Here is a 288,358-nt window from a genome sequence, read left to right as displayed (position 1 = left end):
ACTAGACCAATTCGACCAAGTTAAAATACCCCGGGGGAAGGGCCCGAGAGGCTCCCCGGATGGGTGGTACTTAGACTGGGCATAAAGTTCATTGAGCTGTACACTTCAGATTGCTGCAGTGCACACACTTTATGCGTATTATACCGCAATAAAAAAGAAGAAAAATAAGTTCAATCAGACTCAGGTTCAGACCTCAAGTCTGACCATATCCTAACCATCTTACAGAGACAGATGTGGTCACTCCTCAATTTGATGGACAAAACTGTACATCACCCAGAGATCCAGGCCTTTGACCTAGATGTGGGACCCAAATGGGACTCTGTCCCTGGTAGGGGAGGGGCGAGTGTGTTCTAGATAAGGAAAAGGCACACACAGCTATTTGGCTAGCCACAGGAGTGAGCTACAGCACAGGCTGCCGAGGACCCTAATGTGATAGGTATATTTATCTCAATTTTTTAAACCTGCCTTATGTTTAACAGGAAAACACAAGAAACACTCCCATTAAAATCAGGAACAAAATAGAGTATCTACCACCACCTTTATTATTTAACATCGTCCTGGAAATATTAACCAATGCAATCAACAATAAACCAAAATATAAAGTACAAAAAATTCAAAAGTATGGGTTTATCAGTACTTGTAGTTGGTATAATTATCAACCAAGAAAAGTCCAACAGAATTAAATGAACATCTATTGCAACAATAAAAAATTTTGTAGGTTGGATGGATACAAAATTAATATAAAGAATTTAATAGCAAGTTAGAAGAAATCCTGGAAGAAAATGTCTTATTTGTAACAACCAAAAAAGGTTAAATATACAGAAATAAACTAAGACATGCAAAAATCTATGTGAAGAAAATTTAAATTGCCCCTGATGCATGCAAAAAAAGACTTAAAGCCCTGACCGCTGTGGCTCAGTTGGTTGGGCGTCGTCCAGCAAACTGAAAGGTCACCAGTTCGATTCCCAGTCAGGGCGCATACAAGAGGCAACTGATCCATGTCTCTCTCTCACATCAATGTTTCTCTCCCTCTTTCTCCCTCCCTTCCCCTCTCTCTAAAAATCAATAAATAAAATCTTAAAAAAAAAAAAGACTTACATTAATGGGAAGGTGTATAATATTAAGTAGGAAATCCCTCATATGGAAAAAGTAACAAGTAAAAACTTTTAAGAAAAGTCTTTTTTTTAAAGCAATGTGAGAGGACTGCCAGATACTAAGATGTTACAATATTATAGTTATGAAAATAAAAAGGTGCTGACACATGAAAGGACAGACAGATCAAAGGAACAGAATTTAAAGCCCCCCAAAAAGATCCATGAGTAAATGTGAGTGTATATAAATAGATACACATTTAACATATGACAAAGATGATATTTTGAATCAGTAAGGAAAAGATTTTTTTAACAAAATAATGTTGGAAAAACTAAATAACCAGATAGGGCTGCCAATTCCAAATATTTTTTTCTAACGTGTTATTTTCTTACTTTACATATGGTGGTTTTTGTTTTCTTTTTACAATGCAGGTGTTTTTTATTTCTGTTTTTGTTTTATGTAGTCAAATATATTGATCTCTTTTACTATGATTTCTGGGTTTGTATCAGTCTTAGAAGTCTTGCCCATTTTGAGATTAAAACAATTCTCACACTCTCTACTAATAGTTTATGACTTTACTTTTTAAAATGTAAACCTCTGATCCATCTGGACCTTATTTTGATGAACAATGTGAGGAAAGGCCAAGTGTATTTTTTCCTACTGTGATTTTTCATAGAACCATGGTGTGTTCAGGGAAGAAAAGTGATTCTTCCTCTGGTTGAAGGACAAGATCCTGCTCCCACCTGCAGGGAACCAAGCAGCCTGTGCTAGTCAAGGCCATGCTATTTGGGGCCAATAAAATGTGCAGGCCCGGCATTGCCTCCACAAGGAAGGTCAAAGGCAGGCGAAAGGCACTTAGGACCCTGCTGTGCTTTCCACCCCAGTCTCCCTCTGGCTTGTCCCTTCCCTCATTAGCTGGGATGAACTGCCTGTGCTTACTGGAATTCACCCTTCACCACATTCGTGGCCCGGCTCACTCATTTTCCAAATCTAAACCCGGCCATTACTGCTGGGTTGCCTTGCCTTCCACAACACACACACACGCACATTCTCCAGCCACATCCCTCCCTCTGAGCCGCCCGTGCGGGTCCTCAGACCCCTCCACAGAACCACTACCAAAGCAGAAACCACATTCCACATTGTGCTGTTCACCGGTGTGTATCTTCCCTGCTGCACTCCATACAGTTGTGTCTGCTGCTTCTGTTCCCCCTACCTCGAGCAAAGGATGCTGGAGAAATGACTCCCCAATGACTGAAGACCTTCTGACCTTGCTCCATTAGCATTCTTCCAATGCCAAGAATAGGAAAATCCTCAAGAAGTGTTCATAGCAGTGGTATATGTCCAAAGAAAATGCAAATTATTAATGTTTAATTACTATCAGCTGATATTTAGCCAGCTATTATGATATACAACAATAGGGTAGTTTGTTTGTAAAAATGGTCCAAATTATTCTCAGCCCTGTATCTGGACTCTTTTTAAGATATTTTTGCAGTGCCTCCCATCCAGAGGTAAAGTCTACCTCATTGTCCGTGAGTATGGCCTTGAGACTTGTTCCAAGTTCAGGCCTCAGGAACCCTTGCATGTTTTTGCTTGTTTTCTTAGAACTGCATCCAGCCACGTGAAAAGCCTGGGCTAGCCTTCCAGAGGATGAAATACACATGGCCAAGTCACCCCCATCACCCCAGGCGACCCTGCAGCCCCAGAAGCCGACTAACTGACAGCAGACTGCAGACACGTGACTGACCAGAAGAATCCCCACCTGGCCCCAGCACAAACTGCCAACCCACAGAACCATGAGCTAAATGCATTGTCTTTTTCTTTAAGTCACTAAGTTTGGAATGATTTGTTACACAGCAAAAGCTAATTGATAAAGCTGATTATTAAGTTGTTTTCATTCTTCCATATCAGTTAGTAACTATCCATGCATTACCCAATCGTCCTCCACCAACAAATGGACTCCCAGACATGACTGGTGTGGCTCAGTGGGCTGGGCATCATCCCACAGACCGAAAGGTCACAGGTTTGATTCTCTGTCAGGGTGCATGCCTGGGTGATGGGCCAGGTCCCTGGTTGGGGGCGTGCAAGAGGCAACTAATCGATATTTCTCTCTCACATCGATGTTTCTCTCCCTCTCTTTCTTCTTCCCTTCCCCTCTCTCTAAAACAAACAAACAAACAAACAAACAAATGGACCACTGGACCACTCTACAACCCAGCAACAGAAGAGTTAATGCCCAGCTCAACAAGGGCACCCAGGACATGCTCTATGACTGTAGCTTAGTCTATTCTGATTGACCAATGTTAATGACATACCAGTTGTTAAATATTTTTAAAATACCTCCACTCAAAGCAGAATGGCAAAGTCAACTCTAGCATATCAGAATATTATATTGTCACTAAAAAAACTATGTACACTGTCAGTCCATAAAATCATATCTATAAATAATGTTAAATGTAATGAACAGATCACTACCAATTGGAATATGCCCATTGTAATAACCTAAAGATGTCTACATGCACATTGACAACGATGAGAATTGAAATTATAACACCAAGAGGCTGGTGTTTTTGTTCTCTGTAATTATTTGTGCATAATAAGAGAAAAACAATTATAATCCTTCTGAGTAGCATGTATCTCGAAACTTGTCTTCTTGGAATTGAGATATCTCAGAGAAGAGACTTATGGTCAAGATGATGGTGTAGGTAAACACAGCTTGCCTCCTCGCATGACCACAGCAAGAATTACAACTAAATTACAAAACAACCACCACCTGGAATCACCAGAAAACCGAGCTGTATAAAAGTATGACAACCAAGGAATTAAAGAAGTCACATTCATCCAGACGGGTAGGAGGGGCAGATGGCTGGAGACATGGTAACATGGAATGGGCAGTCCCACACCATGTGTGGTGGATAAAAATCAGGAGGGATACCTCAGGAGGAGGCATCCCAGCGCCACACCGAACCACCCAGCCCAGAGTTCCAGTTCCAGGAAGATAAGTTCCCATAACTTCTGGCTGTAAAATCCAGTGGGGGTTGGGAGAGCAGAAGAAACTTCATGATTCTCAGTTATCTTCTGTTAAAGAGCCCACAACAGACTTAGGACTTACGTAGACTCACTCCCTCTAGGCTCCAGCACTGCAGCAGCCGCTGCAAGGGCACCGGTGGCATACGGGGAGAAACGGAAGTGTTTGACATCAGGGCAAGTGCTGGGGGCCAGCTTCCTCCCAGAAAAAACTCCAAGGGTAAGGCAGTGGCCATTGTTCCTTTTCCAAGCCCTTCCTGACACAGAACCACAAAGCAGCCACACCATATCTGAGACTACATCAACCTGGTTCACATGGGTCACTCTGCCCCATCCAACTTATGGGTGCACTTTTCTACAATAGGCCATGCTACTAAGACAGGGAGTCAAAGCAGCTGTCCTTGACACACAGAAACAAACACAGGGAGGCTGCCAAAATGAGGGGACAAAGAAATATGGCCCAAATGAAAGAACAGAACAAAACTCCAGAAACAGAACTAAACAAAATGGAGATAAGCAACCTGTCAGGTGCAGAGTTCAAAACACTGGTTTTTAGGATACTCAAGGAACTCACCAGGTACTTCAACAGCATAAAAAAGATACAGGCAGAAATAAAGCTTACACTAAGTGAAATAAAGTAAAGTTTACAGGGGATCAACAGGGGAGTGGATGAAGCTGAGCATCAAATCAATGATTTGGAACATAAGGAAGTAAAAAACTTTCAAGCAGAGCAGCAAGAAGAAAAAAGAATCAAAAAAAATTAGAATAGGGTGAGGAGCCTCTGGGACAACTTCAAATGTACCAACATTTGAATCATAGTGGTGCTGGAAGAAAAGAGAAAGAGCAAGAAATTGAAAACATCTAAAAATATAATGAAGGAAAACTTCCCTAATTTGGTAAAGGAAATAGACATACAAGTCCAGGAAGCACAGAGAGTCCCAAATAAGATGGACCCAAAGAGGACCACACCAAGACACATCATAATTAAAATGCCAAAGGTTAAAGATAAAGAGACAATCTTAAAAGCAGCAAGAAAAAAGCAGATAGTTGCCTACAAAAGAGTACCCATAAGACTGTCAGCTGATTTTTCTAAATAAATTTTGCAGGCTAGAAGGACTGGTAAGAAGTTCAAAGTGATGAAAAGCAAGGACCTACAACCTAGATTACTCTATCCAGCAAAGCTATCATTTAGAATCAAAGGGCAGATAAAGTGCTTCCCAGACAAGGTAAAACTAAAGGAGTTCACCCTTTATTATATGAAATGTGAAAGGGACTTATTTAAGAAAAGGAAGATCAAAATTATGAACATTAAAATGGCAATAAATTCACAACTATCAAAAATTGAATCTAAAAAACAAACTAAGCAAACAAGCAGAACAGAAACAGAATCATGGATGTGGAGATCATTTGGAGGGTTATCAGTGGGGAGGGGGAAGGAGGAGAATGGGGGGAAAGATGCAGAGATTAAGAAGTACAACTTGGTAGGTACAGAATAGACAGGGGAGGGTAAGAACAGTATAGGAAATGGAGCAGCCAAAGAACTTACAAGCATGACCCACGGACATGAACTAGGGGGTGGGAATGCCAGAGGGAAGTGGGGGTTCAGGTGGTGGGGAGAAAAGGGGGAAATTTTGGACAACTGTAATAGCATAATCAATAGAATATATTTTTGAAAAAACAGAAAAAAAGCTATCTCAGAGCAAGCCCCAATGTTGGATATAATGCACTAAAAAATATATTGTTTCCTAAAGACAGTATGTCCCTAAATTTCTATTTATATTTCTAATCAATTTTTAATGTCCAAAAATTTACAAAATGAAAATAAAATCAGTGTGTTCTAGAATGGGTCATACTTATTTAAGTGAATATTTATCCACATGTGAATAACATTTCTTAATCACCTCTCTCCCCCATCCCAACATGGAAAAGAGCCCTGTTTTGGCCAAATAAGTCTCCAAATTTCTTCTGATGCAAAATCCAGAGGATAAGTATGCCGGTTATTGCCAGCTTCTTGCCCAATGTGTATATATTCTTCCCTTCTTTATTAACAGAACTCTGATTTTTTTTTCAGGGTTGCAAGGTAACCGGGTTATACTCATACACACCTACTAATGACCATGTGACATGAAAGGAGAAATCTACAGAATGGGTTTTCAAGGAAAGCAGTTGCTTTCCTGATATAAAGAAGCCATTCAGCCAGCACATGCCTTTTGCCTTTGGCCATTCCCCATCTTCTGGCCTGGAATGTAAACACGAGGTCTAAAAGTTCAGCAGTCATCTGTGGGAATGAAGGAGAAAGCTACACAACATGCATGGCGGAGCAGAAAAGCAGAAAAACAGAAGGAGCTGCTGGAACAGCCACAGAGCACATCCTTATGGACTTCTTGTTTGGGGAAGAAAAAGAAACCTCTTGCTTTTTTTAGCCACTGTAATGAGGCTTCTCTAACATGCAACCAGACACAATCCGGACTGATATAAGAGGGGGAATAGGTCTAAGAGATGGGAAGAAGGTAGGGAGGGTAAGGGTGGAGAGGCCAGGCCAATCTGTTTCATAAGAGCTAGACAAGAGGCAAAGGGAGCAAGAGAAGACTCAGCTGCAGAGTGTGATTAGAGAAGCAGTTTGGGTGTTGGCACAAGAGAACATCTGGACAAGCTGAGAGAGGAGTGGTGGAAAGGGCCTTTGAGAAGTGTTACTATAGCTCATGAATCATATCCCCTTAAAGTTCCTCAATACAGTCCCATAACACGTGGAATTCCTTCTCAATTACTCTGGGCTGCTGAATTGTGCTTTTGTGTATGTGGGGTGGTTCTCTGCAGTGACTGAGCCACATGGAGCCCCACGATTGACTAGGGTTATATACGTGTTAACTTAGGAAAGTTCTGAATGACTAGTATAAGGGTTGCTGAAATGAAAAGAGTAGAGAAAAGGCAGCAGGGAATGTGAATTCAAGTCTTCATCCTTTTACAATTGGCTGTGGAAACTTATGCAAGCACTTGCCACGTCTAGCTTCAGGTCCCCCTTTGAGAAAGGAGGGTGGCAAACCCAAAGTGTCACAAGAACCCCTCCAGCTCTGGGACTATATTATTCTAAGAGTTACTGCAAGAGACGTATATCTGGACACACAGAGGGGTACCCTCCCTCAGGTAGCCTTCCTCTTTGGCTTTGATGGCAATGTATGGTGTGGAAGACAAAACAGTGTACAAGAAAAATATCCCAATTCAATAACCATCTGTGGATCAGATCCTTTTTTAAAATTTTTTTCTTTTCATTGATTTTAGAGAGAGGGGGAGGAAGAGAGAAAGAGAGGGAAAGAAACATCAATGTGAGGGAGAAACATCAATCGACGGCCTCCTGCATGTACCCCGACCTGCAGGGAATGAACCTGCAACCCAGGCATGTGCCCTGACTGGGAATCAAACCAGCGACCCTTCGGTCTGCATGATGACATTCAACCAACTAAGCCACACCAGCCAGGGCTGTATCAGATGCTTTGAGCTGAGCACTCAGCTACAGATAGCCAAGGGATACAGTCTAACCTCCTCAGCCAGACCCACTAGCCCTCCTTATCCAGCCCTGTCTGACTCCTAGGCCTTTCTTCCCTGTTCCCCACTCACACTCTCATTTCTGGCATCTTGAGCTACTCAGTGTCCTCAGCCTCTAGTCATACTCAATGCCTCCCTCTCTCCACTCCAGGTGTCCCTTCTCCTTGCCAGGGATGCCTTCCCTTTTTCATCTGGAAAACTTCTATTCATCTTTCCATGCCCAAACCAAGCACTAAGAGAAACACGAAAGTATCCCTGAGAACTTTCAGGTAATAGTTGGCCTAGTTGCCACTGGCGAGGCTCTCACTTTCCCCTGATGAAATAAACAATTTCATAGAATATCAGTATCATTCAAGAACTCCAACAAGATTACAATGCCACTCCAAAATCATACCTAAACAGACATCAAAACAAAGACCCTGTGCAACCACAGGAACGACCAAACATCCTGTCCCTAGGCTCAAATGAGTCACTATTGCTTCTTTTCTAATGATATCTCTAACCTCGCTCCATCCCGCCCACCTCCTAGATTAAAAGTATTAGGAAACCTAAGTTCCGGCCAAGATGGAGGCGTAGGTAGATACGCTCCACTTCCTCGCACAGCCAAAAGAAGGATAACAACCAATTTAAAAATGGAAAATCGACCAGAACTGCCAGAAAATCAAACTGCATGGAAGTACAACAACCAAGAAGTTAAGGAAGATGCGTTCACCCATACTGGTGCACTGAGATAAAGAAATACACTGCAAATGAAAGAACAGGTCGAAGCTCCAGAAAAACAACTAAGCAACAAGGAGATAGACAACCTATCACGTGCAGAGTTCAAAACACTGGTAATCAGGATGCTCACAGAAATGACTGAGTATGATCGCAAAATAAAGGAAGAAATGACAGCTATGCTAAGTGAAATAAAGAAAAATATACAGGCACCAACAGTGAAGGGAAGGAAACTGGGACTCAAATCAACAATTTGGAACAAAAGGAAGAAATAAACATCCAACCAGAACAGAATGAAGAAACAAGAATTCAAAACAAATGAGGAGAGGCTTAGGAAACTCTGAGACAACTTTAAATGTTCCAACAACCAAATCATAGGGGTACCAGAAGGAGAAGAGGAAAAGCAAGAAATTGAAAGTTATTTGAACAAATAATGAGAGAAAACGTCCCCAATCTGGTGAAAGAACTAGACATGCAAGTCCAGGATGCTCAGAGAGTCCCAAACAAGTTGGACCCAAGAAGGAACACACCAAGGCACATCATGATTACATTAGCCAGGATTAAAGATAAGGAGGGAATCCTAAAAGCAGCAAGAGAAAAGGAGAAGGTTATCTACAAAGGAGTTCCCATAAGACTGTCAGCTGATTTCTCAAAAGAAACCTTGCAGGCAAGAAGGGGCTGGAAAGAAGTATTTGAAGTCATGAAAGGCAAGGACCTACATCCAGGATTACTCTATCCGGCAAAGCTCTCATTTAGAATGGAAGGGCAGATAAAGTGCTTCCCAGATAAGGTCAAGTTAAAGGAATTCATCATCACCAAGCCCTTATTATATGAAACATTAAAGTAACTTATCTAAGAAAAAGAAGGTAAAAAACTATGAACAGTAAAATAACAACAAACTCACAACTATCAACAACTGAATCTAAAAAACAAAACCAAAAACTAAGCAAACAACTAGAATAGGAACAAAATTACAGAAATGGAGATCACATGGAGGGTTACCATTGGGGAGGGGAGGGAGGATGGGGGAAAAGGTACAGGGAGTGAGAAGCATATCTGGTAGGCACAAAATAGGGGGAGGTTAAGAACAGTATAGGAAATAGAGATTCTAAAGACCTTCTATGTACGACCCACGGACACAAACTAAGGGGCGATGGAGGGGACCCTGGAGGGAGGGGCAGTGCAGGGTGAAGGGAGATAAAGGGGAGGAAAAAAATGGGACAATTGTAAGAACTGTACTGATTATAATCAATAAAATATTTTTTTAAGTATTAGGAGACCTAGTCACCAAATTGCCCTGCTTTCTAACAACCTCAACCCAGAACAGGCCCCCACTTCCTTGTACTCAAATCATAAAACACAGCCCAAATCCTCAGTTAACCCCTCAGATTCCCCCTTTCCCAGACCCTCCATGGTTCTCTGTGGTGTGAGTTCTGCTGTCACTCACACACAGCAACTTCCAAACCTAATTTGAACTACCAGTATATCCTTGGTGGACTTGGCAAGTGGTTGCTGACAGTCACTTCCTCTCCAACATTCTCCAATCTGGCAGAGCAAAGCTTCTCTCACATATTTCTAAGGGACCTGTGCAAACTTCCAGCTTCCTTGAACCCTACTTGGAACAACCCGGGTACAACATTGCTTCCTCTCTATTGCACTTCTTGGTAAAATTGTCTCTCCATCTCTCTCCCATAAGACTGTTTATTCCCTGATGACAGGGGCCATGTCTTCCTTAGCACTGGGCCGGTCCCTAGGATGGGCCTCTGTTGAACAAAGCAGCATGGGTAGGCCTCTGAGCATCTCGGTACCAAGCATGAAGCCAGTCATAAGTCATCCTCCTTCCTCGCAGCCCACGTCTCATGGGGAGCCACAGAACCGGAATATGAGAAAGTTGCTTTTCATCAGCACTTCGGATAGTGCTTCTCATTTGTGCCTCATGTGCTGTTCTTAGATTTGCCAAGTTGCCCTCGCTGTTGACCATGCTCGGAGGCCACCTCTGCGACTCTCCCATCCCCTGACAGTGCTGTGCCACTTTACTGAACGCAGATGACTGCAACTGCAGGCAAATAACGGGAACACAAGTTAATGAGTTGAGAACATCAAAATCCTTCACCAGAGGGAAGAAAGGAAGAGTCGTAAGGTTTAAATCACCTCCATAAAACATCTGCAAATAGGAGTCGCAGAGGCTGCTGGGAGCCCACGTTCCAGTTTAACCTGCACAATTAGCAGCTTTAAGGAAGCAGCCTTTGGAGACAAGTATGGCCTGAGATGTACCCCTTTGTCTCTTTTTCAGTTTAAACCATCAGCTTTTAGGCAAGCTGCATTTGTCTGGGCGCGGGTGCCACAGGGCACCCCCTCCACAGGACCCAGGACCGGCCACGGCAGCCCATCTTCAAAGGCATTTTGGAAGAAACGGCCCCTCCTTTTGCCAAAGAAAAGAGAATGTTTCTCAGCTCCACTGAATGCAGAGCAAATTTTTTTTAAGTGGTTGAAACGACAGGCTGTTTTTTTCCTTCTCTAAAATGGTTCCCTGGCTCTGGCTGGTGTGGCTCAGTGGATTGAGTGCCAGCCTATGAACGGAATGAGTGGTCACCGGTTCGATTCCTGGTCAGGGCACTTGTCTGGGTTGCAGGCCAGGTTCCCAGTGGGAAGCATGTGAGAGGCAACCCATCTGTGTTTCTCTTCCTCTCTTTTCCTTTCCTTTCCCCTCTGTCCTAAATTAATAAATAAATAAATACATATCTCTTTTTAAACAAATAAATGAATAAAATGGTTCCCTGGACAGCAAGGGCAGGGCAAATAGCACTCACTCATCCAAGTTTAAAATGCCAGCCTCACTTCTACTCCCGGTCCCTCTTCCTCGCTCCTTCCTGCAGAATCAGCCCCATGCCCCAGACCCTCGTTCTCAGTCAGAAAGGAATTAGGATCACAGACACATACGCAGGAGAGAAGGAGCCCAGCATGGCTCTCTGGGAAAAAGAAAGAGCTTTTCTCGTCGTCTCTTTTTCTGTAGTTGAAGGGAGGTTGAAATACCACACAATGGTCCTTTTTTCCCAGCAAAAATTAACCCTGCCAGCCACAGTAATGGCTGTAAACCAGGCGCCGCCTCGCAATAGCTTAAGAAACATGTGACCTGGAGAAGCACCTCAATTTTGTCACCCATAAAACGGGGTTTTTTATCTGACCCCAACATCAAAGGGACGTTATAAGAAACATTTGTACCATATCTTTAAAGAACTTGTGGTTTCTCAGAGGGGAAAAAAAAAAATGGAATGTGAGGTGAGACTATGAAAAAAAAGTGTAGACATGTCCAAAAATGAATGAAACAAGTTTCTAGACCACATGCCGCCACTGACCTCGCAGCTTAAATTCTAGGACTGACCCTGGCTGAGGGAGCATCGTCAGGGGTCCTTCAGAGCTCTGCGCCTGACCCACGCTGCCTCAGGGACACACCCACCCGGTTCCTGAAGTTAGTCACAGCCAGGATGGCCTCCAAGGAGTCAGAGAGAGGGGTCGGTCTTTCTACCCCACCACGGCTGCTGCCCCCAGGGGTACGTCGTCATCACCAATGACTCCATCACCACTCCCCCACCTAGACTACCAGCAACTACCTACCATCAGCCCACCAACACAGTCCATCATCACCCCGCTCATCAGCACCCCATCACAATTCCACCACCCCCACTGAGACATGTTGGTTCCAAAACTGGCCCCCACAGAGAAGGGAGGGAGGGACCAAAGAAAGAATCCAGCTACTCCAGATTGGTAGGCAGCACGTTTAACAAGCAAGGGACTTACTTAAGAGGTTTATCTTGGGCAGTCCTAGATGAGTAGGTATCCACACCATCTCCCAGAATCTTAACAGAGGCCTTACCTGGGCTCAGTCCTGTATTCCCTACAGAGGTCTCAACACCACAGTGCTCTCTCCAGGTTGTGTCCTTGCAACTGGCTCCCACTGTGGGAACGAGGAGGGGAGGAGGGGAGCAGTGCAGAATGTACATTCCAAGCACAGGGGAGGGGGTGAGGAGCCTCCAGTTGCCAGGGTCCAGCTCCTGAAGGACTAACCAGCAGTCACATCCTCTCACTGGCTTTCCCTAACCCCACACCCATGCCATTCCCACACTAGCATGTTGAGGAAACACAGTCCAGGGACATGAGACCAGTGGTCTGGACTGTCTAGTAGATTTAACTCTGTCATCCGAGAACATTTAGCAAGTTGCCTAGGGTAATAACAACAACAATAAAAGCTCATAATTTGAGTGCTTGCTGCGTGCCAGGGACCACTCCTAATGCTTTTCAAGTATTAACTCATAATAACCTCATGCCGAAAGTACCATCCCTGCACCTGTTTTAACTATGGGGCAGCTGAAGCACAGAGAGGCTAAGTAATTAGCATCAAGTCTTGTGGCCATTAATGGTCAGACCTGGGACTTAGCCCGGGCCGTTCCGAGTCCATGATGCTTGACCACTTTCTACGGCACTTTAATGAAGAGCATGTGTTGTATTCACTAGGGTATTGGGACCCCCGGGCCATGACACCAATAAAAGGCCTGGCTACTAATAACTGCCTGCCTCGTGGACGCCACGTGCTCCAGGAACAAAGCCGTGATCCTCGGTAATAACAGCCAGGAGTGGTGCTGTGGGTGCACTTTGCTTTCTGAATTCTCACAATAATCTCATTGGAGGTAGGGAATATGATTCCTATTTTACAGATGAGGAAACTGAGGCTCAACGAAGATCAGCGACTGGCGGATGGTCAGGCGGTGGACATACCTGAAAAGGCCCGCTACAGAGGAGTCACATTTACCCAACGAGCACCCCCTGCATCTCCTGCTGCCTGACCTACTTCAGGGCCAGGGAGGGTTGCAGAGCTGTGCCTTGGTTTGATGCTGACTCGTAAAAATGGCTGCTGCCGTTTGCAATTAGACACTCTAAGACCTCTATCCTGAGCCCTTAAATATATACAGTGACCTATGTGCTGATGTGGCCAAAGGACAAGGAACATGTGAAATTGTTCCCATTAAAATCAGCCCTGGAGGCAACCACCGCATAACCGAGTGGAAGGCCTGGCCAGGCCCTCAGGTTTTTATTATTGGATCACTGCCTTTCTCTGCCTATAAAGTTCTGCTCTCCCTCCCGCCTCCGCCATCAGCCTCTGCCCCTTCCCCCTCCCACTCACAGACACAACACCTTCTCCTAACAGCCTTTAATTAATGGAAAACCTTCAGCTGTTTCTACCCTAATAGGGGGTCTGTTCCTATCAGAATAATAAATCAAGTATACTCTCTGCTCTACAAGGTGTATTTTTGTTTGGCGGGGGTAGGGGAGGCGGTAAACAGCAAACATGCTGTGGGCACTGAGAGTTCTCGTCTAGTGCCTGGGAGACTCACTGTTTGGTTTCACGGCATCCTGGATTCACAACGCAAGGCTGCTTCAGCTCTTGGCAGGGAGTCAGCTACAGAGCTTCCTCACAGGACCCCAATTACATTGCTAACAGTAAAGAAGAAAAGTTGAACCAATTTTAGAACAAGAGTTAACAGGGAATGAGAAAAATCCCTGCTGTGATCTTTTAAAACATTCATTGGGAAATAGTTCCCTCTTGTGGCCAGACTGGAAATTGCCGCTCTTACCCAGAAAGTTTTCTGACTTCTGAAGGTTAATAAAACTTTTTGTGCCGTGAACCATATGGGCAATCAGGTTAAACCTGTGTATTTTATAAAGAAAGCCAATTACGTTAGACTTATTAATCCAATTATTAAACAAATGGAGGCCTTCCTAACATAGGTGCTTCTTTAACACAGTGAAAACAAGACCTAGTGGCAGGTCTAATTAACCATTGATGCAAAGTGGGGAACAGTGGAAGTGACATTTTGAGAAATTAGTAGCAACTGTAATGAGATATGCAAATAACCAGGATTTATAGAAGTGGCCAAGTCATAGGTTCTGGTAACACTGCAAAGGTCAGTATTTGACCTTTTGTTGCCATTTGTAATGGAAGGAAATCATACACTTCAGTTAGAGGCTGGCAAACGCAAGGCTCCAGTCTTTCCCCATTGTGGGGCCTGCGTCTCCTGAATTCTGTCCACACGCCCTGGTGTTGATGGAACCCAGGAATTCCAATCTAGCTTTATCTATTCGTTGACCGGTTTCTCCACATAAGGCAAAGAGGTCGCCGGTTTTGTAGTATTTCGTTGTGGGGGGAGGGGGCAGGGGCAGAAATGTTACTGTTTTCTCCAGGGTATGTGAGAACTGGGGAATCTGGGTTAAATTAAATTCAACACATTGAATGTAACTGAAATGATACCAGTCTAAAAGTCAGAGGCACTCTCTTCTGTCTCATCCCGACCGAACACGCCAGAAACAGGCGAACTTTCGGCCACAGACGGACCAGATGAGCCTGAAGACACAGAAGGGCCAACACTCCCATCACTTCCCCACAGCGTAGGGCAAACTTGCCTGTGCTACTCGCTGCTGAAACAGCCAGCCGTGTTGAGCCGTGTTGGCCCCTACCAGGGGCCAGTCCTTCGGGCATTCCTCCGCCCTGAGGAAGGATAACAACTACCTGCTTCAACAGCGTGGAAGTGGAGGCCGACAGGAGGGACGTCTTGCTCATAATCACACAGCTGCCCAGGGGGAGGCCAGGACTGGGCCCAAGTCAGGCTACTGCTAACAGCCGAATGAAGAGGCCACTTCAGGTGGGTAGGTGGCGGTTTCACAAACCAGGGAATTTAGTAACCAGGCTTCTCTTCTGGGCCCACAGCAGCAGTGGGTCTCTGCACCGCCCGCCTTCAAAGTTTCTAGAGGCTTTAACATGGTTCAGTCAGGTGTTGGGTCTAGACATTCTCAACAGCTCCTACTCCCTCCAGGCTCCGTCCGCGAACCCGGTTTTTACTGTTATAATGGTGGGCTGAACTATATTCCAAGGACGGGGAGGGGTAGGAGGAGCCTCCAACACCCATCCGGGGGTAAAAGGCCAGGTCCTCTCGCTGACCTGCTCCAACACTCCACACCTTGGGAGTAGTTTATACAACCCCGCAACCCTGCCTCTCCCACAGCGTGCCCCGAGCACCAGCACGGGTTTCCTCTGCGTGAGGGCAGAGCCGCAGCAACAACGCAGGCACAGGAAAGAGAAAACGCAGATTGGGGGAGCGTGAATGCAGTGCTGCCATCAGACCACAGCTGCAAGTGTGCACGCACGAAATCTTCTTTGCTATTGCAGAGAGGGCGCACACGCAGGTGGCTTGAATTGAAGCTGACCGACACACACACACAAGAAATATCCATTCCTTTCTTAATTGAAGTCACTCACTTCTGACTCTAAAGCCCATCCCACACGGGGTGATAAAAAATTCAGACTCAACATTTCATGCTGCCCAGCCTCGTGGTCCCTTCAGCTAGGGAAGCCCCACCTTGTTGGGACTGTGACCCCCCCCTCCCTGGGAATGCTGTGATCCCTCTATACCAAAAAGCTATCCCTTCTGAGATTGGAACTTCCTCCAAACCCTGGCCCCAGAGACTCCAGCTTCTGCTCCCCTACCCCCGCAACCACCCCCTGGGGCAGGAACGTGCAAAGGGTCTTAGCTAACCTGGCTGGAGCTGAAAACAGGAAGGTCACAGAGAACTCCCTCCCACAAATTCACATCCTAATATAATATCCACCTTCAAACTGTTGCCGGGGAGAGACCAAGTCAGGAGAGACCCCCAACCCGAGCTTGTTCCTTAGGTTTTCCCTCACTCACAAGACAAATTCAAGCGAGAGACCACACATAAGTGAAAACGCAAATTTATTTACGAAACACACATGAGCGCAAAGCTGCAGGTAGGCTCCCAGTGAGTCTGAATGCCCCACGTACAGAGGAAATAAAGTTGTCCGTGAGTTTGTTTTATACACTTGAGATGAGGCTACAAGTGGGCACCCAGTAATCTGAACGCACCACCCGTTGGGTTAAATACTTCAGTCAGCTTCTAGGAACCCCTCCTTCTCCCCTTCTAAACCTTGGGAATAAATGTGCAGCTACAAAGGCTGTCTTTTTCAGCTAGGAAAGGCTCTTTGTCTTAGTGAAATTAAGAGGCTGCCTTTCCCAGGACACAGAGTTTCAAGGACCCTCCTCCTCCAGCACTGTCTTTGCTTGGGAAGTTCAGAATGCCCGGCAATCTTATCAGACTGGGCTCAGGACTGCTGAGTCAGCGGGTGAGACAGATCTCTGTCTGCCGCCCCGCCTTAGCTTGCTGCCTATCCTACCTAACAAACCCAATGGCCGCTCCCGGCTCAACTGCACTCCTCCTGGAAAAGAAATCCCTCGAGGGCAGCTGCATCTAGAATAGTTAAGTAGTCCCTCCACATTTAACGTTGTTGAGGGGGAAAAAATGGCTGAATGGATAATGGATGGGTGGAATGAGAGCAATCACCCTATAAAACAAATACTCTGAAACCAGGGAAACTTTTTATTTAAAGTCTTTTACTCCCCCACTCCACGAGGGCCCAGCTCCACCTCAGGCCAGCCCCAGGCTCACACCGACTCTGTGGCCTGTCTCCTCCTGTCCTGTGAAACGGGATGAAGTCAGTGGCCCCTCCCTGGTGGCTGCTCTGCTAAAATGAGTTTGTGGGTTTTAAATGCTTACAAGCAGACCCAGCACGTGCCAAGAACCCAATAATGTTCGATGGCTTTAGCAGCAGCCACACACAGGCGAAAGGCATGTTTGTCCTTACAGATGTTCAAATCATAGGTGGCAGGTGCAAGAGACCTGAGCCCCAGCTCAGCCACTCAGCAGCCATGTGACCTTGCACACGTTGCTCAACTTCTCTGCAAGCTGATTCTTGGGTTTGGAGTGTGAATAAAAACGTGTGAGGCCTCGGCTCAAAGTGCAGGGCAATGTACAAAGGCAATGGTGAGGGCCCAATACACCTGTATCACTGGATGGCCATTAGTTCAAAGGGACTGAAGCAACTTTTAAGCAAAAGGAAGGCCATCAAGGACCCGTGGAATGAGGGCAGGGTCCCTTGCAGGCAGGGGGGCTAAGGCAGACTACTTGGGCGTGCCCCGGGTTACCCACAAAGGCAAGCCTGGTCAGTGGGCAGAAACCCTGGTGCACAGGCTCGAGGCAAGTTCACGTCTGCTCCCAGATAGTTCCTAAGCCAGTCCTGCCCTGCGGTAGTAAATGCTAAAGCAGTTCAAGCATGCTGAGCTTCTCAGTCACCTTCCTGTAGGCCAGAGCACAACCTGAGTTCCAGGGAAGGTCCCTTAGATCCCCCCCCTCCTCCTCCCACCTGACACACTGAGGTTCCCAAGCCCTCGGTGTGAACTCTGTACTCTCCAACCCAGATGCCAGGGAGGTGACGACAAAAAAGATTGAACTATGACCAGTTTTTATAGACTTAAAACATACATAATAGGGATTCAGACAGGTTCATTCCTGGAGCGAGCTTTTTCACCTTGAACAAACCTGAAAAGCATACAAAAATCCACACGTTTTCGGATAAATTGTGTATTCTCAGCTTCATAATAAAACAGTTGCGTCTGACCTTAACACATGGGAGAACTGGTTAGAAAATAGAAATGTTTTCAAAGATGAACACATTTCACTACCCTCCTCCGCTGAACAACTGAGTAACATAATCTTGCCAAACACTTCCAAAATTAACCCCAAAATGACACTTGAAGACAGCAGCCATCTGAGAGAACTGGGGCAAGTCATAAGCAATGAAAATATGGTCCATCCACGATAAATCATAGAATTGACAGCTACTAATAAAACATTTAAACATTACCTTCCTTTTACAGTCTCATGCATTTAGTCAAAGTGGGTATTTTTTATGTCCCAACCCACCATTTGTTGAAGAAATTACAGAAACTATAAAGCTGAAGGATAAGCACTTTAAATAAGAATTCATACTCCAAGGAAGTAAGAATCTTTCAACTTTTATTTCCAGGATACATTCATCTGGAACCTTTTAGTTTCTTTACAATTCTCCCCCTAAGAGAAATGAATACAATAAAAATATAATCCAACTACCAGCAATGTTTTTAACCAGAAAAAAATCTAAAATCTCTGGTGTGATAGATAATATAGGATCTTTTTAAAAATATAAACTTCATACCAGAAATAAAGCCTGAATATTCTCTTTTTCTTTAAAAATAGAATTTTTCCTTCTTTTCTCTCCATGTAAATCTTATAATTATCATTTAGTTCTGAAGTCTACTTTTAAACTAGTAATTGCAACACTGTAGTGCTGTTGTTTTCTGGCCTTACTTTGTATCCTGTTCTGTGAATCAACTAAGAATTTAACGTGTTCAACAACCAAAAAAAAGAGATGCAACTAGGTTTAATAGCAAGAGTCAAGATATACTGATCATTTAAAAAAAACCATTAGCAAACTAAAACCTACTTCGCAAGTTGCATTGTACAAAGCACTTTTGCAAACAGTAAAGCTCTAATGGAAGACTTTTTTAAAAAATCTGTGTTGGACTAAAAAGGCTGCTGACTGGGATAGAATGTCGAGGACAGAAGGCTGTGAAATCATGTTCTTTGTTCTGTAACTGTTTAGATTTGGGGAGAGAGAGAGATTATAAATTGCAAAGCGGGGTATGGGTACATGGATATCTCACAAAGACTGAATGCTTTGCAGTGATACATGAGTATTGTTCTTAACTGAGAATAAAGGCCAAGGGGCAGAGGAGTAGCCCAATACTTTACACCAGACTGAGAAGTCAGACCATCTGTCTCCAACTAGGAAAAAGAAACAAGAGAAGTTAGTGTTTACCCCACTTCTGAGTAGCTCTTTACGCAGAGCTTCATTACTTAAAGTCCAAACTCTAACATAAGTGGTCTGGGAATGGTTTCCTGTCCTTAGGATAGGGAGATAATCAAAAACCTAACTATAAACATAGTACAACACACCTGAACCGAGTGACACTCTCCTACCCCTAAAACCACCGCGTTATCCAGAACAACTTTTTTAGGTATTTTGTAGAACACTGAATGCTAAGCAAAGGATAAAAAAAAAGTCTGATAAGAATAATCCCAGTGAGGGCTTCATTCTTGTTTGCTGGAATACAAAACAGACGTAAGCAAAACTTCTCCCCAGGAGCCATCACAGTGAAACTGGGCCCACAAACTCAGACCCAGCAATGAAGGCCTACAGGAACTCGCCCATCTGCACCTAGACACAGATGACCGCAGGAAAGCACCCTCAGTCACCTAACGGAGGAACAAACAGGTAAGAGGGAACGGGCCCTGGTCGCCGCAGAAAAAGGCTTTGCGGGCAGACTTGCCCGAGTGAGGCATGCGGGAGGAGGCTGCCCCGAGGGACTGGAGAGCCTCCTTTGCTACAACTTCTGTGTCTCTCAGGCAGCAGGCCTCGCTCGGCACTGGAAAGGGGCTAAATGCCTTACAACTTCTCCGTTGGCCCTCAATGCGCTTACTCTCTTCTTTAGCGGATCTTTCCCCAAGAGAATATTCAGGCCAATTTTGTCTTTGTTTTTTCTGCATTAGTAAGAGTTATAAACTAGCGATTTGGAACACCCCTCTCACTGAGTATCTCAGGTTAGTATATGATAGCTTGAGTAGTCAGAGTGTAGAACTGAAATGTCATTTACACAAGAGTCAAACAAGCCCATGTCATACTTTGATGATTCCACATTCATAAAACTTAGCTTTGAGATGTAAAAAACTATTTTTTGCCAAGGTTTTAACTATTGGACATTTAACCAATTGCAATATTCCATGTAAAGGTCATTCATATTGCAGTAACATGCCTTCATGTTTTCTACATACAACAAAGTAAGGTTTTTAAAAAACATACACGTATTTCGAAACCAATCCACTCCTTTTTACAATCACACCTTCAGTCCAACATTTAAAATATAAACCCAAACTGTCAATGAAAACAATAGTGGACCAAGTGACAGTATCATTTAAATGAAACAATGCAAGAAAGTCAGCATTAAAACTTAAAAAATAAACACAAACCGATTCACTGGAGAACTGCTCATATGCCCAGTGTGTTCAGAAATGCACCCCACACAGAAAGACCCCGCTGTGATACCGAACAACTCACTCCTTCCTCATTTTCTCAGTCCATGAAGCACGGCTATTTTCACCGAGGTCTGCACAGTGATTAGCTGTCCTGACAGCAGAGACTAATAATTAAATACACAGCCTATTCCAGAGCGGGCATGTGCTCCCAACCACTGTTTTCTGTTCTCCCTGAAATATAAAACAGTCCAATCTTCAGGAGCATAAAAATGAAAGGGCTTGAATCTATTCACGTACATTGCGCATTAAATGTTACTAAGTTAAGACAGTAAGGTGGAAAAAAAAGAGTAGCAGGGTACAGTAAATTTCCTTTAAACAATCCCATTATATTAGGCAGTACTGTCAATGATGTATTTTAACCAGGTTATAAAAAAAATTACCAGAAACTGTACCAATTTCTTGGAGAAACTAATAAAACATTAAATATACATGTTTATTTGTATATTTCTTTGAAGCATCTTTGGTACCAATTGTGTTCCTTCCACATTATAGGACTTTTCAAAATAAATTTCATAATTTAATTTACTAATCATACGAAAGATAAATTATGATACTATTCTTTTGGTTTTCCTGTAAGACGTACTTGAACCTGACTATTAACTTGCACTAATCATGCACTTAAACACAGTACCTGTTTAACTCATGTACATATAACATGAAACTAATACCAGAAAGAAATTAGACAGTAATGAGAATCAATGACAAAACATAACAATAACAACTGTTCTGAAGTAATTTATTTTTAAATTATAAGATTACAATGCTTTGATTATGCAAAATAGCATAATGGAAATTAAACCAAATCAATAAACCAAAAGAGAAAGAAAACTTGGTTTACTTGAATATCAGTACTTAAACCATCCTAAGTATCTGATGTCCCAATCACATCTCATGTAGACGTAAGTATAATCATTTCAAAGGTTCACCTGTGGGTTTAATTTCTCGTTTCCAACTTTTGGGAACTGGAACATAACTTGTCTCAAACCCCATTATGCCTAATAGTGTTCGCACTGCACCAGCAGCGAGTCTCCCGTGTGCAGTCAGGTGTGGGATGGGACACGGAACAGCTTCCAGTGTCTGGCCGCAGACAAATACTATACACTGCATTCAGTACAGCAGAGAGCGTTATATTAACCGGAGCGCGGAGTTTAGTACACTTATTGCAGGACTGGCATTTCTTTCCCTTCTGACTGAACCAGCGGAGCGTCTGAGCTGGCATATTACTGCTGTGGATAGTAAGACTGCTGTGGGGGCTGAGGGAAGGGGTATGAAGGCTGCGGGGGTCCTGGGTACGGAGCCTGTCCAGGGCTCTGCTGATACAGGGGCGGGTATGGCATGTTGTACTGGCCATACGCGTAAGGGTTGTAGCCCATGGGCATGGGCATCTGGCAATACCTGCCGGGAGGAAGAAGACAAAAGAGCGGGGTTGGTAAATCACATACTGAAAAAAAGAAACATGTAACAATTATTCTAAAACCCAGTTCTTTCAAGAAAGCATTTGTCTCCATTTCTCAGTCTACTAGAGAACAGTGGGGAGAAAAAACAGCTTGTTAGGGAAAAGTGTTCCTAATTCTGTTATTAACTGACATAAAAGAACATCAAGTTCATTGTAATGCACATAAATTTACTAATTAAAAAGTCCTAATAATGGGAAGACAGAATGCACGTACTAAGTAAATTTGAAACACACTTAAAAAAGTCAAATGCCTTGATTTTTAAGATTAACAAATTATCACAAAGAAAGCTGATCTTTAAGAAAGTACATTCCATAATTACATAAATTTCTGCTCAACAGTTTATCAAAATGCCAAGATTCCAAAGTACAGGTTGGTGAATAAGACCATATCAGTCTTGCTTATGCTAAGCTCAAAAAAGACACCTTGTTTATCATCTAAATAAACAAGATCAAAAAAATACATCTGAAATCCAGATTTATTTAATATAAACCCAATATGAAAAAACTAAAAACATACAAATGCTTAGGAAGTGGCTATCAACTACTCAAGTGACTATAACATCGTTTTTATTTGTGTACAAGCTGACAGGGCAGCTTATCCATCCATGACACACCCATGCACAGAAGCAACGACCCTGTTTTTAAAAGGTTAGGCAGAGGTAGAGACTGAGCCAACCTCGGGATATCAAAGTTTCAGCCTTACCCGGGATATCCTGGATAGGTGGGGTAGGGGGGTCCCTGGGCCTGTGGAAGGGGGGCTGAACCAGGAGTCTGTGGTGCAGCTGGTGCAGTAGTTCCAGTCCCCGCTGGAGCTGTCGCAGAAGCAGCTCGACTGGCTGGAAGCACAGGAGGTGGAGGCCGGGCTGGGGGCTGGGGCTTAGTGGTCTATAAGAAAAAATTGGCATCGACTACAAAATGTTTCATGTTTTTCTCAAATTGCTATCAATTAAAATAAATAAGGACACATAAGAAACTCTAGAATCCAACCAGATATACTTCAAATTCCTATTCTTAAATGTTGGCTTATTACTCTAGAAATGTATCATATCTGAAGAATAATTCTCCAGTCTGTGGATCCTCCGTACCCACTGCCCTTTTCCTCACGCCGCACATTTAATCATTTACTGCTCATTACAGCTCCCACCAAACCTGAGACATTTGAGGTGGAAGGAAGGAGCAGGCCAGATACAGTTTATCCCTGTAATCTTGTCCTGGCCCCAACATGTTATGAAAATTATCAAATACCAGGAAACTTAAAAGAATAGTATAATAAACATGTAAGTTTTAACATTCTCCTACATAATCGTAACACCATTTCACCCTATGAAAACTAACACATATTCCCAAATATCCTCAAGTATCTACTCCACACATTCCAGTTTCCCTATTTACCGAGAACAAAACAAAACTGTTACAGGGGTTTTGATGAACCAAAATCCAATCAAGGTTCATGTTTTGCTCCTGATGATTACGACTCTTTCCTCTTTTGTAATCTAAAACATTCCCTCTGCCTCCTTTTTTTCTTTCTATGACATTCACTTCTAGAAAAAAAACCAAGCCAGGTGTCCCACAAAATGTCCCAGTTCTAGACTTGTCCAACTGTTTCCTAACAGCACAATTTAACTTCTTGTTTTATTATCACATCTCCTACAAATGAAAGACTGATTCTAAAGACCTGGTTAGATTCAAGATTTTTTTTGGCAAGAATTCTTCATATTGCAAAACATCAGGCTGGTCACCTGACAAAAATGGAGACACCAGACTTCTCCAGTGTAAAGTCTCTTTTATCCTTTACAGCAAGCGAGCTGTCACTAAGGTAAAACTCCCATTTTAAAATCATGCGCTTACTGACCGCCATGGTCCTTGGTGCTGGAGTCGGCGGAGTGGGGGCATGTCCCCCCGCTGGAGAGGCCTGATACGCAGGTGTAGGAATTGAAGGAGCACTAGGTTCTCTGGCAATGCTTTGCTGCAAGTCCCTGATTAAAGACAAAAGTGTTCAAAATTAACACCATATAAGAAAACCCAACACATAAAATACCAGGTGTTTTTCTTCCCTTCGCACATGAAACACTGAAAACAATGATGGTATTTTAAAATATCCTACATTCCTGATCTAACCTAGAACTAGCTTAAATCTTTTTCTCTCTTCTATTTAATGAAGTGGAGTTAGTTCTCATTCTACTTCTGAAGCCTAGGAAAAAGGTAAACTTTCTCAGATCAGTTACGGCTAGAGTACAGAACATGGCAAACAGGGCAAGTGGCCCTAAAAGACTACCCACTGTTAGTGAGAGGCCAGCCCCTGGAGGAGAAAACCTAACACAAGGACCTGTCTCAAAATAATCAGAAAATTACAACTGCTCATAGTCACGTAGCTAGTATTTTAATCACTACATTTTATCAGTGTTTGTAGAAACCAAAACAACAGATGCAAAAGCTAACCTACTCAAACTATTTTGTAAATTTCTAAATACTTTCTAAAGATATTTTTTTAATGTGGCACTGCAATATTTCATGTTAAAAACTACTTCAGTATCTACTACTAAGGTAAATTCTTAAAAGATAGCTGGAAAGACCATTAAAATATAGTACTAGAAACCAGGAAAATATTTTAAAATCCCCTCTAACGATAAATTGAAACCCATCCCAAAATCTCACTCAACAAAACAGAAGTGCCGTAAGTGAAAATTGCACACTAGATATCTAAGATTTAGTATGGGGGAGGGAAGGAGTAAAATAGCTCCTTCATAATTTTTGCATTGACTATATTTTGAAATGATACTACTTTGGATATACTGGGTTAAATAAAATATTGAATTTTATTTCACCTGTGTCTCTTAGCTTTTTTAATGTGACTACTAGAAATTAAATCGTGTTATGGGACTGCACAGTATTTCACCGTACACGTGTAGCTTCATTTTACCAACCCTAGACATTTGATTTGTTTCTATTATTTTACTGTTGCCGGTATTATTGGACAGTTGAGTCTTAGAACATTCAGGCCCACGCTATTCACAGTATAATAGCCCCAAACTAAAAAGTACTCAAATACTCAGTAACAGTACAGATGAACAAACTTGTAGTATAGTCATACAATGAAATGTACACAGAAACATCACACAGATGAATCTCACAAAAAGAATGTTGACTTCTGAAAGCCATCACAAAAAAAGCGCACGACTCCGCTGTCCAGGGAAAAACAGGAGAAACTAGTGTGTACTTCCACAGCCAAGACAGTGGCTGCCATGGGGGAAGCGGGTGCTTCCGGGGTGCCTAGAAGTGCTCCTCACAGGGCTGTATTCAGTGTGTGAGAATCCAACAAGATGTATTTATCTATATGTACTTTCTTGTGCTTTTGTTTTACATTCCATGAAAACGTTTCAAAGAATGTAGGCCCTGAGTGTCAACAGTGACTTTAACAAAGTTAAACTCTCAGATTTTTATGATGTCTGTTGGGCCTACTTCCCCACAATTCATTCACCTTTCAACCATGGAGCTGACATCACTTGGTAACTCATGTCAGTCTCACTGATAATAAATTTCAAATGTTTTTCCCAGTTTGTTACATTTTTTTTAATCTTCACCTCAGGATTTTCACTTGCTTTTTTAGAGAGAAAGAGAAGGGGAAAAGGAAGGGAAAAAGAGAACATTGATGTAAGAGAAGCATCGATTGCTTGCCTCCACAAGCACCCAGACCAGGGATCTGGGCTGGAACTGCGGTCCTATGCGCCCACGCCCCCAAACAAGGCATGTGCCCTGACCGGGAATCAAACCCGGAACCTTTCAGGCACGGGACGGCGTTCCAACCACTGAGCAACACTGGCCAGGGCCCCAGTTTGTTACATTTTGACTCTGCTTATCATGTTATAATTAACTCATCCCTTCTTTTAATGGCTTCTGGATTTTAAGTCAGAGTTGGGAAGAGACTTCCCGTTTTAGCTTCATTAAGGAATGCCTCCATATTCTCTTTGGACTTTTCATTTTATACATTTCAAGTCTGATCAACCTGAAATAACGTTCATGTATAAAAATAACTTTTGTTTTCTAAATGGCTAGGCAGTTGTCTCTAACTTAATCTGATTGTTTAAGGGCATTTTTAAAATAAATTCACATACGCATCTCAATCTATTTCTATTTTCTTTTGTTTTGGGGCTGTCTAAACATGTACCAACTGTGTTTTAAAAGACAATATTACATACTTTAATATCTGGTAGAATTAGTTTCCCCTTACTCTTTTTATTCAATTTTCCTGGCTAATCTTTGTTTCTCTACTTGAGCTTTAGGATCCACTAGTCTAGTTTCAAATGACAATCTGTTGGGGATTTTTAATTAAAATTATTATTTATTTTTAGAGAAAGAGAGGGAGAGAAACATCAGTGTGTGGTTGCCTCTCATGCGCCCCCTCCTGGGGACCTGGCCCACAACCCAGGCATGTGTCCTGACTGGGAATCGAACCAGCCAAGAGAGGGAGAGAAACATCAGTGTGTGGTTGCCTCTCATGCGCCCCCACCTGGGGACCTGGCCCACAACCCAGGCATGTATCCTGACTGGGAATCGAACCAGCCACCCTTTGGTTCGCAGGCCAGTGCTCAATCCACTGAGCCACATCAGCCAGGGCTTTTTTAAAATCAAAATAATGTCAAACGCCTAGGTTTATTTAAAACTGACACCTTTATGAATCTGAGACACCCCATCCAAGAATATTGCACGTCTTTCAGCTTGCTTAAGTCTTCCGTGTCCCTGAACAGCGTCTAAAGGTTCTCATCGGACAGATCTCACGTAGGGTCTCTTCCTCCATTGTTTTCCATGTCTGTTTATATGAAAGTTTTTGATTCCTACAAACTCTTTTATGATCAACTATGTTCGGTAATAATTCTTTTATTATTTGCAGCTTGGGGGGGGGGGTTGAATCTCCTCTGTTTGCAAGTTGTACAATCATAAAATCTGCAAGTAGTGACAGTTTTACCTCCTCCCTTCCAGTGTCTCTATTTATGCCATCTTCCTCTTAGCTGAATATGCTGGCTGGTGCTGCCAATATATTATTAAATAATAGTGGTGCTGGGCACCTATGGTCTTTTCCTGGCTTTATGGGGAATGTTCAGTGTTTCCCCATTAACCACGATGCTGAGTTTTGTGCAACAGACACGTGCATATATATTTTTTCATATGAAGGAAGTATCCATCTACTCCCATTTTGTTCAGTACCAAAATAGTTATATTTTCAATGCTTTTTCTTCATCTATGAAAAGATTCTTCTTCTCCTTAGATAGAGAAATACTGATGCAATCATTTCATTACTGGAGTAACTGTCCCTCTTCCCCTTGGTAATGGTTCTTTAACATACTGCAGAGTATCAATGGCATTTTATTTAGGACTTTTATATCCCTATTCACAGATGAAATTGGCCTGAAGACTGTGTTCTGTTTTAATCTTTGTTGGCTTTTCTTAATAATAAGGCTAATTTGCAGGGAGACTTTTTAAAAGCTCTGGAACCTATTAGAAAGCATTCTAATTATTTGCTTTTTGAAGGTTAACCAGAAATACTCTCTAAAATCAAGTGGCCCTGCCCCGCCTTAGTGGAGGGAGGTAGCTCCTTGGCATCTTCTCCCACCCCTTCTATGGACAGCTGCTGACATAGGGGCAGCGTGGTGAGCAAGCGTGCGGCTGGCCGAGAGCTCCGGGAAGGCTCCTGCACACGACAGACTCTGAGGTCTCCATGTCCTTCACCAATGAACACGGGCTCGTACACACCCGAGTGGCAGTCTGGCTCACGTCTGCCCCCCCGCAGTCCCCGGAACAACCATGCCGCTCTCTCCAGTGCCACCGGCCTACCCTTGTTTACCTTTTTATAAACCACTTACGTTTTTGCCTGACTACACACAGGATCCTGCCATTATTTTGAGGCTAATAATTCATATGCCTTGGTGTTGGCTGGCAGTTTTTGTTAATTTTTTCCAACCATAGACACATCCTTTCAACAAGCTTGTACTTATTTTAAGAACAGGTTCTTGAGCATTATCATTAAATATTTTATTCACTGTTTTGGTTTTTCTTCTATGAGGGAAATTCAGTCTTGCATACACCAGACTTTCTTTACCCATTTCTAATTTTTTCAATCCTATCTTTACTTTGGTTTCCTCTTCTTTTGATTTCCTCATTGCTACTCTCTGCGTTCCTGTGCGTTCTTCACTGCCTCCTTCTCCTTCGGTGCTCCGTCCCATTTCAGCTCAGACGTGTGATGCTTCTGTTCCTCCTCTCCTTTCATGAATTCTGATACCACATGTTACCACCTCCTGTTTACTTAACATCTTGAGTTCTGGCATTTCTGTTTTTGGTGTGCCTTAGAGAGATAGCTTCCTAATGCTTTTTTAAAAAAAGGTCATAGTGAAATCTAAGCTCAGAACATTCACCTGTCCTGTGACAATATTACTCTGGTAAATATTCTTCATCTATTAAGTTTTGTTAAATATTATCAACTCCCTAGTGCTTATTCAGAATGGACTGAGCCCTGTGTTACTGGCCCAGTTTCTCCGTAGTCTCCTTCAGAAAGCGACTTCACTGGTGTTTTCTGAGCTATTCGCCCTGTCTTCCCCATGTTCTGTGCCTCTAGTTCATGTAAGGAACCAATCTGTCACCACGAGGTAAACTGCTTATGTTTACTGGCATTTCCTGAGGTCTGCCACCCTGCGCTGTTCCATTGTCGTGTGACACCACTACTCTTCTCGCATCCAGAGTTCCTGCTGCGCCCAGATCATGTAGCTGCTTGCTTGCTTTGTAAAATACCCAGGAGAAGAGGAAACTGCCATCTCACACTGCCAAGTTTACCCCAAAAGTCTCCACAAGGTTTTGTGGGGTTTTTTTTTTTTAAGAAAAATACCTAAGTACAATTTGATACAGAAAACAGACTTACTTTAAGAGCTCATCTCTTTCTGTCTTCCGTGCAAACACTATGTCACTGCATTTGTTCTGGAACCTGACCAGGATTTCAGTCAGCTCATTGTAAAACTGTAGGCAAAGAACAAATATAATAAGCCAGAACCATTTTTTAATTTGAGGAGATACACAATTTCATCATCATCTGTCAATAACAGTTAAAAATGAAAAACTAAAATCGTCTACATGAGACACTACTTATTACACTACTTAATATTAAGTAAGAGCTAAGACTCCTAAAGAAAATAAAAACTAATAAAATCACTTTTAGAGAACACTGTCACCAGACATTAAATGGCAAACGTTAAAAGCTTCGTGAGCCACGGACATCTTCCCAGTTCCATCAGAAAAGTCAACTATGTAACGAAGACGCTAGGCCTGTCTCACTGGAAGGCCCAGATGTGCCCATTCACTGCGGAAACGCAGGCGTCCTCTCAGAAGCCCTTTAGAAGAATTTTCAAAGGGTCTCTGGAGAGTTTCTCAGCTTATCTGTTTCAACAAAGCTTTTTAAACAAAATTAAAATAGTATTTTACTATACTGTTTTGAGAGGCTCTGAGTATTTCTACCCTCTCTTCAGATGCCTTTACATTGTTTCTGCTGTATTTACAGCAAGAGAACTTCACTCAGTGATCACTACGGGCTGAAGTGCCAAAGGAGTGGTGTTTCTGAAAAATGTAAAAATCACTGGTTCCCTCAGAAGCCAAGTAATTGACAAAAAACAAGTATAAGCATTTCCCTAAACTTTTTAAATAAGCAATAAAATACTTAAAACATTCACAAGTCTATCATCACCCAAACCACTAGCACAGAATGTAAAAGCCACACCTACCCACCTTCCCCCACAAAGATCATCTGTTTCCCCATAACTCATTCACTTTGGTCAACTTTCCATCCCCCAAAAAAGTGTGATTAGCTTTTAATGTCTCTGGGCTAATTTCTGCTACACCAAATATCTAACTCCTTTCATACCTGGTAAAATACACAATTCATCAAAGTTCCCGTGAAATGTTGCCACCTTCAGTAAGCTCTTATTAACAAAACTCTCAGAAGTTAAAGCTTACAAATATGAGGCAAAAATAACTTGGTCCAACTGTAAAAAATACTAACTTCCCCAACCATATATTCACATCTACACTGGACAGCTGTTGTTTCTTTTATACACATACCTTTGTGCCCTCCTCCAAATTAGCTACAAGTTCAACAAAGTTGTCATATGCAGTAGCCAAATTCTTCAAAACTTCTTCTCTTAAGTTAGCTTCATTGTTAGATTGTTTCATTTTTGAAAATTCCTGGTGCGAGACCTTATTTAAAAAAAGACTTATGTTATTTGCATTTATTTATGAAATTCACACAGCTCCTAACATTTTTATCGATACTTTCCCAACTATGAAAATCATATGATTACATGCAGGAATTACTAGAAATTTACCTAATATTTCTTTGGGGTAGCGCAATGCTTTAAATCTTTCCTTAAGTAAATATCACAAATTCAGTGCATGTCACAACAATAATGATTACAGATCTCTATTAATACGTAACACTTGTAAGAAAGACAATCCTAAATGAACACAGATTTAAACCAGGCTTACCCCTTTCTTTAATTTTTTAAAACGTGTAAACATGCGTCTTATTAAAGCATATAAACGTCACCTGAATATTCTGAAGAAGCCCTTCTTGTCTCTTTAGAGACTCCTGGACTCTGGTCTTAAGGCCCCCATAGATCCGATCCAGTTCAGTGACAGACAGCGCTTCTTCGTTTATCACACCGTCTTGAGCCAGAGCAGTCAAAAATTTGCTTGTCATGTCAAAATTCACTGACTTCAGGTCACTCTCAAGACCCTCTCTTTCCTTTTTTACCTCATCAAGATTTGCCAACAAGGATTTTAATACGTTTACAACCTTAAAAAAAAAAAAAAAAAAAAACCTTAGTTTATTTGCCAAAAGAAACCAGAAGCCAATTTATATACAAAGGTTCAACAAAGGCTCGTCCAGAGCCAGGACGGGATGACCTCTCAGACAGCCAGGTACAAAGTGCGCATCCGACTCACGTAGATGCAGACGCTGCACCTCTACTGGGCTCAGACTGCTGCAGCGCAGCAAGGGCGGCACTTACCGAACACCCAGTGTGTACCAGGCACTGTCCTGAACACCTGATAAACATAATCTAATGTTCCCCAGGTGAAGAAACTGAGCCTCAGAAAATTGATGTAATATGCCCACGGTTGCACAAATGCTAAGGAGCAGAGGTGAAATTTGAGACCTAAGTCTGCCTAACTCCAAGACCACTCTCTTACCCCTTCTACCGCATGCTGCCTACCTCTCATGAGGTTTGGGAAAGTGAATTTTGACGCGTAAATACCCTACTTTGCCAACAGAAAAACTGAGAAACAGACATATGGAGAGAGTCATGGAGACGAAAATAGAGATACATATGGAGAGAGCACACTAGATAAGAGAAGAGATAGAAAGATGAAATTTAAGCTGCTGACTTCATGTGCTGGGAGAGAAAGCAGGTTCTTACACATCTCTTCATATCATTAAGAGTTTTCTCTCTCTTATGCAATCCAGGCAGTGTCTGACTTAATTCCACATGACTCAAAAATACCACTTTATAGTGTCACAGTACCCGGGGGCCCTCTGCTGCCGCTGATGAACCGCCCTCTTTCACTCACGTCTCTTCACACTACTGCTGGGACCACGGAGGGTAATAACGCCAATCGCAATCCCCCACCCGCATGCCCCAATGATGCTCACAAAGAGCGCTGGAGAAGAGCCGAAGGAAGAAGGGGGCATCCACAAACCCCACCTACATCCATCCCCGTGTGTTGTCTTAACAGCAGCACTCCAACTCCAACGGATTTCCTCACCAACTGCTTACGGATAGGAATTCCCACCCACTCCTCGTTTAGGCCTAGCAAGCTCCTAGAAAGGACTGTGCAAAGAAGCCTTCTTTTGTGAAGACCGAGACCCAAGGAAAAGTCTAAAGTTTCTTCTAAATTTAGGTGATCTTCCTTTTGGCCTCTGTTTACCAACCATGTCTCCAAAGTGTCCTAATCTTAACATTCGGAGTCAATTAAAAAAAAAAGAAAATGAGGTGGAGGCAGCAGAAAGAAATATTACTCCTTGAGGTTCAAGAAAGATCACATTATAGACACTCTAAAAGGAAGGGAGACAATGAATCCTAACTGGACAGACAGGACAAACTGTTTGAGAAATCAAGTGGAGTCTGGTGTTAGACAACTCTGCATAAAAATCTTATTTCCAAGTAACTTCCAGGAAATGGAAAGAAGGCGCAGAAGAGTATGCGTGTGCAATTTTTTTTGCAAAAAGAAAGGCAGCAAGGACAAACCAGAAACTAGTGAATACATTACTTACAGAAAGTGGGTGGGAACAAGGCAGAACAAAAAGGGATGAGATTCTTCTGCATGCACCTTTTGTATCACAAACATTTTTTCACATTCGAAATTAAAATTAAATCAAAATTTGAATACAGAAACAAATGAACTCTTCATCAAAGTGAAACATAATTACATAATATTTCAACTCTGACTATATTCCCTTAGTGGACTTAATGGACTTAGTTACTGTGTAACCAAGGGCAGTTTGCTACCTAGAAAACTCAATTTTCTCACCTGCAAAATGAGAATAGTAATAGTACCTACCTCAGGAGTGTTGTAAAAACTGAAATACTCCATATAAAGTACACAATGTAATTTCCAACAGAGAGTAAGTGTCCAATCATATTAGCCATTATTATTAACTGGTAGTTAGGTTTTATGGTTTAACTCTATATTTTGGCTACGTTGTAGACTGAAGAAGTTAGGCATCTAAGCATTCAGACAGGGGTAGAGAAAAAGATTAAAAATTAAAGTATCCTTTTTGCTGAATTATAACTATTTCTGTAATTATGTGACACATTTTGTATTGGGGGAATGTAACAGGATAAAAATTTTAAAGGGTTGCAACAGTGTTATCTGTTAGCATATTTAAACTGATAATGGAACCTCAGCTATGACTTTGACTGAATACTTTTCCCTACAAATTCTGTTTAGCTCTCAGAAAAATAAGAAATGTCATTTTATTCTCTCTCTAAGTTATGTCAAACACAGGCTAGAAAGAAAGAGAAATAGTGCTTGCTTCAGCAGCACATGTACTAAAAAAGAAAAAAAAAACAGCCAGGTTAAATAAAACTGGGAAACAGGAATATGCAGAACTGGTTAAAAAATAGTCTTAATTAAGTTGAGCGTTAGGAACACTATAACTTGATCTTATATAGTATAGAAACTGAGATCTTCTCAACAAATAGTGAGCTAAAATTGTGGTGACAATACCCCCAAGTTAGCTAGGAAGCATTATGAAAAGACAGACATAGTTCACATAAATACAACTTCCTCTTCAGTGAAGAACTAACTGCACACAGGGCAGGAGAGTGATGTAGGAAGAGTCACAAGTTCTAATACCAGCTGTGTTATGAAGAAAAGCTAACTTCCTAACTTTTACGTTAGTGAGTTTTCTAGCCAGAATGGTAAAGAGGGACCAAAGAGCTATTTAATAAGTCTTATGACATAATGGTATGATTCTAAGTCTCTGAAAAAAAATGCCATTTGAAACAACCAATTTATAAATGAACTTTTAAACTGTTACATAGAGACAAAGATTCATTGTATGACAAACATCCTTTTTTGCTACCTGTCAAATTTACAAATTTAACCATATTTCAGATACTGGCCTCATTTTAACAGAGTAAATAACACAGAAGAAATGAATTAGATCGCTTCCAAAAATGAAATACCAGCAAGAAAAGGAAACCACTACCTAAATTTCTTACAAATCCCAGTTTACGACTCACGACTTAACATGTTATCAAGCTAAAGTATATAAATAATTAGAAGAATCCTGTGGTATTTACTTTTGTTTTATAAACCTCTCCAATTAGCTGTCAACTACAATCACATTCCTTTACTATGCTGGGGTGCCAGTGGTTGTCAGTCAATCAAATACTTTTGAATCATTATGTGCTGGGTACTGTTACAGGTGCTAAAATAGAGTTCTCTCCTTCCTGGGAAGAAGGGCAGGGCAGAGAAGGAAAGAATTAAACAAACACACAATAACAGAGTCATATGGTACACAAAGATTCTATTCACAACGGAGAAATGGAAGCCAAGCAAAGGGAAGAAAGTCTCCAATAGAAGGTAAAGTAAAAGTTAAGTCCTGAGGCGTGAACAAGCTTAGCATGTTCAAAACGGGGGGGTAAGAGGCCAATCTGGTTGAAGCATCATAAACGAGAAACAAAATGGAGAGAGATGAGCTCAAACAGAAAGGCAGGAAGGACATCACCTACAGCGCCTGCACTTCATCTTTCAGAGCAGGGGCTGGCACACCTCTCCTGGAAAGGCCCGCATGGAAGGTATTTTTGGCTCTGTGAACCATTCTCCACTGCGGCTACTCAACCTGCCTCTGTAGTGTGAACGCGGCCATAGACAAAATAAGCCAAGGAGCGTGGTTATGTCCCGAAATGTACCTACGGACACTGAAACCGGAATTTCATGTAATGTTCACTTGTCATGAAACACTATTCTTTTGACTTGTTTTCAACCATTTAAAAATGTAAAATGGATTTTTGGTTCATGGGCCATACCAAAACAGGAAGTGGGCTGCATTTGGTCCACAGGCTATAGTTTGCCTGTTTAGATTCAAAACTCTCCATAGCATTTAACAGCACCAAATAAATAAGAAATGCTCTCAATAAAATTTTCAGCTCGATTTCTCAGACCCTGTCATTTACGTTCAGGAAAGGCTGACATGAGAACACCTCCACACAACACGACAGCAGGAGCCTGGCCACACTTACCCGAGCACGAGGGCTAACTAGAGGGGTTTCCTGTCTACGGTAAGGACCCCGGGGCCCAGCAAAGCTCCTGGCTTACAGCAGGCCTTCAGCTACTGCGTGGTGAACAAATGCATGGATGGATGCCAGCCAGTCTCAGCACTTGTCTATGAACTTTGTTACTAAAGCTAAGAGTGAACGTTGTGTTTGTAGATCGTCCGTTTGTCTAGAAGGCACCTTTGTGTGAATCAAAACAAGCCCCCGCCGGGAGGGCACACGGCTTTAGACACTGCCGCTCCCTGCACCACGTCGGAGGAGAAGACGATGCTTGCCAGCCTGCGTCACCCCAGGAAGAGGCAATACTGTCAGTGTAAGTGGGTGTCACCTTTCTGAGGGGGAGAAACCTCTCTTTGAGTGACAGACCGCATTCACATGAGTTTTATTATAGCTGATGTCTTTTATTGTTGTTGTTAATAAATTACCGTACCTAATTTACAGATTAAACTTTATCACTGGCATGTTGCATAGGAAAGTATGTAATATATACAGGGTTCGGTTATGTTCCGTTTCAAGCATCATTATTCCCCTTGGATAGGCAGGGACTCCTCTGCCCCATCAGGTTCCCCACCCGACCCCTCTGGAGGCTCGGGTTCTGTGCACACTCGACTGTGCAGGCTTCTCTTGACTTAGGGGCTGGTTTCCACTGAACCCCTCGCAGCTGCTCTGGGCACACCTACTCACTCCGTCCTTGCATCCTAGCCATGTTCGCTTTTTCTGTCTTCCTACTCTCCTCATAACGTGCCGACTTGTTAGGAAGTCTCTGAAGAGAGGCTCCAAAATGCTGGGATTTAAGTGCTGTGTCATCTGTCCTCACAGCATTCTTTCTACAGTTATGCCCGTACTACAGTTACCCTGTCTACGTCTCATTGTCAACACTGGGCTGTCATGAAGGGTGAAGGCTCTGTGTGACTCCTTTGTGAACTTTTCAAAGTACCTAGCATAGTGCCCTACACAGATTAGATGTGTAAGTCTTGGTTGAGTAAATACACGAAATGCTTCGGTGCAAAGACAAGTAAGAAACAACAACAATGAGAAATTTTGAGATCTACCGTCCCAAGGAAATTCATCTTTTTCAAGTTTTCAGCAGTATTTCTTGCCCTGTGGCTTGTTTTCCTGCGTTCTTCAGGGCCTCTATCTTATCCTACTACGTTACCCCCTCAGGCACCAAATCGCACTTGCACCTTCTCCTCTTTTAGGACTCTCCAAATCAGAGGACCCACCATTGATTTTTTCCTTCCCGTCAACAGGAGAAGGGCCGTGATGACGTCGCCCATTTATTAACATGCACACTTTGTCAGTTTTCCTTTCAGAGGCAGTCCCAGTGGGATACGGTGGAGTGGGGGAAGGCAGTACAGAGTGACGTCAGAAACAGGGAATGTGTGGTCAGAATATCTAGATAAACCCAGTTCTTCCACTTCAGGAAATTTTCTCCCTTCTAGAAAACCTTAATTAAACACTATGAACATACAGAGTATATAGAATGTAGTCCCCAGCTCACAAGAGGCATTCAATAAATAGAAATTATTACTACAGGATAGTAATGGTATCAGTATAATTACCTACTATTCAGTGTATACATCCTGCTACTTTAAATATGACAACCTCAATTAACATCTGTATTTTTAAAAAGATGCCAGTAGGAAAGAAATCCCCAATTTGCTGTTTCTAATAGCTTGCACATAGTTTTCATAAAGAGATGACCGGCCACATCAAAATGCATCTTCTCACCTCGCTGCCCTGCATGGTCTTTGCCGGGTTGGCAGAAGGGATGGCAGCATTCAGCTCCGGCTCTGGCTTACACAAAAGCGCAATGGTGTCGCGGTGAGACTGGTAACGTTCTTTCACTTGTCCATCTGCTTGCACAGCTTTATCCAAAACTGCTCGGAAGTTGGCTCCCTCTGTGGGGAGAAAAGAATGGTATCAGAGTATAGCACTGATTTTAACAGTAATGCTTATAGGCTGATCATACTTTTAGTTCTGAGCTCCTCCTACACACCCCAATTTTTTGTACTTAAATTTCAGCATTTTGGAGCTCCTCTCTTAAGAGGCATCTGACTTTATCCCCCTTCTACAGGCCCCAATTTGCTAGATAACAGAAACTCAGCTCCTGTCCGTCTCTGCACTTCTTGTTCTGAAAAACCAACCACAAAGCAAAAGCATAGTTATACCTTACGATACATCTGTGGTCACTGTTCACCAAGTAACAGGTAACTGACATTAATCTTCCCCCACAAGTCATAAATATAGAAAGAAATCATTCATCCCCTTGTTACAACTTATTTAAAAAGTATCCTCTCTCAAAGGATCACTGGTTCAATTCGACATAAAAACACCAGTTTTCATCAAAATAATAATTTGGCTGCAAATTAACTGTTAAAAATCATCTCTTGCCACCCAGGATTCAAGTAAAATGAAATTATAAAGTCGTATCTATAATATGATCTCATTTATGTAAAATATGCACAGAGCTGAAACAGGAAAGGAAGAGTTATAGGATCATTTTAATTTTTACTTTATATCCTTCTTACGAATCTGAGCTTCTTACAATATACATGAATCACCTTTGTTATATATTTTTTGTCTTACAATGAACCAAAGAACAACACCTGGGTTTTCATAATAGCAACAGCTGCACTAAAAACAGGTTTACAATCGAGCCTAATTTAATCAAGCAAAAATATGGATCCAAATCGCGACTTTATTCATGTGAAAGTTATTCATGCACATTTTTACCTGCTCTTAAAGGCTTGTAGAGTTCATTGGATGCTGTCCTTTGCCAGCGTTCTTTGAATTTTGCTCTTAAATCATTGTCAGTTGCTTCTTCTTCATCCAATAATCTTAGTGACTTTCAAAAAGGAAGCAAAGCAAGAATGAGATATTTCTAATGTAAATTTTTTTTAATTTTTTAAATTATCATACTCAAAGTATGTGAGAATTAGTGAGATGGGACTACTCTTACTTTACTGGTTAAAACATAAATTGGTACAACAATTTTGTTGTGAAATTCATGTTATAATGTATTTAACAAAAAGTCCTGTTAAATTAAGGGATAGGTGAGCCATTACCTTACTCAGTAAAATTAAAAAAGGAAGAATAACTAAGAGATTATGTATAGCCATACACCAAGACAACTTTAACCAAAAATAAAAACAAACAGAAAGCTTTGGACCTTAGAAGCCATAAACAAAAGAGAGAGAAAATGGATTAACTACATGAAAATAAAAGATTTAGACTTCTATCCCAACAATGCACTGAAAACAAGCCTTTGTAATGCACGGCTGAAGAGACAGGACAGTGGGGTCCAGAAACACAGGAAAGTAGAAGCCAGTGGAGACAAACGTGAGAGCCCATGGTATGTGCTAATCTCTGATGGCCAGAGCAGAGGTCTGCAAACTTTTCCGTCAACCGCTGCAGTGAATATTTTAGGCCTTGGGGGCTACGGTCTCAGTCACATAGTCTTTTTTTTTTTTTTTTTTTAAACAACCCTCTTAAAATAGTAATCATTAGTGAACCATACAAAACAGGCCAGGACTAGCCCACTATCCTTAGTTTGCCAACTAGTAGCTTAGAGTGTGAATTTAACAGAACATGAGTAGAGCCCTGGCTGGTGTAGCTTGAGTGGCTGGAGCGTCATCCCGTAAACCAAAAGGTCACAGGTTCAATTCCAGGTCAGGGCACATGCCTAGGCTGCGGGTTTTTTCAGTCCCTGGTTGGGGCACATACGAGACGTAACCAATCAATGTTTCTCTCCCTCTCTCTCCCTACCCCCGCCCCTCTAAAATCAGTAAGCATGTCCTCAGGAGAGGATGAAAACAACAAGAACATGAGTAGACACAGACATATCAAGGGGCTAATAAGAGCAGGAGGACAGATCAAAGGCACTATGCTCCCTCAAACTGGGACATTTCCAAATGAGTGACACTCACTGGATGACTTTTTAACAAGAAAACCTCCCAACAAAAGGAAAACCACCTGTATGGAAGCTTGGTTCTGAATAGAAATGAAAAGTACCACCTAAGATTCCTAATTAAAAGCCTGAACTTAGACTGAAAACTACACTACCTGTATAACACAAAGTCCCAAGATGAACTTCCAATGTTAAAATTAACCACAAAAAACCCTCAAGTTTAAATTGGGGTCAGTTATATAATGCCTTTTCATAGCAGAGGCAAACAAATACCCTCTCTAGAAGAACTCACTTTAAACTCAGATCTCAAAGAATTCCCACAAATAAAGTTCCAGGGCATGTGAATTCTCCAAAAAAATAATAACAATTGAACAGTAAATGCAATGCAGTATTCTAGACTGGATCTTAAAGCAGAAGGAGGACATTAAGGGAATAACTGATAAAATCTGAGTAATAATACCGTGCCAATGTTTACTTCTTCATTTCCACAAATGTACTGTGGCTACATAAGGCTTTAACTTTTAGAGAAGCTGAGTGAAGAAACTCTCTGCACTACTTTACAACATTTCTGTAAATCTAAAATTATTCCAAATATAAAATTTCTTGGAAAGGAAGTGGTAAAACTATCTCTACTTGCAGATGACGTGACCTTATATACAGGAAATCCTAATGAATCCACAAGATAACTATTAAGAGAAAATAATCAAATTCAGTAAAGTTGCAGAATACAAAATCAACACATAAAATCAGTTGTATTTCTACACTCTAGGAATGAACAATCAAAAAATTAAATCAACAATTCCATTTATGATAGCATCAAAAAGAATAAAATACTTAAGAATAAATTTAACCAAGGAGGTGCAAGACTTGTACATTAAAAACTACAAAACACTGTTGAAAGAAACTAAAGGACTAAATAAATGAAACAATCACCCTGTGTCATAGACTGGAAGATTTAATATTAAGATCAGCAGTCATCCCCAAATCAATCTAAAGAGTCAATGTAACCCCTATCAAATTATAATACTAACTTTAGGATTTTCTATGTATAAGATCAAATCAAAACCTCAATGAGATACCACTTCATACCCACATGAATGGGTGTAATTTTTAAAAAAAATTTTTTAGAAGAAAACAATTATAAGAATTAATGAGGATGTGAAGAAACTGGAACCTTCATACACCGCTGCTAAGAATGAAAACATTGCAGCTGCTCTAGAAAACAGTTCAGCAATTCCTCAACAAGTTAGCCCATACTGTATAACCCATCAACTCCACTCCTCTGTATATGCCCAAAAGAATTAAAAACAGGTGCTCAAAATTTATACACAAATAGCAGCATTATTCAGAATAATCAAAAGGTGGAAGCATCCCAAAGATCTACCACTAGTGAATGCATACACAAAATGTGGTCTATCCCTCCAACGGAATAGTATTTTAGGCATAAAAAGAAATGAAGTACTGATACGCTCTGTGGATGAAGCTTGAAAACATGCTAAGTGAAAGGCGGCAAACTAAAAAGGTCACACTGTTTAGGATTCCATTTATACTAAATGCCCAGAATGAGCAAATCCATAAAAACAGAAATCAGATTAGCAGCTGTCAAGAGCAGGGGGAAGGGAGAATATAAGACGGCTGCTAATGGTACGGGGTTTCTTTCTGGGGTGATAAAAATGTTCTGAATTTACAAAGTGGTGATGGTCACACAACACTGTGAATGTACTAAAAGCCCCTGAACTGGACACATTGAAAATGTTAAAACAGTGCCCAGACTGGCGTGGCTCAGTTGGCTGAGCAGTGTTCCACAAAGCGAAAAGACCAGTTTGGTTCCCGGTTCAGGGCACGTGCCTGGGGTGTGGGCCGAGTCCCTGGTTGGGGGCATGCGAGAAGCAATACATCGATGATTCTCTCCCCTCCGTTCCCCTTCTAAATATATACATACATACATAAATACATAAATAATCTTTTCTTTAAAAAATGGAAAATTTTATGTGAATTTGACCTTTAAAAACCCCACACATGTAACTGTGAGATAACTGTGAGATAAATATACATGATTTTCTTTAACAGCCAATTAGATACCTTAGAAATGAAAAATATCAAAGAAATCATTTTTAGAACTCAACAGAATGGCTAAAGAACACAAAAGGCAGAGCTAAAGAACCAATTAATGAGCTGGAAGGCTAGCCTGAAACACTCTCCCAGAAGAACAAGAGCACAGAAAGGAAAAGAAATATTAAGAGATATGAACTGTTCCCAAAACACCACCATCAATCTAACAGAAATTCATTAGGACATAATAGAAAAAACTGAGAAAGGGGAGTAAGTGAAGAAAAAGAATCCATGACCAGGAATCTAAGATTGAAAGGGCCCAACAGGTCTCAAGCAGGATAAACTTATTATCTAAAAAATAAATTAGTGGACACTTCAAAACTGCTGAACAATCAAGGTTTTCTAAAATACAGAATCTAAATCTCTAAGGCCTGCCAGACAAACGAGTACCCAAAAAGATACCAGCTTCACAACCTATTTACTTCACAACTTACTTAAAATGAGCCTCTCCAAGCACAGCTGACAATAAAGTGACGCTAACTCACAAGGCTGTTATAGGAACATCAAACAAGATAAATAAAAGTACCTCATATTAACAGAGGCAGACAACAGACATATCATGATAATGTGTATTATTAACATGTATTAATGCCAGTTTTTCCTTAATTATAACATGAGCTTAACTGATACAGCATGTCATTAGGTAATGTTCTTTTTCCATAAAACTTGTTTCAAAATCAAATATGCATCTTCCAATCAATGAGATCTTAAAAATCAAAGAAATGCAGTAATATTTAATATTTAAATAACTAACAACTAACAGGCACATGTATGGTCCCACTTCACAACTATCTTATATGCTTAAATACTACTGTCTCCATTTTTTGGATGAATAAACAGACATAAAGATGTTAAGTAATTTGCCCAGGGTCACAGTTAAAAGAACGAACTGGGAATCAAGCCCAAATATAAGTCCACATTCAGAAACTTTAACAACTAAATTATGTGTAAAATATCAAATCTTAACTAATGACTTGTTATTGTAACTTCTACTTACTGAGTGCTCCAGACTGGTTCTCATTTGACTTGCGTTGCCTGCCTTTCCCAGTGTTTATCTTCTCCCTCCCATCAATGACTTCTTGCTGCTTGCACTCAGGTGCCACCTCAAACAGCACTCTCCACTTTTTCCTCCCTGTCTAACTACTAGTCCAATGTTCTTTCAATTGCGGCACCAGATAACAAGCTTACTGGACCCACAAATGAACACATTTTAAAGGACTACAAGGTAAACTCATGAATAAAGTCTACTACGACCTTCACAGCAGTGTTTGTCAAACGGTAATGTGCACCCAAATCACCCGTGGATCTCATTCAATGCAGATCCTGATTCAGTAGGTCAGGGTAGAGTCTGAGATACTGCATTTCCAACAAGTTCAGCACAGGAAGGCCTTGGTACTGAACTATGTGACACCAATTCTGTTTGCTTTCGTTTTTCTGATTATTGACTATACCTACATAGGAAGGGCTGTTAATGTTGACTACATAACAGATGCAGAACCCCTCATCAGTTTTCCCAGGCCAATAATGCAGTAAGTTTCCATTTAAGTTTCCTGTTTTCAATAGCTGATTTGCACCAAAAGGTGAGTAACTACCATGAACTGATCAACAGTCCGGATGCCTCCCTGTTCAGTATCAGTTATATCGTATCAGTTTTAATAGCTACAATGTTATCATCACCATAGTAATATAACAGTAATAGTAATAACAGGTATAATCTATTGAGTATATACTGTGTGTCCCACAGGCTAGGCATTTCACTGCTTTAGTTTCATTCACCCTTCAAATAACCCTGGGGGTAAATATTCTTATCCCCAAGGTTCACACCATCGTTAAGTTTTTAAGTGCTCTACCCCTGCCCCAAAGTACTTGGAAATGATGTAAATACAGTATCTTCTAAAAGTTAACTGAAAAGTCAGAACATCAGGGATGAAAGCACTGATTAAAAAAAAGTCACCTAAGAGAGACATGACTCCTAAACTGGCTCTTGCTTGACTGTATTTATAGTTGAAGAAAGATATGTATTAATCAGGAGAACAACACTGACGAACAGTTTGGCTTCAGCCAAAAACACTCTGGTGTTCCATTCCTATGACAAAATACCCTCTCTACTGGAAGACGGCTTTAGTGGGCTCATCACACATTTGATGGGCCTAACCTCCTTTGTTTGAGTCCATGTTCACCAAGAAACCCAATCTTTAACATAAGGAAATAATGAATTATGAAGACTTTGAACAGTTTGTGTGACAGCAGTTTATCACAGTACAGTAGTACTGTACTATGCACAATGGCCATATTATGAGTTTAATTAGTGTCCATTTACATACCCGTACGGACATGTGTGAATCTCTTCTCACTCAATTGAAATTCTTCTTGAGGCTGAAGGTCAGGCTCTGGGCCACAGAAACCCTGTGAAATCCAATAGGAGGAAGCCTCCAGAACCAAACCCTGCTAGACACCAAGGAGTCCAACTGTCGTTATTTGAAAAGCAAATCTCTTAAAGCATACCTCATCAAGGATTTCTCTATTTCTCTGGAGTAGTTCAGGCAGCTCTTTGATCAACTGATCTACAGTCTGGATGCCTCCCTGTCCTATCACAGACGCAGACTTAGTCAATATAGACTGAGGTACGGTATCTCCAGATATGTCTTCAATCGCTGCCGGAAGATTGAGGGAAGCCAGCACGCTGAAAAAATAAAATACTATGTTATACGTAGGTCTAAACCACATTTAAAATAGGAATCTACATCCAAACCAACAGCAATGAAGTTACCATCCCAAAAGTGGGTAAGCCCAATCAACAGAAAAATAAAGCAAAAAAAAAGGAAAAAAAGAAAATCAGTGATTGATAAAATTATAACAAATTCATTAAAAAATCAAGTTATTTAAGTTCACAGTTCAGAATTAAAAGCCAAAAAGCTAGAAATATACATTAAAATATAATAAATACCTTTGGCTGACAGTTCAAACTTAACTTCTTTCAGTCTAAGTAATCAAAAGTCAAAAAGTCTATCTTAAAACTGCAATCTTTTTATTATACTTCTATACTTCTATTATACTGTCACTGACAATCAAAGTACATAAAATAGTTATAATTTTGTATCATTGAGGCAAAATGTCAAGAGAACATGATTGAGCTAAGTATTAATTACAGAATCTTCATCTGTTCTCAGTTTGTGGCATAGTAGCAATTATTCTGTTATTTCATTTAATAAAGGAATGTTACACTTATGTTGATTTCTTGCTAGAAAAAATGAGGTCAAAATCCATGCATTTATCAAAATTAGAAAGATGAAAAAGTAAACCAGAATATGAGAAAATATTCTCAACTACATATTATCTGACAAAAGACTTGCCTCTAAAACATGCAGTTCTTCAAAAATAAGAAGAAATATCAGCTTTAAAAAATTTTTGAAATTAAAAAAAAAAGATTTCAGCAGACACTTCACAAAAGATGTATGAATGGCTAATAGGCACATGAAGAGTTGCTCAACATCTTTATTATAATCAGGAGAATGCAAATTAAACCACAGTTAAGATACTGGTACACAAACTAAAATGGCCAAAATTAAAAAGACTCGATTAAAAAAAAAGATTAACAATATTAAGTGCTGATGAGCATGCAGAGCAGGTGGGAATATAAGCTGGAACAACCACTTTGGAAAACAATCTGTCCATTTCATATGATGTTAAACATACACTAAGCACACCACTCAGCAATTCTAATTCTTGTTATTTACCCAAGAGAAATAAAACATGTCAACACAAAAGCCTGTGCATGAATGTTCACAGCATCAAACATTCTGAAATGTCCACCAACAGGTGAAAGAATAAACACACTGGTATTTAACCATAAAACACTGCTCAGAAATATAAAGAATCAAACTGACACCCACAATATACATATGAATCTCAAAAACAGTATGCTAAGTGAAAGACACCCAATACATTTTGAGTATATACTGTAGGTACTTATATATACCGCAAGTATTGTATACTGTAACAGTACCATACTGTACAATGTACTATAATATACATGGTGCACATGTTATAATGACTACATTTATATTAAACTGTATAAAAAGGAAAACTAACCTACAGTGACAGGGAGCAGATCAGTAGTGGCTGGGGGCCAGGGGAGGAGAAACTGAAGGGAAACAGGCCCAAGGGAGTACTTTAGGATGGTGGAAATGTAGTCCGTCTTGGTTGCAGTGGTGTGGTGGAGGTGGTGACAAGGGTACTCACATTTATCAATGGAACTGAACTATACATTTACAATGGGTGTATTTTATTGTATGAAAATTATACTTAAGATATTTTTAAAACCCATGAATCCACCAGACACAAAACAGACTCAGAATACTGAATGTATCATGTATCTTAACTTAAAAAATTTATTTCTACTTCTCATTTCCCTCAAATAAATATCCTCTAATACACAAATTAGTGATCAGATAGTTTCACTTTGTTTCAATTAATTAAATTTCTTCCAACTACATTTGGTAGCCCTTAATAAATACAGTGTCCCCAAGATATACATGTATGTGTGTGCGTTGATATTTGCTATTTCACACAGCTTTGACATTCATCTCTTGAACAGAAAGGAAAATGTTCATAAACTATTTATTAAAGAACAATCACACATAAAACATTACGCTTGAGAGATAAATTTATGGAAGGTAAGCTCTACCTACCCATTTGCCAGAGTGGTGGCTTCTCTCATCTGGGCAATCAATCTGTTCACTAAGTCAGCTTTCCTCTGATTATAGGCGGCCAGGGACTGCTGCACTGACACGGGCACCATCTTCTCAAACAGGTCTGCAGTCAGGGAGGGAATGTCGGCCAAATGTTGAGACAAAAACCCCAGTTACAAAGTGACTGTTCTTACTTCCTTTCCAATACTCATATAAACAGTCTACAAACACTTAAAGGTAAAACTAAATCGCTATGGAAAGTACAATGATGAAGAGAATTTGCAGATCACTGTATTCAGAGACAATGACAATGCAAGTGTCTTCTCTGAACTTTTAGCTGTGTCTGCCATTAAGTTTAAGGACTCTCTGGTGAAGAAGAGTTAAACGTAAGAAAACACTGTTCATTTGTTTTGGGCTACAGTGCCATGGCTTCAACTTCCTAACTCTGCGACCTTGGACAAGTCAGTCAGAACCACTGTGCGTCAGAATCCTCTTCTGTCATGAGGGGATAGTAACAGGACCGAGTCCGTGGGGCTGTTGCGACAAACAGATGAACTGGTATTTGTAGAGTGCTTAGAAGAGTCCGTGGCACATGGTAAATACTGCGTGTTTGTTAAATAGAAGTAAGTAAAATAATCAGTCTTTCCCAATAACTTAGAATATTAACTATCTTTGGGATCTCGGCTACAGGCTGCTGCACACTGCGTGTATAGAGAATATCCAAGGATATTATAACATGTATTTATCTAATACAATCATGATTCCAGAATTTGATAGGTTTGAAGTCGTATTTATGAATGTTAATTTTTAATGGCATAATCTTAAATAATATAACAAATGTTAACAAAATAACTGCTTAGTCTTTATCATTACTCAAAAGCAGTTCCAAGTTTTCTGATTGTTATATACACTAGACATGCTTTATTGCCATTTACTTCCCGTGTTGAAATTTCACTGTAGATGTAACAATTTTTACTCTCATAATCATTTTGAACAATATAAACGAAAATTATATTCAAAGCATACAATTACATTGTGTGATTTGGGGCTACAAAAAAAGAGGTTAAACTGGAGAAAAGATCAGTAAGATAAACTGCATCTGAACACGTGACATACCAGTGAATTTCTGGCTAATGGGTACACTGACGGGGGTAGATTTCACAAGCGTGGCTTTGCCGACAGGGTCTAGATCTTTGAGGTCTGGAACTCGATCATGATAGATGAAGTCATTATCCTTCTTTGCTGCGGTAAGGGCACGGCTGATTTTGTCAGAAAAATCCTTCACATTGACATATTCATCGTAGCGAGCGGCCACTGTTTTAATCAATTCTGCTGCATGCTAAAAAGAAAATGTGAAAAAAATAGTATTTCTTTTTCCCAACCAAGCACTGGTTTTTGTAAATTTTAAAACATCTCTAATTTGAGGATTTGCATTTCCGGCAATGTGGTCAACAGAATAACCTAGACATTTTCCCATCACAAACTACCCCCAAAATGAAGAATAACACATAGCAGACATCCCTTTAACCACATGTGCAAATTACCAAGAAAATAAAAGAAACCCATGGGCCAGTAAGTACAAACTGACACTGAGGAAGGCTGAATGTCCACTATTTCTGTAACCTACAAAGGACTGTCAATAAAATTAAAAACTCTCAGAGAGACCTGAGATGGGGTCTAAAAACTCTGTAAGACAGAGAACTGAGAAACACCCCCTTTACTACCTCATATGAAGGCAGGAACGTCAAAGGACTACACTCACCGTGAAAAGAGTGAATCAGAAAAAAATTACCCGGCAACACAGAAATCAACAAAGAAACAAGGTATCTCAGTATCAGTAGAAATTTGTAAAAAGGGGGTTTGCCATTATAATTCATAAGATGAGCATATGCCTCACATAAACTTAGAGCTCAAATTATATTACTTAGGTGGAATCAGGTATAATAACATCACATAAAATAGAAAAAGCCAAAAGCATTATCTGAAATAAATTCAGTACATAATGTTTAACATGTGCCAATTGCCAGAAATATATGAAACTCCTTAAATTTTGCATTTGAATAGTCAATAGTCTCTAAGCTAAGAAATTAATAAATCTACCCATCACCACAATAGAAGATTTTAACATTCCTATCTCAGTGATGTCTAGACCAAGTAAAAATTTTTAAGATTACAGAAGACTTGAACAACATAATTAATGAGTTTAACTCACCAGACATGGAAAACCCTGAACTCCACCATTGGGGAATACATAATATTCTCAGACATTTAGAAAACATCTATATAAAGTGACCACGTGAGGAGACAAAGCAAATTTAAAACACCAAAATTACAGAAACACAAGAATGGTTTAATACCATATTAACAAATCTACTTATGTAATTCTTCAACTAATACACTTGAGTTTTTCAACAATCAAATTATCTCTGTACGTACTGAAAAAAGATTTTTGACCCCTGGCCAGCTAGCTCAGTTGCTTAGAGCATCGTCCAGATGCGCCAGGGTAGGGGGTTTGATCCCCAGTCAAGGCACTACACTACAAGAGTCCGCCAATGAATGTACAAATAAGTGGGACAATTAATCAATGTTTCTCTCTCCACCCCCCCTCAAAAATCAATTTTACAAATATGATAAAATTCAATATTCATTCTTGATTTTTTAAATCCTTACTCATAAAAAAGAAATAGATATCCAGTTCCTTAACATGATAAAATCTTAACCCCCAAAGCTGATATCATGCTTAATAGAAAAATATTAAGAAACATTGCTAGGATCAAAATAAAACAAAAGTCACCAGTATCATCGCAACCAAAGAACATGTGAAAACAACTAAAGAATGAAGTCAGTTATGAAATTTAGAAAAGAGAAAGAAAAACTTATCATTTACAAGTGATGTATTTGTATACCTGGCAAACCTAAAAGAATCAACTCAACTATTCTAAGAAATGAGAAAGGTAGCTTAGATATAAAACCAACAGTGCAACACAGATAAACAACCAACAATTTGAAGAGAGAACAAAAGAACTAAACCCACAGTTACCGGCAACAGGAAGACAAAATACCCACACATGCAAGGTCAAAATGAAACCACAGAGAGGAGTAAGGGTAAGCAACAAAAGCTACATCTTCGGTGTAGTCTAGGAAACGGGGAAATGTACACATTTAAATCACGTTTTAAAATATGTAAGTCAAATCTGATTTGTAAGTGTCATCAGACATTCCCCCAAATAGCAAAATTAGTACTGGAACCATAAAATACACTAAATACATCAGGAGAAAAAGGGGGCTGCTAAGGGCCCCACCTAGAGTGGGAAGTGCTCTAAGCAACCTGAAAGCTACAAAATGGAATGAGGTACCAACTGCCAGCTGATGACAAAGGCAAAGCCACATGGCCCATATGTTGAGCCACTAAGGGGGTCACAAAAAAAGTGGAGTGCTGAGGGGCCTCATCCCAAGAGGGAGCTGCTGAGAGCAAGAGGCAAATTAATTACAAGGGCAGGAATGCAGGGTGGGAAGCAGAAAAGAGGACTGAAAAGCAGGAAGAAAGAAGAAGTGGGGGAGCATTCAGATAAGGTCTGCAAAATATAAACTCTAAAAGCAGAGGCATCACCTTCTCAAGGTACAAACTCCAAGTGCATCAAAGATCCAAGCAAAGGCTGTGAGGAGGCCAGGGCAATACAGGTATAGAAGTGGAATCCTTCTAAACCAGGCTAGGCTTTGAGAAGTGAAGGAAGAAACCTCTTGGAAAGCTGCAAGCTTTCCACACTCAAAAATCTCTTGCTCTTTCTCTACTAAAATCAATCTCATTCCAACACAAGTAACTATAAAGGCATCTCATATGACTGAACACAGAGAAACCATAAGGAAAAGGATGAAAATGGGCAATGTAACTTTCCAATAGATAATGAAAATTCACCAAAGAAATGTAGCCACAAAGCAGATGAAAATAGTCTTGGGGGGGGGGGCGCACTAAATAAACTAAAAAACCTAAGGGCACAATCACAGTACCAAAAAACTACAAAACATGAACAGAGTACCAGCTGGCCCAGATAATAGTTGGGTGATAACCAGATAGCAAGGGAATATGGAACAAAAACTGACAGAACTCAGGAAAGTGAAATATGAAATCATTTAAGAAAAGAAAGACTGAAATGTTTATACAAGCAACGAAAAAGGGATAATAGACAACAGAGAAATAAATCATTGTAAGAAACACAAAACAAGAAAAAGTGAGGAAAATCCAGCAAGGCAGTTGGGGAAGGGGAGGCTATTAGGAATTGAAAATTCATGAGACATACCAATGACATGAAATGTGAGGATCTTGTATGAATCCCGGTTTGAACAAACTGTAAAAAGACACTTTAGGAATAATAAGGAAAAACTAAACTACGTCTGAATATTAAGTTCCTGGTACTAATTATTAATTTGTACTAACTAGTATTAATTTTGCTGGATGTGATGACACCATGGTTTCAAATTTTCCTAATCCTGGTCTATTAGAGACACATACTCACGTACTTAAGGATAAAACGATACACAATAGCTATCATATACTCTAAAAACGTAAGAGGGGGAGAGGGAATCGATGAAAACCACAATATTGATAGTAGCACAATATTGATAATAATTTAAGCTGGGTAATGGATATTTGGTAATTTGTATTTACATAAATATGTTTAAAATTTTCCATAATAAATGGTTTAATAAATAAAACTCATCTAGAAGCATAAACAAGCAAGAACAATCAGGAAAATTCAGAAAATGATGACAATACCAACCAGGCATTAAAACCCTCTAAAGTGTCTGGCCTAAATGGTATGGAACTGAAACATGAAAAGATAAAGAGGCCAAAGAGAGAGAACAAGGGGTTCAGAAACAGTCCCCAATATTTATGATAAACTCAGAATGTGGTGACATCAGAATCTCAGATCAGTGGAGTACAGAAAACCATAATGAATGGTTTGGGGACAACCAGCAGCCACCTGGAAAATCAAAACTGAGATCCATGCTTCCCATCGCACATCAGGATAAACTCCAAGTGGGTCTCTGATGGAGTATAATACATCAAAGCATGGTATATAAGAACTTACAGATATATTTATACTTTGGTATCAGCAATCCCATTTCTAGGAATTTAAGATTACCTGCTGTGACAGACTGAACGGTGTCCTCCCTCAAATTCGAATGCTGACACTGTAACCCCCAAAGTGATGGGACATGGAGACAGGGCCTCTGAGAGAGGTTATACTCAGGTGGGGTCGAGGGCAGGGCGCTCGTAAGAACAGACACCAAGACAGCTTGCTCGCGGCCCCCTCACCACGTGCAGACGCAGGCAGAGGAGCGCTCTCGTCAGACCATGCTGGCACCCCGGTCTCAGCCTTCGACCCTCCAGAATTGTGAAAAATCAAATTTCTGTTGCCTAAGCCACCCAGTCTGTGGTATTTTGTTATGAAAGCCCAAGCTGAGACACCTGCTAAGATACAACACGCCAAGTGTACATAATTATTCATTGCATACTGTTTGCAGTAGTGAATCTTGGAAACATGTAAGTCTCCAGTAACTGGTTTATACAATGAAGTACAATGCAGCTCTAAAATAAGTAAATAAATAAATAAATGAGCGCCCTGGCCAGGTGGCTCAGTTGGCTGGAGCATCGTCCACACCAAAAGGTTGTGGTGTGGTTCCCAGTCAGGGCACACACCTAGGTTGCAGGTTCAATCCCTAGGACAGGGTATGTACGGGAGACATCCAATCGATGGTGCTCTCTCACATCAATGTTTCCCTCTCTCTCTCTCCCCACTCCTCTCTCTCTAAAATCAATAAAGACATATCCTCAGAAGAGGAAAAAGGAAGGAAGGGAGGGAGGGAGGGAAGGAGGGAGGCAGGAAGATGAGAAAGATCTCCCTATTGCTATAGTAAAATGAAGAGATCTTCAGGATAAATTATAAGAAAAGCAAGAAATACAACTTTCTTTCATGCTTCCTTCTTACATAAGAATGGGGAGAGTTAAGAATGTGCACTGTTTGTGTATATGCATTGTATGTATTTGCTTATATCTCAAAGAAAAACAACTTTGAAAGGATTAAACAAGAAACTAATAGAAATTACCTATGGTGCAGTGGGTAAAAAGGATGGAAGGAACCAGACGGTAGGAAAAGGCAGAGGGAATGTATACCTTTATATATACCTATGTTTCCCAGTTTTTATTTTGAAAATTTTCAGGCCCACAGAAAAATTAATAAAACAGACCCTCTACCTAGGTTCAACAATTGTTACCATTTTGCCATATTTGTTTTCCCTCTCTCGTCCTCAAATATACACATATACATGTTTTTTTGTTTTGGCTTCCCCCACCCCTTGCAGAACTGTTTGAAAGTATTAAGTTCACACACGAAGACCTTGCATCCCTAAATATGTCAGCATGGATGTCTGAATAAGAACGATTTCTTTATTCCTGACTGGTGTGGCTCAGTTGGTTGAGCGCCATCCCACAAAGCAAAAGGTCTCCAGTTCTATTTCTGGTCAAGGAACATGCCTGGGTTGTAGGTTCCACCCCCCGCTAGGGCGCATACAACAGACAACCCACTGATGTTCCTCTCTCACACCAATGTTTCTCTCCCTCTCCTCCTCCCTCCCGCCCCCCACTCTAAAAAATAAATAAAATCTTTTTTTAAAAAAAAGAACAATTTCTTTAATACCTATAGGCTACTATCACAACTAAGGAAACAATACTTTCAGAAAACCAGTTTTACTATCTCACAAGGCCCAGCATTAATGAGTTAAATAAGCCTGACATGTATTCATTCTATAGGAGTCACATTTTTACATCTAAGTATTTTTAGGTCTTTTTGAAAACTGAACTTTGGCAGCTTTAGCAACTCCACCAAGATGAGGTGGACCCACCTTCCACAGCCAAGTAAACTGCACTGTCCTAGAAGCACAATTCATGGGCCATGGAAGCCCAGGTACAATTTTTCTTGGCTCCGGAAGTGAATTCCAAGCAGGAATTTTACCCTTGCTACTACGTTACCTACTGTTTTGTCTTTCTGACTCTGATTCTGTTTTTGTTCCTGGTTTGCTCATAACCAGTAAGTCCCTTTCCCCACTGCCGACAGCAAGGACTGGAAAGCTGGTTTAGTGGCTTGGTCATCGAATGATCTCTTATCAGATCCATGCGGTACTCTTCACTACTGAGTGAGAGGCTCCAAAGAATATGGTTTGTTGGTCATCTTTTTTGGTCTGTTTGACTATTTCTAATAATTTCTAAGTCGATTAAAAATATATTTCATGCCTACTGGATAGAGCAACAGCCCCTTGAGATGCAAATCAGTAAATGTTTTATGTTCTATATTAACTTTGACCTATGATTAAAGCTGTAAAACTGAAGCTACAAACCTTACGTGTCTACACCCGAAACAAAGTCCTGAGCTTTCACTGTGGGAGTCCCAAGTAGCTTCCTTTATCCAGAGTGGGTTTTTTAAATTACATTAAAGTTTCAAAAGGATCTCTTCTCTGACTGGTTTATAGAGACTAAATAAGGGCCTGCTTGAATCTAATAGTCCCAGAGTCACCAGAAAATAAAGAATCTGAACTTCTAATACTTTAAATATGTTAATCTAAAAAAATCTTCCCTGCAGAAACCTCTTCTTAGAAGCATTTTCACTTAAGAATTTAAGTTACTGTGATCAAAGTGAATCCCTGGACAACAAAGATATGTTTGATAATCTGGGTGTTACGAGAAACTATGCTTTTCTCTGACTATGTCAGTCTGGGATATAATACCAGCATACATTTTACTTTTTCAAGACTTGGGTTTCTTTTCTCATGAAAAGACTAATTGATGTGAACTTCCTAAATGATACTCGCATAGTATCTTCTAGTATCTAGGCCATATTAAAATTTTCTTAACAGTCCTCTTCCTCCCCTGTGCTTACCAATACTCAAAAATATAAACGACTCAGAAACAGCCCTTACTCCTGCTGCAAAGTCGCACCAGAAGTCACAGCAAGTTTCTGACAACCTCCGTGCCTACAGTACAGACACGACTGCACAGAGGATACTCACTTGGCTGTTTACAGATGTATCTGTATTTTACCACTGTCCTTCTCAAGCTAGACTTATATGCTCCAATTTAGACCAAGGATAAGCCACAAATTAAACACTGTACATCCTTTCTGGAGTCTGGTAATTAATTTAGGATATTTTATATTAAAATGAATATGGGTAAATAAAAGAGAACTGAATGTAAATTTTGCATAAATTATTTAAATAAAATATGAGACTTAAAAAGCATACAACAGGTAAAACCTAAAGATAAAAGCAATCACTCGTCTGCATTGACAAGGCAATGAGTAAGAAAGGTTTTCATGAGTAAGCCTGGGAATCTCACTAAGAACAAAAAAAATGGAGGTCTAAGTTACTTAGGATTTGTTTCTAAGAGACCCACCTGTAACCTTGCAATCTCTTCTCCAAATTTCTTTTGCTGTTTTGCCAGGATAGACTGGTGGTACTCAGCGTAGGCCTGCATGATACAGTGCTTGGCAGCCAAGATTGGGAACACCTCCTGGAAATAAAAATACTGACCAGGGGAGAGTCCAATGACACAAACCACCACAGACAACATGGGATGCAGGAAGGAAAAGGAAAAAAAGACAGAAATTAGAATTACCCCGTTAATGGTTTAGAGATAGGTTAGTGATTAAGTGTAAACAGAGAAGACCACATGATTTTGCGTGGGTGGAATTCAATAATTTAAATTTTTTTCTTCCAATTAAAGGTTTTTAAAAAAAACTTTTAAGCAAAACCAATTAAAGTGTCTATGATTCTCTTTAATCGAGCCATGAAGTCAACGTTTCGTTTACAAAGAAGGAAGGAAAGCATGCGTTAGAAAGAGAAGCAGAAAGGACACCGAGGGATACCAAGCACAAGACTTTAGCAGCTTTCTTATGAGCCCTCATCCAGCCCTTCGAGTTAACTGGAGCCATTACTCACAGACACTAACGAAACTGCTCTAGAGCTGACTGTTTCGTAATGTTTAAAAGACAAAAGACAGCAAAGTAAGTCCCACTTACATTCATATCCTGAGATTTTTTTTAATAAAGATGATGTTTAGCCACATAAAAATTTAGTATCATATAAAAACTAACATTTCATATCATACACTCAAAAACACATAGCAAACAGACAAATGCACCAAATTAATAATATGATTCAGCATTTTACCCTAATCTGTTCTGATAAAAATTCCAGTCAAAATTAATTTTAAAAGATCCAAAACCATGAAACAGGAAACCAGTTATATGGGTAGAGGCTCATCCAAAATGTCCAATCCTAGCCTGCAACCTCACTGTTTTTAGGAAGTACATGTCATATCAAACCCAAGAAATACACCATGAAATCACTGTCCAGACAAAAAAAAAAAAGAGAGAGAGAATCAAAAACTAAATTACTACCTGTGTGCTTTCATGTCTCCCAGTGAATAATATCCTAGCTTCCTGGATCACTACTTGCAGAAATTTCAGTTTTATAACTAAAATATGAAAATATCTTATGAGCTTATAGCAAAAAGGCAAAAATAAAAGACACCCAAATCTCAAACTGCACTCATGCAAGTTCTCAAGTTAAGGCTGGAGCCACTTGGTGCTTAAACAGGAGATTGTCAAGGAATGCTGCAGAGGGAGTTGCCACGTCCTTGTAGGTGAGCTGCTTCTCTCCATGGCAAGACTGAACTAATGGCCCAACAGTGTGTAAGAGTACACTGTGCAGCTGACCGTGAGGTCTTTCAGATGAAAAGAGCAGAGAGGAAATCCCCACTCTCTTTTTAAAAAGTGACATTGTTAATACACCCAAGAGTCCTGGGCAAATTTCAACTAATCTCTAGGTGTAATTTAAATCTCCAGGAATCTTCACATTGTACATTTTCTGACTAAACTAATGTGTTCTGTTGATACATTAACATGTTTTTTTACTCCACCACAAAATTATCTGCAATTTCATAATTTAAAAAAAATTCCTGAATGACTTAAACAATACATGCCCCTACAAAAGATCGTGTGACAAATACCATATGCTATCATACAGACGAAACTAATCCTTGACATTTCTGAAAGAGTAGCTGAACCATTCTACATTCCACTCAATCACTAAGTCTCCCTTTCCAACCATTCTAAATGTACTTATTAGTCTAATCATCTGCTTTGTCATTTATAAATAATCACCACTGACTAGTCATTTCAAATGCCACTTCAGAAAAGTTTACATAAAAATAATTAATACTTCCTGTGATATGTGGGTTAAAGATGGTTGTTTCCTTAGCTGTCCAATAGCAGCCCAATTTTCTATCCCTGTTGACAAAATTTAATTCTAATCAAAGTATTGGATGAATTTGTTAAGTTTCCTTTTCCTTTTTCTTTAAGTCTGTTCTGGCGCTTTAAGACTCATCTTTAAGAAAACAGGACAATAATTAAAAATGCGAATAATCAACATGCTCACGTATTCATGCTTGTACCAAATCACCGATGATTCAGAACTACACAATGCCTTGACTTGATAAAGTCACTAGAGACAAATACTCAAAAATTTTCAGGAAGAGATTTGGCTTGGAAAACAGGTTTAGTGAAGAGCAGAGGCGAAGGCATCCCCTAAATATAAAATAAATTTTCATGCATCTTAAATTTAAAAAAAAAAATTCTACAAATATGTTCTTTAAATGCCTCTCCTAAAGTTAAAAAAATCTTTATAAAACATAATTTTCAACTTGCTTCTTGTGCATAAAAATACCCAAATATTTCCACATGCAAAATAATCAAGTGTATATGAAAATAATAACTGACCTTGGGGAAAATGTCTTTATATTGACACTGCTTGAATGCATCACCAAAATAATCTGCAGCCTGATTAGCCAATTTAGCTATGATGGCATCTTTCATTTTATCTGAAATAAAATAGTAAATTGACCATTATAATTAAAATAAATATTATTAATCTGATATATCATGATTTACATCCGTCTTAAAAAAATTCTTATCAATGAAATCAACTCATCTGCATGAAACTTAATTATTCCTCAGGCAAATACAAAGAGTCAGAAAATAGTTTAGTGTTGCCAGGAGCTAGGAAAAAAGGGAGCAGAGAGTACCTGCCAGTAAGTATGAGGTTTCCTTTGGGGATGATGATAATGTTCTAAAATAAGATAGTAGTAATGGTTAAACACTCTGGATATATTAAAACAATGAAGTGTGTACTATAAAGGGTGAACTTTATTGTATAGGCATTCTATCTCAGCATGTGTTACTTTGAAAGAAAAAACTTATTCCAGTTCATATTGCTCCCACATGATGATGACTGTTCCCTTATTTCCAGTTTCTCCGCACTTTAGCATATTCAGCCCATATTTCAATCTTATATTGCATAATCCATAATCCAATCCAGCCCATATTACATGCCTTGTAAGAACTGATCTTACTCCTCATTCCCAGAGCCAGAGACTCTGCCTAGATGGCTCAGTCTCGTCAGTGAGGTCTGGATGAAATGAGAGCTCCTCAAAGATGCTCAATCTGACTAATGAATGTAAATCGGCATGACTCCCCCTGTGTCCTTATCCCACAGCCAGACCAGACCACCAGCCATTATCACATAACCCACCTTATTTTCTTTATAGAAATAATCCCTCTCTAAAATTACCTTCGCTGCTTAATCTCTTGCTTACCGCCCCCCCACACTAAAACACAAGCTTCCAGAAATAGGAACACTTGTTTGCCTCCTAAGTCTATTTATCTAGAGCCTAGAACAGTGACTGCAACACAGAAAGTACCCAATAAATATTTGCTAACTGAATGCATTTTTGACATATTACAAACCTATGTAAATATCATTCCAGAGTTCAGTGTTTTAAGAAATAGCTAAGTATCCATTTTATAAAAGATTTCAAATACAGCTTACATCCTTAAATGTGCATTTGTACCACCTTAAGTTCAGAAAAGGAAAGCTGAACGTTTTTAATACTGCATGTGTCAAGTTCAAAGAGAAAAGCTTTACACCAACCATGTTATATTCTAATCACCTTCTGATTTTAAAAACTTATCACTTCCTTTCACATGCAACAAAGTGGAGGACAAACTGAAATTACCTCTTGTGGCCTTTAAAAAAAATACTTCTTGGGCCTGTGCCAGCATAACAAGGCTGAGGGTCCCAACAGTGTCTGGAGATATGTCCACAGTCGGCTCTCGATTTAAGGCAGATAAAACCGTCTCTTTAATATGTAAAAAGGCACCACTAGCAAACTAGATGGGGAAAAAAAGAATTTCTTTAAAATTTATAGGAACTCAGCAAGACTTAATTTTCTACTGTTACACACACAATCATTCCAATTGTTAACTCAGTTGAACAGTTATATTTTAATGTTTATATTGTGCAAAAACAGATCTAAACATTTGACCCACAGACAATAAGGGTATTTTTCTAAAACACTGTAGAGTAATGGGGAATTTAACAAAGATTAAAAGTCAGTTGCAACAAAAAAGTATATTGACGAGACAAACTGAGAAAGCTTTTTAGATGTACTTCCTCAAAACTAACATGAGAACAGGGATAAAATATTTAAAAATTTTTAGTGCTAAAATGATCTTGGTTTGGTTCCAGACAAATTCGTCTCTCAAATAATTAAATACACCATACCAGGGAAACCTCAAATACCACAGTACAGATACCTAGTTCTCCAAGAACGGCATCACCATCCATCGCTAGTGATTTCTATTTGACTTTCAGAGCCCCTCAGTGAAATGTTACCCATCAGATTTGTCTCCCCAATTACAGTTTTCTAAGATCAGCATTAAAATAACTTGGCTTTTGTGAAACAAATGACACTGGGAAAAAGAAAGCAGTCTGTCTGGGATTAAAAGGTGTTGTGGGTTATACACATAAGCTACGCAGAGTTAACACAAAGTTAACTGTTTAAAATGAACAGCGATGCCCTGGCTGGTGTGGCTCAGTTGGTTGGAGCACCATCCCTTAAAACAAAGTTGCGGGTTTACTCCCCCCTCAGGGCACATACCTAGGCTTTTGATTCAACCCCCAGTTGGGGTGCTTGCAGAGGCATCCAATCCATGTTTCACTCTCCCTCTCTTATTCCCTCCCTCTACCTCTCCCTTACTGTCTAAAAGCAAGGAAAAAAGATCCTCAGATGAGGACAGAAATAAAATTAGAAAGTGAACATAACGTTTTCTGCAGTTGTGAAGTATCATAAAACTAGAGTACATGCAGGGAGCGATCAGCTGACCCTGCTTAGTAAACTAACAAACACGGACTATAACAATGACCAGCAAGGGACCCAGCCTCTCAGTCACAGATGTGAAACTGGAGGCCTACAGAGGTTCAAGGAACTTACAAGGGGCACGTGGCTTCTTGGTGGCAAACAGCCTGGACAAGCATCTGTGGCTTGTAATACCACCAAGTTCTCTTTCTATCACAGCAGATAACCTGCTGTGAAACACAGAGATGACTCACAGAACGAGTGTGTCCTCAATAATTCAGAATGCCCTCTAAGACCTCACATGCCAATTAACAATTACAGTTAATAATAGAAAACTAAGTAAAAGTTTACTTCATCACATTTTAAAATATGCGCTATTTGTGGTCTCGGAAAGAAAAGGCATATACGCATCATATTTGTCATCTGACTGTACAGCAAGCAACAACATGTAGTACGTTGTTTGCTTAGCCTCAGAGTATGCTTTCCTCTCACTTTCCTAAAACGGCACTCCTCACCCCTCCCCTAAACCTCAACAATGGGAAAAATCAGACTCCACCTCTGAGACAATCAGATTCCAGAGCCACTGGAGACAGTGGAAGGTCCATTTGGAATTCCATTAAATTTGGAATCAGGGCACCTGAAACCCCAATGGACCACTTTATTAACACTTCTGCCTTTAGTCTCCTTGTCTGTAAAATGAGAATGACATTCTATGACATGCATCCCAAGGCTTAGCTGAGAGTCAAATAACGTATATGAACAAACTCTGTAAATTATAAGGCAACATAAAATACAAAAACATGACTATAGATGTTATCACTGAACAATAATCACTGTTCTTTAAATTGAAACAAAAAATGAAAGCTGAATAAGTAATAAACTGCCACAAAAATCATATGCCCTGTTAGTAAATGACAGTGTAACATTACATATCGGACCGTATTAAATATGGCCTCTCCACAAGTGTCAGAGTTAAACTTTTGGTGCTAAAAGGTCTTAATTTTTTACAACTCTGGTGAAATTTTACATGTATCTCACTATAAGAAAAAACACATATGAAAATAATGTACAGATTTTTTAAATGAAGTCATTCATTTAAAAGGAATTTACCAAAGATTTCATCTCATATACTTCATAATTTCTCCTACCATTTACTGAGCCTTTACTATGTGCCAGGCACTGTGCTAGGTGCTGGTTACACAACGGTGAAGCAAAACAGAGCTGGTTTACAGGTCATTGGTTTATCTAAGGCCTCAAAAATACAAATCGACTCATTAAAAAGTATATTACTTTTCAAGAAAATGCCTGTGTGTAGAGAAACATCTATAAACCTAAATGCAAATTACTTTCAATTCAATCCAACATAGTGTTGATCAGTATGTAGTGGCCACTGTTCTGCATACCTGGTAATGCTTAGCAGCGCTTTTCAATCCTTCATCATTATCCAGGTTCTGTTCTGCTGCAATCTGGCTAGCTAAGGCTGCACAATTGAACAACACACAGCTCTTTTCATATCCTAAGCTTGCAAGAGCTGTAAAAAATTGAGAAGAAAAAATTTATCAGATTATTTTTTCTAAAAAATTTAATGTTTCAAAGAGAAATACTATAACCTCTATCCCATTGCCTCTCACAAAAACAAGTTTCCACACCCGTTTTCTCACCCGTAATATGCTCCCGTATTTCTAGCTGCACTACCAGGCATTTATTGCCATAGCAATAGTCCCATCATCTAAAATTCAACAGATTAATATATTATTCTTTCCTGCCCTTTATATCCACACTGGTATTAGGTTCAAAATGAAAAGTCATTCTCACAACATTTCTCACTTAAATTCAAGTAAGTTATTTCTATTTTTCCATCACTTCTCTCAAAATTATATCCTCCCACCACATTTAAGCCAATTCCTCGCTACTACAATCCTAAACCAATGCCATAACCTCCAAGATGGCCTTCCATGCCTCACTCCCTTATGCCAATATATCTCTCAGAAGCTAGCAAATTATTTGTTTATTTGCTTAAAATACAACTCTGGTCAAGAATCTACACACCTCACATCGACTTAGAGAGCTACTATTTAAAAAAAAAAAAGAAAATAACAATTGTTGGCAAACGTGTGGAGAAATAGGAATCGTTGTACAATGCTGGTGGGTTAGCTGCTGCAGAAAACAGTACGGCAGTTCCTCAAAAAATAAAGTTACCATGTGATATGATAATTCCACTTCTAGGTATCTACCCAAAAGAGCTGAAAGCACGGTCTCAAAGCAGTATTTGTACACCCTTGTTAATTGCAGAATCATTCACAATAGTCAAAAGACCGAAGGAACCCAAGTGATACATACACGCAATGGAATATTATTCAGCACTGAAAAGGAAGGAAACCTGTCGCACGCTACCACATGAATGGACAGACCTTGAAGACAGTATGCTAAGTGAAATAAAACAAATACTATATGGTTCCACTTACATGAAGTTAAAGTAGTCAAATTCATAAAAAACAGAAACAGAATGGCGATTACCAGAAACAGGGATAAAAGGTGAAAAGAAGAATTGTTGTTAAAGAGTACAGAGGTTTAGTTTTGTCAGATCAAAAGTTCTAAAAATGTTTTACCATAATGTAATATACTTAACACTACTGAACTTAAAATTGGTTAAGATAGTAAATTTCATGTGTTTTTTTACCATAATAAAAAAAGAAAAATTCAATCACAGTGATATTTTAAGGAATGTGCCAGGCATTGAGCACCAAGCAAAATAATGAGAAGTCTCCTTACAAAAAAAATAAGATACTGAACAAACCATCGAGAAGAATCAGAACACTACAGCTGTCTGTGCCACAGAGCAGTGCCGACTTCCATCTAACCTCCAGCCCAGTGCTAGCCTCCTCACCTGAAAGCGAAGCAGTCTACACATCAGTTATTCTACGCTACTTTCCTGAACATGGGAAAAACCCAAAATAGCCAGGATGCGAGGAAAGCCTGCAAGAAAATAAAGATCAAGGTAAACTGGAAAATTGTGCCCAGTGTAAACAAAGATGATTCAATAATAAAAAAACACTTCAAAGATCCTAATTAGCATCCTTAAAGAGAGTCAAAGATGGTACAGCCACAAAACAAGAACAGGATGTTACTTAAAAAGGAAAATCCATAAATAAGAAAAAGCTAGTAGAAACTAAAAACCTGACTGCTAAAAGTTTTTCAAAAGAAATGTTGGAAAATAATGTCTAGGTAGCCCACGGAGTCAAAGAAATGAAAAATATAAGTTATGAGCTCCAACATCCAGCTAAGCATTCCAAAGAAAAGAGGAAGAGGAAATTATCAAAGAAAAGAAAGGAAATTTTCCAGGGCCAAAGGAAGTTATGAGTCTTCAAACTGAAAGGGGCAACAGTAAATGCCATATATAAGGAACAAAATCAGAGTTATTAGATCTTTTGAGAATTCTAAACACAAAGGATAAAGAAAAAATTGTAAAACTCTTCCCAAGAAAATAGAAACAGGTCATGTACAAAAGATCAAGAATCAGACTTTTCATCGGTAACACTAGATAGTAAAAGGCAAGGAAACAATGACTTCAAATTCTGAAGAGACATAATTCTAATTCAACAAATACGTGTTATGGCCAGTGTGGCTGGGAGAGAGCGAGCAGGGGACAAAACAGCAGTCGCAGTCGATCCCGTCAAGGAGGCAGAAGAGAGACAACTTGTGCTGTCAAGCTTTTAGCTTTTACTGAGTGAGATGTGAAGCCACGAGCCATGAAGAGAGATTCACTCAGCCCACATGTGGACCACAGACTGGGGAGAAACCGCGGCAGTCAGGTGCGGAGAGGGGATGGCGGCTCCAACTTGAAAGGCAGGAGTAGCTGTGTGGAAAGGGATCTTCTGACCTGGTCTCAGAAAGTTACCTGAGAATATACTTTCTCAGGTACAAGATGTAAGTCTATTATTATATTTCCATAAACATTATCAACCCAGGCTATAGTCTGTGTTTTTATTTTGACATTTCTCATGTACAAAATACTTTGTGGAAACGTTTTTTCATACAATTAAATCTTACCTTTTTTCCTTTATGATCTCTTCTATCAGATCTAAACTTAAATGAGGATTTTTAGAAAAATAAATATTCGCCCTGGCCTGGTAGCTCAGTTGTTTAGAGCATCGTCCCGATACACCAAAGTTGCAGGTTCGATCCCCAGTCAGGGCACACACAGTAGCAACCAATGAATGCATAAAGAAGTGGAACAACAAACAGTGTCTCTCTCCTCCTCCCTCTCTCTCCCTCCCTTCCTCTCTCTCTCTCTCTAATCAAAATTATTTTTCAATAAAATAAATATTCAATTCTCCTTTCAAAGAACTTTTTTCTTAATATTCAACTCCTCCCTATTGTTATCTGAGCTCTTCTTTTTCACAGTAAGTTTTTAAAAATGAAAATAGCTTGATTATATCGTTTTTCTAAAATTCAAGTAATTGTTTAAAAAACTACAAAAGAAAATTAAAATCACCCAACATGCTACACCTCCCAGAGTTGTTCACTCTTAATAATAATGCAGCAGCTCTGGCCTATAATAGGCCTTTTCTTCAATGTTCCATGGAGATAGCTTTAAATATCAAATATATATTTACATTATCATTCTTAGTATTCTAAAATTATACAATATTCTAATGAACGAGCAGCTCATGCCTTATTTAAGCAAGACATTACTAACGGACATTTAATTTCCAGTATTTGCTCCTAGAAATGTGTTGATAAACTACCGTCTGCTTTATTTAAGGTTTTTTTTTGGGGGGGGGAGTTGCCACCCACCTCTTTCAGGGGCTTCATTGTTTAACCCATCTCACTTAAATGTCATTAAGTTCTCCTGCCACCTGCTCCCTATTCTCGGCCTACAAATTTGCATGTCACAACAGCACTAAAAATCCTTTTGACCTTGACTTTCTCTCATCATAATGTGCCCTTTACCCCCAAATCTTTACTTAAACTTTTCCAAAATAAACAACCCACATTTGCTGCTTCCATTTCATCACTTCTGGTCCTCAACCTGATGCCATCTGGCCTCTTCGGCACGCCCCTAGTGAAACTGCTTTCACTGCCAAATCCGGGGACTTCTGCTACCTTACATGCCGTGACCTCTGCCCCAATGACTCTGTCAATAATGTTCCAACCTGGATGAAGGTCAGAGTCACCTGGGATATTTTCAAAGATACTAATACCAGTGTATCAGCCTGAAGTTTCTTCGTATCACATCCGGCATTCTGTCAATTTACCTTCAGGATATAGCTGTACCTCTAACATTTCCCCAGGTAATCCTGATGTGCAGCCAGGTTCAGGAACCACTGGACTACGTGGTCTCTGAAACTCTTCTGGCATTCAATTTCACGTCTCTATTCTCCCCTGGTTCCTGGGAGATCTGAAGGCTTTTTCTCAACCTCATTCCCAGGAATCTCTTCCACTATTTCCCCTGAGTGTTGTATTCTTTAGCTCTGGCTTTCACACTTTCCCAATCTATACTCTACCAGAAGACATAAATTTATTATCATTTAATGATAATTGTTCCCAAATCTATGTCTCTACCTCTTTTGAGCTTTAAATCCATTATTTCCAAATGCCAAAGAAAAATTTCTACCCAGATGTAACACACAAAACTCAAACTCAACCTATGTATTGAAAGGAATAAATATCCAACAGGTCAAACCAAGATATAAATCTTGGAGTCCACCCTCAACTCTTCTCTTCCCTCTGACTGACAGCAGACCCGATAGTTCCACCTCTGAAATGTCTCAATCCCACCCCTTCTCCTCTGACCTACATATGCTCCTTGTCCAATTTCATCCATAACTCTGGCAAGTCTCCTAACTGGTCTGCTTCTCCCTAGTCTCTGGATTCATAGCTGGCTTCACTAAATCCCTTCCACAGGACCTTGGAAAGTCACTTAATCTTTCTACATCAGTTTGCTCAGCTGTTAAAAACAGTGCCTTTCTTCATCAGGCTACTGGGGAATTCAGTAAGACAGTACAGGTAAAGCCCCTTCCACAGCACCTGGATGGAATATGCACTCAATAAATGTTAGCTATTAGCATGTATGAGGGAAGAGGACAAAACTCATGAATATACTATTTACAACTCTTCACAATCTATTTTCCACTGTCTTCTCCCTCCATAATCACCAATTCAAACTATGGTTTCAAGCCTTAATGATAATTAATATTATATTAATATGTACTATATATAATTTATACTGAATATTGTTATATAAAAGTATATAATATATATTCTGTAATACATATGGAGCATATAAAAAATATGGTTATTTATAATATTATCATTCATTGCAGCTAATATTTACCGAGCACTGTTCTAGGGATTGTACATGAATTCACCCACTCAATACACACAAGAACCAAAAAGATAAACAGTACTTCACAGTGCTATTCCCCACTTCACAGATGAGAAAATGAGGCACAGAGAGAGGTTATGTGCCGAGCTAGTAGATAAAAAAAGCCTCACTCTTTTGACCTTTGGTTACAATGTTCTACCTGCAATGTTATTTTCTACCAGGAAAAACCAAAGTCTCCCTTCCAGGGCTCACTCAGACACTGCTTACTTTCCATCACCCATGCCCCCCTCAGTCTGTCCACACACCGATCCACGTCCTTCCCAACCAGCCTACAGAAAACCGCCTTACTCACTTTTACAACTAGGACAGTGCCTGGCAAGGCATAGGCTCTCTACAAATACTTGGAAATGGCATGAAAGTTGAAGTTAAAAAGAAAATAACATGTAAAAAATTTTATTATTTAAAATGAGTCATTAGGAGAGCAATTTTTAAAAACCTAACTAACAAAGTGCTTAGACCAAGTTTCCTATCATTTTTATTAAAAAATTACATACCCAACTTTACAGATCCTCCAAAAAGGGAGCCTTTATCAAAAGCATCCTTCCAGGTAAATGTCAAGCAGATCTTGATAGAGAAAAAACAACAAATTATGTTACCTTCTAGGATCTCATTAAATATTAATTTAGTCTCTTTCAAAGAAAAATTCACAATAATGAAAAAAAACAAACGCTTCCATCTATCTAAAACATTCTCTTCTCTAACCAACCAATCCAATTCCTTTTCCTGGCCATCCATTTTCTTTCTTTCTTTCTTTCTTTCTTTCTTTTTTAAGTAAAATACTGGCACTAAGTTTTTCCAAATGGTCACTCTGCTTCAGTAATTGTACATATTTTGTCTTCTTCAGAAAACATGATCTTATTCATCCTTATAAACACACAATGAACTGAACAGAACAGGAACTTAATTGTCAAATAAACCAAAAGAAGCACCACAACAAAGTATGTACCACAGGTCTCCCCAGAAGATAAAATAAAAACTATTCTATTAAGACAAAAGCAAAAGAGTGCTTATCTTGGTGGATAGGATAAGATCCTTTATTTCTTGATTTGGGTAGTGGTTATACATGTATATTCATTTTATGAAGATTCAAGCTATACACATATGTTCAGTTTTCTGTATGCTATCCATGAATAAAAGGTTTAATTAAAAAAAACTGAATCTTGCACTTCCAAAATACTCCACATATGAAGACTTAAAAGAACTTAACCTCTTTTAAATTATGTGTTGCAATCTAATTTAACTCTAGAGAAATTTTCAATATACACAAAACATAAGGAACCCGTATATACCTATCACCAGTTTTTAGCCTTTTGCCCACCTCCCACCCCAAACACACACGTACGTTTTTCGCTGGAGTATTTTAAAGTAAATCTCAACATACTATTTCACGTACAAAAGCTTTAGTACAAGAATGTTTAAAGTGTTTTTCATTAACTATGTTAAAATGTAGAAAGGTCACAGAAATTAAAAACTTTCAAAAACTCCACTAAATAAAATTGTAAGAAATCATCAGCCTTTTAGAAAAAGTAAAGTTGACATTTAAAAGTATAACATCCAATCATAACAGCATTTTCAATACATGTAATATAACTTGTGAAAATAATTTTAATGTACATAAACTGAAATATACTTCATGAATTATAGTTTCCTTCTTAATTCTATAAAAGCCAAATGGTAGAACAGTATAGATTAATCAGTCAATAGGCCCGATCAATATATAAAATGCTGTTAAAAAAATGCGTGTTTGTATGTATACATGCATTCCAATGCTCCACATGAGCCCAAAAGTTACTGAGGAATGACATGAACAGAATTCCAGGAGACATTCTCCAAAAAGTCACAGATTCATATCAGATGGGCCTAAAAGCTTCTAATTTCTATTAAAAAATCTCATAAAAGCCTGAAGACAGGAAGAGGCATCATTCATTTTAATAAAATGATATCAAGGGTGGGAGGAAATGGATGATTTGTCATTGTCATATAAATTTATAAATTAATGACTTACTTGATTTTCAGAAAATGGGAACTTAGGTTCAATGGAACAGATCTGATCATAGTACCTAAAAAACACAGCAAAAGCAAAAGTTAACAGAGCTAAATACTATACACATTTATGCAAATACAACTGGTTAAAGAAAATACTAAAACCACTCGTGCTTTCTTTGAGTGGCCCACAAATCATTCGGCCACTTTGAAGTTAATGACCGTACATGTTTCATGCGTACACCAAAAACAAAATGCATGCAATAAAAAAACTTAACAAAAACTCATCCTCTCCCTGAAGAAAAATATTTATCAACTATTATTACCTAAAAGCAAATACCTACCCAAGAAAACCAAAATATTTCTGAAAATACTATTTCTTATTAGGGTAACTGTTTATATCCATTGAGTAAATCAGTATTTCTGGTAAGCTGCTCATTAAAAACAGGCATGCCAACTTTCAAATACGTTTTGGGTTATGTCCACTTCTGTCAATCACCACTGCCACACAGTTCATCAAAGCTACTACCCCCCCTTTAAGGTAGACTAATCCAAAAGTTTCCTGGTCAGTCTCCTTTCTCATTCCTTCCATCTGTTTGTCACAGAGCAGCCAGAATGACCTTCAAACATGAAGCAGTCTTCCCCCTCACCAGGATGACCTTGGAGCTAGCAAGGGGACGAGGAGGTACCCAAGGCCAGCCTTTCCAACTGGCCTCCAGTATTTCCTCCTGCCCTTACCATCTCCCAGCACCCCCACTCCCTCACCAGGGCTATCTTCCCAATGGTTATGTCTGAGGCCAAGTTCTTGGGGGATCAAGTTTTTGGCTGGCATGGCCGTGAGTTTGGTTACAAACAGAAAGAACTGAGCAGTTAAGTAAATACATTGAAGACAATGGGAGCCAGGTTTCTAACTATCAGAGAAAGGAATTACTAATCAGGGAAGAATAAATTCTGTGGCTTTGGACCTTCAGAATTAGAGGTATCAATGTGAGCTCATGTTTTAATATAGTAGAAAGTTACAAAAACAGGTATGGGGGGCGGTATCCTAAATGTGTATGTTGAGAGGCTCCAGAAGCAGTAACAGCTAGGTAGCAAAAGGCAAACCTCATGTCCAGATAAGTAATCCTCTGTAGCAAACGGAGCCAGTGCTCCTTAGAGATACGAGTAACCGCACGGCTCAGGCTGAGAAAATCAAAGATTCAAGCCTAAAACATCTTGGTACACCAGAAAGTTAAGGAAGTATTCAAAAGCTGATGAGAACATGTCAAAAGGACACAGGAACTAGCTTTAAGGGGCTCCCACTAACCAAGTCTAGAAAAATTTAAATAAGATAAATCATAACCCACTTGGGAAAATAAGAACATCATCCTGAAGTAAATAAAATAAACAGGTGAATAAGGAAAGTTCTACCCTACTTACAATGCCAACTAATAATCTAGAAGGAATAATGGAATTAGAAAAATCAGCATTTGGCACCTTTTAGAATATCTGATTCAGGTATAAGAGTCATCAATGGATGCCAAAACATAAAAGTGTGATGGAAACGGGATTACACATGCATGATCTCAAGGAATCTTCCGACGAAATAATTACTAATTAGTACAACATATTAATTAACTGTAAAGGTAAGAAACCTGGGAGACACCATCTTAACCAAGTGATAAAAGTTAACATTACCAGCAACAGAGCAAATCAAATAATGTTCTTGATAGGCACTAAAGAGAACACAGCATCACTTTAGTGCACAGGTGGCAAACACGGGCCCATGGGCGGAATCCCGGCCTCCACCTTGTTTTATCCCGCCGGCCACCACCACGCTCTCCCTTAACTGTTAAGGAGTAGTTACATCTATACAGTCCTAAAATCACATTCGGCCCTTTGAAGGCAACTGCGAGGCTGATGTGGCCCCTGGTGAAAATGAGTTTGACAGCCCTGCTTTAGTGGTACTACTGCCCAAAAATGCAGAAGTCACGAGAAAATATGAAACAAATCCTTATTGAGGAACATTCTACAAAGTAACTACCCTGTACTCTTCAAATATGTCAAGGTCGTGAACGATAAGGAACAAATGAGAAACTATTCCAGACTGAAGGAGACTAAAAAGATAACAATTAAAGGCAACACAGGATCCTGGATTTGATCCCGAGCCTATAAACATTACTGGGAGAATCAACAAAATTTTAATGAACTCTATGGATTAAATGGATTCAATCAATGTTAATGTCCTGATTTTCAGAGTTGTACTGCAGTTATGTAGGAGAGTGTTCTTGTACTTAGGAAACAAACACTGAAGTATTAAGTACTCTAACCCTACAATGGATTCCCATGATTCTTAAAACCGCATCCAAAAATTTTGACAAGGTCTACCATTACCTGGCCATCATTCAACTCTCCAAGTCTCATCTCAAAATATTCATTACATTCTCATATAAAGTATGCTCTCTCCTGGCACTAGGCCTACACACATTTTTTTTCTCTGTACTTGGAAACTTTACTCATCACAATTTCCTAGCTTTCTTGTCTAGGCTAACAAGTCATCAAAGCAGCTTTTCTTCATTCATTCATTCATTCATTCATTCAACAAATATATACTAATAGCTTACTATATACAAAACACACTTTTAGGACGTAGGAGTTCAGCAGGAAACAAACATTTTAAAATGTGTGTGCCATTGTGGCCCTGGCCAGGTAGCTCAATTGGTTAGAGCATCACCCCAATTCACCACCTGCATACAGCCAAAAGCAGACTCAGAAAAACATACAATCCTAAAATCCTAAAATCCTAAAATAAAATTATACTTAGTTTTTAAAAAGAAAGAGGTAGCACCCTGACCGACAAGGCTCAGTTGGTCAGGCATCGTCCCACAAAGCAAAAGGACACCGGTTCAATTCCCAGTCAGGGCACAAGCCTGGGTTGCAGGTGTTCCTCCAGACCAGGGCGTGTACAAGAGGCAACCTACCCATGTTTCTCTCTCACATTCATGTTTCTTTCCCTCTCTTTCTCCCTCCCCTCCCCTAAGAAAAACAGAAAGAGGTGGCTGCAAACCTTTAGCAAATCTGATCAAAGGGGAAAGTCATACATCACACACACACACACAATATTAGGAATTAGAAAAAATTGTAAATACAGATTACAAAAAGAATAAAATATTTCACTAGGACTTCTGTGAGACAAAAGATACCATAAACACAACTAAGAGACAAGAAACAGATTTAAAGATGATATTTGCAATATACATTAAAAAAAAAAGGGATAAAATTCCAGAAAAGGTAAATAACTCCTAAAAATCAGTAAGGAAAAAACTAGCAACCTAGAAAATGGGCCAAAAAAAAGGACAGGCAATTCACAGAAAAAAGAAACTAAGTGACAAGCACATGTAAAACGCTGGACCTCGGAGAAATCGAGGCACTGCAGCCTAAAACAAGGTGCTGTCTCTCATCCATCAGTTTAACAGAAAGCAGTAATTGGAATTACTAATCAACAGGTATTAGGAAAAACACTTTATTATTATTTATTGCTTTGAGAGAAGTATTGATTTTGTCGTTCCACTTATTTACATATTCATTGGTTGTCTCGTGTGTTTGCCCTGACCGGAGACCCAACCCACAACCTTGTCATATAGAGAAGACGCTCTAACCAACTGAGCTACCCCGCTGAGGCGCTGGCTTCTCTTTGTTAGGAATTATCTTAACCTCCCCTTTTTCAAATTTTTTTTAAAAGTTCATTAAGTTAAAAATATGTAAATTAATGTTCAGTTTACACAGTTATTAAAGATATTCTGCTTGCCCTGACCAGTGTGGCTCAGTTGGTTGGGAGTCATCCCACAAGGCAAAGGGTAGTCAGTTTGATTCTGGGTCAGGGCACAGCCTGGGTTGTGAGTTTGTCCCCAGTTAAAGGGCACATGAGAGGCAACTAACTGATTGATGTTTCTCTCCCTCTCTTCCTCCCTCCCTTCCCCTCTCTCTAAAAATAAATAAATAAAATCTTTTAAAAAGAGATATTTTGCTTGATTCGAACAAACATCTCACAAACGTTTGATTTTTATAGCATATATACCCATTATAAAATTTAATAGACTGCAGTATATCTGTTAGCTTACCCTGACCTCAAAAGAAGAGTAGGAAGTGGAAAAAAAATGTAGTTGCTAATGATCTAGAAGATGATAATACAGAGATGACTAAAGAAAGATGTTTAGTTTCAAAGAGGCTATTTGTGCAACAGCCCTATTAGGAACAGTTCTCACACTTATGCCTGGGAAAAGAACACAGGGATGAAGAAATGAATGAAACGTTAAAGTTCACAGCAGAACCCTATCAGTACCACCATCCACTATTCTCTCTCGTTTGTTAGTCTTAAACCCATGCATCAAATGCCAAGGAAAAGCGCAAGCTCCTTAAGGGCTGGGACCAAAACACACACCCTAGTCAACAAGATTGTTATCATATATCAAAGTGTTCATTATACCCATGCTTTTTCAAATACCACTAACGGGAAATCCTCACTGACTACTATTCACGTCTACATAAAAACTGCTCTGGAGATTTCTTTAAAGTGCGTTAATTCTAAAGAATGCCAAAGTATTCCTAGGTTAACTTTTTTAGAAATGCTCATACAAACGAATGATTTTTACAACCCAACCATCTTATCTTTAAAACTGATACCAAGAGACCTTAATCTCTCTAAGCAACCTATTCAATATCCTCCCTTTGGGGAACCAGATCTTTCACAATCCATCCACGTTGCCTTGATCCATGGGGGATGGAGAAAAACCAGCTGAGTGACTCAGACAAGGGCAATTACATGAGCACATTTCCCACCATCATAAATGGGCACCAGCCAATCCAATCAGAGGCCTGCCATGAGCTGTGTGGAAAAAGCAGCCTCTCAAGTAAGATCCTGAGGGTTATGACCACTGTAATTACAGAAGACCTGCCGGGGGCCATCTCTCCCAATACAAAACTCAACTAAGAGGGAATAAACATGGAGGCAAGAGGATATCCAGTGATGCCGAAATCTAAAGAAGCAGTATTACTAAACTTTTCGGTTACCGGAACAAATAAGCTAGCTTAACGTGGGATTCTCCTACTTACATCCTAATACAGCTGGGTTTCTCTGTTAAACAAGGAGAATATGTTACATGCAGGAAATGAAATCATCGACAAGGTAGGCAAAATAAATTTTTTACATTATAAAGTGCTATAAAAATGTTCTGTTATTCTAACCGGAAAGCACCAGCATGAGCTCAATAAGCATTTGTAAAATAACAAATGTACTCGATTATGTGCATACCTGTCTGTGAACAAAATTATTTTAGGCCATTTATTTTTAACCTTTTATTATGTCCCTCAAGTTTAATTTCAGATCATTGAAGCTCCTAACCCTTAGAATTCTCCCTCTGCCATTAAATTATGATGAACTTGGGAACATGGCTCATTTCAAGTGGACATATAATAAGTAACACCGTTTGTTCCAGTGTCCCAATTCTCCCACTTCCCTTAAAGAACTACTATGTTAAAATCTAAATCTGGCCAAGAAATACAAAACACAGGGGAGGGAAGTCTCAGTTAAAGACCCCCCCACCGCAAAAAAAAAAAAAAATGTGGCAAAAAGAGATCAATAACGTGCAGACGGTCCCTCCCAGGTGTCCGACGCACGGAGCCGGGCGGACCACCGGCCGCAGCGGGCCGGCAGGACCTGCGGGCAGTCAGCGGCAGCCAGCGAGGCCGCTTCTGCTCACCAGGAAGGAATGCAAACCACACCTACGCACCCGGCCCGGCCAGGGCGGGGCGGCCAGGACTGGGGCCCTGGCCGTGAGGGAGGGAAACAAGAAAGGTTGGGGAAGGAAAGGGTCGGCAGGCTGCCGACTCCGGCCCCGCGCCCGGCCCCGGCCCCGGCCCCGGCCCACCTCATCAGCGTCTCCAGCGCGCCCTCGTGCTTGTCCAGCGGGCGGCCGAGGGCGGCGCGGCGCAGCTTGCTGAGTTCCTCCGCCGCCCGGCAGTACTGGGCCTGCTCCTCCCCGCCGCTCGGGTAGGTCTGCTGGATGAACTTCACCAGCGGCTTGGCCAGGTCCACCTCCGAGGTCTTTTTCAGCTGTACCGAGATGAACGAAGACATGGCGAGCACCTCGGCCCAATAAACTGCAGGACAGCGACGAGGCCGGGGACCACGGGGTACCGGGGTAGCTTACTGGCGGACCCACCAGCTGGCGGACGTGCGCTCGGCCTGAGCGTCGGTCCGGCCACTTCCGGGAGCTCTGGCGCAGGCGCCCTCGCGCCGCCGGCGGTCACGTGAGGGAGTCTGGGCGGTGGCTCAGCTCACCTGGCGGGGTTTGGGCCTGGGGTGCACGAGGAGATTCGTGCTTTATCCTCAGGTGGAATTCTTCGCTTCCTTACCGCCGCGGCGGGTGGACAGACGCTTTCACGTAGAAGTAACCATTTCCCCCCGTCGCAGAACTCGGTGAGGTCCTACGTCTGCCACCCTCGAGAGTTTGGGGCCGCCACCTGTGCCAGTCCTTACAGCCTCAGTGTTATTGTGACCTATGGTAGTTTTCATTTCACGCGCTGTGCACAAGCACTGAATGCACAGCAACCCTAGAAAGCAAAGCCCCTGCCATTTATACTGCAGGTAAGCACACATACTGAAGTGGACAGAAAAAGTTTCATGGCACAGAAAACGCGGTTCTTGGGTTGTGGGATATTAGGGCCCCTTGGAAGAACCTAATTTAAACATAATTAGAGAAGGCTTTTCTGAGAAGGGAGACTTAAAATGACCAGTTTGAGAAGATGCGTGACATTAGAAAGGGAAAATGGCAAGCAGAGTAGGGGCAAGGGAGAGCCTCCCAGAGCCAGAGGCAGCAAGTGCAGAGGCCCAGGAAGCAGCGCTTCTCGTGTAAAAGGAGTTGAAGCCAACACTGCGGCAAAAACTTTAAAAGGCAAGTAAAGAATGGAATGAAATAAAGTTGAAAGAGTAAGGAAGCATCAAATCATTGAGATCCTTGTATGCCAAGGTAAAGAATTTGTATTGTGGAATAAAGCGAAGGAAGCTCTCAAATGGCATTTAAGCAATAGTGACATTATACAATTTACAGTTTAAAGAGGCTACCTTGTGCCGTGACTGGTGTAGCTCAGTGGATTGAGCAGGGCTGTGAACTAAAGGGTCGTCAGTTTGATTCCCAGTCAGGGCACGTGCCTGGGTTTCAGGCCAGGTCCCCAGTAGGGGGCGCTGGAGAGTCAACCACACACTGATATTTCTCTCCCTCTTTTTGTCCTTCTCTTCCCCTCTGGCTAAAAATGAATAAATAAAATCTTTAAAAAGAAAAATGCCACCTTATGCATGAACCTGATATTGAATCTCTTGATGAGATGTAGTATGAAGTATACAATATCCTCTGTGATATATTCCAGGCAAAAAAATATTTAACTTGAATCTATCACACCTTCCCATCTAACACAATTTATAAGAAACACAGGGGACAGAAGAGCAAATTAAATGATACCATAGGAAGTAACCAAATAAATACAGAAGGTAAAACATTCTGGAAGATAACTGGCCCCATCTCTCCAACAATTGTTATGAAAAAAGCCGCTCCCCCGTGAAAAGAATTGTACGGGACATAAAAGTCTGGATTGAATTCTGGTTTGAACAGACCATCAATTAAATGCATTTTCAGGACAGTTGAGGAACTTTAAATATAAATGGACTGAGGAGAAGACGGAAATGTATTGCCATGGAAGACGGAGATCATTAACTGAAAAGAGCAAGCCAAAGAACGGTATACAGGGGTGGACAAAAGTAGGTTTACAGTTGTAATATAAATAAATAATACAATAATTAAGAATAAAAGAATAAACTCTGTTCCATGTACTTACAACTATAAACCTACTTTTGCCTACCCCTGTGTATGTTACACTATCTCATTTTGGTTACAAAATGCACATGTGTGCTTTAGGTACTATGTAAAAAGCACTAGCACTGTAATGGGGTGCAGAGCAGGAGTCCCCCAAAATAGCACAGCATATTCCACACAGGTCTTAATAGGTTGGGAGGAAGGAGAAATGGATGATAAGGCATTTAAGATATTTTGCATAACAATGGTAAATTAATAACTTTGCTGCCCCCTGGGTAAGGTGACTTTAAGAGCCTCTAGTGACAAGTCAGGGGAGGCAGATGCCCCTGTGTCACAGGGAGCTCTGGCCCTGACTAAAGATGGCAGCCAAAAAAAGGTAAAAGATACAGGGGAACTGGCAAAACTAGCACATCATAGGATGGGCCTATTATGAGGTCGCATAGGAAGTTCTGTATTTAAAATAAGAGTGGGCTGAAAGAGAAGGGGATTCCGCCGTGCAGCCCGGGGTGGTAGGGAGGAAGATACCATGTGGTCTGCAGTGAGGTAGCAGCCATGCAGGCTGAAGGGAAGGGTGTAAGGAGAGAGCTGATGGAGATGTGCGAGGACCTGCCTAACCAAACACGGATTCATGGGAGATGCTTCGAGCTGAACCGAACTGTGACTGGGAATGCCGAATGCAGACTTCAGCTTCTGTGAAACACGTACAAAGAAGCCACTCTCTTGGGACGTGTGCCTCCCTGGATCCAGTGTAACACGGCACCTGTTTCCCTGAACCTTACATGGAGGCTCAGAGCCACGTGCCCCAGATCCTCAAGGAGAGGGCTTTTGCGAGAGGATGGTGACTCTGAAAGCCACAAGGGCACCTTCCAGAGGGGATGGAGACCTGTTTGCACAGCTGGCTTAAGAACAGATAAGGATATGGGAACTTCTGGGCATGGTTTTTGGCCTAGAGCCTGGTGGGGAGCAGGGGAAGTGCTGGTTCTCGTAGGAGAGCAGGGCTCTGAGTAGGAGCCCCTCTGAGCCACCCTCCCCTGAGGTTGGAACCCTGTAAAGAAAAACCTGTTTCCTTCACCACTGATTGTTGGGCCGTGCATCAGAGCGCCACGTGGACGAGCCCCAGTTTGCTCCGTTACAGCATTGTACCCTAAGGTGTTAGCAGTTGTAATCCTTGGAAGTGGACATGTATATTTTTATTTTCTATATTTTTGCCTATCTTTTCATGTCATTTTTACTACTTTTGTTATAAAAGTTTAGAACAATATTTATACATTTATTTTAATTAAAATTTTCTAGGTTAAAACAGATGAAATAGCTACTGTGTCATTAATATATTAAGAGGAAGGCAAGATGGGAGCTGGGAGGCAAATCATGAGACCATTTTTCAGAAATCCAGGCAGGAAATCGTGAAAGCTAACATTAGCAAGAGTGAGCCAAGTTGATACATTTTAGAGTGAAACATTGAAGAACCTAACTGATGAACAGGATAGGAAGGGGAAGAAAAGGGTGCAACTAAAGTAGTATCGGGCCTGAACATCTGAGTCGTTGGAATCATTTACTGATACTGTAAGGAAAGCTGATGAATAATCCACTGATGGGGCTGGGGGGGTTGTGTTTAAACACAAGCACTCAAGTGGAGCCATTAAACTGACAATTGGGTATATGAGGTTACAGCTCCCAGAAAAGGTCTTGTTTGGGAATCAACAGTCAGCATGCAAATAATTTTCAAGTCCGTGGAACTGTAAAAGAACACAAGCTATCAGGAAATATAGTACCAGATTAGGTGTTTTTTTTTAAGACAGAAGATAATACGGTATCTTGTAGGTTGCTTGACCAGACTGATTCCCTGGGGAGAGAGTGAAGCTGCAGAAGAGCTGAGGATAACCAAAGCAGCAAAGTACACAGTGAGAGGGGAGGAAAGGGTAACCGGAGCAGGGAGGGTACACTTGGAGGGATTCGCCGTCCGAAAGGTGAGAAATACATCATTTGCTGAGGCAGGTGAAGGAAAAAAGGAAATCAACACAGACGTGGTTAATTTTGTGGCATTGATCAAGGGAAGATTAAGGCGCTCCTATCTGATGGAACTTAGGGAAAAATCCGAACTCATTCACAGAGGCTGAGCTATCTCTGCGTAGCCCTGCAGTTTCGTGTTTTGCCACTTGTTTCTCATTTTTCACCGCCCAGTCACATCGGTCTTATTTCAATCTTTCCGACTCACTAAGGTTTTTCTTCCCTCAAATGACCCAGAATACTTTCCCCTTCGTATCTCACTTGATGTGTCTGCTCCCTATGATACCATTTACACTAAATTCTTCATTTGTTAATATCTAGCTCAGCCATGGTTCATTTCCTTCTAAACACTTACCCTAACTTGCAAGTATTTTGTTTGTTAATTTAAGTTTTCCTGTACTTTCCCAGTAGAATATAAGCTCCATGAGGGCAAAAATTGTGTTTGTTGTGTATACTGCTCTATCTCCATTACTTGGCCCATTCTATGCACTCAGCAAATATTTTTGAATAAGTAATTGAGTTTGACTACTTGTAAAAATATTTAGATTTCTGCTATCAAAATAACATACCCTCCCCAGTAACAGGTCCCTTTATTAATTAGGCAATAGGCCAGTGGCCCCCCAAAAGATGGTATGTTAGAATAAGCTAGCTTGTGCTCTGGTAATAAACAATTTCAAAATTTCAGTGTCTCAACATAATAAACATGTGTTTCTTGCTCACACGAAGTCTAACGGGAGAGGCAGGTGCCCAGGGTAGCTGTCCTGCAAGCAGAGTCTCAATAAACCAGACCAGTCTGATCTCTTAGCTCAGCCACCTCAACCTGAGATTCCACACAGCAGCTTTTCACTGCCTCAGCCCTCCCACATCCACTCACACTTTACTGGCGAGACCCCTCACCATGTCCCATCAAACTGCAGTGGGACTGGGAAGGAAGGAAGGAAGGGGGAACTGGAATTGGGGGGCCCTAGTGATAAATTCCTAGGATAAGATTCATTGCTTCCCAACTTGCAGATAGTCACATTGGCTTTCCATCTCTGTATTGACACTTCATACATTATGTTCTTAGAATGTATTCTTAGTGTGATATTTTGGAGAATATTAAATTCATAGATTTTCCTCCCTGATAATTGATAGTTCTGGTGGGCCCATCCTTACCCCCACTGATTGAACCAAGGGAAATAATTGCCTCTTTGGAGAAACAGAACCCTGCTGAAAACAACTTTGAGTTTCAAAACAGAATTTTGCAGGTCTCTTGAGACAACAAGCCTGAAAGTAAGCACTTGAGATTTTTGGAGGAGCTGATCCTTATTGAGGAGAAAAGTGGCATATAAAAGCCAAGCCCAGAGCACTACAATAGTTTTTATAATGAACGAGAAAGTAACAGCACAAGGATTTTGATGTAAGGAAAGTTCCTGAAATGCAAGAAAGAGAAAATCCTTTGGGTGCGGAGAGAAGAGCGTGGAACTGAAAGGCAACAGGCAAATGCGGTGTCCTCACTTCCTTACCCCACACTCTCGGGGTAAACCTAGGTCTTGGGCAGGTGGGGTGCAGGGGGCAGCGTGGGGGGAGGAGGTATGGACAGAAACACTCAGATAAATTGACGAAACCAGGAACATCCTGTGGAAGGAATGGAAAAAGGGGAATGGTGTCAGGCTGGGGCACCGGGTGCTTTGCAACGTGTAAGAACTGTTTGTCTCCTTAATCTATTTGTATATTTAACTTTTATAAAACTAAAACAAATGAAGGCAAAAAGAGAAAATTACTCATTTTTCACATATGGGTGTTTAAATTTTGTCCACATGGCATCAGAAATTTTTAAGAGTAATAGGAAAACTATTAAGCCTTTTATTTAGAACAGGGGCGTCAAACTCATTTTCACCAGGGACCATATCAGCCTCGCGGTTGCCTTCAAAGGGCCAAATGTCATTTCAACTCCTTAACTGTTAAGGAGTAGTTACATTTATACAGTCCTCATATTATTTCGGCCCTTCGAAGGCAACCGCGAGGCCGATGTGGCCCCTGGCGAAAGTGAGTTTGACACCCCTGGTTTAGAATTACTCCCGATGGAAGCCCATTCGCATCCCATTTACTGCCGATCATCGCTCCATCAGTTGCCAGTTCTCTAATACCATTCACAGCTATTTAAATAACTGCGCCCTTTCCACCAGTGTCTGTCTTAGACTAGAGTCGTTTTGCTTGGGTAAGTTAGCTTCTGAGAATAAACGTCAGCATTATTCTGGAAAAAGCGCTTTATAGAGTAGAAACAAATGTTTCTAGAGAGTTGAAAATTATCTTGTGGTAATTCTCGACATTGAAGTCATGGCTCAAAACTCCTATTTTCACTAAGATCCAATATTTTTTTAAGTATTTCAGGTTGAGGGTGGAGCACCCTCACCCTCTCGTTCTGACTTTGGTTGTTAATTTGCTTTTAGAGCTCCATAAGAATGTTTCTTTGGTCTTTCCCTTCAGGCATACATTATCCCTGTTGCAGATTCAGGGAGCAGTAAGAAAATGGTGATTGATGTCTCTTCATAATAAATGTTTCCCTGTAAGGAAATTAGGCATATACACAGACTATATGTGATTTCATTTATCTTTATTTATTTAATATTTATGACCATGTATTCAATGAAACCCTGTAAACTTTACACTACAAAGTATCAGTAACATTTGGATGACCACATAGAGTCATTCAGCAAATAGTCTGTAACCAATGTATCTTCTGTTCCATTACTTACAGAAGTCTTGATTCCACCCCCACAGAGGACGGTTCCAGAGACAGTTCACAGGAGGGGGTCTGGGGGAGCTGCTCAGGGAAGGCCTAGAGCAGCGCTGTGCATCGGGCTTGAGAGTAGCCCATCCAGATCAGAGCGGCAGGATGAAGGGCTCCAGAAGGGAGGTCCCAGAGAGAGGAAAAGAGGAAGAAACACAGAAGGATCGGAAGCACTAGATAGAATACCTGACATGATGAGCTTTCAGGAAAAAAATTATATTGTAAGGAAGACAATGACACTTGAAGAAAAATGAAAAGTAAGCAAGTAAGGAAATAACATCAGAGCACGTAGCTCGGTGTGCTGGTAACCAAAGGGACAGTCACAGTCAATACTAATTTTTTCCAGTGGGACCCCCCAGCCTTCTTCCGGAAAAACGTATTTTCTCTTTGTAATTAACAATTTGTGGAAATGTACTTTGAAACTATTGTTCCTCATTAAACTGGTTTTTCCACTGGTTTTTATATCCTTTGATGATTTTTTGCCTGAATTTATTGTTGCTATGACAGCGGCAAATGGTAATTTTCTTGCCCATCAATTCCTCCTGTATTTATTAGTTAGCATTATTCTATAAGGAAGAGTTTTCCTTTCTCTCCCATTTATTTGTTCATTCATTTGTATATTTGTTTCACCACGGATTTGTGCATTTTTATTCAGTAGATTATAATCCTTTATTATCATTACTTATTTTCATGCTCTGTTTTATCCAAGATTTGGCCAGTGGGAGAACCTTCTGGCTGGCTCCTATGTTCTTTTTCCCCCAACATTTTAATTTTTTAAACTTCAAGCACAACATAGAATTTACACCAAATACCTACATACATACCTCCTAGATTCTAACATTGATATTTTAGCTTCTCACATATCTATTTTTATCACACATCTATCTAATCATCCCCCTACCCATCCATCCATTCATCTATCTTGCTTTTCAGATCCATTTCGCAGTACACTGCAAACATCGGAAAGGAAAAATAGAATAAGTAACTTGATTGGTGCATAGATGGGAGTCAAAACAAATTATTTAACAAATGTCATTTGAATGTGACAAGTCAAATAGCAGAAGAAAGTAAGGAAAAGGGGGGCCAAATTAGGGGAAAAAACATTAGTATAAAGATAGCCATTAAAACAAAAATATGCCCTGGCTGGTGTGGCTCAGTGGATTGAGTGCCGGCCTATGAACCAAAGGGTCGCCAGTTCAATTCCCAGTTAGGGCTCATGCCTGGGTTGTGGGCCAGGTCCCCAGCAGGGGGTGCACAACAGGCAACCACACACTGTGTTTCCCTCTCTTTCTCACTCCCTTCCCCTCTGTCTAAAAATACATAAATAACATCTTTAAGAATAAAATAAAACAAAACAAAAATGTAAACCTTCCCAAACACCAAAAGAAAATTAAAAAGAACAAACAGACTGCCTGTAGCAGCTGTAGCAGAATAAAGGGACTCATCTACAACTCACAAAAGTGAGTTCCTTCATGTACCTTCTACTTTTTGTGGGACCTAGATAGTCAAAATTTCCCACCCTAGCTTGGACTATAGGAGGTCTCCACTGCCCTTGCCCACCATACTCTCCCCCAGGGTGTTCATCTAGTGGTTCTCAGCCAGAAGTAATTCTGCCCCTCAGAGAACATTTTGCAATGTCCAGAGACAATTTTAGTTGTCACATCTTGGGAGGGGAGAGGAAGGTGGGGAGAGATGCTTCTGGCATCCAGGGGGTAGAGGCCAGGAATGCTGCCTACAATACATAAGACAGTCCTCCACAACAAAAACTTACTCCGTCTAAAGTGTCAGTAGTGCTGAGGATGACAGTCACTCTTGGGAAACATTTTGTTCAGAACAGTCTCCAAATTTTGAGGAATATAGTTCTGGGGGTACAGTCCAATCCATCTTGAAGGTGTGGGTGGCTCCAAAGAATGAGTGAAGGCTTGCTTTGAGGGATGAGAAGGAAACATTGTAGCAGAGATTGGAGTTTAAGAATTGCGGAGAAAAAATGGGCACTGGGATGTGACAACAAGGCGGTACATCGTATGTTCTGTGTGTTCGTGCCTTTCATGTAGGCTCCGGAAGAGTCCAGAGGATCAGTCCCGCATACAACTGGCTTTATGAACAAAAGGTGGAAGAACTCCGTAAAGCTGCAAAATACAAAATCAATACACAAAAATCAGTTGCACTTTTATATGCTAACGAGCTGTCAGAGAGATAAGAAAACAATCCTATTTACAATAGCATCAAAAACAATAAAACACTTAGGAATTTAACCAAGTAGGTGAAAGATTTGTACACTAAAAACTGTTAAACACTGATGAAAAAAATTGAACAAGACACAAAGACTGGAAAAGTTAACGTTGTTAAAATGTCCATACTGCCCAGAGCCATCTATAGATTCAATTCAATCCCTATCAAAATTCCAATGATATTTTCTCAGAAATAGAAGAAAATAATCCTAATAGTTGTATGGAACCACAATAGACCTCAAATAGAAAAAAAAATCTGGGGAAAGAACAAAGTTGGAGAAAGAACAAAGTTTGATATCATTCTTTCTGATATCAAACTATATTGCAAAGCTATAGTAATCAAGACAGTGTGGTATTGCATAAAAACAGATACATACATAATAGAACAGAATAGAGAATCTAGACATAAACTCATATATATGTGGTCAATTAATTTTTGACAAAGGAGCCAAGAATATACAATGGAGAAACGATAGTCTCTTCAATAAGTGATGCTGACAAAAGTGGATATGCACATGGAAGGAAGGAAGGGAGGGAAGGAGGAAGAAAAAAGGAGGGAAGGAAGAAAGGAAGGAAGGAAAATGAAGGAAGGAAGGAAGGAAGGAAGGAAGGAAGGAAGGAAAAAGGAAGGAAGGAAGGAAGGAAGAAAGGAAAGAAGGAAGGAAGGAAAAAAGAGAAAGAAGAAAGAGAAAAGGAAGGAAGCAACTGGATCCCCATCTCACACTATATACAAATATCAACTCAAAATGGATTCAAGACTTGAATGTGATACCTGAAACTATAAAACTCCTAGAAGAAAACATGGGAATAAGCTCCCTGACATTGGTCTTTGCTGTGATTTTTTTGGATTTGACACCAGGACCAAAGGCAACAAAAACAAAAATAAACAAATGGACTACATCAAACTAAAAAGCTTCAGCAGAGCAAAGAAACCACCAATAAAATGAAAAGGCAACCTATGGAATGAGAGAAAATATTTGCAAACCACTTATCCAATAAGGGGTTAATATTCAAAATATATAAGGAATTCATACAACTTGATAGCCCACCACAAAGGAAACATTTTTTAAAATGGGGAAAAGACCTGAATAGACATTTTTCCAAAGAATACATACAAATGGCTAACAGGTACATGGAAAGATGCTCACTCATCATCGGGGAAGTGCAAATCAAACAGTGAGTTATTGTCCCACGTCTGTTAGAGTGAGTATTATCAAAAAGGCAAGAGATGCCAAGTGCTAGTGAGCATGTGGAGAAAAGGGAACCCCCTGCACTGTTGGTGAGAATATAAACCGGTACAGCCACTTTGGAAAATGGTATGGACATTCCTCAAGGAATTTTTAAAAGACCTACCATATGATTCCAGTGATGTTCTTCTGACTCTATATCATGTCCAAAGTAAGTGGAATCATTATCTCAAAGACATCAGTATTCCCACGTTCATTGTAGGATTATTCACAATAGCCAAGGTATGGAAACAACCTAAGTATTTGTTGATGGATAAATGTGAATGTGATGTAGCATGTGATATCTACATAGACGTAGATTTATAATGGAGTATTATTCAGCCATAAAAAGAAGGTAACCTGCTATTTCTGACAACATGGACGAACCTGGGGGGACATTAGGCTCAGTTATAAAAGCCAGACAGAGAAAGACAAATACTGCAGGGTATCACTTACATGTGGAATCTGGGGGGAATCTAACTCATAGAAACAGAGAGTAGAATGGTGGTAGGGAAACAGGGAGAAGTTGGTAAAAGAGTAAAAACCTTCAGTCATAAGGTGAATAAGGTCTGAGGATCTAATGATGACATGGTGAGTACAGTTCAAAATACTGGATTGTATAATTAAATTTTGCTAAGAGAATAGAATGTGTTCTTACAAAACAAAAAAAGTGATGGATGTTAGCTTGATGGTGGGAATCCTTTCACAATGTATATGTATATCAAGTATCACATGGTACTCTTAAAATATAGTACAATTTTATTTGTCAATGACATCTCAGTGAAGCTGGAAAAATGAAAGAAGGAAAACTGCTGTCTGTAAGCCCACACAGTCCCCAGTGTCTACTACTTCTGCCCACAAGGTGTCACTGTTGAGACACAGAAGATCTGCTGTGTCAAAGACTGTTCACAAGATGGGGCTATTACAACTTAAGTGCTCAGATAGTCTGCAATTTAAATACTAAAAAATGCTAAGGCCTCTTTTTCCTAGGACGCATCACAGGATCCTAGAGTAGAATTTATATTTACTGAGCTAGAAACTTGTCCTTCCAAACCAGCAATGTTAAGCCCAGATAAGCAGTCCAGGCTCCTCTCTCCTTCAGGGTGAATTTATCCTGGGTAAGGCCCTGGTATCTTTGGTCGCCCTCTCAGGTCAGGGCTACTTCAGTGCATCAGAGGTGATGTAGTTAACACTGACCCTCCTGAAGAAAGTGTTCAGGATCCCAAGAACTTCCTTTCCGGAGGGCTCTTTAGTCTTTGGGAAAATTTACTGACTTTCCAGCAACCTTAAAACTCCCTGTTCCACATAATCAACAGAAGAAAAAAGCAAATAAAATATAAGATCTTTCTTCCAGTGCCTAAGTAATTTTTGCAACTGTAAAATGCAGCTATAATTTCCTGTTGTCTTGTACATCACATTCATATCCCGTTAACCACAAGAGGGAGCCCACATTTTCAGAAACACACCGAAAGTGCCAAACTTAGAATTGCTATAGACAGGAACGGTAGTCCACTGAGCTCTCCCTACAGACAGAGCTAACAGTCCCCTGATCAACATTCTCTACTCCTTCCCCCAACAAAGAGGCCAACAATTGTTTCCAAACAGTCCTTGAGAAAAATGTAAGCAGAATCCATCTAGTGGCGGAGGCAGGGTGGGGGGAGGATGGGCTATCTTGGTAGGGAGTGATGGGAATGGGGAAGATTGGGCACACACTTTGGTGGGTGGCGGGGTGACCTGTGTTTAGCTTGCATGTAGCACTGGGAAGAGAGCCCGATTCGGAGGAGCCTGCCTTCCAGGGCAATACTCACAGCGATGTTTGAGGGGCACCTAAAGGTATTCCTGACCAAAATATCTTACACCAGCTTGTTCTCTTGCCTGAGATTGCCCTCGTTAGGGAGATTCATTCCCTTAGGAGTGACCATGCTTAAAATGCACTTACTCCCCAGATAACAGAAGAAATCTTTACTGTCTACTGTCCCTGGACTGTTTATCAGCTTACCCAGGAGGAGCAATGGAGAAGGAGTAAATGACAGGGTTACATGAAGAATGCAGTCCTGGAAAGAGACTAGGCACCTGTAGAGGCACACAAGGGAGACACTGCCAATCTCAGACAGCACCATAGTCAGTGATAAAAACCACACCAAGAGACACTACTGGACACTGCTTTCCCTCTTCCACAATACCTCGCATTCTTTCTTTCCGACTTGGGCCTGTCTAATGGCTTCAGCAAAGAACGGTGATGAGAAGAAGGGCCATCAACGAGGTAGTGACCAGAGAATACACCATCAACATTCACAAGCGCACCCTTCAGGCGCTCACAGAGATCCGGAAATTTGCCACGAAGGAAATGGGAAATCCAGAGACGTACGTTGACACCAAGCTCGATAAAGCTATCTGGGCGAAAAAGAATAAGGAATGTCCCATACTGTATGTAGGTATGGTTGTCCTGAAAACATAATCAGGATGAAGATTCAACGAACAAGCTTTATACGTTGGTTACCTTTGTACCGGTCACCACTTTCAAAAATCTACAAACACTTAATATGGATGAAAACTAACTCCTGATGTCAAATAAAGTTATAAAACTAAAAAAAAAAAAGGACATTACTTATAATAGATAATTACAAAAACTGGAATTTGCTCATTTTTGTAATCTAGGAATAAATTACATTAATTTTCAGCTTTGTAACTCATTTTTAGAGGAAGCTTTGCGAAATACATTTAGGCTTAATTATTTTGAAGCAAAAAAATTTGCACTTTTCCATTTCTTGTGACCACATTTTTTTTCCTTATATAAATACTCTTTTAATTACAGAATTATGGTCTTCATTGTTCTCTGTAGGATGCGATTTTCCTCTTAATGAATAGAAATGTTGTCAATCTGTTTATAGACTGGATTTTAGTTATAGCAGAGCTATATCCAACTGTAGTGTGCAATTGAGTATGTAAAATACATATCACGTCCCTGGGCAATATTAAGTCCACTCACATTTCATAGACATTTATTGAAAGTAGACTGTGAGGATGCCATGGTGCATAAGAGTGGCAATATGATGTGCACACAATTCTCGGGCAAGAGGCACTTCTGAGTTTGATCGACTCCCTGCTATTCACCAACCCCCTCGATTTTTTGCTGGAGCTAGAATGACTGATACAGCTTATGTCAAATATAGGAATATCCTATCCTTCTACCTTTCTTTTATATCCTCCTTAATTTTATAGAACAAGATCTCGGGGATGGAACATTCCCCTCCTAAGAGTAGCCGGGTGAAATGAACCTTTCGTCCAGATGACCAAACACACGCAGTTCATGGCTTCAGTAATGCTGACACTTACTGTGACGGAAACAGAGTTGTCAGCAAGCTCCTCCTCCTACCCCAATAAAATGGGGCCAACACCAATATTAAAGATCCCCTGAAGACAGCTGATGCAGGATTCTCCTGGGGAGAGAACAGGAGGCATGGGGTGTACTGGCTCAGTAGAGACTGAAGTTGGGGGATGGGAGGGTCCCCAAGGCTGAGGGCCGAGTAAGGTTTAGGGAGGTCAGTGGCATGACCTGTGCTTAGCTCTTTAAATTCCTGGGAGAGGGGTCACACAAGCTTCATTGTGAACCCTCTGCCTAAGAACCCTGAATGTGGCAACTGGCTAACGACCCTGGAATTGGCCATGATTGCCCTTCTCTGGTACGACTTTTGGTCTGACCTTGGCGTTTTTTAAGCTCTTAATGCCTTCTTTGTAGGGTAGTGTAGTGGGGAGGCTCAAAGAAGTCCCAGGATACAAATGCAGACTAGCAGTTAAAGGGAATAAGAGAGAGAGGGTTAACGACTCATTATGGGAAACAAAGGCACCTTTTTCTTCAAGATGGAACTGGTTTTAAAAATTTATTATTGTACATATAACAGGATGATTGCAAAAATTCAGAAAATATAGAAAAGTATTATCGAATTTCTTTGTATGATTTTAATGGCATTAGTCAATAAATACTAATTGATAATCTTATTTTTTCACTGATAATATATATTTTGGATATCTTTCCATGATAATGAATACCAATTATGAGTATTTCTTTTATAAACATGTCAAATTTAATGCCTGTTGGTAGAAATGCAGATTGCTTACAGTGGAGTTTTTTACATATAGTGATACAATAAACAGAATTTTTTGCATTAATTCAATTATTTTCTTAGGCTACATTTCTAAAAATTAGAATTGTTGGGTCAAAGATTGCATGAATTTTTAGAATATTGAGGCGTACAACCAACTTGTTCTCCAAAAATTTAGTACGAATTTATATCCTCCGCAGCAGAGAGTTGGCATTGCCTAATTTTCCACATCTTTATCAATTCTGGGTGCTATCACTTTCTAAAATCAACAAATGATTACTTACTCAGAATTTTAAGAAACTTCCAAGCCTCAGATACTAATAATACTTTTAAATATGTATATATGTAATAGTCCATCAAAACAATCAGCAACGTCGCCCTGGCTGGTGTAGCTCAGTGGATTGAGCACGGGCCTGTGAACCAAAGGGTCACCAGTTTGATTCCCAGTCAGGGCACATGCCTGGGTTGTGGGCCAGGTCCCCAGTGGGGATTGTGTGAGAGGCGACCACACATTGATGTTTCTCTCCCTCTCTCCTTCCCTTCCCCTCTCTCTAAAAATAAATAAATAAAATCTTTTAAAAAAAACCATTCAGCAATGTAAGTTTCAATAGACACAGTTCTGAGGCAATCGGCCTTCGTTAAGGAAAAAGTAGCACGTTAATAATTTATGTCCCTAACATCTCATAGGCAAAGTAGCCGACAATTATTTAGATGTGAGCTGTACCCATGCATTACTCTGTAATGCCACCTGTCGTAGAACAATGACAGTACTTGTTATTTAACAATTTGGTATTGAATCCCTCTATGTCGGTTTTTATCCTAAATACTAAAATACTTTGTCATACTGTGGACCCAAGGAAGGACACCAAAACCAGAAATAACTATGATTTATTCTTGCTTGTCTGGATATATATGTAGATAAGTAAGTAGGTATTTACGCCTACTTACTTAAATAATTAAATCCCAAAACAATAGCAATTAAAGTTCACCAATGTCCAGTAAATGCTTTTTAAGAACTGCCTCAGATTTGATATAATCACAGTAATTAAAAACAAGAGTCTAGAATAGTGGCAGGGTTTCTGATTCTCCCCACAAGTAAGCGTATATGGATGCAAATTGTAGTCAGTGTAAGTCAGAACAATGAAGAGCTAGAAAAGCCGGGGAGATTTTACTTAAACTTTTTGGGTCAATTTGTTTCAATTACTTAATGAGCTCACCTTACATACAAGTGTGAGCAGCCCTTTGCCTTTCTCACTGTCTAAAGCAAACCCAGGAAGCAAAGTTTTATTGAGATCAACCTCCTGCAACATAAAACTCGCCGTTTCAAAGTGATCAATCCAGTGGTGAAAACTGAAAGACACATTCGCAGTGCTTTGCAAGCCTCACCACTCCCTAATTCCAGGGCATTTTAATCGCCTCGAAAAGAAGCTTCATACCTTTGAACGGCCACTCCTGTTTCCCTCGCCCATTGGCCCTTGGCAGCACTAACCTGCTCTCACCTATGGAGTTGCCTACAAGGACATTTTATACACAGTACGTGACCTCTTAAAAACAACAGTTTATTGATCTATCATTGAAATACCATGTAATTCACATATTTGAAGTGTACCATTCAGTGGTTTTTAGTAGATTTACCAATATATGCAACCGTCATAACAATTTTAGAACATTTTCATCACCCCAGAAAAAAAGTCTTAACGTTTAGTTATCACCTCCCTATTCCTCCATCCCTCCCCGTCAATAACCTATTTTCTGCCTCAACAGATTTGCCTATTCTGGAAATTTCAGACAACTGGAATTATATATAACATGTGGTCTTTGTGACTAGTTTCTGTCACCAACGTATTATTATCTGACTTTTTTTAAATAGCCATCCTAGTAGGTATGAACTGGTACCCTGCGGTTTTGATTTACATTCCCTGGCGACTAATTATATTAGTATATTTTCAGGTGCTTCTTGGCCATCTATATATCTTCTTTGGTCACTTACATATGTTCTTTGGAGAAATGTCTGTTCAGACCCTTTGCCTGTTTTTTAATTAGGGTATATGTCTTTACATTGTGTTAAGAGTTCTTTATATATTCGAGGTATAAGTCCTTGAATATATAAAGTCAGATATATGTCAGATATACATATAGTCAGATAAATGATTTGAAAACGTATTCTCCCACTCCAGGGGTTGTCTTGTCACTTTGGTAGTGTCATTTGAAACATGACACAGGAGGGCTTCCTTTTGATGGAATCCAACTTATTTTTTTCTTTTGTTGCTCACGCTTTTAGTGTCATCTGTAAGAATCCTCCGTGAAATCTGAGTCACGGAGATTTACTACTATGTTTTCTTGTAACAATATTATACTTTTAGCTCTTACACCGAGGTCTTGGAACTATTTTGAGATAATTTTTGTATGCGATGTGAGGTAGGCATCCAGCTATATTCTTCTGCCTGCAGAGATCCTGCTATCCCAGCACCAACTGCTGAAACACTATTGTTTCCCCATTAAATGGTCTGGGCATTCTTGTTAAATTTTGATTGACCACAGGTGTGTAGGTTTATTTCTGGAATTTCAATCCTATTCCATTGTTCTATGTTTTTATCCTTATGCCAGTACCATACTGGCTTGATTCCTGTTGCTTTGTAGTAAGTTTTTAAAGTGTGAAGTGTGAGTTCTGCAACTTTGCTCTTCTTTGTCAAGATTTGTCACTCTGGGTCCCTTGAAATTTCATATGAATTTTAAAACCAGCTTTTCCATTTCTTAAAGAAAACACAATTAGAATTTTGATAGGGATTACATTGAATCTGTTGAACAATTTGGTAAGTATACTACAAAAACAAACTTGCAGATGAATTTTATCCTAGCTTAACAGGTTGTGGTAGGCTGTTTGCATAATTATTCTAGTCTCCGTATCTATGCAGAGATGCTCTAATTTCTGAGCTCCTCCCATGAGCTAGTGGAGTCTGTTTCCCATCCTTTGAATCAAGGCTGGCCTTGTGACTCGCTTTGACCAAAAACAATGAGGCAAGAGTGACATTGTGCTTGTTCCAAGACTAGGCTTAAAGATGCCTTGCACACTTATCATTCTACTACCATGCGAACAAGCCCAGGCTAAACCTTCTGGAAAACAAGTGACCACATGGCACAGAGCCAAATCACCCCAGCTGAGGTCGTCCCAGGGCAGCCAGCTCCCAGCCAACCAAGAAAGTACCACAGATATGATAGCCAGCGCAGCTGAGGTCACCAAAGCCTATTGCAAATCAGCAGAATGGTCAAGTACAGCCAAAGACTCAAGAGTAACTTCTTTAAAAAAGGTTGTTATTCTAATACACTTAGTTATGAAGTTCTTTTTATATAGCAATAAATAACTATTAAATAGAAAAACTAAAAAATAAAATGTCCACAAAACATCCTCTTTGTGAATGAACAAAATGTGGTGTATTTATACAGGAGTGTTATTCAGAATGAATAAGAATGAAATTCTGCCCTGGCTGGTGTAGCTCAGTGGATTGAGTGTGAACTGTGAACCAAAGGGTCGCTGGTTTGATTCCCAGTCTAGAGCACATGCCTGGGTTGTGGGCCAGGTTCCCGGTAAGGGGCACCTGAGAGGCAACCACACATTGATATTTCTCTCCCTCTCTTTCTCTCCCCCTTCCTGTCTCTCTGAAAGTAAATAAATAAAATCTTAAAAAAAAAAAAAGAAAATTAGAATACAGCTAAATCTGCTATGTTTTTATTCTTCCACAGTAGAAAGGTAAGTGTGCAAAGAGCTGGGAAGTGTGTGTCTCTGGCAAATAATAAAAAAGGGTTTAAATGCACAATTTCCAAAAGGAAACTTCACTTATTTCATTATAACTGATGGAAATTGTATGAAATTTTATTCAGTAAAGATGTGTCTTAAGTTACTGGATAAGTATGGAGCTAAATATTACATGTATATAAATTCTGAGTCAATTAAACTTTTAAGTATGCAAGGGAAGTTTTGATACTCAAAGTCACTCTATCATTAATTTTTAATATACAAAACCATATCCCTTTTATTTATTTTATGCAAATTAAGATTTATGCATTAATATTTTTAAAAAGAAAAATTATCATATTTCTGAAAGAAGTAAATTAAAAAACTCTTCCAGGACAGTAACATTACATTCCAGTCAAATGCCATTTCTTATTGGTAAATAAGAAGAGTGTAGGGTAACAAAAAACTATATGGCCAAGCACTTATTTAATCAAAGTGATTCACTAAAAATATCTTTAAAAAATTCGTGTTCTGTCTACACTCAGCTTTTGGAACAGAGAAGACAAAAACGAGGAGAGCTGAAATCTGGGTCTCCAGGAATGTGGGTTCGTGGCGAGTCTGAGGAAAGGCCAAAGGTAGGAGTCTTGCTGTGATGATTAAAGATGATTCGTCCCTCCCTCCAGTGGTGCTTGCCAAAGGATGCGATGAATTTCGATCTGCAATGAGGCTCCACATAATTTTACACTCTGAACATCCATTTCCAGGTTACACAAAGTCCATAAAAGGACTTTACAAAAAGGTGCCATTTGTAAAGTAGGCCATTTAGGTCAACGTCTGTATGACTTAAATGACTTAAATTCATCTCTATGGTGAGAAGTAATGATGAGGCTGGTGAACTTGCATGTGTAAAAACACTTGGAAACCTCTGGAAGGAAGGACTTCTGCAGAGGTACAAAGGGTGAGGTGACGTGTTAGGCCCAATTCTACCCTTTTTATAGCGGCCCAGAGGGAGCTGGCAGGCTGAAGGGCACTTAGGGGGAGCCTCTGGCACATTGTATTCAGATTAGTCCTCAAAGAAAGTTCCCTACTTTCAGTATATGGAGTGTTTGAATCACACGTTTAAGTTATTATTCTAGTAACTATTTTGCTTTAACACTTGTCTTCGAAAGTCTCAGCTTTGTGGTTAAAGGGACCCTTTAGAGGGATTTGCCTGTGAGCCTTTCCCTCCACTGCACTTCGGTTTGTTCCCTAGAATAGACAAACTCATAAAGAAACAAAGTGTGATAGGGGCTACCAGGGACTGGGCAGTTATTGTTTAATGAGTAGATAGTTTGCATCTGGAAAGATGAAAAAGTTCTAGAAGATAGTGGTGACAGTTTCACAACACTGTGAATGTACGTAATGCCTCTGAGTTCTACACCTAAAAATGGTTAAAACCATAAATTTATGTCATGTATAATTTACCACAGTTAAAAAAAATGTCCTGTTTTAATTTTTAAATAGTTCTAGTCCACTCATTCATCTGAATGGGCAATAAAAATCCACTTGAACACTTTAACCTTCAGAGCAGCTCTGTGCATTCCCTCAACTGGCCCCACGCCTGCCTCAAGCTGTTTGCCCTATTACAGTGCCTCTTAGCTCCTGGCTCAGCGGCTTTAACTTTCACTCCTTGGGATTGATAACAAGATTCCACTTCCTGGGTTTGGCCTTTGGTATTCCCCAGCGCAGGACTCAGATGCTAGCCTGCAATTCTGTGCATTTCTGGCACTCTTGGAAACCACCTTGCTTCCCCCACCTGCTTCCTACAACCCCAGCACAACTTTGAGATGCCCAGGTAGGCTTTTCAGATAAAATACTGGCAACATTTGAGATCTACTTATACTAAAAAAAAATATTTATCTGAAGTTCAAATTTAACTACGTAGTCTGTATTTTTTACTTACTTAATTTGGCAATCTTAGCCCCAAGGGCACTGCCAAAAGGATTTTGGAGAGAAATACTCCAGGAAAAATATATGACTAATTTTTATTTTTATTCTCTTTACTGATGAAGCCATTTGCAAAGCACTGCCTATGTCAGTATGTGATGTACTTCGGCAGCCAGCTCAGATATAAATACAGTACATGCAACCCTGCCCTCAAGAGAAAAGATAATGGATGTACAGTGAATCTGATAGTGTTTTATTCCACTGGGATGTACTGTCATCTAACGTATTAATTTATAGCAAGCTGCACTGTATGTGTGTTTAACCACATACATTTACACTGCTCGTTTCTGCTGAAAAAGCATACTTTCTCAAATTATTTAAAAAGCATGATTCTCAAATAAATCATGAGTATGTCAAAGTTTTAACTCATCAGCGAAGGAACCAGGAGACAGGGAAAATAGTTTCATGAGGAAATAAGGAACTGTGATGTAAATGTCAGTGGGAAAAGGAATGCTGAAATCAGATTGTTGAGCTAGATAGGGAACTGGTTTACACCAGAGGTGGGGGTCGGGTATTGGTAAACTAACACCTAACTTTACAGAATTGTGGGACATCTGGGCCCTAAACAATTGCTAACCAGACAAGTTACATGAGATAATGACCCTCAAATGAACCCATCAGAAAATGCTCTCATACGATGTTAAAAGGTCACTTAATCAGCTTCTTGCCTTTTGTCCAATTTCTGGATAATTTTTTTCTGTACAACATGCACTGCATTCATAACTACATTTGGTATGGAAAAAATAAGAGAGACAAAGTAACATACTCTGGTCCTCCTACCATTCCGTCCTGGGAGAGCCTGGGGTGGGAGACAAAAATCTACTGTTCCTTCAGTTCCTCTTTGTATCTTGGAGACTCTCATCAATGAATATGAGCCCAGTGTTTAAAGTTGTGGATTTTTCAAACAGAAGGTCACCTACATGCAAGCCAACAATTTCATGTGGTGCGAGTCCAAAAAAACACAATTTGTTCCAATAGTGGTGGAAAAATTGACTAACATATGGTCCCAAGTTGGAATCTTGCTGAGGATTTCTAAGGCTAACTTTCTGTTTAAATTTTGGCATTCATGCTGAATTTAGAATTGAGACAAGCCACAAAAAGAGACCCTTCTCTAATACCATTTTTTGGGTTTTGTTTTTTTTTTAAGGAGGTAAATACATCCCCTTCATATTTCAGGAAGTGCAAGGAGGTTGTAGTGGACATCTGTTGGGCCCAGATCCCTTTTTCTGGTCTGGTTTCTCAGTGGCTGTAAAGATTGAGTGTTAACTACTCAGAGCTGACCCCTTTTCTAGAGATTTGCTTTTGGCCCATAGGAGCCACCTCTCCTGAGAAGCTATTCCCCTCCTCCTGAGGGTGGCTCACAGCCAATTGACTGATAAGGATACAAAAGCCTGGACCCTTAGTATCACAGAAGGATCAATTCTGTGGCACAATTCACACTCCAGAGCTCTTCACGGTATCAGGCTAGACTCCAGCTGAGGTGTATTCTTGCTAAGTTTTCGATCCTTGCCCTATCATTCTTACCTTATTCCCCCTTTTCCTGAAAGCACACACTCAAGAATCCTTGTTGGACATTAGACAAAAGCATAATGTGAAAAGTGAGCTTCCCTCCTGCATCTTTCCTTCAGGTACCCAGGTTAGTCATGAGAAGTAAACAAGGTTACCAGAGTCCTTGGTAAAATTACAGAAATCAAGAAACATATATATCATGTAAATATAAAAATAGCTATATTAAATAAGTGTTTCTGTGGGTTTATTTTTGTTTTATATAAATACATGGTATCATACACTATCACTGTTGTGGCTTTTGCCTTTTTATTTGATAATGTGTCTTAGAGATGGCTCTTAACCAATGTATACAGTGCTGTTTCTTCTGTAAAATCTGTTGAGGGTTCTGTTGTATCTACTGTGATTAGAAAATTGGTCCCCTAATGATGGCCATGTAGTTCGTTTCCAATGTTTGACTATTAAATTAACATATATAGCAATGCTATAGCGAATCCTTGTTGGTATGAAATATTATAAATTATGAATACCTTTGTAGGATAAATTCCTATTAATGGAATTTCTGGGTCAAAGGATACGTGCATTCATATTTTTGGCAGACGTTGCTAATATGCTTCCCACAGAAGTGAAATCGATTTTCACTACCACTGAAAATATATGGTAATGGCTGCTTCTCCCACACTCACCAACATGATGTGTAGCCAATCTGACGTGTAAAAAAAGGCGTCTCATAATGAATGAGATTATGCATATATTTGTTAATATATGTTTAAAGGCCATTTGTATTTTCTGTGCACTATTTAAGTTCTTTGCCATTTTTACATTGGTTGTTGGCTGTTTATTATTAATTTGTAGGTACTCTAAACATTAAGAAAATTAACTCTCGATGATATATTGTAAATATTTTTTCAAGTTTATCGTTTGTCCTTTTGTTCATGGAGTTTCAGGCTAGCAAGAATTCTTCATTGTCTTTAGGTCGTGTGAATATGTAAACCTGTTGTTTTACGGTTTCTTGATTTTTCTGTGATACTGGAGCAAGTTCTTCTCTGGTTCAAGATTATTTTGGAATATTTCGCATATTTTATTCTAATACTGGTATGAGTTTACTTTTTTTTTACATTTAATCTAATGCATTTATGCATCTGTAATTTGTTTTGGTATAAAGTAAGGAGCAGTAATCCAGTTCTCTCTTTGTACAGATGACTAGCCAGTAATCTCCATACATTGTGTTGAACAACCCATCTTATTTTTCCTATTTTATTTATGGTTATTATACAAAATGGATGGTGGTTTTTATCAAAAATCTTTTCAACACTTGAGGGGATGATCGTATGATTATCTCACTTTTTCTCTAGTAAATGTGAATTTTTGAACAATACTGGCATTCCTGATGTAAATACCACTTAGTAAAGTTGTGTTATTATTTTAATGTACTCCTTAATTCTGTTTGCTCATATGCTATCTGGGATTTTTATGTAAATATTCATAAGTGGTATTGATAATTCCAACTATATTTTATTAGTTGGTATTGTCTTTGTGGCTATACTCACTCCATAAAACATTTAGACGTCTTTTCCCTCCACGCTTTAGAAAACAAAAGCACAGAGGCGTTATTTCTTAAAGGTGTGGTAGAAGTTTTCAGTGAAAACCTCTGTGCTAAGGTGCTTTTGGGGGAGTAGCTCTTTAATATTTGATCGTATATTTGTATAGCAATCAATCTGTTTACATTTCCTAGCCACTTGATCACTTTTACTAATCCCTCACTTGAAGCATGTTCCCAAATTTAACTGATAGTGATATACATGGTGGTCTGTCCTGAATCTTTTAATTTTTCTTGTATCTAAATTTAATTCCCCCACATAGACTCTTTTTTTTGTTTTTTTAATAAACTCTTATTTTGTGTATTTATGATCTTATTCTTTTAAACTCAATTAATTAAACTAACTAATAATGTATTTACCTCTTTTTTTAAGAATTTGGTTTAGAATTTCTCAGATCTGCCCCTCGTTTCAAAGTTTTTAATTTTTGCTTTTATCTTTAATTCATTAATTTTATATTGCTATGCTTTTTTCTTCTGTCTTCTTTAATTTCTTGATTTGAACATTTAATTCTTTTACTGTCAGTCTTGCTTTTAAAAAAATAATAATAATATAATAATTAGGACTTTATTTTCCCCCAAGCACTGCTTTGCATTATCTCAGATGTTTTACTATGTGGTTTCACATTTCAGCTTCAAATTCCTCTTTGATTCAAAAAATGTTTCTAATTTGTTGTTATCATTTTGTTATTAATTTCTAATTTAATTGTGTTAAGTGCAAAGTAATATTGCTCAAAACTACTGTTACATACATTATTTCTATTTTTGAAATTTATTGACTTTTTAAAATCACATTTTGTGACTATTTCTTGGACACATAAAAAGAAGATTTATCTTTATTGGGAGGATATAGGGTTATATAAAGTAGAGCTATCTAATTATGCCTTAAGACGTGTGAGGTCTTGGAGAAAATCCACAGAAAAAATCATATTTTAAAAGATGGTTTTAACACTCCTCTGTTGTAGAGTACAAAGTGCTGTAGGAACACTTTCTAGTGTTACAGGGACAAGAGAAAATATTGTTTTAAAAGTTACAGTTGTGATTTTTGTTATCTTTTGCTTTATAGGCTGTAAGAGCTGTATGATTTGAACAAACTCTCAACAGCCTTTAGTTGACACAGAATAACCAAGATTTTGTAGTATGGCTGATTTAGGAATAGCAACTGATATTAAAACTGATTGATATGCAGATTTAAAGTTCCATTTTCTCTATACTAGTACTTTTATATTATGTTCAAACTTTTGGTATAAACTTTTGGTCCTGACATAGGACATGCTTTGGGGAAAGGAAGGAGAGAGCTCTGTGAGCATTTGAGGCAGTGGAGAGCTTCAAATACCTGAGCAGGAAAGGACTTGAGGATAGAGACCTTAAGGTGCCATGAAATAAAGAGGTAGGATTCAAGTGTGGGTCAGTTCAAGAGTGGACTTGAGATACTTTCTGCTGGAATATAACAAGATATAATCTTGAAAGAAGAAGCTACAGCTTGCTAACCCAAGGGTTGAGACAATCTATCCAGCAGACATCTATCTTATATTACTGTAAATAATAATAGGTTAGTGCTTTAGTGAGCACTTACTATGTGTCTAATATTGGCATTGGGCTGAGATATATATGTATATATACATATAATATATAGATAACATAATATAGATATATAGATAATATAGATATATAATATAAATATAGATACAGATATATTTCAGACTATATATGTGTGTGTGTCTTAATCCTTCCTACAACTCTATGAGGCAAATGCTAGTTTAATCCCATTATAGACAGAGGAAAACAGGGACTTAAAGAATTATCCAAGATGGCACAGTTGGAATTTAAATACAAGCAATATAACCCCCAACTAGTTATTTAAGGTATGAAAAGTAACCTAAGAAGGCTTCTGGTTGGGGACAAGATGGAATAGACACACTTCTAATTATTCCTTCCACTAAGTAGAACTAGAACTAAAAACGCTGGAGATTACATACATGTATATATAAAGGTGGAGCAAGGAAAACAGAATGGCTAAGGACCTCAAGACCCAAGGAATGACATGCATTGAGTTTGAAGTTCATTGGGTTTTCTTTTTCCCTCAAATTTTCAACTGGGTGCTGGAGAAGCTAACAGCCCAGAAATGCCAACAGATGTGAAGAAAGAAAGATAAGAGAGAGAGAGAGAGAGAGAGAGAGAGAGAGAGAGAAACAGTCTAGCAAGACTGACAATTTTTAGACAATAATGGCTCTATTGCAGCCAAATGACACAGGAAAAACTGAGGCTCCATTCCAACCCCTGTCACCAGAGTCTGAGTTGGGAGCCTAGACTTCTTCACCCTCTCCCAGCTGGAATAAGGCACTCCTCCTCTCAGCCCTTCCCCACACTGGGATGATGCCAGAGAAGGCCGAGTGAGGAGCCAAGACTTTCATCCTAAGTAGGTAGCAACAAACCCCTCCACCCCCGAAGTTTCAGTGGAGACCACATGAAGACCTTGGACTTCCACTCCCAAGTGGCAGTGACAGGCACCACCCTTCCCCCAATGACGTGATGTCAGAGGAAACTTGCTAAAACTGAAGATTTAAATGAGCCAGAGTCTCTTAACATAACAACTGAAATGTCTGGAACTGATTTTAAAAATAAGTCATTTTCCCAAGAGTCAGGAAAATCTCAACTAGAATGAGAAAAGACGAGCAACAGATGACACAGGCATTGGACCTCACTAAGAAGGATTGTAAAAAGGCCATTATAAGAATGCTTCAAAGAGAAAAATTTACCATGTTTTAAACAAATGAGAAAAGAGAAAGTTTGAGCAAAGAAATAGAAACTATAAACAGGAATCAAGAGAAAATTTTAGAACTGAAAAATACCATGAAATATAAAAACTCACTGAAAGAGCTCAAAAGCTGAGTGAAGAGAACAGAAGAATAAACCAGTGAGTCTGAAGTTGGATCAATAAAACTTACCCGATTTGAACTCTGAAGAGAAAACAGACAAAAAAAAAAAAAATGAACAGAACCTCAGGGACCTGTGGAACCAAAGCAAGTCTTTCCAGAAAGAAGAAAAGGAATGAGACTAAAAATGTGTTCAACAAAATAATGGCTGAAATTTGGCATAAGACATTAACCCACACTCAAGAAGCTAGTGAACCCCAAACAGGATAAACCCCGCAAAATACATGCCAAGACACATCATAATCTAATTTTTTAAAACATTGTTTTGAGAAAGAGAGAGAGAGAGAAACATCTGTGTGAGAGAAACATTGATTGGTTGCCCACTATGCGTCCCAACTGGGGTTCAAACCCACAACTTAGGCATGTGCCCTGACCAGGGATCAAACCCATAGCCTTTTGGTTTACAGGATGATTCTCCAACCAACTGAGCCACACTGGCCAGGGCCATAATCAAACTTTTGAAAACTAAAGGCAGAAGAAATCTTGAAAGCATATTTTGTTTTCGTTTGAGTTGGAACACAGCTGAACTTCATATTTATTTTACAAATCTATTTTAAAGGGTGTCATTAAATCATTGTGATTGTATTAGTTGGAATTCTTTTGGTTTTAAATGCTAGAAACCGACCCCAACTTACCTCAAACTGAAAAGTAGCATGGCTACTTTCAGTCACAACTGGATTTGGGGGGCTCAAATGCAGTCTTCGGGGCCTCATCGTGTCTCCTACAACCACAGGCTATGTGTGTATCTCAGAAAAGTCTCTCCAACCAACAAGCAAACTCTGGGGAGAACTGTAATTGGCTCATCTTAGTTCATGTACTTATTTCTAAACCAATCACTGTTCCATTGAAATTAATGGCTTGGCCTGGTTACTTATGAGTGAACATTGAGACTTTCACCAGATCCACATGAAATGACTCCCCACAGGGAAGAGGTGGCCTCATATTAGAGTAAGAGGAAAGGAATACAAATCACACCCCAAATTTTAAACATCCAACAGATGTCTACCTATTTTGCTTGGCAAAATGAATACAGAGGTAATAAAACAAGGACATTACCCTCAAGGGGCTCATTTCCCCTGGTTGTCTTTCTTTTTCTTTAACAATTAAATTATAAAATAAATTGCTTTACCTCACTTGTAAGGTGCTATTCTGGACTGGAACCTTCTGATTGCTATTTTAAAGGTCTTTGCGATCCGGGAGTTTCTGTTTCTGAATTACGATAAAGAAAAATTCCTGATCGTTTTGGGACTCTCCCATTCACCGTGAGAACAAAAACATTTTCAATTAAAAACATTACTTGCCTACTGGGGTTGTGAGCAAAGTATAACTGGTAAAACCAGAGGCTACTTTTATTAAAAGAAGTAATGCATGATTAAAGCAGTTCTGAGGAAAGGAATTCCAATCTAGATCCACCAATCATGATATGGGTGTGCCTCTGATGTGCCCCTGCATGTCCTGGGCATACTTACCTATATGGATCATTGAGACTCACTCCACCCATCCTAGGAACCTGCAGAGTCCAGGTCTTTCTCAGATATCATTATTAAGTGTTGGATAAGGGTTGGACTGAGGAGAGAGGAAGGGAGGGCCATATATGAAACTGCAAATGCCAAGACGCACTATTTAATTTACCTGCCTCTTTCATTTTTAACATCAACCACTTATCATATAACTACTTAATGAATTTATTGAAAAAGAAAAGAATCCGAAAGATTGTTTATCTGTTCTCTTGCTTCAGGGACAGATCTGTACCTGATTGAACTAAGGAACCCTCAGGCAATAACATTCCAGCCACCTTTGGTAATTCATTGCATTGGGGCCCATCCCCAGGCCCCAACCCAGAACTTGGTTGGGTTGGGAACATGAGGAAGCATACATTACTGGAAGTAGTAGTGATAGAGAGAAATAGAGCAAGCAAATGTTTTTGTAAAGCTTTTGAAATGAGAACAGCTATTGTGATTTAAAAAGCTCCGTGATTGGATTTTCAGTTAAACATAGTAGATAAACCACATCTATTTCTGTTCGCCATCCTGAAACCCAAGCAAAATAACTAGAGTTGAATTTTTTAAACAGCTTTACTGAGGTATACTTGCCATACAATAACTTACACATTTAAAGTACAGCAGGTCCTCAAGTAATGTCCTTTCATTCAACGTCGTTTCGTTATAACGTTGATGAGAAGCTGGAGGAACTTATGCTTGTTTATATCCATTAACCTATAGTAAAACTGATTATACCATATGTTGTTTTGCCTAAAATTGTAGAACCTATCAACGAAGACATCGAGCGAGAACTTGCTGTGCGATGTTTTACAAGAGTACGTGGATGTACACGCGTGTGTATGCACACACCCCTGCCACCACCTCACTCAAGGAAGTGAACATGCCCGTTGTCCCCCAAGGTTTCTCTGTGCCCTGTTGTAATCTCTCCTTCCAACCCCACCCAACCCTACACCCACTCCCAGGCAACCCTGATCTACTTTCTGGTCGTACACATTAGTGTGCATTCCACAGAATTTTATAAAAATTAAATCATAATGTATGTAATCTTTTATGTCTGGCTTGTTTCACTCAGCATGAGTATTTTGAGATAGGTTATAGAATGTATCGATAGTTAATTCCTTTTATTGAGTACCAGTTCATTGTATGGATATACAACACTCCGTTTATCAATTAGTTATTGATGGACATTTGCACTATTTTCAGTTTTTGACTATTATGTAAAGTTTCTGTGCATATTTGGATACAAGTCTTTGTATGGAGATATGCTTTCATTTACTTTGGGGAAATACATAGCACTGGAATACCAGGATCACATGGTAGGTGTATGTTTAACTTTTAAAGAAATTGCCAAGTTGGCTTTCCCAGTGGTGATTTTATTTCACATTCCCACCAACAATGTAGGTAAGTCCCAGTTCCTCCACATCCCTGCCCACAGTTGGCAGTCAGTCTTTTTAAACTTACCCATTGTAACAGGTGTGCCGTAATATCTCATTCTGACTTTAATTTGTATTTCTCTAATGACTCATGCTGCTGAATATCTTTTCACCGATGTATCTTCTTTGGTGAAATGTCTTTTCAAATACTTTGCTCATATGGTAAGTGTTGTTTCCCTATTATTAACTTTACAGGGCCCTTAATATATTCTAGATACAATCCCTTATCTGAATTCTTTCTACTTTGAAAATATTTTTTCTGAGTCTGTAGCTTGACTTTTTATTCTCTTAATAGTATCTTTGAAGAGCAGACATTTTCAATTTTGTTTAAGTCCAATTTGTCAAGTTTTTTTGTAGAATTTTTTTGGGTGTTATATCTAAGAAATCTTTGCCTAACACGAAGTCACGAGGATTTTTTTCCCTATGTTTCCTTCTAAAAGGTTTATTATTTTAGGTTTTACACTTAGTTCCAGGATCCATTTTGAGTTCCTTTTTTGTATGGTGCAAGTCACTGAAATTTGGGTTTTTGTTTGTTTGTTTTTGCATGTCAATGCTCAATTGTTCATAAAGCAACATTGGTTGAAAAGACCATCTTTTCACTCCTGAATTGCCTTTAAACATTTTGGAAAAATCAGTTGTCCACACATGAGCAGACCTATCTGTCTTCTCTCTACAGGGTGGTTTTTCTTTGTGCCAATAACACACAATCTTGATTTTTATAGTTGTTAGTCTTGAAATTAGGTGGTGTTAGTCCTCTAACTTTGTTCTTTCTAAAAGTTGTTCTAGCTATTTTAGGATCTTTGTAGTTTCATTTCCATTTCAGAATTAGTTTGTCAATTTCTACACAAAAAGCCTACTGTGATTTTGATTGGAATGGTATTGAATTTGTAGATGAATTTGAGGAGAATTGGCACCCAAACAATATTGAGTCTTCCAACTTACGAACATGGTTTATCGCCTTTAAAATTTCTCTCAGCAATATTTTGTAGCTTTCGGTGTATAGATCTTTAACATCCCTTGCCAGATTTGTCCCATTTTGTTTTTATGCTATTGTAATTTATAATGTTTTCCTAAAAATTCAGTTTAATATTGTTCTTTGCTACTGTATGGAGATAAAATTGACTTTTATTAATTGATCTTGTATACTACAAACTTGCTAAACTAACTCATCACCTCTAGAAGCTTTTTAGTGCATTCTACTGGATTTTTCTGTGTAGCCAATCACATTGCCTACAGATAAATACAGTTCTACTCCTTCCTCCTAATGTGGGTGCCTTGTAATTCTTTTCACTTGCTTTATTACACTGCTAGAATCTCCAGTACAATGTTGAGCAAAACTGGTGAGAGTGAACATACTCGTTTTGTTTCTGATCTTAAGGGGAAAGCGTTCGGTCTTTTGCCATTGCATGTTATGTTGGCGGTAGGTTTTTGGTAGGTGCCCTTTAACAAGTTGAGCAAGTTCTTTTGCAGTCCTACTTGGCTGACAACTGGATTCTCCAAAATGTGATATAGATTGGATTTCCAGCCAGACATGATTGAGTACATCCATTTCTCTGTTCCTTCTTGAATCCTCACCAAAATAATCATAGGTGATTTTAAAAATAATATAGACACATAAGAATTAAAAAATAAATAAAAGCCAATGGGGTGGAGGGGGAGTGGTGGTGGGGGGGAAATGGAGACAACTGTATTTGAAAAACAATAAAAAAATAAAATAAAATAAAAGTCAAAATATTAACAGAAAAGAAGAAGCAGACGAAGGAGTGAAAACTGACTTAACAGTACTGAAAAAGTTGAAGGCCTACCTACTTTTCAAATGTAGAGGGAGTAGATTTAGAACCAGCTAATATGAAGGGCAAAAACCCCAGAAAAGATTTGAACGCAGAAGGACCAAGAACTTCTCTAGGTAGGATGAGAGGGTGGGAGGATCAGGTGATACTATGTATAAGGATCCATTAAAACACCAGTTCAGAACAGGAGGTCACTTCCTCCATCCTGTGCCTCCAGAAGGCTGTCTTTTCTCCACTGCAGCGTAATACTGGAGGTCTAGACAGTGGAAAATTGAACCAAAGAGGATCTGTAACAGAGCTGAGGGCAGACGTGAAGTGCTATATGAGAAAAGGGGGAATCAGTAAAAGTCTAAATACTGAATGAGGAAAACCTCTTACATCTTTTTCCTGATGGTTGCTGGAATCTTGAAAACCACGCAAATGCATCTATATTGGTTTCCTAGGGCTGTTGTAACAAAGTACTGCAAACAGCTGGCTTTAAACAACAGCCATTTACCATCCCACAGTTCGGGAGGCTAGAAGTCTGAAGTCAAGGTGCTGGCGTGCTCTCTCCAAAGCTGTAGGATTCCCCCTTGCCTATGTCAGCTTCTGGTAACCTGAGGGGTTCCTTGGTGCACAGACGCTTCACTTCAGTCTCTGCGTCCTTCCTCACAGGGTCATCCTTTCCCTGTGTGTGTGACGCTCTATCTCTTCTTCTTGTAAGGACACCGTCATATTGTAGTAAGGCCTCACCATACACCACCATGGCCTCATCTTAATGAACTATATCTGCAATGACCCTATTTCTGAGAAAGGTCACATTCTCAGGTACTGGAGGTGAGGACTTCAACCTACCTTTTTGGGGGACATAATTCCACCCAAAACCACATCCTAGGCAGGAGATGGGAGGATTATACTTTTAGAAAACTGACAAAGTCAAGAGGAAAACACCCCTACAGATCGTGACATTTGCTGAAGTCCCTATCAAATATCCAGGCTCTTGACTGATGGATCACTCACTAGTGACCTCAAAGGTATTTCGGGTAAAGAGAATATGCAAAGAATGGGAAACTTTTGTAAGAACCGTTAGAGAGATAACAGAGGACATTACATCTATGACACAGATTTCTTAAATGTCCATTTAAGAGAATTAGAAAAAGTCTTGGAAATAAAAACACAACAGCCAAAATAATTTTTAATTCAATAGACAGATTAGAAAACAAAATAGAAGAATTCTCCTAGAAAGTAAAAAAAAATTAAAGATATTAAAAATGGGAGAAAAAGATATAAAAATTAGTGACTATTACTAGTCCAGGAAATCTAACATCTAATAGGAGCTCCAGAAAGAGAAAACAGAAAAAAGAAATTTTTCAAAGAAATAAGACAAAACTTGTACAAATATCAATTTCTAGATTGTAAGAGTTTACTGGCTGCCCAGAAAAATAAACTAAAAAGAATTATATCAAGATGTATTAACCTGAAATATCACTACAATTGAACTAAATAAAACATTATAAAGTTTCTCAGTAAAAACATTGAAATCCAGAAGGCTTTTGAGCAATGCTTTCCAAAATGGAAATGGAAATGATTTCAAAAGAATGCTATAACTGAAGCACCCAAGTATGAAGAGAATAAATACACAATCAGAAATGCCAGGCCTTAAAACAGTTATTTTCCAATGGAGGATGTGTTTCACAAGGCCTCCTTTGGAAAACATGGTGTAAACCAAGGAAAATAAAATGTAGGGTCCATACACCAGAAGGGACTTTCATAAATTATGGTGAAATGAAGTCCCACGACAGCTGTGTAACCAACCTAGAAAGACATCTCCCTCGACTAGAATAGGATAGAGGGCTCCAGGAAGGGGGTGTTGTTAAAGAAAAACCATTGTATCGATAAACTACTATGTGTTTATAGTCACTGAGAGGGGTTTTATCATTCTGACAAAGATTTTAAGGATGAATTAATGATAGGTATATAAAATATTAACTAATCGATCCAACAAACAGGCAAGGTAATTTGATATTCATAGGTTGAATAAACAGTAAGTTACACAAGAAAGGAGGTATAATCATGGTTTCTATGTGGCTCGGGAGTAAACAACAGTTACATAGTCCATAATAAAATAAACCATAACTATTGAGCTAACCACAAATTTTGATGTTATTCTATCAGGAAAATGAGATGAGAGGAAGTGGAGGTGAGGAGAGGAAGATGGGCATGTAAGAAAAACAAATCCTTAACTTCCATCTTGAAAAGACAATGTTTAATTTTGAAAAAATCAAGAAATATTCCCATTAATTGGTATTTATAAATATGGTAGAAAATACTTAAAAACCAGCTAGAAATATTTAAAGAGGTTACTTTTGGAAGTGGAAAGCAATAGGGAAAAATAGGGCTTGGGGATGGCTGATGTTTGCTATCAGTTGTATTGATCTACCTGACTTTTAAAATCATTTATATATACAATTTAAAAAATCTTTATAGCATTATAATATATATACAGAAATATGAACATTTTTCATGAAAAATGTTAAAGTCAAGTTTAAAAAAGTCACAGAAGCCATATAAGAAAGTATAGGTGTGGCCTTGGACGTCACTGTTGATGGAAACAGCGAACCAGTAAAAATGTTCTGAAGCTGTGAACCCAGGAGCGCTGGTCTGTGGTTCTCAGGCACGTTGGAGGTTCCTGCAGAAAAGCAGCAAACAATTTTAGTCATAATTTTAAATAAAGGATTTACTGTGGCTATCCCAGAAAGCTGGTTACAGTCTTAAAAAATCATTTCAGTCTTTAAAAAAATATTTTACTTTCTTTTTATCATCATTTTTATTTTTTTAATTTAAATATTTTATTGTTTATATTACAGTTATCCCACTTTTTCCACCTTTGTCCCCCTCTACCCAGCCAGCCCCCAACTCCCACAATCCTCACACCATTGTCCATGTCCATGGGTCCTTCATACATGTTCCTTAACTAATCCCTTCACCTTCTTTCAACCATTCACCACCTCCCCCGTCTCCTATTACAGCTGTCAGTCTGTTCCATGATTCTATGCCTGTGGTTCTATTTCACTTGTTAGTTGATTTTGTTCATTAGATTCCACTTATAGGTGAGATCATATGGTATTTGTCTTTCACTGACTGGCTTATTTCACTTCGCATAATAATCTCCAGTTCCATCCATGCTGTTGCAAAAGTAAGAGTTCCTTCTGTTTCACTGCTGTGTAGTATTCCATTGCATAAATGTACCAACATTTTTTATTCACTCATCTCATTTTGGTCTTAAAGATGGCTTTTAAATTGTTCTTAAAGAACAACTTATTTTGCCTACAGTTCAATTAAATTACCTTAAATATATTAAATATATGTAATACAATTCAATTAAATATAGTTTATCTCAGCCACAGTGTTTCTGAGTTAGTTCTAAGTGATTGTTTACTTTTGTTAAACTTGATATTTTTGATGGTATCTGCAATGGTGTTCCACATCCCCAAATCATCTGACTCAGGGTCCAGCAGAAGTAAGGCCTGCTTGAGTACAGTTGGTAGGGTAATAATATGGGTGTACTAATTTATAGCTTTAATTTGAACATGTCACCTAAAATGCCATATGGTGTGCTTGAGTGTGATACTCTAATGTTACAGAACTATATGCTTATGACTTTTTGATAAAAGATTTTGAAATAAAAAAGGGGCACTATTTGGGCCGGACCCTGTATATCAATCATTGAGACATGGTTCTTGGAAATTCAAAATTAGTCATAAAAATAGTAACCTAAATACTACCACTTAGAATGACTTGGCTGTTCTAGGCATTTACCGACATCACTTGTCTGGGCTAGGCCCAATTTTAGGCTTTTAAAAATGAGCAGTGAGTGGAAATTTCAAAACACCTCGGGACCAATAAACTAGTCAGTTACGCTGCTTGCTACTTTTTTCCCTCCCAAGGCAGTGCTCTCGACTTTGTCTGCACGTTAGAATCACAAAGAGAGCTTTTAAAATTCCAAACCCCACACCTCAAACCAAGAAAGCAGGAATCTCTGGAGGTGGGACCCAGGCACTGGTATGGTTAAAACTTCCTAGGTGATTCCTGTGTGCTGCCAAGGTCGAGAGCTACTGCTCCACAGAAAACCACAAGGAAGAGCATTTGGATGCTGCCACACCAGTTTCAGTCCTTTCTTCAGTAATCTCAGCCTTTTGTTTGTGATACATCCAAGCGAAATTTGACCTTCCACCTTATTGGGGGAGGTGATTTTAGGAGAGGGGAGACTTCCTACCAATCAGGCACCTGCTTTGAAAGAGAAGGTTACCCTAACCCCACATAAAACCTCATTTAAGGTAGTCAAGATTGGCAGGAATTGACATCCAAAGGTAACCCCATTACCCACTTGAGCTATGTTTTATAAGCAGGTCTCTCTTGGTTCTTTAGTTGCAATATTAAACAAAGAGTTGGCACATTTTTTAAAAACACCAGTTTTATTGGGGTATAATTGACATATAGTAAAAGTCACCCATTTAAAGTACACAATTCAATGGTTTTGGGTACATTCATAGAGGTGTGTAATCATCACCATCTTATTTCAGAATATTTTCGTCACCACAAAAGAAACCCCACGCCCTTGAGCAGTCACTCCCACTCCCTTTCAAGGGAATTCCCAGCTCCCAGGCAGCCACTGTTTACTCTCTGTCTCTATGGACTTGCCCCTACTCTGGACATTTTATATAAGTGGTATCACACAGCGCACTATGTGCTCTTTTGTGACGGGCTTCTCTCACTTAGTGTGTGTTTACAGTTCGTTCGTGTTGCAGCATGTATCACTACTTCAATTACTTTTATGAATGAATAACATTCCATTATGTGAACATACATATTTCGTTTATCCTTTTATCAGTTGATATATATTTGGGTTGCTTCCAACTGTGGCTATTATGAATAATGCTGCTATGGAATTTGTGTGTACAACTTTTTGCATGTCTGTATTTCTCCTGGGCTTATGCGTAGACGTGGAATTGCTGGGTCATATAAAAACTCTCTGTTTAGCCATGTGAGTAACTGCCAGACTGTTTTGGCAAATGTTTTGAAACAAAGATTTCTTCTAGTTATGTTGCCAGTATTAAATGTTTTACTTGTTACAATAAAATGGAATTTGTTTTTCTAAGGATGTTCAGAGATCTTTAATAAGAACAGTAATTAGCTCTCTTCAAATTTTAAATCTCATCTATTTCCCCACCCTTCTTTGGAGAGGAGAAAAATGTTTTGTGGTCAATAAGGGAACTTAAGACTTCTACAAGTGGGTTTAAACAAGGATCTCTTGATCACTTGGCACAGGTCTCTAGGACAAGTGTGAAATAGAGATGTTGTACATAAGTGGATAAAAACCTATGACTAAAAGTATGACTATCTGAACACTTTGGCAGGAGCGCAGCAGTCCATTTGTCTCTGGACCACAGTGTATAGACTATTTCGAAACTTGGTCAATTACTGGTATGAGTTCAAAATATTGCTTTGTTTTCAGGGAAGAAGCAGTGACCTCGCTGGGCAAAATCTATTGAATTTTTTATGGCGTTAGTGCGAAATGGTGACTTCCAATATTACTAATGGATCTTGGCACAGACATAGGAGACAAGACCAAAACTAGAAAAACATCATTTAAAGGTACATTCTGAGAAACAAAAATAGGAGTAAATTACATCATCATCAAAAAGCTTGGAAATCCACCTAACAAAGCTGATGACAAACATTAGACTCAGACAGTCAGAGAAAGACAAATACCATGTGATCTCACTTACATGAGTCATCTAATGAACAAAATAGAAACCGAGGCATGAGTATGAGGAGCAACCTGACAGCTGTCAGAGGGGGAGGGGAAGGGGGTAACTGGATGAAAGGTGAAGGGATTGGCCAAAGAGCATATATGCAGAACTCACAGACACAAATAACAGAGTGGTGATGGCCAGAGGGAAGGCTGGGGGGGAAGGGGGCGGCGGGGGGGGGGGGGGGGGGGGCGCTGGGAGGAGGGCTGCAAAGGTGTGCAGGAATGGGGACATCAGCAATATTGTGTCAACAATAAAAAGTTTTTAAAAACCCACTAGACTTGGAGCACTAACAGAATAAATTATTGGCAACATTATTTATTAAATGAAACTATTGGAAATAGTACATAAATTTCCAAATGAAAGTATTCTCAAGGATATTTAGCTCCTTAGTTGGACACAACTATTTATGCAGAGCAAGAGTCAGCTCTTGGAATATATGAGGGAAAAGAGTTCAATGAATTGTTCTATTTATCATTGAAAACCCATGTTCCAGGAGAATATATATATATCTTTTAGGTTTGACTATTTCACCTTCATCTCCTGTCTCCTCTGGGGGTGGAGAGGCAGCCACAGTAGCTGGCTCCTGTCAGGTTCATATCAAAACCAGTGCTAAAAAGCTGTGAGAAAAGAGAGCTCCGTGGTCCCCTCCACGCAGTAGCACCGATAGCAAGACGGAGGAGGCCATGTGGACCCACAGATCCTCAGCTGACTTCACAGGCTGTAGCTGTGCTGGTGGGAGGAGCGATAGGTGTGTATGTCAGCTGAGATACACAGGGACTCACACACAGTGTATCCCTTTTATCTAGAATCTATACTCTTCCCCTGATGATTTAATTTTCTTATCTTTTCCTGAAACTCCTTCGAAATGTTATGCCCAATAGAACTCCTAAGTGCCTCATTAGCTCTTTTTTATAAAAAAATTATTGTATTTTTCCCATTACCATTAAACCCCTTATACCCCCCTCCCCTCTGTAATCACCACATTGTTGTCCGTGTCCATGAGTCCCTTTCCTTGTTGCTCGATTCCTCCACCCCCCAATAGCTGTCATCCTGCTCTCTATCTATAAGTCTGTCTCTATGCTGCTTGCTCATTAGCACTTTTACACATCCTATTTTATTTTCATGTGGTTTGCTCATTACAATATAATTAGCATGGACAGAGGTCTTTAGTGTACACTCATATGGTTGTGCGATCTGTTCTCAGCCTAGACTTCCACTCCCCTGGGTCAGACCTCAGCTCTTGTCTCATTTCACTATTTGACTAAAAAAAGTATAAAAATTAAATTATCTCTTCCTCATTATCTTGCCTTTTTCCTCAAGCATCATACTGATCAAAACATATTCATCTAATTCTACTGATTCAATTATCTGATTATGGATTTCACTAAATTATTTTTTTTCATTTGTTGCAGTTTTTTAAAATTTTTATTGTTATTCAGTTACAGTTGTATGCCTTTTCTTCCCATCCCTCCACCCCACCCCAGCTGAACCCACCTCCCTCCCTCACCTCCACCCTCCCCCTTGGTTTTGTCCATGTGTCCTTTGTAGTAGTTCCTGTAATCCCCTCTTCCCACTGTCCACCCCCCCCCGGCCCCCGGCTATTGTTAGATTGTTCTTAACTTCAATGTCTCTGGTTATATTTTGTTTGCTTTTTTCTTCTATTGATTATGTTCCAGTTAAAGGTGAGATCATATGGTATTTGTCCCTCACCACCTGGCTTATTTCACTTAGCATAATGCTCTCCAGTTCCATCCATGCTGTTGCAAAGGGTATAAGCTCCTTCTTTCTCTCTGCTGCGTAGAATTCCATTGGATTTCACTAAATTATTCACAAAATATTTTTCACCAAACTCCCAAACACATATGATTGTATAGTTGCCTTTCCAAATCCTATATTAAGTACAAGTTATATACATATTAACTCTCCCACTTTGGATATATTATAGAAACCAAATACAATAAAATAAATTTTCCTTCTAGTTAATGTTACATATTTTTAATAATAATTTTGAGAGCCTGGAAATGTGCTTTCATATCAGTACTGATGGCACACGAGCTATATACGCAACAAGGAAGGGTATCAACGTGCCAATAAAAAAGTTCGGGCTGAATGTGAATCCACATACTGCTTTAATCACTGTGTTGGTGAGGAACAATATGCTACTTGACCTTGATTTTCTACTTAAGGAAATCATGACAATAACATTTGTAAGAGAGCAGGAGTTGGGGAGAGCCAGTGTGCTCCACAGCAGGAAGGCCACAGTCGTTGGAAGGCACAGAGCACTCAGCCACTCAGGACTTACGGACAGACAGAAAACCTCAGACTCATCTTCTGTTTTTATTTTTGTTTTTTAAGATTTTATTTATTTTTAGAGAGGGAACAGGAGGGAAAAAGAAAGGGGGAGAAACATCAATGTGTGGCCGCCTCTCAAGCACCCCCCCAACTGGGGACCCAGCCTGCAACCCAGGCATGTGCCCTGACTGGGAATTGAACCGGCAACCCTTTGGTTCACAGGCTGGCACTCAATCCACTGAGCCACACCAGCTAGGGCTAGTCTTCCAGTTTTGAAGCAAAATAATGTTTATTTTGTTTTATGAGCTTCAAATAAACAGCATATATATATGTTTTCTTAAATGGGCATATTGGTGCTACACACCTGTTTAACAGTTTACACAGCTCAAGGATCTTAACCGATTTGACTAATCCTGACTGATTTTCTACCCTGAGTCATGCTCACTGATAGGTAGTTACAGGGTTTGAGATGCAGGCTGCAAAAATGACAACAGCAAACTGGGATGGATCTAGGCATTTGCCAGGATAGCTAACTTAGAAGGAAGATTGTGCCATCTTGAATTTGTTCTAGAACTAGAGAGTGAGGGCTGAAGGACCACATGATAACTCATAACATATTTTTTGGTATTTTTCTGTATGTTTTTATTTTGAAATAATTTCAAACTTACAGAAAAGTAAGAGAGAGAGAATTTCAATTTGAAAGACAGAGAAAAATGGATTCCTAATCTGTTTTAGGGTTGCTTTTTGCCTTGGATTTCTTTACGTTCAACTACAATTTTTAGATGTGGTTTATAAATATGCCCCACAGTAGGCCATGTATTTACATCTCTGATGTATACAGAAAATCATCTATTTCTGAGAAAGGCCTGCTGCTCCGTTATTGATCTCAGGCTGATCTTCAGATAACAGTTCATTGACTTTTCAGAGTGCTGGAAATGGTGTTAGTGAGAAATTGCCCTGCAGTTTCAGGGCTCCCATTTGATCGTATCTAGCAGATCACATCATGCTGCCAGGCCCAGTGACCTGGAGCAGAGTTTAGGTCATTTACTTTAGCAGAGATAACACTAGAAATTAGCCAAGACCTTAAGAAACACCCACTGGATGTAAAACCTGATCTACAGCTCAAGCTATTTGGAGATTCCTTTGCATGTCACCTGCTTCACAGATAGCAACGTTTATAACTATTCATTATAAAAATTAAAATGGATCTTTTAAGAATGTTTTGTAGATTTGGTGACCCACCAAAATCTTAATGTGCAAGAGCTATTACGTAGTCTGTGTATGTAGAGGGTTTGAGGTATATATAGTACGTTGAACTATGAGGTTTAGAAGTATTGTAAGCCTGCTTCCAATCTATTTGGGGCCAGCAAGGTTTTCAATTTGTTAATGCTTTTGAAACATTTTTAATAAGGGCTATGATATTTTTTCAGGATTTCAAATTTTTTTAATTTGAAATAATTTCAAACTTACAAAAAAACCCACAAGAATAGTACACAGGATTTCCATATATAATTTACCTAGTTTCACTGACTGATATTTTAGCACAGTAATTTCTATTTTATATAGTTTTATTTTTAATTATAAAATTATTACATGCTTATTGGAATAAGTTAGAAAAATACATAATAGAAAAAACAATATAGGTATCACCCATAATCCGTATGAATAGATAACCATTATTAACATTTCTTTTATTCTTTTATTCATAGACTAAATTTTTTATTATTAACTGCTTTATTTATTTATTTATTTATTTGGTAGTGATTGGTATTTCATTCCAAGTCTAGGACCAGCATGAGTCAAGCATGATGTCTTGGGCACAAAGTATAGGAAGCCCTCCTTCTCAGGGTTCTCCCATCCAAGTACCAACCAGGTCCAACCCTGCTCAGCTTCCAAAATCAGATGAGATCTGATGCATTCAGGGTGGTATGGCCCTAGACTCAGGGTTCTGTAGAGTCAACATTTATGTGACTATGACAGTGAATACTTCCTTAAATTCCATGCTGCATGCACCTCACTTGCCTCACTCTCTTTCTTGATTTGTTTCTTGGATTTTTTCCCCCCATTTCTCCCTGCTTCCACTCCTCTCTCCCTATTTCTAGCTACGACAGCAGGAAGAAAACAAGAATGCCTCTTCCTTACTTGGTAATTTCAAAATCCTTAAGGAATGGAAATGGCCCAAAATATAGACAATGTTTGGGAAGGAAAGAATGGAATAATGTAAGAGCCAACTCCTATCTTATTTCTAAATATGATTCTACAAGTACAGGGGCAAGGGGAGAGGAAAGGGAAACAGGGAAATGATGGAAGTTTAAATAGAGATGAGAACTTGGCATCTTGCTGGCCCCTGGGTAGATCCTGGGGACCGACCTCCCAGAGTACACCGCATTCCAGCGCAGTAAGGGAGGAGCAGAAGGAACAGCGAGACCTAAAGGTGTCTTGAGGATAAAAATGAGGGATGACTCAGCAGGGAAGTGCCCATGTCTGATAACCCAAGTACCAGACATCTAGATGATGGTGAGGACCGGGAGTCCTACCAAATTCTCCAGAGAAAAAAGGGCTAGTAAGGGGAAACACTACCTTGGTGGAATGGAGGCAAAAAAAAGGATGTAATTTTTTTGCATATCTGAACATGCTCCTGTTGGTTCCCATCACACAAGCACAGAATGACGCACTGACCCACATCATATCATATGCCCGTGGGATGAGAGGGGCAGAGTAAAGGGATAAAGTTATAGGGCAGGGATTCACTCTTTCGGAGGACGGAAGATTCTCTCAAGAGGTCTGTTAACACTATGGCTTGCTTTATCTTCTCAACCTCACATGCTCAACTACACAAACTGTTTCCTCCAGTTCATAGGTCCTTCACTTCCAACTTTTTGTTTAAAAATCTTATGTTGTCCTCCCAAACCCAGCATGTAAGACCATGGAGTTGTGAGCACTCCCTCCCTATCTGTCTGAGATTCCATCATGGGTACAAGGAGGATATTGAATGTTTTCTGCATGAATAAAGGACACTTGGCTTCATATTATATTTATGGCTCTCACCGACTAGGTTTTACTTTTTCTGTGGCAGACTGTATTATTCACATGATCAAGATCATTTCTTGATAGTATCTAATACATATAAGAGGTGTTCAGCTTTGGCTGGTGTGGCTCAGTGGATTCAGTGTGGGCTTGTGAACCAAAAGGTCGCTGGTTTGATTCCCAGTAAGGGCACATGCCTGGGTTGCGGGTCAGGTCCCCCGTTGGGAGCATGTGAGGGGCAACCACACATGGATGTTTCTCTCCCTCTCTTTCTCCCTCCCTTCCTCTCTCTCTGAAAATGAATGAATAAAATCTTTTTTTAAAAAAAGAGGTGTTCAGTGTATATGTATGAAAGAATGAATTCCCAGGTTACCTACCCAACAAAATAGAATACCTAATGTCTTAGTCAGGCTCTTCCTGAAGCAGACTGAGGCACAGATTCAAGTGAAAGTGGTTTATTAAGGGAGTGCTCCCAGGGTAGACTAGGAAGGGAATGTGGGAAGCAGGCAAGACAAGCAAGGGTATAATTGTAGATGAATTCCTGGACTTAGTCTGATCCTGTGGGAGTTCTGGAGCATAAATTACATCTCTGAGCTCCTTCAGTCTTGAGGCAAGGGGGCTGGGCTTTGTATGCCTTCACCAGTGGTTGGCTGACTAGCAGCCACCCTAGGGGACGTAAACTCCCAGCACCTCCAACCTTCCAACTGGAGGTGGCTCCAACCCTCTCCAACCCTATGAAAAATGTTCTTGTATAGCATTAAGAGTTTCTGACAGGAACTGAGCAGGGTGCCCATGTGTCCACTGCACCTGACGACAAGCAGTCTTCGAGGGCTTCTTTGATTCATTCTGTGCAACATTCTCCTATGAACCCTTGTTTTTCGGTTTGTGTGCCAATTTATATGCTACCTCCTTGTGTTGGTTTATACAAAACAACAAAAAAAACTTTTAAAATTATTCTTAAACAAAAACCAGATAGTGCAAAGTTTATATCTAAAAAAGGAAACCATACAAGTCCTGGATGAAGGCTCAGAGCTGCTTTGGAAAGCAGGAGCTCAGGAAGGTTAAACTGCTCTACAGAAGGCAATGGAAAGAATTTGTTTTTGTAATGTATTTTTTTTTCTGAGAGGGCAAGCACAGAGGAAAGAAGGGTGAGTACAACAAGAGATGTAGCCAAAAGACTGCTGAGAATGAGTGATTTTAAGTGATTTCATTTTAAGATACTTATATGGCTCCACCTCCCTAAACATTCATTGTAGACAACTACATACTCACACCCTTGGGTAAATAAGAGTTGTGTTGGTATGAAGACTAAGGAGTGGATTGAAGACAGGGTAGAGATCAAGAAGTAGCCTCAAGCTACACGGTGCAGAACAAGAATTCAGTGGCGGCAGCCACAGCCAGCAGGGCCGTGAGACCGTAACCCCACAGGGAGTGCATAGAGGTCTTGGCGAGGGCATTGGTTTCATTTTCCCCAAGCACAGAATATGAACATTCAAGCTGATCTCTGGACCACACTAAGGAAGCAAAAAGCACTTCAAAAGGGTTTTAGGAGGTGCTTTTTAAAAATAATATATAATCATAATATGGGACAAATTATGTGAGTTGTGAGAAAACAAAATACAGAAGAGACAAAAGCAGAATCAGAACCCTGATATTAAGGTCCCTAGTCTAGTCTCCTCCTATTGTATATTTTTGATCCCAGCAGCAGTTTGCAATGGCAGGAACGGAGTCACTGACTGCATCTGAGGCCTCTCTGGAAACCTTAATAATGAGACAAGGAGTCTCAATGTGGATGAAGTTAAATTCCCTGTCTGTCGTACACGTCTGAAAAGATGTTCACCTACTAACGTGGGCTTAGCTCCAAAACAGGGAGCTGGCTAAAGCTTCCTCTTCTCTGATGGGTTAAAATTGCCTCTATTTCATTCTTTTCTGTAAAAATGTAACAAGCTTTGATATTAGAAAAATTGGGCTCTTCATGACTTGAAAACTTAGAATGGTGCAGAGCAATTCCTAAGACTAGGAAGTCATTATAGGTATTTCAGTGAAGTAAGAAAGGGTTTGGAGTTTTTAAAAAACAGCAGTTAGTGATTCCCTGTGATTTGGGATATAAGGCGTATGAAGGCTGGGAGATTGTAGGAGCTACGCCAGCAGTATATATAGCCCATCTTTTGAAACTAAAAGGTTACTAAAGATTTTTGAATAAAGGAGTGGCATCAGATCTTGAAAGGGAAAGATCACTGGCCACAAAGCACAACAGATCAGGTCAAAGGGAAGCCAGGCCAGGTGTCTTAGTCAGTTCAGACTTCTATAACCAAATACCACAGACTGTGTGGCTTGAACAACACACGATTCTTTCTCACAGTTGTGAAGTCTGGGAAGTCTGACATCAAGGTGCCAGCAAAGTCAGGTTCTGAAGTGGATCCTCTTCTGTGCTTGCAGATGGATGCTTTCTTGTGGTGTTCCCCTGTGGGTGGGAAGAGGGGTGGGTGGGTGGGTGGTGGGAGGCAGGGTAGGGGACAGAGAGAGAAAGAAGAGAGAATGAGAACCAATCCCATGATAAAGACTCCCTTTAGAACATCATTTAAATCTAAATACCTCCCAAAGGTCCCACCTCCTAATCCCATCACAATAGGTTTCAACATATGAGTTTTGCAGGGACACAAACATTCATTCCACAGTACCAGGGAATCATTTCTTAAAGAAGTCATTGCCATAGTTCAAAAGGGAAAGATGTAGTTCTACTCTCGGAGTGAGATTCTCACAGACTGTCAAAAATCTGGTATTAGGACATTAGGAAAATACGGAATGATTTCACTATCAATTACTTCAGATTCACAGAAAAACTACCTAAAAGAAAAAGTTAGTCTTTGTGCACACAGCCTAACTGGTAAGTGCCAAATGCCATGGTAAGGTAACACAGGGTATTGAAGCTGCCCAGACCATGACCGCCCTGATATGTTCCCCCAAATGGGTGGGAAACAGAGGTGGCGGCTCATGTTTTTGGTTTAAGTTGCAAACCTTAATGAGAAGGTGAGCTGGTGAAAACTGCAGGGCACTGAAGAGCCCAAGACCTTTCTAGAGGGTGCAGCTTCTGCTAACATCAAGCTAAGTGTTGCCTTTCAGGAAATTGGATCCTCCTGTTGTCCAGGAGAATCTAGCCATCTGAATTTGTATGTGGTTTCCACTTACTTTTAAATATTGGAAACTAACATGAATTGAAAAAAATATAATCATGCTATACAGGCCTAACTATGCATGTTCGTCTACATTTGGTCAGCACGCATTAGTTTGAGATACCTGGTCTCCTTTCTCAGCTTTATTGAAAACTTTCCCAGTTTTACTGGAAACTCACAGGTAGATGGAGTTAAAAGAAATTGGAAATCAGGGACAAGGGACCTGGTCAAAGGAGAAAGCAAGATATTGGGTGGGTTATTAGTTTTTGAGGGCTGCTGTAACAAATGAACACAAACTTGGCTTAAAACAGAAATCTATTCTTTCACAGTTCTGGAGGCCAGAAGTCTGAATTCAGGGTGTCAGCAGGGTTGCTTCCTTCTGGAGGCTCTGAAGGAGAACCCACGCCTCTCTCCTAGCTCCTGGTGGATGCCAGCAATCCTTGGCATTCTTTCGCTCGTAGACACATCATACTAGTATTTGCTTTCGTCTTCACGAAGGGGGTTCAGAAGAAATAATCCAGCCCTTGTGATGATCATGGTCACCAGGCTGGGCCTCTTTTTCCCAGGTGCAAGCTTTTGGGGACTTGGGGTATAAGATAAAGACGTAGCCTTTAACCATGGCACATTTCAGGTTTCATCCAAAATAGTAAAGTGAGTATGCAGCCTCCCAGAGGGACTATGGTGACAACCAGCTCTTACAGCTCACGCATACGCAGAGGCCAGGAGCTGGGGGCAGACTTGCTTGGGTTTTGTCTTAGTCTGGCTTTCTCTAAAGGCAAGGATTTGGGTGCAAGTAGTTGATTCAGGAAGTGACTGCTGGAAGGGTGGGGAGAGAGAAGGGAAGTGAGACCTGGAAGGAAGGAAAACCAAGAAAAGGGACTTAATGAGTAAGTTACTCCTGGGGCAACTGGGGCTCAGTCCCTCTGGGAACTGTGTAGACTACTTTATTTATTTATTCTTAGAAAGAGGGAACTTACAGCTGTTTTCATGGGTCAAACAATCAAGGCTTCAGCTTTCCATTTCTAGGGTATGATCTTTGCACATGGCAGTCACGATGGCAGGCATGGCAAACTGTGCACATTGAAAAGAGCTCATTTTCTCTATTACCTCTAGGAGAAAAGCACCACAAACAGGCTAGCTTTGTTAAAATCCATTCCTGTTTCTATCACTGTGACCGTGTGGGTAGGATACGGTGAGTGACCGGACCCTGATCAAGTGCCACACCTATGGTCAGGGGGGAAAGGAGCAGTTTGGCTGTCAGCCTCTTCTTACCTTTCCACGTCGCACCCTTTTAGAGTGACCAATTCTTCCTGTTTTACCAGGACGGTGGGGTTTCCCATACACAGAACTTTAAGTGCCAAAACTGGGTCAGGGCAAACTAGGACAGTTGGTACCTCTACCCCCTCACCCAAAGGAAAAGAGGTTGAGACCCAAAGGTGGATGGGAAAGGGCGTGAGGCAAAGCAAATCTGCACCTACCACAGTATGCCCCCAGACCTAACTGCTTGTGGTTTATTGGTAGACTGAGCTGATTTTTGATCATTCCAGAAACTATCTTAAGATATCCCTACTATCTTAAGATACTTGTCAACAGATTTTTTTTCAGTAAGTGATGATTGCTAGTCTACTGTCAATCTTTTTTTAGTGTTTTTTTATTGATTGATTTCAGAGAAAGAGAGAGAAATATTGATTCATTGTTCCACTTATTTATGCATTCATTGGTTGATTCTTATATATGCCCTGACAGGACCAGCAACCTTGGCGTATTGGGACGACGCTCTAACCAGCTGAGTAACCTGGTCAGGGCCTACGTCAGTCTTTTAAAACTGATGTAAATGAACCAAAAGTCTCAAACAACAGAAAAGCCCACCATGAATTCTCCTCTAATTGAGATTTTGTTTGCACTCTAACAGTCTCATTATATGCTGTGAAAATATTAGCTTTGCTTTGTAACTTGAGAGTTTAGCTTTAAAATGCAAATTAAGTAAACTTCGTGAGCCACTTTATTCGTAAGGAGGACATATAAAGAATTTATTCGTTTAATTCAAGTTTTACCCTATACCATGGCATTTCTTCTTTTATATAAAGAAAAATAACTAATCATAAGTTAGAAAACTCTGATCAGCAGTTACTCCTGACTAAGCCTGCATGTATATTTGTGTAGTAAAACAAGCTTTCAAAGTCAATCAGTTCATTATAAATTTAACTCAGAAGAACAAGTAATCAAACCACTGTTTGATTACAAAAAACTGTCATATTTATAAGAATACATTTTTCAGATTGGCAGACTCTTTTTGACCTGAACAGACTTAGAAATATCTATCATTTAGTGTGTCACCAATGTTTCACATTAAAAAAAAAAGTTAGTTTCCAAGGTAATTAAAAAAAACAATCTCAGAGCTTTATGTAGTTTTTAACGCATCTGTGCATTTTATTGTAATAGTCTAGCCAGGGTGTCTGTCTTTGTATCGAAAAAAAAGTGATCAGTTTTTCTTAAAGGTTTGCAAATTTGATTTTTAAACGTCCCTCCAAATATAATAGTTTTGAGCAATTGTTGCTCAGTTTTCTCAAAAACCAGGAACCAACTTTTAGGCTCAGTCACACACCCACAATAATGAAAATTTGTATCAGAGTGACCCTGTACATTTCAGATGGACTTCAGGTCATTAAAATGGTGATTAGAATATATCACTGTCAAAATAATTGTAGGGAGACGTGGGTAATTCTGGCTGTCAGTAACCTGAGGAATTTCAGGTTTTTCCAAATTTCTTTTATTCTCACTGTTTCAAACTTACAATTAAATTTTAATTCTTTTAACTATCGATTCCTGTCCCCATTTGAAAAAACAATTTTCAAAATTTAAAAAGTATTACAATTAAAGATAGTGTGCTAGTCAGCCTCCAGAATGGTCCCCATTCTTTGCCTCCAAGTTTTCAAGCCCTCCCACACTGACTAGGGCTAACCTATGTAAGCAATAAGACTATTGTGGAAATGATGGTGTGTGACTTCTGAGATTAGGTCTAAAACGTGGGTCCCCCACCTCCTGTCCTAACCGGTCAGTGGGCCGCACAGCGGGAGGTGAGCTTGAATGCCATGCACTTAAATCATCCTGAAACCATTCCTCCTCTACCCACCCCCCATGGAAAAATTATCTTCCATGAAACCAGTCCCTGGTGCCAAAAAGGTTGGGGACCGCTGGTCCATAAAAGACACTGTGACTTTCTCCTTGGTCTTGATCACTCACTCTGCCTGAAGTTTGCTGTCACGCCATGAAGTTAATGAAGCCGCCCTGTGGAGGAATCCATGATGCAAGGAACTAAGGCTTCCTGCCATCAGCCATAGGAGTGAGCCACCTAAAAAGTGAGTTCTCCACCCCAGTCAAGCCTTCAGATGACCACAGCTCTGCCTGACGTCTTGATTATGGCTTCATGAAAGACTGTAAGCCAAAAACATCCAACTAAGCTGCTCTCATATTCTTGGCCCACCTAAATCTGTGAGATCATCAATATATGTTGTTTTAAACCATTAAGATTGAGGTAATTTGTTACTCAGCAATAGATAAAAAGAAAATCAGACAGAAACCAAAGTTTCAAAACACAAACTTTTCAATACTTTTTTTTCTTAGAAAACTCACTGCTAAATGAAATGGAAAAGTGCCATTTGGAACAAAACATCTGGTCACAGGCAACTGGGCAGGAACTGATTTTATGGGAGTTAAGGGATAATTTTTTATCTTAAAAAATTTTTGAACAGTTTATCATAAGGTAGAAACTTTATTTTTTTTTTAATGTCACTTTGGTGGATCCTTGCAGATGGGGGGGGAAATCTCACATTAATGCAATGGCTCCTAATGATATTTTCATGGCCTTTCTGAATCATAATCTAACTCAACTTTGACATGTTTGACAGGAAATATCACTGGGTCCCTGATAACATCAAAACACCAAATTTTCCCATTGTTCATTGCACATAAAATTTTCTACTTTTCCAGGCTTTTATGGAAACTAAGGTATTGGCTGCCATAAACAAGTGGTATATTGTTTGTAGAATGCATGTGACAAAACCTTTTCAGGGCTTAAAAATTCTGGCAAGAATTCCCGCTTTTAGGTCCCAGGAACCCGCTGAACTGGCCTGGCCATAGTTGCTGAGCTCAGCCTGTTATTTCCTGCCTCTGCATCCAGATTCCTTCTTATTCTTGGGATTCGTGCCTTGCTGAATCATGCCCATGCTCCCACTCACCTCATTTGCTCCTATGTCAAGAAGCTTCTCTTAAATCAGCCACGTGAGAGTAATCTGTCTGACATCGAACCACACCCTTTATGAACATTCCCACATTTATCACTGTAACCTACATTTTTGGAGTTGGAAGTTTAGAGTTAAATTATTTTCCCCAAGAAGAATTCCATTTCTTTCTGGATTTGAATTGTCCTTTATAAAGTTTCACTCAAATTCTTAAAAGTGGTGGAAGACCCAAAGGCATTTCACAGTTGAAGGGTTCCATGAATAAGTCCTTCTGCACTCCAGGGACATCATGGGGGGTGAGGACAATTGAAGCCCTTTGCGGCACAGAGTTGGGCAGAGCCCTCCCAATGGTCAGGGAGCTAGATACTCTACAACCTTATCTCTGTTTCAACCTCTAGCCCCTTTCTTCAACGAAGTATCCCACTCATGGGGAACATGCCTTTGACATACGTAGCACTGGAAATCAATGAGAAAATATTTCCTCATAGAAATAATTTTACATCAACCATTGCTGGGACAGGTAGGGTCTGTTTTATCATTTATGGAATTCCAGAGCAATCAGTGAAGTTTTGTCTGACCTTTTTAGCTGAACTTCCTTAAAACTTGTGTTTCATTTGTCTAGGGGTTAATTGTATACCACCTAATATTGTTTTTCAAATGTATTTACTACATTTATGGAGTCTTTTCACCTCCTGGTGAATTTAATTTGATCTTTCCAAAAAAAAAAAAAACCCCAAACAAACCTTCTGTAGGTGGTGGAATTTCATTTTACATTACTTACATGCTCTAATGACTTAGCCTGGGTCCAAGGACCCAAGACTCCTGGGTCAGAGACAAAGGGCATTTTACTCACGGCACACTAAGCAGCGTGAGCTTCATGTTTGCATTGGTTTCCTTTTGCTACCCAATCTCGTGGTGGTTGCTTTGTAGGAGACAGACAGAGTGGGAGAATCCTTCATTTTTTAGCAAGCAGTAAGTAAACCTGTTCTTTGTGGTAGGGAGACATTTTTTCATCCCTCAGCATTTCTTGTTGTAAACATAACCCTGAGAAGTAGCCCAGGAAGACAGTGGTCAGGGTCTTGCATTCTTGGCATATCCAACAAGACATATGCCGGACCCATGGAGGACTATCTGTCTCAATGATTAATAGTAATGCCCTTTATTTAGACTGGAACACTGGAGCTCAGAGAAGTTGATACATGACTTCATTAAGTTATCTTAAACACAGCCAGTAATATCAGAACTTGAGTTTTTCTAATTCTAAACTGGTGCTATTTTCAACAGACTTGCACTGCCTAATGTGTAAACTATTTTATTAATAATTTCTAATGTTGATCACATGTTTAAGTGATAATATTTGGATGTTAGTTGAATATAATAAATACTTATTAAATATAACATTTAATAACATATCACCTATAAATTTAGTAAATACTATTTTAACTATCACTAAATAAACTATTATGAAATATAATTTATGTATTACTAAATGTAACATTTCTTTTTCCTTTTAAAAATGTATGGCAGGGCAAAAGTAGGTTTACAGTTGTTCCTATGGAAAATAATACAATAATTAATCAATAACAACGCGAGAATAAACTTTTGCATACTCGCAACCGTCACTGTTTGCCCCGCCCTGTGTGGCTACCAGAAGAACTCAAATCACATATATGTTATTCTCACATATATATTTCAATTGGATAGCACTGCAATAGACTGTAACTCCCTTGTTCCTTATTTTCCTTTTAATCTTTTCTATTTTTTCCTGTTTTTTATTGGTTATAACATAAATGTAGTCAACGGGTCACGTACTAATCTGAAGTGCACACGTTGCTGAACTTCTTCCTACGTGTGCACTGCGCTCTTCACCGCAGACTGAGACACGGGACAAGTTCTCGCAGGTCCTTTCCCAGTCAGTACCCTCCAACTCCCAGGCGCTGTGGCAGCCACTCTTCCAACTTTCAAAACCATGATGAGGTTTCCCTGTATCAGAACTCCACGTCAACAGAATCACAGGGTATATACTCTTTTATGTCGGGGATCCTGTGTTCAACATGACATTTTTGAGATTCATCCTCACTGTTGAGTGCATTAGTAGTTTGTTTTTTATCACTTTGCAGAGTTCCATTGTATGACTATACCATAATTATCTATTTTCCAGCTGCCGGACAGTTAGGGTGTTTCCCGTTTGAGCTGATATGAATGAAGGTGGTCTGAACATTCATGTACATATCCCTCTCCAGCTTTGAGAAGGGTTTGTGATCTATCTTTGGTGGGCCATCCCATGCCCCACTCCCACTCTAGTACCTAACCCAGTGCCCTTCTTCATGCATATTTGTTGAAGTATGGTATCCAGCTAGCGGAGTGGTGATTTGTCTCTTAGTCTTCATGTGGAAAATAAAGTCCTGTGTCAGAACAAATTCCACTCAAAGTTTCCACTATTATCACAAATAATGAACAAATAGGTCAGGAAGTCGGTCTCCTGTATTTAAATGATCTATTTCAGTCTTGTTGCCAGTTAAAAATAGACTTGTGCTCCCAGATATGTTTTAGTAACTGATTATGAAAGAATGTAGATGTTTCCTACACCATTATGTTCCCTAATACTCCCACCCATTTCCTTCATCTCCTTATTCTTTTCTTTTCACGAGGAATGAAGAGAAAGGAAGGTTCTAAGCGAAAATGTTATACAGATAGTTAAAGAAAGACTGCCACATGCACGAAGGGTGTTATTATTTTGCTAGTTCATTTCTAACTTTTGTTTTCATTTTCTTTCCTTTAAGAGTACTTGGGAGACCACAGAAGCCATATTTCCTGGGTTTAAATCATGGATCTGAAATCATGAGTAAGACTGGAGACGTAAGCCCTGAGCCTCAGCTTTCTCTAAAATGGAGATGTAATACCTTCCATACAGATTTGCCTGGAGGATTAAAAGACTTAACCGTATGTTAAGCTGAGCTCTTTAGGCAACAGCCCTTAGGAAGCCCAGCTCTCACTGGACCCATGCCTCCTCTCTGGAAGAGCTACTACTTGCATTTCTGATTCTTTGTCTCTCTGCTAATCTGAGCATCATCAGGCATCTGTCTGCCAAGCTTCCTAAACTGCATGGTCAGGCACCTTAGAGTGCTGCAGCAAACTCACCAAGAGCAGGATATTTGAAGTCTTAAAGGGAAAAATTGGTATCTGTTAGACGTGGAGTGAACTACTGGCTCCAGGGAGTTCACAGTTTCAACAGTAAATTGTGATATCGTGTCTTGGTGAGGCTGTGCTTTCTGAGGTTGCTGTGATGAAAAGCACGTGCTGCAGGGACATCAGCGTACAACAGGATGGAAGATGGCGGTATCCGGTCTGATTCCAAGGTTCGAGAAGTGGTGCAGTGACCGGCAGGCACAGACATCTCATTAACACGTAAGTGTGGTTATTTAAGAATGAAATAAAAATGTATTTTTTCCAATTTATGTGTATTTTTTCATATACCTACGAAGATGTTAAAACATGAATATTCATTCAGTGGGGGAGTGTTTTTGTTGTTGTTGTTTGTTTTGATCTAGGAGTATGTGAAAAAAATGAGGATCCTGTAAGAGTGCTGTGAACTAGAAACTTTGAGAACTTTCTGTTCTAATGATGTCTGGCCTAGGACAGACAACAGCAATAGGGAGAAATACACAGATTTTGTAATAGGTGTGTAATGATAATAACAAATGTTAAATTAACATAGTTGACACTACATCTTATAAATAAACTTGTTATTCTCCAGGAAACCACTTCTTTAATTAGCCAATTCCTACATATCCTTAAAACTCAGTTTAGAAGGCGGTGGCATAGGCAGACATGGCTTGCCTCTTCACACAACAGAAATCGAATTGAATAGAAGTCTAACAAGTAAGGAATTAAAGAAACCAAATCCATCAACACTGGTAGGAGGGGCGCAGATGTAGAACAGGGTGGTCCCTCGCCCATATATGGTGAATAAAAATTTGGTAGGGATATCTTGGGAGCGAGGAGTCCCACCCCCACACCAGGCCCCCTAGCCCCAGGTTCCAGTGCCAGAAAGATAAGGCCTCACAACTTCTGGCTGCAAAACCAGCGGGGATTGAGTCAGTGGAAGAAACTTCAGAAGCCCCAACCAGTTCTTCTTAAAGAACATACGCATGGACTCACCTACTCACACTCACTCCCTCTGAGTTCCAGCACCAGGGTTGCAGCTTGAAAGGCACGAGTGGCATACAGGGAGGAACTGAAGTGTCTGGCATTAAGGCAAGCAGATGCCATTGTCCCTTTTCTAAACCCTCCCTCCACAGAGCCAGCAAGCTGGTGCCATATCTGAGATTCCATCAACCTGGCTAACACTTATTGACCCACCTTGGAGATCACCATAGATTCCACCCCACCAAACTTATGGGTCCACCCAAGCTGCTTTTCCATATGAATGTCTAGTCTTGGCTTATGCTGCACAACTTCCTAAATCCTCTCAAACAAGCAACAGCTGGCCTCAGTGAGCCCCAGGTCTGGCACTAGCAGCAGCCAGCCTAGATTCACAGCTTGGCTTCACCTGGGAATCTCCGAGCCCAGCACAAGTAGCAGCCATCTCAGATTGCTTTATAGCTCAGGCAGGGTAGTCCCTGGCAAAACACAGGTAGGGGCTGACCTTGGCCTGCACCATCTGGGAAACCCCAGGGCCAGCACACCCAGTGGACAGCTACAGACCACATCAGAGCACCACCACCCTGCTCCAGCACAGCTGACCCTCCACGGAGGGCAGAGGTTGGTGGTCAGTGGTCATAGCCAGGCCTTGTTGTTGACTGGCCTAGGTAAATCCCTCCCATTGATTTGCCAACAGCAAAGAAAGCTCAACTATAAGTGGAGGATGTACTCACCCCACACAAAGGGTATAACGTGAGTGCCCAGCTTGGATGATGGGGAAGACTGTGCCACTGGACGTTACAGGACACCTATTACATTAGGCCACACTACCAATACATGGAGTCAAAGCAGCTCTACCTAATACATAGAAACAAACACAGGGAGGCTGACAAAATGAGGAGATAAAGAAACTGGGCCAAAATGAAGGGACAGATAAAACTCCAGAAAAAGAGCTTAATGAAATGGAGATAAACAATCTATCAGATGCACAGTTCAAACACTGGTTATAAGGATGCTTAGGGAACTTAGTGAGGACCTCATCAGCATAGAAAAAAAATTCAGTACAAAAGGAAGGGTGCACTAATTGAAATGAAGAACAATTTATAGGGGAACAACAGTAGAGTGGATGAAGCCAAGAATCATATCAATGATTTGTAACATAAGGAAGCAAAAAAACACCAGTCACAACAAGTAGAAAGAATCCCAAAATATGAGGATAGTATGAGCAGCCTCTGGGAAAACTTCAAGAGGTCCAACATTCGCATAATAGGGGTGACAGAAGGAGAAGAGAAAGAGCAAGAAATTGGAAATCTATCTGAAAAAAAAAAATGAAAGGAAATTTCCCTAATTTGGTGAAGGAAATAGACATGCAAATCCAGGAAGTACAGAGTCCCAAAGAAGATGGATGCAAAGAGACCCACTCCAAAACACATCATAATTAAAATGCCAAAGCTTAAAGACAAAGAGAATCTTAAAAGCTGCAAGAGAAAAGAAGTTAGTTTCCTACAGGGGAGTTCCTATAAGACTGTCAGCTGATTTCTGAAAAGAAACTTTGCAGGCTAAAAGGAATTGGCAAGAAACATTCAGTCCTGATAGGCAAGTACCTACAGCCAAGAGTGCTCTATCCAGCAAAGCTATCATTTACAATTGAAGGGCAGATAAATAACTTCCTAGACAAGAAAAAAAAAAACTAAAGGAGTCATCACCAAACCATCATTAAATGAAATGCTAAAGGGACTTATTTAAGAAAAAGAAGATCAAAACTATATACAATAAAATGGCAAAAAATACATATCTACCAGCAATAGAATCCAAAAAACAAACAAGAAAAATGGATAGAATCATGGAAATGGAGAGTGTTTTGATGGTTGCCAGATGGGAGGGGAAGTGGGGGAATGGGAGAACAGGTGAGGGGATTAAGAAGTACAAATAGGTAGTTACAGAATAGCATTGGGGATATAAAGTAAAGTATAGGAAATGGAGTATCCAAAAAACCTACTCATGACCCATGGATGTGAACAATAGGGGGATTGCCTGAGGGAGTGGGGGTTACTGGGTGGTAGGGGACAAAGTGGGAAAAATTAGGACAACTGTAATAACATAATCAATAAAATATAATTTAAAAACCTCAAGTTAAACACAGACTCTTCCAGGAAGCCTTCTCTGATTTATAGCTCTCCTATCCCCATTCTCAGTGCCATCTACACAAGGAGTCTTTCATCTGGGCTTCCAAAAACCCTCTGCTTACCCTATCATAGCATCCTGGAAATGTCGATTTTCTTGTCTCTCTCTGAGTTTGTTGTGGGTGGATACCAGACCTAAACAAACTTTGTATCTATAGAACCTGGCACAGTGTCTAGCATATAAGTGCTCTGAAGATATTTGTTGATGAATTAATGAGATACATACACATAAGGTATGTATAGATAATAGTAACCAGTGTTTACTAAGATCTCATAGTTATTTGCAGGGTTATTCAAACGCCATCATATTATCTTATAACTTAAAGACTATTTAGGTATAACTTACAGAACTAGCTAGTGTGATTCTTGACTTAAGTTCAGATAAGTGAATGGAGACAACACAGGACTAACAGCAGCCATCACTTTTGATAAGAGAGACAGGTAGGGCTGAACTTAGTATCCAGGTCTCCTATATTTTACTTTTTCTATGCTCCATATTGCACCTGATCACTGGCAATTAAAGTGTAAACATCTTGGGGACAGGACCCGCTCTTTCTATTCCTCTGCAACCCTTTATGTACTGAACTTTGACACACAAGGCATAGTAAGAACAACTTACTTGCTCGAGGTCCAGCTTCAGGGAGATTACAGTGAATTAAAGATGGAAGAAACGTTACAACACAATACAATGTGAAACACAGGAAATATAGGGAGAAAACCCTCAGAATAAACAGAAAAAGTCAGGTTTATTTGAATTTGGAGTGTCTTCTTATTGTTGTTATTATTTTGTTACCGTGAACATGTCCAGTGTCGATTTCATTCACTTGTTCAACTTAAATTGATTGGGCGCTCACTGTTTGCCAAGCACCATCGGAGGGAAAACAAGTGATCCTGGAGCTTTCCGTATAGTGGAAGAGACAGATATTATACAGATAATTATTAAATTGTGGTTGGAAATAATTGGCATGAAGATAAATACAGTGTGCATTTGGAATTGTATTATAGACCACTTTACACCCACTAAAATGACTAAAACTAGTAACCTCTACCTTACTAAATATTGTGGAGTATGTGGAACAATTGGACCTCTCAACCACTGCTGGAGGGAGTGTAATATGGCCGTTTCTTCTAAAGTTAAACATACAGTTATAACAGTAATTCCAGTTGAAGGGAACCAAAGTTTTGGCTTTTGGGATATTGATTTTTAAGCTGGTTATTCAGAAAAGACTCAGAATATTTGACTCTCCTTCACTTTCCTGCCTAAGAGATTCGGATGGAAAAACTCGCTCTGGGAAAGAAATCTTAAACTCAGCTTAATCTGAATTGAGTAGAGTAGATGGGAGGGTGTCAGCAGGAGCCTGTGTACTTGATCCTGCCTCAGTGTCTCATTTTTTCCTGGGCTTCCTAGCAAAATTTTACCTGCCTTGTGTTTTGCTCTTCTTCACCTGCAAATGGCTCATTCTCACTTTTGCAATCTAAGATCTCCCTTTTCCTTTTCCAAAATAACATATATACCAAATTTTACCTATCTTTGGAATTTTTGTGCTTATGTTAATTCCATGTGCCCATGTATTAAAATTGCTTTTCTCCTGTTAATCTGTTAACTTATTAACCCAGCTAGAAGAATTTAGAAGGTGGGAAGAAAACTGTTATTATTTTTTAGCTCCCCCGGAGTCTTTAGTATTTACCCAAGAGAAATAAAAACAACTGTTCACACAGTGACTTGAACATTAACGCACCTTTATTCATAATTATAAAAAAAACTGGAAACAATGCAAACGTCTGTAAACAGGTAAGTCAACAATTGTGGTGCTTCCATACAATGGACAATAGCAACAAAAAGGAACGACTAACACACCAACATTAAGGGAATGAATCTCGAAACATCAAGCTAAGTAAGAAGCCTGACTCAAAGAGTACAGACTGTACTAGGTTATGTGATGTGAAAAAATGGGAAAAATTACGCTTAGATGATAGAAATCAGATTAGAATTGCCTGGGGAGGCAGTGGTTATTCCCCGGAAAGTTCCTGGAGTGTGGAAATGTGCTACATCTTCGTTGGGGTGCTGGTTACACCGGTGAATACATTTGCCAAAACTCATGGACTGCATATTCAAAATCTGTGCATTTTACTCTACGGAAACTAAAGTTCGGTTAAAAAAAAGAAGAAAAGCATACGGTCACCCAACCAGGGGTGGTGGTGGCTGGAAACAGGGGTCATGATATATATATATTTTTAATGAAGGAGTGTATTCCACCAGGTTGAAAACACGGGACTGGGGCTGGGGAGGAGGGATTCCAAATTCCAGAGACCTTCCCAAGTATCAGTTTTAAGGGGAGGAAAACTGGGAAGCGTTCTGTATTTTCCAAAGCGAAACAGGGTGCTGTGATACGCGTGGCGGAGAAGCGTCGGGCTCCAGGGTCTGCCGACCGAAGCCACCTTATTGCCCTCCCCCGGGGGCCCAGTCCACCCAGAGCTTTCCGCATTGGCCGCGGCCGCCACCGCCGCACAGCTCCACTCCCGACAGGCGGGCGCTCGCCTACGTCGCGCTGACGTCACGCGCGTGCTGACGTCGCCGACGGCCGCGGCCTCTGAAGCGGGCTGGGTGCCGGGGGGCGCCGAGTTTGACTAGTTTGGGGGCCGCCAGGCGTCTGGCGCTGCTCCCTCCGCCCGCCGCGCCCCGCTCGCCGCGCCTCGGCCGGACCCAGCGCGTCGCGCCCGTCCCCGCGGGGACCCACACTGGAGGTGGGGCGGCTCTCGGCGAAAGTTGGCCCCTCACGGGCAGGCGGGCGAGCGGGCGGCCGCGACCATGGAGCCCCGCAGCATGGAGTATTTCAGCGCCCAGGTGCAGCAAAAGGACGTCGGCAGCCGCTTGCAGGTCGGCCAGGAGATGCTGCTCTACCTCGGCGCCCCCGGCGCCGTCCCGGACTTGGAGGAGGACTTGGGCCGCCTGGGCAAGACGATCGACGCACTCACCGGCTGGGTGGGCTCGAGCAACTACCGGGTGAGCGGGGGCGGCGCGGCTGGGCCGGGCACGCCCTCCCCGGCCAGCCCTTTAATCCGGGCGTGCGGGGCGGCCTGGCGAGTCTCTGGTGTGCGCCTGGTTCCTCGGAACCACGCAGTAAGGGGGAGACCCCTGGACACGCGGGTCCTCCGGCGAGCCTGCCTCTCCGGGCCGGTGAAGGGGAGGTACTTCCCACCGCGACCAAGTTTTTTCCGCAGCTGTGAGCAGTGACAAACTCAGCGATTCCCTGACACGGTCCTGCTTTATTGGTATTAGGACACGGTGTTTAATCATTACTTTTTTAAAAACCAGTGATAAATTACGTACGTAGAGGGCACGAAGACTTTTTGCATCCCTATGTAAACACTACCTAGACCAAGACATAGGACATTAAAATACAACTTTTAAAGAGATATCAAGTAAATCCATCTTTAATAAGTGATTTTTATCCTTCATCTCCTGTTTCTTTCTTTTATAATTTTTGTGTCTGGGAGGTTGTGCTCTTCATCTCTAAGGCCCCTTTAGAGCTTAATCAGGTACTGTTAAATCTAATGAAAAGATGCTGACCCTAGGGCATTACTTAATTGCTTTTTACTTAATATCGACAGAGAGGGATTGAATGCTCTCTGTCATTTCGTTTTGACTCAGTTGAGGACTGACTCGGATTTGAAACCGTGTCCTGGCCGGTTAGCTGATGCAGAAAAATAAGTAAATGAATGAATGAATGAATGAATGAATGAATGAAGTACGGAAGGAATGAGTGTTTCTGATGAGCTGGTAGTAGGCAAGTAGTAGCCACGTTGGGAAGCCAGGCGAATGTTCTGTAATTAGCCTGTACTGCAGTGTTTAGCAGTTACTTTTCTTTCCAGTCTTCTGGTGGCAGTGTTGCTTTAACATGCTGGCCAAACCTGCCATGAGCGGAATGAAGTGAAGTGATTCTTCTTGGTAATGTATTGTGTAGCTTAGTGAATAGGCTGGACTTTGAAAACTGTCCTCATAGAGAAGAAATGCATACTCTAGAGTTATTAGGAAGATTTGATAGTGAAATTTATGTGAGTTTTGAAAAGGATTGACTTTTATAGGATTGTAGTATGAAAATTACCCCCTTGATGGTTCATTGCATACTATCTCATTTTTTTTTAAATGTGAAAAAAGTTACTAATAATATATCATTACTGTTTGGGGATTATTCTTATTTCTCTGGAAGAAGCAAGATAAATTTACTAACGGAAAGAAGGGCATATAAACACTAAGATAGTTGATTTTATGTTGCTGCATAGGCTGTTTCAGAAAGTCAGCTCTTTGGTCATGTTTGGGAACTCGAACTCAGTTCAAAGATGAGTCATGGTTGTCACAAGATAGTTTTCTTGCAGCAGGTAAAGGATACAGGAGATTCATATCCAAAGCTCTGCCTCTCCAAAGGGAGGCTTAGCCATTGCTTATAGACTCTTCTTTGCAGCTGCATTCATCCCTGTTGAGTTCCTGTCAAACTCAGCCTGTTTACAGCTGCATCTGTAAAATACTATGCTGCATTTTAACACTTAGCAAGAATCACATCTAGTAATAATATTTAGAACTGTCCTATCCAATAGTAGGGCTTACCCCCCCTTCTTAAGCACTGGCTATGGGCCATTTCACTCTTCAGATGTGTCATCAGTGAATGGCAGTTGAGCAGTCTCATCTCTTGGAACACTCTTGGCTTCTGTAATACCGCAGAATCCCAATTTTTCTTTAAGCCTCTGCTGTGTTTTCCTTTAACTGATCCTTAAGAGTTCGCATCCATCAGGCCAGTGCATCAGATTTGACCCGAATTCTCATCTTTTTATTACACATTCTCCCCACGCTCCTCAGTAGATACTATAGCTTGAGACAATGTCAGCAATCAGAAGAGAACTGCCATCCGTGCCTACAACCTTATCTACACACTTCCTTCTAGCTGTGCCCATATATTCTACTTTCTTCTCGGTTACAGTGAATGAATGGTCTTTGTTATACCGACCCCTCCACACGCATATTAGATCCTATGCCGTCTTGCCTCCTCAGAGCCCTTAATCCATCAGTTCTGCTCTCTCCCTCCTGAATCATTACTTCTCTCCTTTCTACGGAATGCTGTATGGAAGTTTTTCGGACATTGTTAGAGAGAAGACATTCTAATTGTTTTTTGCGGGGAGGGGGGAGGTTTATAAATTTAGTTACCAAACTAGATCATCATTTTTTACTCAAGATACAAGAAAATATTTAACTCTTGGAAAAAGTATATCAGAATTTTTTTGAACTACACACAGATAGTTGTACTTAAATTTTAAATTATGCTGAACAAAATAAAATTTTTCTTTGAATTTGCTAGCACCTCAGATTTGTGTCTTTGATAACTGTCATTGCTTCAGTGAATTTGAGTGACTGTACTATATCCCGGGTATTGTTCTCTATACTGATGATCCAGTAGTGAGCAAGACTAGCAAAACTCATTCATTCAGCCTCGATATTTATTGAGGACCTCCTTTCTAGACACTTCCGATGCAATAGAAACAGAAAGACAGAAGCCCTTGCCTTTATGGATTTAGATTTTAGTGGGGACAGTGTAAACAAGGTAAAGAACAAAGTCTGTATGTTAGATGGCGACATTGACTTTGGAGGAAAGCAGAGAAGGGAACAGGGAGTGTTGGGCGGGATGCAGGTGTTTGAATTGTAAATAGCTGGTCTCTGAAGACCTCAAGAGATGGTGATTTAAATGAGGTTGGAGAGTGAGATCCCTGCGGTGGTGGAAGTCCTATGAGAAAGAGGAAGGTGGATGGGTATACAAATAAGATAATTTCAGGTAACAAGTGCTTCTAAAAGTACGAGGGTGCAGTGAGACTATTTTGTGTAGGCAAGGAAGTGAGGTGAAATTTGACTATAGTTGTGAAAGAAGTGTAGGAGTGAAGAAAGATTCAGGCAGAGGAAACTGCAAATACAGAGGCCCTAGTTTCCTTGAACATGAAGAAGACCAGCATTGCTAGAGCTTAACAAGTGAGTGAGGTGTTACGAAAGATGAAGTTGGGGAGGCAGGTGGGAAGAGGCTTACGGGATTTTCTTCTAAATCATTGGAGAGGGGAATTTTTTGAGGAGTGTAGTCTCTGTAAAGGAGCAACAGAAGCAGCAGGGAAATGATGGTGGCTGAGGCTGGTATGGTCACATTGGCAGTGTGGAAGATTTGGGATACAAATTGGGGACAGAGCCAGCAGGACCTCACCTTGGAATGAGTGTGAGGGTTGAGAGAGGAATTAAGGATAATTGCTTTGCTTGGGCACCAATAGAGGGTGCTGTTTACTGAAATGAAGATTGAGAGAATAAGTTGGATGAAGTAAAATGTTTGGTTTGACTATGTTGTTAGATCTGAGAGGATTGTTTAACATCCAAGTTGAGATTTAAACAGGCAGTTGGGGTCAAGTTCAGTGGAGAGGTCAGACTTGAAGATGAAAAGTATGGAAACAGGTATATATAATATATTTGGCATTTAATTTTTGCTAAAGACAGTCCTGTGATTTCAGGAGTCCCCAAATTTTAAAAGGCATTTCATTATGACAGTAAAATGTCTTTATAAAATGCAATTAAATATCATCAGTATCACCATTTAAAGAGTCCTTAGTATCAAGCACTGTCTCAATGTGGTTTATTTGCATTACCTCATCTTACTCTTTAAGATGGCCTTAGAAAGTTGGTGCAATTATTTTTCTCATTTTGTAGAAAAGGTGTATTTTGCTTTAGGTCATAGACCTGGTAAATTGTTGGAGGAGTACTTGAACCTAGGGAGGTTAGGGTCTTCCTACTCTTTTTCCTTTTCCATCCTTTTGTAAACCTCTTCAGCATCCTATCACTTGTCAGCTCTGCTTTCAGTTTTTTACATCATATCTGCAACTATAACAGTAAGTTGATTATAAAAAGTGGAGAAAATAATAAATAGCATTTCTATTATAACTTTAGTGCTGGGCTAGGTAATGTGCTAGGATTTCAAGTCTTTTTTTTCAGAATCCTTTTGCCTTTTGAAGGATGATACTTTCCAGTGTCAGCATCACCATGATTGTATTTTTTATAAACCATTAATTTCTTAAAATATATCATTTTTTTAAATATGAGATTAATCAATTTAATTTCCTTCTCAAAATATATCAAATGTCAATATAAATTATATATTCTAAGTAATTATACATATCCAAACGTCACAGCCTTGACATTTTGAAGATAAAAAGTAATGATCTGTTTTTAAACTTTGAATGATTCTCTATAGTAAGTATTCTGATTTAGAGCAATACCTGAAAGCTGTCATTAACTTTCTACTGTGAATTACAATATTTTGAAACTTTTTCAATTACATACTTTATTAAATTTTTACACTTTAAAGCCATATTCTGGCATAAATTCTTTGGGATTATGGAAACTGTATATTTTGACAGAAGTTGTTCATCCTTTTTTATACACTTAGAATTCCACATCATTGTGCATTCCCTGATATGCAATGAAGCTGTTGGTCCAGCTATATGATTTCTTACAGTCTCCCTTTTTCTTAAAAAGATTTCATTTATTTTTAAAGAGAAGAGAAAGGAGGGAGAAAGAGAGGGAGTGAAACATTAATGTGTGGTTGCCTCTCACACGCCCCCTACTGAGGACCTGGCCTGCATCCCAGGCATGTGCCCTGACCAGGAATCAAACTGGTAACCTTTCAGTTTGCAGGAAAATGCCCAACCCACTGAGCTACACTAGTTAGGGCTTTGTTTTTTTAAATAAACATTTGTAACCATCTATACTTACTTGCAGTCCCTTTTTAAAATACATATATACATTTCCCCAACTTGCTTCTTTTACTTGACAATATATCTTGAAAGTCATTTTAGTACCAGAATTAGGATAGTCCTCATTTTCAAGTGTTATAGTACCTATAGTGTGTATATACCTTATTTATTGGTGAACTTCTGAATAATTTCCAGAAACTTATAATGTATAATCTATGCGTGTTTTTTCATAATTTGCTGATACATCTTAGAGATAGATTCCTAAGTGAAAGCTTAATAAATGTGCATGTTTTGCCTGCTGATTTGAGATACTGCTTTTATCTGTTAAATTTTTTGAGTGAGTCTATTTGTGAATTTTCAGTTATATTTTTAAACAACTCATTGATAGGATTCACCCATTTAAAGTGTGCAGGTCATTGATTTGGTCTTGGGGGTGAGGCTTCATCAGATACCCTGCTCTATCTCAGCTGGAGACCTTGAATCATCTGAGCCTAGGATGGTTTTCTGCTCCTCCCTCTGAGGAAGAGAGGCTTCTTTCCCCCTTTTTACTCAATTGTTTTGAGTTTTTAATCTGTGTTTTGGGGTGACAGTGTTTGTCTTTCCCTCAGTAGCTTCAACTTTTGTTTCTTTTAGGGCAAGGGTATGGGGAAGGTTTGCATCCTGCTTGCAGAGTTAGCTGCTCCCTTCCCATCTCCTGCCCTGTCTTCACTCTTAATTACAAATGTCCACTAGAAAGAGCCTGCAAGTGGGTGTGAGCTCTCCTTGTGTCTGTGACCACTAGGGTTTCTGTGCTTTAATGCTGGCCCACACTCAGCTATTACCAGTGACTTAAATGTAGCTGAATTCGTCTTACCCACTTGTATAGCGCTTCATTTTTTTCTGTCTTCTGCCACATGTGACCTACTGCTTGTGTCCCATCTCTCCTTGGGGGTATGTCTTTCCTCTGATTTCAGGCTAGTTGATTATTCTGTAGCCTAAGCTTTCTAATGGATTAAAAAATAGTAACGGTTTTATGGATTATTTGGCTTTCTCTTGTTATAGTGGAAGTGATGTTTTTTCCAGTTTCTTCTTCCTAGACAGAAGCTGGAATTTCTCTGTATTTAAAGATCCCTTTTAATTCTTAACTGTATTTATGTTGGAAGCATTTCAGCATTATGGGAAAGCTGTAGGTGAACTGTGTACCCTTCACCTAACTTACCAATTATTAACATTTTGCTTAATATGTTTTATCACTATCTTCCTGCATATTTACACATTATTATTATAATTATTGAACCATTTGAGAGTAGGGTACCCTAACCTCACGACTATTCACTCCTGAAAACTTCAGTCTTTTTATAATTTTAAAAATTTGATATTATATGAATGTCTTTGTATGTCAGCAATTATAAACTGATATTAACGTATGTATAGGTAATTTATATTAAAATTTTTTTTTCATTCTCTAGGTATCATTAATGGGATTGGAAATTTTAAGTGCCTTTGTGGACAGATTATCAACACGATTTAAGTCCTATGTAGCAATGGGTAAGTTAACTTGTTCATTTAAAAATTATGGCAGCCCTGACCAGTGTGTCTCAGTTGGTTGGACGCTATCCCTCAAAGCGAAAGATCTTTGGTTTGTTTTCTGGTCAGGGCACACGCTGGCATTGTGGATTCAGTCCCTGGCTGGGGCACATACCAGAAGCGACTGATCAGTGTTTCTCGCTCACATCGATATTTCCCTCCCTGCCTCTCATTTCTCTCTCACATCAATATTTCTCTCCCTTTCCCTTCCCTTCTCTGAAAATAAATAAATAAAATCTTTAAAAATTTTTAAAAAGTAAAGATTACTGTAGTGCTGGCTAGTGTGGCTCAGTTGGTTGGAGCATTGTCCTGTAAACCAAAAGGTCACAGGTTTGATTCCAGATCAGGGCACATGCCTAGGTTGTGAGTTCGGTTGCTGGTTGGGGCAGGTGCAAGAGGCAGCCAGTATTTCTGTCTCACATCAGTATTTCTCCATGTCTCACCCTCCTTTCCCCTCTCTCTAAAGTCCGTAGGTATGTTCTCAGGTGAGGGTAAAAATAAATAAGTAAAATTATTGTAGATTTTGACATACAGATTTTTCTCATAGTTTTTGTCTAATAGCACTAGTTCTCTATAAACTCAAAAATGTAATTTTGTACAACATGGAGATCTGTTGCTTAGCATTATAATTTACCCAGTCATAAAATATTTTAAGCATATTCAAATAGATAATTATACTTCCTCAAGACAAAGAAAGAGAAGCAAGAAACTTACTAAATATAGTGCTAATAAATTTTTACTTTTTATTTTCAAAAATTTTGCTATATTTTTACTCTTTTGGTAACATATTAAAATGTATAATATAATCTACAGCACCACTTTTCAAACTATCTGTTGTGAAGGACTAGTTTCTTCATTGCTTGTCTGTTGTAGACCAATATTTTGTAAAATGCAATAAAAATAAGTTACAGTGAAATGAAAAAAATAGAAGACCCAATTTTTTTATTATTAGATTTAACAAACATAAAATTACTTTGGTCAGATTGTTCAAAAACTGTGTTATATAAACACTCTCAATTTTTCTTACCACAAATAGTTTGTACACTGCTCCTGGGCTCCCAGCCATACTTGGAGCCGCATTTACAGCGTGTTTGTAAAGAAGGGCATTATACCAGTACAGTGCTCTTCTTTGTATAGTAGTTAGGATTACAGAGCTGTCTCTGACCTATTTTCTAAACCTGAGTGACCTTCCTGTGCCTTTGGAGTGTTATCGTGAGTGGATTTGGTTCCTTGTTATATAGAAACACCTAAGGGTAACCTCAGATGTTTGTTAATTTCTTTCATGGATTAAGTTAATGTTTCATAATGTATCATCACACTTTCGAATTATCTTTGGTCAGTTTTTTTTCTTCATATTTTTGTATGCCACCAAATTTGCCAATTTCCACTTTTTTATAAAGATTTTATTTATTTAGTTTTAGAGAGAGGGGAAGGGAGGAAGAAAGAGAGGGAGAGAAACATCAATGTGTGGTTGCCTCTCACACACCTCCCACCAGGGATCTGGCCCGCAACCCAGGCATCTGCCCCAACTGGGAATCAAACTGGCAACCCTTTGGTTCAAAGCCCGTGCTCAACCTACTGAGCTACACCAGCCAGGGCCCAATTTCCACTTTTATTTTTATTGTCTGGCTATCCTTTCAGCAGAAACATCTTAGCTCCCCTGACATCATCATCATCACTATTATTATTATTATTATTAACAACTTGAGATAGACATCAGTTTGTTGTTGCTCCACCCATTTATGCATTCTTTGGTTGTGCCCTGACCAGGGATTGAACCCACAGTCATTGGGGCGATGCTCCAACCAACTGAGCTACTTGGCCGGGGTTTTTTTTTTTAAATCCTCACCGGAGGACATGCTTATTGATTTTAAGAGAGGGAGAAGAGGGAGAGAACCATCCATGTGAGATAGAAACATCAATTGGTTGCCTCTTGGATGTGCCCAGACTGGGGACTGAATCTGCAACCTAGGCATGTACCCTGACCAGGCATTGAACCTGCGACCTTTCGGGTTACCCGATGACGCTCCAACCAAGTGAGCCACACCAGCCAGGGCTACTATTCCTTTTTAAATTAATACCTGGTTTCAATTCATTCTTTGTTGAATATCTTCTGAAAAGAGGATTTTTTTACTATGTCAGTGTCCTGCTTAAAATCCTATCATAGGTATTTAAAACTTTGCTCTATGAACGTGTTTTATGTGTGTATTTTCTTAAAACATTTTGAATCAGTGTTTAACATTAGCAAGTTTTACTTAAAAATTCTTATTTATGGCTTGTCTTGAAAAATTGGTCAATATGGCAACCCTGACCTTCCACTCCCACGTGGAATTATTGACTGAAGCTGTATTTAACTTCCCTTTTGTCTGGATCATGAGCTTTTCATTTCATAAGTCTCCCCCATTTCCCCTTGTCTCCTCATAACTGAGAATGTCAGTTACAATATAGCGAGTTTGGAATATTGCAGTTCTTAGACCTGGTTCATTTTCAGCACTTCCCATACCTCCCTGATTGTAGGTGTTTATGTTTGTGACCCCTGTTCTGGAGTAGCTCCCTATTATTAGTTGTTATAGGCAGTATTTAGACTTGAGAGTAATTCTGGGTATTACATATGTCACTTATTTTTCAGATGTAAGGAGGGCCAGATGGGGTTGAACGTACTGACTGCTCACAGTGAGGCTGTGGGAATATTGGGACCAGAATCCTAGTTTCTTGCCTCCCGGGACTGTTCTGCTTTCAGAATTTACTTCCTTTTGCTCTCTTTGGTGTTCCAGTTCTCTCAGCGTATGTGTCCCTTCTCCATTTCAGTAGCATTATTTATTTGTGATCTTCAGCAAATACTCTTCTCCATTCTAGCTAATCAGAAACTTGCTCAGTCATGTTAGCTCTGGCTTAACTTGCTTACACCCTACTGTGTTCTTTATTTTTGAAATCCTATCCTCTTCTCCATGGTCCTTTCTTTTTCTTTTAAAGATTTACTTTAGGTAATATCTGGGAGCTTTACAGAATAACCGTACCCTACACTGAATTTTTCTTTACTCCATGATTCTTTTTAAAAAAATTTTGTAAAGCCTCACCTGAGGGTCCATTTGTTGATTTTAGAGGGAGAGTAAGGGACGGGGAGAGATGATTGGTTGCCTCCAATACACAGCCTGACCAAGGATCGAACCCACAACCTAGGTTTGTGCCCTGACTGGTCGGCAACCTTTTGGTGTAGGGAAGGATGCTCCAACCACCTGAGCCAACCAGTGGGCAGAGCTCCTTTCCTTCTTTAACCTAGGACTTAGCCTCCATTGCCTCAGAGAAAGTAAGGCTATAGCTGTAATGTCAAAGAAAAACAAAAGACATTAATTTCTTTGCTTTCAATCATGCAGGGTGATTGGGGATAGTAGGTGATATGTTAGAGTGCTTGCTCAGTGCCCTTCATTCTCTGAGTTGTCGAACTGTATTTTAATTTTCAGGAATCTTCTGAAGTGAGTACTGCTGCAAATGTTTATGGGTTAAGGAAATAAAGACAAAAAGATTAAATAATGTGTCATAGATCTCACTAAGTGGTAGTGGTAATGTAAAGGATTACAGAAAGATAATTTCAACTGTAAGATATTTTTGCCCTATGAGCTGACTTTAGAACCTGTGCCCTCTGAATTCTAGCCCCCCTCTCCAGTTCTCTCTACCCTTACCCATAATAGATGTTATCTCTCTGTGTTGCTCTGTTGATTTATAGTTACAAAACCTTTTTTCATGAAAATTTCAAAAATGAACTCTAGCCTTCCTTTCCTCCCTCCTTTTATGGAATAGTGCCGCAATGTTGGGCCTAGTAGAGAAAGACCTCAATTCCAGTATACTAGGCTTTTTGTTTTTGTCAGTGAAGTGTAGTATGTAACACGTACAGAAGGGTGTATACCGAACATATACCATTTGAAGAGTAATTGTAAGACCAGTACCTGCCTTGGCCCAGGTCTAGAAACTAAAATTCTACCAGTCCCCTAGATGTGCCCTCTCTGCATTTCCTGATGATACGTCCCTCCCTCCTCCGGAGGCAGCCATAGTCATGACCTTTGGGATAATCATGCTCTTTGCTGATCTGTAGACCTTGATATCTGCACATATCCCTAAATGGAATAAGCGTTAGTTTTGCCTGTTTTTTGAGCATTATTATTATAAGTGGATGTCATACTGTATGTATTCTTTTGGAAGTTCCTTCTCAGTTATTTTTGATTAGACTCATGAATAAAGAAGTGAACAATTGGCTTACCTCGTAACTTTTCATTTATGGAAACAATTGCCGTTTATACTATTGTAAAATACAGTTTATAATTTAGATGAATTTTAAATATTTATTCTTTTTTCTCATTCTCTAGTTATTGTAGCTTTAATAGACAGAATGGGAGATGCCAAAGACAAGGTTCGTGATGAAGCTCAGAATCTGATACTGAAGTTAATGGATCAAGCAGCACCGCCCATGGTAGGCCTACATTTTAAAATTTCGATTTTGCTAATTAATGATGAAATATCAGTAGGACAGATGGTAATCATAGCAAGTCAGTCCTCAGGGGAAATGAAAGCTGAAATTTGAAACAAGGAATTGTGGCTAACGGTTTAAAGAGGTTGAAATTTAAGATAAAATGTCTAGGGTCATCAAGGAACATGTATAAAGGATAAAGCCAATGGGGAGAAGGATTGAGGGTGGGGGTTCAGGGCCAGATGCGGGGGGTGGGGGGAGTAGAGGCGAGAAAATGGAGATAACTGTACTTGAACAACAATAAAAAAAATCTATTTAACTTTTTGCCTTTTTGCTTTTCTTTTTCTTATTTTCTACTCTTTAATGTATTTTTAAAAAGCTAACTCAGATTTTAGTGATTTGACAATGTACTGAGAATATTATTTTTAGGATTTTATGGTTTTCTTTACCTGCATTATTATAAAATGTTCAGTGCAAAAGCTTGTTTTGAGAAATACTGAACATTATATTAATTTCTGCAACTCTTACAGAGACAGGAAAATTTTTTTATTTTAACAGGTAGTTACTAATTGTAAAAGGTGTATAGTCAATGACAGTGATCTGTATTTTATAAGTACAGTAGAAAAAAATTGCCCTTATGTGGAGGTGTTTTGAAAGGAGCAGAAATAAGTTGACATGTATACACAGATTTAAAGAGTATCATGGGTATCCACCATGTTCAGTGGAATAATATTACAATTTGAAATATATATATTGAATTATTTAAAATATAGGTTAAAAATTATGATATTACATGATTTATAAAAACCCAAAGGATATTGCATTGCAAAAGTGAACTATTTTCTCAGATTTAACCAAAGTCCTTGTTAATGGTGTGGTGGATATCCTTCCACACTTGTTTAGTGGTTCAAATTTCAACTTGTTTTTGACATGCTGTTATTACAAACAGTACTATAAGGGACATCCTTGTACATGTATCTTTGGACATAAATGTAAGTATAGAGTTCCAGAGAAGGTGTTGCTGAGTCATTTTCTTTAAATCTTCACCTGAGGATATGTTTATTGATTTGAGAGACAGAGAGAGAGAGAGAAAGACAGAGAATGATGTGAGATATATCAATCAGTTGCCTCCCGTACTGGCCCTGACCGGGGATTGAACCCACAACCTAGGTGTGTGCCCTGATCTGGAATTGAACCTGTGACCTTTTGTTGTACGGGATGACGCTCCAACCAACTGAGCCACCTGGCCAGGGCTGAGTCAGGTTTGTTTGTTTGTTTTTAAACTTCCAAGTTATCTTCCAGAAAGTTTCACACACACACACACACACACACACAGAGAGAGAGAGAGAGAGAGAGAGATTAGTAGAACCGAATACAGAGCTCAAAAAGAATAGATGCCAGGAAAAGGGGTGTGTATGTGTGTGCATACATGAATTTAGTAAATGGTAAGGGTGGTGTTTCTAAATGTGGAGAAAGAATTGATTGGGACAATTGACCAAATAGTTGGAAAAATAAAGCTGGATTCCGCCTTATATCAAAACCATGTAATTGTTTTGGATTATTTGTATGGGTTTATTTATGCTTTTTCTGAAAGAAAATTACAGTGGGTAGCAATAAAATGAGTTGCCTGAATATGTTTCTGTATTTGGATCCAATCTTAAAAGGAGAAAAGCCTGAATCATAAAATGTTGAAACAGCCTGTTCCATGTGATAGTCTATAGTAGTTGCCAGGCAACATTGGACCTTTTAAAATGCTTACTGGACTACTAGGCTTATAATGGTAGCATTGTTGTTGAAGATTTCTAAAGCTTAGAGCACATTCCATGTCCTTGGCAATTCTAAGGTTTTTAGGTGTTGGACATAGTTTTTCTGAGAATAATACTAAAATGAAAGATATAAAATAAAAACTAAAAATGTAAGATATTAAAAATTGTACGAGAGTACAATTTGCACATCAGTGCAAATTTGTCTTAGAAAACTTGTAGGTAAGTCAACAGTCCAATGGAAAAACTCATTTACCAATAAGGTTGGTAGTAAGGTTGAGAATAGATAAAAGATTATATCATGAGTAATTTAATTTTTGTTATACATGTTTACTTTTCTTTCAAATAGCACATTTGGGAACAGTTGGCTTCTGGTTTTAAGCACAAGAATTCTCGATCTCGAGAAGGCGTATGTCTGTGTCTTATTGAAACCTTAAACATGTAAGTTTTATGATTCCTGAAAACAGCTGCCTATGTTTTTCGTTTTTTCTCAAAAAAGCAGTGTGCACTTCACAAAGCTCAAGGAAAGCTATGGAAATAAATTTTAAATAGTTATTAACTGCTCTCTGGTATAAGAGTTTTTATTTTATTTGATACCTTTATTGTTTTGTGTACATACTGTTCTCTTTCATGTTGTTAATTTAAAATTATTAGTTATGAGAAGTGTTTTTTCTTTAGTTATGTGAATAGTTGCTACCCAAAGTAGATGTTCATATAGCAAATATGTTGATATAACTTAGGATCTACTTCTGTTTTGGACCCAGTTTAGAACTGTTTTTAACTCAGTGGTATTTCAGATATTGTAGCTATTTCCCCACCTAGGCTTTCTAGAACAGTGGGGGTGGCTATGAAAATCATAGACTGAACAGGACTCTCCCAGGGAACTAGACAGTGAACCTGGTGGCTGTATGCAGAGCTCTGATAGCATAGATGCCACAGGGCTCAGAACTCCAATCTGAAAAAATTGTAAATTGGAACTTTTGTTCTCTTTCTGGATTATTTTTTCAAGTTCTGTGTAGCAAGATAGTAATATATAATAGCTTTCAACTTTTCCTGTAATGTTACTTCCTTTTCTCTAACTATACTTTCATTTATTTTCTTTTATTCCTCTGTGGTCCTTTCTGCCATCTAGAGCTTGTAAGTGCATTCAGTCTGCACAACTTTTGTGGTTTTTGGCTCTTCTATCATTTGCTTTCAACCCATGACCTCATCAAAAATTAATAAGCATAAATAAAGATTTTATTGGAATGCAAATTTGAGACCTAGAGTCTAAAAAAATCACTATTTTAAAGCAAAAGCTCAAATTTTCTTGAGTGATTGAGAGGTTGCCAGGTTTAAGAGTGCCATTGGTTGAACATGTTGCTCTGTTGGATCTTGTATTGACAGTTTTCATTGTCAGTTGTGACTACTCCGGTTTGCATATTTAACATTGTTTAGAATTAGTTTTTGCTCATGTCTCATATCCTTCCTGTTTTAATGATGTGTGCCTGTGCTCTCTACCATGTTTGTCTTATTCATACAGACAAGAAGAAAGTATAATGATGTTTTGTTTACCATTTGATTAAAACTAAATTCTCTCTCTTTTTTTTTTTTTTCCAAATTATATTCAGTTTTGGAGCTCAACCATTAGTCCTCAGCAAGTTGGTACCGCATTTGTGTGTGCTCTTTGGAGATTCCAGCAGTCAGGTAAAATTTCGTTTACATTCAAGCGGTGACTTAATTTTTTGGCTGCACCATCTTTGCCAATGCTCTTATTTCATTTTAAAAAGAAAAAGAATGAAGAGGGTGGAAAGGGGTAGAGAAATTAAATTTCACCTCATTTTTTCCTTTAAAATCCACCAAAGTTAGTTTTTAGGAACACACTATATATTCACTTAAGTTGCTTAGGTTTGTTTGTTGTTTAGCTAGAATTAAGGATAGATGGGACTTAAAGCATAGTTCTTGAGTTTGAAACTTAAGTAACAAATAAATCTGCTTCCCTTCTGTAGTCCAAAGTATTCATTGTGAGAACAAGTTGTCAGCTTTCTGTCTTTATTTTTGAATGGTTGCATAACAACTTTTTTGCAACAGTCATAACCCTATTTAACAAAGGGAATTTGTGCCAATGGTATATCACTTGCTAGAAATTTCTTTACCTAAGCTGCATATACTATAGGTATAATACAGAGGTGTATTCCGGGTCTTGTCCCTTCTGGTAGAATTGAATCTTGGTTATAATCATTTTGGCACAGCTTACGCATTTGGAATAACCCTGGATAAGGTGTCCCCTGCCTTTAGGCCCTAGCTAGCTCTGCCTCTGGAGGTCTGTGAAGAGTTCTGTCTCTTCATTTGCTCTTTGACAGTGAACTCTGCGACGGAACTAGAGCTGCCTTCCAAATTCCTGTCTTTAGACCACATTTTTTCCCTTTCAATTGTAGTAAAATATACACAACATAAAATTTACCATTTCAGCCATTTTTAAGTGTCCAGTTAGTTCAGTGGCATTGAGCACACCCACATTGTTGTGCAGCCATCACCACCATCCATCTGCAGAGCTCTTTCATTTTACTAAATAGAAACTGTCTTCCCATTAAACGGTAACTTCCCATTCCCTCCCAGCCCTCCATTCCTGACACCCACATTGTACTTCCTCTCTGTATGAATTTTACTACTCTAACTGCTTCATAGAAGTAGAACCACACAATATTCTTTTGTATCTAGCGTATTCCAGTTAATATAATGTCTTCAAGATTCATCCATGTCATAGCATGCGTCAGAATTTCCTTTCCTTTTTTTGTTAAAGATTGTATTTATTTATTTTAGAGGGAGGGAGCAAGAGAGGGAGAGAAACATCAGTGCTTGAGAGAAATACCTATTGGTTGCCTCTTGTATGCCCCTAACCTGGAACCTGGCCTGCAACCCAGGCAGGTGCCCTGACGAGGAATTGAACTGGTGACCTTTTGTTTGCAGGATGATACCCAACCCACTGAGCTGCATCAGTCAGGACTTTCCTTTTTAAGACTGAATAATATTCCATTGCATGTGTATACCAGGTTTTTTTTATTCGTCCATTTATGCTTGGACATTTGGGTTATTTCCACTTTTTGCCTGTTTTGAATGATGATACTGTGGGCATTGATGTATAAATATCTGTTTGAGCTCAAGTCACATTTTTTGTATATATATTTTATTGATTATGCCATTACAGTTGTCCCATTTTCCCCCCTTCGCTCCCCTCTGCCCTGCACACTCCCTCCCACCCACATTCCCCGCCCTTTAGTTCATGTCCATGGGTCATACATATAAGTTCTTGGCTTCTACATTTTCTTATACTATTCTTAACCTCCCCCTGTCTATTTTCTACCTACTATTTATGCTACTTATTCTCTGTACCTTTTCCCCCCTCTCTCCCCCTCCCACTCCCCTGTTGATAAACCTCCGTGTGATCTCCATTTCTGTGGTTCTGTTCCTGTTCCAATTGTTTGCTTAGTTTGCTTTTGTTTTTGTTTTAGATGTGGTTGTTAATAACGGTGGGTTTGCTGTCATTTTACTGTTCATATTTTTTACCTTCTTTTTCTTAGGTAAATCCCTTTAACGTTTCATATAATAAGGGCTTGGTGATGATGAACTCCTTGAACTTGACCTTATCTGAGAAGCACTTTATCTTCCCTTCCATTCTAAATGATAGCTTTGCTGGATACAGTAATCTTGGATGTAGGTCCTTGCCTTTCATGACTTGGAATACGTCTTGCCAGTCCCTTCTTGCCTGTAAGGTCTCTTTTGAGAAATCAGATGACAGTCTTATGGCAACTCCTTTGTAGGTAACTGTCTCCTTTTCTCTTGCTGCTTCTAAGATTCTCTTCTTCTGTTTAATCTTGGGTAATGTAATTATGATGTACCTTGGTGTGTTCCTCCTTAGGTCCAGCTTCTTTGGGACTCTCTGAGCTTCCTGGACTTCCTGGAAGTCTATTTCCTTTGCCAGATTAGGGAAGTTCTCCTTCATTATTTGTTCAAATAAGTTTTCAATTTTTTGTTCTTCCTCTTTTCCTTCTGGCACCCCTATAATTCAGATATTGGAACGTTTCAAGATGTCCTGGAGGTTCCTAAGCCTCTCCTCATTTTTCCGAATTCTTGTTTCTTCATTCTTTTCTGGTTGGATGGTTCTTCCTTTGGGTCCACACTGTTGATTTGAGTTCCAGTTTCCTTCCCATCACTATTGGTTCCCTGTACATTTTCCTTTATTTCACTTAGCATAGCCTTCATTTTTTCATCTAATTTGTGACCAAATTCAACCAATTCTGTGAGCATCCTGATTACCAGTGTTTTGAACTGTGCATCTGATAGGTTGGCTATCTCTTCATCGCTTAATTGTATTTTTTCTGGAGCTTTGATCTGCTCTTTCATTTGGGCCATTTTCTTTTTGTCTTGGTGTGCCTGTTACATAAAGGGGCAGAGCCTTAGGTGTTCACCAGGGTGGGCTAATGCTGGTCGCTGTGCTGTGATGCTGTATGTGGGGGAGGGGTCCAAGAGGGAACAATGGTGCTTGCTCCACTCTCTGCCAGATTTCAGTCACTTCCCCCACTACCCACAATCAAATTGGGCCCCTCTGGTGCAGATTCCCGAGTGGGTGGACCTGTGCACACTCTAGGCCCCTGTGGGTCTCTCCAACGAACTCTCATGTGAGGCTGGGAGTTTCTCCTGCTGCCTCAATCCCCACAGGTATTTTCAGTCAGTGGTTTGAGGCTTTATTTCCACTCGCTGGAGCCCTGGGGTGCGAGGTCTGTCACTGGGTCCACCAGCTTCTGCCCTCGCTGCTGGCTGCAGCCTTGCCTCGAATCCTCTCCGCCCTGGCTGCCTGTCTCCACCCCTCCTACTAGTCTGGATGAATGTGTCTTCTTTAACTCCCTAGTTGTCAGACTTCCATACAGTTTGATTTTCTGTCAGTTCTGGTTGTTTTTTGTTTTTAAATTGTTGTTGTCCTTCTTTTGGTTGTATGAGGAGGCACAGAGTGTCTACCTATGCCTCCATCGTGGCCAGAAGTCTCAGGTCACATTCTTGAAAGGCAGTATTGTGCCAGGAAAATAACTAACTGTGATCATAGTTTGTATTCATACAATTATTGGCAGTTCTTTGTACAGTCTTATTACAAAAAGAAGACTTTTTAAAAGCCATGTTAGTAACTTTTATTTACATGCTTCTTAGGTTTTTGTAAAACCTTTTACACAGTTTCTTGGGGGTTTCTCTTGGTTTTTGTTAATGACCTGCCATAATCTCTTAAGGGTTGAGAGTCATTTAAACCAACTTTGAGCTTCAAGTTTGTCTACTAGTGTAATGTTACCTTGAGGTGACGTATCTTATCGCATCTCATGTATTTTTTTTTTAAAGTTCTGCATTCTTTGGCAGGTGAGAGATGCTGCAATATTGGCCATAGTGGAGATTTATAGACATGTGGGAGAGAAAGTAAGGGTGGACCTTTCTAAGAGAGGAATTCCCCCTGCTAGGTAAGTCTTACTAAATTTGTTTTTGTTTTTTGCCACTGGTTTTAAGTTTTAATTTCATATGTTTATTTGGCATGGGTTCCGTTTTCTGAAATGTTTTAAAATTCCAAAGATATGAAAGGATATATAGATTATTACTGTTTAAAAAGTTCTTAAGATCCTGTAATTTTTTTTGGACATTGTTTCATTATATACTCATATATTATTTATGTATTTTTACTATGTAATTAAGTACTATTATTAGGTAACTATCTTTTGATACCAGGTAGTATGGTCATAATTTAGAAGATGTTTGAGCAAGAATTTAGTAAAAATATTAATCCATTCATTAAGTAGTTATTTTTTGAGCACCTGCAGTTGAACGGCACTATACGAGATGCTGGCTAACAGAAAGCTGTGTAAGAATCAATCCTACCCTCAAAACCTAGTCAAACAGAATGCTGTGCGGCTGTAAAGAAGGAGCTTACCTTTTGGGACAGCATGAATGTGAAAAACTGGAATTCTACATGGTTGTAAAAAAGAAGGCACTCTTATACTTTGTGACAGCATGGATGGACCTGGAGAACATTATGCTAAGTGGAAAACACCAGTCAGAGAAAGAGAAATACTATATGATCTCACTTACCTGTGGAATCTAATGAACAAAATAAACTCTCAAACAAAATAGAACTAGAGGCATGGGTACAGGCTGACAGATCTCAGAGGGCAGAGCATGGAGGGGACTGGAAGAGATTAGCCAGAGAACATATAGGCAGAGTCTGTGGGCACAAACAATGTGGTGAAGGCTGGGGACGGGGTGGGGCTCGGTGGAGGGGGGCAGATGGGAAATAGGAGACATTTGTAGTAGTGTCAGCAACAAAATGAAGATAGAAAACCTAGTCAAATAGAAAGGTAGTCCTGAATGAGTGAAATAGCATCAATCAGATCAGTACAATTCCTGTTGGTGAGCTTCTAGTGTGTCAACTTTTTTTGTCAAAGATACTTTTTTCTGTAGTACTTCTTGAGTTTATATTTCTATTTAGGACATTATTTCAATTAGATTTTCTTTTTGTAATGAAATTTTAGTCTCCACTTTGAGGGGAACCTAAAAGGATTTTTTTCTTAACTTTTTGTTATGGAAAATTTCAAACATGCTGAAGTAGACAGAGTGGTGTCATGAACTTTCATGGACCCACTGCCTACCTCCAGCAATTAACAACTCGTGCCCAGTTCTGGACGTCGTGCGTTACCTACTTAAGTTTGTCCTGTATCATTTTGTAGCAAATCTATGTCACCAGACCATTTCATCTGTTACTGTCCAACATACTTCTGAGGGGAAAAATACTCTTTCCAATCACAGCCATAATGCCATCCTCACACCTTAAAATTGTCTGCAGAGGATTTTGTAATATCAAATATCTAGTTGAAGTTCAGATTTCCAGTTGTTTCACAAATGTCATAAGTATCTCTGTATTTTAAGCAGTTTGTTTGAAATTGGTGTCCAAATAAAGTCTAACAATTAGTTGATCTGTTTCATGTCTTTTTAAATCTTCATGTACCTCCAATACTTTTTTTGCTTTGCATTTTATTTGTTGAATATCCCAGGTAGTTTATCCTATAAAGTTTCCCATATTCTGGATGTTGCTAATTCTTTTTCTGTGGTGTGGTTTAACATGTTCTGCTATCTTTATATCCTGTAGATTGGTAGCTAGATCTGGAGACTTGATCAGATTTTTGGTGGGGGGGTATTAGGAGGAGCAAAACCACTTCATAAGTGGTGGTGTATTCTGTTAAGTATCATTATATCTGGCTGCCTCTTAGCATTTACGATTTTTCCAGTACCAACTATTTTTTGTCGATAAGGTCGTCCAATAAATAAGCATTTTGTTTACTTATTCACTCATTTGCTTTCAGCTTCTAGGACTCAGAAGAATTTCATTTGAACATATTCTGTATTATTTTGTGTGGATGACAGAAAAGATGTTACCGTATACATTTGTGTGTGTCTGTGTATATATATGTTAGGGCAGAAGTCGTTCGCATAGAAAAGAATACAACAGTTGATAAATAATAATGCAAAATGAACTCTGTTTCATGTACTCACAACTGTAAACCTACTTTTGCCTACCCTATATATGTGTGTGTGTGACATTATTTTAAAATGTATATTGAAATTATTTTTCCTTTATTTGAAATTTTTATTCAAGTATGACATTCATACAGAAAAGTACATAAATCATAAATATGAAGCTCTGTGAATTGTCACAAAGTGAATACACCCATGGATACCCTATAGGTGAAGAAGTAGAACGTTACAGCATTCTAGAAGTCTCCCCAAGTCCTTTTTAATCCTTCCTTTTCTCTGCTTCTGCAAAATAACTACAATCTGGACTTTTGTCATCATAGTTTAGTTTTGCCTGTTTTTGAATTTTACATAAATGGAATCATGCAGAATATACTCTTTTGTGTCTGGCTTCTTTCAGTTAATATTATCTTTTTTAAAAAGTTTTTATTTATTGATCTTGGTTGGGAGGGAGAGGGAGAGAGAGAAACATCGATATGTTGTTCTGCTTATTTATGCCTTCACTGGTTGATTTTTGTATGTGCCCCGACCAGGGAATCAAATCTGCAACCTCGAGTATCGGGATGATGTCCCAACCAAGTGAGCTACCTGGTCAAGGCAATATCATCTTTTTAAGATACATTTGCATTGTCGTGTTCAGCTATTGTTAATTTTCATTGGCTTATAGTTTTCCATTGTGTGAATAGGCCATATCTTATGATTCCATACTGTTGGAGGACTTTTCAGTTGTTTATAATTTGTAGCTTTATGAATAATTCTGTTTAAAACATTCTTGTGTCTTTCGATGTACGTATGTATTCATTCTCTTGGAATATATCCAAGGAGAATTGCTAGGCATAGGGTGTGTTTACCTTTAGTTTATATTGACAGTTTTCCAGAGTGGTGGTACCTACTTGTAGTCTCAATAGCACTGTTTGCAAGTTGCCATTGTTCTACATTTTCACTAATACTTGGCATCATTAATCTTATTAATTTAGGGTTCTGGTCCATATGTCATCATTATGGTTGTAATCTGCATTTTTCTGATTACTAATAAAGAAGAGCACCATTTCGTATTTATGAGCTATTTGGATATGTTCTCTTGAAATGTCTTTTCAGGTCTCTTGTCCATTTAAAAAAATGGGTGGTCTGTCATTTTTAAAAATTGGTAGGACTTTAAAAAATACATTTTAGATATAAGCCCATTGTCAAATATATGTATTTCAAATATAGTCCCCTATTCTGTCATTTGCCCTTTTAGTTTCTTGATGTCTTTTGTTGTACATAAGTTCTTAATTTTAATGTAACCCTCAGTCAGTTCCTTTATGATTAGACAGGTTTCTGTGTCTGGTTTAAAAAAATCTTTGCGTACTCTTTTGTGAAAACATTCTCTGTGTAATTGTCTTGAAGTTTTATTTATATTCAGGTTTATAGTACACATGGGATTTTTTTTAGAGTGTGAGATAGTGGTTCAGACACATTTTTTTCCCATACGGATATCCACTTGACACAGCAACACTTATTAAAAACATTTTTCGTCAGTGTTCCTTTTGTTATAAATTATGTGTCCATATATGTGCTTAGGAGTTTTGCATTATGCTGAAGGTAAAATTGGCCTATTATATTTCTTTCTTCTTAAGTTATACTTGTACAACTTACAAGTATAAGTAATAAGTAAGTAAGTAATAAGTAATTTTAGCCTCATAGGAGTTTTATCGTACGTGGATAGCTTATACTTTAATGTCCTTAGTGAAATAAGTCAGTGACTTGTTAACCCCGTTCTTATTTGTGGTTTCCCTCTCCCCTAAGTGGCGGGTGAGGACTGTGAAACCGGGACCAGTGATAGCTAGCTGGTGAGAAGCTGAAGACTTCCCGACTCTCAGTCAGTAGTCCTTTTTACCTCCATCTTATGCTCATGTCATTCTTCTCTATGGTGTTTCTCTAGCAGGTGGTAGGGGATGGCAAGGGCTACGTAGGTACAAGAGATGGTAAGATTGGCTTTTTCTTTCTCTCTCTCTCTTTTTTTTTTATCCTTACCTGAGGACATTTTTTTCATTGCCTTGAAAGAGAGAGCCGAAGATGGGGAGAGAGAGAGAGAGAGAAAGGGAGAGAGAGGGTTGGGTGGGGGAGAAACATAGATGTCAGAGAGAAATGCTGATCAGTTATGTTCTCCTTTGCACGCCAACCAGGGATTGAACCTGCAACCTGGGTATATGTCCTGACAAGGAATCGAACCTGTGGCCTTTTCGTCTACAGGACAACGCTCCAGCCAGTCCACACTGACTAGGGCTAAGCTTGGCTTTTTCAAGCATGTGAAGTGTTTTCTTCTCTTTAGCATATAGACACATTATTTTATATGTATAGTGTTTTGAATATTCAAAGTACTGGACGCATTTCTGATATGAAAGAATTTTGCTTTACCCTTTTCTTCAGATTATTTTTCCACTAACTGTTTTCCTCTTTCTACTAGCATTTATTTGTAAGAGTTGAGTACAAAAAATTCAGAAAATTATATTCTGTTTTCATAGTGGTCATATTCTGATCAGTGGAGTAGTCAGAACACATACAACATTTATCGATTAAGTTTCCTGTTTTATGTAGGTGCAGTTCATGGCACCCCAAAACAGTCACATAGTAACATCAGAGATCACTGATCACAGATCACCATAACAAATATAATAATAACGAAAAAGTTTGAAATATTGCGAGGAGTACCAGATTGTGACGAGACGGGAAGAGAGCAAGTGCTGCCGGAAAAATGGTGCCAATAGACTTGCTTGACACAGGGTAGCCACGAGCTCTCAATTTGTAAAAAATGCAGTAACTGCGAAGAACAATAAAGCAAAGTGCAATAAAACAAGGTATGCCTATATAATCAATTCCTAGAAGGTTTTTAACTAAAAGATTTTCTTAAGCCAACAAGTACCAGTATCTGCATCCTCATTTTACAAGTAAAACGACAGGTTGTGGACCTAAGGTGTTATACTTAAATGTTAAAACTAAAATTTTAGAAATGAAATTGTGACAAATATAAGGGTAAATCAAAGAGTGTCTGACATTTAAAGACACCATGACAATGGCCTCTTGCCTTCCCCAGACCTCTGTCATAAATTTAAGACTAAATCATATCATGGTATATTGGAAAGTAAAGGCAAAGCAAACTAAAAAAAATAGTGCTGTCAGCATGATACTATTTTCGTCTGAAAAAACTTTATATAGAAATACAAAACATCAGAAGGACACAGATTCTGGATGGTAGGAGTGTGTGGTTATGTATGTTTTCCTATTTTCCCTTATAATGAGTGTACTTCGCTTTTGTAATAAGAAACACATTTTTAACTAAAAACAGAGCAATAGCAGACGTGTAGAAAGTAATTACTCTAAATATAAAATCAGAAGCACTGACAGTTGAATGAAGGTAGGTTACAAGGGAAAACATCAGATTATCAGTCATATCAGCATTACTTTAGTTTCTGACATTTTATATTTCACTGTTTTTATATCTGCCTTAAGTTTCCTCAACATGATTCTTTGTACTTTTTAAAGATGTATTGGCGTCATCCTATTCTCTATGTACAAGTCTGTCTCTATTTTGCTTGTTAGTTCAGTTTGACAGTGTGGTGATGGGGGGGATGGAGGGGGAGGGGGAGGGTGTAAAGGGACTAAATTGTAGTGAAAAAATACAAAAATAAAATACACATTGGAACTGAATAGATTCATTATAAAGTTGGAACTAAAGTATTTTGATGGGTTCAGAGAAATAATTTTATGGTGAAACATGGGAAACTGCTTTGTGTGAAAGTTACCTTTTCACAATTATACCTGCAAGTCTGTAGAGTGCTACTTGTATTTGTCTGGTTCTCTCAGCTGGAGAGGGATGGGTTTTGTCTTTTCTGTTTAGTGAGTTCATTGTAAATGGGAGTTGTATAACTGGAATTGTTTTTTTCCTCAGGGAATGGTGAAAGGAATTGTTTATCTGTAAATTGTATGTTAAATAAAATTTATTCTTTATTCCCAGATTAGAAATGATATTTGCCAAATTTGATGAAGTGCAGAATTCAGGTGGTATGATTTTCAGTGCCTGCAAAGGTAAGAATAATTAAGTTATTCCAGTTTTTAAACATTTCTAAGATTATTTAGGAAACTTTTAAGATGCTAACACATGTCAATGTTATATTACATTTGATTTTGTGGCTTAAACTTTGTTAGGATTTAATAACAAAGTCTTTACATCCTGCTGATCATTACCTTTCTGACTCTTTTGGAGTAAGTGAAAATTGAATAATGGATGTACTCAATTGTGGAAAATGATCCTGTTCATTTGCCTATTTTTGTATCTTCCGGGTTGAAGATATGATGACTGTCTTGCCCTCCACATTCCATGCATGAAATGTGCTTTCTGTTCCCAGAGTAAATGTTTTACTTACTCATTTAAAAATTTTTTTGTTGTTGTTCAATTACAGTTGTCCCAATTTTTCCCCCTTAGCTCTCACTTGCACTGATCCCCCCTCCACCCCGCACTCCCACCCTGTTCATGTCCATGGGTCCTTTATGCTTTTTCCTTGAATCATAAAGAAGGGCTGTTCCCCTTCTTTACCCCATTATCCCTCTCCCTCCTCCCCTTTGGTTACTATCATTTTGTTCTTTATTTCCATGTCTCTGGTTCTATTTTGCTCATTTGTTTTGTTGATTAGGTTCCACTTATAGATGAGATCATATGGTATTTGTCTTTCACCACCTGGTTTATTTCACTTAGCGTAATACTTTCCCGTTTTACCCATGCTGTTGCAAAGGGTAGGAGCTCCTTCTTTCTTTCTGCTGCATAGTATTCCATTGTGTAAGTGTACCACAGTTCCTTGATCCACTCAAGTACTGATGGGCACTTAGGCTGCATCCAGCACTTGGTTGTTGTAAATTGTGCTGCTATGAACATGGGGGTGCATAGGTTCTTTTGGATTGGTGTTTCAGGGTTCTTAGGGTATAATCCCAGCAGTGGAATCACTGGATCAAAAGGCAATTCCATTTTTAGTTTTTCGAGGAAATTCCATACTGCTTTCCACAGTGGCTGTACCAGTCTGCATTCCCACCAACAATGTACTAGGGTTCCCTTTTCTCCACAACCTCTCCATCACTTGTTACTAGTTGATTTGGTCATGATGGCCATTCTGACCAGTGTGAAGTGGTATCTCATTGTGGTTTTAATTTGCATCTCTCTGATGGCTAGTGATGCTGGGCATCCTTTCACATGTCTCTGGACCCTCTGTATGTCCTCCTTGGAGAACTGTCTGTTCTGGTCCTTTGCCCATTTTTTAATTGGATTGTTTGTCTTCTTGATGTGGAGTCATATGAGTTCTTTATATATTTTGTAGATCAAACCCTTGTCCCAGGTATCATTGGCAAATATGTTTTCCCATATGATTGGTTCCCTTTTCATTTTGCTGATGTTTTTTTAGCTGTGCAGAAGCTTTTTTGATGTAGTCCCATTTGTTTATTCTTTCCTTTATTTCCCTTTCCCTAGGAGACATATCAGTGAAAATATTGCTGTGTGGGATATCTGAAATTTTCCTGCCTATGTTCTTCTGTAGGCCTTTTACGGTGTCATGACTTATATTTGTACGTCTTTTATCCATCTTGAGTTTGTTTTTGTGTATGGTGTAAGATGGTGGTCTAGTTTCATTTTTGCATGCACCTGTCCAGATCTGCCAACACCATTTGTTGAAGAGGCTATTTTTACTTCATTTTATACAACTGCCCTCTTTGTCAAATGTTAATTGACCATAGAGACATGGTTTATTTCTGGGCTTTCTATTCTGTTCCATTGATCTATGTGTCTGTTCTTATGCCAGTACCAGACTGTTTTGATTACAGTGGCCTTATAGTATAGTTTGATGTCTGGTATTGTGATCCCCTTCTACTTTGTTCTTCTTCCTTAAAATTGCTAAGGCTATTTGGGGTCATTTATGGTTCCATATAAATTTTTGAAATATTTGTTCTATATCTGTGAAATATGTCATTGGTATTTTACTAAAGATTGACTTGAATCTATAAATTGCTTTGGGTAGTATGGACATTTTAATGATGTTAATTCTTTTCAGTCCATGAACACGGTATATATACTTTCATTTATTTGTATCTTCGTTAATTTCCTCCTTAGTGTTCTATAGTTTTCTGAGTACAGGTCTTTTACCTCCTTGGTTAAGTTTATTCCTAGGTACTTTATTTTTCTTGTTGCTATTGTTTTACTTAGTTGTTTTCAGTAGAAATTGTGGGTCGATAGGTTCCGTTACACCTATATGTAGACTGTCAGTGATGACACTGGTGAACAGACACAGACGTAGGAACTTTACCACCATCATCATTTTTGGCTTCTTAATTAGAAATTGGAATTCACGGAGGTTGGCCTTAATATTTGGCATTTATTTGATTTTGTGGTTTGTAAAGATACTAAATTGTATTTGGTTTTGTTGGGTAGCATTTACCTAGACTTTAGTCTTTAATTATTAATTAGCCTTATATGTAAAGAGTGTGTTCTATTTCCAAAGATAGTATAGATATTTTTTCACTTAGGAAATTAGGTTCATATTAGAGAGAGTGTGATTAGTTTAGTAATGTAAATGATGCTGGAGAAAAAAACTTCGTGTATGTGTTGTATAGTTAAATAATAGGAAAACTAGTTTCTAATATAAATTAATTTATTTTCCGTCCAGATAAAACCAAGACTGAGCCTTGTTTTGTTGCAGGAAGACAGGGAGTAAGAATTTAGTGTTAAAAAGATTGTGTCTACCCCAACCTAAACTTCGTTCCAGAGCATAAATTGACTTTAGCGCTACTTGGTCTTCACCCTTACTGCCAGCTGTTTCTCACTCCTCTGAGTAGAAGGTGTTTTAAGTGCCTTGTCCTTCTTTCTTCAGTAGTTACCTCTGTCCATTTCCATAGAAACCAGAAACAGCAGGAAGATGGCGAGTTGTTAAAATTCCTTGAATTATGATTTTTGTGTTCTCATACTATTTATAGTACATTCTCATTTCTGTATTCCAGACTATGTAGTTACAACTCTAAGAAAAGGAGTATAATGTTTATTATAAATTGAAGATATTCAGCATTTATTATTTGGTATGGTTTATTTTGAAGGAACTGTCATTCTTGTATTTTGTGAGGTTATTTCTGTTACCTTCAAAATAGATTTTTTCCCCTATTCTTTTACTCTTATTTATCTCTTCATAAAAGGAGGTTTGGGGTTAGGATCTTCCATTCATTTCTCTTGGAGGAGTCTTTAGAGTTTTTTGGAGATTATGATCTGAATATTGTAAATGAGCATGGTCAAATGTGAATGTTAAAGTCTATAACATGTATATTGGGGTGTAGAAATTGGTCATGATGTTTTTGAAGACAGTATTATGCTGTCACTGAAAAGTACTTTAATGGATTCGTTAATAAGGGAGAGGACTAGAAGAGGGAAGCAAGCCCATTTATCATGTTGGCAGCCACCAAACCCCCTCCTCTCCCTTGTCTTTATTTTTTCTCAGTGATCTATTCCAGCTCAGAGGCTTTAAACAGGAACTGTTTGCTGATGACTCTTAAATGTATAGTTCTAGCCCTCATTCAACTCTCCCTTATGGTCTAGAATTGGTAGCCTGTGGCCTCTACGACATTTCCATTTGGATGCCTAATAGGCATCCCAGACTTAACATGTACAAAACTGAAACACTGTCGTCTCTTCTTCCCTCAGTTTATCCATTTCAGTCAGTGGTACCATCATCAGCTCAGGCTAGAAATCTGAATTAATCTCTAATTAGTCATTTACTAGTAAGTCTAATCAGTCATTTCTCCCTCTGAAATGTTGATATATCCCAAATTTGTTTTTTCATCTCCACTGCTAAAAACCCCTCTCTAAATTCCCTTTAATTTTTGCCAAGATTACTACGATAGATTTCTGTACCATGTTTTCCCCCTGCAATCTATTTTCTGTCCAGAAGTGGGAATGATGTTAAAATGTAAATTAGATCCTGTCACAACAGTGAGGAAGATGGTTAAAGATTCTGCCTCACTGAGCCTACATTCCAGGAAGGGAGAATAGATCATAAGAAGTGCACAAACGGATGTCCAGAGTAATCACGGTTGGTCATGGAAGAAATACAGCTACCCTTTGTTTAATGAGTTTAATGAATTTGATTTACATTATTTTTAAAATCCTTGCTGCCAAATTTAGAGCCATGAAATAAAAACATTATTTCCACTAATATTATAGTATGTTTCATTTCAATCCAGGATACTTGAATAATTTTCACAGGTAGAAAAATGTATCAATTAAACACTGAAAACAAATCTTGATAGGTAACAATTTAAATGCAAAAAACAGTTTGTACCTGAAGTTATAAAGGCCTTTTCAACTCCTTTTTTTATTTCTGCACATTTTTCCCCCACAAAATTTTAAGCCCTTTGTTGGCTCATTGTTATTGTACACACAAAGTAAAGCTGTAAAATAAAAATAGAATAGGCCCTGGCTGGTGTGGCTCAGTTATTTGGAGCATTATCCATAGACATAAAAGTCATGTGTTCAATTCTCAGGCAGAGCACATACCCAGGTTACAGGTTCAGTCCCCTGTCAGGGCACATATGAGAAGACAACCAGTCAATGTCTCCCTCACCCCCGTCTCTCTCTCCTCTCCTTCCCCTTCTACCCCGCCTCCTAAAAGCAATAAAAAAAAAAAAAAGTCCTTGGGTAAGGATAAAAAGAAAGTAATAGAATAGGAAAACATTCTAGATCAAAATAAAGTGTCAAAATGAAAACTCGTAAGAATAGTTTATGCATAGCCAAGGTTTGATCCCTGGTTGGGGCGTGTGTAGGAGGCAGATGGCCGATGTTTCTCTCTTACATCTATGTTCCTCCCCTTCTCTTCTCCCTTCCCCTCTCTTTATAAAATCAATGAACAAATCCTAGGGTGAGGATTTAAAAAAAAAAGTTGACGCACATGGCAGACTGAAGAGCCATTAAAGATAACTACCTTTTCTTTCTCTTGCTTTGTGTACATAATGCAAAGCAAATTGTTGTGAGTTCACCCAAATGTGGCATTTAATTCAAATTTGTTCCATATAATATTCTGTGACTAGAAACTATTATGGTAAGTAAAATTTTTTTGGTGTGCTTTTGCTTGAATTAAGTCATAATAAGGAAACATCACACTTCGTATATTGATTGAGAGTGTTTTGGAATGAGAAGTCACTTTGCTAAATACGGACAAAAACAAAAACCAGAGGGTTTGTTGTAAAGGTGGTATGACTCTTCAAGAGCCATTACAGCTAAAAGCTGTCATCTTACATCATTACGTGAAGGAAATAGGATAAGGAGCTGGTAAGTAACTCAGTGATGCCATTTTAGAATAGTGGGGCAAATCTCTTTGAGGGTTGATGCATTTGAAGTGAGACCTGGTAAAGGAGAATGGGCCAGTCATGGGATAAATGGTAGGAAAAGTGTTTTGGGCAGAGAAAACGAGACCATGAAGGCCCAAAGGTAGAAAAGGACTTAGTGTGAAGGACAGAAGGGAGGCCAGTGCTGGGTTAGAAGGGAGACCATGTATGAGATGTAGTTGAAAAAATAAGAAGGAACCATTATATGAGGGCCTTGTAGGCCATGGGAGAAGTATTAATGAACTTCTGGGAGCAGCAAGGATTTTAGGTGGGAGAGGGATATGGTGAGTGAGGTGACATGATCTAACACTATCTTACCTACTGTTCTGAGAACCAGTCTTCATTTTTTCTCTTTAGTCTACCTCTTTCCCCTTGTTTATGTCCTGGTATATAACTACATCTCATGCTTTTGTCTCTGATTTCTTTCATAATTGTCATTTCTGTATCATTCGATTTTAGTTTTGATTGGATCTATTTACTTGATTTCTTAGTGCATTAATTTAGCACAACTCAAGAACACAAAGTAAATGGTATCATCTAAGATTTGAGCTTGTCATTTAGTTTAGAAATGGTAAGAAATGAATGGCATTTTTTGTCTTCAAGGTTTTGCGAGCTTTGACCGTAATTCTTATATTACAAAGTAAATTAGGCAGACTTCCTAAGCACAGTGGAATTAGCTCTGCCAGTAGAAGGGAACTGGATTTAAAATTAATCAGATTGTGGCTGAAAGGAGGCAACACCAGCCCATTGAGAAGGAAAGGGCTGGAAGTTGCAGGCCCCCTATGATTGTAACACAGCCTGGTGTCGTCATGGAGCTTTCTGAACAGTCTCCTACACTAATCGAGATGTAAATACCGACAGTGTTGGTGGCTCTGACTACAAGTCTTTTCCTCTTTCACTGTGAAAAAAACTGCATAATTCTGATTTGTCCATTGTATGTGTAGGACCCAGTGCAGTCTTAGTGTGTAATCATTGTAAAATATTTCCCAGCTTCTCTGTTTGAAACAGTTGCGAGGAAAAGAATTGCTCTAAGAGGCTGGCTATAAGACAAAGCACAGAAACTAGGCTTTGGAATTACCTTGATATTTGGCCTATTGGAGGCGGTAAGGTAGCCTACAGTTAAGCTTTTTACGTGTTTATAACATACCCTTTGGTGAAAGGCAAAGCAGCTCTTCGCAGGTTGATTTTTAAAGGTCTCTATTTGTGGCCGTGGGCCCCAGGGCCTTCTCTGAGGTTGACAATGTGCTGACGGTTGTGCAGCTTGGATGGAGGGTGCTCAGTGTCCCTGCAGCTGCGCACTGGCGAGGTTCTGTTTCCACCAGAAGCAAGCTTTGTTCCGTGTGGCCCTGCTGTCCGCGCACAGAGCAGCCTTTGATGAGCTGCCTTTGACGTGATTTGTTTACGGCAGCCAGAAATGCTTTCTGCATAATGAGAGCAGTTAATCATGGAAACTGGGCTATTCTTGTTTGTGCACTTCTAGCAATCTTCTGTTGTAAATATTAAAAGGATGAAAACCTTTTAAAAAGGTGCAAATCAGTTAATCCATGAGATCATGTGATTGCTACTGATTACATGGATATCTTTAGGGAAGCAGAAAATGATTGCTGAACACATGCCTTGTGTTTTGATGATTGCATTAAGAGTCCTCCAGTGGAATGGCATTTATCGACTCCCAGAGCTTTTCTTGCATTAAATTTTAGTCGTCCAGTATAAGGAGAAATATCATAACCTGTGTCTAACAGCCTGTGTGCAGTTAAAGAATAATCTTGATCAAGCACTGCTAGGCTCTGCTAAATAGACGAGGGTTTTCAACAAGACCCCAGACTTTTATTTTGAAGTGGTGTAGCAGCTGTTGGCTATTGCGGTGCAGAGCTGCAGCGCGGCCTGGGTCACACAGTGCTCCCGGTGTCTGCAGGCTGCAGGCCGAGCCCAGTGGCGCAGGCACTGAGCTGCATTTATTTGCTGTGCTGTTTGACCTCTTGGTTTGAGAGAGCTCCCTGGACCATCTGAATGGCTATGGGAGATGGTGAGTAAGATTTATTTTTCTTCTTTTGCTTGTGTTATACACTTGCTTTGAAAGTGACGATCGTTTGCTATGTAAGGAATATATTTCTCCCTTAAGAATGAAGGACGTGTGTGTGTACACAGTCATGTATGCATGTATGCACGTGTGTGCTTACTTGTCATTTGGTATCTTTTTCTACTTGATATGTTTGTATGGGATCTGGCAAATATAAGGTGACAATTTACCTTGCATCCCAAGCAAGCCCTCAGTCTTCGGTGCTAGATATGAAGAAGCAATTCTGGAAGAAATGTGGAATATATGCAAAAGCTTTAAACAGAGAACATGGCCTTTGGAAGAATGACAGATTTTGGCAGGAAGGTTTGGTTAATTAGCTTGATATCTTTCCCGTTGTATTTGACAACAAGTAGAATTCTGTGGTATAAAGTAGTTAAAGAGGCAAAATGGCTTGCCAGAGACACTATTTTAATTAATATGCTTGTGATTTTTCAGGGTCCCTAGTATATAGTTTTCCAGAAAATATTTAGTCTTTTACAATTTCTATATAGGATATAATTTGTTTAAAAATTGATTTTACAAGTGCTCTACTATGATAAAATAAAAAACATTTCCATAGTGCATTTTAGTTTTCCAAAACACTTTCAAATACTTAGCATACATTAACTCCTCAGGTACAGATAACTCTGTGAAATGCAGAGAGTAGTTTGGTATTTCTATTTCACAGACTGAAAAACTGAGGCTTGCTGGGATTGTAAGTCTCAAGCACAGAACAAACTAGAACCAAATCTAGTGTATTTGTTATTGTCCTTCATAACACTTAATACTTGAACTTTTTTTTTTTAATTATTAAACCTTTTGTTAAGATGCTTAGGAGGTATGCTTTGTAATTGCATCAAAACCAGAGATATGTATGAAGGGGAATTTGAGGTTACTCAAAAAATGTTTTGTGTATATTTTCACCAGTTTCTTAATAAAGACAGACAGTATTTGGGAATTTTAAATCTTAATAGTTTCAGCCTTCCTTATGACTACATAATGACTTCCCTCTAAGGGAAGTAAGCGTTTGTACGCTTGGGCCTATGAGGAATAGGATGCAAACCTACCAAAATGAGGGTATTAGTAAATGGCCGTTTAAACTATTATGAACATGTTAATGGAAATATGATAGTAAGTTTGGTTTTGCATATTGTTATGGTTTATTCCAAGAATTTAGGTAACTTTTACATGTTCTTATATAAATAAATAACAAAATAATTCTAACTACTAATTTTTAAAGTAAAAGCCATCAAAATTAGCAAATTAAGTTTTCATATACGTAAGGACCTTGCCAAGTTTGTTTAAATCTTAATCTACAGGCTACTCTGAATGTTGCATTTGGTTTGGGCCATATCAAGATTTTTCTTTCTTACACATACAGATTCAGTCAGTGGCTATCAACGTATATTTACTTAGTTTTTCTTTTTTCGAGTAGTACATAAGTACATTCAGACTGTTTAGGAATGTTTTGGTTTAGAAAAAATTAAAGTAACAACCTCTTACAAAGCTCAGAGGGTTAACGTTCCTGTTCATTTTCTTCAAAATGGAAATACTTTTATTGGATATTATTGGCAACTAAAGTAATATACCTTCACTAAAAAATTAAAAATTTACACAATAAACAATAAAGATATATGTTTGGGGAAAATTTATAGTTACTAACATTTTTATATATACTCCTATATATTTAATCTCTCACATATAGTGTGCATATACCATACTAGTATCATGTGAACATATACGACAAATAAATTATGCTATTCCTAACCCATGTTGTTTTTTATTCCTTCATTTTAAATTGTGAACTTAACACAAATATAGTCTTCTTCTTTTCAAAATTCAAATAGTGCAGATAGAGCAAAAGTCCCCTCCGAACTACTTCTAAGCCTCAGTCCCAAATGCAAGCAGAGATGAACACTTTCATTAGTATGAAGTTTGTCTTTTTGTACCTTTTACTGTGCCTTACATATATATATTAAGTACCAAGATAAATGGTTTTGTTTTTACTGAGTTTACATAAATTATATCATTCTGAATGTGTACTTGCCATTTGCTATGTACTCAATATGCCATAGAGATTTTAATGTAATCATGTGTAACTGCTTCATTTGTTTGTAGTATGGGTGTATCATAACTATTTCTTGTTTCATGGAATTTTAGGTTGTTTAATCACATAATTTTTCTAAATGATTCTGAAAAAAAACCTTTGTACAAAACGTAATGTGTGTATATATACAAATACCCATACATATATATTTCTTAAAATAGTCTAGAAGTAGAATTTCTGGATCATGGTTTTTATTTATTTCAAATAGTGTTAGCTATAGTTAATTTCCTCCAAAAGAGGCTTTACCACTTACCACCAACAGTCCTCTATTCTTTTCAGTTTTTGTTGTTATTAATCTTTTAAAAATTTTCCTATCAGATGAGTGAAAAATATCTCACCCTTTTGAAAACATCTCTGCTTTCTAATAAGGTTGATCATTTTCATATGTTTGTTTATTTGTACATATTTCCCTTTCTGTAGATTGTCTACTGGCAGCCTTAGGCAGTTTTTGGGTTATTTGACTTTTTTGTTGCTTATTTATAGTTGCTCTTTATATATTCTGGTTATTAATCTATTATCTATTAAACTTGGATTTGAGAAACATTATAAAGACTATCATTTGAAGAGTTTCCTATACCTTTCTGTTTCCTTGTATTTGTACTTACCCAAGAGTATAAAACTGAGCAGTCAGATGATTGTGAAGTAATTCTGGGCAGTCAAACCTGATAGAGTTAAAAACCTGTAGGATTATTATGTGGCGCTGAGCCCTGCAATCTGCGTCAAAAGCTCATGAGAGGAATTTGGCCTTTCGTTGTTATGCTGCAGAGTGGCTATAAAGAAATAAGTTCTTGTTGCAAATAGACTGTTTGTAAACTCTTTTTTCTTTTTTGTGTCCTTACCCAAAGACATGCTTATTGATTTTAGAGAGAGGGGAAGAGCTGGAGAAAGAGGGAGAGAAATATCCATGTGAGAGAGAAACAGCAATTTATTGCCTCTCGCACATGCCCCAGTGGGGGACTGAACCTGCATCCTTTCTGTTTTATGGGAGGACACTCCAACCAACTGAGCCACACCAGCCAGTGCACTATTTGTAAACTTTTAACAGTTTATTATTTCAAATATGAATTTTTTAAAAATGTAGACAAGTGATGATATAACTTAAGCTTTCTAGAGATAAGCCTTCTGGGACCACTCCAGATTGACATATAACTATTGGGGGTAGGGAACAATAGTAAGAAATTACGCTGAATATTTCTCTTCCATACCCTAGAATAGTCTGTGATTGGGTAATTTAAATCACTGAAAGAAAGCAACTCTTTAACTTACTGGCAAACTTTTATTCTCAGAGCAGTGATAAGGGGGGAAAAAGTCTGTAAGGAGAAAAAGTAAATTACAGGGAGCAAAAGACTGAGCATTTAGCAACAGTATAGGCTGTAAGTAGTGGGCACTAAGATTAAAAATCTTAGGGATCTTGAAGCAGACCCATTTATCTACCTGGGCGCAAGGTATTGGATACCAGTAGCAATGTATCCTCAAACAATTTTGCTAATGAACCTGAATGTTCAAGAAAAGGTTTACATTGTTTCTGTGTAGAATGGTGTAGTTGATGTTCTTGACAGCTGTTGTGACCAGCCTTTAGCTGTCGTGAAAATTTACTTGAAATGACTAGATTTTGCATGTCTTCTAAATAAACCTTATTATGAGCTGCATTTATTATTTAGTTTGATATTATACTTTCATCACATATGCTAATTTTATTAATACCACATAATGGTTTAAATTGCATCTGCCCCTTCATTAAACTATTGAAGTTCTTGAATTTTGAAAGGACCCCTTTAAAGAAAAGGATAAATGTCTTCTAATATGTTTTAACTAGTTAATACCTACTTAGAATTTTTAAGAGACTTAATCAAATTTTTGGCCTCTTTTAAACTTTGTGTGAAATGGACTTCCTTTTTTATAAATAAAATAGTTTCACTTTTAAGACTCTGCTGCTGAGAACACAGCATTTTCAAGTAAATATTAAAATTTGGCCACTGTTGCCCTGGCTGGTGTGTCTCAGGGGATTGAGCTCAGGCCTGCCATCTAAAAGGTCACTGGTTCAATTCCCAGTCAGGGCACATGCATTTTGGGCCTGGATTGGAGACCTCGATTGTGGGCCAGGTCTCCAGGTAGAGGCATGTGAGAGGCAACCAGTGGATGCTTCTCTCCCTCTCTCTCCCTGCCTCCCTCTCTCACTAAAACAAACAAACAAATAAATAAAATCTTTTTTAAAAATTTGGTCATTTTGATTTTTTCAATTTCAAGTCACTTTACTGAAATATTTTAATTTTAGCTCTGGGAAATCTTCTGTTATTGTTATTATTTTGTTAATAAGTTTCTACCCTTTATTAGCTTTAGTCTGTCCTTATGAGACTGTTATTAGTCAGATATTAAAGCTCTCCTGGGTTGATTCACTGTGTCTTTTTTGTCTTCTAAGTTTTACATCTTTCTCTTTTGCTCTGCATTCTGGGAGGTTTCCTTGACTCTCATCCAGTCCTTCTTTTAAATTTTAATTTTGTCAAATAAAAGCTCAAATGGTTCCAGGAACTTTGTATTTCCTTTTCTGGTGGTTCCAGTTTTACAGAGTTGTGTGTATGTGTATGCGCACACATGTAAGCATGCACATATGCACACACACCTGTATGTAAAATATTGAGCTCCTTGAGTCGGAGGTGGGAAGAGCTTAATGATGAAATGATTCCATAGATTTTCAGTTGTTTCTTGATAGTCATTCCTGTACTTTCTGGCTTAGAAATGATCACTTCTCTGTCATTGTACAAGGTAGGTCAGTTCTCTTTGCTGTTTTAGTCACTTTTGAGAATTCTAAGTTGCACTTTGCTGTGGTGTTACTCTTCAGAATCCTTCTATCCTTTTTATTTGCACTCTTTGCCCCACCTCATTTTCTTTGGTCTTATGATGTTACTTATTATTTTATTGTGGTTGCATTTCAGGGTTTTAAGGAAGAGAATAATGGGATTCAAATTATATTTATTAAGGAAAAATTTCAAACATAGCCAGAACTAGAGAATACTGTGATAAACTTCCATTACCACCCAATATCCAGCTTCAAGAAGTTATCAATACGTAGCCTATTTTTATTCATCATTGCTCCTACCTCTCTTCCCCAGTCCTACTGTCTGACTGGACTGGGATGTGTGTGTGTGTGTGTGTGTGTGTGTGCATACATGCTTAGTTATTTCATAAATATCTTTTTACATTTTGAATTGGGATTCAAACAAGATCCACCATTGTAGTTGGTTGATGTACCTCTACAGGCTTTATTCATTTAAAGCAATTGTCTTTTTCTCCGCTCACCATTTATGTGTTGAGGGAAAACGCATCTGTCAGATAAAATTTTCCCGTGTACTAGATTTTGTTGATTGCATTGTTTTGGTGGTTTTATGTTTTTGTTTTTTAATGTTTTCATGTCCCCTGTATTTCCTGAAAATTAAAAATTTTGCTAATGGCCTGATCAGAATCAGGTCTGATTTTTTTGTTTCTTGTTTTTTTCTTTTGGTACAAATTTTTGTAGGGGTTATTGTATATTTTTTGTCTGAATATGTTTCTTTGTGGTATTAATATTGAATAACGGATGTTATTAGCCTCATATAAAGTTCCCTATCAGTCTTTCACTTAACAGTTTCAGCAGCCTTTGGTCCAAAATATTTCTTTTAGAGGATTGCATTGTTTACTTTGCGGTTTGGAAGGTCAGGAATGGAAGCAAGGAGACTAGTTAAGAAGATGTAGCAATATAGACAGAGGTGATACTGGCCTGGTGTTAGGAGTGGCAGCAGAAGTAAAGAGAAATAGGTGTATAAAACTTGCACACAACAAGAACTATTGGTAGATGATCCATTAAGGCCAGGGGAGAGAATTTGGAATGAGGCCCCCTAGGTTGTGAGCTTGAACTGACTAGATGGTGGTATCATTTACCAGCACAGGGAAGACAGGGAGAATACGTTTGGAGATGGTGTTGGTGTTAGGTTACCTTCGTCAAATTAGAGATGCCTTTCAGGTATTCATGGGGGAGATTTCTAGTAGGCAGTTGAATATACAGGTCTGAAATCAAGAGATGGTTTAGACTGGAGACAAATATTTGATCATTGTCAGAATATAGCAGTTATTGAAAACTATTAACAGTGGGTGAAGCCATTTAGAAAGTGTGTAGTCTGGGGAGGAGGAACTGAGCAACAGGGATCTGCCAGGTCAGAGGAAGGCCAAGGAGATTATCCTACTGTAAAAGCAGAGTGGGAAGGGCAGACAATTAGAATTTGTTTGAATTTTCCAAGGTACATATGATATATACCTTACAGGGATTATTGTTTGCTAGTTTCGCTGTTTGATACAACTGTGATCATTGCTGGATATGCAAGACTGTGAAACAGTTCAGAAATCCAGAGTCCTATTGCTCATTGTTTTAATTAGAATAAGGAAGGATATAGCTTCAAGTGAAAAGAGGAACTTTGGTGTAAGAAACAACTTAATATGAAGCAGAGTCTATTTTGTACACGAATGTCCATCACATTGTGGGTTCTTCTTACCAAACTGCTTGGTTGGTTCACTGAGGAAAATTTACACAGAATTATTATTTTTTTAATGAGACATGGTATAAAGTTTCGGCTTGCTCTTTTGTTTGCCCTTTAAGATGGAGCAGTTTATCATCTTTCATATAATTCAGAAGTAGAAATTTCATGTTTCAGAATACATGTATGGGTAAAAGTGAAGTGGAAAGTTTGAATAGCCATTTGAATATATATATGGCTTTTCTTTGAAGGGAAAAAGAAAAAAGAGGAAGGGACTTGATGATGGCAATGCAAATTATAATTTTTTATCTGAATCTTGGGAACACTGTATTTTGGAATTGAATATGTCAGAACATGTCAGACTTTAGAGAAGTAATATGATTTACCATGTATTATGTACCAACCCCGACCACATTTGGTGCTGCACCTTGTAATCAAGCACTCAGAGATCTTTTGCAGTAAGTGAAATAAAGACAGTAAATAACTATGTCAGTTCACATTATGTTTTGCCATGCATGGAGTTCAAACCGTGAGATTTTGCTGCCAGGTGAATTAGGGACTTGAGGACTATAGTAGGTCAGTGCTTAGTGAGGACAGTTTCCAAGTGTAATTCGAAGGCAACATAAGATAAAGCCTTGCTTAGCCCGTTTGGGCTTTTTTATTCCTCCTCCTCTCCTTCTCCCTGTCCTTCTCCTCTCCCTTCTCTTACTCCCTTCTTCCTCCTTTCTCCTCTTCCATTTCTTCTTCTGTTTCCCTGTCTTCCTCCTCCTCCCCTTCTCCTCCATTTCTTCCTTCATCTCCTCCTCTATTTCCATCTCCTCCTCCCTATCACTATTTCATCTTCCTCCCCATCTTCTCTTCCTCCTCCATCATCTCCTTCTCCTATATCTGTCTGTCCTCCTCCACCACCTCCATAATTTTCCTCTTATCAGGCCTTCTCCTCCTTTTTCACTCCATCATACGCATAACCACTACAGCCTGCTGACGCTATTAGTTTGTATTCTCTAGTACTTTTTAATACGTTCATCTTGTTCTGTTTCTGCACCAAACCAAGTGTTATCTTTTTGAAACGTGCAAGTGAGAATAGAGGTGTCAACATAATTATAATTTATAGGTTACTTTCTGTATTTGATCCTTTTTTGTTTATTCAGTAAATATTAAAGCACCTACTATATGGATCCTAGGTAATTTTTTTTCTGATTTATTTTGCAGTTCACTAATAATCCCTTTAGCTGTGTCTAATATACTGTTGTACCTGCCTGCTGAATTTAAATTTCAGTTATTTATATTTCTAGAAGTTCTGCTTGAATGTTTTAAAAAAATCAATGTCACTTTTTAATAGTTTTCTCATCTCTGAAGTTATTTTCAAGCTTGCCTTGTAAAAGCTTCTAAGTATAAATATTTTATGGTCTCTGCTTGATAACTTTAGGATTTAAAGTGTATCTGTTCCTATTGTCTCTTTTCTTTCTAAGTATTCTTGCTCATGGTGTCTTGTTTCCTCTCATGCTGAGTGACCTTTGAAAATTATTTTGCACATAATATGAGGCCAGAGAATTTCTTCTAGGAAAGTTTTGCATTTGCTTTGGGTGTTGCTTGGGAGTATCACAAGTGTCGACCTACCAAGTTTAAGGGCTTGAGTGTCTTGACTGCCCAAGCATTTGACCTAAACAAAGTATGCCACTTGATTGACTTTTCTGTTGTCCTCTTTTCAGAAGAGTTTGAAAAGAATAAAAGACTAAGAAATTAAGGGCTTACTTATAGTTCACTTTAACCTTGAGAGTACAGTTAACCCTTGACCCTCTGTACTCTCCCCCCATGCAGTTGAAAATGTGCATGTAACCTTTGACTCCCCCCAAACCTCACTGTCCTCAAATGTCCAAGAAGGATTGGATATAGGACCCACGTAGATACCAAAGTTTTCTATATAAAATGGTGTAGATCAATGCATTCATTAGCCTCCCACGTCTGTGGGCTCCCAAGTGCAGATCTAAACAGTACAGGTATTTATTGAAAAAAAAATCCTCATGTAAATGGACCAGTGCATTTCAAACCCGTGTTGTTCAAGGCCAACTATGCACGTTTGGGATGCCAGCTTTTGGTGGGAGTACTCTCCTGTTAGAGTCTGCGTCTATGTGGGTTTTGAATTTTGTTCCCTTTGCCCCATAGGCATTCAGAATAGCAGTTCAAATATAGCAATTTTATTCTTATATTTCTTACTGTTTTGTCAGGTATTTATTGTTTTTTCATGAGATACTTCTAAATGTACATTTTATCCACTGGTATAATTTGATTTAGGAGTTTTGTTTCAAATAACCTACTAATGCTTTTACTGGAGACCGAAAGTCTCTGTACTATGTAATATGCCATTCTGACCGTGTCCACATGTTATAGATATGGCAGTTGGCAAAATAGACAAAAGTTCTCACCCTAATAGACAGTACATTTCAGTGGGCAGAGAGAAATGAGTAAAATATATAAATGGTAAGTGATAGGCAAAAAAATAAAGGATGGTGGTATAGGGATAGAACAGTAGTGTCAGAAATTTGGAAGATTTACAGTTTTAGTAACCAGAGATGAGCAGTTTGAGAAAGTAACAGATGAGTCAAGATCTGTAGGAGGTGAGTAATCAGTGTGGCTAAGACGGGGAAGGGTATTTTAGGCAAAGGGAACAAGTATAGAGACCCTGATACAAGTCACAGCCAGGAGACTGGGTTGGAGAGAAAGATGGACAGTGAATAAAAGATGAGGTTATAGAAACTACATGGTGTCTAAGAACTCATAGGTCTTGGAGTACTGGTAGGCCTTTTTATGGAGTCATAGGAGGATTTTGAGCAGTGATGTGATCTGACTTTGTTCAACTCAGGACACAATTATGTTGTGAAAAAATTAGAGGATGGGGACAAGGGTGTGAAGCAGGAAGAAGAGTCAGCTATGATAGTTATCTTGCGATTGTTGCAGGTAATGGGGCTATAGCATAAATAAGAAAAAGTTCTGCCCACTTCAGTCCAGCTTTTAGTTCACTCATAAAAGTATCTATTTCAGGAAATGAGAGGTGCTAGAAAGAAATATAATTAATTCGTTCTGGTATTTTATAGTTACTAGGAACATGTATAAAGGACACATAGACAAAGCCAAAGGGGGATAGGATCAAGGGTGGGAGGTGGGGATGACCAGGGTGGTGGAGAGTGGTGGGGAGAAAATGGAGACAACTGTACTTAAACAAAAAGAAAAAAATGTGGAAAAAATATGTTTAATAAAAGGAGTAATTCTTTAGTGTATGCCTCAATCCTACCTCAAAATAACACAGATTTATTTTAGTATGTAGATTATAAAAATAAATAAGTACTGAGATTTAATACAGACTTGGTATTTCTTTTAATACATTAAAAGATAAGACATAAAAATATTTTTAAGCCTAGCATATTTCTAACCTCTAAATGAATTACAAGCTATTTTTAATTGGGGGCTTGTGATGATGTAGTTTATGAATACTTCTAGCTTGTAGTCCAAAAAGATATAACTTTACTGGAAGTGGGTAAAAATTTATTTCCCTCTAAGGTTGTAGATTTGCCTATTTTTCTTTTTAGTTTTTCATTTTTTTGCTTCGTATGTTTGAAGCTGTGTTATCGGTTTCTAAAAATATAAGGTTCTGATTTGGGGTTTTGGATTTCCCCCTTTATCATTGTTAAAAGTCTCTTTATTTCTAGTAATGCTTCTTCAAGATGCTTTGTAGGAAGTTAGTATAGCTACACCAGCTTTCTTTTGGTTTGTGTTTGCATTGGTCTGTCTCTTTCATTTTATTTTTATTTTAATGTGACCTTATATGTAAAGTATATTTCATTTAAGCAACCCGTTTTAAAAATTCTGTCTTGGTGTTTTACTTGGAATATTTGATTCATTTATTTTTAAGGTATTTATTGACATATTTGGTTTTATTTTTGCCACTATTATTTTATCCACTTTTTTAGCTTTCTTTTTGCCTCCTTTCATGCTTCTTTTCAGTCAATCAATCATTTTTTATTTCAGTTTTCTTTTATTAGCTTATGTATGCATTTACTCTTATTTTAGTGGTCTCTGTAGAGCAGGGATTGGCAAATGATTGCTTTCAGGCCAAATCCAGATGCCCTTCTGTTTTGTACATAAAATTTTATTGAAACACAGCCACACCCATTTGTTTACATATCATGTATCACTGCTTTGGCACTACATAGGCGTAACTGAGTAGTTGCACAGGGACACTATATACATATGGTTTGTAAAGCCTAAAATATTTATTGTATGGCCCTTTATAGACTAAGTTTGCCAACTCCTGCTGTAGGGCAGTGGTTCTTACATTTGATCACACGTCAGAATCACTGTTAAGACTTGTTAATAAACAGATTGCTGGGCCCCTATCTCCAGAGTTTCTGATTCAGTAGATTTAGGGTAGCGTCTGAGAATTTGCCCTTCTGGCAAACTGCTAGGTGATGCTCAGCTGCTGGTCGTGGACCACATTTTGAGTACCACTGCTCTAAAGGTTACGATATACTGCAATACATCTTTGACTTACTACAATCTAAAATAAATTACTGTACCTAGGGGAGGTGACTACCTCCACAATAAGGTAAAAAGCCTTAGAACCCTTTGACTTTGTTTGCTTACCTCTTAGGAATACTATTTTATAATAATCTCAAACTGGCAATAGCTCAAATGTCCATCAGCAGAATGGATATTAATAAATTGTGGTGCATTCATTTACTAGAAAACTGTAAGTGAAAAAGAATCTTCCACACATCCTATTGAGTGAAAAGAAGCCAGGTACCAGAGTGTACCTATTGTATAATTACTTTTATTTGAAGTTTACAAATGGGGAAAACCAACTTACGGTGTTAAAAGTCAAGACCAGTTAGCTTTGGTAGGAACTTGTGACTTTGGGGAGTTTGGTGAGGGTGCTCACAGGATGCTTACAGTGATCTGTTGCTCTGGAGACTGGTTATACCAGAATGTCCATTTTGTGAAAATTCATTGAGGCTGCATAGTCACAATTTGTGTACTTTTCTCTGCCTTATTTTTATAAGAAGTTAAAAACTAATTTCTCAGTAGTTTGAGAATGTTAAGAGTTAATTTTTTTTTAAATAGTAGAGACATTTACTCTTTTCAAATCTTGTGTGTTTGTAGGAACAGAATACTGTTTCCATGGGAACTTCTGGCTACTCAGTTATTCAGTACTCATCTTTCCGTAGATTTGTATGTCTACTGTCTCTCTTAGCTACATTTTTTACATGGTGATGACACACAAAAAACTTTATTTGGAATTGTATTAATGTTTTTAACACAGCAGTCTACATAGAGCAAAGGTTTTAAGTGATCCAAACTGTGACTCCCTTATAGTGTTATGCTAAGAAAGAAAAATATTTTTTTAACTAGAAGATACTTTTTTTTCCTGCAAGTTGTTCTATTTAAGAAAAACACTTGCCGAGATGGAATGTGGCATTATATTAGGGTATCTATTTGATTCTCTTGTTTCTGCTTAAACAATCTTTTAACACTCGTTTGGTGTATTTCCTTTAAATATATATACACATATATTTACTATTGTAGGGATGATTATTCCCCCGTGATTTGGGTATTTGCATAGGTAAGGGGAGCAGATTGAAAGGAAAAGATTCTGGTGTATTGATCTGAAGCCTGTAGTAAAGCTGCCTCTTCTGCCTCGCCCATCTTGTTTGTCGTGGTTGGATTGCGCAGGGTCCTAGTGAAAACCAACTTCTCAGACGAGTAAAATGCATACATCTCGTGGGGGTGGAGGTGGAGATAGGGGTGTTTCATTTTATACAAGGAGATGATACGGTATGGTCATTCATAAATATTCTAAAAGGAGCTTTATAGAATATTTTAGAGTCATTTATGAGAACAAATTGTTTGGTTTGGTTTCTGTGACCTAAATAAACAGCAAATTGTTAGATTTCAGAGTTAATTATGCACACTAACGAGCACTGTGATATTCCATGTTTTACTGATGCAATAATAATCACACCAGCAGAATGAATATTGCATAAAACCTTATTTCCTATTTGTATACATTTTTCTGTGAGCTAAAGAAGAGACTACAGATTTAGGTTTATAAATCTTTAGTATTGAATACCTTTGAAATTTTGATACAGAATAAAGATTGCAGCTGCATAGAGAATTTTTTAAATACATGGAGAATTTTTACCTTTCATCTGGCAGTAGCTGCCATAAGATGATGTCACCTTGTAGCTGATTGGCTGTTACAGTACCTAGGGCAGGGAAGAGAAAGAAAAATGCCGGCACAAACCTCAGTGGTGGTTCTGTGGTTGTTTCTATCTATTTTTGATAGAATCTTTGATTAGTATCACATCTACTGTATTTGGCCATGTGAACCATTGGGAGCATCCTAGGGGGAGGAAAATTAAGAGCTTTCAGAGGAATGAGGCGACTGATTTGCAAACGGATCTGTGATTGTAAGTTGCAGAATCTGGGTATAAGGCATAAGGCAGGGTGTGCTGGAAAATGCACTATGGGAGGAGCTGGCAGAAAATGCTTATATGAGCAGCAAAAAAAAGAAATCCTTTTTTTATCTTTAGAGTTAATATATTTGGTTTTATGTTTTGACTTTATAGATACAGGGAGTAAATATGCTATTGCAATCTGATTTTAAATTACACTGGGTTATTTTATATAGTGTTAAAGAATATATAAATGCTTCTTCAAAGGAGCTTTATTTTATATCTCACAAAGTTATGATTTTTATATATAGTTTATTTGATTTTTGAGTATTAAGGAAAATGGAGCAAAGCTTAGTTCTCTTAAATACATTTTCCTAATGCTTCGTACAGATAAAAGCTTTGATGATGAAGAATCAGTGGATGGAAATAGGCCATCATCAGCTTCTTCAGCCTTCAAGGTTCCTGCACCTAAAGCATCCGGAAATCCTGTCAACAGTGCAAGGAAGCCTGGTTCAGCAGGTGGCCCTAAAGTTGGAGGTAATGTAAATCCATTTCAAATCTGCTGTGTCCTTGATATGGCCACACGCACTTAGAACTTCGGAGGAATATGTTTATTCATGACTGCAGCATGATTGCAGATCTGGAGTCTTTTGCAACATGCAGAAGAATGCTGCGTTTTTGAAATGTTTAAAATGTTGTATATTCCTGTTTCCTATCAGAACATATGTGAATTAGTGTTTTCTTGAGCATATTTATTTTTCAGATGCCATCTTTAAAAGGAGATATTTAAAGGAGTTTTTTGGGGTTTTTTTTGTTTTTAAGAAAGAAGCAGGTTTTTAAAAATTTGGCTATTAATTTTCAGATGCCATAGTGTTAAAAAATACTGGTGTACTTTATGTTTTCATGCATTTATCTAGGTAGGGGGACCTTAAATTCTACAATATTAAGTAAATGGTTGAAGGTACTTAGATACTGAGTCATTTGTCACAATAGGAAATGGGTGGTGGTCAAGTAAAATTGCCTCAAAAATGGTTTGTGGATTAGGTAATAATAAATAGGAAAAACAGGTTTTATGCAGTTACGCTGCACATAGTATATTCTTTGATCATATTAGAACTGTTCCTAGCATATTATGTATTTTAATTTTTTTAAATGTGTATTTTTTCATGTACTAGTTAGAACACCATGAGTACTTTTCAGGTGTTAGTTCCTGCCATGTTTTTCTGATAAAATGAATCCTATACAAATAAGGGTAAATATTTAATACTAAAAAGACAGTTTTTCCTCTTTTCTTTTTTTTGTTAATACATTTGTGCTTAAATTTGGAAAAAGAGATTATTTTTATTTATGATAACTGCTGGGGAAATCGTAATCTTTAGGACTTTTGTTTTTTCTCTTTTTGTCTATTGTTCATTCATTAAAAACAGAAAGGAAATAAACTATGTATTTTGATCAGGTTCTGTAAGTTGTGTTCTCTTGATCTTTCTATACAGTTAAACGTTGTTTTCCAAATCTCATGATATTCTGAACATAGGAAAACTATCATAAGTATTTCATTTTAACTATCTTTAACTAATGTGTCATGTAACTAGCAAGAAAGGTGGTATGGTATATATATACATACATTTATATGTGTATGAATAAATATGTACACATATTTACTTATGCATTTATATGCACATAAATAGATAAATAAAATACTGTGAAATAGGAATGTCTTACTGATTTCCTGAATATTTTGAGTAATTTACATTTTAGTATTTTAATTATTTTCTGTTAGTTTGCAATTATTGGAGTATATTCCCATCCAAATGTCAGTTATATTCTATTACATATTTTTATCACATATTATCTCTGATGAAAAGTATATGACTATGGTTTGTTCTTTTGTAACAGTGCTACCTTTAGTTATCACAAGGGGAATTTTTTCCTTAATTTTGAGTTCTAGATTTCTAATCTATGATTTTATCATACTGTAATTATTTCGTAATTATTTCGTGAAACTGTCTCATTTGACTTAAAATGGATAATATTTGAACTGCATGTTGATAATATATAACACTGTTGTGAGTCTGAGCCAGTGGTTTGTAATTAGCTGTGTTTTTCCTGTTTTACTTTATTTTCTTAGATGAAAATTAAGATTGTAGTTTTCCTAAAAGGTCAATTCTGGTATTAATCAAATTGATGAAATCAGATTTTTTTTTTTAAAGAAACAGATTTTCTTAATGCTCCCATCCCTACCCCGCCCTTCTCCAGTTTGTGGTCCACCAGATTTGAAAATGTTAGGTAACTTTCATGATTGTAGTCATTAATTACTACACAGCATTAATCACAGATTAATGTCATCATCTAGACAATGGCCCTTTTGGTAAAAATAAGGGAAAGACCTCCATTCCTTCTTCCTCCTCCTGCTTCTTCTTTTGGCAGTTGCAGATTCATTCTATATGTGTTGTGTTTGCCACTGCTCATTCAGGTTCACTGCCCATTTTCTATCTAAGAAAAGAGCTCTTAGCCAGAGGATATTGTTGTTCCTTCAGAAATTAATGTCATTCTTGGCTGTCAGTCCTTCTTTGAAAACTTAACTTCAGATTTTTTTGTTCTCAGCGGAGGCTCATTGATTTTTAAATTAGTTGTAGAAAGTTTTATTAGAGTTGTAGAACCTTTGAATTAGAAGGGACATTGGGAGTCATGTTGCTCATCTTACTATCCATAGCAATTTCTTTCAAACTATTCTTGATAGATGATTATTCAGCATCTGATTAGAGTAATATGTGATCACGGATTAAAATTTGGAACAAAAAGCACCTGCAGTACCACTACATGTAGAAATAATCAACTGATAAATTATGATGTACTTTCTTCCAGTTACTTTTATAGTTACTTTTCCAATTATTTTTAAACATGCAAATGTTTTCTTAGGTACAGAATTGGCATCACTCATCATGTACTTTTGTATATGTTTTTTCTTACTTGTATTTTACCCTGAGCATTTTTTCATTGTCTTAAGTTATTAATTGAACACTATTCATGGCTAAATGATATCTAGGTTGCTTTCAGTATTTTCTGCTGTTGTTAACTGTGCCATTATTCTTTTATGTATACCTTTCGGCACATCTCCAATCATTTCTTTAGAATAAATTTCTAAATTTTACTGTATCAAAAGGTGCAGGGATCTTTCATGCTCTTTTAGTTTGTCATAGTGTCCTCCAGGAAGGATATAAGCCCATTTCAATCCTATATATATTATTTTTTTAATATTACATTAAAATCTGCCTCCTCAAAACTTAGCAGGGATGATGAATTATTTGTTAACGTGATACTTTCAAATACTTGAAGGCAAGGCTGCCCCGTCTCTCTTTTTAACTGTTCTGTTTCTAGAGTTTACATTTTCTTCCTCATAAATTTGTATGGAATATAATGGTGATTCAGTCCAGGCAATTCATTTGCTACTTCTAGGTATATAATGAGCACATGGTATCAAGGTGGGTGGAGGTATACAGTAGTTGTATAGGCCAGTCGCAGCTCACTGAGTTTAACAAATTTCTTTCAAATAAGATTACCAAAATAAAAATGAAGCAAGCCTCTTCGGAATCCTGACTGAATCTACTTTTGAAGTTTTAGAGTTTAATTCATTTCTTCCAGGGACATATGTTAGGATTAAAGAGATGTATGCTATTTTTAGCAAAGTATCCTATCCAATTAATTAAAGCCAATAGGGCCTGTGTTTAATCTTTAGTATGTAGTTCTTTGGCTCAGTATTCTAGTCTGTTCTCATATTAGAAATGGGTGGCCTTTAAGCCAGGGAAAATTAAATAAAGGGGGCGGGGTTGCGTACGAATATATTACTATAAAAACTGATGTTACCTTTGTGTTTTACTAATTAGAATAAAGATAAAATGAATTACCTCTCTTTTTTTAAAGATTTTATTTCTTTATTTTTAGAGGAGAAGAGAGGGAGAAAGGGAGAGAAACAATGTGTGGTTGCTTCTTGCGCACCCCCTACTGGGGACCTGGCCGGCAACCCAAACTTGTGCTCTAGACTGGGAGTGGAACCGGTGACCCTTTGATTTGCAGGTCAGCACTCAACCACTGAGCCACCCCAACCAGGGCAGATAAAATGAATTCTCTTAAGTTGTCCATTTTCTGAACAAGAATTGTAACTTTATTATAGGAATCTAGGTAAACACTTCTTTTTAAAATGGTTTGTAATACAATTGCTGAAGGTACCTGATTGTTTAGTATTTTAGGTAATAATTTTTAAAAATATTTTTGAAAAAAAATATTTTTGAGTGTTTTTACATGCAGTTTTTAATTTAAAACTCATATTCTCTGAGTTAGATACTTTATTATCCTGGTTTTACTGATGAGCAGACTAAAGTTTGGAAAAGTTAAGTAACTTGCACAGGGTCATGCATCTAATAAGAGGGCAAAGCATGAAAATTACTGCCGCCACAGTAATCTCACTGGGTAAATAAGGATTCTAGATTTTGTTATTTTGAGATTATAATCTACAGTAATGATCACTACCTTTCAACATCCATAAATCTGTCATCTAAAAGCTCAACTAGTATGATTCCCAGAAAAATAGAATATTTGGAAATAAGCAAACCTGTAACTTTTCATTGCAAACAGAAATGCTCTCTAGTATCTTGTTGTAATTGCCTATTTAAAGTTTATTTTCTGAGTTATAATGTCTCTGTTCCTATATCAATTATTTTGGATATTATTCTTTTTTAAAAAATAAAGATTGAATTAGATGATGATATAATCGTTATTGTTTGTAATTAGTACCACATTTTGAGGTTACTGATTTGTCATTGAGACTTGTATATAATTATTGAGATACATCATTATTTTAAAAGATTTTGTTTATTTACTAATTTATTTACTTTTAGAGAGAGGGGAAAGGAGGGAGAAAGAGAGGGAGAGAAACATCAATGTGGGGGAGATACGTGTTTTAGCTGCCTCTCACTTGCCCCCAACTGGGAACCTGGCCTGCAGCCCAGGCGTGTGCCCTGACTGGGAATTGAACCAGCAACCTTTTGGTTCTCAGGCTGGCATTCAGTCCCCTGAGCCATACCAGCCAGGGCTAAGATACATCATTGAACAAATTATTGATTCTGAAAGTTCTTTTGTTCTCTTTCACTCGTTCAAGTGGACAGATTATTCTCTCTTATTTCCATTTTATATCAAAGACTATTTTGAAATGGTTTTAACTTTTAATTCTTATAATTATGTAATTACCACCTTTTCAAATTCAATAGTACTTAGCCATCTATAAGATATTTAAATTTGCTTTACTTCATGTATGTCTGACCTGGGTTTTAAGAATGTCCAAATATCTGTTTTGCTCAAATTATGCTGATGATGCCCATTTTTTCTCTTTCATGCAAACAACAGAGTTGTTTCTTTAAAACAAATGAAAATTATGAGAATTCATACCTATTTAATAAAACAAATCTCTCAGAATTTGTTGTTTAATCTCAAAATCTAATTTTTTAACTGGTAAACCTCAATTTTTTTGTTTTTGAACTTCGTTAAACCAAGTAACTTTTCTGTTTGTGTTTTGTTTTAATCCTCTTTTCCTAACCTAGTGACTTTAAAAGATACTAAACCCAGAAGATTTTAACTCTGAAGGAGTGAGGTCAGTAAAGGTGATCTGATGCTGATTCAGATGAAGAGACAGCGTGGAGTTAAACGATGTATCAAAGATCAGGCAGTTGTTAGCAGAGATGAATTGAGAACTCAGTGGTTTTATCCTATAGTAGCAAAACAATAGGATTTAAATTGTGAATTTAGGGATTGGCCAGTCACCATTTTGTCTTAGATTACTGTGAAACCCATATCATTGGCTGCCCATCGTAAAATACCCTGGTGCTATCTTTCTTAACTTTGGTTTTAAGACAAATATGATTCGAGTTAACAGATGCTATTGTTAATATAAATCAGTAAGTTACCTACTTGCCTGCTATGTATAAGAATGTATGTTTTAGTTTTATTGTAGTTACTTTCATTGGCCTCTATTCTGTTTTACCTCTTGCACAAAACTTAAAGTGATAAAGAAACTTCATCGTGCATGGTTTATTTTTTGAAGCATTCATAATGTTTAAGAGAAGTGAGAAAATATATAAACAGCCAGACTACTTGCATTGAAATTAATAGGCAAACTGAAGACCCAGTATCTCCATAGATTATTTTTATCTATAGCAGTATAGACCCTACTGTGTGCAAGGCTTCGTGTTGGGCATTGAGACCATATGGAAAGTTCAAGTTTTAAACTTAACAAATATAATTACGATAGCTGTCCATGCTTATTATTCCACCAACCACTGTTAATATTATTAGCATTTTGGTCCTTCCATACTTCCTTTGTCTACACATTTTTACTGAGATTTAGGTGCTAGAAAATTATAGTCTCATATGGATAGGCAAATTGATTTAAGGTTTGCCTTTGAAAAGAGTGAAATATCATTAGATCATTCATGTGAGGAATTTTTCATTAGTTAGACTCATTATACTTAATCTGTATAAGATAGAAGTTTGTAATAACTGTAATCCAAGGCTTATATTTATCACATACATTGTAATATAGTTGAATTGGTAAAAAGCATTGTTTCTATGATGGGCATGTTGTGAATTTAAACTAACTTTTTGATTTACTTGTCATTTTTTTAGAATCAATTTGTGTGTTTCTTACCAATGAAGTGAAATGCATAATTTGTTTTTTAAATATAGGAGACATGCTCACTGTTAAGTCAAACAATAGAGAGATGTTTGAAAAAAATCTTTAATGATATCTTGCCTCTAATCCATTGCCTTGAGGTAAGCAGTGGTAAATTTGACATGTACCCTTCTGCATCTTATTTTGTATTCATTTATGTTAGTATTCAGATTAGATTTTATTTTTGCCCACATACTAGTAAACATTTAGCAACTTGCTTTTTTTTAAACAAAATATCTGTTCATCCTTCAACATTAAGAATGAGAGTTATTGCATCCTTTTAATAGGTATACAGTATTCCACATTATCGTTGTACCACAATTTAATAAACTGTTTCCCTGTTAGTATCATTCTGGTTGTTTGCAACTTTGTGCCATTACAAGGAATGCAGATCTCCATGTACTTACATACTTGGAAATGCTGGTGCTTGTCTCTAGAATAGATTCTTGTTAAAGAGATTGCTCAGTCAAAGGTTGTGTGTGTTTTTAATTTTAATAAAGACATTTTACCTCCTCCAACACTGAATATAGCAGCCTCATTAATTATTGCCATTTTGATGGGTAAAAATAGTGATTCTTTCTGTCAATTTGCATTTTTTTCATCCACCCATTCACCCAGCCAGCAGCCACCAGATATTTACTGAAAGCTTTTAGTGGGCTGCTGCTTCTGTAATCTTTGGGGAATGTCACCGGACAAAAACAAAGACCCTGTCCTCCTGGAGTTTATATTCTAGTGGGTGTCAGAATATTTGAATCTATTAATAAGAATTAACATATCCTCTTATGATTTACATATTATTACTTGCCCATTTTTTTTATTGGGCTGTTTTGTCATCAGTTTGTAACAGTTTTGAAAATATTAGGTCTTTGTTATTTTGTTAAAAATTGCAAATATTTTCTTAGTCTCTCCTTTGTCTGTGGCATTTTTACATCAAAATTTAAATTTTTTGTTGTGTTAGGAAAATATGTATTCTTTTCTTACCTACTAGCAAATTTCTTATCTTGAAAGGAAGACTGTTGTCCAGTCCCAAGCTTACACAGTAGTCTGATTTATTCTAAAACATTAATTATTTTACAAATAGTTTATTCACAACATCTGGAATTTATTTTTGTATAAGGTAAGAGTACATCTATTTTAATTTATTTTCCTTATGCATGAGCGATTAATGTCCATGCAACTAAAAAAATATTCTTTACTTCATTGAATTAAGATATGACTGTATGTGTTTTGGCTACTTTGTGTAGTTTCTTTTATTTTTTCCTGATTTACTTATTATCTGTACCTATTCTAGCTTAGAGTGTGTGATTTCCCAGTCTTTGTATTATGAAAAATTTTGAGTGTATAGCAAAGTTGACATGCAATGAATACATCTCAACTAGATTTAATAAGTAGAATTTGCCCTGTTTGTTTTAATTCTGTCTATATATATTCCCACACGTACTTTTTTAATCTCAACAACTGCAAAATTAATTGTAAGTATTATGACATTTCAGCCATAAATATTTAATGTACACCTTCTAAGACTTAAAGGCACACTCCATTATAATCATAGTACCATCATATACAAGAAAATACCGTACTATTATGTATAAAACAGTTCCCTTACCAATTTTTACAGCCAGTATACTGGCTTTTTTAGACTCTAAGCCAATTGTCTTTCATGTTCTGGATTTTTCTGACTTCTTTGTGATGTTATTTAACTTGTTCCTTTAACCCTTTTATTCTCTGTAAGTTTATTCTCAAACTGTATACTTCCTTTTAAGTACTTCTATATTCAAATTTCCTTACATGTCCTAAGAATTTTTTTTTTTATAACAAGGGATCCTGTGGGGCCAAGGGAAAAAAATTTACTCAGTTTCTTAGTTCAAAAATCCCCTCTTCTGTTGCTGTAGTGAAATGCAGCTTTTTAACTGAATGGACGGGCTTTCCACTTCTGAGTTCGTGGTGCCGTTTTTGTCTCAATTGAGTCTTTATCTTCTCTTTCTTCATTGTCTTTTTCTGCCTAGGTTGGAAAGGATACCTCCCCCTTTTAAGTAATACTTACCTACGGTCATGGGGGAATCTCATGTGATGCCTGTGTTCCCCCACTACCGAAATCCTCCTCTTCCGTACTATTTTCTCAGATTTTTCTCTCCGCAGTTGACCTTGCTGATCTTGGATGTTTATATTTCTTCCATATAATTTGTAATTCAACTTGTAAAGTGAAGTTTGGAGTATTATTTGTCCTAGTTGTATTACAAGTATGTTATATGGGTGATTTTATTTGCCCTTCTTTTTGGTCTCTCTGATTTTTGGAGTATTTATTTGAACATTCAATTTGAATACTGGTTTCCCATGGAGATCATAATGTCTACTATAAGTTTTAATATTTGGTAAGAAAATGCCTTTTTTAAAACTTGATAATTCATTATCTCAGAATTTTGTTGAACTGTAGGGTATTATTATTGAATAGTTTCTATTTTCCTGTGATCTGCATTACTTTTTTGTCACATATCAGAGTTTCATATATTATTAGCGTGTCTGTTTTTGAGCTTTGTATTTTGTTCAGAGTTGGTCTGTCCTTGCACTATATCTAATTGTCACAATTACCGTAGCTTTGTGAATCTTGGTAGCTGGTAGGGCCAGTACTCCACCCTTTACTTCAGGTATGTCCAAACAGTGTGGGGCTCACTGCTCTTTCAGATTTTAGATTAGCTTGACAAGTGGCATAAGAAATTCACTGGAGGCTTGATTATTACTGTAGTACTGTAGGGAGACTGGGGACTTTATGATACTGAGTTTTCCTGTCCACGAACGCAGAATACTTCTCCATTTATTTTAGTATTTTTTAATATCTCATTAATATTTATTATCTTTTCCCCAACAGTTTTTCATTTGTTCTTGTTTGGTTTGCTTTGTACCTCAAAATAGTAGTTATTACTGAACATAGTATTTTTTTAGTTATAAAACTTTTGAAAGAAACTTTAAAAGGCATAGATAAATGGGCATACTACTTTCCTAGGTAGGAAAACAGTACTACAAAGCTTTCAGTTCTTTCCAAATTCATCTATAGATTCAATGCATTGTCTTTTTTTTTTTTTGAGGTATACTGTGACATACAACATTCTGTTAAGTTTAGTTCAACAAAATGAAGTTCAGATTTTAGTTTTCATGAATAGAGCTTTATTTGAATACAGCCTTGCTCATTCATTTATATATTGTCTGTGGCTGCACTGGCACTACAATGGCGGAGTTGAGTAATTGCAACAGAAGCCATGTGGCCCACAAGGTCTAAAATATTTACTATGCGGCCCTTTCAGAAAAATTTACCAATCTCTGTTTTAGAGTAGTTAGGTAACTCTGGGCAAAGCTCTTGCGTTCTGTTTTAGCCTATTAATATCTTTCATTGTGATTGTTGACCCAGTTCTGTTTGAAAGAGCTTTACTCAAGTTGAAAGCCAACATTATCGCCCCTTCAGCCTAGCCTCTATCTGTGCTCCTGCTCTCAAACTTATTTTATCTAAATACATCGCCTCTTGTATGTGCACTCGCTCTCCTTTTCTTGTTGTAATATTTGACATTAGGGCCCATTACTCTTTTTGTCTCTCCTATGGTATCCATCCTCCTTGCTGGTGCTGTATTTTATAGTATTTTTTAGGTGAACTTTAAACCTGTATCAAAATGGAATGATGGTTGTGAGATGAAGCAGTTCATTTAATAGAGTATTCTCCTATGCAGGAATCGTTTTTTTGCTTTGTTAGACAAAACCAAGGTGAGGGGAAACATTAGGCAAACTAGGATTGTGAAATGGTTTACTTGTAATGCATACAAAAGATAAGGCTAGAGTGGGGAGCCCAGCCTGTCCTCTGCTCTGACACTGTTCCCGTACCCAGTATATTCCCATTAGCAGCAGCTCTGTTTATACAAAGTGATTCTCAAAAGTAAGAGTCAGGTAAATTGGGGTCAACCACTCAAACCATGAAAGTTGTTAATAAATTGGTGGCGTTCGTGTCCAGGTGTAGAGACCTAATCGTCACATATGGGATAGTCTTAAGGCTGCATTTTGTGCTGTTTGTAGCCTTTCATCTCTGCAGCTTCTGTGAAACTTTAAAAGACCATTTCATCTCTATTTCCTCTCCTCCTGCCCACTAGTTTACTTGGCCCTACTCATAAGACAGAATTTACTGGATAGTAAAGGTATTATGATTAGAATGAATTTTCAAAGTTAGACTTTCTTATATATGTCCCTAGTCAGTGGTACATTTTTTCCTGGCCTTATTTTGGATTTATTCAGAATCTCTGCATTCCCTTGAAGGTTTTAGACATTGTGTTATGGCTGGTGGGTTAATAATTGGTGAAGGTAGCATTCTGTCCTGTGTATGATACCTTTTGTAAACTGCGTATACACTGTAGTAACTCTTCGTACTGAACTCCTCTCAGCCTTTCCATTCCTCTGTAGAATTGTCTTTCACTCTGCATTTCAGCACGCTGAGGTTGTTAACTGGTTTTGCCCCTGCACATTTGTGCAGGTCTCCTCCACCAGTTACGTATATATTGTCCAGATACCAATTGTTTCTTCTCAGATGTGCCTAATGATCGCTCTGGTTACTCTAACAAAGTAATTTGCAAGAACCGGTATATAAATGAACAAAATATACCAATTAATGTAAAAAGTGGTTTTCTTTTTTAATGAAAACTGTGTTAAATGTTGAGGAACTACATGATAAGGACAAGTCCCTAAAGAAATTTTTGTTTAGTGGCCCATGTAAGACAACTGTGGAAGGTTGGGAAGAAATTGTAAAAGTCTAGGCTTTGCAATCCCATTAGGGGACCCGCTGTCAGAAACAATAAACTCCTCTGAAGAGGTCTGTAAATGCATGTAATATTTTATGTTAATAGTGATAGGTATCTTATTTTTTGTTTCTTTGCTTTAATTATTTTTAGTTAATCAGTTACTTTGAATGATCATAGGGATGGGACTGAGAGTTTTATTGTTTCATTGGATTTTTTTCAATATCTAGGGAATAACTCATTTATTTACTCTTGTAATTGAATTTCCTTTAGCAACCACACATTCATTTCTCTTTTAGTTTATTAAATTGTCATTGCTTTTAATTTGTAGTGTTTATTGCCTTACAACTTTGTTATGCTGTTCTGTGGTCAACTCACATACAAAGACCTTCAAAGGTTTTTTTTTTTTTAAAGATGAACTTCTTACATACTGTTGGAAATCCTGAGTATTTTTTTATTAAGATTATATTAACTTTTTAAATACAGTTTTTGAAGTATTAATATTTCCTTTGGTAGATGATAGACTTAATTGGGGAGATATTTTTAATTTAATTTTTTAATTGGAGAGGTTTTTTTTTAAGTTAACTGTCACTTGGGGCGTATATCTTGTGTGGTTGAAATCCGTTCCGTGTGTTGAATTCTTACCGTGAGTGAATGCATTTATAGAGTTAGAAACTAAGCACCACTTTTGTCAGCCAGGGTGCAGTCAGAAGACAGAAACCACAACAGATGCTTTTACAGAGAGAATTTAATCTAAAGAATTGTTAAATGGGTATTGATGAATTAAGAATGCAAAAGAGAACACGAAAGTGTCATGGAGGTAGCAGTTACAGTACACAGCCCCTATCCCTAGAGCTGGAGGAACGAAATGAGGAGGTTAAAATTCTTAAAACTTAGAGGCTTTTAGAGGAGGGGCCCTGCAGAGCCTTGACTTATACTTCTGAGCATGGTGTATAGCTGACTGGTGTCTCTGATGGGTGAAAGTAACTGGTTTAGTGTTAGAGAAAGTGCAAGTTGAAGCCAGGTGCTACTGGAAACAAAGGTCCTTCCAGAGTTTCTAGGGTTTTGCTGACAAGAACTGGAAGCAATCAGAAAGGAGCAAGTAGGTCCCTTCTTCCTTCAGCTTTCAGTCTCTCTCCAGCACCCACTACTGACAGCTTTAACTGGAAAGCACTAGATTCAGCAGAAAAAATGATTTGCTTAATCCTAGGTCCAGGACCACAGAATATGACAGAGTGACTTTGAAGCTGAAAGACAATAGCTTAATTACTGGCTCTTTAAAAAAAAAATTACTGGCACTTAAACAACAACTACGTCTTAAATTATTTTTTGATTGTCTGCAATAATGGAAGGTTTGTTTGCATATTTAAATTTAATTTCAAGACTCTCATTTGCTTTCACATTTGCTGTTCTGACCACTGCAGCACACATGGATCTCCTACGTCACATTTGCCATCATTTATTGACATTTTGTGTTATTTAAAATTGCCGTTCAGCTTTTAAACATTATCCTTTCACCCGTATTTCTTGTCTCCTTTCTCATTGGATGAGGGATGGGAGGACTCTGTTCTTACACAGTTTGAATTTTACTTCCAACCCACTACTAAGTACCTTGACTTCTCTGAAAGTTGGAGATTTTTTCAATGCTTTTTTAATGAAATGGAATGTCTCTTAAAGTTATGCTCAAAAGAATTATATAGTTCATGTTCTTGATGCTAAAATGCTTAAAAATAAACTTTAAAAAGTAAGTTTTTTTGTTTGTTTGTTTTACTTAGCAGGTCCTTCTAAGGAAGGAGGTGCAGGAGCAGTCGATGAAGATGATTTTATAAAAGCTTTTACAGATGTCCCTTCTATTCAGGTAAAGATACCAGTATATGGGCACTTCCCGTGACTGTTGCTTATATGATTGTTCATATAATAATTATTTTTGTCTTTTTAAAAACATTTTTCTACCCTGGCTGGGATAGCTCAGTGGATTGAGCACGGGCTGTGGACCAAAGGGTTACCAGTTCAATTCCCAGTCAGGGCACATTCCTGGGTTGCAGGCCAGGTGCCTGGTGAGGGCCACTTGAGTGGCACCCACAGACTGATATTTCTCTCCCTCTCTTTCTTCCTCCCTTCCCCTCTATCTAAATAATAATAATAATAATAATAATAATAATAATAAATGAATGAAATCTTGAAAAATATTTTTCCTTAAATTACTATGTAAAAATAAAATAATTATTATTACCAAACTATTATTTGTTGATCCTATAACCTTTGTGAGATTTACTCTGATTGAACTGATTTAGGTCCCATGCCCACTTCTGATTGTGATGTACAGAAATACTGTGTTCTGATTGACTTTGGCCTGGGTCATTGACTCTTCTCCTGGGTCCCTTTGTACTCCTTTCTCCTACACTCTGGCCTTCTTTCATTTTCCTTCTGCCAAGGAGCCTTTGCACATACTGTTTACTAATGGGAAGGCTAATCTCTCTCCACTTTGCCTGATGATGTTTGATTCATCCTTTGGCTCTCATTTCAAGCTTGACTTTCCTAACACTAGTTCAAACCCCCTATATTATATATAGAATTTCACAGCACTGCATAATTCTCCTTGGTGGTACTTTCTATTTGCAATTTTATATTTTATATCATTTGATTAATGTTTTTCTCTTTGACTAGGTTATAAGCCGCATAAGGCAAAGAACATGGCCTGTTTTTGCTCACCATAGTATCCTTAGTGTCTAACATAGTGCATTTCTGTTATATGAATATTTGCTGAGTGAATGAAAGGGTAATGGTGTTGGAAAATGGTTGGCTCCAGAGGACACAAAGCATGTAGTTATCCTGGTTATAGTCTAGCATGGAGGCAATGGAGAGACGAACTTAAACTGTGTCCTTTTGCAATATTGTATAATAAGTGTATGATTGCCTACATGTGTTATATACCTGAAGTCATTTTGAGAACTTAGGCCTATTTTTTTAATGAGAATATTTGCATCATGTTTTTAAATGACAGTGCATTTTAAACGTGTATTTGAAGTTACTCATGAGTGGAGAAGTAGCATAAGGGTAATAGGTAAGGAAGACAAAGCACTTGAATATTGTTCATAATATATTTCCATTCTCCATTTCAAAAATGGTGCTAGAATGGGAAATATTAATAAATAACCTTATTACCTGAAAGATTATTTTGACCATCAGGACATAATTTGTTATTGCTCATGGTAAGAAATATTAATGTTACAATTTTGCATTTTTAAGATCTATTCTAGTCGAGAACTTGAAGAAACATTAAATAAAATCAGGGAAATTTTGTCAGATGACAAACACGACTGGGATCAGCGTGCCAATGCGGTAGGATTTTTATTTTTTATTTCCTTTTCCTACTCTTTTTTTTAATGTCTTTTTTAATAACATAGAAAGTCAGTAGTAGCCCTATCTTGTATTTCAGATATTTATGAAATAGAGTATCTGATAGGCAGCATCTCTTTCCAGAAAATATATTGAGAGAGTCGGCATTTCTGATTTAGGGTCAATTTTTGTTTTTGCTGATCAGGTGGAACCTGTCTCACCATTTGTTAGTCTCTCTCCATGTGCTACTTGTTGACTGACCAGGAAAGTGTGAGTTTCACTGATGCCTCAGGGCCGTGGCCTCTCTGTGGCTCTACGGAGTTGTTCATCAGTATTGTCCTTGACTCTCGAAAGGTTTACCAAAAAAGCAGTTCACTTTGCCTGCATGCTCAATATTTTCATAGTGTCAGCAAAAATTTACAGTAGTCTGTCCATTTGTCTGGCATTTTCTTTCCTTTCTCACGTATTTGTCTCTGAATGTGATAAATGTTTCACTCATTTTTTTTAAAAAAGGTCTGGTATTTTTGAGTTAAGAATATTTTTTTAGCTTAAATTCCTTGAGAAACTAGTTGATAAATTTAAAAATTACATTTGCCATGACAAAGGGCTATATTTCAAAGTTTGTGAATTTGTCAAATTTACATGTGAGGTAGTAAATTAGTGCCTTGGAGTCCTCGGGAAGCCAGAGGAGGGGCTCCACTCGAAGACACTCGTCTGCTCTGAGAGCTCCAATCTCTATTTTGATGGCTTCGTGGTTGGCCCTTATGCTTCTGTACTTTTGCTTTTTGATGAACATGGTTTCCAAAATTTGACCCTTTAAAAAATAGTCTCCTTAGGTATAGTGGTAATGGTCGCACAACATTTTGATTGGACTCAATACCACTGAATTGTATACTTTAAAATGGTTAAAATGGTAAATTTTATGTAAATGTTTATTTTACCACAATTTATAAAAGAGGAACTTCCTTAAAACTTTAAAATTTACTTAACTATTCATACATTACATATGTCAGTTATGCATGTAACCAAGTCCATAATGTTCTTTGACAGAAGGTTTTTGGGGGGAGATTGCATATTTATTTTAAGAGACATTTAATACAGTTTAAAATGTCTAAAAATTGTTATATAAATATAATGAAATGCTATTTTTTAAATTTTTTAAAACTTTTTTAATAATTTTTAAATTTTTATTGCTATTCAATTACAGTGGTATGCCTTTTCTCCCCATCCCTCCACCCCACCCCAGCCGAACCCCTCTCCCTCCCCCAATGAAATGCTATTTTTAAAATTTTGCTCAAATAATGAGGTTTAGATAGCTTTGAGAATTTTGGTTTTTGCATTGCCACTTTTTTGTCAATAATGGGAATTCTCTTTATTTCAGCTTAAGAAAATTCGATCATTGCTTGTTGCTGGAGCTGCACAATATGATTGCTTTTTCCAACATTTACGTTTGTTGGATGGAGCACTTAAACTTTCAGCTAAGGATCTTAGATCCCAGGTGGTTAGAGAAGCTTGCATTACTGTAGCGTAAGTATATTCTTTATGTGATAAGCATTTTTTTATGAATGAATTTAGTACTCATTGATTCAGGGTTCATTGAATAAAACAGCAAGATAACTGTCAAAAAGCTTTTATGTGATCCAAAATCTAATTACAAGGATCCATTGCGTGTGATTTTAAACATATTTTTTTCTTAATGGCACTTTATACCAACCTTAAAATGTGTTTATATTTATAAAGCCTACTGGTGGAGTTTTGGTCACTAATTCTGAGTTTAAGAAGAAAGGGAATGTCCCTGGCTGGTGTGGCTCAGTGGACAGGGCGCCAGCCTGCAAACCAAAAAGTCACTGGTTTGATTCCCATTCAGGGCACATTCCTGAGTTGCAGGCCTCTCTTTCTCCTTCCCTTCCACTCTCTTTAAAAAATAAATCAAAACAAAATAAAAACACTCAAAAAAAAAGAAGAAAGTGAATGGGTCTGAGGACTGGCTGCGTTCATTTTTTCTCTTTACTAATGTAGATATTAAGCTCTCTCTGTCTGATATTTTACCAATTATTCTGGAATTATAACATACATCATTAACTTACCAAAACATAAACTTATTCTGTGTGTTCTATATTCTTCCAAAATTCAAGGACAGTAGAATTCTAAAATTCCTTTTGTTACTACTCCCCACCTGAGTACTTTTGTTGTATGTGCTGTTGAATGAGCATTCTTTTGAAGACAGGCAACACAAAGATGCCTACTATTAGTATTTCTCAGCAGGGTTGAATTAGATGTCCCAGTCAGAGCAGAAAATAGAAAAATAAAACAACCTCATGAAATAAAAACTATGAAGATTAAAGGACCAAAACTCCCATTTTTATTGGATGATATTATTGTCTATGCAGAAAACCACAAGAGTCTATAATTATTATGATTAAGGGACTTTACCAAGATTGCTAGATACAAGTCAGTGTATCATGTACCAAAATAATTGAATATCTCTCGATTGCAGAACAAAACAAAAATGCACAAAATGTAACCTTGAAAAATACTCCGTGATGAGAATTCTGCTCCTGGCCATGATGCAGTACTGGCAGTACTGGGTAGTGCTGCAGGGCTCCCTCTCTTGCAGCAAATGACAGAACATGTAAAACACCCTTTACAGATAATGGGCAGTGGTCAGAGCAGGGCTGTGATTTTTGAAACAGTGAAATCATTTGAACAGTATGATCAGCACAGTTCTGACCTTGAGGCACTGAACCATGGGGAAGGGAGGGAGAACAAGGCAGAGGAAGGCGGTCTCAAACAGAGCAAGGCAGTCTCACTGAGTTGTGAAGAAACAGGGATTGGAGTTTCTGAAGGGTGAACTGGCTAAAATTTACAGTGCAGAATACTGAAGAGAAGAGAGATGCACAGAAAAGGAGCTATAAAATCTGTTTAGGGGAGCGCATGAGTCTAGCTGAATACCGGTTTTCGCCTGTGAAGGGTGCAATGCCCTGAATACCAATAAAAACTGCTGGAAGCCATAAAGTGAGCACCAATTCCCAGAGCTCTTTGAATCAACAACCTGAAATTTTGGAGCTAACTGTATCCCAACCATGTGTTTTAAGTACGATAACAATATATAGAAATTAACCAATACTGCAAGCAGTGTCAGAACTGTGAGTGATTGCAGCATTCTTCCTGAGTGCTTTAACTAAACTCATACAATTAAAAGTTGAATTTGTTTAACTATTTCACAAGTTTGGAAAGAGAAGACAGATGTCCCTAGGATCACGCCACTAACTAGTATATGATAGAGTTGTATTTTCAATCAAGAATTCTGAAACCCTCCTCCAAAAATGTCAGGGAGCATTTGTGACTAATACAGTGGGGACATCATTAATAGAAATAGAGAATGTTTTGGAGAGTGTTGATTTGGGTCAGCTTTTGAACTTGTTTATGAAATATGTTGAATTTAAGAATCATATTGGGACATTACAGTGGAACTATCTGATGGATAAAGATGGCTAAAGGTCAGAGTAAACAGGTGAATTTTTTCCCTGTGGCTTTAATAGTTAAATTTTGACATCAGACAGCTTCTTGTGCCATTGCAAATAGTAGGTGCTAAAATGGAAAATTTCAACTTTTTTTTTTGGTCTTCACAGTTAAAAGATGGGAAAACGGAGGAAATATGTAATATTTGCACTTTCCTATCTCTTTTTTTTTTTAACATTTTAAAAAAATGGTTGTTCAAGTATATTTTTCTGTCTTTTTCCCCTACCATCCCCACCAGCCCACTCCTCCCCTTTCCTATCTCTTTTGCTTTTCTGCTTAGAAATTGATTACAATAGCCCTGGCCGGGTGGCTCAGTTGCAGTGTCATTCCATACTCTAAAAGGTTGCAGGTTCTGTCCCTGGCCAGGGCACATACCTCGGTTGCCAGTTCAATCCCCAGTTGGGGCATGTACTAGAGGCAACCGATCAATGTTTCTGTCTCTCTCCATTCCTTTCTTTTTCTAAAAATCAATAAAAATATATCCTCAGATGAGGATTAAAAACAAACTGATTACAATAAAAATTTTAAGTCGAGTATAAGAATATTTTAAAGATATATAATCCTACCTATATTTAATGTTAAACTATTTTGTCTTCCTTTGTAGCCATCTTTCAACAGTTTTGGGAAACAAGTTTGATCATGGCGCTGAAGCCATTGTACCTACACTGTTCAACCTCGTCCCCAATAGTGCAAAAGTCATGGCAACTTCTGGATGTGCAGCGATCAGATTCATCATCCGGGTAAGTTCTTTTCTTTTGTTCCGCTCTTCTGTCTCCCCTCCCTACCCCCTTTTTTTTCAATTTACTTAAATAAATCATTGGTGTTTTTTTAACTCCAAGGGGAAATTACTTTTGAATTTTTGTGATAATAAAAGCAATGCTTGGTAATTATAGATATTTTAGAACATTTAAATAATGCAGAGGACTACAAAGTAAACATGCTTCCACAAATACAATATACACATATGTGTGTACTTTCATGTGTGTGTGGGCATGTAGTCATGTTACAGGTAGTAACAGCTACCAATGTAAAAACAGTAAAAATGTTATAAGCAGTGGTAAAAGATGACGGGGAATTTCCTACTATTTCTCATATCTTGAAGATACCCAAAAGAACAGAGTTAAAAAGATAAATTTCCCCTCCCCCTGAATTCTGCTTTTCTGCAAATAATCACTCTAGCCATTTAGTATGTACTTTTGGAAACTTCTGTTCTGTGCCTACACAAACCAGATTTACTATAAAGTGTAAACATAGTATTTATATTTTACATCTATGTAAATAACATGTTTTTAACTTGTTTTTTAAATTTCACATACTTGGGCTCTTCTCTTGTTCATACATACTATATATAGTTCTTTTTAATGTCTAAAGCAGTTCTCCAATAAAGGTTGGAGCATCAGCTCATACATCAAAGGTTGGAGGTTCAATTCTTGTTCAGGGCACAAACCTAGGTTGCAGGTTCAATCCCCGGTCAGAGCTTGTACAGGAGGCAGCTGATTAATATTTCTCTCTCACATAGATGTTTCTCTCTCTCCCCTTTCCTCTCTCTCTAAAGTCAAAAAACATATCCTCAGGTGAGGATTAGAAAAAAAAAGGACATAACATTACATTCCCTCACCATTCTCTCCGAAATTCATGGAGTCTTTTTTCTCCATCCTTTGCCAACATTGTGTATTAGTCTCTCAAAGGTCTTACAATTCAAAAAATGCATTATTTCATATTGTACTTTGCATTTCTTAGATTATTAGAGATGTTAAGTATTTTTTCCTTTTTAATTCTTCTATGGATTGCTAGTTTATACATTGAACAATTTTTAGTTTTTATTTATTTTTTTAAAGTATATTTTATTGATTATGCTCTTACAGTTGTCCTATTATTTTCTCTCCTTTTCTGCCCTTCATCCCCTCCTCAACAGCATTTCCCCCACTTAGTTCATGTCCATGGGTCATACATATAAGTTCTTTGGCTTCTCCATTTCCCATACTGTTCTTAACCTCTCCCTATTTTGTACCTACCAATTATGCTGCTTATTCCCTGTACCTTTTCCCCTATTCTCCCTCCTCCCCCTCCCTACCGATAACCTTCCATGTGATCTCCATTTCTGTGCTTCAGTTCCTATTCTAGTTGTTTGCTTAGTTTGTTTTTGTTTTTGTGAGGGGTTTTTTTTTTCAGTTTCAGTTGTTGATAGTTGTGGTGAGTTTGTTGTCATTTTACTGACACATTGAACATTTTTCCATCACTGATTTCCAAGTGGTGTTATATAAGTATTAATTCTGTGTTATATGTGTTGCAAATATTTTTTACCAGTCTGTTAGTTTTTCAAATAATGTTTAAGCTGTTGTTTGTTACATATAGAACTTTCCATTTTTATGCATTGAGATAGTGCTCTTTTTGTGGTTTTTGTTATAGTTGTAATGACCTCCATTTCACAATTATAAAATATTCAATTTTTTAAAACTTACATAAATGTTGTTTCTTAAGTGTAGATCTAGCTGGATATTATTTCTTTGTGAAACATAGCTATCTAACTTGATTTTTCTGATTCTAGTTTTGTCAGTTTTATTTTCCTAACAATTGTTGCTTTGTACTTTATGGATGGTCAAAATTTTTGGCTATTACTATTTTGAAGTAGATTTTTAAAACTTTTCTGTTTCTGTTTATTGTGCTTTCTTCTTATCTGTTTCTTATTTTCTGAGAAGTTTCTTATTTTTTGTCAGTGTTAAGAATAAAACCTGTTTACTTCTTCCGCTTTTAAAAAAGTATACTTTCCATTTCTTTCATGTCATTTTCCCCCCATTAAGTTCAATTGAACAGACAATTTCATTTTTAGCAGTTGATATTAATTGTAGCTTTTTACTGCTTTTATTCCTCACCAGTGTTTATGAATAAACTCTTCTTATTTTTAAATTGTTTCTAAATAATTTTCGTTTGTTTTTAGCGTGGTCTCACTTTTCATGTGTATTTATCTTTGCATATTTTGAAATGTCTTTGCCCTTACACTGTAACTAAAAAATTGGAGTTTAGGTTTACATTTCTTTTTTCTTTTTTACTAATACACAGAGTTTATTCAGATTTCACCAGTTTTATAAGCACTCATTTGAACCTGTCTGTAGCTTTGTGTAACTACCACATTCAAGGTGAACAACTGTTCTGTTTCCATAGGGCTCTTTTATGTTACCCCTTGATTTGTACTTTTTAAACAAACCATTTATACATGCATCTGGATTCTATATAAAGTATCCCATTTTTCCAATGTTCAAAAATAATTCAAAATAATAAGCTACTATCACCCAGCACTATGCAGGCCTAGAAAAACATGTCTATTGCCTGAAATCAGCCTACAGCTGTCTGTTTGCCATTTAGTATACATTACATCTCAGGTAAATAAAACTGTGTATCTGATGATACAGTGTATGTCTTCATTGAGTATTTGGTAGGTTTACGTTTCTTTTCCCTTAGAATTGTTTTCTTTTCTCTCAGAATTGCTTTCTAAGTTTTTACTGTTGTCTCTAAGAAGTGAGATACCATTTGGTTCTTTTTATAGAAGAAAAAGCAGGAAGCTTTAGGAAGTTTTATGGGATAGCCTGTTTGTGTTACGAGCTTCATAGCAGATCTAGGAGTAGATCACCTTTCGTTAGTGCTGTCCTTACACAATGCATGAGGGTTTCTGACTGAAATGAATTTTCCTTAAATCTATGTTAATTTTCATGAGTTGTTTATTGCTTCTGGGGTTTTTTGCCAGTTTTTTTTCTTTATTACTCTTATCGCACAGAGTTTGGAACCCTCACTGTCATTTATCACTTCTTTGATAATTTTTTGTCTTGTATTACAGCTGATACATGTTCTCAGGAAAAATTTCTTTAAATTCCACTCACTTGACAGTACCCATTTTGCCATTCTTAGCACTTTTTACATTGTTTTTGTATCACTCATTTTTCATGAGCTTGTCATGTTATTGATACACAATTCTATCATCTCACTGAAAGTACAAATCAGGTGGGGTTTTTATTTGTTTATGTTATCTACTGTTTTGTATATTTCGTTTGTTTTGTAGGGGACTACTTCCTTAGATTGCTGTATTTGATTCCTAATTCTCTTTTTAATTCTAGAGAATCTTTTTTTAAAATTGTCAGCTCATATTAATAAATTAAGGTCTAAATTGTTCTGACTTAGTATTTGGTAGAATACATTGTCTGTCATTGTAAGTGTCATTTTTAATTTACCTTTGGTGTAGCTGCCCCCGAATATGATGTTGCAATAGTTAGGTCTCTCTCCCATCCCAGCCATTGTGTTGGATGTGGACTAAGTAGCAGCAGGGTCTTGGGGAGATTATGAGAGAGAGGAGGAAGGTGGTAGGTGAGAGATGGTAGTGTGTTGTGGCTAGGGGCTCACCTAGGGCTTTGACTCCGTAGTAAGAATGTTTAGGGAATGCATTCTGGATGCTCTTAGGGAGCAGGTCTGCAGAGCCCTTCTGTACTGAATGTGGCAGTTGAATAGCATGCAGGTCAGCACTCTCTTGCATTTTTCTCTTGGACACTTCAGGTCTGTGGCTGGTTTCTTTCTGTAGTAGCTGAAAAAAGTTTTCTCCTTTATTTTGGTTGAGTTAGTTGTGACAGACACTGGTGTGCCACACACATTCTCCTTCAGTGATGACTTTCACTTGAAGCACTTTTGGCAGAGAACCTTCATGTGCCAGCCTCTTCAGGGATTGCCTCAGCTGTAGCGGGCCGCCTTTCCCAAGGTCTTGCCTCTTCCCAGTATGACCTTTATTCAATACCTGACTGATGTGGAATTGCAAAGCCTCGGCCATCTTGGACCAATTCAAGACTGCTTGGAAAGGCTATTTTAACTCAGTGGCACCCTAATGGCCTTGGGCAAGGTACCCTTGGACCATATCACAGTTCCATTTCTTCCTCTCCCCACTTCTGCTTCCTTTTCATACCTTCCATGAGTATTGATCCCAAGGGCACTTCTTATGTCCTGCACACTAACTTCATCTCAGTCTACTTCATAGGTAGCCCAACCTACACCAATAGCTCAGAAGAAAAATAAAGATGGAAAGCATCAAAAATGTATGCTTTGGTTACTATTTTATTATGTCTATGTTGAACTTTTTAGTGTTCGCTTCTCTAAAGAAGAGCATAAGAATTACTAATAGAAGTCAAAAGGTTATACCTATTGAACTTTACCTGAATTCTATAGAGCTATGATTCAACCAGAATGAAAGTTCAATTAAATTACCATTTCTTTTTTGTTTGTTTTGTTGTTGTTGTTGTTCAAGTACAGTTGTCTCTGTTTTCCCGCCACTGCTTTCCCCCTTAAATTACCATTTCAAAGTGCATTCTCAGTAGTTATGTATGTAGTTCACACTGATGACTTATGATTACATAGCATTTATTACCTTCTCCCAGCAGGAGCCATGGTACTTCAGAAAATACGACACATACATGCCCAGTTTCTCTCAGTGCTTCTTCCCCCCAAAAGTACACTGTCCTAACAGTTCTCTGCAGTTTTGCACGTAGCTTGTCTTCATTTTACATTACGGCCACACCTGTCCTTTTGAAACTATGTCATTGTAACTATATTTTATTTGGGGAAAACTTTTTGACTGGTCTTAATTTCTTTCAAAATCATATTTTATGATCTTTTTGTCCTGCATTTATATAAATACATGAATGTACGAAAGATAGAAGGGATGATGTGTATTTTTCAGCCTTATCTAAAACATCTTTTTCAGCATACTCATGTACCCAGACTTATACCTTTAATAACAAGCAATTGCACATCAAAATCAGTCCCTGTGAGAAGGTAAGTTTTGAACAAAAAAAATTTTAGTATGGCTTTAATATTGCATTATGTTTAATTCTTAGTCTGGTACAAAAATTAGTTATTAATTTCTTGCCTTCTAGAAACCTCAATAAATTTTTTTTTATCTTACATCATACAAGGCAAAGTGAATAAAGCAATTATGATGACCACCCACGTTCCTCAGTTTCTCATATTAAGCTTTGGTTTATTTGGGCCACTGGTTGCTTGGTTTTTAGAAAGCATGCAGTCTCGAGTCAGGCCTCCACTAGTCCTGCAGCTGCCACTGATTGTCCACCGTGGGCGATTATTTGATCACTCTGAGCCTCGGTGTTTGCATAGTAGTAGCCTAATGGTGTCAGCCCTATAGCGTTCTGAGGATTCAATGAGGTGCACGCTGGTAGAATTGAACATAGTATTTGGAACAGAGTAAATAGCCACGTCAGGTCAGTCAGTCAGTCTCTCTCCTTACGATTTCTATGGTTTTTTTGTATCACTATCAGTAAAAGGAGAACAAAAACAAGATTTGTGTATTTGATGTTTAAAGAACTCTTTCTCTTTTAAATTTGATAAATACATATTTATTTAAATACTTTGACTGCTAGGAAGAAGCTGCATAAGACATCATTATTACCTTTAAGTGTTTTGGAGCTTTGGCCACAGTTGTTCACTTAACTCTCTCTCTCTTCTGTTGAGGGTTGGCAGATGACAGCTGACTGGCCAAATCTGGCCAACAGTATAGTTTTTTTTTTTTTGTACAACCCACAAGCTAAAGACTGTTTCTAACATGTTTGAAGGGTATGTGGTTCCTAAAGCCAGAAATATTTACTGTTCTGGCCCTTTGCATACGATGTTACTAATCTCTGTCTTACACTGAGGAAAATGGCAATTAGAGGAATAGGACTGTTAACAGAGAAGAGGGAGTCAGGAAATGCATCATAGAATTGACTTGACAATGGTTGAGGTGAGGGGGTGTAGCCTAACCAGAGATGTAAAATTGTGCTGCATGCTGCAGAGCCGTCCAATAGGCCACTGGGCCAGAGCACTTGGTAAAGGAAGGTTTCAACAGGAAAAGTACCTGACTGGGTAGAGGAGGAAGGCCCAGAAGTAGGTTGAAGTCAGTGTAGAGGGTTTGAATGTCGTGAAGGGAAATTTTGACGTTGTTCCATTCTTTGATAGTTCTTAGTGAGGAGGTATTGTCATCCATCATACTTTTTATTCCAGCTCCGAACAGTGATTAAGAAGGCACAATGGTTTAAATAAGTGGGAATTTTTCTGATTCACTGAAGAGAGGCAGGGTCTGAACTAGAGTTGTATTGATGATAACTGATTAAAGGAGATTTTTTTCAATAAATAAATTCAAGAGATTTGAAGTGTAGTAAGGAGCCTGATAATTGGGTATGGATGAGGGGGGTGATGTCAAATGTTTTAGACTGTGAACTCTGGAGTCAGAATGGCAGGGTTTAAGTCCAAGCTCTGTCACTTTGGGCACCTCAATTTAACCTCCATATTTCTCATTTCCTGATCTGCGTAATATGGGCTAAAATAGTGGGTTTCTGTGTAGTATTTGAGTTGACTTTCACTGCCTATGTAGAGATGCTGAGTTGAACCAATGCTGGCAATATAGGCCTAGATGTGAGAAGCATGGCCAATAGTCAAGTGTAAGGGCACAGATTATGTTGCCCAAGTTGACTATAAAAGGGAAGTGGGCTGAGATCAGCACAAACCAGGTGAGCACCTGTTTAAGGGTAGGTGGAGAAAAAGTGTTAGTATATTAAGGAAGAAAAACAAGGCAGAACTGTAATTAGACGCCAAGAAAGAAGAGAAGCTCAAGAAGAAGACAGGTGAAGAAGTTGAGAACTAAAGGGCTTAGGAGAAAAATATACAAATACTTGATGAAAAAATCAAATACATTTATTTTTAAAGAAGCATTGTAGAAATGGAAGATCCATCACATCTTTCTTGGCCACCATTGTGTATCTTGAATTTCTAGTGCAGAGTAGGTATTTAATAAGTATTAATTTTACATTTGACAAGCATTTTAAGTTAAACTTATGGGGAACTCTTGTCATCTTTTTGAAATAACTTAGCATAGAAATAGTTGGAACCTTAAAGTAAGTTAAGTATTTGACAATTAAAATATCCAAAAACGTGTTATACAGTCATCTGAAAGAATCTGTGGGAGACTGGTTCTAGGACCCACCTGGGACACCAGAACCTGCAGATACTCAAGTCCCGTGTACAGAACGGTGCAGTATTTGCGTGTAGGCAACAGCAAGGTGTACCTGCCCATCACTTCATTCATGTAGATTTAGCATAGTGGTTGGTGTGTGACAAATTCAAGTTTTGCTTTTTAGAACTTTCTGGGATGATTTTTTTCCTCAATATTTTCAATCCCCTATTGGTTGAATCCATGTGTAAGACACCCACGGATATGGAGGGCTGACTGAACTTTAATTAAGGGGGCAAAGTGCAGTATTATAGAAGAAAGTGTTGCTTAGTATTATGTTATAAATTAATATAATGGTATAACATTTAGTTATAATTAACTTTTATTTTTTAGGCGCTCATTTGAGTTTTTAGATTTACTGTTACAAGAGTGGCAGACTCATTCATTGGAAAGGTATGTATCAGCTTTCCTTCTCCCTCTTCTCTCCCCGCCCCATGGTTACTGGTTCTTCAGAAGATGATAGTATTGGTTTTGAATTATTTCTCATTTTACTTTAAAAGTTATTTGTACTGATTATTTAAAAGATATTTCTACTTTAAAGCTGTGGTGTGGCGCTCCTTTTATTTCTTGTAGCTATAAGTAGTATGATTTTCTTCTTTGTGGGGTGAGTGAAAGTCTCTTAAGTAGAATGAGTCGTATAAGGTACTCTAGGTTAAATTGGGCAAAAATTTAAAAAATGTATCTCTAGTCATATGAGATAGGTTTACCGAGGTATAATTAATCAAGTAACGAATTATTTAAGATATAAGGAAGGCACTGCCTTTTAGAGGAAAAAGATTTTAAAAAGTTTCTCCATACCAGTTATCAAGTGTCATTGGTCAGGTAATATCCTGGGTGGTGTTTAACCTAGTTCTGAGGTGAAAAAGAGGAAAATGCTACTGGCTATTTGCATGGCTGTATTCCTTATCTCGAGTTTGAAGCTTGGGATATACCTGTATTAATGTTGAAAAAGATAACTGATTTTTTATTTTGATGGAAATCATTAAATTTGTTCACAGCCCCCTTTTTTAAAAAAATAGAATTTGCTGTTTAATGTAGGCATGATATAATTCCAAGTTTTCTTTAAGTTCATTAGTGGCAGCTATGATTCACTCCATCATATTATAACTGATCATACATACTGTTAGCAAGTCATTTTCTACATTGGTGGGTCAGTGAGCAACCACACAGATTATTTTTTATTCATTAAAAGTTTCAAATTGAGTATTATATATTTATATATTATTTGGATTTTGTATAAAAATAATAATTTTGAGGTTGATAATGTTTAACTTACTAGAAGGAAAGTATGCATGAGTGAAATGTGTTAGGTGGAGCATTAGAAAATCTTGCAGTCTTAGATTTACTATTGTACTCTAATTAATCTTTCAATCTCTCCTTTCCCTTCGTGATTGATATGTAACACGTAGGCATTAGATATTATTTGTAGTGAAATACATAGTTTTACACATAATTCTAAAGATGTTTTATTTTATAGACATGCAGCCGTCCTGGTTGAAACTATTAAAAAGGGAATTCATGATGCTGATGCTGAGGCCAGAGTGGAAGCCAGAAAGTAAGTCTAGAATGTATTTTTGTGGCAGTTTAAACATACTTTGGTCTTTTCACTGAAAGGAATTATATTGGGAGAATGAAAATATTACAAGCGTCCCAATTATTCTGCTTTTGATTAGCTCTGTAGTAAAATTAAAGTTGATTTTATTCCATTAAATTTGTACTATAAGTCTAACAATTTACTTAACATTGTCATTTGTATAATCATCAGTATTCCTAGTCCATCATAATGTATTCACTTTCATTGTGAATAAAAATAACTATCATTTATTGAGCATGTATTATGTACCTGACACTGTGTGGGGCAGTTGGTATTCATTCTTTTCTGATATTTAAAATGCAAAGGTAGCATCTCCATAGATCGGCAACTGACATTTGAAGATTAGGGGTTTATCCAAGCTACACAAACTGTAAGGATTACAGCCAGGTTTTGAACTGAGATCTCCTTTTCTCAAAAGCCCACCTTTTTTCCACCAAAACTTCTTAATTTTAGAGAGTATTCACTCTGACACACAGTGGATGTATTAAAAACCTACATGCCCATCTTCATTCTTGAATGTCCACATTCTACTGTAATGTCTAGTAATGTAGTTATTACTTTATGCTTTCTTTTTCATTTTGTCATTTGTTCATTTGTTTTACAGGACATATATGGGTCTCAGAAACCACTTTCCTGGTGAAGCTGAAACATTGTATAATTCCCTTGAGCCATCTTATCAGAAGAGTCTTCAAACTTACTTAAAGAGCTCTGGCAGTGTAGCATCTCTTCCTCAATCTGACAGATCGTCATCTAGCTCCCAAGAAAGTCTCAAGTAAGATCATGTAAATGATAATTATTGATTTATTACTCTCCCCAACTCCCCAGAGTTCCTTAAGTTGGGTACTTGAATATCTGCTTGCTTTCCCGTAAAGCCTTGAAAGAATGATGATTTGAAGTACTCATTTTCTTTGGTCTACTGTCTCAAGTGTTGGATTACGTGCTAGTGTAACTTCTTTTTGTTTAAAGAGTTTGTGATTCAGATTTGGTTTCTATATGTTCATGTCTGGAAAAGATTGGAAAGCACTGATTTATATGCATTTTTTTAAATACCCACAAAGTAATTTATACAGTGGCTGCTTCTAGGGCATTGACATGGAGGAATTGTCATGGAAATTCCAAAGACGTCTTCAGAACTATTTGACAGCACTATGTGACTGGTAAAAACTCCAGTGCTTTCCTTCTTCATCTCTTACACAGCTTCAGATTTCAGCAAATCCCTCGAGGGGCAAAATTAGTGTCTGACTCACTTCTGTTTAACTCCATTATCATCATTGCGTTGGCTGCCACAAACCCCACTGCCTTGGCAGCCTTAACCCTGCATTCTGGCTGTCTGACTCTAGGAGATTGCTGAAGTCTCAGATGCCTCCTGCATGCCCTAGCAGTGGCCACAAATACCTGCAGGTTTCCCCAGGGAAGAACAGCTCACAGATTGTGAGCAGACCTCTCTGGCATTTCTGACTCTTTGGACCTTGATCCCACGAAGATCACTGGTTGCCTTCACAGCTTTCTGATGCAGAAGACAGACCAGGGTGAGGCAGATGAGGCACCCGGGGCACAATTTTCAAGGAGGCACTGACAGGGTCTTGTGAGTACTAATCTAAAGTTGAGCGACTTAGAAATTTTCAGAATAATTGCAGGATCTGATTTTAAAAAATAAGTACAGTAGGAATAATGACCTATCTAAACTGTTATGTAAATTTGTGATAAATCCTTCACCTCCAGTGAGCATTGTTGCTTTTTCCTTTTTACTTTTATGTACAGCGCTCTAACTTGAAAGTGCACATGGATCACCTGAAGATGATGTTAAAGTGCAGAATCTGATTGATAGATCTGGAGTGGGGCCTGAGGCTTTGTGTATTTTACATACTTCTAGGTGATGTCAGTACTTTTTGTCCATGGATCATACTTTGAGTAGCAAGGATATGAACAAGATATTTGGTCTTACTTTAGTATGACATCTTTAAACATAAACAACTTTAAGTCCTGTGAACCTTAAAGTTGTCTGCCTCAACCTAATTAGGTAACGATTTTAGGGGACAGCTATAAAAATAATCTAATACTATGTTTAATAACCAACTACCAAATTTATTACTTAATAATAATAACTCAAAGAATATTTTTCAGTAGCCTGACTTTAACCTGAGATTTTTGCTTCTCTCTTCCCCTGACCTTTAGAATTTATAGATATACTTTTCAGATCTCCCTTACATACTTAAAATTTTTATCTATGGGCTGCACAATACTATTGCATAAAGATAATCAAAAGAAGTATTAAGAGAGATGGTGGGTTCTTTGAGATGATTGGAGATATTTTGCCTTCTAATTGCACATTATCTTCAGCAGTAGATCTTAGCCTTTTTTCTCAGCCCCACGCAGTAACTCTTAGCAGCACTGCTGGAGGTAGTATGATACCTGCGTGGTAACTACACGGGTTGCCAATGGCCACAACCATTATGACTTAGATAAGCAAGATTTTAGTAACTCTGAATTCCCTGTGTGCTAATAATAACACCTCCTCTCTCCCCGTAAATAAAATACCTCAGAATATATGTGTTGGAGAGTTACTGAGTCCTCTATGGTGAGTCTTGTAATGTGTGCTGAGCACCAGAGTGAACAGTAGCAAACTGGTCTCTGTCTCTGTAGAGTTTACAGTCCTTATTCATTTTTACTGTTTCATTTTTTGCTTCACAGCTAATTGAGATACCACTGATATGTAACAACTGTTATATCGTGATTTATAAAACGGAAATTAAAATTAGAAATACTTCTCAACTTTTTAGAAAGCTCAGTGGTATTTCACTGTTAATCAGAGGAGTGATAGTTACATCTTCTTACTAAAAGTATTCCCTTTTACCTTACAGTCGTCCCTTTTCTTCCAAGTGGTCTACGGCAAACCCGTCAACTGTGGCTGGAAGAGGTAAATTGCCTTTTTAAGTAAGAGTCATAACATATTTTACTTAATAAAGTGAGAGCTACTTCATAAATAAGGTAAAAGTTACTGTGTAAAATTATTTTCTCATTATGGGTCACATTAAAACCGTTTAAAAACTACTGCTTTAAACTGTTCAGCTTTTAAAAACTTTTGATGTGCTTTTAAAGCTTTTAAACTATTCTGAAAATTTAAACCTTTGATCTGACCTGCAGTGAGAAAATCATTTTATATAGTAACCTAATACCACACATATACACTGTATCTATACTAATATCCTATACACATATATTAACATAATATATACAGCATAGTGTATACAATTACATAAATATATTATACATATACTTAGTGTGTGTTGTAAACACACATGCATATATAGTATAATACAAAGTTTCACAGAACACTACTTTAGTAATGATGGATGCACTCTGTTTTCTATTGCTTCATTTCTTTAAAATGCTTGTCATGGCCCACTCAGTTGATTTCACTGCCTATTATTAATGGGTCACAGCTCAGAGTTTGTAAAACTTCATTTTTAAAACTGAAAAACTAAAGATCAGAAATTTAATGGCCTAACTTGCATTGCCCTAAGGGTGGCAGCATCTGCATTATTTTCTGAATAACCCCACTCCTGGACGAGTCCTCCTTACGTTTTTCTGCTAGTAAACTGCTGCCATCTGTTTAGCTTGTCCAGTGCTTCATTTTCATGGATCAGTCATTAAGTATCATCTCTCTCTTTTTTTTTTAAGGTTTATGTATTTATTTTTAGATAGAGGGAAAAGGAGGAAGAAAGAGTGGAAGAGAAACATCTGACGTGTGAGAGATGCATCAGTCAGTTGCCTCTCACACGCCCCCTACTGGGGACCTGGCCCACAACCCAGGCATGTGCCCTGAGTAGGAATGAAACCAGCAACCTTTTGGTTTTCAGGTTGGCACTCATTGAGCCACACCAGCCAGGGCCATAAGTATGATCTCTTTAGGAAACAGTCCTATGAATTTTACAAAGTATAGTTATGTTTTCCATTTTATGGAAGAAGAAAATGAAGCAGAAATATTGGGAAAATTGTTCAAGAAGAATTAGTTGTGACAGGATTGAAACTGAGGTATTCTGACTTTAAACTACTATGAAGTACTTTCTGGTGTCCATTTGGCCACCGCCTCCATTTTGACCATTTGTCAAAATGGATTAACTCATTGTGATTTCAAGTTCATGTAAGTTTTACAGTGTTTGCAGTGATTTAAATAATATAGGCTACCTTTGCTTTGTTTCCATTAGTACCAGCAGGCAGCAGCAACAAAGCCAGTTCCCTTCCAGGAAGCCTGCAGCGTTCACGAAGTGACATTGATGTGAATGCTGCTGCTGGTGCCAAGGCGCATCATGCTGCTGGCCAGACCATGCGAAGTGGGCGCTTAGGTGCAGGTGCCTTGAATCCAGGATCCTATGCATCACTAGGTAAGAGAGCTAATTCTGGGAAGCTGCAGTGTTTTCTCCCTGGTCTCAGTGAAGTCAAAATGGTGGTGCTGTCATAATTATTTCTATTTTATTCTTGCCAGTTAAGGATAGTTAATGTGTTTTAATACGATTCTATACCTGGGCCATCGTTCTGAGGTATATAAGCTCCATGTTTCCACTTTTCCCTCTTGCCACTTTCCTAATCATCTTGACCAAAGGAACCATTCTTGATTCCATGATTTGCCTATAAAATTGTAATAGTTCCACACTCCTGCCGTATCCAGCCACTGGTCACTAAGGAACTTTAGGGAGAACATTGGCTTTGTATCCGGCTTCTCTGTTCTTTCTTTCACTTCTGTTCCCTTACCAAGAAATTAACGCCTTTTAAGGGTCTGGAAAAACTGCAAAACTTAATCAAAGCTTAAACTTATGTTTTCTAAAGCGATGCAGTGTTTGTTTTTTATGTCCATCAACTTTAAAGTTTGACATTGTTTATCTCTGTTTTGCGCCTCATTTTTCTTTCTCTCGGGTGGTACTGGTAGAACACGAGGCAGACAGGTTGTTGGAACACAGTAGGAAGGGGAGAGGTTTCAGCATGAGTGTGGGCAGTACATGATGACGTTGGCACAGCTCCATTCAATAAGGAAAGGATAAATTATTCAGTAAATGGCGTTTAGACACATGACTTGCAGTTTGCTACAAAATTAAGTTAGAACCATGTTTTACACCATATAAAAACTTACTCCAGATGACTATAATGTTGAACAAAAACATAAAGCAACTTGATGAAAACATGGTAGTTGAGTATTCATCTAATATCAGGTGGAAGAAGGAATTGATAAAGGCCAAAAACACACGAGTGAAGAGTTCCTCCGATTTAAAACTTTAGTGTGCAAACATAGTCAAGTGACTAAAAACTAAAAGGGAAAAAGTTCCTGCCACATGGGGGGATTACCATTTATCCCCCCATGCGCTCATCCACCTCCACCCACCCCCTCCCCACAACAATCACCACATTGTTGTCCATGTCTGAGTTCTTTCTCTTTTTAAAATTTTCCTGTATTGCAGATATCACCTTGCTAGAATTGCAGTGTTGCTTCAATATATGAAAACCAATCAACATAATAATAGAATAAAAGACAAAACCACATGATTATATCACTACTGTATTTTTCAGACTATAAGACACACCTAGGTTTTAGAGGAGGAAAATAGGGAAAAAAAAACCCGCTCCACCACCCTGCCCTCTCCCTCCCAGAGAGCCAGGCAAGCTACATTTGGACTATTAAGACATACCCTCATTTCCCCCCCAAATTTGGTGGGGGGCGGAAGTGCATCTTATAGTCCAAAAAATATGTAGATGCCGAAAAGGCAATTTGACAAGATCCGGCATCTTTTCATGATAAAAATATTCAACAAACTAGTAATAAAAGAGTTTTCTGAACCTAATAAAGAGTATCCATGAAAACTCCACAGCTAGCATAACATGTAATGGTGAAAGGCTGGATGCTTCCTCCCAAGATCAAGAACATGATAAGGTTGTCTGCTCTTGTCCTCCCTAACAACATTATCATGGAGCTTCTAGACAGGACAATTAGGCAAGAAAAAGAAATAAAAGGTATCCAGATTGGAAAAGAAGTAAAACTATTTTTATTTACATGGCCTTAAATATAGATTTTATATGTAGAAAACCCTAAGATAGCCCCCCAAAAAGCTGTTAGAGCTTATTAATGAGATCAGCAAGTTGCAGAACACAAAATCAATATACAAAAATCAGTTGATTTCTAAATGGTAGCAGTAAACACTCCACAAATGAGCATAATGAAGTAAGAAAACAATTCCAAGTGTAATAGCATCAAAAAGAATCAAACACTTAGGAATCAATATAACAAAAGCAGAGTAAGACTTCTTTAAGACTCCTGTTTCTTCTTTACTCTCATACTCGTAATACTACTGACTCTAGATGCAAGAGTTTTCCACAACACGCAAGTCTCCTGCACCAGATGGGTTTCCTATAAGTCAATTCAATTCTGACACTAACTGTAGATAGCACAGACCTCAGAGGTTAGGGGCTCAGTCCCATAAGACTACCCCAGCTTTCCCTTCAGACATGAATTGCAAGTCCAGATTGTTACCTGTGCTTCTGCCAACTGGCTATAAATTGCAGGTTCCCATAATCTCCTCAGTTAATTTCTAGAGCAGTTCAGGACTCAGGGAAAGCAGGCTACTTATTAGTTTACTGGTTTATTACAAAGTATATTAAAGGATATGAATGAACAGCCAGATAAAGAGATACATGAGTTGAGGTCCAGAAGTGTCCCAAGTGGAAGAGCTTCTGTCCCTGTGGAGCTGGAATGTGCCACCCTCCTGGCATGTGGATAGGTTCACCAAACCATAAATGCTCTGGACCTGTACTTTAAGGTTTTTATGGAGGCTTCATCACATAGGCGTGATAGATCATTAACTTTGTCTCCAGCCCCTCCCTTGTCCTTCCCAGGCAGTGGAGAGTGGGCCTGACCATTCCAAACTTCTGATCATGGCTTCACCTTTCCTTTGACCAGCTTCCATGCTGAAGCTGTACAGAAGCCAACCAGGAATCAGCTCTGTAGAACCAAAGCCACTCCTACAACCCAGAAAATTCCAAGGGATTTAGGAACTCTGTGTCAGGTACCAGAGCCAAAGACCAAATATTAGGACAAAAGATACTCCTAGTGAAATTACAAGAGTCTCAGGATCTCTGTGCCAGCAGCCAGGGGCCAGAGACTGTTTTTTGAGTGTATATGTACATATATACAAACATGTATACATATATATTTTATATCACACTTCATACATCTTGTTAAAAGAAATTAAAGAAGATCTAAATAAGTGGAAAGACTCCGAGTTTCTTAAAGACATCATACTGGTAAGATGGCAAGTTGACCTAGATATTCAGTGCAGTTCCTGCCAAAAATTCAGCTATATTTTTATAGAAATTGATAAGCTGGACCCAAAATCCATATGAAAATGCAGGGGATTCAGAACAGATGAAACAATCTTGAAAAAGAATGAAGTAGTAGATTCACACTTCCTAATTTCAAAACTTACTTCCGAGCTGCAGTGGCCAAGTTTGTGTGGTACTGACATAGACCAATGTAATAGAATTGAGAGTCCAGATAGAAACCCATGTATTTTTAGTTCATTGATTTTCAACCAAGGTGCCAAGATCATTCAGTGGGGAAAGAATTGTTTTTTCAACAAGTGGTGCCAGAAAACTGGATAGCCACATGCCAGGGAATTAATTTGGAACCCTACCTCACACCATATCCAAAAAGTTAACTGGAAATGGAACAAAGCTCCAATTGTAAGAGCTAAAAAAAAAGAAAAGAAAAAGGTGTAACTCTGTGTCTTTGGATTAGGCAGTGTTTTCTTAGATACTGTGCTAAACATACAAGCATCCAAGGAAAAGGTAAATTGTACTTCACCAAAATTACAAACATTTATGCTTGAAAGGGCACCATCAAGAAAGTGAAAAGACAGCACCCAGAATGAGAGAAAACATTTGCAAATCACATCTGATCTGGGACTTGTATCCCAAATACATAAAGAACTCCTACAACTCTGTAACAAAAAGACAGTTCAGTGTAAAAACAGGCAAAGGATTTGAGTAGACATTTCTCTAAAGACTGTACAAATTGCCAGTAAGCACATGCAGATGCTCAGCATCATGAGTCATTAGGGAAGTGCAAACCAAAAACACAGAGAGATACCACTTTATATCCACTAAGATAGCTCTTATCCAAAAGATGGATAATGACTAATGCTGGCAAGGATATGGAGAAATTAGAACCCTCATGCAGTGCTGGTGGGAACATAAATGGTGGGGCCACTACAGAAACAGTGTGGCAGTTTCTCAAAGAGTTAACACATAGAGTTATAATGTGACCCAGCAGTTCTACTCCTAGCTCTATACCCAAGACATACGAAACATAGGTTCTCAGAAAAAGGTGTACATTAATGCTCATGGGAACATTATTCAAAATAGTCCAAAAGTGAGCACAACTCAAATGTCCATTAACTGATGAATGTTGAAATAGGTATGTCCATACAACGGAATGGAATGTTACTTAGCCATAAAAAGGAATATATTACAATATTCATTCCTTGTCCACAGAGGATATGTTCCAAAACCCCCAGTGGATGCCTGAAACCATGGATTATACCAAACCCTAAGGAATCACTTTTTGCTTCTCTCTGACATATCCAAATGGCCAGCAGCGGGACTCTTGTGCTTTGGGGCCATTATTGAGTAAAATGAGGGTTACTTGAACACAAGTACTGTGATACTGAGACAGTAGATCTGAGATCCAAGACGCTGCTAACAGGTAGCACATACAGTGTGGATACACTGTCCATCCTGGCCAGGATGGAGCAGAACAGCACACAATTAAAAACTTACAAATTGTGTATTTCTGGACTTTTCCATTTAATATTTCAGACTGCTGTTGCCCACAGGTAACCGAAACCATGGGAAGTGAAACTGCAGTTAACAGGACTGCTGCACATAAAAGTGATAACTGTTACTGCATGCTTACACGATGGGTAGGCTTTGAGACTTATTACGCAGTCAAATACACACAGCCATATAGTGTGTGATTCCATTTCTATGAAATGCCTAGACTAGGTGGATCCACAGAAACAGAAAGTAAATTAGTTGTTGTCAGGGGCTGGGAGTCAAGGGAATAGGGAGTGACTCCTAATAGGTACATGATTCCTTTTTGGAGTGATGAAAATGTTCTGGAATTAGATGGTAATGAGGGTTGTACAACCCTGTGAATATATTAAAAACACTGAATTATATGCTATAAAAGTGTGAATTTTATGGTACATGAATTATATCTTAATTTTTTAAATAGGGAAAACTGGAAAATAAATTTAAAAAACATCCTGAGCCTTAAAGCTAAAATACATTTACCACGAAATAATTGTATTTGAAAGTTTTAATGTGAACTAGAAAGCCAATTTGCAACCATTTTTTTCCCATATGAAAACCTATAATAATGCCATGAGATTGACTTAATTTGTTTGTTTTGGTTCTTTAAGGTTTGAATTGCATGTTTGTTTCATTACAGAAGGGAACAGTGTCCCTCTATCTTCTTTTCTTCATCTGGCCCAGGTTCATAGTCAGGGGCAGTAAAGCTACTTTCCTGTGGCTCCTTCCAGGACTTAGGTAGTGGATTCTCTCATTCTTTCCCTTTTTCTGTTTTTCTCTCTCTCTGACTTTCTCTTTCTTCTTTCCTTTCCTCCTTCCTTCACCCTTCTTCCTTCCTTTCTTTCCCCTCCCTCCTCTATTTCTTTCCATCTTAGCTTTCTTGTATACAGGTGACTGGTGTGCACTTTCTGTCTTCTCCTACTTTGAGCCATGCCTATTATGCTGAACATTTATGGCTCAGAAGGAGTTATCCATTGTTTTTCAGGAAACACTTTAATGAGCCCTTAGTTTTTCCCAGGCGTCCTGGTAGGCACCCAAGATCTAGAGATACGTGCTTCTATATTCAAAGAGTCTCTTAGTCCTATTGAGTTTTATGCATTTGAGTTTCAAGTCCTTGTGAGACATAAACTGGAGGTGTTCAGGAGGCATGGTGGTACAGTGAGATATACACATACACACACATGCATGCATACACACATATACACATTAGTTGTATTGAGATATAATGGTATAGGAGTTCAGAGATCTATGCTTGATATTAGATTTAGAAGTCATTAGAGAATTGTTCTTACTGTAATCTTTCAGTATGTAACTCAGTACATTCCTTAAAGCAGTTGCCACTGGGTTTTTTCTTCCACTAAAGTACCATATCCTTTGGGAAAAGGAATATCATGAATGTTTTGAAGTTTATCCTTTAAAACTTTATCCTGAAGAGGAGGCTTGGTGTTATGGGATATGGGAATTTGCGTCAAGGAAACCTAGGCATATGCAAAGCCTATTGGAAAAATGTCCAGCCATTGTTACTATAACGAGAACAATTTACGGGACATCAATGTAACCTGGCAGCCAAGGAGAGAGTACTGGAATGCTCATGCATGAACAATGACAACTGCACTAGTCAGTGGGGGTGGTAGACACTGTTGAGTGAGTATGCGTACTGTGTGGATGTTGAATTCAAAATGACTGAGCGAGTGGAGCAACAGATCCACATCAAATTTTGTGTTAAGCTTGAACATTCTTCCATGGAAACTATTTGAATGATTCAGAAGGCTGTAGCTGTGGGCAACTGGGGATTGGCAGCTTCATCACGACAACACACCTGTTTATGCATCACATCTCATGCACAGTTTTTTGGTAAAACATCAAATCACCCAGGTGACTCAGCACCCCCTACAGTCCAGATTTGGCACCCTGCGACTTTTGGCTTTTCCCAAAGTGAAATCACCTTTGAAAGAGAAGAGATTTCAGACCATTGATGAAATTCAGGAAAATGAAACAGGGCTGCTGATAGTGATTGGCAGGACGGTGTGAGGTCACAAGGTGCCTACATTGAAGGAGACTGAGGCATCATTGTCCTATGTATTATAGTGTTTCTTTTTATCTTGTGTCTTCTTCAATAAATGTCTCTATTTTTCATATTACATGAATGGATACCTTCTGGACAGACTTCCTATATGTATCTTTATGAATATTTGATCTCAACAAGTGGGTTTGTGGAATTGCTTAAATGGAAAAGAAAATAAGTGGTTCTATTGGTGTCATATAGACAGAATTCAGATTTCAGTTAATTGTGGAAGAAGTTGGAGAAGAATCTGTATAAATATTTGCTGTGCTTTTTGGTCAAGAAAAGAGCTGAAAGAACATTGTAGGAATTTTCTGTAGTTAAAGGTTAATGGCCTTTTGGTTTTTTAGATTGGAGGAGTTAAATATCTTTGTATATACCAAGGTGACAGAGTCAGTAGAGAGACAAAGTTAAAAATGCAAGGATGAGAGGAGATAATCTATGACCCGAGTTCCATCAAAGGCATGAGGAATAGGAGTACAGAGCATAGCTGGGGAGTTTGCCATGGATGTGGAAGGGTCACCAGTGTCACTGAGGTAGAAGGGAAGGAAATGAAGGAGGTAGATTCAGATATATTTGGGACGTGGGCATTAAGAAAAATGTCATCAGGGAGGTGGTTGTGGCTTCCTGGTTGAAAGAGTCACGATCATGTGCTAAGAAAAAGCATGGTGTCCTAGAAGTAGCTTGAGGTTTGGAATAGCCATTGATTGGGCACAAGAGGTGGGGCATTCTTCTAGACTTCCTACAACCACCCACATATTTGAGCACTTGATAGAAGGGATTCACAGGATTCTCAGAGACAGTTGCATTCATGGCTGAGGTTTATTATAGCAAAAGGGCATGTAGCAGGATCAACAAGGGGAAAAACTCATCAGGGAGTCAGAAGGAGTCTAAGCTCAGCCTTTCAGAGCTCTCCCTCCAAGCAGAGAGAATGCAGGGGCTGGCTGCACAGAATGCACTCCTTCCTACAGCAGTGAAAGGCAGGAACAGAAGCACAGTGTTTCTGCCCAGGAAGGTTCACTTAAGACTCAGTCCTGTGTGAGGGTGGAGGAGGGTTAGTTATGTAAGCACTTTGCCACAGAGCCAGCCTCAATTACTAGAGTGTTCCCTGTAAATCACATTGTTTGCAAAAACAGTGTAGGCAAGCTGGTATGGCAGAGGTCAGTACCTGTTCCCCCACCCCTTACCTCCCACACAAAATAACCTTATCGTGGACATAGGAAGTATCCAAAACTAAGTTCCCAAGGCCAGCCAAGGGCCAGCCTGATAAGTAGGTCCTTAAGATCAACTCAGACCTAGTATGTTAATACTTTCCTACATAGGCACTAAAGATGAAGCCTGATAATTATCCCAGTTTTTGGTAATGCCAGCCTGCACAATTTCATGGTTTTGTAATTTTCTCTCTTGGGGACTTCAAGTAGTGGCGTAGAAAAATTGAGTAGATTTATCCAGACTTAAGGTTTTATAGTGTGGGTGTCAAACTCATTTTCACTGGGGGCTGCATCAGCCTTGCAGTTGCCTTCAAAAGGCTGAAATAATTTTAGGATTGTATAAATGTAACTACTCCTTAACTGTTAAGGAGTTGAAATTATATTCGGCCCTTTGAAGGCAACCGTGAGGCTGATGTGGGCCCCGGTGAAAATGAGTTTGACACCCATGTTTTATAGGGAATGAGAGTTCTAAGAAAGAACGGGGTGGGGAAGCAGCAAAGCACTAGACAGAATAATGACAAGAGAGCTAAAGAGTAGAATTTTGGGGTATCCTGTAGGCTACAGAGGAAAAGAAGAAAGGCAATTTGTGGCTCTGAATAGGAGAAACTCAGCAGACTAAGGCAGGGGGTTTGCCTGGTGCTGGCAGGGGTCCAAGATCAGGACTCGGGCTTCGCCGACCTCTCTCTCTAGGCTAGTGAAAATCAGCCTCACTCTTGGTGGTGGTGGTGTTACTGTTTCTATCCTATGTAGGAACCTCATCTTGTCTAATGTGTTTTAGTTGGAAACAAGCTTCGTATGTGTATATATGTCTATGCTATGAATTCTGTCTACTTAAAAATAACGTTTTCTGTGTTTTATAAAATCGTTTTTTCTAATATACTAAGTTTACCTCTGTTCTTTACTTGCTTTTTCATCAAAGAGGATACTTCTGACAAGATGGATGGTAAGAACTTCCTAATTCTATTACTAAAGATTTTTATGCCTCTTGGATTCTATTTAATGTCTTTGTTTATTTTCTTAATTTCTGAAAATAGACTACTTACTTAGCAGCAGTCTTAATATGAAAATGACAACATAATGTTCTGATTTTATTTTAGTTTAGGCATATCCATTTTGGGGTTTACCAGTCTACTCAAACACTAGATTACTATTTGTTGTAAGTTAAATAAATTATCTTAATTTTTTTTTATCTGAACTCTTAGAAATAATCTTGATTTCTTGAGCCTTTCTCTGAAATATTAGATTCAGAAGAATAGAAAGGAATCTCATAAGTCATTTGACTCAACTTTCATTTACTAACTCTGATAAAGAGACAAATGACATGTTTTTCAGATTCATATGGTTATTTATGAATATGAAATGCAAGTTATAGGTGCAGTCTTTTTAAGAGTGACTTTTAAACTTAACATTTAATCAAAACTTAACTTTAAGCTTTGTCTTTTTGATTCATTGTTCAAATTATTATAGTTTATCTGTAGTTACTTGACTTAATATAGTATTTTTTTATCCACATGGTATATTTTTGTCTGATACAAGACAGCATATTGTCCCCACTTTCCCTTCACTTCATTAGGTGCCTTAATGTTAACTAGGAATTTGAGCTTTATTAAAGAACTTGTAAGAAGATACTGAATCTGTAAGTCACAGTATGAGATCTAGGAGAAATGGAGAAGAGTATGTTTTTCTGTCAGTTTTGACATAAACACTGAAATTGATGTATTGTCCATTCTCATGAAATGGAACATGTAATCATGGGCTGGGTACGTAAGTGTTACTCATATTAGCCCTTGTGCTTCTCTGATGTCTAATGTGTTTCATACATTTTAAAAATCATTGAATGAAATGAAAGCTCACCAGACCCTTTGATATGACTTCTAACACTGAGATTCTGAATCCTTTAAAAACAAATTATTCTCACTTTCAGATCAAAATATTTTCTTGTTTGGGTCAGAAACATCAGCCTATTTGAAGAACCACTTTCTATGTGATGTGTTACTCTCACTGATGCTAAATCCTGTATTTCAAAATATATATACACACAGAGAGACATATCTGTTATTGCCCTTTGGTAGCAGAGAGTTACAGTACTTGGTCATTTTTGCCCATTTTCATTGACATCTTAGGGAGTACACATAAATGTTGAGTAAACAGCTGATGGATTGATAGGTCTTTATAATGCTTCGATGACAATACTGGGTTAATGAGGCCTAGGTCGTGGATTTGATTCCCGTGTTTGTCAATTAGCTTTTCTAGTTCTTTTATGGACTAACTTTGAAAATGCACAGAAAGTATTCTTATTTTGGAAAGATCTATAAAAATCTTCATTTCAAAGAGAAGTAATGACAGTTTCATCTTTCTTGAGTGAGTAATTTTTCTAATTTTCTTCACTTCAAATTTGAGTATGAAATACAGCAGAACAAAGTTTATGTAATGGAATTTTGCCATTTTCAGTTGTCCAGTTTTAACCTTTTTTGTGCTGTGAGTCATTAGGTTACCTCAATTTTTCCCCCCTCAAAATGAACCTTAGTTTCAGGCTCTTAGACTAGGAGGTCTTAATTTTGCTTTCTTTTTAGTTTTGGGTGGGAGTCACAAAGTAGGTCTTAACATTAGCATTGGCAGAATTTGTTGAAATGTTATTGTTTTATTTCTCTTATTTAGGAACAGCATCTGAAGATGGTAAGAACAATACATTTTGCTAGTAACACAAATGCCTCTACATTAATATTTTTATTAGTAGGAATTAAATATTGAAAACTAAAATAGGCTAATTTCTTTATAAATCTATGTAATTTGCCAGCCGTGGTAGCTTCTTCATTTTATGTTTGGTCGTGTTAGTTATGTATGTGGAGTTTTTTTTTTTTTAATTCTTCATCCCGGAGTTTTGCCTTGTATCTTGGATCATCTCATGCTAGAAAAACATACTTGCTTAACATGTTTAATAACATCTAGTATAAAGTTAGCACACAGTTCCGTTTGGCTTCCATAGTGACATTAATGCTTTTCTTTTGTGTTTATGTTTTTTAATGTATGCCAATTCATTTATACTTTGGGGAAGCATGCGCCATTGCCTTACTGGAGTTAAACATCATCAGCTTTTAAATGCATTAGTCAGCTTTTAAATGTATCTTTGTTAATTATTTACTGCAGAATTGCATATATGATTTGAATTTGAAAGTACAAAACAACTTTCTTGATACCATATTTCATTTTACTGAGGCAGTTTACTTAAAAATTATTTATTGCTTGAATTTATAGAGAGGGAAAAATTCAATTTATATATTTTTCCTAACTGAAGGCTGTCTTATTAAACCTCTGACTGGATGAATACACATTTTCTTTTTCCTAAGTCTGAAGTGGATGTAACACCTTCTTGTGATACAAAACCAAATAGATTTAACTTGCCTTGTTTTTGTCTCATATTTACTCTGATATATTGTAAATCTTTTCATATTTTATGTTTTTAGTTGTAATTCTCTATAAAAATTGTCTCTGGCACTGTCATTGTAATTTAGAATGGTAGTATCAAAATACTTCATTTCTTTCTTATATTGGGTAAATTCTCCATTTCAAAAATAAGTTGACCTTTCTGTTGTATTTCTCAGTCAGGAGAACATTGTATCCCACTCTAAACAGACTCTAAAAGGGAGAAAGGCCTGAACTGTGGGTTTCTTATGGAACCTTGAAGTTGATAGAGTGCTTCTGGTTTTGCTTTTGTGTTATTCTCAGTTCTTATGCTCTTATATTAATTTTGTAGTTTCTCCTTACTATTCAGGACACTTTTTTTCTGACTGATGCAGCCATATCAGGCTATGCAGTATATTGTGATTGTCCTACAAATTGTACCTTAGCCCTTCTTTATGATTATTTGGTATTGGTTCTGAGTTGATAGTGGTTGAGACTGTTGCTTAAGAACACCAAAGTACCTGTTAGTGATATATTTTTGTTTTTTGCTGATGACAGTTTACTTAAGGACTGTGATAAGCATTATCTCCTTTGGTTCAAGAGCTCTAGAAATAGATGTGTGGGGCTCGATTTTGTGGAGGGGGACGTGTCCGTGGTAGAGGAGAATGGAGTGCAGCTGGGAGGTAGAGAAGGAAACGTAGTGAGAAATGTGCCAACTTTTGTGTGACAGTTACTTCTCAAATCATTTTATAAATTAAATTGTTGGTCGGGTGAAGAAAATGGTAAATGTCCAGATACATGTGTAGTCATTGGCAGTTCAGTACAGGACTAAAAGCTTAAATATTTTACCGTGTAAAAAACATTCTTACAAATCCCTTTAGAAGACATACAGTTTTAGTCAAAAGGATTGTTTGGGTGGTTGTTCCTAAAGATTAGGCTTGTATTTAAAACTATTCACTGGATTTGAAAATAAATTTCATGGGTGCTAAAATTTAGAATTGGAACTGTCAATTAAGAACAAGTGAAATGCCTGTGGTTTAAATCTTAATTATAACTCTTCCAAACGAATCAAAAAAGACTGGAAATCTTTTAGTTTGACTTTACTCTTATCCTTGATGGAAAGTTAGCTTATGGTGTGACATATAAAAGGAGTATGTATTTTTAAATTTTTAAGAGAGTATAATCTGTGAAGTGATGACTGTATTATTACAGACTTTAGCAATACTTGAAAAGCACACCCGATTAGAAAATTGTAGTGAGATTTTTTCCCCCTCATTACTAAATACTATTATAGAAAAATGTCTTTATTCATGTATCAAATTTCATTCTTTAGGTCGGGTGAGAGCAAAGCTTTCAGCACCACTTGCTGGCATGCCAAATGCCAAGACAGATTCTAGAGGAAGAAGTCGAACCAAAATGGTGTCTCAGTCACAGCGTACGTATTGCCTATCAGCTCTCCTGTGTTCGTAGTGTGTTAGGATAAGTGTGTTACTTATATATTACTGTATTAGGAGATTGACCAGTGGATGAAGACAAAGCTGATTTCAAAAAGACAAGCCACATACTGAGTTCTTGTTCTATACTTTAGGTTCATCATCACCTGACAAAAATGAAGGTATTTTTTTTTTCAATGTTTTGGGTCAGTTGTTGTGCATGTTTTGGAATTTTTTTGAGTGGGTGTTGTCTTGTCTTTGGTGTGTTATTAGGGCTGCATCATTGATAACTGCCACTTAGAAAGAAAAACTTCATCTGCTCTATAAACTTTTGCATGGAGGTATTTTAAATAGCACAAATCTCTTAGCATTAAGGTTTTGACAGTATACTCAGAAACTTGCAAATGTGGAAAATTGTGCTTTTTAGAGGCAAAATAATTGCCATATATTAACATCTAATCTGGTTTCATCTAGCTAATACTATTCAAGGACAGATACATCTTCTGTACACCTTGGTATCTTCATACTGTCTCCAGAATCAGATTACAGTTAGCATTTTTGGCTGCTATATATGATTCATAGTGAGGAAACTAATTAAAATTATCAGTTCTGTTATATTCCTTCTTTCATTGGAAGCCGAGTTTCTCCATAAGCCCAATTATTAAAAAGCACAATTTTGAGGCCTAGGTAAAATGAATGATTCATTTCTATATATTCCAGAATACACTTATGGTGTTATTAATTTAAAAGAGTTTGTTCCCATTCCTTTTTTATCAAAAGATATTAATTAGCTTATCTCTAAAAATAGAAATTTTTTTCTAGGAAAGTCATTCTGGGGTTATTATATGAGTGGGAACCCCCCGCAAAATGGAATTATCTTCTGGAGGGTGGGCCCCTTGTAGCACAGGCTTCCCCTGCTAGGTGAGTGTTCTAGGAACCCATCTGTTTCAGTGCATCAGCTGGCGTTGATGTGAGAGACTGTATTTGGCATCACTGAAAAATTTTTTAAGACTTTCAGTGCATTTGCCCATTTCACAATGGGTGATTTACAGGCACACCTGCCCACACCATGCTGACTGGTCAGCAATTTTTTACCAAAAACGGCAGGACCCCTCTACCTCTCCCTCCCTATGCACTCGAACTCTCCACGAGTGACTTTTTTTGTTGTTTCCCCGGATGAAAATCCTCAAAGGGAAATATTTTGCCAATGGAAGGGGTGAAACAAAGAACGGCAGAAGCACTTAAAGGCATCAAAATCAACAGTTCAAAAACTGTTTTGAGCAGTGGAAAAACCATCTCGATAGGTGTATTGCATCAAATGGAGAGTACTTTGAAGATGACTGAAGTTTAAATGTGAGAATAAATACACAATTTTTTATAAATAAATTCTTTTCTTCTGGGTACCCCTCATACATACTGGCAATTTTTGAGAGAAATAGACTTAGCCATCTTCCACTGTTGTTCAGATGATTAATTAGGATATAGAAGCCCTCTTGGACTCTTTTTAAACCTGATTTTGGAATCCTGGAATCAGAAGACAGCCGGGCTTGGAGAAGGCCAGGCTGGTGATTATACAGGTCCTCCCTAGCATATTCTCTTCCCAAAGCCAAAAAGTCCAGGCAGAGTAACAGTGGGAGCATTCAGCAAGAGTCCTAAAAATAAGCAGAAATGCTTAGTAAAATTACAAATTTTACAACTAGAAAAAATGGCAAATGTCCTCTGGGTAAGGGCTCTATTCCCAACCAAATTTGGAATAGATCATATCACATTCTTCCCTGATCTTGTGTATTTTTTAGAATAATTATGTTTAGCCTTGGCTGGTGTGGCTCAGTGGATTGAGTGTTGGCCTATGAACCAAAGGGTCGCTGGTTCGATTCCCAGTCGGGGTGTATGCCTGGTTGCGAACCAAGTACCCAGTGTGGGGTGCATGAGAGGCAACCACACATTGATGTTTCTCTCCCTTTCTTCCTCCCTTCCCCTATCTCTAAAAATAAATAATAAAATCTTTTTTAAAAAAAGAACAATTGTTTTTAAGTAACTTAATCTTTAGCAGTATAGCATAGTAGTTTAAAGCCTTGCTACTCTAATTATCTGCCCAGACCAGCGTCAGCATTACCCAGGGACTAGTTAGGAATGCACAGCCTCATACCACCACAGATCTACTGAAGTCGGTCTAAAACAAGGTCACCAAGTGATTTGTCTTACAAAAAGAGTTCGAGAATCATTGATTTAAACTACAGGCCCTAGAGCCATACTGCCCAGATTTGAATCATGGCTCTTCCAGATGTTTTAAAGTTGTATTTTTGTATACTCATCTATAACATGAGGAGGATAATCTCATAGGATTGTCATAGGATTAAATGATGGAGTATATTTCATACACTTAAGGCAGTGCCTGGGCCCAGAATAAGCGCTATATATTTAAAGTGATTAAATTGTTCCTTTTGATATTCATAACCTAACGTCAACTGAATTTTATACTCCTGTTAGGTAGTTCTATGCAGCGTTATTCTCTGGCCTTCAAAAAACAAAGAAATAAATAATGGCGAAGTTAGAAAACTTAAAGACAACTCGTGTCAAAGATTCTTGTGTATTGTTTTCTAATTTATTACTTAAAGGACCTCTCTTTTAGGTATATTATAACTCCTGGTCACTTCAGTAGAATATAGCATAATTTTTTTTTTTACATGTGATTTTTTTACTTCAAAACCCAATCTGCAGTACTTCAAAACCTTTCCTAAAGAGTGAGAATGTAATGATAGGCTTTTAGACCTAAGTAGAGTTTTAATAATGGAAGGCATCTTCACTATAGTTAGGTTTTAAGTCATGTTGGAGAGGTTTTTGTTTGCTTATTTATTTGAATGATTTATATGTTCCATTCCAAATTTTCTTAAAAAAAGATATTATGGCCCCATAGAATTTGATGCAAGTTTCTTTATAATGTATTTACAGAATTATTGTTGTGATATCCATCTTCACTTTGCTGTTGAGTAATTCATTAGGGTTTGCATGGTCGTTCCATATTTTTTTGTCACCATTCAGGGAAAAAAAACCTCTTGGATCAAACCAGGTGTGTTCTTGATGGTTAACCGAAATAAATAAAAATAGACTAAGTGGAGAGACTTCCAGATTTATATTTATGTAAGGACTGTGTCTTTTTGCTGTCGGTGTTGGTAGTGACTGGTTGTGTACAAATGATTGTACAGCCTGTCAGAAACTTTGTCTTCCCGCCCCCACCCACCCTCTGCCATTTGTTTTTTCCTGTGTGTCTTAAGAAAGATAAAATGTGTAGCTTTTTCATGTAACTTTTCTTCAGCTATAAGATGTTACAGTTCTTCCTTACCTGTAGTTTAAAATTAAATGTTTAAATAATGAAAACTTAAACATTTAATTACTTAGATTTTAGGCTGTCAGAAGAAAAGCTGAAGAATTTGCATTTATTTTTGTAACTTCATTTCATCTGCTTTGTACATGAGTATCTGATTTTCGTTTACCAATTGTAAAAACTACTGAATGTATTGCTTTTATTACAGACATCTATGGTTTTGAGATTTTTTTTTAGTTCTTTTTTTCTTTTTGCTTTAGGGTTTTTTATTTTCTAAGAACTGACTAAAGCTTTCTTATTTCCATCTGCCATCCATTTTAAATCTGCTCCTCCCCTCTACACGGATGATAACCCTTACCCTAATTCTGCCTTTACACTTGTCAGGATCACAATCTGCTAATACCATTGGTGGTAAGAATCTGTAGACTCTCTGTGTGCATCTGTTGTTTGATCACCCTCCATTATCAAGAATGGGTTCTATTCAGCAGAAATTCGTACCATACAATAGTGCATCATATTGCAGCCATATTACCAATTATGAGTTTTCCTTGGCCTCTTTTGTTAACCAAAACCCTGGATTTTAAAAATTACCCAAGTTGATCTTATAGGTGTAAACATTCAGAAGCAAAGGGACTTTAGTAATGCCTTGAAAATATCTCATAAAAAATATAAAATGGTAGTTTGAAAATTTTAGGCAGCACAAGAGAAATTAGGCATCCATTTTTAAGTTCTGTAGATTAGAGTGTTTTCTAGTAGCATGCTGTTTCCTAGGTACATCATGCTCTTTTTCACCAACTCTGTGGTTTCCTTAAAAGAAATAATTAGCCTTGGTAGTTCTTGCTGGGGAGAGAGCCTTGATATTTTCTTCTAAGTGTATAACTTCAAATGAGTCATAGGCAGTTATTACACTGTCGGTAGTGAGCTTATATTATTTTGATAAATTCAGTAAATCCAGAATAGGTAGAGTAGTTACTCTCTTATACTGCATGTTTCCTGTCTGCTGAATAGACCCAAACTTCAAGGAATTCTCTAGTCTCCTACCAAGACCTCCACTCCCCAAACTTATATTAGTTTTAACTGAATACCATATTGTACATTCAATTCATTATTCACACTTTTTATATTGTTGCAAGTGTTCCCATTAAATATTCCATCAGCTTATCTTGCATTGTGAGTTTGTGGCATGTTGGGTGTTTGGATGTTTTGGTGTGTATGTTTAGTTTAGACACTGCATGGAGAAAGAGGTGCCTTGTGAGTATCCTTAAGGTTATAACATAAAGAAACCTGATTTAAAGATTCTTCACCTGAAACGTCATATGAACCATCATTTTAAAATAGACTTGAATGATTTCCCTACAACAGTTTAGAATTTCTTCTACTCAAATAGTAAGTTAATTTCATTAGAAACACTGCTTTGTTTTACAGTATTGCTATAATCAGTAGAAGTTAAGTTTCATTTTGTGTGCTGGTAAAGTTTAGGAATTAAGCATGAATTTGAATTGTATTTAGTAAGACAACGCCAGGAACACTATAGTAAGAGTCACAGATCAGCAGCCCGTGGAACATATCCCAGCCTATCTCCTTTCATGCAGTCTTTGGTCCATACAGCATGACAAAAATCCGGAAATTGTAAAGCTTTCATTTTTTAAAAAGTTCCCAAACCTGGCCAGTGTTACCACAAGACAGAGCTGGCTGGAACTTAAAAGTCACCACTCCCTGCTGTATACTCACTACTGTGCCCTCATTGACATCCCCTGCTTGTCTCAGTCGGCATTTGATCTTTAATCTTTGCTCTGGAAATGAAGTGTGATTGGGTAAGATTACACAAGGTGAGCGGTTACTGCCCTGTTGGTTAGAAGAAGTAACGCCAGCAGAGGGGAAAACTTGCCTTTGTGAAGATTCGAATGCTGGTTTAACTTTTCTGCAGTACAGCCTACCGTTCAGGATCTACACTTAGATTACAGCTTGTAGTTATCCAGTCCATTTCCCCATCCTGTGCAGACACAAACTGTTTTGACAAGAAGCTCATCCCCTTAAAAGTTAACCCACGCAATTCTAGTTTTAAGCCATGTTTCTTAATTTTTTTAACCCTTGCCCTAATCTCTGAGATTTTGTTCAGCTCCTTCGCTATCTCCCCTACTATGTATGCTCTTCTTTTCAATACTGAATTTCACTAGTTTCGAAAGGGGCAGACTTCTTTGACATTTGCCTGTTAGTCCTCTTCTGTCCTCATTACTTCTGCGTCTGCATTTCAAACTCTGGCCATGCAAGATCCCTTTGCTGTTTGAGGGCAAATACCAAAAAGCAAGTATCTTTTTCAGCTGGCCAATTTTTTTAACGTTTAAAATTTAATTTTGTAAAAATTTAAAAAAATAACTTGGTTAGACCCACCCAGAGGCATTCTCAGTAAGCAAACTTAAAGCAAATTCATTATACTTTTAACAAAAATAATAGCAGTGATAGACTTAATAATTTTTTCCTTTTAAATATATGGCTTTAGCTCTATTAAATGTATTGTCAGAAGGTTATGTTTTTGGAAATCTTTTATCCTGTTTGTATTCTGAAAATGATAATAGCGTTGTCCTTATTAAACATAGTATCTTGTACCCCCCAGAACTGAAAATATGTTTCACATGTTTTACCAGTTTTAATATTTGTAGTATTTCCTTTATCCCCCAGGTTGTGATTATATATACATTATTTCATTCCATTTCCTCTGAACCTAGAACTTGCTATACTTGCACAGTTTTCTCAGGTGTATTTCTTGAAAATTTTTATCCTTTCAACAATTTCTCTAGGAATTCACATCTTAACGTTTGTATGTGTGTTTGGTGTTCAGCTGGCAGCCGGTCTGGATCTCCAGGAAGAGTTCTGACCACAACAGCCCTCTCCACTGTGAGCTCTGGTGTTCAGAGAGTCCTGGTCAACTCAGCCTCGGCACAGAAGAGAAGCAAGATACCCCGGAGCCAGGGCTGTAGCAGAGAGGCCAGTCCATCTAGGCTCTCAGTGGGTAAGACTTTCTACGTGGGACTTGGGACCTTGTATTTCTTTTGTGTTTCAGGTTTTGATAGCATTGAAGACTTTGATTAAGCACTTACAAGTTAGAGAAAAACAGCTTAAAATTCATGGAAATCGAAATAAAGGTTATAAATTGAATTAGCTTATCTTAAAAGTATAATTCATTTTTATTTTAAATCTTTTATTTGCAGCCTTTTTATTTTAGTAAACTATTCTTTTACCCTTCCAATATGACACAAACTCATAAACTGTATTCAAGAAATTTAACCATAATCCTGGTAATTTTTTATTTCTGGGGAGAGTCATTTCTTCCCAACCTTAGAAAAACTTAAGTTATTGATCAGTTTTTAAGAAAGAAAAATAAAAGCCAAAATCTCAAAAATGCAAATTCTGTCTTCGGTTTTCTCCCTCTTTTAATGCTGCTGATGCTTTGTGCCAGCCCGGAGTAGTCGTATTCCTCGACCAAGTGTGAGTCAAGGGTGCAGCAGAGAAGCCAGTCGGGAGAGCAGCCGGGATACGAGTCCTGTTCGCTCTTTTCAGCCCCTCGGTAAGTATTTGGGCAGGTGTGAGGTACACTGAGTTCCCTTGTGTTACCACCACCTGCTAACCCCAAAGTACCCTGGGTTTGGCTTTTTTCATTGACAGTCTCTGCCTCTTTCTTTTCTGCTGTTTTGAGGAAAGAATCAGAAGGAAATTTTATTTTTGGGACATTCCTTTGACATTCATTTACCTTAAATGAGCAAGTTAGATATTGTATAAACCAACTGTCTTTATAGTCAAGTGAGTATCACACAAATTTAAACTCAGAATATTGAAGTCAATATTTTTCTTAACAAATAAAGCTATAAAAATTAAATATAACATTTAGATGTTTACTCTCAAGTGACAGATGAACTGTTTGATAAATACTTTTTTCCTTTTCAGCAGAAATACTAACATTTTATCTTAGACATTTAACTTAGAAAACTATAAAAAGTGCTACAGAATAATATATGAACTACTTATTAAAAATGGGAAGCATTAACATTTTTATAGTATTTTACAGTTTGTCATTTCCCATGTATTTTATAGATAGCTCATGTCATGTCACTGCTGTGAAACCTGTCTGTCCTTGATTATAGAGATTGCATTATAACCTTGATTATAATACTAAGTTATAAAAGTATTAAATTATTTTTTTAAGCCTTTAGTACAGGGGTGTCAAACTCATTTTCGCCAGGGGCCACATCAGCCTTGCTGTTGCCTCCAAGGGGCCGAATGTAATTTGAGGACTGTATAAATGTAACTACTCCTTAACACTTAAGCGAGAGTTTGGCACCGCCGCCAGGTAGAAACAAGGTGCCAGGCCAGATAAAACAAGGTGGAGGGTGGGATTCGGCCTGCGGGCCTTGTGTTTGCCATCTGCACTTTAGTATTTCAGAATAATTGAAGAAGCAGAATTTTTTACATTGAAAATCTTTAGAATTTCTGCATGGCCCTTTAACATTCTAACTAGTACTTTGTTTATGTGCATATACATACAGAAAGTTTAGGTTTTTAATTTTCTAAAATTTAGGTAACTGTAATACTTCAGTTGCCCTTCAGACTTTGTGACACTTAACTAGCACGTAGTTCTCTTCACTGCCTTTGGGGATTATTATTTTCTTCAGTAGACATGTTAGTATAGAATTTCTAGAGATTGATTTCTTGTTCACTGGAACATTTGGCTCAAATATACCACTAGACTGTCCTGCACTGACCCACAAAATCCCAGTGAGCTGGGGACACACATAGGGATAGCCTCAGCCCGTGCTGTTTAGCCATGTGTCCCAGGTGCCAAAGAGTTTGCCTTTCTGTACTTTGCCAGAGGTATTTTTAATTCATATATAACTAGTCTGTGGAGTGTCTTTGGTTATGCACATGTGTGCACACATACATTAAGAAATGAACTGAATTACGCATTTGTATAAAATAAGTGTGCCACCTTCAAGAATTGAAGTACAGAGGGTATGTGGTTGTTTAAGAGCATATGTTCTAGGGCAGATGGCCTGGGTGTGTACCCCAGCTCTGTTACTTTCCTGTGCCTGGAAAAGTAGGATAATAAAAGCATATAAAATCTGTAAAAGTAGGATGGTAAAAGCATGTACGTCTTAGGATTGTTTTGAAAATGATATAAATGAGAGAATATATGAAAAAATCCGTCAGAGCAGGGCTTGGCCTACATCACTGCCACCACTGCTGCTGCTGCCCCTCCACCTCTTCCCCCCAAAGCCCTAATTGCTCACCTAGAAGTAGTTTTCTTATACTTTAGTGGATAGAATCTCAGATTTTTTAATGGTCTTAACGCCTGTATTTGTGTAATGACAATGCTGCAGAATTACTAGAAAACGTGAGACATCAAGAAGAAACCAAAATGTGTTTCTGTACCTTTTAAGTCTATACAGTAGTCAGAGATTAGAGGAGATTTATAACCAACAATTAATTTAAAAAATAAACATTTTTAATGTATCTTTTTAAGAGCCATTAATTTTCTAGATTCATCTCAGAGCTTCCATTTGACAATTTAAATCACTTAAATTTTGTTATTAAAGGAAGCCGTTTTCCTGACTCTAATGAAACGTCCTATTTGAGTTAAGGATGATTAACTGTAGCTTTAGAAGAATTGATTTTATAGCCCTTTTATTTACACATGGATACTGCCTAGTAAAGGTAGCAGATTGGCCCTATGTGTTACATAGGGATTAAGAGCAACCTTCCCAGAGGTTAGTGTATCCTCCCTACTGCCTTTTGCCTGTATTCTGCTGTCCTGATTTGGTTCACTTGGTGAATTCTTTGGTTGCCTCTGACTTGAATATTGCATTTAGCAGGGGAATTCCATAGCTTGCCCTTTATTCAGTGGTAGCAGAAGGCCAATGGGGGGGGGCCCAAAACATTAGAAATAAATCAGACCCGAGCAAAGCTGAACTTCTCTGGAACTTGCACCCCTGGTTTCCACTGATTTCCAGAACCGAGATCAGAAGGAAAAGACTTACATTATGACAGGCACATGAGTGGTGCCTCCTAACCTGTTACCTTCAGCCACAGATAACTACTGATTCCTTAAAGCTTTACAGAGATTTTCAGCCATTAGGTATTGCCATATTGGTTCAACAACTTCTCACAATTTTAGAAAGTATTTTTATTGGGTAACATTAAAATTATTATATTAGCATGTTTTTCTAACAATATCAGTCATCTTCCAGGGTCTGATAAAACATTTTGTACAGTATTATTTCTGTTTAATCCTTTTTCTCAATCTTTTGGTCATTTTTCTTGTTCATTAAGGTTCTGACACAAAAGAGTGATTCATGTAATAAACTATTTTAACAGCTCTAATTAATATATCTGAAGAAGAATAACTTTTAGAGTAAGAGTAATATATTTTGTTAGCTATTAAAATGAATTTTTCCTGGCTTATTTATTTCTGTAAGTAAGAAAAAGATTGACTTTATGGTGATCTTATGGATTTTAAATCTAAAATTTTAAGTATGGTAAGTTTAGATTTAGAGAAACATATCACAAATGTACGTCTCACATTTCCATGTTTTTAAAATTATATTAGTAATATTTCTTTGATGTTCAAATGTGCTTTGATAATTTAAATAATCTTCTACTGAATGTAGAACTTATATTCTATGTACTATGTGGAAAATGTTAACATAAATGAGGTATGTTACTGTTTGAACAGTGTGAAGATTGTAAGTGTAAGATATTTAAGAGCAAAGGCCTTGAAAGAGTAAGATGCTGAGGCATATCACTTACCAGTAGTGTGGCTTTAATCAGTTAATTAACCTCTCTCTATACTTTAGTTTACCTGTTTATAAAATGGATTAGTAATAACTATTTCATTGGGTTTATGATTGAAGGAGATAAGATTATTATTGATTACTAGTTACCATAGTGGTTTTTTTTTAACCACAGTATTCATTTTTTGTTTCACACTTGTATTTTTGACATTTCCTTCCATTTGAATACTTAATTTTTTGTCTCCTGTGGGCTTGTCTGTCCCCGTAGGTGTAAGATCTGTTGTGTGTCAAGGGTGATGTTGCAGTGCTAGTGTTCAGTTGCCCTGGTTGGCACCGTTCTGACCCTTAGCTATCGGAAGTAACACCAGCGCTAACACCTCTCCTTGCCTGACTGTAGTGCTGCCACTATTCCTTGTTTCTGTGGTAATAGATGAGGTTTGTATGGTCCTGTTATTCCAGCCTCCAGACACCACTCCAGATCTACTGGTGCCCTCTACGCCCCCGATGTGTATGGGGCCTCAGGTGAAGGATGAGTACATTTTCACTGTCATCTGTGCATTCATCTCAGACTTTTGTCCTTTTCAGTTTCCATTGAATAATATTCATGTTTTAAAATTGATTTGTTTTTTTAATTTAAATTTAATTTGTTAGAGAGTAAATCATTTGCAGTAATTTTATTTTCCCCCAAGCACCTTTTTTTCTTTCACCAACCTTATTTGAACCTTTTTTCCACTAGCAGATGGACATTTTTTTTTGTATAACCTAAGTTACGTCATTTTAAAATATAGAATTGTTTTATGTTCTCAGTTACGTACCTCATCTTTGTACATTAAAAAAAAAAAAAAAACCAAAATGGTGGATGAAGTGTTTTAATTGTACATGATGGTATAGAAAGTAGTTGAGGGGGAGAACCCACCGGTTTGGCTTCACATACCTTAGCATGTTGGGCACTTAATAGGTGCTTAACAAATATCAAATGATATGTCTTAGTTATAGAATGAAATCAACCTATCTTGAAGGAGAAGAAGTAACAGAGGGTTTTTCTCTTGTAAATTCCTGGCTTCGGTGAACTTTCTAGTCATTGTTGGTTTGAGGATTGACATTTGTTGTCTCACCGGCAGGGGTGAGGCTTGCCTGACTGAGAGAGCTGGGTTACTTACAGCACGAGGGACTTGCAAGCTCTCAGTCAGACAGGCGTGCTTTCCGCTATCTTACGGTTGTGAGTGCATCGTAGCTACTATTCTTTAAATTAAGTTTCCACATATTGTCAGTCATTTTAATTGCCTTTACCCTTTTATTTGACCAAAAACTATATGTACCTAGAAAATACGTATTGCTTTTAAAATGCTTTCCCCATTGGTTTTTTTTTTTTTTTCTCCCCTTAAGGACCTTAAAGTTTCTAACCTGAGACTGTTAACATTTATGACTTTCTCAAAGCTATTCTTCCTCTGATAAATTAGGCCCAGGGTACGGGATCAGCCAGTCAAGTCGACTGTCATCTTCTGTCAGTGCCATGCGAGTCCTGAACACAGGTTCTGATGTGGAGGAGGCGGTAGCAGATGCCTTGGTACTCTTCTTTATTTCCGTATTTTTGTAGATGTTCTAATTACGAAACTAATGTATGAGTAAGCCAGTCCACCAGAGTCAGGAGGGAGGTAGAAAATCCTTGTGGATTGAATCTAGGAGGGTTGAATGTGGGCAATGTCAAAAGCAGTATAGTTAATTCTTGATCATTATTAATTGGTCTGAAATTTAAGTGATGGCCAATAGTTAATTGATGGGATATCAAAAATATACATAATGATATCTTTAATCTGGTGATGTGTCTTATGTACTATATAGTTCAGTGAGAGTCAGGGCAGATAGATTAGTTTATAAATATGTAAGCCTACAATTTCAAGACTAGCTTAACCTTGAGAATTTAGGGATTGTTTTAGTTTGGAGTAGGATTTTATTTAGTCTTTTACTTATTTGCATTTCAGAGCTGAAAGAAGGTACACCTTCAAGACACATTATAATTAAGATATTTTCCTGGTTCTTTTTTTTTTTTTTTAAGATTTTATTTATTTATTTTTAGAGAGAGGGGAAAGGAGGGAGAAAGAGAAGGAGAGAAACATCAGTGTGTGGTTGCCTCTCTCGTGCCCCCTACTGGGGACCTGACCTGTAACCCAGGCATGTGCCCTGACTAGGAATCAAACTGGTGATCCTTTGGTTCATAGGCCTGCGCGCAATCCACTGAGCCACACCAGCTGCGGCTTTTCCTGGGTCTGTATGCCTGACACATTTAACAGTGTGACCTTTAAAAACAATCTACAGATCCACGAAACTTTTTCAGAAGAATGTGGTACATATCACTGCTGTTTTTCTCATTTACAGTTATGAAGGAAGTGTCATTTGAAACAATGAATGTAGTGGGCTTTTTGCCAGTTTCCCAAGTCAATTCAGTATGACATTTCCTCTTCCAAATTGTATTAATCCTATGTTCAGGAAGCATTTTCTCAATTTCTTACCCAGAACGTACAAAGGTCTCATCTTTATTTTGAAGTAAGAAATACATTGTGCCTTTTAAAACTATGGCTCAATTTTAACCAGTGTTGATGTAATATAGTTTTGCCACAAAAATTTGAAAAACAAGTTTAAAAAATTATTCATTGGTCTAACTGTAATATAGTGTATTCAATGATATGTGTAATTCTGCTTTAACAATTGTATGTGCTTAATTTTTCCTTTTACCTCAGCCATTTGATTAGTTTTTAGTAAATTAGTATAACTAGAAACTTAGTTCTCTTGGGCATGGGATATATTGATCACTTCTTGTTCTGATGATACTACATCAGTCAGATGTTTTAAATTTACTATCCCTCATCAGTGTATTTTTCAATTCATATTTTCTAGTTTCTTTCTAAACGGATGATTTACCAGTTAAATTCTGCTCACATAAATTTTATGAATTGAATGGGGTATTCTTTAAATACCACTTAAAATACTAAGATGTTGAGATGTTGTGTTTGAATTACATGGGGAATACTTAACACCAGGGCTAAAAGCTGAATCCCAATAAATTGATTCTACTTCCATTATTTGCATAGCTTAGGTATTCTAGTTATAACTGTCATTTTTTAGGAAAAGATTTTTCAAGACTAACTTGGACCTTAAGAAAAATCATAGAATTAAAGTTCTTTAGAAACAGCGAAAGGGTCCAAATAGGAATTGGGAAACTGTATAAGGGAATATTTTTGTAGCTTAGATACATTTCTTTTGACTAAAGGATATTGGCAAGATTAAAGATATAGCTTGCTAGTAAGCTGTTCTTATATGTATTTGTATATTAAAAACCTTAATGTTTCTGATTATGGGCATTGTTTATGCCTACTTCATTGTGCTGTTTAGCAAAATGTTCTTCATTTTCAATTTTTCTCTTTAAAAACTCACTGCTCTCAGCTCTTAGGAGACATACGGACTAAGGTATAGACTTTGCTATTTTGTGAAATCTTATAATACCATAACTGTTTTTCTTTGCTTTATTAGTCTTCAATAAAAACTTCAAATGGAAATAATAAAGTCCTTAGACAAACATTCTGTTTTTTAAATACATATAATTATTAATAGGTAGATATTGGGATTCTCATCCTTTAAGCTTAAGTACTTCATACAAATGAGATGATGTCATTTGCACTGATGTCTTTGACGAACTGACCCTGGAGGCCAGCACAGAAAATGTCACATTACTGCTATTCTAAATTAAGTGGCATCTCTAAATCAATATGAGACATGTGATGATGGAAATTTCATTATACAACTTTGGATTTTGTTCAAATTATATTTCTTTTAGATTTTAGAATTTGGAAAATTTATAGCCACCTGGAACTGTTTTTAAATTATTGTGCTTAACCTGTTTTATAGAAATGTCTTCACCTCTCACCAGCCTATATTCAAATATTAGATTACATAAAGATTTATTTTTAATTATCCCAAGGAAATCTCAAATAAGCTACTTACTCTCTCTCATCTCACTCTTGATATGAAAGGTATAATTAGAAATTATATATATTAAATAATGATGTTCAGATGTAAAGAAATTAAAAGGTTCTAAATATGTTTTCTCATATTTATTCAAGTAGATAGTATAGTCACATTGGGAAAAACTTGGAGGACCCTCAAGGAGCTTGCCTCCTAAAAATAATAGTAAGCAAAACAGGTTCTCGTCATTTTTTGTATTTTACTTCTTGAGGAGATATGAGGGGTGGGTATAAGGGAAGAAGTGGCAAGAGAAATGATAGTGGAGGTAAAAGGAGAATAGAAGAAAGAATGTAGGCAGAAAAAATAGCGTGGTACATAGAGGAAAACGTGAGTTTTTCCTTCATCCATTGTCCATGTCCTGATCCATTCTCACCATTTAGAAAGGTAATTTTTTCTCTTACTAACTCAGAATTCCAATACAGTTTCTGCTTATTTATAATGTGATAGTTCTTCTTGGTTTTCCATGAAAAGGAAAAAGAAAAGGAAAAACCTATATTTTTTATCACTTCTCAATTACATATCTGAACTTCCATAGAGTCTTATTCTGTTCTACCACTTCCCATAGTTAACGAGTATTTCATCTTCTACTAATGTCTAACATAGTTTTTGAAGAAAAACTAAAATTGACATTTTATTATTACAACGATTAGCATGCTTTGCACTGATTTTAAACACCAGCCCTTTTTATGTCAATGGAAATTGTGAAATGCCAGTATTATTTTAGCTACTGCTAATAAGAGTCTTTATGTATATAACAGAAAAAACCCGCTCGAAGAAGATATGAATCATATGGAATGCATTCAGATGATGATGCAAACAGCGATGCGTCTAGTGCTTGTTCAGAGCGCTCCTATAGTTCTCGAAATGGTAGTATTCCTACATATATGAGGCAGACCGAAGATGTGGCAGAAGTCCTCAATAGATGTGCTAGTTCCAACTGGTCAGAAAGGAAAGAAGGCCTTTTGGGTCTGCAGAACTTATTAAAAAATCAGAGAACGCTGAGGTGAGTTGTGTTGTTTTAAAATAATTGTCCTGGTTAGCACTTTTTGACTTGATTTTGTCTCCATGACACTTTAGAGGTACTGGTAGAGGAACAGAGTTGTCCTGAATTTAGAAGGTGGCGTCAGTATTTTTCTAATCTTCGGTCGTGTAGGACCATCTGTACTATTGTTACTGAAAGTTTTTCAAGTTCACTTGCTCTATTTAAAGAAACATTTTAAAAGGCAACTTTTTATTCACAAATAGATGTTAAATGAAAAGTGTTAGTAATTTTAAAAATTAAGTAAGATGTACATAATACTAAAGCTGACTGGTTTATTAAAATTTATTCCTGATAAGTTTTTCAGTGAGAGGTAAGAATGTTTATGTTCACTTGAAAATGAAGGTATATTCTGAGTGTTCATGTAATATATGAGTCCTAGAGTATTATGAAATGAAATTGGAATGAATTTCTCTAAGGAGAGAAGTTTATATGGGTTTTTAGTTTGTTTTTTTAGGTTTATTTAGTTTCTTTTCCTAATAGCTGTTGCTTTCTTTTCCTCCCTAAAGTCTTTATTTTTATCTGTGTAATGATTTAAACCTCTATAATCCACCCCCTTAAGAATTTAGTTTCAGATAATTCATAAATTTGAGTGTGGTAGAAAATACAGGTTTACTTTCTAACTTGATACCTAAAATCAGGGTTGGGTTTTTTTGTTTTGTTTTGTTTTTAATTTATTTTTAGACAGAGGAGAAGGGAGGGAGAAGGAGAAAAATATCAGTGTGTGGTTGCCTCTTGAGCGCCCCTAATGGGGACCTGGCCTGCAACCCAGGCATGTGCCCTGACTGGGAATTGAAATGGTGACCCTTTCGTTCGCATGCCAGCACTTAGGGTTTGACTTACTAGCTGTGTATTTATTTTAGAAAGTATTAGCACTTTAAAATAAATTTAAAATAAAAGTTCATGTGCTGCCAAATATATTTTAATGTTGCATATCATACTTCATCAATCACTGCAATAAATCATTATAATATTGTCCCCAGTCCCATCAAGATTTTGTTAATATTAGGTTCAGTGTATCATTTGAAGTGGCAAGGAAGTAGACATAGTTTAGAAAGATTTCAGCACTCAGGTGACAGAATTTAAGAAAATATGTTGGCATTTGAAAGGAGATTCATGTGCTGGGAATGACATTTGTACAGTTTTCCCTATTATGCTACATTAATGAAATACAATTCTATTTCTTTTCTTATAACTTTCAACCTTTAAAATAGTGTGGGTTGCAAGAGAATTGTTGTTGTATTTGATAAATTTGTACTTAGCCCTAACTAGTAAATCCCACAAACATCTTGATTTTCAGGGCTTAATTTTTAAGCCCAATTATGTAAGGTTACTTTTAAGTGACTTCTTTCTATAGCTAGATATTAATTAGCCACTTTATTATTTTGACAGTCGAGTTGAACTGAAAAGATTATGTGAAATTTTCACAAGAATGTTTGCTGATCCTCATGGCAAGGTACGTTTTAGTATTTACGATTATTTCCTCCTGCAGGTGTCATTTGTGTATTGCCCCAAAAAAGAAATGACATAATAGCAAAAATGCTGTAAGCTATTTTTGTTTTATTGTTGCCCTAGAAAAGTAATAGCCTTTTCAAATATAATTGAAGTTAAATGTTTTATTTCATACTTAATTTAGAGGTTGCTCTCTGGTAATCATTTAAGCTTCTTGGAAGGTGATGAGACTATAAACTGAAGGGTGTAGCAAGCAGGACTCTTATATAATTAGTAAGGGTGAGTGTATGAATTTGTATTATGAAATATTTGTTACTATTTTTAAAGGAAATAATTAATTGAGGTAAGTTTGTACCTTCTTCGTCAGTTTTCTTCAGTGATTATTACAACGTTAAGGAAATGATATACTATCTTAAAAGGTCAGTTGTGTAGAAAAGAATTGTGATTACATACACAAAAGCACAAAATATGGCTTTAGCCATAGTTTGGTACTGATATGAAAGAAGCATTTTGTATATTGAAATAGTCCATAAAAATTTCAGAACATTGTTCAGTTTTTAATGTGAATTAAAATGTATTTGAGTACTTCTGAATAACCTGCATGTGTATTGTGTAATTTTGGGTTACTTTGATGGATAGTACTGTTGTAAAATGTGTTCATTTATTTTGTTTTTAGCAATGTATTTGAAAATGGTGAAACTTTATTATGTATCTTTCTTCAGGACAGACACCGAGTATCTACGTAAGAATTTCTAACCCAAGAGAGGGAGATGTGGAAGGGAAATTACAAGAAAAATATTAATGAATTTCACTTTAGTGTTTTTTTTATTGTCTTTATTTTTTATTGTCACACATATCATTTTCTTATTCTTTTCAGTATTTTCGTTATTTATGACATTAGTTAAAAATATTATAATCCCACTTTATACATAATCTAAAATCCAGCTAAAGATTATGAATTCTTATACTTTGTAACAATAATTTTTAAAGATTATTCTCTATCAAAAGGTATATTTATTTCATCCAAGAATATAAAAATCTGATTAAAGACAAAGATTAAAATACAGATTTGTAAGCAGTTTGTTTACTAACACTTAAAAATTTCTGACTTTCAAACTGAACATGTAGATAGGTCTACCATTTTACACTGACATTGAGTTTTAAAACATCTTCAATAGTTTATTCCTACTGGAAGGTAGAAGACTGAGGCCAGTTTATTTCTTAAAGTCACAACTTCTGATTTTTATTAAGACAAGAATGCAGTTTAGTTGGATGCTAGAGTTTACATAGTAATAAAGAAAAACACTTTTTGAAAGAGTCTCTTGGAAATCAAGTGGGAAAGCTGAGCTTGAAGCTGGTATAGAAACTGAACTGAGCACAAACCTGTGGCCTCCCTTAATAGATACGGAGAACGAGCTACAATCCTCCCCTGGAATTTCCAGGAAGGTGACTTCTTAGTTTTTCCTTATGGAATTTTAGAACAGTTCTTTGTGACCCATCTGGTTTTGATGATTTGATTCGGGTTTTTTTGTTTGTTTGTTTGTTTTTAGTTCAGTGAAGACAAATGTAATAGGAATATTTTTGTTAAACTACTTTGGCTTTTGTTTGGTGATTGTCCATCAGAGGTTCTGCCAATAATGTAATTTATTAAGAACAAACAGGATATATCACCATATCCTGAGTTTAAAATATCAGGGTTTGATTTTAGTTTTTGAATTATATCCTGATATTACAATAGTAGGTATTTCCCCATCCCTTTTAAAATGTAACTTTATAAAGTACCAAGAGTTGCATCTTCATTATCAAGTAACTGTTTTTGAAACTTTCTTTTTCAAATACAATTTGGTTCATTATTAAGGATCTCTGTAAAGGACCTGATAGTAACTGAGGCTTTATGGGCCAAAATGATCTTTGTCACAACTACTCACCTCTGCCATTGTAGCATGGAGGCATCCATAGACAACGTGTAAACAAATAAATGTGGCTGGCTTGCAATAAAACCTTATCTATGATACTGAAATTTAAATTCTCATATAATTTTCATGTGCCACTAAATAGCCTTTTGATTTAAAAAAATTAAAATGTAAGAATCATTCTTAGCTTGCAGACCATAGTTTGCTGACTCCTATTCTATACAGCAACTCTTGGTTACTGACACTAAAATAGAAACATACGGTTCAGACCCTTAACTAGAGCAGCTCATGCTACCTGTTGAAGGTGAAGACTGTTGAAGGAAAACAATGCTCTCTGGCCCCCGCTGGGTGAAACCATTCCTGTGCATTCCTTTATGTTCTGGCCAGTCTCCATTTCTGATCTGTAATTTTTGTCTTAAGTGCTCAGTGCTGCCTGGCGATTCTCTTCCTCTCATCTTTCTCTCCTATCCTCTGCGGAGACTGTGTCAAATAGCATGTCCTCAAAACTCTAGCCCTGTTCACCTCCCAACCCCATCTCATGCCCCAAGTATGTGTCCTAGCCTCTTAGCTTACCAAGAAAATAGAAGCCATCAAGCAGAAATTCCATTTCCTGCCTCCAAACCAGCAAACTTAACCACATATAAACCCATTCTCCCAAAATGTTCTCCCAGTGAAATGGAAGGAGGGCTCACCTTGAAGGTGTTGTGAGGCTACATAAATGTACACCCTATTTCTTGCTAATATGCTCTCATTGGCTGGCTCAGGGATTTCTCATAAATTCCCACTTGCTGATTGACATATGTTTTTGTTTTTCAACTTTGTTTTAAGTTTATTCGGCATGCTGTTTTGTCGTTTTAAGGATATGCAGTGGGAGAGGAGGAAGAAGCCTGGTTTCTGTTGTGTCTGACTCCGTCTCTTTCACACCATTTCTTTTGCTCTTGAAGTCTCATTTTAGGCCCTCTTCTTTCACTCACTGCCTTCTCTGAAAAATAAACTACCCACTTCACTCTAATGATTCTCAAATATGTCCTTAAAACCCTCATTTTTCCTCTCGCACTTCAGTCACGTGCCATCTTCAACTTCAAAACTGCTCTTTCTCATGCATTGCTTTATCTCATAAGGTGAAACCACCATCTCCTCATTGCTTAAGTGAAGAATTTTGGCATCATTCTAGAAACTTAATTCAGTCTTAGTTGATTCAGCCTTTTAAATATCTCTCCATTCTCATTCCTAATTCAGGGCAGAGTCATCTTTCGCCTGGTGTACCTCCTCCCCACCTCCTACCTCTAAATTCTTCACACTGAATTTTTAAACATTTTTTATTGATTAACTTTTTGGAGAGAGAGTAAGGGAGAAAGAAAGATAGAGACAGAGAGATATTGATTTGTTGTTCCACCCATTCATGCATTCATTGGTTGATTCTTGTATGTGCCCTGACTGGGAATTGAACCCGCAACCTTGGCATGTTGGAACAACATTCTGACAAACTGAGCTACTCCGTCAATGTTCCACACTGCATTCTTTAGCAATCTTTCTAAAAGGTAAATCTTTCCTACAAGCTTAAAAAAGCACTTCCATGACTACTCATACACCTCAAGAAAATGTTCAAACAAAACCTGTCATTTTGGCTTGTTATTGCCTCCTCCTTCTCAGCCCAGCCTGAATTATGTTCATTTCCCCAAATGTGCCATGCACTTTTCCCTATAGCCTTAAAGTATGCCATGTGTGCCATCAGGGACGATTCACTTTCGTTTGCAAGCCTGGGTTAATTCTTTTCTCTGGATTGGAAGCACTTCTCTGAAAGCTCACAGGACAGAAACAACCTGAATCCTTGTCCCTAGAATGGACCATAGTGTTGGGGAGATACCTCATACTATGAGCTTGGTTGGCTGGATTTTCCCATTTGCTAGGTTGAGGTCAACACATCGGTTTCCATGTTAATAGCTTCTGCATAGTAGCAAGCTTCCATGCTAACTGAAAGTTGTTCTCCCCAACATGACACATGATATATATGACATGTGTCATATATGTAGGAGACCTTACGGTATCAGGCAAATTCCAGTATACAGTCCAGACATCTCAGAAAGGAAGGACTGAGCTCTTTCTGAATACCATTGAGATAGATGCCGGATTTCTTTCCTGGTAGAAGAGTCATGTGTTTGGTAAATACAGTCTGCAAGCTGAAATTATCTAATGTTTATAACTTGATAAATTAACTTTTTTTTTTACTTCAGATACCAGTATGGGAGTAAGTGATCCAACTACAATATATGTATGACAGTAATTTAGACCATAAAGCTGCAAATGTATAATTTAAAGCCCCTTAACAATTTTACAGGAGAAGCAGTAAAACAGTACAAAAAGAAGTAGTGGAGCTAGCTTGCTTGGGTTCAGATTTGACCTCCAACACTTATTAACAGTGTGTGCATTGGTTTCCTAACCTGTAAAATAGAGTTAATAGTAATGCCCACCTCATAAGACTATGATGATGATTAATGAGTTAACATATATAAAGCCTTCAGAAAGCACTGTATAAGTTTTAAGTTTGAAAAATTAAGGAGCTCAGGGATGATTTTTATTTTGACTCCTTAGACCCAGGAGACCCTGTTTCCCCTCAAATGTAAGGAGTATCATGCCAAAAGCGATCCTATGTTCTAGCATTTGACTGGGAAGGAAGTAGTTGAAAGGAGCCACCTTCATGAGGAGTATGCTTTGAACTGGCATTTTAGGATCTCTGTAGTCCTGTCTACCTTTTGAAGTCCTGCTCTTGTGTCTTGAACAGCTAGAGTGAGAATTTAGTCTGTGGCTACTAAAGCGGGACGCAGTTGCCCTAGAAGGCCACATTTAGTTTCCTGCAGTGTTCTAGGCATCTGAGCTGCCTATAATTCTAAGATCAGGAGACCATGACACACATCTTATCTGGGGAAAAGTAAAAGTCGTGGTATAAACACTTAATTTGTACCTCCAAACAGCAGTAATTGTTTTCAAGCCTTCACAGAAATAATTTGAAATCTATTGCTTCTGAGGAGAAATAAATAAATAAATAATTCTAGATATCATGCTTTGGAAGCAGATGTTGGCACTGTCGAGAAGTGGGGGCAGGTGTCTTTTAGTCTTAGATTCTTTGCAAAAGTTGTGCCTCAAGGATATAGGGGCCTGGGGAAGAAAAAAGGATTTTTATTTTTAATTTCCTTGATAAGGAGGTGAGGGAGAGACAGGAAAATCACATGTTCTTTTCCCATACTATTCATTTAACTCTTGTTTTAAAAACTATTTTGAGTTTATCATAAAACTGAAAAGCATTTGTCACTTTTATTTTCTAAGTGTTTTCTTCCACGTAGGAACTTTGCATTGATGGCGACTAATTTGTGTGTTTTTCTTTTTTTTCTTTTTTTCCTTTTGCATGCTGTCCCCTGTGTTGGAACTCTCAATAGAGAGTAAGTTGGTTCAATATTTGTTGGAAACCTAACTTTACTGCATGACTGTGCAATTAACCCTTTTTCTCTATTTTCTCTCCTGAAGAGTTCATGCAGTGTTGGACCCTTTGCAATCCACGAAATGCTATTCGCAGTTATGCAAGCTGTCATTCTGTTTGGAGATGTGCTTTTTAATCTACTAATTAACCTAATTTGATTATGTTCTTCTGTTCTGTATTTGATGACTGGCACACCTAAGATACAAGCAAGGTTAAGTAAAAGGCTGCCTCAATTGTAACAGCTCAAATATTACGATTCTTTTGCAATAAATTACAGTTGTGAGATATACTGGAGCATAAATTGATTCCATTGGATCATTAGAAACATAATTCCCAAGTTTCACAATTATTTTTAAAAATTTAGTTCCAGCCTCCCCGTATGAACTTTCTAATACTCTGTTAATATCATTCCTTAAAAGCAAACAGAGCAGTTATTTTCAACATTTTCCTCGAAATTTTGTTTTAGTGTTATTTTAGCACATCCACTTTTTGTTTTCTCCTTTCATCACAAGGAAATGGGAGAATACCAACATCTGGCAGTGAACTGTTTGTGATAGGGCATTCAAGGAAGAAGTATTATGTGAAATTCCCAACATATATATTACATAGATACATCTAGGCAGCATTGTTATTGAGTAAGTACCGTTGGCAAGATGTAAGTATTTTGAAAATAATAGTATAGTTCTATTTGCAGAATACTATAAAATCATATTTACATTTTTATTTAGCTACGCTCACATTATATCTAATCAAAAGAAATTTCTACTTAGGAGACTCAAGGAAGTCTTCTTGAAGGGAAGTGTTCTTGAAGGGAATAGCAATTCAGAGTTTGACAGGAACATCAACTTTGGATATGTTAGCATGAGAAGAAAGAGCCTGCTGGGAGTGACTAGCATGAGTCCAGAGAAGTGGGAGATTCGGAAAGTTTATAGGAAAGAAAAAGAGTTACATTTGGCTGGGATAAAGAGAGTCTTACACATCTTCCTTTGCTTTGGAGGAAAAGGGCTGGCTACCAATTAATTACAGGGTAAATTTCACGTAAGAGAAAATTCTTACTCTTTAAGGAACTTTTCCTACCATTCATTCAACAACTTTATATTCAGTCCTCAGCCTCTAATAACTTTGAATTTGGTTCTAATGTGACATAAGGCTGTATAAAAATACCGTCTTTATTCTCAAATGTTACATGTTCCAGATGGGAAGATATGTAAATACAGAAAAGTTAAATAATACCATACAGCTATTCCCACCACAGGTTTCAAGTAGGGAGGATCAGTGACTTTATCCAAGAAGCTTCTAGGCTGGGACTTAAGTGGTGGTAGCAAATCACATACTGTGTCTAAATAGAGTGAGTGGGGAATAGGGAAGGAAATCAGGAATGTGGGTGATATGTGCTTAGGGACAAAGAGTTTATGTTGCCAGATAGTCCAAGATCAGTTTGAAGAGTTAGAAACTTCTAAGCATTTGAGACACTATTCTATAGACAGTGAAGGGACATTAATGGATTTTGTTTATATCAAAAGAGTAATATCAAAATTTGGTGGTGAGAAAGGAGCATGAGTTGGCCAGCTCTCCATTTTGTAAATCGAGTTATATTGGAACACAGCTATGCTCACTTGTTTGCTTACTGGGGCTGTGCTACAACAACGGAGTTCAGTGGTGTGACAGACACCACCATATGGCCTGCAAAGCTTAGAATATGTACTGTCTGGCCTGTTACAGAAATTCTCTTCTCACCCCTGGAATACAGGAAACAGAAAAACTAAAGTCAGGCTTCTACAGAAATCCAGACCTGATATCAGAAAGGCCGGTGCCTACGATGATGGTGTGATCAACAGAGAGAGGGCCAGCCATTCCAGAGGTCATGGGACCTAGTAGGCCAGATCAGGGAGGTCCCACTTCCTATGAAAAGAGAATCAGTGTGAAGATTGGCTCTTAAATCACCCCACATTTTGGATGCAAAAGGCAAATGCATGGCAACACGAATAGAAGAAAGGAGGAAAATAATAAGAGTAAAGCAGTGTCAAGGAAATGGCTCTTATTTGGTGAAATAATTATTGAAAAGATAACTATAAACAAAGTCAGAGTAGGAGAAAAGTCATTGGAGAGTTTTATGTTGAATGACAGATGACAGTAAAGTAAGTAAGCTAAGTTATCTAGCAGTTGAGTGGATGGAACACAACTGAAACCCGCTGTGGAAACCTGGGGCAAGCCACTTTTCTGGTTCTGTTTCCTAAGAACCAGGTAAAATGGGAGAGTTGACACAGGCATTCTATTGTGAATGATTTTCAGAATGGATTTTGGCATAGTGAAAGCTTAAAGTTGGAATCTTCAGGAAAATAGGCAAGAGTTAGGGGTGTGCTGGTAAACCAGGTTTGGCAGCAGGGCAGGAAGCCCTGGTTTGTAGTGTTTGCTATAATTTCAGACGTGTCAGTACTCCCAAAGTGATATTTCAAGCCACCAACTAGCTCACAAAATTAATGAATTTTTTGACACAGTCGACTTCTCTAGGTAGGTGCTGACTTGCAGCACAGCTGGCTAAATAGATTTGCCAGGTACCAGTAAAAGCAAGTACTAGATTAGATTCATGCATTTGTCATAGAGTAGATCTAGTGAAGTTCAGCGGTATTCTGGGCTGAGTTGAGGGCCAGACAGTTTTAGTGAGGCCATTGGCCAAGTTTTCAGTCTAATAGAAGCCAGGTTTTGTGGCTGTTGCTGTGGCTGTGGAGGTGGGACAGAAGTCATCATGAATAAGAACAGTGTTGAAGGAGATGCTGCCTGGATATCAGAGAGTACTAGAAAATTTAAAGTAGTCACGCTTTCTGCTCTTAAAAATACGGAGCATCTTCATAAAGCTTAGTTATAATTCTGATAGAAAAAAAACCTTCATTTCTAACAGGAGAAAAATGGGAATTCATATATAATTGTATAAAGGAAATTCAAGAAATAAAATAGGTTCTGAGAACAAAACTTTTAATTTTCAAATTAAAAGTTATTTTCAGATTAACTTTTTTAAACCATAGATTTTATAACTGTAATTAAAAATTGTCTCAATACAACATGCCTGGCATTATCTTAAGAGTTACTTCCTATTTACCTAGAAACAAATTTTCCAGTATGCTTTGGAGTTTCTTGTAGAGATATAATACACATTAAGTCACTTTCCACAAGTATTTTAATGACATACATCATTTATGAATATTTAACATCCCTTCCCTTAAATGTTTTTTATTTTACAACATTTTTTAAATTAATGGGTTAATACTGGAACCAAGTATAAAACTCATCAATAGAAATGGAGGCTAATAGCATGCCATCTAGGACATTTTAGAAATCATTAAAATTTAGATGTAAATTTGTATTCTGAATTTATTTTATTTTAGTTACAGTTTTTATTATCCCAAATCATTTAAAGTTACTTTTGGGGCAGTTTTATTAAACAGTATATCTTATAACAAAAAAATATGTGACAACTGACCTTTTGAGAAATCTAAGGAGCCTCTATTTAGCCCATTATGTCAGAGTGGTCTTACACTTCAAGGTAGCTGTCAGCAGAGTCATCTTCTGATTGCCCCAGTGCCTCAGAGCTGCACGCTAGTGAAACCTATAGGTCGTTCCTTGTCCTAAATTTCAGATGAAATGGAGCTCAGTTTAACCAGTTTAAGCTGTAGGTGTGCCAGTCATTATGGCCAAAGTTTCTTTACCAAGTGATGCTGCATGGAATAGCTAATTGTCGAACTTCAGCAGAAGTTGGATAACATTTCAAATGTACTCTTGTATCACAGAGTCCAATGAAAGGCAAGAGAGATTATTTTTCTGCTTGGCTGCCAATCGCTGTGCCTCTGACTCCTATATTCCTTTCTACTTCAGTTTGAATTGATCATAAATGTGAATATTTCCTCCTTTTTCTCCCTACCCGCCCCCCTCTACCCCCCTGTTTATCAACTGTAGGTGTTCAGCATGTTTTTGGAGACTTTAGTGGACTTCATACAAGTCCACAAAGACGATCTTCAAGATTGGTTGTTTGTACTGCTAACACAGCTACTAAAAAAAATGGGTGCTGATTTGCTTGGGTCTGTTCAGGCAAAAGTTCAGAAAGCCCTTGATGTTACAAGGTAATTTTTTCATATATTTCAAGTTTAACTGATAATAATCAGGAATATTTCGTTTCTGTGTTAGTTCAGATATCTGAGTCTTTTCAAACTATTTGGATTGCATAAGACTCCATGGTACATTTCATGCAACACTGGCCCTCAGATCAAATACTGCCTTCTTTTATAAAAATTTCATTAACATTTGTGGATTAATTTAAGGTGACATTATTTTTTATCATAAGATGTATCTGCTGAGTCGAGGTAAAGATTTTTATTCAATTTAATGTAAAAATAAAATATTTTCTAAGTTTAAAAAGAATATTTTATTATGCATTGAAATATTTATTATCTTTTTAAAGAAAATTTTGGCCCTGACTGCTGTGGCTCAGTACGTTAGGCATCATCCTGCAAAATGAAAAGTCACAGGTCTCCTTCCAGTCAGGGCACGTGCCTTGGTTGTGGGCCAGGTCCCTGGTTGAGGGCACATTGATGTTTCTCTCTCTCTCTCCCCTTCTCCCTCCCTTCCCCTCTCTCTAAAAAATTAAACAACTAAAATCTTTTTTTTAATGATATATTTAAAACCAATGATATATTTTTACTTTCTTGTGTAGAAGGTTAAAGTGAATTATTTCTAATATCCTATCCGTTCACGAAATTGAAATGCATGTAGAATTTAGATGTTAGGTGTGGGGAAACATCTCTGATAATGTTGAGCATTTTCTGAATATGATTTAAGAGAGAGAGGAAGGCAGGGGGTGTTGGGAGAGAGAAGCATTGTTAGATTGCCTCTTGTACATGCCCTGACCTGGAGTTGGACTCACAACCTAGGTATGTGCCCTGATGGGAAATTGAACCCGCTACCTTTCGGTGTATGGGATGACCCTCCAACCACTGAGTAACCCGGCCAGGGCCTGAATATAGTTTTTTGAATAAATCCATAGTTGAGGCAAAATAGACCATTATTTATTGTAGGGTTGCTTTTTAACCCCCTACAGGATATAAATACAAATGTTCAGATTTTTCTAGGAATAGTTTTTATTGTGTATTCTATCACGAGGTCTGTACCACATACAGATACTTCATGTATACTTTTTAAATGACATTGTTTTGGTATTAAGCATAGTTTTCTGTTAAGTTTGCTAAATGCTTTACTTGCTGTTAATTTTTATTTTGTTTTGCTTTTCCCCCCCTTATTTTAGAGAATCTTTTCCAAATGATCTTCAGTTCAATATTTTAATGAGATTTACAGTTGATCAGACTCAAACACCCAGTTTGAAGGTAAAAATTTGAAGTCTTTTGAAGACATTATAAGAAATTTAAATGTTTTATTAATAAAGTTATATTAATTTATGTATATCTGTCACATGAGAAGCTATTCAATCCGTGGATTTTGTTTTTATAAACTTTCAGACAGCCAAGCCAGCACTTCGGGACCAGCTTCACTCTTTTTGGAGCTCCAAGGTTTTTTTGTTTTTGTTTTAATCTGCATTATTTCTTTTCTTAACTCTCTCTACAAATTCTGCAGTGTTTCAGATAATGTTTGTATGCATCTGTGTTCAACTACTAACCTTTGTAAGCCTTGTAAGCATGCACATAATTTAATTTCAAATGTTATTCAAATGCCAGGCTGTTCTTTGGAGAAGCTTACTGGGGGTACATATTTAGAAGGCAACACAGTATGGCCATCTAACCCTAAGCTCGTAATGCAGACTTGCTCTATAAAGTCTTTTATCTAATTTTATGTTTGTGATTTCCCAATACTTTTTTTAAAAAATTAGATTCTGAATAGGTATTTTGGGCAAAATGTCAGTTTTGCCTATATTTAGTTTAGTAAACAAAAAATTTTAAGTTTAATCTCAGTGCTATTCTCCTTAACTGAAATAGTAACACATTTTTTTTTCAATGTGGTATTTCTGATGTGTGCATAAAATTTAGAATCAGGATTAACTTCCTCAGTTGTTGTTAGCACACATTTTCCAATAAATTTATGCAAAAACTTAGGTGGATTCCAATTTGTTATAAAAATAATTATTAAATTTAAATTAAAAACAATTTAATATAAACAAAGACTCCTAAAGTTTTTATTAAAATTGTTTCTTAGTATTAAGTGAGATTTAAAGTCAGGGAAATAACAAGCATATGTACATTTACAATTCTTATATTTTTCTGCTCTGTTCTGCACGAAATACATTTCCACAAGCATTACTGCCCAGGACTGATTTTGTTTAAGTTTCTGAATATGATTTTGCCTTAAAATCACAATTATGTTTCTTGCCAGGGTTGACTAACACTCAACATAATGTTATTTTTTCAGCGCTGCTTTGTGAGGGGAATTCCATCTCTTAATTTTGAAAAGCGACCTGCAGAAGAGAAAAATTTACTTGATATTGTTGAGAAATATTTTTATAACTCATTCCTTTGTTTTTAACTTTTTTTAAGGTTTTATTTATTTTTTAGAGAGAGGAGGACGGAAGGGAGAAAGAGAGGGAGGGAAACATCAATGTGTGATCCCTTGCCTCTCCCAGACCCGGGCCGGGGACCTGGCCTGCAGCCCAGGCATGTGCCCTGACAGGAAATCTAACCTGCAACCTTTTAGTTCATAAGCCTGCACTCAGTCCACTGAGCCACACCAGCCAGGACAGAACTCATTCTTTGTCCAAGGCATTATGCTAGGCATTTTAAATTTATAATGGCATATAAAACTTTATAACTTTTTTATTATTATTACCTGTAATAACTGATAAACTGTAAACTGTAAATAGGGTTAAGATTTAGGTATGATTTTATATTTTTCACAGTGTATCATGGTTAAATATCAGAAAGTAATAAGATAGGAAGAAATGGTAACACAGAGTGATTTTATTTGAGTAAGTAATATTTTTAAAAAATAAATGTAATTTGTTGACCTCTTTTTCTGGGTTTCACAAACATTCAGAATTACATACACCTTAGCAATTAGATTATTTTTTGTTCTCTTAAGAAGAATTCATGTTTGTCTTATGAAAATTATAGACTATGTATACAACCTTCTGAAATACCCTACTAAAATGTAAACTTTCAAATGATTACATGTGTGTTGTGGTTATTTTGCCCATTTGGTATAATAAACACCTATTTTTTGAGACCCTTTTAAAACTTTGCATACTTCTATAAATTACCAAGACACTGCATCTCATCTTGCAAATACTGGTGGCAAATTGAAAACAAATGCATTGATGTTCATTTTTTTAATTTACTGTAGCAGCTTTCAGGTGTTAAGACTGACAGTAACCGATATGGCTTGAAGAAGGCAGAATCTTACGTGCTGCCGTAACTTGGTGGGGCCTGCACCTGCAAAATTAACCATTAAGTCTGTTTTCCTTTCCACTGTGCATTTTACTCAGGGGTGGCTGATAGCTTCTTGGTTCTTCTCAATCCATTTCATAAAATTACAAATTACTTCTTAAAATTCATTCATTAGGAAATGAAGAATGTAATTTGATCCCTTCTGTCTTATTTGTTTGTTTTTCTGGAAGCAGAAAAGGGAAAATACACAAGCATCAGAAATATTATTATACTATTTTACTTCCTGTATATTAGCTTGGAATTCTCCAAAGACCTTGTTTTGGATTGAGTGAGAGAAATGATATCAATATCAATATATCAATGACATTAATATCAATAATAAGGGAAGAAAGAACACAGAAAAACTGATTACCTTAATCTTTGGCACTATATTTTCGAAGTTACTCTCTTAATCATACATTTAAACCTTTCTTCAAAGTCAGGAAATTAGCAGTTAGTATGTGTCTGGCATCTTCTGTGTCTAAGGGCTGTGCGCTCTGCCCGATGCCATTTCTAGAGTGTATCAGTAAAGTCTTAGAGAACCGTTACTTAGAAATCCTGGAATGTCTGAAGATGGAATTTAAAAATAGTGGTTTTCAACCTATTTTTCTGCCCCAACATACCTGAAAGAAGGGAGATAATTTAACCGTGGCTTTTTATAAGGCTAAAAAGGGCTAATTCTAAGGAAGAAGTATGTTGTGCCCCACCTCCTGCTGGTGTTGAAGCCTGCATCCCACCATGCAGCCACACATCAGGAATTCATGGAAGAATAATAAAACTTTTTAAACGTACATATAATTCGTATACAAATAAGTATTGTCTTTTCTCCGGTGGTAGTTGTGTAAAACTTTTTTGTGACAGTTCTTTTGGAAGGTAGTTCTAGCCCTTAGTGGACCTATTAAAGAACCTGATCTCATTGTATGAGTCTTACTGTGTACTTGACAAAAACCCTATACTGCCCACCTTAATTACTCACTCGATATGTCATGCCTTTTCAAAATACTGTGGCTCATTTTCCCAAAAGCCCAGTAACAGACTGGCCCTCAGGGAGTCTAGACAAGAGGCAGCTATAAGCTCTGAAGGCAGACTCAAGGAGAGGTGTATATTTTGTCAAGAGAGTCTTCAGCAGTTGTTCAGACACGGGCAGTGAAACATCCGGGACGTAACAGTTCTTCTGTGTGTGAAAAACAAAAGTCCACATTGTCATATACACTTGTACCTCAGGTAGGTAGGTGGTTGTTTAATTCTTTATTGTTGTTGTTTTCCTTTTTATTTGTCAAAAAATAATCACCGAGTTGTTTTTGGAATGTTCTCGGTATCCCTCAGTGACCATCCGATTGTCCTGTCTCGCTGTGCTCACCCCTGCAGGTGAAGGTTGCAATCCTTAAATACATAGAAACTCTGGCCAAACAGATGGACCCGGGAGATTTTATAAATTCCAGCGAGACTCGCTTGGCCGTCTCTCGCGTTATCACTTGGACAACAGAACCCAAAAGTTCTGATGTTCGGAAGGTATGTTTTCGTATAAGGTTTAGAAAATAAATTAGAAAAGCGAGTCAGTCATTTTGGATTACCAGCGAAGGAAGCTAATATTTTCAGGACATTACCAGTTAGCATTGATGTGAAGACCTTTTAAAAAAATCTCTTCTAAATTATGTTAAGTTTTATCCACTTAATATGAGTATAATTTCAAACTTAGGATAAAAAAATTATCCTTGCCATATCCTCTCAACCTCTAATCTTACAACCATTCAAAGTATTCCAAATCTTTCCCCTTGTATTTACTTATGTATTTCAAGTAAGAGCTTACACTTTTCTTGACTTATTAATTGTAGGCATTATCTATTGATCTGTTGATGAATTTAGTCATTATGTATCTATCTACCTTGGTAAATGAGGATTTTGCGTTCTCATATTATTCCCACATCCTTTCCACTGGTGTTGGTCACCAATGGAAAAGATTTACATTTTGACTTTGGAAGTATTCACTCCTGTACCGTGTAAATAACTCCTTTCTAACGTTTTTTAAGTATCTGTCAGTATTTTCAATATTCCTGCCACATGCCTGTGGCTGATACTTTCCATATCCTCAAAAATACAGGTAATTTACTTCCTGGGAAGCTCTTTCCTAGACCTTCTGTTCTTTTCACCATATTCCTGAGACTTCTGTTTATCCCTAATCATTTATTTCTTACATCCTTTATCAAGCTGTTTACTTTCTGCCTTGATAAATCATTTTTTCAATATTTGCTGCAAAAGAGGATGTAAAATACGAATTTTGTGACCTTTATTTTTATCCATCTTCTTGTCATCATTTGTTAGGAAACTGAAGCAGTATTGTACATTGATAGAGTAACCCTGGAACTGTCCAGTTAATTTCTGCTGTTGATTGTTTTAGTTTGTATTTGTTGTATTTTCATATTCCCTTCTTTCTTTCAATAAAGAAATTTTAAAGCATATAAGAACATCTTTTTTATGGGAAAGATAGCCTTGTGCTATTGAACAGAAATGTTGGTAAAGAAAATGGTCTCCTTTGAGTAACCACAGTATGTCCATCTACTTCCTGTGTCCTTTGTTTTCCAGGCGGCACAGTCCGTGCTGATTTCCCTGTTCGAACTCAATACCCCAGAGTTTACAATGTTATTAGGAGCTTTACCAAAAACTTTTCAGGATGGTGCTACCAAGCTTCTTTATAATCATCTTCGAAACACTGGCAACGGAACTCAGGTATTTTTCAGTTATTTTTCTTGGCTGTTGTATAACATGATGGTTGTTTAAACAATAATCCTTTCTTTTACATGAAGTAAAGTTTTGACCCTGGTTAGGAATTTCACATCTACATTGGACAGCATTTCCTGAGCCAAAGTAAATATTGTCCCAGAAAGAATAGAGTGCTTAGACCTGTCATGTTTATATTATAATTTGCTGTACATTAGGGTGGCAGTGAATGGTGGCCACAGTATGGACGGGGAAAGCAGAATGTGAGCTGGAACTGAGAAGGCATCAGCTTTGTAAGCCATTAGAATTAGAACATGCTTTTTAGATGAACCAGTTCTTCCTGAGGACTAGAGGGATGACTTATTCCAGGGGTAACAAGTCAGTCCATACAGGGTAATGCTTAAAAAAGGTGTGTTCACATTTAATAACTACAGGCTTGGCGGTCCAGAGGTGCTTGGATATACTGGATTTTGTTTGGGGAAAATACAGTTTGAGTAAATGAAACATTCCAGTGTTACATAGCAAAATGGTATAGGATTATTTACATAATATGCCTACAGAATTGAACTTGTCTGTAAAAGACAGGCAGACCTTTGATAATGGGTAAAGGAGAAAATAGATTTACTTATTATGGCAGGCTTAAGGTAAACTCTGAAGGTTAAGAAACAATCTAAGAACAATTTCCTGGGACCAGAGTCAGTTATCTTTTTAAAAGGAGAAGGGGTTATTTTGTTATATCTTAAGAGAGAGGCAAATTTATAATATGACCAGATTTTTATGCCTTTGGTGTCTTTGTGAAAATCATTTGTAAAGCAAACTCAAGGAGGAAGAAAATTTGAGCATTAGTAATGTTTGGAGAAAGGAAATTGCCTCAGAAGAGGAAGCTAATTTAAAATTATAATTTGGGATCTATTAAATCTTTGATGAAAAGATACTGATGATATTTGAGAGTTAGAAGTGGGTGAGGATAACAGGAAAAAAAAGTAGATTTCTGAATGGCGAAAAAGATTTTTCCCTACAGAAATCAGAGATAAGTACATGAATAATTAAAATATAGCTCTTTAATATGGATTTCCTATTATTCAACTTCTTGATGTGTGTTTTCCTAAGACCCTTTTAGTTGAACTTAACTGTCATATGTTAATATTTATTTGATTCCCTTCATCAGAGTTCCATGGGGAGTCCTTTAACGAGACCAACACCACGTTCACCAGCCAACTGGTCCAGTCCTCTTACTTCTCCCACCAACACATCACAGAATACTTTGTCTCCAAGGTAGTAAAGGGGTGATTTTCTGTCATGGTTTGTTACTGCAAATTCCCATTATTAGAAAACGGACATTAATGTAATTCCAGCTGATTTCCACTTGACTTGAAAGGTCTTAGACACATAGAAACTTAGCAGATTCAAAAAATATAACATTTATTCCAAAAGTAATCTTTCAAGTTATAATAATGCATACAACATGGAATTTTTTAATAAGTCAAGACTTACACAACTTTTGTGAATTACTACTTGTTACATTGAATAGCATAGTTTCTCAGATATGCTGCACAAATTCAGTAAATTGCAAATTCTTTTAGTTATACTACTTAGTAAAAATGTTGAGGTCAAGTCACAGTGATGGATATTTAGATCTAATATTGGCCAACCACTTCTAAAAACAGGAAAAAAAATAAGCTTATAGACAAAAAAACATAAAAATAAAAAAGAATGGAAAAGGGATAAATATAAAATGACATTATAAATACTTCTTAGGAAAAAATGTAACTGTGAGATTGGTCCTTAATATAAAATTAAAGAAATGTATAATTTCACACACTTGTGCAATTCAAACATGGGTGTATTTCAAATGAAGTTTTTGACTCATTAATGAACTAATATTTTCCCTTTTTCCTGTTCTTGTAAAATAGTTGGCATAGTAGTCCACATTTATAGTTATTAGCTTGATTTTTTTGTTATTAGCCATATATACCATAGAATGCTTCATCATATTCAGTACAATTATATGATACTACATATCAGCATCTAAGGAAGAAAAATATATTGCAGATTTATTATCCAGCCTGTTTCTTCCATGGTATCTAAATGTAACAGTTTTAATAGCTACATACCAGCCTCAGTTGAATTTTAGAATTTGATTATAGAATTCATGTCAATAATGTGTTCACTGTTAAAAATTCTTTGTCTTCTTACAAATTCTTATAAAATACACTTATCTCCTGTTCAAGCACTGTTATTAGTGTGAGTTAATCACAGGAATTAGCAAACTTTCTGTAAAGGGCCATGTGGTCAATATTTTAGGCTTTGTGGGTCATGCAGTCTTTGTGACCTCTACTCAGTTCTGATGTTAGAGGGTGAAAATAGCCTCAGACCATTCCTAAAGAAATGAGCATCTCTATGTTCTAATACACTTTCATTTATGCACACTGAAATTTGAATTTCATATAATTTTCATGTGTTACAACATATTCTGATTTTTTTTTTCAACTATTTAAAAATGTAGCCCTGGCTGGTGTGGCTCAGTTGGTTGGAGCATCATCCTGTAGACTGAAAGATTTTGGATTTGATTCCCAGTCAGGGCACATGCCTAGGTTGCGGGTTCAGTCCCTGGTTGGGGCATGTACGAAGAAGGGGCAACCAATCAATGTTTCTCTCTCACAGCGATGTTTCTCTTCCCTTTTCTCTCCCTCCCTTCCCCTCTCTCTAAAATCCATAATGTCCTTGGGTGAGGATTAAAAAAATATGTAAAAAGAAAACATTCTTAGATTTCAGGGATCATAGTTTGCCGTCCCCCGGTTAATGAGAACATTTTTAAAGGTGAAAAGACAAACTAGTTGTTAAGTTGTTAGAGTCATTGTAAGCTGCCCTTAATGGAAGGACAAGGGGACATGTCCTTTAACCATATAGCTATTGGGTTTTGTTTTGCTTTGGGGAATATATATTCTCTAATCCCACCTTTATAAGTATCCTACATAATCTCTTCAAATGTGTTTGTAAACCATATATAAATAATAAAAGTTGCTCTTTTTTATAGTGCATTTGATTATGACACAGAAAATATGAACTCTGAAGATATTTATAGCTCTCTTAGAGGTGTCACTGAAGCAATTCAGAATTTCAGCTTCCGTAGTCAAGAAGATATGAATGAGCCATTGAAAAGGGATTCTAAAAAAGACGATGGCGATTCAGTGAGTGTTTGGATATTCTTACATTGCAGACTATTTCATTAAGAGTTTTTTTGTTTGTTTGTTTGTTTTAACTTCACTTTCTGTCATTTTCAAACATAATTTTCTACAGGTCAATCACAAATATTTACTGTGTATCTACCATGAGTCTTAGATTTAGAAGGCAGATTTATGCCCCATTGTCCTTGTAGATTTTCAGACAGAGCTGAGAGTACTGTGGAGTTTTAGGTTAAAATGTAAAGTGAATCTATTTTAGACGAAGTGGTCAGAAAAGGCCTCTATCAGAAGGTGACATTTGCATTGAGATCGAAATACAGGAGAGGAGAATTCCTTAAAAGAAATAACAAGTGCAAAGACAATTAGATGAGAATAAGCGATGTATAGTTGATGGCCAGGACAAAAGCCAGTGCAGTTGGAACATTATAAAAGTGGGGGGGCCCTAGCCAGTAATGGCTCAGTTGGTTGGAGCATCGTCCCACAAACCAAAAGGTTGCAGGTTTGATTCTTGGTCAGGGCACATGCCCACGATGTGGGTTCAGACCCCGATCGGGGCACATACAAGAGGCAGCTGATCGATATTTCTCTCCCTCTCTCCCCCTCCTTTCCCCTCTCTTTAAAATCAATAAGCGTGTCCATGGGTGAAGATACAAAAAACATTTTTAAAAAGATGGGGGTATGGCACATGGGCCAGATCACATGGGTGTTGTAAGACAAAATAAGGCATTTAGATTTTTTTTTCTGTTAAGCATAGTGATAGTGATTTGCATTATCACTTGTTTGTGTGATTCTAATAACAATATTATGATCTAGCTGATATTGGAATTACTGTGCATTTTGTTGCTTTTGCTATTATGCAAAGAAAAGTTATTTTTTTACTGTACTAAGACTTTTCTCTGACAGTTGAACTTTTCTCAAAACAAACCATCCCACTCTTTCCTAGGGAATCTGTGATTTCTCAGTGTTTGCACAATTGTAGAACTTTGCAGTGCCTCAGCACTTCTCTGTAAAGGGTTCCCTCCTCTGCCTTCCTAACTTCTCTCCTGTTGTTGTTTTTCCCTCAGACCTGTCTGGGGGAGGGGTCTGGTAAACTGTATGCTAAAAACCAGCTTACCACTCACATTGAAGGTTTCCTATCCCAAAAGGTGCATGTGATAGTAATGACAGGTTAGTAACAAACCACCACTTAATTGAGAGGTTTTCCCCCCAAGATAGGGCACATTGTAGGGAGCTCAAGTAGTGGATCCTGGCATGGGTTTGAATCCTGGTTCCTGGCAATTATTTGTTAGTCATATTGTCACTTCTAAGTGTCAGTGTCTTCATTAGCAAAATTGGGGTATTACTGCATAGCTTTAAAGTTATTGTGAGTGTAATAAATCACCTGGCTTCATCCAGCCCAGACGTGAACTTTCCTGAGCTCCAGATTCATACATTAAACCGCCTGTTTGAACTCCTCATCTTTTCCTCTAAAACTGTTCTTTCCTATCTTGATAGCAACACTGCTTACTTAGCCAAAAACCCTCCTCAAAAGAGTTGCTCTTGTCTCCTCTCTCTTTCCTGTCCTCCATACTCAGTCTCCAGGATATCTGTCGACTGTATCTTCAGAATATCCAAAATCCAGCCACTTCTCACCACTGCCTTTCTGTTTCCAGCCCTCATCATCATCGTCATCGGTTCTCTCACCTGAATTATTAAAATAGGCACCTCACTAGCCTCCTTGATTTTGCCCTTGGTTTCCTGTAGTCTGTTTTCACTCCTCTACTCACAACTCAGAGGTCCCCATCTCAGAGTAAAAGCCAAAGTCTCCACAGTAGACCTTTTTTCCCTTGTTACTTCTCTCACTTCGTCTCCTACTACTTTCCTTCCCGTTCACTCCTCAGCCACACTAGCTCCTTACTGTTTCTTGAACATACTGGGCATGCTCTTGTCTCCAGGCATTTGTCTTGGCTATTCCTTCTGCCTTACACATGTTTCCCACAGATAGCCCCATGGCTAATTTCCTCACTTCCTTCAAGTCTTTATTCAAATGGTCTCTCAGTAAATCCTGCTCTTGATTACCCTACTTAATAGGCAACCTTTGCTTTCATGATTCCTTTAATATCACACTGGTTCCCATGCACTAATCACCTTCTACCATACCATATACTCCACTCATTCATTGTGTTTTTGTAATGTCTCTCTCCCTTCACTAGAATGTAGTCTCCTTCAGGGTAGACGTCATTCCCTCTTTTGTTAACTGATACATCCACAGTGCCAGGACCGATGCCTGGCATGTACTAGGTGGACAGTAAATATTTGAAGAATATTTATAAAGTGCCTAGCTAATGGCTTGGCACATAATTGCTTAATAAATGGTGTTGATACTGATCATGTAACTTTTTTTTTCATTTTTCTTGTTTTTAATCATTTTCTAATTACAGTTAACATACAATATTTTATGAGTTTTAGGTGTACACCCCAGTGATTAGACATATAACTTACTAACTATGATCATCCCAATAAATCTCATACTCATCTGGCGCCATACATAGTCGATAACTATTATTGACTATATTGATATTATTGACTATATTCCCTGTATATCCCCATGACTATCCTGTGAGTACCACTTTGTACTTTTAATCCTTTCACCTTTTTCTCCCATTCCCCCACCCCTCTCCCATCTGACAACCCTCAAAATGTTCTCTTTATTTATGAGTCTGTTTCTGTTCTACTTTTTCATTTTGGTTTTAAGATTCAGTTGATGATAGATATGTATTTATTGCTATTTTATTATTTCCATTTTTTAATAAGTTTTTTCTTCTTCTTAAAGAAGACCCTTTAACATTTCACGTAATACTGGTTTGGTGATAATGAACCCCATTAGCTTTTTCTTATCTGGGAATCTCTTTATATCTGTCCTTTGATTCTAAACGATAGCTTTGCTGGGTAGGGTGATCTTGGTTGTAGGTTCTTTTCATCACTTTGAATATTCTTGCAACCCCTTCTGGCCTGCAAGTTTCTGTTGAGAAATCATCTGAGTCTTATGAAGCTCCCTTTTAAGTAACTAACTGCTTTTCTCTTGCTGCTTTTAAGATTCTCTGTCTGTAGCCTTTTGAGTTTTAATTATGACGTATCTTGGTGTGGTCCTCTTGGGGTTCATCTTGTTTGGGACTCTGCACTTTCTGGACTTGTATGTCTGTTTTATTCACCATGTTAGAGAAGATATCAGTCATTTTTTCAAATAGGTTTTCAGTTTCTTGTTCTTTCTCTTCTCTTTCCAGAACCCCATGATGCAAATGTTGGTACTCTTGAAGTTGTCCAGAGGCTCCTTACACTGTCCTCACTTATGTGGATTCTTTTGCTTTTTGCTGTTCTAATTGGGTGTTTTTTGCTTACTTACATTCCAAATCACTGATTTGATTCTTGGCTTCATCCGACTCTACTATTGATTCCCTGTAGATTATTCTTCATTTCAGTTAGTGTATCCTTCATTTCTGACTGTTTTTTTAATGGCTTTTATGTTCTTTTCTATGCTATTGAAATTCTTTCTAAGTTCCTTCAGCATTGTTATAACCAGTGCTTTAAACTCTGCACCTGGTAGATTGCTTGTCTCCATTTTGTTTAGTTCTTTTTCTGGAGTTGTGTTCTGTCTTTCATTTGGGACATGTTTCTTCGTCTGCTCATTCTGGCAGCCTTCCTGTGTTTGTTTCTATGTATCAAGTAGAACTGCTATGTCTCCTGGGCTTAATAGTGTAGCCTAAGGTAGTAGGTGTTCTGTAGAGTCCAGTGGCACAGCCTCCCCCTTCACCCTAGTAGGGTACTTCAGGTGCATCTCCCCATGTGGGCCATGTACATTCTCCTATTGTAGTTGAGCCTTAATTGTTGTTGGCACGTCAATGGAATGGGATGGGATTTATACCCAGGCCGATCAGCTGAAAGGACTGGCTTCAACCAATGTAGAAGATCACCTGTCCAGCGAGCGGCCCACCCCACAGAGCAGTACTTACTTCAGTGGGGCACCAGTGCCCATAGAGTCTGTCCCTTGAGTGTGTCACTTGTGGAGGTGGTTGGGTGGTGATGCTTCAACATCACCTAGTGTCCACCTGTCCACCAAGCTATCCACCTGGTGCACTGCCTCTCAGGCTTCCTAGGAAGTGCAGTCCAAGGTCAGCCACCACCTGTGTTCTGCCAGTGGCCATCCAGCACAAGTTACAAAGCTATCTGCAGATCACTGCTACTTGTGCTGAGCTTGAAGGTGTCCAGGAGAGGCCAAGCTGTGAATCAAAGCCAGCAGCCTTTAGTGCTGGGTTTGGGGCCACTTACCTAGAGATTGGGGTGCCCTGATGCCAGATAATTCAGTTCCTCCTCATATGTCCCTAGTGCCCCAGTGCTGGAGCTCAGAGAAAGTAAGTCCAAGTAAGTCTGGACACAGGCCCTTTAAGAGGGAACTGCCTGGGACTCTGGAAGCCCTCAGTCTCACTCAGCCACAATCTCGGCTGGTTTTTACAGCCAGGATTTATGGGGACTTCTCTTCAGCACTGCAACCCTGGGCTGGGAGCTTGGTGTAGGGCTGGGACCATCCCTCACTCCTCAGGGGGGACATCCACAGTCGAGATAGCCTTTCCAATTTTTATCTGCTGCCTGTGGCTGAGGGACCAGCCCGTCCATATCTCTGACCCTCCTACCAGTCTCCATGTGGCGGCTTCTTTATATCCTTAGTTGTAGGACTTCTGTTCAGCCAGATTTCAAGCTATTCTGAATGATGGTGGTTCTGTAGTTTAGTTGTAATTTTGATGTGGTTGTGGGAGGACGTGGGTACCTTGTTTATTCCGCCATTTTGACCTGAAGTCAGTGGTGATGATTTTGATACTGGTCTTAGTATCAGTGTTAGTATTGCTATTTTGGTAAGTGTATTAATGTACACAAACTACCATCAGGCATCTTTCCAAAAGTGACACACTTTCTTAAGGCCTTTTTTTTTTTTTCCCCCTTAAAGCAAGCTTTTTAATTTGGTTTTCTTATACTTTGTTGACATATTGTCATTGTATAATTTACTATCTTACTAATGGGATCTGACAGCTTTTAGTTCTTTCTTGCTAATGGAAGTCATTTTGTATCTTTAGCTGGTATAGAGAAGCTGTTACTAATCACATGGTATATATTGTTTGGTCAAACCATTGGCTAGGACACTAAGAATCTTCAGAGAGAGTATTCTTTTATGGTTTTTATTTGCCCTCACTAGGTTTCTTCACAACTTTACTATGACCTTTGACATATTGAATGTAAGTTTTAACTCATATTGATTTCCATGACATAATTTTCCCCCCACTGGTCATTGTTACCTTTTTTAAATAGCCTTTTAAGCAGTAGGGAAACATTTTTTTTTAGAATTTTGAATTGTTACTTGAATATGAGTTGATTTGCTGTGCCTTCCCCTTCTCATTACTAGATGTGTGGTGGTCCTGGGATGTCTGACCCAAGAGCAGGAGGTGATGCTACTGATTCAAGCCAGACAGCCCTTGACAATAAAGCTTCATTGCTCCATTCCATGTCTGCTCACTCCTCTCCACGCTCTCGAGACTATAATCCGTATAACTATTCAGACAGCATCAGTCCCTTCAATAAGTCTGCCCTCAAGGAGGCCATGTTTGACGACGATGCCGACCAGTTTCCTGACGGTATGTTCTCTGTCCTGGTGCTGCTACTGCCTGTGTTTTGGTGGACTGGTAACCTGTGAAGCAAGAGAAGTATATGTGCTCTTTTTTGGTAACCTAAAAAGTAAGGGTCTTTGGGGTGGTGATGTTATCTCTCATCTTCTAGGAGCTCATTTCTAATGGCTTGGTAGCTATCTTTTCCTAGAACAAGAAACAGTAATCATCTACGATCATTCTTGAAATGATGAAAACCTCAGTGGCCTCCCAGAAATGACAAAGCAATTGTAGCTTATAAATTTATCTTCAGACACCATTCAGTCATTAATTTTTTTATCAGAATGACAAAATTCTTTGAAGGAATACCCATTCTTTACAACAGCCTTTTAGGTGTGAAGCCATAAACAAAATCTTTAATAAAATATATCCAAGGACCAAATCTGGGAAAAGCTACCATTAGGTTTTGGAGTTGGCTTAGGTCTAAGTTCTTGTGCTTACAATGGGCTTGAGTCTAAGCTCAACATTATTACTGAGCTCCACAGCCTAATAAATGGGTTGACCTTCCTGAGTCTTACTTGTTTAGGCTAAAAGAGGATGGAGATGTTGTACTGCCTGCCTTACTGATCACAGTATGCAGTAAGGTTCAGGAAAAAATGTATAATAACTGATTGGAAATTACAAAATACTGCAAATGTTTTAGTTATTTTTAATAATAATTACATTTCCCTCTACAAATGACGTGATCCATTAATTATTTTTTTAAGACTCAAGTAATGTATGGTAATGTATAAACTACCTGTAGCTAAAGTTGGAAGTCTCCCTCTCAACACTATATGTAGGTAGTTTCTGATCTTCCTTTATTCCCCCAGTGTTGCTGTCAGTGAACACATTTTGGCAAAAACTTTTATGGACATACACATAATTCACCCTGAGAGATTTCTAGAGGTGAATTTGCTCAGTTAAGGGATGTGTAAGTTTCAGGTTTGAGTCCCAGTTACGAGCTTAAAACTGTTGGCCAGTTTAAGTACTACTGATTTTCTCACCAACACAGAATGTTTATATATTTTTAATTTTTGTTACTGTGATGGGTATAGAATAGGTGATCCTATTCTGTGGGATTTGGTAATAAGCATTTCCTTAATTTATAGGATGATTGAGAAATTAAGTATCAGAAATCTTTTTTAATTTTTGTAATTTTGATGAGTAGGAATATTTCTTTGCTTGTATTTCTCTGATTACTAATGAGGTTGACAAATTATATTTTTACAAACATGTCATGTTAAGAGACTTTAATATATCACAAAGGCAAAGTTACGACAACCTAGCAAACTAAGTTTAAATTATACATGAATCTATAAAATTGCCCCAATTACGCACTTAGGTGTGTTTTAGTCTGTCACAAATAGTTAATATGCTGCTGAGTTTTATTCACAGCAGCAGCATAACAGGAATAAATACATTGGATCTAGCATAAAAAGTCCCTGGACCCCGTGTAGCAGCAACGGCCTGGGAAGTCGAGACGCAGCATTAGCAGCTTTAATTGTATTAAAATTATTTCTGCGTAGAGGTCACAAACTGGCAGACCAAATTGGGTCTACTGACATTTCTTTTTCTTTTTAATTTATATTTATTTATTTGAGAGAGAGAAACATGGATTTGTTGTTCCACCCATTCAGGCATTCATTGCTTGATTCTTGTATGTGCCCTGACCAGGGATCGAATCCACAACTTTGGCATATCCGGAACAATGTTTTAACCAGTTGAGCTACCCAACCAGGAGAGTCCACTGACATTTCTTGCCTTTGCTGAAATATATATATTTAATTTAAAATAATTGAAGGCTAATAGTTGGGGGTAGAGTACAAAGAACTTTTTTTCTTGAACCATTTGAAAGTAAGTTGCCAGACTGAAGCCCTGTCATCCCAAACACTTCAGGATGCGCTTTCTGTAAACAGTGACATTGTCCCTCGTAGCCACAATATATTCATCAAAAGCAGGAAATTACCATCAGTGCATTAATGACCACCTATTCTAGACCCCATTACAGTTTTGTCAGCTGAAGCATTTAGTTCAGAACCTCACATTACATTTAATCATCACATCTCCTTGAGCATTCAGTTTTTCCTAGGCTCTCAACACCGAGGTTATGAAGGTTACTTTGAAGGTTAGAGACCAGTTATTTTGTAGTATTTCCCTCAGTTTAGGTTTTCTGATGTTTTCTCACAATGAGAATCAGATTATGTACTCTGGTGACAGTATCATAGAAGTGATAGTGCATTCTTTCAAGTAACACATAATTTCACTTGCACCCTGACTGGTGATAGTAACTTAGGCCATTTGGTTATGGTGGTGCTTCCCGGGCTTCTCCACTGTGAAAGTACCGTATTTTTTGGACTGTAAGACGAACCAAGGTTTTAGAGGAGGGAAATAGGGAGAAAAAAAAACCCACTCCACTGCTGGCCCCCCTCCAGCAAGCCAAGTATGCTACATTTGGACTATAAGACGCACCCCCCATTTTCCTCCCAAATGGGGGGTCCATCTTATAGTCCAAAAAATACGGTACTTTTTCTAATCAATAAGTGTTTTGTGGAGACGTACTTTAAAACTGTGTAAATGCTCTGTTCCACATTAAACTTAAAATTTATTCATTAAAAATTCATTTACAGCCCTGGCTGGTGTGGCTCAGTGGACTGAGTGCCAGCCTGCGGATTGAAAGGTTGCTGATTCGATTCCCAGTCAGGGCACATGCTTGGGTTGCAGGCCAGGTCCCCACTTGGGGGAGTAAGAGAGGCAACCAATCTGTTTCTCTTGCACATAATATTTCTCTTTCTCCTTCCTTTCTCCTCTAACTCTAAAGGAATAATATACTTTAAAAATTCACTGACATATTTATAACTGTATGAACTCATGATTTTGTGTTGTATCAATGAGTTATGATTTGTAACTATCATTATTTTATTACTCAAATTGTCCTTGATTTGACCAGCAGGATTCTATTCAAGTTGGCTCTGTGTCCTCATGACATGTCTCCATCTTTTCATTCTGGAAAAACAAAATATTATACTGTCCCTGATGCAATCCTGGAGTCACCCATTTCTCCAAGGAGCAGTCGTTGGTTTCTTTTCATAGAAAACGGTGCACTGGGTATACACTAGGGTGCACTTGCTACTGGTTGGACACCTCCCTAGGCCCTCTCAGGGGCCAGAGCTGTATGGCACACTAATTTACGTCTGCTTATTTCTGTAGCTATCCACAGCTCTGTGTTTACACGGTACTCCAGTTCCAGTCATCCAGTGCCATGAGATTAATTCTACTTTCCTCCCTTTCCAAAATGAGAACCCCCTATCTCAGAAAGTGAGAAACCTGGCTTCCATTCTCTTTAACATATTCGCCCACTGGATCGGTCCTCCTTTATGCACCCAGTTTCACCCCCACCACCCCTCACTTGCACAGATGCACTCCTCACTGTGCTGGGTGCTGCCGTTCCACGTGGACACCCTCGGCCTCCTGGGCTCTCACACCCCGTGCCATGGATGTCCTTCTCATTCTGCTTGGACTCTGACAGGTCACAGGTGGTCACCATGCCATTTGGGCACCCTTCTTACCCTGGCTGAGCTTTGAAACCCCATGCTTTCCCCTCTCCAATGTTGAGATCCTCCTTGCTGTGCTTGGGGATCTGTGTCCCCAGGCCTGGCCATTTGTAATTCTGATAATTGGAAAAATATATTTTATGAGATTGAGGAGTCATATTTTTACCTTCTCATGTTAAGAGACTTATTTAATATGGCACAAATATTACAAAACCAAAATAGCAAGATCACCCCCTTTTTGTCTAATGTTCCTCTCCTTTACCAAGGATATATATTTTTTTTTTTCCATTTGTTAAGGGAAGACATCTTTGAAAATTATGTAGCTGAAACCTAAACAGGATAGAATGGTTTTGAATCGCAAACCTAATTTTTTCACAGCATAACACCTGACTGACTGCTGAAACATAGGCAGCCATTTTGGTTGCAGAAACATTTTGTGAAGATGGACAAGCCTCAGTTAAACCAGATAGTTGCTCCAAGTTTCATACAGCAATTGTTTGTTGTCTATTTTTATTTTTAATTTGGAGATGGAGAAATCTAATTTGCCGTTATTTTATTGTAAACATTGCTAACAGTATCCTTTTCAAAAAAAATTTATTGACCATTCTTGCTGTTTTGATTTTCCTTTCAGCCACCATGTCCTCCCCCCCCTTATTAAAGGATAATACATTTATCCTTTTTGTCAGTTTTTAAAACTTAAAACTTTTGGGAAGAGATAATTATTTTGTTAAAGTCAGATAAAGGAAATGTTTTAAAATTCTGAGACAAATTATATCTCACTTAGATGTCTCTGTTTACATTACAGACAGATACATTGTAGATACATTTATCAAAATTACCGAGTCAAAAAAAAATTACCCCAGCCAGTGTGACTCAGTAGGTTTGGTGTCACCCACAAACGGAGAGGTCGCTGGTTCAATTCCCAGTCAGGGCACCTGCCTGGGTTGCAGGTCCATCCCCAGCTGGGGTGTGTACAAAGGCATCCAGTCGATGTTTCTCTCTCACATTAATGTTTCTCTCCGTCTTTCTCTCCCTCCCTTCCTCTCTAAAATCAGAAATAACAAAATTTTTAAAAAACATCCAGTGTCCATGTATAATTATGATCTTTGTAAAAGTTTGCCAGGGACTATCATATTCCAAAATACTACTTTTATTGAGGATGATACTGTATTTAGAGGAGGCTCTTATCAGAGTTCGCCAGGTTGAAAGACTATCCTATAGTTTTTGAGCACTGCAACAAAAGTATTATTAGACTTGTAATTGGTGAGTTTATTGTATTCCCAGCCCAGGGCTTCACCGTGACACTAGGAGGTGGGTGCTACTTTCCCACTTTACTGGGAAGAAAACTGAGCCTCCAGAATGATTAAGAATGTGCCCCTATCACACAAAGCGTAAGAGGCAGAGGTTTGGTGAGACTCCAGAAGCCTGCGGCTGTTTTTCACATCACCACAGTGCCTCTCTGTTGATTATACCGTCCTTAATTAATTCAGAACCTTAGGCCTCTCTCATTTATATGATATAAATAGTTCAGTTGTGTAACAAATAATTTATGTGCTTCCTTTGGCAGCAGTTATTTTCCTGTCTGTCATTTCTTTAGACAATTATATTGAACTGGCCAAAAAGCCCATTTAATTTTTTCCATAAAATAAAAGACACATTTTTCATTTTCACTAATAACTTTATTGATTTGGATATTCTGAGTACGTTGGCTATCCCCTGCTATTGGCTTCTAGTGGGCAGAGGCAGGGGATGCTGCTGAACATCTTCCAATGCATGAGACAGCCCCACGGCAAAGAATTATTTGGCCAAAATGTCAATAGTACCAAGAAACTTCACAAACTACTTTTGACACGTTTGATGAGTCACAGCACCTTCTCCATACACTGAACAAATCTCTTAATCTCTTTGGGTTTTTTGGTGTTTCAGTTATTTGTTACCTTTCTTGAAATAATATAGCACCATACACCAATAGTATTACATATTTTCTTCCATATTCAATATTAAAATGGATGCACAAAAACCCCACCAATTTTGATAAGTTTTTTTTTAAATGTACACTGATAAGACAGCTGTCTCAGTACAATCTAACAAAAATGTTTTGAATGAAGTTAGAGACAGCTAAGCACTACTAGAGCCATCATACGGAAAAACTAAGCAAACTTTTGGCCAACCCAATAGGTCAGTTCTAATTTATCTCCTAGATGAATTATAAAGCTTATATTCATGAAGAACTGGGTTCCTTTGAAACACATTTTCTTTTTAATTCCATTTATTTAGCTGAAATAAAACATTCTTATCAGAATGATTCTCTTGACATCTGTGGAAGTCTGATAACTTTCCAGGAGTAGTTTTTGTGGGGTTTAGAGAGATGCATTTACCCTGCTAGAGTAGTTCTTGTTAAACCAGCACTTAATGTTGTTGTTTGTTTTTTTTTTTTTAACATTTTATTCATTTATTTTTAGAGAGGGGAAGGGAGGGAGAAAGAGAGGGAGAGAAACATCAATGTGTGGTTGCCTCTCACATGCCCCTTACTGGGGACCTGGCCTGCAACCCAGGCATGTGCCCTAGACTGGGAATTGAGCTGGCAACCCTTTGGTTTGCAGGCCGGCATTCAATCCACTGAGCCACACAAGCCAGGGCAAAACCAGCAATATTGTTCTAATGTTGGTCTATACAAGTGAAATTATTATAAGACAATTATTTTTCCTCCAAGTTAAGATTTTATCTTTTGAACGCAAATTTCTTCTTTTTCATGGTTTTGCTTTGCATTTTGCATAGGTTCTCCCTGATCTTACAAATTCCTAATTTGGTTCTCCTCAGTGATCATTCTTTGCAAAGTATATCAAGATTTTGAATTCAGTTTTCACATTTGGTGCTCTGTGTATGAGTATTTGGGGACCAGAGGTTCTTAGTGCTCTAATTGTAATTCCATGAAAGTTGTCCTAACAAACTTCCATTCAGTAGTCGATTAATGTTGTTACTTTTGGCTCAGTTTTCCTTTCCTGTCATCTATTAGTTTTGCTCCAGTAAAAGTCATATAATGTAATCACAGAACTTGATTTCCTTTCCTCAGATTTCTGAATCCCCTTAAGTGAAATATAATTTTCCTTTTCCTACTTGTAGTTGTGTGTTCCCTGAGACCTATTTTGTTATCTCAATACATCATTGGTATCTCCAGGTCAGAGGTTAAGCAGTTGGCAGGATGAGGCACAGTGGCTTGTTTTTAATGATCAGTAGTGATCCATCTGGGAAAGTGCACCCTTAAGGCATTTGGGAGAAGAGTGCTCTTTCCCCTTGAGCCTTTTCTGATGTAGGCAAAAGCCTTCTCCCAAGTGCCAGATTCACAAGCCTTCTCTGGTCTGTTCGGATGGGCACAAATGGCGGTCCCTTCCCACAGAGGGCCAGCACGCTCAGACCAGGTGGACCAGTGGAGATCACAGCCCTGTGGTGCTACTACAGTCTTACCTGGAGACTCAGGAGAGGGAATGGCCCCAGGGGTGCCTTCCAGGCTCTATATACTGTGGTTATGTTTTATTTTACTTTCTTTTTCAGAGATGGAGTTAGGAAAAGGGTCTATGGGACTAGTTCAGGCTGTCTGCCTAAGTCCCACAAGGCCTGAACTTATGTATTTTGTCATGAAAAGAATTTAGGAAGAACTTTGCTATTTTGTAATGTTCTAATGTGAACTGTTGGATTTAACTGTCTTTTCTATAAAAATGATTCAAAGAACTGATGACCGTTGCGAAAATAATGTGTCCTTTAACATTCATAAAATTCATGAGCTCGTATTTCTACTTTAAAAAAGCAAAAACAAGTGAAAGCTTAGTAACATCAGACCTAACTCTTGACTCTGAAATTTAAAAGGAAATATATTAAGTATTTATTTTGTCTCTTCTATCAAACTATATGTCAGGGTAATTAGCTCCAGTTGATAAAGTTACTCTCTACAGAAGAAGTCCAGCCCATTTTTAACCCCTCATAAAATAACTGATTCAGCAACAAGCAGTGGGTGAAACTGTTAGTTAAAAGGCTGGCAGGGACCTCTAAGGTGGTGGCATCAGGTTGCTGCCATTTAAATCCAATGATCGTTGCCTCCTGGGGTGACACCATAGGCGCACACTTAAGTGTGCAAGGGTGAAATACTTGGTAATTTGTGAGAAATGTTTCTGGGAAAAAAAATGGAAGGAGGTGTAAGAATAAACTGTAATTGTTACATCTGGGTGATACAGGTGATTGGGAGTTCATCATAGTAAATTCTCTTACGAATTTTTATTACAAAAAGTTTTAAACTAGCATTGGTGTTTTGGTGACAATAAATGAAAAAGAAAATTACTTAGGGTTTTGGGGGTTTTTTGTTGTTTCTTTTTTACAACCAACATTCTGTTTCCTGTTAGGAAGTCGTCCTCATGCTTGGGAGAGGTGACCTTTAAAGTCACAGAGCTAATGTAATGTCCTTTTGACAGATCTTTCCCTAGACCACTCTGACCTGGTGGCAGAGTTGTTGAAAGAGCTCTCTAATCATAATGAGCGTGTAGAAGAAAGAAAAATTGCCCTCTATGAACTTATGAAGCTAACACAGGAAGAATCTTTTAGTGTTTGGGACGAACACTTCAAAACAATATTACTTTTACTGCTTGAAACCCTTGGGGATAAAGAGGTAAGTAAAATTTCCTTTTTAATAGAATTAGTTGGTTCTCAGTTTTTTACACATTTAAGATGTGTAATGGTTTCAACTAGAGATGTGAAACTTAATTGTGCAATACGACATAATTTATGCAGTTGTCTATGATTTCCCAACCCCCACCCCGATATTAAGACCCTACATTTCAGGCATGGAAAATGTGAAAGATTTTCTACAACCGAAAATATTAAAAACATTAAAATGTTTCTTTCTAGCCTACAATCAGGGCTTTGGCATTAAAGGTTTTAAAAGAAATCCTGAGGCATCAACCAGCAAGATTTAAAAACTATGCAGAACTGACCGTCATGAAAACATTGGAAGCACATAAAGATCCTCATAAGGAGGTAAGTTACCTGATACCTAAATTATTAGGTGTCATAATATCAGTACTGATATTATATTATCGCAGTTCTCCCCCAGGCCCCCGCTTATACTCAGGAGATGTTCCAAGACCCCCAGTGAATGCCTGAAACTGAGGATATTACCAAACCCTATATATATTATGTTTCTTCCTATACATGTATACCTATGATAAAGTTTAATTTATAAATTAGGCACAGTGAGAGATTAACAATAATAAAATAGAACAATTATAACAATATACTGCAGTAAAAGTTATGTGCATGTGGTCTTTCTCTCTCAAGATATTTTACTGTAATATACTCACCCTTTCACTAACAAGAAGCACTTCACAGCTTCTCTCTGGCATGTCTGACTCGCCAGCATCGCAGCTTTTGCGCATTGGGGTCATTATTAAGTCAGATGACGGTGACTCGAACATAAGCTCTGTGGTACCACCACAGTGGATATGATGACCCGTCTGGGTGCTAAGTGACCAACAGGCGGTAGCATGTGTGGCATGGGCTGTGCTGGACGAAGGGGTGATTTGCGTCCTGGGTGGGACAGAGTACGATGGGGTGACCGTCGTCATACTGCTCAGGATAGCATGCAATTCAAAATGTATAAATTGTTTCTTTCTGGAATTTTCCATTTAATTTTTTCAGGCCGTGATTGACTGCAGGTAACTGAGCCCATAGATAACAAGGGGGGTTGCTGCATTGCATGAAACATAAATGTTGCTAGTAAAGTATCCTTATCAATCATTTCCTTGATGAATACTTAACCTTGATTTTCAAGGTTATGTCCAGTTGAGATGCAAGCATATATTCTTTTCTGTTAAATGAATTATGGTGCTATTACAACCTTTCCCCTAAAATAGGCTAGCTCTAGGAAATAAATTGTCCGATTTCATTTTCTTCTTTGTTTCACTTTGTTTTTTACTTAGAGTTCATTAATGTTATCTTTACATTCCACTCATCCATAAGAATCTGTTTTTTTTAAATAAGTAATGAAGGTAAGAATCATTACTACTTTAAGGTGGTAGATTGCCTATGTGAGCCGGATATCTGTTAAAAGTTTATTAAATAAAATAATGAGGACAGCTTGTCTGAAAGAGTCTGATATTACCACCACCACCAGTGACATTAATGAGATAATCATGAGGATTTTTCTTAAAATCTCAGAAATAATTAGAAAATGAAATTGCAAATAGGGACTGCCATTCTAAGAGAAAGCACCAGAGCAATAGCATTCAGTGTCTCTGGTAAAACCGAGACATGAGCAAAAGTCAGAAAAGGAAAGTTAAAATATCAGGGAGACAAAATCAAACAAAGCTAAATGTAAGAGCTAAAACTATAAAAATTGCATAAGAAAACATAAGTGTAAATTTTTGTTACCTTGGATTAGGCAGTAGTAACTTATTTTTAAAGATTGTTATTTATTTTTTAGAGGGGAAGGGAGGAAGATAGGGGGAGAACATTGATGTGTAAAAGAAACATTGATAGATCACCTCTTGCCACATCCCCCACTGGGGACCTGGCCATGACCCAGGCATGTGCCGTGACTGGGAATGGAACTGGTGACCTCTTGGTTCTCAGCCTGGCACTTCATGCACTCAGCCACACCCTCAGCCAGGGTAGCAGTAGTTTCTTAGATAGAATGCCACAAGTAGAAGTAACTTACAACAACAACAAAATGATAAATGGACTTGATCAAAATTAAAAACTTTGTGCTTCAAAGGACACTGTCGAGAAAGTAAAAAAACAACCCACAGAATAGGAGAAAATTTTTGTAAATTATGTGTCTGAGAAGCATCTAACAACCACAACATAGAAAGAGCTTTTACAAACCAACAACAAAAACACAACCCAATTAAAAAATGAGCAAAAGATCTGGATTGGGTGGGGACAGTGGGAAGAGGGGATTATAGGAACTACTATAAAGGACACATGGACAAAATCAAGGGGGAGGGTGGAGGTGGGGGAGGGAGGTGGGTTCAGCTGGGGTGGGGTGGAGGGATGGGGAGAAAAGGCACACAACTGTAATTGAATAACAATAAAAATTTAAAAAAAAAGATCTGGATTGACATTTCTGCAAAGAAGACATACAAATGGCCCAATAAGCACATGAAAATATGCTCAACATCATTAGTCTTAGAAAAATGCGACTAAAACCACAGTGACATAGCACTTCACACACACTAGGAAGAAAGGCAGTAAGAAGTGTTGGTGAGAATATGAAGACATTGAAACCCTCTGTAATTCACTTTTCAAAAGATATGACTGTGAACCTTACAGGAAAATGAGTCGTAACTATTAAATGTCTGCATTTTTATTCAGATTCAGCCTGTATTTAGTAGTGGTACATCTGTAGCATCTTGCTGAAGGTCTGAAAAACTGATATTTGTAGTTTAGTTATTTACCTTCTGACCCAAATAATGCCTGTAGCTTCCCTATTTTTACAGATGATAAAGTTGACATCCTTAAACTGGAATTAGCCCCGGGGCTTCTGACTTGTGATGTATTTTCCATTGTGCCTTTCTGAGCACCTCTCACAGATTGAGGTCTAAGGGAGACACTGCCAGAGAAGCATCAAAAGCAGTAATTTTTACTTTTTTTCAAGACCATCTTTAGAGATCACAGATCCTAATAAGAAGATAGATAACCACTTCTTCTCTTTATTGCAAAACCAAGGCCCGACCCGCCCCGAGCCCAATAGAGAAGGAAAGGAAATCATTGTGAACAGAAGGAAGAATAGCATGTTAACTTGATAACATACTGAATGTTTTATTTTGTCATAATGTTATTTAAAAAAGGCAGAAGCACTCCTGAGTTGAGGACACTAGTGATGAGCAGCGTCACGGTGTGTCTGATGCGGGAAACTCCACGTTGTGGTCCAGGTGCAGAGAGCCTTCACTTCCCTGCACAACCAGACCACAGTACGATTTAAAAATTGCTTTAGCCAACTTTAAAAGCACACAGACAAAAGGAGGAGAAATGCTGTAATAAAGGCCTGTGAATCCATTGCTTCCATAGTTACTGACATTTGCCAACCCTGTTTTATCAGCACTCTTACTTTTTATATTTATTTGTCGACTGTAGTGTTTTCAAAGCAAATCCCAGATATCATGCCCTGTTACCTATTCCATGAAGTTTGTACTTCCCGAACACAGTATAAAACATTTTAAAATTACTTTCCAGCTTAACTTCCTCTTTGTTTCAGGTGGTGAGATCCGCTGAGGAAGCTGCATCAGTGTTGGCCACTTCAATCAGTCCAGAGCAGTGCATCAAAGTGCTTTGTCCTATCATCCAAACTGCAGATTACCCGATTAACCTTGCTGCAATCAAAATGCAAACAAAAGTGATAGAGAGAGTGTCCAAGGAAACTCTTAATCTGCTTTTACCAGAGATTATGCCAGGCCTCATACAGGTAAGCAACTAAGTATGGAGGAATAAACTATGACAGATTTGGGATTCGGTTACTTTAGGCACTTTTCGGGGCAACACCAACGGCATGAGCAAGCACCTGTCTTGGATGTTCAGAGCAAAGAATTTCCAGAAATAGCTCTCTGTGTGTGTGTGTGTGTGTGTGTGTGTGTGTGGTAAGCTATACATAATATAAAATACACCATTTAGTCATATTTTAAGTGTGCAGTTTGGCAGCATTAAATATATTGATAATGTTACACCACCATCACTACTATCCATTTTCAAAACTTTTTAATCACCCCAGATGGAAACTCTGTTTCCATTAATTAGTAATTCCCCATTCTTTCTCCCCAGTCCCTGGTAACGTCTGTTCTACCTTCTGTCTCTGGGCTACTTTCTAGGTCCCTTATGTCAGTGGAATCATACAGTATTTGTCTGTTGTGGCCGGCTTATTTCACTTAGCATAAGTTTTTATGGTTCTTCCGTGTTGTAGCATGTATTCAAATTTCATTCCTTTTTTGGCTGAATAATATTCCCCTTATGTTTATACCTCAATTTGTTTATCCATTCATCTGTTGATGGAAATGTGGGTTGTTTCCCTTTTTTAATTAACACAAATAAATATTACAATAAAATTTCTTGTTGATATCTTCTTCTACTAATGTGTATATATCTAGAAGTAGAATTCCTGGGGATTACCAGATTACTCTCCAAACTGGTTATACTGATTTATGGTCATAGATGTAATGTGGTTTTTTTTTCTTCTATGCACGCAAACCTATTCATATGTAAACATTGCAGCAAAATGGAATTACATTTTGTAACATGCTTTGTGTAACTTAATCAGCAGTTGTGAAGTTTCTCTATCCAATAATATTCTATTATGTAATTTTAATGGCTCTGACTAATAATATATTGTGTCTATATTAAGGCTTGTCCTGAAGAGAATTAATCATTTACTTCTTTGGGCATTTTAAACAAAGGTAATAAACATTACAAAGGTGTTTATAACATTACCTTTGTGGCTCTATTCTAAGCCCTAAAATTTTAAATTGTGAGGTCCTTGAAGATGAGATCTAAATCTCTTCTTGGTCTATGCTTTGACACTAAGAATAGCATATACATAACGTGAATATGTCACACATACCATGGGTACTAATTAAATGTTTGTTGAATGAATAGTTCAGAATAGTGGTAGGGATGGGACAGATATTAAACTTAATTCAGCCTGGGTTATAGGAGTACCTTGACTTTCAGACCAAGGAGTTGAGATTTTATTGGATAGTAAGGAGCTACTGAATTCTCTAAAACTGAATCCTTCAGGGAGGTTAATCTGGAGACTTTTTGTAGGGTGGATTGGCAAAGGGGCAGCCTCAGAGTCAGAGAATTGCAGCTTTCCAAGCTAAATGAGAAAAAACCTGGTAAGAAAAGCTAACAGTGAAGGTGCCAAAGGGGAAACGGGAGGGGAGAAGGGCGTGTCTCTGCCCGAAAAGGCTGGAGAGTTACTGGTCAGTAATGCTCGAGACCCCACCTTTGAGTTGCATCTTCTGTGTCTGCTGGAATGGCACTTCTCTCCGGTCCCTCCGCAGTGCTAATCAGGACTTTGCGTTTTAGGGTTATGATAATTCAGAGAGCAGTGTTCGGAAAGCTTGTGTCTTCTGCCTGGTGGCCGTTCATGCAGTCATTGGTGATGAACTGAAACCACATCTCAGTCAGCTCACTGGCAGTAAAGTAAGTAGAGTTGCTGTGTTCTAAGGATGGTGGCCATGGTACGTCTTCACAAATTTTTGTGTTTGTTTATGTTAAAGGGTCCTTCTATTTTCAGCTTTCAATGTCATGTTCGAACATTCAGTTATTCCTCCCACCATCTGCGCTTCCGCTCTTTCTGCTTTCATACCCGTCCGTTTGGTGGGGTTGTTGGTGGAGTGCTGTGGAAGCACTGCCATAGCCTCCGTTCCTTACAGTGGCCCACTTACTGCTTTGCCGCTCCCACAACCAGATCCTTGCCCCCAAAGGCTGTTTGCTTAAAACCAGAGAGCGCTCACTATATAGTCACAGATTACTTTGTATCTCCCCAAGAATGGAACACTTGAACATGTTTAAAATTTTCCCCTACAAACTATGGTAAATATTTGTTCTCTTATTCTTACTTTGATCCAGATAAGTGTACAGCTTTGATTTGGTATGTCAAAATAATTACTCCAATTAGTTCTTGAGGCTTAAAAAATTGATAAAGTAAGTCTTGCTTTTCTCATTTCTTTGATACTGTCAATTTTGAAATTTATTCTAGGGTATGAGGATAAATTATAATTGTTGAATTATCTCTTATAAACAAGGCAATAAGAGACACTTGCCTTCAATTAAAGAGTTTCCTCAAATCCTAATGATTATTATTACTGTGATCATATTTATGTTTAAAATAGCAAAAGGGCAGAAAAAACACATGAGAAGGAAAATGAGCTTAGGTATACACCTTACATTAAATACCTATATAAGTTATATTCAACACATCAACTAAAGCAGTGACTCTTAACTCTTTCTGGGTTAAGATTTTTACCTAAGTCTTTGAGATTTAGGTAAAATCTCATTTCAAGAAAAATAAGTAGATAAAGACAATTTTATACATAACTTCAGAGGATTCAGTGAATTCCTGAATCCCATGGACACCGGGTTAAAAACTTTTGAATCAAGGAGTTAATGTTAAAAAAGAAAACTTTGAACAATAAAGTAGTTTTCAAAGAAGGATATATCCCCACCTTTTGTGATGAGCTTAAACTAGGTCCTAATAATCCAGAGTTGTCTGTAGAAGAATTAAACTTCAGCACTTTCTCAGAATACCAGGCACCCAGAGATGTTGCATATGGAGACAGTAACTAGATGGGAGGAGAATGTTGGAAATGACATTAGATGAAAAATGTAGAACACAGTTGTATATGCACCAATTACAAACTTTATAAAAATACGGTCTCATACAGAAAGACTGAAAATGATCAGAGAAATGACAAACATAAGAGGACAATGGCATAGTTGGCTAAGATCTTGGGTCCAAGAACCCCAAGTGCCTAATTTCCTCCGCTGGCCTACTTCTCACCTACCTCTGAGAACGTGGGCAGTGACTCACACGCTTTGTGCCTGGGCATCCTTGTATATAAGATGTTTTGAAGATAAAGAGAGAGCATATAAGGGAATTAGTATATTGTATAGCACATAGTGCTTAAGTGTTTGTCATTATTGTCTTAATGATGACTTCTTTTTCTAAATTTACTTTAATTGATATACATTAACACTACAACATCTGAAAGGACATGCTAGAGGACTCAATCATGAGCAAACAGATGAGAAAAGAAATTTGTAATTTCTAAGTGTCAGCAATAATGGGTGTTATAATAACCCCTCACTTTAAAAAATCTATCTTTTAGGGCTAGGGTGGTGGGGAAGGGTGGGGGGAAAGGCAGAAAACTGTACTTGAACAATAATTTTTAAAATGTTTTTAAAAATCTATCTTTTAAAGCTCACATATGTGTATATAATTTTTAAAGATCGTTATAATTTAGAGCCGCTTGCTCAAATGACATGTTTGGTTTCAATCTGCAGATGAAGCTACTGAATCTTTACATCAAACGTGCACAAACAGGCTCTGGAGGAGCTGACCCCACTACTGATGTTTCTGGACAAAGTTAGTGAAGCTGATCGAAGTGAACCAGGTCTCTCAAAGAAAGGACAGACAGACCACCCTCATCAGTGAAAGGAAATTTTCAAATACATCTTTTGGAACTTACCATTGTTTCCTAGTTTTAGTTTTTTGTTTTGTTTTGTATTTTCTGTAACAGAGGACTATCCTCAGTCTGCATGTAACTTTTATGATAGTTATTCCAAATTCAAGAAGAAGCAGTATTAACAACAGTTGATCAATACAAAGTAATTTTAAATCAAACTCATCATTTCACATGTTTGTACTTATTTGTCTTCCCATTAACCTTTGCCAGTGTTATGACTGTATAAATTTTTTTAATGCTGGTTAAACAGGAATGCTTAAAGCTTTAAAAGTTTAACAGTCTAAAACTTTTTTTTTTTTTTTGCTTTTTTTCAAATGCAGGATAATATTTTTATTGCTACTTTGGGTTTTGTTTCCTATCATGTCCTATGCTAGAAATACTGAGATGACGTGAAACAAAGCAGACTAACTTGAACCACAGCTGGACTCTGTCGGTGTGATGGTGATACATGTCATTATTTGCAACTTCTTTGGGGTTGTTGGTAGTTTAAAACTAAGACCTCAGTGAGAAATGTTACAGAATCAGCCAGTTTTGTAAAACTGATACCGTTTGTTGGTTATTGATCTTGCCATCTTTATTTAAAACATGTCCCTCTCTGATCCCTCAAGAAAGCTGCACCAAATCATCTGCCTGTCTTTTTCTTGATACTTATTAAAATAGAAGGTTTCATTGCAGGGTTTTTGGTTTGTTTGTCTTTGTTGTGAATGATGCTTTTTTATATTTATTAATATCAAATTCACTTATGAATAAACTTGATAATGGAAACAGACAAAAAAAATCAAGTGCATGTGTGTCCTTGACAGTCTTCTGTTTCTCATTTAATAAACAGACTAATTATTGAGACATGGGAGTCGACCAACACCTTTTGTTTAAATGGTGGAACCTGGTTTCCTGTTACCATGAAATTGTCTTACTTGAAAACATTGATCCTGATGGGAGAGAAGATGGTGCCAAGGCTATTACCTTCTATAACGGGCTCAAGTTCTCTACCTCTTCAGGGCTAATACTTTTAACTGAGCTGCTGCCTACAGTGTCTTTTGGAAAACTATTTAAAGGGTGATTTTCTGTTACTTTTTTAAATCACCTTTTGCTACATCTATTCTTTCCATGTGCAGCCAACTTGCAAAAATTATCAGTTTTGATGAAAGACAAAGTAGATAATTTGGAACCAGGATACTAACGATTGCTCATCTTGACTTTTTTTTTTAATCCTAACATAAAGTGAATTTGACTGGAAAGGCAAATAGCTATTAGGGAGCAATTTGCTGTTGTTAACAGAGTTATCTGTACTTTCTTTGTTTAATCGAAAAAATGTAGAAATGTATGTAAAGACTTTAAGACAAAAGTACTGAATGGATGATTTGTCATAGGCTTTTATCTTTGTTTCTGTTCTAGCAGCAGGAAAAGTTTCTCTATATCTCCTCCCCTTTACCTGTAACAGTTTTGTTTTCTACTGTTAATTACATTGTGTATTTATAGTTCTATGCTTACGTTGTGCATATACTGGCAATAAAACTGTACATAACATTACTTGAAAAAATTAACAATGTATATCAGTTGTGTTGCTGTCTCACTGTGTGACAAGTCACTTATAGCTCGTTTTTAAAAATCTTTAAAAGGTCATGTAGCAAAGAATTTTATAAATACATCTGAGAAGAAAACATTTACCAGGTGCAGCAGCCACAATCAAATATATATATAGTTATACATGCATGTATGTATTATAGCTTTATGATGAAAAGGCATTTTAGCATTGAACACTTCTTAGTAATGGTTTATGTTCCATGACCTTTGGTATGTTATATAATTATTTTTAAACTAAATATTGATTTAATTTTGACCTGTTTTTAAGGTCCTGCTTTAAATACTTTTGACAACTAGAGTGACTTACATGGAATAATAACTCTGCTTGAAAACTTAGATCAAGCACCTGGCATCTAAAGACAGGAACTCAGAAACAAACTGAGTAATAATGGAAAAGTGTGGTTTCATGTGAATAAGTGAAAGCTAATACATAAAAATAAGAAAAAGTCAGATTTAAAATTTTATAATTTTAGTTAAGACTCTAAGATAAAGTTATTGACTATTCCAGTTTCTATATACAATGTACTCTTTAATTTGTTCATTCCAGGAACATATTTAGATGTCAGCTATTAAAGAATGGTGATAAAGAGCTATTGGTTAAATTATTTCCAGCTTTTCTCCTAAACTAATTACCAGTGTCATTCATTTACTGCACTGCTTAGAAGTAATTAAAAGCATATATAATTCCAGATGATAAGCCATGTTTATTTCTTGTGTTTTTAAAATACATAATACACTTCTGCCGTGGCTGGTGTGGCTCAGTGGATTGAGTGCTGGCCTACGAACCAAAAGGTCGCTGGGTCGATTCCCAGTTGGGGCACATGCCTGGGGTGCAAGCCAGGTCCCCATTTGGGGACATGGAAGAGGCAACCAGTTGACATTTCTCTCACACATCAATGTTTCCCTTTCTTCCTCCCTTTCCCTCTCTCTAAAAATAAATGAAGTCTTTAAAAAAATAAAATTATATAATAGACTTCTGACATTTTCATGTAAGATAATGGTTTGAACCTGAGGTGTCAAATTTGGGATAAATTTGCTGTCTTTTTCATATTTTGTAATTGTTAGCTTAGGATAACATTTATAGTAAATAAAAATGAGGATGAGACCCTGGCTGGTGTGGCTCAGTGGATTGAGTGCCAACCTGCAAACCAAAAGGTCGCCAATTCGACTCCCAGTCAGAGCACGTACCTGGGTTGTGGGCCAGGTCCCCAGTTGGGGACATGCGAGAGGTAGCTGATCGATGTATCTCGCACACATCAGTATTTCCCTCTCTTTCTCCCCCCCTTCCCCTCTTTCTAAAAATAAGTAAACTCTTTCAAATATATTTTTAAAATGATTGAGATGGTAAATGTTATGTTAAAAATAACAGTAATCATTAAAATGAGGTCAAAATATAAAAGTGATGTAGAGTTCTGTTCACCAGCTGATTACTGTGAAGACTACATGTAAGGGTGTTCAAATAGGTAACACCTAGATTGGTATCTGTGATGCCATACAGTTTATGTAGAGTGATAGATATGTAAGAACACAGTGAGCAAATTGAAGCAACTCTTTCGAAAGCAGCTGTGTTGAGATATGTTGATAGCGCTTACCCACAGGAATTGTGAAATTTCAGTCACTGCTTCCTCTCTTCTACTCTCTCTCTCTACATATTTTGCCTAGAATGTTGATTTAACTGATTCTGACTTTACCACTGATCTGTTTTTGTTTTTCTAGTTTTGGCTCATAGAATCATACCCACTTTGTCCAAATCTTAACCTCCTTAAAGGGTTATACCATTGCTAGACCTTCCACTTTCGCCTCTTATCACTCTTGCCTTCTGCTATTGTACCAGCTACGCGACATCTGACCCACAGATTTCCTTACCTTCCCAAAGAGGTATGGTAGCAGCATGGTTTAGAGAATGGGCTACGCAGTGAGACCGCTCAAGTACAAAATCACTGTTCCCACCACTTGGGCAAGTTACTTCATCTTTCAAAGCCTCGATTCCTTCTCTACAGAACGGGGAAAAAGCGTTGATTACATAAGATTATTGAGACTAAATGAAATAATGGGTGATTCTTGTGCATGCCCCAAGTGATGTCGTTTCCTACACGTCTCAGACGGTGGCGGCAGCCATGCAGCAGACCCACCGGGCTGCTGGTGTCTTCATACTGTTACTTTACCTCCGGGCCTGAACTGTTCCACCTAACGATAATAAAAGTCAGCATTTCATTTGCAAAATGCAGGGCTTGTAAAATTATTTTTATTGTGTTAAAAAGAATATAGCACTAAATTTATTATCCTAGCTATTGTACACATACGTACAGCTCAGTAGTGTTAACACTAGTATATTCACACTGCTGTGCAACAGATCTCTAGAACTTTTTCCTCTTGCAAAACTGAAACTCTGTCCCCATTAACCACTGATTTCCACTCCCCCCCAGCCCTTGGCATCCACTTTTCTACTTTGTTTCTGTGATTCTGACTCCTTTAGATACTTCATGGGAGTGGAATCACAGTTTTCCCTTTGTGACTGGCTGTTTTGCTTAGCAGAATGTCCTGGCAGTTCATTTCTGTTGTAGAACGTGGCTGGGATTTTCTTTTTCAGGGCCGAATGGTATTTCTTTGTATTTATGTACCACATTTCTCTCTGCATTCATACGTTGATGGACATTGGAGTTGCTTCCACCTCTTCACTATTGCAACACTGCACGGGCTTTTTTCCTTTTTTTTTTAATTGTGTATTTTCTCCACAGTCCACAATACTTGGAGCATAGCGGGTCTTAATACTTGTTTTATAAATGAATATATGAATGAATGATTTCTGTGAGTTTTTAGAATATCCAAATCTTTTAAAGACAATAGAATTGTTCTATGCCGTTCACATTTAGACTTTTGTTGCTGCTTTATATTTTAGCACAAAAATATGTAATAAATACTGTATACTAATTGTTCTTTCCAGTGTGTCAGGTTTTATGCTAAGCACTTAGATGCATTAACTTTTCATTCCAATCCTGTAAGGCACGTATCATTGTCGTCGTCATCCCCAATTTATAGAAGAGACTGAGACTTAAGAGAGGTTAACTGATTTGCCCAAAGCCAGGTAACTAGGTTTTAAACCCAGACTTCTGGAGCGCAGAGACAGAAAACTTAATCTCTGTACTGTCAATGCTCTAGTACTTTATTACTAGAGTGCACACGAACATTTTTAAGGTCCTCCCCACTTCTACAACATTGTAAATATTGGAACTCTTTATGGAAAGAAAACCCTATGGCATTTCAAAACTGCTCATTAGATATTTTGAATATTTGGTGCGTAAAAATACCGAGTTTCTAAAAATGCACACATCTAAACTAGGGAAATAAGACAAGTAAAAATAATATTTGTAGTAATTAAAGAACAGGATACAATTTCCATATTCTCTTACTGTATGGAACAATTAATAAAATGAGGCCTCATAATTCCACACAGACGACATTTGTCTTGGAAATGCTTAATGACCCAAAGTGTGGCCCGGCAGGGCAGCAAGCTCCAGAGCTCCAGCCCTTACATCTCGCTGAGAATGCTGATACTTATGATTTTTCTAATTTTCTTTCTCCCTTTGATGACCTGTCTGGATGGTGGCCAGATATCTCAGGAAACCACCGTACCACACCCCTCAGGAGAGGTAGCCAGTCCAAGGAAAGTCAAGAAAGCAAAAGAAACAGGATTCACTCGATAAGTAAAGGTATTGAAAGGTGATATCTGAGTTTGGGGAGTGAACTAATGCAGGTAGTTTGATAAGCAGTATGTATCGTAATAAACTCTATTCTCATTTGTGAATAATAATTAAAGATACATAATGCTAAGAATGAAAGTTGACTTAAACAGAGTGCTCCCATGAAGGGCACATGAAGAAAGGCCCTAGGAGCAGAGGTGGAGACTGCCAGGGGCCACCTGCATGGACTCTCACTTACCAAAACTGATCTGGCTGCTGCTGCTGCCACTGAACATTCGACACGCCAGCCCCAAAGACTAACACGGGGTATCTAAGATAGCATCGTTGTTTCAGGAGACCAGCCAGCTACTTCAAGGCAGACTGACTACATCGAGCCCTTCTGTCTTGCAAGGGCCAGAAGTTTGTACTCGGGAATAAGCCCATGTGCTGGGGATGTTTTTGCCTTCCCTGCTGGCAGGGCCTAAAGCAGCACTATTGGGATTACAGAGTGGCCGATCCACCAGCATGGGATCCCAAATAACATCACACCAGAAAAAGAGAACTCACTTCATAGGAAATAGGGATGAGAGCGGGCCCGTGACAAGGAAGCTGGTTGTGTGACACGCCACATCAGAACAGGAAAACAGGTCCACGGGCAACATGAAACAGGTACCACAAAACTAGTCTTCTTTGGAATTTATCTGACATTTCCTGATGTTGGAAATACGTTTCAGGAAATGGTATCAATAGGAATACATATTTTACTAATAATTGTGTTAATAATAAGCCTTTGTCTGATATCCACAGCCTGTGAAAATGTAAAAATTAAAACTAAAAGCAAGACAGACAAAACAGAAGCATCAACATTCTCAATTGTCCTGGCACAAAAATCATCATCATCATCATCATCATCATCATCATCATCATCAATCATCCATGAGGAAATTTTTGTAGCCATCAGGTGTCTTGGCCAAAAGGAAGAACCAAGAAGAAAAAATACCCCACGTTCAAGGCAGGCAACACACACTACTCAATGTCCCTGGAACATGGCCCTTACTCATTTCAGGGAAATGGCCCTAGGATGTTATGACCCAGGTTGAAATGGCCAAGTCATTAAAAGGCTACGGTGTGGCCCTGGCTGGTGTGGTTCAGTGGATTGAGTATCGGCCTGCAAACCGAAGGGTTGCGGGTTCGATTCCTGGTCAGGGCACATACCCGGGATGCAGGCCGGGTCCCTGGTTGGGGGCATGCAGGAAGCAACTAGTTGATGTTTCTCACATGAATGTTTCTCTCCTCTCCCTCCCTCCCTCGCCTCTCTCTAAAAATAAATATAAAATCTAAAAAAAAAAAAAGGCTACAGGGTGACTGAAAATAGTGTAACAGCTTGCCAACTTTGTCTAAACTTCATTCCAAGAGGATCCCCCTTTAGGAATGTTGGAGGAGCCAGGGTTTTTTCTAACGGACTCTCTTGCTACCAAATATGTGATAAGATTTTGACAAGTGCTCATAATCTAACTTGTCTGAAATGTTCTCTTCATACTAGAGCCCAGCCACACAGTCTGGGACACATAAGTAGTGAGATTCTGTTTTGAAATATTCTAAGTCTCTTTCCAAAATTGTACTCCCCGTTCAGTGAGACGTGTGGAGAAACGTCCCCACAATGTGACTCCTTGTGAAATCCTGAGTTGAAAATAATCCCATCCTCGCTTGAAGATCTAATGGTCCATGAGCTGAGTCTTCCATGGATGACCCAAGAAGCTGCAGTTTACACGCCACTTTCCAGAATCACAGTCTCTTTTGGAGACCCAATTTTTAAATGAAGTTTGCCAAGAAAAGAGTTGAGCACTACTTAATCTAATACTGTAAATTTAACCTGTTCTTTATCGGTATTTGTCCACCGTGTTGTTCCAAACATTTGTCTAAACGGCATCTACTTGCTCTTCACCACCTTCAAGCTGAACGACTCCATCGCCGTATAAAACACTATAGCTCTGGTGAGTGGTGAACTGACCGGAGTCCCTGCAGGCTAAACAGGGACACTGGACCAGAGTTGATGTAATTCTAAGAAAAGTGAACATGACCCTGATAATGAAGGCAAACTGTTTCTGACTATAGGAAGTAGAAAAGAGCATTAGCCAGATTAGTAACTGCACAGACAACTGTGGGCCGCATTGATTTACTCCACTAAAGAACGAAGAACCATGTGAAACAGCTGAACGGAGCCCAGTGACACCGATTTCTGACTGCTGCCACCCAGAACTTAAGAGAACACATTTGTGTTGTTTTCAGCCACCAAGCCTGTGGCAATTTGTTACAGCAGCTTCGTGAAACTGGTAAGAGTTGGGTTGAGAGAAATGGAATGGAGCCATCCTGGAGTATAATGAACAATTTTCCAAGGTCATCTTACCTGCTTCAAAATGGGAGATTGGAACTTCTTAGGGACCACTTTCATTAAAATCAGTTATCACCATACTAGTTTGGGAGCCTCAGTTTTAATGTTTTTGTAATCGGAAGCATGAATGTAAACAGACAAAGGACGAGGGCCTGCACCTTCAGCTCTTTCTTAAGGAGCATTACTTATTCATTCATTTAGAACCCTGGGGTGCATCTGGTGAAAATGCCCATGCCTGAAAAATACTTCTGTTTTTTCAGACTCCTATTAGACAGTCCTGAATACTCCCAAACGAACCTATTTTCATAATGAATTTACAGATATAAATAATACCTCAAATCAAAAATTTAAAAAACAGGATATATATGGATATAAAACAGGAAGATATGAAATAGAGTTGACAGAACACGGAAGAAAAAATTAAGAAAAAACCTCAACGATACTCAGAAAAGAAGACAATTAAAATACCCAGGATAAAAGAGTTTGGGTGGAAAATAGAATGAGATATTGAGGACAGAAATGAAAACAACCAGGAAAATGAACTGAAGTAAACAGAGAGGTAAAAACAATCAGAAAAAGTAACTGTGGTAGAAAATAGGCAAAAGTGATCCATCACCTACACAATTAGAGTTCCTGAGAAACACAACAAAAGGGAATAGAATATTTAAAATCCAAAAATACCTTCCAGAAAGAAAATTGATCTGACCCAACATATTGAAAAGGCACACCATATTCCTGGAAAAATTATCCTGAAATAATTCTTAGACATATCCTAATAAAAGTGTTAGACTTTAAAGGTCATGTGGGAAAATCATCTGGGCCTGGAAGAAAACAGATCCATGACATAGATAAAAGAAAAGCAGGAGGGCATTGGTCTTCTTGAGAATAATATCTAAAGCAAGGCAAATAAATCAATGAAATTGAAAACTGGAAAATAATAGAAATCAACCCAAACCAAAAGCTGGCTCTTTGAAAAGGTTAAACTACTAGCCAAGCTAACCAGGCAAGAGAGAAAACAAAAAATTACCAATATCAGAAATAAAAGTGGAGAAACCTGACAAACACTACCTCAGCCAGGACGTCAAGTTCAAGAACACGGGCAAATCATGCCAATATTGTAGACCCTTGATCTATGTGATGAAGGGGCGCTTTATCCCTGTGGTGTTTCCCCCTCAAAGCCAATAATGTGACTGTAATGAGAAAAGCATAAGCAGAAGTCCAATAAGGGGGTATCCTGGCCAATCCTTGACCAGCACCCCTCAAAACTGTCCAGGTCATTAAAACAAGGGAAGTCTGAGAACCTGAGAGCCGAGGGGAGCCTAAACAGACATGACAACTAAATGGAATGTGGCATCATGGATGAGATCCTGACACAGAAAAGGACGTTAGGTGAAAATTAAGGAAATCGGATCACAGTATGAACTTGAAATAATAATAATGATAGTGGTACTGGTCCTTTAATTGTTGAAAGTGTACTATACTAATGTAAAATGTTAATAAGGGAAACCGGGTGTAGGTTTTACAACAATTCTAATATTTCAATTTTTTCTGTAAATCTCGTATTTCTAAAAAATGTCTGTCAAAACACATGAGGGAGCGGGAAACTCCATATAAAGGACACTGAAGAGACTCAAGAAAAGAAATGCAACTGTGGCCTTTGATGGAATCTGGATTTCAAAAACACTGTAGTAAACAATTTAGGGACACATGGAGAGATTTGGGAATGAACTGAATACAAGGTAATATTACTGGTTTATTTAAATGAAATTATTATATTTCTTAGGTGTAATAATGATACTACAATTATGACGGAGAAATTCTCTGATCTTAGAAAACATTTTGAAGTATTTAGATTTGAAATATCGTGAAATGTGCAACTTAATTTCACATAGTGAAGCAAATAATTAAATAGAAACATAGAACAAAATATTGAAAGCCAAATATAATCAGCACCTCCAAAAAGCCATACCCCCTAATCCCATCATCTTGGGGGATAGGTTTCAACATACCTACCCAAGGAGACACATTCAGATGACAGCACCCATGAACCTCTTCGCAAAGATAGAATCTGAAAGAAAGCATATTTTGAAATGGTAAGTAGCCTAAGAAGCATCACAAAAAAAAAGTCTTTGCTCTTCATCAGCATTTGAAAATCATACCAACTGTCCAAAACTTTTCTTGAGGAAAATAGTTGGTGTGTAGAAATCCAAGCAGGTGGAGCTTTTCAATCCCAGCAGCGAAAGAAATGTGGACATTTCTTAAGGACCAGATTTTCTACACCAGGAGGAGCCCGTTCTTCCTGTTTACCCGCTGCGTCTTCTGCTCATAGCTGTTAACTAAGTACTGATTCAACAAGGACTCCGTAAAGAGAGCAGTTGCTGCTTTAGCTGAACCCATGGTCACATCTAATTAATTGGGGGGGGGGGGTGGTAGGTGTGAGGTTATTGACCTCATATATATCTCCTATAAGAGCTTTTCTGTGTGTGGCGCTATCAGCTTCGTTCACAGTTTTGGAACAAGGCAAGAACAGAGTGTTCTTTAGGTGTGGCTAATCTTCACCATTGCAGGTGACATAAAATTCGAGTGGTGAGAGACCCTCTCAACTCAGTCTCTGTCTTCAGTGAAAGTTTCTGTGGGTGTGTCTCAGAGATACACTCCACCTTGTGTATTTGGGGGAGCTGCCCTGTACAAGTGGTATTTTCACTGTACATCGTGTAATCTATTTGTAGCAACTCTTTATAGACTAGAGAAATAAAACTTTTGTCCATGCTCTAGGCTCTAAAAAGATTTTTCTTTCTGTTCCCTTTTGATTTTGCTTATGGTGCTGTTTGCTA

The 288,358-nt window shown here is 38.1% G+C and overlaps 2 protein-coding genes across 52 annotated transcripts; one reads left to right on the top strand and one right to left on the bottom strand.

Annotated features, from left to right (window-relative positions):
* Positions 1–18,280: 18,280 nt before the first annotated feature.
* PDCD6IP (programmed cell death 6 interacting protein) lies at positions 18,281–73,259 on the bottom strand. Of its 2 annotated transcripts, none has more exons than XM_053929527.2 (18): positions 72,923–73,259; positions 67,039–67,093; positions 65,528–65,597; positions 60,049–60,176; positions 57,524–57,677; positions 56,229–56,329; positions 53,843–53,974; positions 46,513–46,735; positions 45,397–45,520; positions 43,211–43,388; positions 37,420–37,531; positions 36,415–36,584; positions 30,450–30,698; positions 29,966–30,100; positions 28,776–28,870; positions 23,721–23,844; positions 22,572–22,753; positions 18,281–21,807 (listed from the first exon to the last, which is right to left on the bottom strand). In XM_053929527.2, exons 1-18 carry the CDS (start codon positions 73,129–73,131, stop codon positions 21,633–21,635), a joined length of 2,616 nt encoding a protein of 871 aa, XP_053785502.1. In that variant the 5' UTR covers positions 73,132–73,259; the 3' UTR covers positions 18,281–21,632. The 2 variants fall into 2 exon arrangements, with proteins under 2 accessions (XP_053785502.1, XP_053785503.1); XM_053929528.2 differs by having other exon boundaries at positions 53,843–53,959.
* A 57,838-nt stretch (positions 73,260–131,097) lies between these two features.
* CLASP2 (cytoplasmic linker associated protein 2) lies at positions 131,098–277,910 on the top strand. 50 transcript variants are annotated; one of them, XM_053929936.2, is made up of 42 exons: positions 131,121–131,544; positions 137,762–137,840; positions 142,241–142,344; positions 144,454–144,545; positions 145,715–145,790; positions 149,487–149,584; positions 155,641–155,711; positions 176,541–176,687; positions 189,419–189,498; positions 190,890–190,982; positions 192,361–192,506; positions 195,106–195,241; positions 200,239–200,309; positions 202,870–202,929; positions 204,014–204,091; positions 204,735–204,902; positions 206,992–207,047; positions 208,339–208,515; positions 217,179–217,202; positions 218,918–218,935; positions 220,995–221,096; positions 221,250–221,276; positions 227,259–227,429; positions 227,877–227,984; positions 231,661–231,723; positions 232,662–232,768; positions 234,643–234,666; positions 235,980–236,224; positions 237,653–237,716; positions 247,052–247,215; positions 248,394–248,472; positions 248,605–248,655; positions 251,887–252,030; positions 253,102–253,245; positions 254,405–254,511; positions 256,274–256,427; positions 261,853–262,081; positions 270,108–270,301; positions 270,541–270,669; positions 273,887–274,093; positions 275,707–275,823; positions 277,687–277,910. In XM_053929936.2, exons 1-42 carry the CDS (start codon positions 131,350–131,352, stop codon positions 277,771–277,773), a joined length of 4,686 nt encoding a protein of 1,561 aa, XP_053785911.1. In that variant the 5' UTR covers positions 131,121–131,349; the 3' UTR covers positions 277,774–277,910. The 50 variants fall into 50 exon arrangements, with proteins under 50 accessions (XP_053785924.1, XP_053785923.1, XP_053785929.1 ...); XM_053929935.2 differs by having other exon boundaries at positions 189,416–189,498; XM_053929943.2 differs by lacking the exon at positions 248,605–248,655.
* Positions 277,911–288,358: the final 10,448 nt, after the last annotated feature.

The sequence above is a fragment of the Desmodus rotundus genome, chromosome 8 (genome assembly GCF_022682495.2).
Source record: "Desmodus rotundus isolate HL8 chromosome 8, HLdesRot8A.1, whole genome shotgun sequence".
Classification (NCBI taxonomy): Eukaryota; Metazoa; Chordata; class Mammalia; order Chiroptera; family Phyllostomidae; genus Desmodus; species Desmodus rotundus.
The sequence above is the reverse complement of the archived record's forward strand: the minus strand, read 5'-3'. Positions and strand labels throughout refer to the sequence as shown.

Bases quoted from the DNA above. Each gene is read 5' to 3' on its own strand.
- CLASP2 (XM_053929935.2), top strand. From the start codon at position 131,350: ATGGAGCCCCGCAGCATGGAGTATTTCAGCGCCCAGGTGCAGCAAAAG. The intron at 200,310-202,869 runs GTAAGTTTTGAA...TTTATTTTTTAG, and splicing joins AAATCAGTCCCTGTGAGAAG to GCGCTCATTTGAGTTTTTAG. The intron at 275,824-277,686 runs GTAAGTAGAGTT...TTCAATCTGCAG, and splicing joins GTCAGCTCACTGGCAGTAAA to ATGAAGCTACTGAATCTTTA.
- PDCD6IP (XM_053929527.2), bottom strand. From the start codon at position 73,131: ATGTCTTCGTTCATCTCGGTACAGCTGAAAAAGACCTCGGAGGTGGAC. The intron at 56,330-57,523 runs GTAATTTCAGTT...ATTTTATTTCAG, and splicing joins TTTTTTAAAGGCCACAAGAG to ATAAAATGAAAGATGCCATC. The intron at 28,871-29,965 runs GTATGTGTATAA...CTTTGCCTACAG, and splicing joins ATTTGGAGGAGGGCACAAAG to TTTTACAATGAGCTGACTGA.